Raw genomic sequence first — 288,358 nt, forward strand, 5'->3', positions numbered from 1 at the left:
AGTATTTGTCATGAAAAACGTAATTTCTGCATGTTTTTTTTCTCATTTCAATAAACTGGTCACAGAGGCAAATTTTAAATTTCTCATCAAAAAATACCAAAATACATTTTCTTGTAGTTGAATGATTTTTTACATGCAGTCAAGCTGTTACTTGATTTTCACAGTTATTTAAACCATTAATGTTGATGTCCAATACAATTTTGTTGCATAATTTTATTTAAAACCAAGATCATAACAATTTTTAATAAATTTAAATTTTCCCGGGAATTCCCGGGATTTCCCGGGAAATTGGCTGAAAATTTCCCGTTTCCCGGGAAATTTGTAACCCCGGGAAATTGGACGCTCTATAGAAAACCTTTGAACAAGTAGTTCACATGATTGATACTTTCTTCTTCTTCTCAAAACAATTCCGAAATGACCAAGTTCGTAAATTAAGTTAAACCGATCGTAACAAACCTCAAAATAAACATAATTCGACACACACCACATGATATTAAGCCATAACAACTAAATTGACAAACATTTCCTAATCAAGATTCAGATCCATTTAATTACTCCTTCCACTTTAAGGGGTGCCCCCAAAAATCCATCCCTGCCGAGGCCAAATCTCTCCCCTTCTCTTCTTGGAAAAGCCCACTGGCAGTAAAAGTGTTGCAAAGCATAAAATTTCCCCCCACACACACTCACAGCTGAACCAAACCGGATTTAATTGATATTTATTTACCAAAAAGCTCCCCAAAATCCTTCCCTCCCTAACTGAAGTCACCCTAGCTGGAGCATTCCCCGCAGATGGATGTGTGTCTGTCTGGCAGTCTGTTTGTCTGTGTTTTTGTTAGACGTGGTGTGGAAAACAAACGGTGATGTCACTTTTGCTTTAAACATTTAAGGGGTTACGACGTTTGTCTTGTGTGGCTTCCTTCTTTAGATTCGAATGCCTCGTCTTCTACTCTAAATAATCTTTCTGTCTCATCTGTTTCTCTTTTCCAAGTGTCTTTCTGTCTAATTTATCTCATATCTCTACCTGTCTCACCTATCTTGCTGTCTCATACATCTTGCTGTCTTATCTTATATTCTGTCTCATCTGTTTACCTTTTGCATCCCTCTGTCTCATCTGTCTTTCTGTCTCATCTATTTTGCATTCTCATCTGTTTATCAGTCTCATCTATTTTTCTGTCAGATGGTCTTTCTGTCTCATCTATCTTTCTGTTTCATATTTCCTATTGTCTCATCTATCTTTCAGTCTCATCTGTCTTTCTGTCTTATCTGACTTTGTGGCTCATCTGTCTTTCTGTCTCATCTGTCTTCCTGTTTCATCTATCTTTTAGTCTCAACTGTTTTACAGTCTCATCTATTTATCAGTCTCATCGATTTTTCTGTCCCATCTGTCTTTCTGTCTCATCTGTCTTTCTGTCTCATATTTCCTTCTGTCTCATCTATCTTTCAGTCTCATCTGTCTGTCTGTCTCATCTTTCTTTCTGTTTCATATTTCCTTCTGTCTCATCTATCTTTCATTCTCATCTCTCTTTTTGTCTCATCTGTTTTTCAGACTTATCTGTTTTTCTGTCTAAACTACCTCATCTTTCTTTCTGTCTCATCTGTATTTTTGTATCATCTTTCTTTCTGCCCCATTTTTCTTTCTGTCTTATCTATCTTATAGTCTTATCGGTTTTCTGTCTGTCTCATCTGTTTTTCTGTTTCATCTATCCTTCTGTCTCATCTTTCTTTCTGTGGCATCTTTTAATCTGTCTCATATTTTCTTATGTCTCATCTTTCTTTCTATCTTATATTTCCTTTTGTCTCATTAACTTTTGCCTTATCTGTCTATCTGTTTCATCTTTCTTTCTGTCTCTCATATCTTCGAGTCTCATCTATCTTTCTGTCTCATATTTCCTTCTGTCTAATCTCATCTCATCTTTCTTTTTGTCTCATCTGTTTTTCTGTCTTTGCTGTATTTCTGTCTCATCTTTCCTTCTGTCTCATCTTTTCTTCTGTATCATATATTCTTTTGTCTCATTTGTTTTGCCATATCTGATTTGCTGTCTAATCTGTTTTTCTGTCTCAGTTGTCTTAAGGGGCCATCCATAAACCACGTGGTCACCATAGGAGGAGGGTGGAGGGTTGACGATTGTCCACGCTCCATACAAACAAGATTTATTTTTGTATGGACAATTGTCCACAAATGGAGGGGGGGTTGAGATTTCCATAAAAGTGTCCACGGGGTTTATAGATGGTCCCTAATGTCTCATCTTTCGTTCTATCTCATCTTTCTTGCTGTCTCATTTATTTTGCCTCATCTGAGCAATTTAATGCGAAATCGGGCGATTTCGACCATTTTTATTTTTTGTATTTTTTTAAACTTTGTGGGAGCCTTACCAATCACCAAAGAAGCCATTTTGTGTCATTGGTTCATCCATACAAATCTACATACAATTTTAGCAGCCATTCATACAAAAATGGTACGTAAATATTAAAAAATCTGTAACCTTTCAAGGATTTTTTTATTGATTTGGTGTCTCTGGCAAAGTTGTAGGTATTGATGAGGACTATTCAGAAAAATAAATTATACGATTTTTTTTGTAAAAACTAATATGCAATCGAAAAGTAATTTACAATTTTTTTGATTAAGTGCACCGTTTTCAAAAAAAAATCATCGAAAGTTAAATCTGCCCGAAAAATTCCGATTTTAAGATTTTTTTTAAAAAAAAGTGTTGTCCATTAGGGTGGTCCAAATCCGGGCTTTTTTGGGGCTACCCCCTAAAATCAAAGATTGACCCATCACAAATTTCTCATTCTGACCACGGGAACCCCTCCCTCATTCGCTTAAAATTTGTATGGGAAAAATCATCAAAATGTATGGAGAAAAACAACTGTTTTACTTTTTTGCCTGTGAAAGGCGCCATAATTACCCGATTCTTACCATTTCTCAAATGTAGAACCTTCATGAAATCAAGAACAACTTTCCCGAAGACACCATATTTTTAGGATTTTTTCGCGCGAAGTTATTAGCGCCCAAAACTGACCATTTTTGCGCGGCCAGCTGTAAGGGGCTACCTAACAACGATGTTTATTTCCAATTCGTACACGCACGTGCTCTCTCTCACGTTCAAACTCTCTCACGAGCTTGCACGCCTGGCTGCCTGCCTGTTTACCTACAAGCGCGCGCGCTGTTGCTATGCTTGGATTTTTGTCGTCGTCGTCGTCGTTTTCGTTTGCTCTCCGCTGCGCTGCGTTCCGGCATGTTTATTATAATTTTGAACTAAAATATCAGGTTTGATTTGAGAAATATTTAGCATATAAATTCTTATATTTTGTCAAAATGAAAACAAAAGCACTGAAAAACAAATTTAAAGAAAAGACAGCTTAGGCTCATTAAAAAATTACGGCAAATGTCAGGTGAACAGGGTTTGTTAGTTTTTCCAAGCATTACAAGCAGTTGTTCGTATATGCTAAATAAACATGATAATAATTCAATTATTTAAAAAAAATCTTCAGGTAATACAAATTTTGTTACTTTAGGTAGTTTGCTTTAACAAAAATATTCTTTATTACAAATCAAGGCAATTTTACAATTATTGCTGCAAATTTTCGTTCATACTTATAAAATTATTATTTTTTGTGCTGTCTGGAAATTTCTTTCTGTGTTGCTCGACCAAATATTGCATCTTTTCTTAATTTTTTGTCAGCTTACCTGTATTTTTTTTAAATACAATTACAATATCCCTATTCAAAAATGTACTCAATAATAACAGATGACGATTCATGGATGAACTAATTCATCTAAATTTTTATTCACACGCTCTGATAATATTATATCTATTGTTAATCACATATTACATTTAATTTTATACCTCAAATCAAAGCCGCAGCGGATAGCAAACGAAAACGACGACGACGACAAAAGTCCAAGCATCGAGAAATTAAAAAGAGGGATGTGAGCCGGTAACATGGAGTTAAACTTTCGCAACTGTCATGGTAAACTTCACAGAAGCTTGACAGAAAGTTTAACTCCATGTTGCACTTTTAATTTCTCGATAAAAACAGCGCGCGCGCTTGTAGGTAAACAGGCAGGCAGGCAGGCAGGCGAGCAAGCTCGTGAGAGAGTTTGAACGTGAGAGAGAGCACGTGCGTGTACGAATTGGAAATAAACATCGTTGTTAGGTAGCCCCTTACAGCTGGCCGCGCAAAAATGGTCAGTTTTGGGCGCTAATATCCTCGCTAAAAAAAACCTAAAAATATGGTGCCTTCAGGAAAGTTGTTCTAAATTTAATGAAGGTTCTACATTTGAGAAATGGTAAGAATCGGATAACTATGGCGCCTTTCACAGGTGAAAAAGTAAAACAGTTGTGTTGCGACGGAGAGCGTCCGAAGCAGTCCCTTGTTCTGTGTCAGTGTTTGTGTATTGTTTGACTGGTGCCCGTGCTGTCGCTTGGAATTGAATAAAGAAATCAAAACAATCTGAGCAAGCGGGAGCACGGGCGCAGCTGGACAGGTCAGCTGCGTAAAAACACCAAATCTGTGAGTAAATGTAATATTGTGAACTGTTGAATGTTATTAATTAGGAAATAAACATTTTCAGTTTTGTAGCATGTGGAAAATAAAAGAGTTTTATTTGCCCTGCTTACGAAAACGGTGCCCGGAGGAGCATCTTCCCGCCTGTCTCAACACTACAAAAAGATTTGACACGGCGTGTCGAAGTCCGGGGACCTGTGACCACGGCCGGCAGCTGAAAAAGGCGCGGTGAGCAGGCCTGCAAAATGTTTCCAACCCAGCGTACACATGAAGCAAACCAAAATGTCAGTTCACTGCTAGCATCTGACTGTAAGCCTACTGTGTCCGTTCAACCACTGCCGCCTGACTCGACCCGGTCGGCTGCTGGAGAATGAGAGACGTGAAAAAATGAGCTACACTCACTCAATTCGTGTCGTATGACTGACTCGTAAAATCCTCTCTAAACACTTTTTTGACTATTTTTAAACAATTGAATGGTTTTAGACTGTGCAAAACACTTAAAACAACCATAATTTATATTCAAAATTACATTTCCACGCATAAATACCAACTTTTTGTGTAAAAACTTGTTTCTTTATGTGTGTGCGTGCAACGTCGAATGAGCGTTGGTCGACTACTGCCTCGCATTGCAGCTGCTCAGTAAGCTAGGGCACTCACGACTGAGTCGGGTTTGTTTATGTCACGGTTTTGCGGTTCAGTGAATGGATCTCAAAAAATCGTGTATGCGTCGCCGATTTTCGCGTCAGGACCCCTGACATTTTCAGCTCTGGCGGTGAGAGTGGCATAAGGGCGTTCATTTAGCCGGAGCGTTAGCCGGAGAACTGAAGCGCAGAGTCGGGGGCAATGGCGGTGAGAAGGTGCAACAAAATGGAGTCGGTGAGGAAGTGACTTGCCAAGGAGGTTGCGCTCGCGACAAAGTGATCACCCGTGGCCCATAAATCGAGCCAAAAGTGGTCGGGCACGGGTGTGAGACGGAGGTCAACAGGCAACCTCGCAACAAAGAATTCTCATCGACTCCAAGTAGCAGTCGTCGTCAGCAGCACCAAGAGTCAGCGAAGAATCTTCGGGACGCACCGCGATCAAGAAAACGTAAAACTCCGGATTCGACAATGCAGCAGTTTTACGGGGGGGAGTGTTGCGACGGAGAGCGTCCGAAGCAGTCCCTTGTTCTGTGTCAGTGTCAGTGTTTGTGTATTGTTTGACTGGTGCCCGTGCTGTCGCTTGGAATTGAATAAAGAAATCAAAACAATCTGAGCAAGCGGGAGCACGGGCGCAGCTGGACAGGTCAGCTGCGTAAAAACACCAAATCTGTGAGTAAATGTAATATTGTGAACTGTTGAATGTTATTAATTAGGAAATAAACATTTTCAGTTTTGTAGCATGTGGAAAAAAAAAGAGTTTTATTTGCCCTGCTTACGAAAACGATGCCCGGAGGAGCATCTTCCCGCCTGTCTCAACAAGTTGCTTTTCTCCATACATTTTGACGATTTTTCCCATATAAACTTTAAGCGATTGGAGGGAGGGGTTCCCGTGGTCAGAATGAGCTCAAATTTGGAATTTAGCCTAGTGATGGGTCTATCTTTGATTTCAGGGGGTAGCCCCAAAAAAGCCCGGATTTGGACCACCCTATTGTCCATTCATGAAATTATTTTTTTAAAGTTCATTAGCTATAAAATTTTCTAAGAGATATTGAAGATTGGACCTCTGGTTGCTGAGATACAGCGGCTCAAAGAAAAAAAAGGAAATTGAAGTTTTTTAAGCCTCATCGAAACAACCCTCCAATTTCTAAAGTCGATATCTCAGCAACTAAGCGTCCGATTTTCAATGTTAAAAATCGAATATTCGTGAAATTTTCCGATCTTTTCGAAAACAACATTTTCATTTTTTTTTTAAATCAAGAATAGCATTTAAAAAGGCCCACACATTTAAAATTATGCCCTTTTGAAATGTAAGACTTGATATTAAAAATTCAAAATATTTTCCGGAATGATAATCATGGACACTATTTTAGTCAAAAAACGGAATTTATCGGACAAAATTTAACCCTAAATCAAAAAAATTGCAAAGTACTCTTCGATTGCAAATTCGATTTTCATTTAAAAAATGAGGTCAAAAAATTTTAAGCACAAGACATTTAGATTTGCAATAATCACTATTTCAAACAAATAGGATATAATATAAGATATAATAAGGAAAAATAACAAAAATATTAAAAAGACAAAAAAAAAACAGAACAACGAATTTATTGTTGTTGTGTCTCTTTTTTGTCTTTTTAATCTTTTTGTTATTTTTCCTCCATCATTTTCATGTTTAGCTTGCTTCAAATATTTAATTAATTTATATTACAATAACTAACTGTTCCTCTCCCCTCAACAATTCCACATCTAAACATAGCCATCGCATGACAAAAGTGACTCCTGTCCTGTATCTCTCTCCCGTACCATACCATGCGGTTGTCTCTGTTTAATTTGGGGCCTGTTAAACTTTCCAACTTGTCTAATCTCCCTAGTGTCTGTGTGTGCTCGTGGGAGAACCAACCGCAGTTAGTGTTTCGCTTTAGCACCACCCCAAATAGTTGGAGCCCGGAAATTCCGCAAACCCTTTTAGTAGGAGCAGCAGTCACACATGGCTCCTTGGCCACAACAGTATTTATCATGTTAATCCGTTCTCCGTTTTGGGGGGGGTTAGGTTTGCATTCTGGGCAATGGTTCGATAAACTTTTGCCAGCCGCAATCGCAAAGGTAATTTTAAACTTTTTTTGGGCGGGGTGATGAAATGTTGGGGATTTAGTGAGGACACGAACCAATCATTAATTTACCGATGGATGGCACCTTTAAGATCCTTTTGTAAATCCCCCTTTTCTCGATTTTTAAATTTCCACAAAAATTGCATCACGTTGGCGAACGGGTAGTAATTACACTGGTAAGCTTGCGATTCCACAGAAATTTGTATTCAACAATGGTCCGCCCGAATTCGTGTGTACACTCTGGTTTTATTTACGGTGTGGACCTGGGCCAACACAATGCCTCGGCCCGGCGTGCTTTTTGTTATTTCGGTGCGGGCTAATTAAAAAGTTTCCCATGGTGGCCAGGACCCACTTCCCAACGGCCACCGGAAGTTATTGCTTTTTGATGACTCCAGGGTGGTGGAGTGCGGAGAGATGCGCCCGCGGAACGTGGTGGTGGGACAACCACAGAGCACATTACATAGCAATTTATGCCATTTCCAATTCATTTGTAAGCAATTAACGAGGTAATAAAAGTGGAATTTATTGAAACAGGGACTTTCGGGACGAGGGCGTCAGGGGAGCAAGGTGCGGGGATTGTTAGAACAAGCTATAATTACGCCGGCCAGGTGGGCCGCCACGACCTTTTGTCCCAAGCGGACCCGGTGTTGTGCGCCAAAAACACGCTGTACACGTGCGAAATTATTCGCGGAATCGAAATGTAATTGAGAGAAAGCAGGACCACCCAGTGGGAATAAATTAGGAATGAAGGTGAAACAATGAAGTCTCCTGGTTTCAATGTCGTCGGTTGGGTCCGGGGGATTGTGGCTATTGTGAGCCCGGGTTGCACACGTGGACAGGTCGTGGTCGTAATAATAGAAATTTCACCGATTTTGGCACGGGTCCAGAGCACCTTTTTGATGCGGGAACAAAGCTGGACCTGGGTTCGATGGCAAATATTTAGCTTGCGTAATTGACGGGTTTAAAGCTGCGTTGAATTTATTGAAATTATAGCTTCTATAGAAGCTCATTGAACGGATTTTTCAAGATATTGAGGCTTTGTAAAGCGACGCTCAGCGGCACTAAACACGTATCAAGTGCGCAAAATGCGATACACACCTCCGGCTCCAGCCCAAACTACCTTTTCACCCAACCTGATACAACTCTGTTTTTAGCGTTAGGTTCAGACTTACAAATTTTGAATAAAATGATAGAGGAAAAATATGTTGACGCATTTGAAAATACTTTTTTATGTCTGATAATATTTGTAATTAAATTACAATTATTGTCCCTCAGCTCTGATAAGGGTCGAGGGCGTTGTCCCGCCAAATACAAAAATAGGCCTTATTTTTGACATATTCAAAGCAAAGGCAAAAAATACTTGAAATCCTGAAGACACGGATAAAGTTTTGTGTATGTTAAAGGTAAACAAAATACCTGCAAGTTCATGAAAATATGGTTTTGTTAGGTTTTTGTCTTTGTGCAATCAGTTTTTTTTTTTTTTTGTAAAAACGTTTATTTAGATCATATTGTTTAATTGTACATGTTTTTGTAGTTTATAAAGAATTCTTTAACAAACTAAACTAACTGCGAAATCTAGTGATGCTAGAGTAAAAGAACAATATGGATCTAATACAAAATTTAAACAGAAAATAAAAAGCTTTAGCGCCCTGCTTTTACTGTTAGCCTAAATATTGTTGAGCTCTGGTATCAAAAACAAATTGAAGTTTTGTACAAATCAAAAGTCAATTATTTTAGATATTGAACTGATTCTGAATATATTGGTCCAGGGCCTCGCCTCGAAACGTCATACAGGAACAAAAGTGGCGAACCGAAGAATCGCGTGGCGTTTTGGAATTTTGACAGTCTGGAACACATGAATTACCCCATTATCGGTTTCCCGCACGGGTGAAATGGAAATTGATGCAAATGGGGAAATTGGAAATTTTGCAAATTATCTTAATTTATGCTAAATTTCATAATTTAAACAACAATCTAAAGCAAACTGTCTTAAAAACTAAAGATAAACTAAAGGCACGATGATTTCTTACGTAATCTTGCTTGGATTTGCGATGAAAGCGGTTTATAAATTGAAAAAAAAATAATATATTTTTTCTGTTCTAGAATTTAACGTCATTTTGTTTATTATGTATGACTTTAAAATTAGTACACAACGGTTATAGAAAATTTTACAAAAAATGATTTTTTTGGTTCGTCCACAAACAATCTCATGTTGGTAAACAAACGACGCCATTGTCAATGTTGTTCGGAAGCTTACAGTATGTAAAAAAAGTATTTACACCCCTTGGGCACTATGCACATTTTGTGATGAAACATGTAAACAATTTAATGTTGACATAAACCTAGTACTACGTTTTGTTCAGAAACTTATGCCGAACATTTTGCTACAAAAAGCTCATGAAAAGATGTTTTCTATAAAAAGTTATATAACAAATACTATTACAAAAATCAAAAAAGGTGCAAAAAAAGTTTGTACACCTTTCGAAAAATTAACATAAATAAAGTTATTTGTTGACAAATCACCATAAATCCAGTCTCCCAACCCCAAATAGGCATCCTTAACAGATTAAAAAAATAATTTGGATTGAATATAAAGTTTACTAATTACTTAATATCAAAGTTTATATAACTCTGGAAATTCTATATAAAACTTATCTAAACTTAATTTTGCAAACTTTCAATTTAACTAAATGTCAATACATTACCATAACATTGCAAAATAAACATTCTGGAGTGGTTATATTACCGTTTTGGGGGTCTTTGTATCGCTAGAATAGATTTTTCGTTGGAATTTCGTACCAACCCGGAATTACGTCGTCGGAAAATCCGCCGGCATCCGAACCGGTCCACAATTCACAAGTTAACCTATGTGGCATCGGAACGGGCATAAAATGCCCGATCTTTTGATACCCATACATCTAGGTTTTCTATAAAACCCACGTTTTTAAATACTTGGGCAAAAAGTAAGTTTGACCCACGAGAGCAAAAATAACGAAAGTCCATACATTTTTGCCAGATTGCTCAAACGAAACCATAACAACGTTTTTGCCGAGGTATTTAAAAACGTGGGTTTTATAGAAAACCTAGATGTATGGGTATCAAAAGATCGGGCGTTTTATGCCCGTTCCGATGCCACATAGGTTAACTTGTGAATTGTGGACCGGTTCGGATGCCGGCGGATTAAAAAAAAAAACTTAAAACTTTAAAATTTATGTTCAATCCAAATTATTTTTTTATTCAGTCAAGGATGCCTATTTGGAGTTGGGAGACTGGATTTATGGTGATTTGTTAACGAATAACTTTATTTATGTAAATTTTTCGAAAGGTGTACAAACTTTTTTTGCACCTTTTTTGATTTTTGTAATAGTATTTGTTATATAACTTTTTATAGAAAACATCTTTTCATGAGCTTTTTGTAGCAAAATGTTCGGCATGAGTTTCTGAACAAAACGTAGTACTAGGTTTTTGTCAAACTTTAAATTGTTACATGTTTCATCACAAAATGTGCATAGTGCCCAAGGGGTGTAAATACTTTTTTTACATACTGTATATCAGGCCATCGCCGGGGCCCTGTATTGGTCTCATTCAGTCCATCTTGGGGACCCATAAGACCTGTATATCGACGCTGTCGTGCTAACTTGTCGCACGCCTTTTTTGACGTTCCGAAAAAAACGCGTTTTTTTGTTTGACCTTGAATAAACAAAAACAAGAACACGCATTGTAAACAATAACAAACACGTTTTGTTTGGTTGACCATTCTGAGCATTGTCCTGAAGTTTGGTTGAATTTGGATGCTGGAGTCCCGAGTTATAACTGAAAATGTTTACGATAGTCGACCTCTTCCCTTGACCTATTGTCGCACTTACATCAATTTTCAGGCTGTGTCATGATAGCACGACAAGATTGAAACTTCTTTCATATGAAAAGTGACAAAAATGCACGGAGTTTTTTCGGTTTTTATTTAATATCTCAGGATTAGTGCGTCCATCTCGGGACAAAATTCCCGGGATTTTTCCAAAACAAGGAATTCCCAAATCCCGGGATTTTTTATAATTTGTCCCGGGATTTCCCGAAATTGAAAAAAATACATAAATGAACAGTTGAATACTTAGTAATCGATAAGAATGTTAAAAAATTAAAATTTGTATTTGGCATATTTCAATATTAATTTGGCTTAAATCAGGGAAAATTGTTAAAACTTTAGTTTACAGATCCGCAATCCGCTTTAATTTTTCTATATAATTTTATTCATTTAAAAAAAATACTTTGTATTATATTTACGTTGTTGTTGTTGTAAATTCATTTGTTTCTGGCAGCTTTAGGCTTCTTGGTCATTAGCTGCCCTATATTTAAGTATAATTATGAATTTAATCTTTAAAAAAATATCTTTTTTTTGTAAAACAACGGCATCTGGAGTAAATTAGGGCAAAAGTAATGAATTAAGACAGCTATTTAAGTCAATTATTTTGCTTGATTTTGATTTTTTGATTGATTTTGGATAAAACGGGAACCGTTCAAAACAATTAGTCCACCGATTTTCAAATGTATTACTCTATAATCTCCTGTACCAATTCAGATTTTCCCCAGCTCATCTCATGAATAAAAAATAATTTATTAAAAAAAATTAATTTTAATCACATTCGAATAAAAATTGTGGTTTATTTAAAATCCAAAGCAAAACAACGAACAACATTTTTTTCATGTATTTTAAGCTATTTAAAAAACCTTGTCCTTGTTTAGATTTAAGTGTAAATTATCATCAATTAACAGTATTGAGCGAATTCTATAATTTAAAGCTTGAAAACAAAACAAATATAATGAAAACATAGATTTTATGAATGTTTCAAAAATTTCCCGGGATCCCGGGAATTCCTGGGATTAAAAAAAAATACCGTTTCCCGGGAATTTCTAAGCCCGGGAAAATTGGACGCCCTGCTCAGGATTGAAATCGAATTTTGGGGTTCTGTGAAGGTCAAAAGGTGAGGCATTGTGGGCTGCACAAATGGCGTTCTTAACTCAATTTGGCCCAAAATCGACAAACGTCAAGTTAGCACGACAGCGACGGCATGTGGACAATTTTCTCAAAAACTCTACAAAAAATGATTTTGAAATTAAAATTTTATTTGCATGCGAATTTGCATGCGAGCAAATATTTTTCAAAGCATTTTTCAGGGAGCTTCAAAATTTTTATGAAATTTGAAGTTCAATCAGCTGAAACAAACAAAAATGCATGCCCTTGCGTTTATATTCACTTTTAACATGTCTGAGCTGATTTAAAAATATGTTGACTTTTAGTGAATTTTCGATGCACAGTACAGTAAAAAGTTTTTTTTTTCGCAAAATAAAATAAACCTAAAACCTAGTGATTGCAAACCGACTGTAACACTGTATTATGCATTTTTTCCTTGAAATGTACAAATTCTGGCTTGTTATTTCAATTTGTATAGATTTTCTAATGGATTTTTTTTTGTATGGAAAACATCAAAAAATGAAAAATAATTTTTCATTTAGTGAAAATAAATATAGAAAATTTTATATTTCAAGAAGTGTTACTATTGTTCCACCAAAACTTAAACTTTATTTTACAAAAAAAAACAATTTTCCAAAATTCATGTTTTTTTTTAATTTTGTTGATATGCTTTAGAAGACAAAACACCGCTGCTTTTGAGCCATAGAGAAGCAAGGACAAAATTTTTGCCGCCGAGTCATGATTTTTTTGTAAAAATTGATTTTGATGTAAATTTCTTTTACTTCAGTTTTTAATTTCAAATCAAATTTGCAATCGAAAAGTATTGTAAACATTTTTCGATAAAGTGCACCGTTTTTAAGTTCGATTTTAAATGAAAAAATCCCGATATTCGATTTTTGAAAAAGATAAATAGATGAATGATTGCCCATCCCCGAAAAAAAAATTAGAAAAGTTAAGAAATTGCCAATAAAATTGCCTGAAACATTGAAGATTGGACCTCTGGTTGCTGGTACTTTAGCATACACAGCAAAAGATCCGATGGTAAAATCGCATGCAAAAGCTTGCACATCACCTTCGTCAAAAAAGACACTTAATATTACACGTTGCATGTACAATTTTTGTAAACACAAAAAAAAAGTTGCAACCGACGGGATTCAAACCCAGCACCAACAGTAAGGACTGGCGCTCTAAATTTAAAAAAACATAGTAGATCGGCCTATTTAGGGGAGCATTACTCAAATGGCTATTTAAAATAATTTGGTACAAAAAATATAAAAAAAAAAATTCAAATGTCAATACATTTGGAAAAGCGCTTTAAAAAGATTAAATAAAAATTTAAACAATTTTACAATATTAGGTTTTTGTGATCGATAATATGCTCTGAATTCTATTGTAGGGCAAAAAGGTATCGATAAATTAAAAGTGCAACATGGAGTTAAACTTTTTGTCAAGTTGCCACATCTCTATTTTTAATTTCTCGATAGCACCTCTGAGGACTTAACTACCCTACTAACACTGTTTTCTCGAGTTTAATAATAATAAGCTCTCGATTGCTAATTTAATTTTGAATCTAATTTTATTAATCAATTAATACACTAGCAATTTACCCTTTCAACACTGTAGTTTTATTTTTTCAAAAACACCAATATCACAAATTACATTTTAAACTTACCATTCTCAAGAAATATTGAGTGAAAATATGGCTCGAGACAGCAACCAGACTACATTGAAAGTAATAATGTGAAAACGAGCCTCCTGCTCCGACATAACCTCGTCATTATGCATACTTTTTTCACAATAATAAAAATGCATATCAATATCCTCACCGCCATAAATAATTACGCGACAGCCATCTTTTTTAACAACTCATTGTCCAACCGGGGTCACAATTTACAAGAATCATCATTCGAAAACAGCAAGAGGAGGGAACCGAGCTGCGGTGTCACTTTCATGAGTTTTTGTTTGTGTGTATTTTTCTGCGAATTTTTGTAATCAGATTTCGATAAGTAAATCATACTTTTATTGCATTACATAAAGTTACCATAATTTTCCTAAATTCTTTCATATCTTGAGTTTTTTTTGATAAGGTCCTATAAACAAATGTAAACATTGAGTGTATCCCGCTTACTCCGATGGACTTTGACATAAGGTGTGAAAGGGATACACTCAATGTTTACATTTGTTTATAGGACCTTATCAAAAAAAGTCAAGATATGTTTTTGCAAATCTGAGTAATTTCCACCAAGCGTGCACAGAAATGTCACTTTGACAGCCACCACATTTTCTACAAGATGGCAACCCTACCCGCAAATGACAGAATCGCTCACCACACAGTGCCTGTTTGTGCGTGTGGCTGTGTTTGTGTTCTCGACGTCGTCCGTGTCGTAACAATTTGCATGTGGCGACGTGCGAGTTTCGCGGCTTCTGTTTTTGTCACATGATTGAGTGGTAATGCAATTATTGGTTACACTCACCCCCCGCTTCTCCTCTTGTCCCAAACAAACGTGCCATAATGGCGGCGGACGGCGGGGTGTTGAAAATCTGTTTCGTGTCACGCTATAAATTTCATGTGAGCGAGGGTGCAAATTCGAATTCAATAAAAGCATTGAATAATTTAATGAACACGAGTGGACACTCGTGCGAAAACTGGCGGGTTTTTTGGGCGGATATTTATTTGTTTTTTTGCGATGACACATCGTCGCGTGTTTCGTCCGTGACAGTGACAGTTACACGCGCGGACACCTCCCGTTGTTGCTGGGACAACGCAACGACGACGCGTGAAACTGGCACCACTGACTGTTTATGGCGAAAGTGCAGCTGCCCCTGTTGTGTGATTAAAAAGAGAAATCATAATACATTTCATGGTGAAATTGAGAAATGTCGTCAAGCAAATTAACTGTACCATTGAAGTGGAATTTGTGAGGATTCTTTTATTTTATTTAAGGGGAAATTGCATTCAAGTGAGTAATGCAGCCCTGCGTTTGACAGCTGCAAGCCCACCTCACCTTTACGTTAGTTCGCCTTGATGCGAATTAAGAAAGGCAAACAATTGGGTACTAAAGCCCTATGTCAATTTTTATGTGCAATGGTAAAAAACACGATTAAAAACCATTTCTGATCACTTTATTTTCATTTTAATGCAAAAAATGTTTTTTGACAAGACAACATTTTTTCGATCGATCAACTATGGTCCCCTTGGAACGAGTTGTCAAGTAGGAGCTTTTCTGTCAAGAAGGACTGCGAGGTTAATTTTTCAAAATTGATTTAAAAATCCACTTTGACCTCTTTGTGGTCGTACAAAGGGTCATTGTACTCAGAAAAATAAGCTTTATCGCTGTAAACAATAATATCAGCAATCTAAGCTTCATTTTAGGACCCAATTTGGAAGGTGAGAATATGTCAAAAGCAGGGTTGGACTCAAATTTTGGCCGTTCTGGTTGGTTCCAATTTTCAAGAGATCGCTTAACTTCCTCGTAGTCAGCATTATTGCCCAACTGTACAAAAACCTTGCAAAGATTAACGTCTTTTGCACCTCTGCGCAGCGGCTGAGATATCAAAACGACCGGAAAAAGTTTCCTTTACGATCTTCATAATTTCCCCCAGGAACTGCTACTGCCGTTGGATAAACTTTCCAGCTTTCAGCCGGTATGTCTCTCGGTCTAGCACATGAATCCTACATTACCGCGCCCTCTATCTCCCTTTCTAGAAAGGTAGAATTGAATTATGCTTCCATTTCATTAAACTTTCGCTCTAAACTTTACCGTCATTCGTTTTATCGTGTCGCATCAGGATTATTATTTTTTGTCTGGGTTTACCTTTAAAGTTTAAGGTGAAAGTTATCTCCGATTAAACACCGTGACAAAGTTGACACAGTGGCGATTGCGATTTTATAGCAAGCACGCCATTATGGCAGCGCTGTCAATTTGACAGCTTGACAAATGTCATTTTGCCATGATGGCGTTCCTCAATCAACGGCTTCAGGAATGTCTTGGCTTTTAGCTTAAAACCAAGACTTGTTGTTGGTTAAATTCCACCAAAAGATGCGGGTTTGGACTAAGAACCACTTGAGCAATCTTTCCTTGTCAGCTTATTCCGGTCATCTCTCCCGCTCCTGTTGGTTATGCATGACTTCAGAAGGTTTCTGTTGTTCTTTTCCTTCCCATTGCCCTCTCTCTCTCTATTGCTCTGCCTTTTTTCTAAGTCACCGACAAAACTGTTTCAAAAGGGCGTAACTTCCAATGTAAACAAATTCCTTGAACCTTGAAGTTTCACCCTTTTGAAAACAATACCACTCGTTTGACTTGCTCTTGCATACCAGCGGAGGACCTGTCGTCGCGGAAACTTTCCAGGTCCTTAAGACGCCGGCAAAGGTGCCATAAACTTGCACTTGGAGATAACTTTTTACTGCTATAGAGCAGTTTATGCTTCGTGGTGTCAATGGAGGTGGTTTCTCTAGCGCGGTTTTGCGGTCGGGTGCGCTATATTTTTGAACGAGGCTTCTCGGCAAAATTCTTTATTGCAGATTTCTGTTTTGTTTTATGTTTGTTCAAAGGGGCCGGACTTAAACTTTTGACGCTTTGCGGTGGCGCATTTGTTTTGCAAAAGTGAAAAGATAGACAAGATTTCGATGGACACGAAGGATTAATGGAGAAATGTCACTGAAATCAAGATTGTATAAAAAAAAATGGCAGAATACATAAACACAAAAATTCCAAAATTCCTAAATTCAAACATTCAAAAATTCAAAAACTCAAAAATTCAAAAAATCAAAATTCAAAAATTCAAGAATTTCAAAATTTCAAAATTCAAAAATTCAACATACTAAAATACTAAAATACTAAAATACTAAAATACTAAAATACTAAAATACTAAAATACTAAAATACTAAAATACTAAAATAATAAAATAATAAAATAATAAAATAATAAAATACTAAAATACTAAAATACTAAAATACTAAAATACTAAAATACTAAAATACTAAAATACTAAAATACTAAAATACTAAAATACTAAAATACTAAAATACTAAAATACTGAAATACTAAAATACTAAAATACTAAAATACTAAAATACTAAAATACTAAAATACTAAAATACTAAAATACTAAAATACTAAAATACTAAAATACTAAAATACTAAAATACTAAAATACTAAAATACTAAAATACTAAAATACTAAAATACTAAAATACTAAAATACTAAAATGCTAAAATACTAAAATACTAAAATACTAAAATACTAAAATACTAAAATACTAAAATACTAAAATACTAAAATACTAAAATACTAAAAAACTAAAATACTAAAATACTAAAATACTGAAATACTAAAATACTAAAATACTAAAATACTAAAATACTAAAATACTAAAATACAAAAATACAAAAATACTAAAATACTACAATACTAAAATACTAAAATACTAAAATACTAAAATACTAAAATACTAAAATACTAAAATACTAAAATACTAAAATACTAAAATACTAAAATACTAAAATACTAAAATACTAAAATACTAAAATACTAAAATACTAAAATACTAAAATACTAAAATACTAAAATACTAAAATACTAAAATACTAAAATACTAAAATACTGAAATACTAAAATACTAAAATACTAAAATACTAAAATACTAAAATACTAAAATACTAAAATACTAAAATACTAAAATACTAAAATACTAAAATACTAAAATACTAAAATACTAAAATACTAAAATACTAAAATACTAAAATACTAAAATACTAAAATACTAAAATACTAAAATACTAAAATACTAAAATACTAAAATACTAAAATACTAAAATACTAAAATACTAAAATACTAAAATACTAAAATACTAAAATACTAAAATACTAAAATACTAAAATACTAAAATACTAAAATACTAAAATACTAAAATACTAAAATACTAAAATACTAAAATACTAAAATACTAAAATACTAAAATACTAAAATACTAAAATACTGAAATACTAAAATACTAGAATACTAGAATACTAAAATACTAAAATATTGAAATACTAAAATACTAAAATTCTGAAACTCTAAAATACTAAAATACCAAAATACTAAGATACAAAAAATCATTTGGTTTAAATTAATCAAATTTGTAGAATGAAACTTCACAGACCATTTTAAAATGAGACGAGATCTCTTTAACTAAAATGCTTCAATAAACCACGTGGTCTCCTCATTCTCTCTCCTGGGAAATGACAATCCATCCAGAGATCTGTTTAACGGAGGACGGGGTCTTCCCTCCCGAGGCCGGTTGGCATGCAAAACCGGAAATAATTGGATGATGAGGAAACGCGAGCCATAATAAATTCAATTGATTTCTTATGCATGCAATAACGACGACGACGACGACGACTAAGAAAATGTTAAGGAAAACGTTGGGAAAATGGATGGCTTAAGAGCAGGTGATGGTGGAACGGAACCAGGTTTTCCCCGGATGTTATTGTGTTGTATTGTATTGTGTAGGATGATGGGTCACCGGGGAAATATCAGATTTGTTTTCAATTAGGCAAATAGAAAGCAGCCTTTGAAGAAGTTGAGAGCAACAAGAACGCTCAGCTCGCTCACTCGAGTGGATTTGCATTTTCTTTATGGAAATATCGAGCAGGGACGGGAAGCATCGGGAAATTCCGGGAAATAAAGAGAAAATAAAAAAGTAGCACTCGGGTTGAATAGAGGGATTGATTGCGCTGGAATTGGTTGGTGGCGCTGCTTAAATCGGAAGTGCTTAATTGTATTTGATTAGAATACTAAATTGGGACTTTGCAGTGAAAGTTCAGTACCGTAATCTGGGACGGATCGTGTTTTGCACAATATTTTTAATAGGGACCTATACTGCCGTTCTACGCATAATTGTCCCGTGGGTTCCTATTCGCCCTATGTGTCCCTAATCGCCCCAGTTAGCAGTTTATCACCCTTATTTGTGATCCTCTTGCTATACAACAGGTAAACAAGACATAATGCTTAGTAAAACTAATGATGCCATGTAAGAAAATACTTGGTGGGACAATTATGCGTAGAAGTTTAACGATGGGACAAACAGACTTGGTGTTGTTTTTAATGAGTTTCCGAACAAAGTACCAGATTTTATGTGTTGTTCTTAAAGTACACATCAGACTAAACTTTAAAATGTCATAAAGTCAAAATCGTCCAAAACTGACATGGGACAATTATGCGTAGAACGGCAGTATATATATATAAGTTATGGAAATTGCTTTCCGCATAATTGGGTACTAAAGCCCTATGTCAATTTTTATGTACAACCAGAGCCGTACCTTGAGTCCACGGCGCCCTTGGCGAAGCATCAATTTGGCGCCCCACCCAAATTTACAAGCATTTAGATAAATTGATGTTATTTTTCAATTATTGCTTCAATGAATTTTGATTGTATGATTTCAATAGGGCCCTAAAGCCCTATGTAAAACTGTGAAAAACACGACTAAAAACAATTTTTGATCACTTTTTTTTCATTTTAATGCAGCATTTTACGATGGATCAACTATGATCCCCTTGGAAAATTTTGTCAAGGTCCAATTCTGTAAAGAAGGACCGCGAAGTTAATTTTTAGAAATTGAATTAAAAATCCATTGTAAATCCTTTGCGGTCGTACAAAGGTTCATTGTGCTCAGGAAACTAAGCTTTATCGTTGTGAACAATAATATCCCAAATTTAGGCTTAATTTTAGGACCCAATTGGAGACCTACATGTGGTTTAATGATTAAAATTAGAAACACAGTTTTGTATGATTTATTTTTCAAATTAATATGAGATAAGTTGAATTGAAAATTTATTGTAAGAATTAAGTTGGCTGAATATTTTCTCAGATTTCATAAAATCGATAATGATACACGGAGAAAAAAGAGTTCCCAAAATCGTGAACAAACGTTCATGAAAATGGGAACCTCGAACAAAGTGTTCAAATCCCATGGTACGATTTTGAAAAACGTAGCAGGATTTTGTTTGCTTTTAATTTATTTTCCAGATAAATGCACACAATTGAATACTCAATCCTGATGAGTTTTGCTAAAATTTGTTTGCTAGTTTGATATATTCAAAGCCTGCATAATTTGATCTTATCTAGTATTGACCTGATTGTATAAGCAAAGAGCTTTCCCGGATTCGTACAATGTAAAGCTGGTTTTGCATTGGATTACATTTCGGTGTAAATAGTTATATGAAAAAGCTCCTTCTTCAAAATTAAAAAAATATATAACAATATTGAGTTTGATTTTTCAACATGCAGCGGAAGAACCAAATTTCGTCAAAATGAATTAAAAATCATTCAAAATCCATCGCAATTCACGATGAAACTAATTTTAATGGTAATAATCATAGCATTATATTTGGTAAAAATACGAAGATAAGAAATATTTATTCATTTTTATTGATTCGCCCATACGATACACGGAAATATTTTTTATGATTTATTCTTTTAGATTATGTTTTGCATTTATTTTTTTTAAATGGTATTTTTTGAATTATTTTTAATTCATAAAATAAATTCCATGTTCTAGAAAATTATTAATTTTTTGAATATTTTTTAAATCTTGATAAAATATTATTTGTTTGTTTTTAACTGAAAATTATTTTCCAGAAAATAAAAGTTTGAATAGTTTCTAATTATCAATGCTTTTTAGACAATTTAAAAAGTAAATGTGTAAAAATGTGTAAAAAAAAAACACTTGAACAGCCTAAAATATCTCGCAAAAAATTCTGAGTGTGTACACACAAAGAAAAAATACTCTGAATTTAAAAAGATCGTTCGTTGGATTAAAAGTTCGCGTTGGTGAATATTCGTAGAAAGTTCAAACTTTTCAATTTAAAAGTTGGAAAGTTTTTGATACTACCATGCATTTATGGAACAAAATCGTTGTATCGGTAAAAGTGTTTTACTTTTAATTGGTAAAGAAACCTTTCATAGCAAGAATAAACAACATTTAATACTACAGTGTTAATTTCAGAAAAATGTGCTTGATTCTAGGCTTAACGGTGCACATCAACCAGAGCTTTTGCACCCAGATTTTTGTAACAGACATTTTAGTATCTTCAAAACTACGGGTACTATCGAAATATTTTTTTATTCATCCCCTAAAGCACGGTCCACAAAGTAATTTACAACAAAGTTTGATTAATTTTACATTCCCAATATTGCAGGATTGGGTCCGTAAGTTTGACTATTTTGGTATAAGAAGACAACAACTTCCTTCGTTGCTGTGCACCCTTAATTTTATATTTATTTTTAAAAGTTTTAAACAGTATGATAAATAAGACATTTTGTTATTGTATTTAACGCTTCTGGCCAAAATCCGAGTCCAAGCTGTACCGATTCTTAGGGTACGCCACCGGTCACTTCCGAAGACACCAAGCTGGACGGTTCCAGATGGACGTTTCGACGCGCGACAGCAAAGTAGAGAACAGGATTGTCACGTTGCCGGCCTTCATCAGGACAGGTTTGGAGAAGTTGGCTGTAGATTCGGCAAGGGTGATCGACGTTTCCTGGCTGGAAAGTGAAGTGCCTGAACGGTTAGTTCCCGATTCTGGAAGCGCATCCGGAAGATTGGGTTGATGAGGCCCTCGGAATGGAATTCGATTTCGAGCACTTCATCCTCCTTCGAGAATGACACAGATTTTTTCGGCACGCTGTCCAGGGTTCGGAAGAAGATAAACCGGATGTTTATCTTCTTCAACGCAATCTCGTTGTTCACGCAACTCTTCGGCAGCGCCATCTCCTCGATGATTTCGTTACAGTCCTCGCAGGAATTGACCTTGAATCACCAATCCCGGGCCACCACCACCGAATACAACCGATGCGAATCCACATTCCTACCTCCCATCCTAAAACAAAACAAACAAAATCAATCACAAACCCCACAAAACACCCAAGCTTTCTTCTTACCCATTCCGGTCGTGGAACAGCTGCAGTTCCTGCAGGAAGCTCGCCTTGTCCTTTTTGAGCACTTCACCTCGTCCCGCACCCGCACCACCCTCCTTCGAAGGCGTTCCACTGCTGCTGTTTGACTCACGAAGGTTTCCGCGTCCGATTCCTGGCTGCTGCCACCGTCGGCTTTGCTTTGCGTCCTAGAATCACCAGCACCACCGGACCCACCAAAGTGTTTGTTTACATTTGGAACTTAGTCGTACACGGTTACACGAGAACGTCAAAATGAAAGAAACTCTACAGTCGTATTAAAAGTTAAGACTTTTAAATCAGTTGGTAAGGAGATTTTCAAAAACTTTACCAGTAAAAGTTTTCATGTTTTAAACAAGAAAAAAACTTTCCCTCAAGCAAATTTTAGCAACTTTTCAAATCAAAAATAAATTACTTTTGTCATTACGGTATTATTTTTTTGTGTGTAGCAACGTTTCATAACCGGTTAAGCTAAAATTAAAAAAGTGATGTTCAGAGCAGCTTGTGTGCTCTGAATTTTTTTCATGAAAAAATAATGTTGGTTTTATTGGTGAAAATTTACAGCAGTTTTTCTATTTCAAAAATCTAGTATTTCAAAAAAGGCTACGAAAATTTCACTGCATGAATATGCTTATAAAAGGGAAATGGTGCTGAAAATACTTCAAAGCCCATTTTTTCTAATCTCGAGAATGTCAAAATTTCAAAAGAAAAGTATATGTTTTATTATTGAAATAACTCCTATTACAAAGAAGCTTCAAATATGACCATATTTTTTCAGAATTTTACGGATTTTGATTCACAGCCAAATTAACGTGAAAATAACATATAGTTGGACATTTTTTAGTCTGGAAGGTATGGCTTAAACTTCATTGTATAACGGTCCAAACTTTAATGCTGTATTTATTTTGAAAAGCTCTTCTAGAACTCCTTGAACTTTCTGCAACTTGTGCGGGGCGCTTGTTTACAAAATAAATTTAGCATTGGATATAAATTTTCAAGAACACTTCGGTAGAAATATTCATACAATAGATTTTGCCGCCTCTAAATTATTATTTTTTAATGTTAAACCAAATTATCTAGTTATTTGTAGTTAAACTTTATATTTTGGCGCCCTTTCAGTTTTAAATACCTATTGAGGATGCTATGACTGACATTAAAAAATAGTACAATCACCGATTTCGGCGCCCCCCAAGGGCTGACGCCCTTGGCGGTCGCCAACTGCGCCAACCCCTAGGTACGGCGCTGTGTACAACGGTAAAAAACGCGATTAAAAACCATTTCTGGTCACTTTTTTTCATTTTAATGCAAATTTTTTTTGTCAAGACAACATTTTTTCGTTGGATCAACTATGGTCCCCTTGGAACGAGCTGTCAAGTAGGATCTTTTCTGTCAAGAAGGACCGCGAGGTTAATTTTTCAAAATTGATTTAAAAATCCATTTTAAACTCTTTGTGGTCGTACAAAGGGTCATTGTACTCAGAAAAATAAGCTTTATCGCTGTAAACAATAATATCAGCAATCTAAGCTTCATTTTAGGACCCAATTGATCGACGCCACCAACATCGTCAGCACAGCCGACAACAGAAACCCAAACTGCGAACAAAGCAAAACTTCGTTTACCTCGCCGCGATTAAAGCAAGTAGCTCGATTAATGCTCAGTAAGCAACCTCAGTACCTCGTGTGTGAGGCTCTGGGGGACTTTTCGATCACAATAAAATCAGAACGTTTTGGACCGTCAAACTCAACACTTTGGAGTAATTAATTAAAAGAAACCACCCTTTCATTATGGACGTTTTATAACTTATATATATATATATAGGCCTATAGGCTCTCTAATTTTTAACAGCCTGGAAAAAAACATAAGGGAGCGTTATTTTATTACGTAGCGCAGTTGGGGGGAAGGGGGGGGGGGGGGTCAAAGGCCGTGTTACAATTTTTATTTAAATTTTTATGAAAATTTTGTTACGAGGGAGAGAGAGGGGGTCCAAAAATCAAATTTTTCGCGTTACGTAATAAAAGAACGCTCCCAAAGTGCTCAGTTCGGGCCAGGGGGATGCTAACGGCAGCCATCTTGGGTGACTGAGATTGATAACGCGCGCAAACTGCGCACAGGGAAAACAAAAATATTTCTTTTTTTATAATTTAATTTTTGTTATAAGAATTACTGTAGTAAAAGTCAAATTACACAGTAGTTAAGTTAAATGTTTCATGTGATAAAAGTACAACTTTAAATGAGGTCATCGGCCCGATGTGTGCTTAATAATCCCAACTTAAGTAGTTTATTTTGCAAATAAATTGATAAAAATCACCTCACAAACATTCACTAACTTTTAAACGTACATTGCGGTAAAATTTTACATAAAAACAATAATTACTTTATTTCCATTTTATGCTTGCAGTTTTTGTACTTTTTTTTACAGTGCGCAGTTGCTTTGTTTTGGTTCCGTAACGAACAGCTGTTCTTTTGTGCTGGAGCCGAAGTTGACATTTCCCTTTTGTTCTGGTGCCGAAGTTGACAGCTTGTGTTGGCTACGGGCGAGCTGCCTTTAGTGAGATATAGATGTCGCCCCCCTGGTTCGGGCTCAAATGTTTTTTGGGGGTTCCCTGGCCAAAATAATGAGACGCGCATTTTTTTTGTTTGCTCATTAGGGTGACCTACGCCGAGTTAGGGGGTCCAAAAAATTGCCATTTTCGTCGATTTTCGCAAAAACCACTTTGCTCAAAAAAATCCAAACCCCGCGTCAATTCAACCGATTTTAGTTGGCTCGGACGCAAATAAAATGTGATTAGTTGGCCTTTTGAGGAAAAATAGTTTGAAACCCGAAAATTCTGCTTAACATTTGTGTAGCAGGCCTTGACCTGCACAGCTGATGCAAGTCAGTTCAATCCCGACTAGCAAACCAGTCGGAGGCAAATAAACAGTTTTTCCGCTACAACCAAAACTGTATTTTCTGTTGCATAGCAACGTATTTAACAATTGGCGACGAGGAGAAAAAATTTTCTCGAAAAAGTTCTCGAAGCTACCAACCCTCAAGAAGTCATCAAGATGACCGATCCGGACTTGAAGAACGCGATTTTGCGGCTGACGGACATATTGGCCAAGCAGCAGGAGACCCTCGAACGGTTGCAGAACCCGGGTCATCCGGCTGGCGGCGCAGAACGGATCGTCGAGTCGCTGGCAAGCGGAATTCAAGAGTTCCAGTACGATCCGGATGCCGGAGTCTTCTTCGATGGCTGGTACGGGAGGTACGAGGACGTTTTCACCAAGGACGGCAAGGACCTCGACGACCCCGCTCGAGTGAGGTTGCTTCTACGGAAGCTCAGCACGCCCGTCCACGAAAAGTACACCAACACGGTTCTTCCCAACCATCCCCGGGATTTCACGCTGGCGCAGACCGTCGCGAAGCTCAAGAAGCTCTTCGGCCGGCAGAAATCCGTTTTCCACGCCCGTTACCAGTGCTTGCAGTACGCCAAGAACGACGCGGATGACTTCACGACCTATGCTGCCACGGTGAACAAACACTGTGAAGCGTTCCAGCTCTCCAAGCTTTCCTCCGACCAGTTCAAAGCGCTCCGGTTCGTCTGTGGACTCCAATCGCCACGGGACGCGGACATACGAGCCCGACTGATCTCCAAGCTTGAAGCCGACGAAACCGCAGCTGTCGAAGCAGCCGCAGCAGGCGCTGCCGCCGGCGACGCTGGCGCAGCAGGCGTTGCTGCCCGAAGCAGGGTGACCCTGGAGAACCTCGTGGAAGAGTGCCACCGTGTGGCCAACCTGAAGCAGGACACGCTGATGGTGGAGAACAAGGATGCACGCAACGTCAACATTGTGTCTCGCAACCAGAAGAAGCCTGCCTCGCAGGGGAAACCAAAAACCCCGAAAACGCCCTGTTGGAAGTGCGGGGACAACCACTACGTTCGAGAGTGTCCGTTCGCTTCGCACACCTGTTCCAGATGCAAGCAACAAGGACACAAAGAGGGCTATTGCTCCAGCAACAAGCCCACCACCTCGAAGCAGACGAAGCCCAAGGAGAACGTGAGGTCGAAAGGTATCTTCACGGTCTGCAACATCGGAAGCAAGCGGAAGTTCGTTCCGGTCGAGCTCAACGGCACAGCAGTCAAGCTCCAGCACGACTCGGCGTCCGACATTACCATCATTTCGCAAGAAACATGGACCAGCATCGGACAGCCAGCCGCTCGACCCACCGACGAATCTGCTGTCACGGCTTCCGGAAGCAGCCTCAACCTTCTCGCCGAGTTCCTGACCGAGATCACCATCGGAGGCGTCACCAAGCGTGGACGCATCTTCATCTCGGACAGCGCCGAACTCAACGTCCTTGGCATCGAGACGATGGATCTTTTCGATCTGTGGTCTATTCCGATCAACAACTTGGTCAACGCCGTGCACCAACGCCCCGACCAAGTCATCGAGCAACTCAAGCAGCAGTTTCCGGAGGTGTTCCGAAGCACGCTGGGTAGATGCACCAAAGCGCAGGTGAAGCTGTACCTCAAGCCCGACGCACGTCCAACCTACTGCCCGAAGCGACCAGTGGCGTACGCCGCTCTTCCGAAGGTGGACGCAGAACTGCAGCGGCTCCAGGACAACGGTATCATCTCGCCAGTTCAATTCTCGGACTGGGCAGCTCCGATAGTCGTCGTGCGCAAGGCGGACAACGTCTCCGTCAGGATTTGCGGTGACTATTCGACGGGGCTGAACAACGCGCTGGAATCTGACCGTCACCCGCTGCCTCACCCCGACGACCTCTTCGCGGAACTGGCTGGCGCACACTTCTTCACACATCTCGATTTGTCTGACGCCTACCTGCAGGTCGAGGTCGAAGAGGAATCGCGAAAGCTGCTCACCGTGAACACACATCGTGGCCTCTTCCAGTACAACCGACTGCCGCCTGGAGTCAAGCCGGCGCCTGGAGCCTTCCAGCGCATCACCAACAGCATGGTTGCCGGCATTCCTGGAGTCAAGACGTACCTGGACGACATCCTCATCGCTGGCCGCACCAGAGAGGATCACGATCGCAGTCTTCGCGCTGTTCTCGAGCGCGTGCGTGAGTATGGCTTTCACTTACGCATCGAAAAGTGCCGTTTCGCCCTGCCACAGATCAAGTTCCTCGGACACATCGTGGACAAAGATGGCATTCGGCCCGATCCATCCAAGACGGAGGCCATCGCCCAGATGCAGCCGCCGAAGGATGTCCAGCAGCTGAGGTCCTACCTCGGCGCAATCAACTACTACGGACGGTTCGTGAAGCAGATGAAGCAGCTCCGGGCTCCCCTGGACAACCTGCTCAAGAAGGACGCACCCTGGCGCTGGTCCGCAGAATGCCAGAAATCGTTTGAGCAGTTCAAGGCCATCCTGCTTTCCGATCTGCTGCTCACCCACTATGACCCGTCCAAGGAGATCGTTGTCGCAGCAGATGCATCGAAGTACGGCCTCGGCGCCGTCATCATGCACCGATTCCCGTCCGGTGAGGTGAAGGCCATCGCGCACGCCTCTCGCTCACTGACGCCGGCGGAGATGAACTACGGACAAGTGGAGAAGGAAGCCCTGGCCCTGGTTTTCGCTGTCACGCGATTCCACAAGATGCTGTACGGACGCCACTTCCTCCTGCAAACCGATCATCAACCGCTGCTCAAGGTATTCGGCTCGAAGAAAGGCATTCCTGTCTACACGGCGAATCGTCTTCAACGCTGGGCCTTGACGTTCCTGCTGTACGACTTCGACATCCAGCACGTTTCGACGACGGCTTTCGGCTACGCTGATTTTCTCTCCCGGCTGATGTCATCCCAAAGCCGGCCAGATGAGGATTACGTGATTGCCGCCGTCTACGTCGAATCCGAAGCCAGAGCCATCCTCGACGACTCAATCAGCAACCTTCCAGTCACTCACAAGATGATCGTGGCTGAGACGCGAAAGGATCCAGTTCTCCAGCAAGTGGTGAGTTTCCTCAACGAAGGTTGGCCAGCGAGCGCCAAGCTGATTGCTGACCCTGACGTCAGAAAGTTCTTCGCTCGGCGCGATGGACTCCAAGTCGTCGACGACTGTGTGATGTTCGGCGATCGGATCGTCGTGCCCCTCAAGTTCCGCAAACGGATCATTCGCCAACTGCATCGCGGACACCCAGGGATGGACCGCATGAAGTCTCTGGCCCGCAGCTACGTTTACTGGCCGAACGTAGACGACGATGTGGTGCAGTTTGTTCGCCAGTGCAAACCGTGCGCTGCTGCAGCGAAATCCCCGACGAAGGCGACCCTCGAGTCGTGGCCTCTCCCGGACAGGCCGTGGCAACGTGTCCACATCGACTACGCTGGACCAGTCGATGGTTACTACTACTTCGTCATCGTGGATGCCTACTCCAAGTGGCCCGAGATCTTCCGCACTCGTGCCATAACCGCAACTGCAACCCTGGACATGCTTCGTGAGACCTGTTCCCGTTACGGCAACCCGGACGTCCTGGTCTCAGACAACGGAACGCAGTTCACCAGCGGGCAGTTCGAGGAGTTTTGCCGTGCAAATGGTGTCACCCACCTCCGCACTGCGCCCTACCACCCGCAGTCAAACGGCCAAGCGGAGCGATTCGTTGACTCACTCAAACGTGGCCTCAAGAAGTTGAGTGAGGGGGAAGGCTCGCCCACACTGGAGCACTTGCAAACGTTCTTGTCGGTGTACCGTTCCACGCCCAACCGGAACACACCGAACATGACGTCTCCAGCTGAAGCATTCCTTGGACGACCCGTGCGCACCACACTGGACCTGCTGAAGAAGCCTGTTCCTGCCACGCCGGTCACCGTCAACCACAAGCAGAACGAGCAGTTCAACCGTCGGCATGGAGCCGTCAAGCGCGAGTTCAAGGACGATGACCTGGTCTACGCCGAGTACCACCAGCGCAACACCAAGTCCTGGATTCCTGGCCGTGTCGTCGAACGGAAAGGATCCGTCAACTACATCGTGCAGCTGGACCTGGAAGGAAGACAGAGGATCGTGAGTTCGCACGTCAACCAGTTACGCCCTCGCTACGATGCTGAAGTTCCTGACCAAGTCCAACAACGTCTACCGTGGGAGATCCTGATCGAAGAAGCTCGACCGATGCTGCTAGCCGACCAGGAAGAACCTGAAGCTCCCATCGAGATTGACATTCCTGTTCCGGACAGTCCCGCACCACCGGCCCTGCCTGGAACCGAAGATCCACTGGAAGGTGGATCTGGCACAAACGACTTTGTGCTGCCTGAAGAAGATGCCGTACCCGCCGACAAGCCCATAACGCCGCCGAAGCCGCCGACACCGATACTTCCTGTTGGTCCACGACGTCCCATTCGACCATCCAGAATTCCACGGTGGCTGAATTTGTACGACATCTCTTAAGGGGGAGATGTAGCAGGCCTTGACCTGCACAGCTGATGCAAGTCAGTTCAATCCCGACTAGCAAACCAGTCGGAGGCAAATAAACAGTTTTTCCGCTACAACTAAACTGTCTTTTAGTAGCCTAGCAACGTATTTAACAATTTGAAAAGGTCGTATGAAACTTTAAAATGCCGTTTTAACGGTGTCTGGACCAAAGAACTTTTGTCTGGAAATATTTTTATCGGATTCCTCTTACAATTTTAGGTAATATACTCAAAAATAAGAGGAGCTCATCAACAGGATTCCGAGGTATGATTTTTTAGAAATAAAAGTGGGATTTTCGGCGCGCAGAAGCGGGAAAACTTGAAAATGGCAAAAAGCGTTGAAAATTCGACTTTTTTCACTAAAAATGCAATAACTTCAAAATATCAGCGATGACCTATGGGTCACTCCAGGTCAGCTGGGTACAATTTTGGACTCGACCTTCACCGATTTGGAGCAAACTTGGAGGGAACGTTCATCTATTAATAGAGCAATTCTCTCAGATTTCAGTCATTCGATTTTTTTGTATTTTTTAATCCGACTGAAATTTTTGTGGTGCCTTCGGTATGCCCAAAGAAGCCATTTTGCATCATTAGTTTGTCCATATCAGAGTCTCGGCCCGAAACTTCAAACACGAACAAAAGCAGCTAACCGAAGATTGGCAATGACGTTTTGGAATTTTGACAGTTTAGAACGCATGAATTACCCCATTATCGGTTTCCCGCATGGGCAAGGTTGAAAGAAAATCACTTCTAGCGAATACGATTGCCTGAAGAAAGGCCCTCTGAGTTTTCTTTGATCTCATTTTTCCTGACTGCCACTTGATCGCTGGGTGTGGCAGAGACGATTAAAAATTTTAATGATTGGGTTAAGTCGCCAACTTGCTGCGATCAAAATGCAATCTTCCCCCTTTACCACCAGCAGTCATGGGTTGTTACAATCAGTGATTGTACACTTGACGAATGACATCTAGTCGTGGCAATTTGAGAATCAAGACTATTCTCAGCAGTCTTATTCGTTAGGTGTTAAAGACAGCGATTAATCGCTAATTTGATCATTGTCGTCGGATTTTCAACACTGCGCATGGGTGATGTGGAAATCGTTGCATATGGCTGAAGTTGGGAATTTTGCAATTTATTTTAATTTATGCTAAATTTCAAAATTTAAACACGAATCTACAGCGAATCGATGTGAAAACTAAAGATACACTAATGGCACGATGATTTGATGTGCAATCTTGATCAGAATCGCGATAAAAGAGGTTTAAATTGAAAAATAATAAAAAAACAAATTCTGGTCTAGAATTTAACGAAATTTTGTCTGTTTTGTAAGACTTAATAATATTGCACAATGGTTACATTTTTTTTTACAAAAAGGTAAATTGTTCGGTTCATCCACAAACAATCTCATGTTTGTAAACAAACGACGCCATATTGCCAATGTTGTTCGGTAGCTCATATCAGGCCATCGCCGGGGCCCTGGTCCATATAGTTTTCCATACAAATTTGGCAGCTGTCCATACAAAAATGATATGTGAAAATTCAAAAATCTGTATCTTTTGAAGGAATTCTTTGATCGATTTTGTGTCTTCGGCAAAGTTGTAGGTATGGATGACAGCTAACGCTAGACAGTAATAAGTGTACTTACCCTAGTTACCTTACGCACCTATAAAACACACACAAATTACATGCAAACACACAACATACCTACCAACTTGTGAACCCAACACCAAACATGTAAATACCTACACACAAAACAACACAAATTGTACAGACATACACCAACCCCAAGATCTGTCATCTCGGCGCAGCATAACAGAAGTAAACACAAAGCATATTTAATAATTATGAATAAAACTTAAGTCTAATACGAACCATCGCGGAGTTCAGTTCGCGTCACAGTAAAAGCGGCAATTTTACTTAAACCAAGTCCGAAATACTAAGTCGCGGGTGTGATTAGTGGGAGAGAACAGGGGAGTTAGTGTGAAGGAAGGAGGCATGCAAGGAGCGGAATAAAGGAAAAGGAGTAAGGAAGTTCATGCAAGAAGAAGGTTCTGGGAAGTGAAGTTTGGGGACACAGGCCGTCGGTGATCCGGGACGGCCGAAACATGTGCCCAGTGCGTGGACAGAAACATTTGTGAAATTTTCCGATCTTTTCAACAAAAAAATTAAACCTTGACTAACACTTTAAAAGGGCGTAATATTGAATGTTAGTCTTGATTTAAAATTTTTGAAAATATTTTTTTAAAAGATCGCAAAATTTCACAAATGTTTCATATTTTAACATTGAAAATCGGACCATTAGTTGCCGGGATATCGACATTAGAAAATGGTGGTTGGTGGGTGAGGACTATTTAGAAAAATAGGTAGGGGACATATACCCATTTTAATCAGTCTAAGCCGCTCGACCAATTCTTGTCACTTTTGCTGATTTCTGCTATTAAATCAATATTTTTAGATACATCAACAATGGAGAGTTGCTTGCTCACTTTTATTTGAGCTATTTGTTACTTTGGAACTGCCAAAAACACTTTATGAAAGCTGTAATTCATGATCAAAGTGCTGATAGGCCGATAATAGAAGTAGGCTGAGAAATGGTATATTTCCCCTACATACACGTAAAAAACAATTTTTAATCAACTTTTTTTTTCACAAAAATTAAATTTTCAAAATTCGAATTTTTCTATTTTTGATTTTTTTTATATGTTTTAGGGGACAAAACCCCGCATCTTTTAAGCCATTCAGAAGTATTATGATTTAAAAAAAAGTGATTTTCGTAAAAAATAAACCTTGTACATACTAAAAAAAAATTGACCACATTTTTTAAGTAAAATGTAAATTTGCAATCGAAAAGTATTTTAGAATTGTATTGATTAATTGCACTGTTTTCAAAATAAAGCATTTCAAAGTTTAATTTTGTCCGATAAATTCCGGCTTTTTGACCTTTTAAAAGTGTCCATGATTGTCCATTCCTGAAAATATTTTTTTCAAAAGGTTCATAAAATCAACTACAATTTCGTCTAAGAAACATTGAAGATTGGACCTCTTCATTTAGTTGAGTCAAGACTAACATTTCAAAAGGGCCAATCATCCAATATTTCGCCCTTTTGAAATATTAGTCTTGATTTTTTATAATTTTGTTTTCAAAAAGACCGGAAATTTCACGAATGTTTTATTTTTAACATTGAAAATCGGACCATTAGTTGCTGAGATATCGACATTAGAAAATGGAGGGTTGTTTGGGTAAGACTTAGAAAACTTAAAATTTCCAGTTTCTTTTTCTTTAAGCCGCTTTATCCCAGCAACCAGAGGTCCAATCATCAATGTTTATAAGCAAATTTAATAATTTTATAGCAAATTCTCTGAACTTTTCGAAAAAAAAAATATTTTCAGGAATGGACAATCATGGACATAGACGATCATGAACTTAAAAAAAATTATAAAAAACCGGAATTTTTCGGAAAAAAAATAACTTTGAATGGCTATATTTTGAAATTGGTGCACTTAATCAAAAATTGTGTAAAATACTTTTGGATTGCAAATTCGATTTTACATTTAAAAAAAGACTTGTATGGGTGAACCAATGACACAAAATAGCTTCCTTGGTGATAGGGAAGGCCCGCTCAAAGTTTGAGCCAAATCAAAAAATACAAAAAATAAAAATGGCCGACTTCGTAGAGAATTGCTCATGTTTATAAGGTGCCGATCAATTGTTAGGCAGGATACCTTTTAACTACCTTCTTCTAGAACGCATCGAATATTTTTGCACGATTTAAAAAAAATTATCGGTTGCTGTTAGAAAAGACATTGCAAAGTCAGTAAATATTCAGACTGTAGGCCCAGTTCATCCAACTAAAAGGCAAATGCCAATAAATATCTTAAACACCAACAATTTACCAAACGCCCTCAAATGTTCATCCTAGCTCGATCCTACACGCCATCCGAACGAACGGTAAACATGTTGTTCGATCCGTACACACTACACCGCGTATTCCCACGTGCAGACGTTCGAAGAAAATCCACCCGCACGAGATTCGCGCTTCAAAACGACGACGCCCTCACCTGGTTCAATATATGCAAATTGTAAACATCTTCCCAACGCCACCGCAGCATCGGTTTGCAAAACCCACAACAACGACAACGACGCTGTGACGAAGACGCGATGGGAAATCCTTTCGAATGCACTTTAGCGCATCACAAGTGTGGGGGTTGTTGTGTCGTCGTTGTTGACGTCAAAGACGCTTCTCAGCAAGGCTTCAACCAGATATCAGTCATCATCGATTTTACGCAACCAACGGCAGCAGCAAAAGGGATTACTTCTTCAACGGGTTCAACAACGATTACATTTGTTTGTGTGTGTGTTTTGGTTGTATTTATTTAGAGTTAATATTTTCCAGCAAAATTTTCAACTATTTTTGAATGAATGATCTGCCGCTCTTTTTTTGCTCTGCTCGTCGTTTTTGTTTCGTTCTGCTTCTCACGCTGCTTTTTCCTATTTTACGATTTTTTTTCTCTCTTCCAAAGAAGGCAGAAATTTACACTCGGACCCAGTACATCGAGCTGCGGATGCGCATGTAGTCGGGCAGGTTCTCAATGGGGCCGACGGCGGCGATGGCCGGGCAGCGGTCGAAGATGTACTTCATCGCGACGTCGCGCACGTTCTGGGCGTTGACGTTCTGTAGAAAGAGAAAAAAAGAAGGTTAAAGAGAGAAAATGCAATTTAAATTGCAGTATACAAAAGGTAAACAAGACATAAATTTTGAAAATATCGTTTTCGAAAAGAACGGACCCTATTCTGATATCCGCTCAGTGTTCTACGTGTACCTACTAAAATATTTAAAATGCTTTCAACCATGATAAAGCAGGCCTTGGGAAAGAACTGTCAAAAAAGTGCTAAATTTGCTTCGGACCAGCGTGCGATTGTTTCCTTCTCTCACACTGTATTAGTATTCTAACGTGGTTTTGTGCAACGAAATCTAAAATGTCTCCAAAAAAGTCTCCACAGATAAAACTAGTTCTTCGGTCAATTTCGTTTATAGGCTGACATTAGTTTTATTTCTAGCTAAGGGAGAGCCGCTTGTACACAAGGCTCGTTATGTTGCTAAGTAGCTCAACGGTATGATTTGATAAATTCGTGGAGAACATAACCTCACCTATACATTTTTACAGGTCAGCGAGGCATTGGCTGCCGATGCCGCGTCGTCCCTTGGAAGGCCACCCGGAGTCCAATTGACCAGGACGAGTGGAATAGGTCTTTTACGCTTTCTCCTGAAGCAGAGCTCGTCGTTATGAGCTTAGATTGAGCTCGGTCTCGGAGAAAGACCTGCCTACCACCGGACGGATAACTCGGATGCGGATGATATCAAACAGCGAAAGTTTGAGACAGCCCCCAAGCACAACGGCGCTCCCAGCAAAGTGGTTCATGGTGGTGGTAAATATCGCAAGCACGCCCAAAGCACTAATGAGAAACATGCCCGCAAGCGGACTGACCGGAGATCAACAAAAGGGACACGAAGCGAGTTTTGCACAGCGTGACTAAACTTAATGCTCCAAACCCTAAGAGCAGTGACCAGAGCGGACCAGTGATTCAAGCAGAGCACATCCGCAAGCGGACTGATCAAGAGGCGTCCAAAAAGGTAAACCAGGACTATGAAGGCATCGAGCATGTCGCCTACCCGATCCAGCATGGGCAATCACGCAAGCGTAGTAACAGCGCATCAGGTAGGACCAATCATGCTGAGCACACCAACGTGCGGACAACAAAGGCTATCCAGATCGCAAGTTGATTGATCAAAGCGCATCCGGCCAGGCCGAGAAAAGTGTTCAAGACCCCAAGCCGACTTCCACACTGCTGAACAGGACCCCAAGCGTAGTGACCTGTAGTAACCATGAAACTCTCAGCCAGGCCTTGATGTCCATGCCCATGTCTTATAGCTTTGCTGCAAATCCTCTATTGGCTTGTCCGTTTTGGCGTCATTTGATCCGTCTTGGGGTCCCATAAGTCGCGATTCAAACTTATGCAGTTTAGTTAAGTACTTCAAAAGTTATGCTAAAAAAACGATTTTAACAAAAGTCCGGAAGATTGTAAAAAGGGTGGTTTTTGTAAGAAAACCCGGCATGTTATACATTTTTAGAAAGGTATTTAAAAGACCTTTCCATTGCGTCCAAGACATTGAAGATCTGACAACCCTATCAAAAGTCATAAGCACCTAAGTGTTATTTATGCACTTTTTCGAAGCCGGATCTTAGAAATGTTGATGAAAACGTTGTCCAGATCTATCATGCGACCTTTGGATAGGTAATGGATAGGAATTGGAGATTTGACTACTCTATCATAAGTTGTAAGCACATAAGTGCCCTGAAATATGAAGATCTGACTACCCAGTCTGAATGAATGAATGAATTATGAGTCAAATTCATAGAAATTTTAAAGGTCCGCCCTATTTTGGATTATTACCTTTTAAATGTGAGGAGGGCACCAACCACCTAAGGGTGGATTAAGTAACGTTTTTGATTATTTTTTTGCCCTTTGGGAGGGGGAATGTAAACCTTGGATGTAAACAAGCAGCTTATCTCACTCTTACTTAACGTGAACTGACACTAGCAAGTGGGATAGACTGTTGGTTTACATCCAAGGTTTCACCAATTTGAAAGTTAGCTCCTGAAGATTTACGAATTTATTGAGTCTCGTTAAACGCAAAAAAATAAGTTCTAAATTAATATTTGGAAAAAAAAAACCAAGTTATTAAATTGAATCAACATTAAAAACTTTTGTTGAATTTATTTTAAATGAAATTTTAATCAAACCCAACATAAAATTTCCTCATTTTTTCTAACTTTTCCAGGTCAAATAAAATCTTAAGTGCTTTGAAAGCCTTCTCGTCACCACCGTGCACATCGAAGCTGTCACCAATCACCTACCAATTTCGTCCGATCAATGGTTTCGAAGGCCCGGCTTCAGTTCCACAAAAACTGCGAGAACTCTTCTTCCTTCGTCAATACAATGCTTCCACTTCAACAGCAGTAGATTCTCCCGAAAACATCAATGATCAAAGATTACTGTGAATAGGAGAACTTTGCTCCGCTTCTTTAAGGGTAGTTGTTGGTTTTGAAAAAATCATGATGTTATCTATCTATATATATAAAAAATTTCGACGGTTTTGTTCGAACGCGAATCAGTTCAATACGGAGCGTCGGATCGAGGTGCTTTTTGTTGCGTTGGGTTCGTAGAAGCCCAAGGAAGGTTCTTAAGCTAACTAATTGACACTTTGGCCACTCTGGAACCGATTCCGGAGCATCGGCAAATTGTATGGAGAAAGTTACGTAAAATCATATTTTGATCACAGGAGGCTGAATAGGCAAAAAATCAAAAAAACGTCAACAAACGAAAAAAGGCAGAACGAAGTTTGTCGGGTAAGGCTTGTTTGATTTATAAAACACATAAAAATGTATGTAACAACTTACGAACCCAACTAAAGAATAAGTCCATTTGGTCAATATAAAATTCAACCTAACAAGCAACAAGAGCTGGTAAACCTGCTTACATTAAAATTTTAGAGTACGAAATGGATGGGCAGTGTAGAAAGAAGAAGTGCAGCGCGTTGATCAGGAACCTGAGAACGCAGCGAAGTGAGGGGTGGACGATAAAGACGCTGAATCAAGTCTATAATTGTGAAGAGTAATTTGCCATGTGTCGCATGATTCATTGAAAAGAAACGTCTCAAACTGTAAATAGTTCTTCATAGAAATTTTACAAAACAAACCCATAAGCTCAGACGAATTTTATGATCGAGCCGTGGTTGAGAGCGCATCAATAGTGAACAGTACCACATTGGGGTTTTGTAGGAGCGGGTTCAGTGAATTGAATGGATGACTGCTATACCGTACATTGCAAAACGGAATCTGCGGCAGACGATCTATAGCAACATCCAGTTACTCCTTGGATTCTAGTTTCAGCCGAGCTCCAAATTCGGTATTGGTCGGCTATCACGGAATTAACTCTATCCCAAATCGAACATTTCTGTCCTAAAAGCACAATCGTCAATACAATGATTTCGTTACCAGAAAAACTAATTTAGTCCGAAAGACTGGTGTGAAAAATAGAGTTGATCATAATACCGCTGACGTTCCAAGTACTTGAAATCTACGTCGGTTTTTGAGAAGGGCACTTTTAGCTAAAGTCTAAGCATTCTGAGCGTAGGAACGTAGGAATATCTCGGGGTTTGACACTTACGTCGATGCGCTTCTCCAGCTCGTGCAGCGGAATCCGACGGTTGTAGCACAGCATCTGGCGACCGATGTCCTCGCAGATCGGCGTCGTGCCGTCCAGCTGCAGCAGCATGTTCGTCTTCAGCAGGTTCTTGGCGCGGTCGACCTCGCTGTCGGTGACCATCGTGCACAGGCGCATCCACTCGTTCTGCAGGTTGAACACCATGTCCTCGCACTTGAGCGGATCGCACACGAAGTAGATGCCCCACAGGCCGGTATCCTTGTAGCACGTGTTGAACGACTGGAAGCTGTGGCACAGGTTGTCCTCGGCGGCGGCCGCGGCCAGCTTGGACGCATTGTTGGCGCCACCACCCTGCGAGCGATCCCACGCGCCGATCAGCGTGTTGGCCACCATCAGCGGAACGTTGTCCTGGTCGGTCCAGCCGCAACCCTCGACGGCAATGGCGACGTGCGCCAACGGGAGCGAATCATCGCGGACGCGCACTTCCGAACCGGTGAATCGGCACGGCGTCAGGGCGGGGGCCTTTCCGTCGAAGGTGCTGCCAACCTTTCCGAGGCTGGACTCGGCCAGCTTGACCAGATCTCCGTGCTTGACGCCACCGGCCGCGGCCAGGACGATGCGCGGTGCCTTGTAGTGCGAATCGATGTAGGCCTGCAGGTCGGCCTTGCCAATCGACTGGATGTTCTTGGTCGGCCCAAGGATGGTGTTTCCGAGGGGAGTTCCCTGGTAGGCGGTCGCGTGCAGATGGTCAAAGACCACTTCCTGCAGGTTGCTCTCGACCTCCTGCATCTCGCGCAGAATCACACCCCGCTCGCGCTCGATTTCCGCCTCACCCAGCTTCGAGTTCTGGATGATGTCGGACAGAACCTCCACCGCCTTCGGGACGTCCTTGGACAGACACTTGGCGTAGAAGACGGTCTGCTCGCGAGACGTGTACGCGTTCAGGTGCGCGCCCATATTCTCCACCTCTAGCTCCAGGTCGGTCTGGGAACGCTTGGCCGTACCCTTGAAGGCCATGTGCTCCAGGAAGTGCGCGACGCCGTTATTACGGGCATCCTCGTACCGCGATCCGGCATCGATCCACAGCCCAACGGTCGCCGTCTGCGAGCCGGAATCCTCACTGGCCACACGCAGTCCACTGTCCAGCTGGGTCACCTCCGTCGGCGGAACATTGACCAGCGCAGCCCGGAAGTCAGCCGCATTCGACGACTTGAGACGCTGCAAAAAAAAAAAGCAAAAAACGGTTCCCCGATTAAAACTCTAACCTCAAACCAACAACAAACAACATAAATCCGGATTTAAACCGTATTTCCCACAAATCAACCTTCAACCCACAAAAACCAAACTTCCAAACGACAACCAATCACCAAATCCGTCCGGAAATCCGAATCCTTCCAACAAATCGAAACATTACGTAATTTACAAAATTTTCTCCTGCCTTACGCAAAATGTCGGAACAGTTTGAACTCACCTGGAACAGCTGCTGGGAGCCGCGGCCGTACACCCGCAGGCTGCCGGACAGTTTTAGCAACGAGGCCATTTCCGGTGGTTAAAACAAGGTCCTGGAAGAAGGGGGAGTTTTTGGTTCGTTTTAGCAGGCAGAAAATTTTGAAGGAGGCTCACTTTTCTCGCGATCGTCGTCTCGCGCGGACTGCGATTTTTGCTGGGAGTGACAGATGATGAAAGAGGAGTTTGCTGATGTCTCGGGTTTTGACGGAAAGCAAAGGTTTGACGTTTGAGTCGATGAACAAAAATCATCATCATCATCGGGGGGTGATGCAGGGAAATCAGAGACAATGATAAAAGACATGCTAGAGATTTCTGATACTTTTATTTTTTAGGCTGAGTACGGAGATCGGTGGAAACGCGGTCAAGAAATGATGAGAATTCTTCCCAGTCACGAAATTTTCTAGCAGAGCTGGTTCTGCCAGAAAAATTTTAGAATTTTTAAATTTTAAAATTCTGAAATTCTCAAATTTTCAAATTCTTAAATTCTTAAATTCTCAAATTCTTAAATTCTTAAATTCTTAAATTCTTAAATTCTTAAATTCTTAAATTCTTAAATTCTTAAATTCTTAAATTCTTAAAACCTTAAATTCTTAAATTCTTAAATTCTTAAATTCTTAAATTCTTAAATTCTTAAATTCTTAAATTCTTAAATTCTTAAATTCTTAAATTCTTAAATTCTTAAATTCTTAAATTCTTAAATTCTTAAATTCTTAAATTCTTAAATTCTTAAATTCGTAAATTCTTAAATTCTTAAATTCTTAAATTCTAAAATTCTTAAATTCTTAAAATCTTAAATTCTTAAATTCTTAAATTCTTAAATTCTTAAATTCTTAAATTCTTAAATTCTTAAATTCTAAAATTCTTAAATTCTTAAATTCTTAAATTCTTAAATTCTTAAATTCTTAAATTCTTAAATTCTTAAATTCTTAAATTCTTAAATTCTTAAATTCTTAAATTCTTAAGGGTGCACAGCAACGAAGGAAGTTGTTGTCTTCTTATACCAAAATTGTCAAACTTACGAACCCAATCCTGCAACTACGGGATTGTAAAATTAATGAAACTTTGCTGTAAATTACTTGGTGGACAGTACTTTAGGGGATGAATAAAAAAATATTTCGATAGTACCCGAAGTTTTTAAGATACTAAAATGTCTGTAACAAAAATCTGGGTGCAAAAGCTCTGGTTGATGTGCACCGTTAAATTCTTAAATTCTTAAATTCTTAAATTCTTAAATTCTTAAATTCTTAAATTCTTAAATTCTTAAATTCTTAAATTCTTAAATTTTTAAATTCTTAAATTCTTAAATTCTTAAATTCTTAAATTCTTAAATTCTTAAATTCTTAAATTCTTAAATTCTTAAATTCTTAAATTCTTAAATTCTTAAATTCTTAAATTCTTAAATTCTTCAATTGGGTCCTAAAATGAAGCTTAGATTGCTGATATTATTGTTTACAGCGATAAAGCTTATTTTTCTGAGTACAATAACCCTTTGTACGACCACAAAGAGTTTAAAATGGATTTTTAAATCAATTTTGAAAAATTTACCTCGCGGTTCTTCTTGACAGAAAAGCTCCTACTTGACAGCTCGTTCCAAGGGGACCATAGTTGATCCATCGAAAAAATGTTGTCGTGTCAAAAAAAATGTTTGCATTAAAATGAAAAAAAGTGATTAGAAATGGTTTTTAATCGTGTTTTTTAACGTTGTACATAAAAATTTACTTGGGGCTTTAGTACCCAATTCTTAAATTCTAAAATTCTTAAATTCCTAAATTCTTAAATTCTTAAATTCTTAAATTCTTAAATTCTTAAATTCATAAATTCTTAAATTCTTAAATTCTTAAATTCTTAAATTCTTAAATTCTTAAATTCTTAAATTCTTAAATTCTTAAATTCTTAAATTCTTAAATTCTTAAATTCTTAAATTCCTAAATTTTTCAATTCTTAGATTCTTAAATTCTTAAATTCTTAAATTCTTAAATTCTTAAATTCTTAAATTCTTAAATTCTTAAATTCTTAAATTCTTAAATTCTTAAATTCTTAAATTCTTAAATTCTTAAATTCTTAAATTCTTAAATTCTTAAATTCTTAAATTCTTAAATTCTTAAATTCTCAAATTCTTAAATTCTTAAATTCTTAAATTCTTAAATTCTTAAATTCTTAAATTCTTAAATTCTTAAATTCTTAAATTCTTAAATTCTGAAATTCTGAAATTCTTAAATTCTTAAATTCTTAAATTCTTAAATTCTTAAATTCTTAAATTCTTAAATTCTTAAATTCTTAAATTCTTAAATTCTTAAATTCTTAAATTCTTAAATTCTTAAATTCTTAAATTCTTAAATTCTTAAATTCTTAAATTCTTAAATTCTTAAATTCTTAAATTCTTAAATTCTTAAATTCTTAAATTCTTAAATTCTTAAATTCTTAAATTCTTAAATTCTTAAATTCTTAAATTCTTAAATTCTTAAATTCTTAAATGAGCAACTCTCTACGAAATCGGCCGATTTCGACCATTTTTATTTTTTGTATTTTTTTATTTGACTCAAACTTTGTGGGGGCCTTCCCTATGACCAAATAAGCTATTTTGTGTCATTGGTTCACCCATACAAGTCTCCATACAATTTTGGCTGCTGTCCATACAAAAATGGTAGGTAAATATTCAAACAGCTGTAACTTTTGAGTGAATTTTCTGATCAATTTGGTGTCTTCGGCAAAGTTGTAGGTATTGTTGAGGACAATTGAGAAAAAAATAGGTACACGGAAAAAAAATTGCAGATTTTTTTATCAACTTTTTTTTCACTAAAGCTCAATTTCCCAAAATACGTATTTTTTGATTTTCGAGATTTTTTGATATGTTTTAGGGGAATAAAATCCGCAACTTTTGAGCTATAGAGAAACATGGTCAAAAAATCTGCCGCCAAGTTATGATTTTTTGAAAAAATAGTGATTTTTGGAAAAAAATCCAAATTTCATGCAAAAACAAATTTGAAATCAATTTTTAATGCAAAATTGAATTTGCAATCGAAAACTACTTTAAAATTTTTTTGATAAAGGGCTTCGTTTTCAAGATATAGGCACCGAAAGTTTGATTTAAGCAAAATATTGGCAGTTTTTCGATTTTTAAAAATAGTGACCATGAGCGACCAATTCTAAACATATTTTTTTTGAAAAGTTCAGAAAATTTGCTATAAAATTGTCTAAGAGACATTGAAGATTGGACCTCCGGTTGCTGAGATACAGCCGCTTTAAGAAAAAGAAACACGAAAATTGAAGTTTTCTAAGTCTCACCAAAACAACCCACCATTTTCTAATGTCGATATCTCAGCAACTAATGGTCCGATTTTCAATGTTAATACATGAAAAATTCGTGAAATTTTCCGATCTTTTCGATAAAAATATTTTGAAAAAAATTAAATCAAGACTAACATTTTAAATGGGCGTAATATTCAATGTTTGGCCCTTTTAAAATGTTAGTCTTGATTTAATTTTTTTCAAAATATTTTTATCGAAAAGTTCGGAAAATTTCACGAATTTTTCATGTATTAACATTGAAAATCGGACCATTAGTTGCTGAGATATCGACATTAGAAAATGGTGGGTTGTTTTGGTGAGACTTAGAAAACTTCAATTTTCGTGTTTCTTTTTCTTAAAGCGGCTGTATCTCAGCAACCCGAGGTCCAATCTTCAATGTCTCTTAGACAATTTTATAGCAAATTTTCTGAACTTTAAAAAAAAAATATTTTTAGAAATGGTCGCTCATGGTCACTATTTTTAAAAATCGAAAAACTGCCAATATTTTGCTAAAATCAAACTTTCGGTGCCTATATCTTGAAAACGAAGCCCTTTATCAAAAAAATTTTAAAGTAGTTTTCGATTGCAAATTCAATTTTGCATTAAAAATTGATTTCAAATTTGTTTTTGCATGAAATTTGGATTTTTTCCAAAAATCACTATTTTTTCAAAAATTCATAACTTGGCGGCAGATTTTTTGACCATGTTTCTCTATAGCTCAAAAGTTGCGGATTTTAGTCCCCTAAAACATATCAAAAAATCTCGAAAATCAAAAAATACGTATTTTGGGAAATTGAGTTTTAGTGAAAAAAAAGTTGATAAAAAAATCTGCAAATTTTTTTTTCCGTGTACATATTTTTTTCTCAATTGTCCTCAACAATACCTACAACTTTGCCGAAGACACCAAATTGATCAGAAAATTCACTCAAAAGTTACAGCTGTTTGAATATTTACATACCATTTTTGTATGGACAGCAGCCAAAATTGTATGGAGACTTGTATGGGTGAACCAATGACACAAAATAGCTTATTTCGACGCCAACATTTCAAAAAGCATCATGTACAAACCATGCGTTTTGAGAAAAACGCATTTGAATGTTGAGCATCCATTTTCAATTCCCATTTTAATATAAAAGCAAAATAAGATGTTCTAATAATAACAAACGATAAAAACGTTGCTTTCATTGATACTTGATCATCAAAATTCAATAAAACATTATTTCCGTCGTTTTATTTAAGAAAAACAAACATAACTCCTTTTGAAATCACCAACGTCTATATCACCCTGCTGGCATTGGAGGGAGCGCTTTGTTATGATTCGTTTTTCTTCGCCGAATGCACATGGCGCTTTGTTCATGATGCTTTTTTTCCGTCACGAGGTTTATGTAGTCTTTTGTTTGACAGGTTGACAGGGCTATATAAACAGGGACTGCTGATGGCAGAGATTTTGTTTATGTTACTTTATTTAAAATCATGATTAAACAGCCTTTACTGAAGTAACTTTTGCTCATTTTTGGTGGAGAGGTAGCTTATTAGGAGTACTTTTAGAATATGCATTAACCCAGAAAGTGTCAAAATGTACATGATGCCTTTTGAAATGTTACCGTCGATTTGGTCACAGGAAAGGCCCCCACAAAGTTTGAGCCAAATCAAAAAATACAAATAAAATCCATTTCCGGTTTTGGTAGAGAATTGCTCAAATTCTTAAATTCTTAAATTCTTAAATTCTTAAATTCTTAAATTCTTAGATTCTTAAATTCTGAAATTCTTAAATTCTTAAATTCTTAAATTCTTAGATTCTTAAATTCTTAAATTCTTAAATTCTTAAATTCTTAAATTCTTAAATTCTTAAATTCTTAAATTCTTAAATTCTTAAATTCTTAAATTCTTAAATTCTTAAATTCTTAAATTCTTAAATTCTTAAATTCTTAAATTCTTAAATTCTTAAATTCTTAAATTCTTAAATTCTTAAATTCTTAAATTCTTAAATTCTTAAATTCTTAAATTCTTAAATTCTTAAATTCTTAAATTCTTAAATTCTTAAATTCTTAAATTCTTAAATTCTTAAATTCTTAAATTCTTAAATTCTTAAATTCTTAAATTCTTAAATTCTTAAATTCTTAAATTCTTAAATTCTTAAATTCTTAAATTCTTAAATTCTTAAATTCTTAAGTTCTTAAATTCTTAAATTCTTAAGTTCTTAAATTCTTAAATTCTTAAATTCTTAAATTCTTAAATTCTTAAATTCTTAAATTCTTAAATTCTTAAATTCTTAAATTCTTAAATTCTTAAATTCTTAAATTCTTAAATTCTTAAATTCTTAAATTCTTAAATTCTTAAATTCTTAAATTCTTAAATTCTTAAATTCTTAAATGTCGCCAGAAAATCAGACATATTTGGAGTCATATTTTAGGTTGGAAAAAAAATCCTTGACTTCAGAATTTTTAATTGTTGTTTATTTTTTATTTATTGATTTTTCTTGGATTTTCTTTTTTTTAATAAGAATTTCTTAGAATTTTTCAATTGGGTTCTCAAATTAAGCTTAAATTTGTGATATTATTAAAATTAATTTTTAAATCAATTTTAAAAAATTTACCTTAGGGCCCTTCTTGACAGAAAATGTCCTACTTATGTCAATTGACAGCTCGTTCCCCAATTGAAGCCCCCCCCCCCCCCCGAAATTTTTGGAAGACATATGGGAGAGTGGGAAGAAGAATAAAAGAAGAAAATTTCTTCTTACAGCCCCCCCGAACCAAAATTCTGCACTCCTGTTCCAAGGGTAGGTACCATAGTTAATCACAATGTTGATCCATCGAAAAAGACAACATTTCTCATTATTTTTGCATTAAAATGAAAAAAAAAATGATCAGAAGTTCTTTTTAATCATGTTTTTACCGTTCTACATAAACAATTACATAGGGATTTAGGGCTATATTGAAGCATTATTGAACATTTAAATTTTGGATGTTCTAAAGTTTCCAAAATTTCAATATTCATTTTTTTCAATTGCTGAAATGGCTGAATTTTGGATTATTTAAATTTTTAAATGTTTTAAATATGTATTGAATTATCAAACTTTAGATTTTTTTTTTATTTTTTTATATATTTTTTTTGCTATCCATGGGTTTTTAACTTTGTAATTTTGTTTTTTTTTTCCTTTTTGTAGGTATATTTGTATTTTTTATTTTAAAATTTCTAATTTTATTTTTTTAAGCTTCTAAATTTTTACTAAATATCTGAATATCATTTAATATTAAGATTCTGCTTTTTTAAAAGGCAATTCAGTATTTTCAAAATTATTGATAAGTTCGACGGTAACATTTCAAAAAGCATCATGTACATTTTGACACTTTCTGGGTTATTGCATATTCTGAAAGTACTCCTAATAAACTACCTCTCCACCAAAAATGAGCAAAAGTTACTTCAGTAAAGTCTGTTTAATCATGATTTTAAATAAAGTAACATAAACAAAATCTCTGCCATCAGCAGTCCCTGTTTATATAGCCCTGTCAACCTGTCAAACAAAAGACTACATGAACCTCGTGACGGAAAAAAAGCTACATGAACAAAGCGCCATGTACATTCGGCGAAGAAAAACGAATCATAACAAAGCGCCCCCCTCAATGACAGCAGGGTGATATCGACGTTGGTGATTTCAAAAGGAGTTATGTTTGTTTTACTCAAATAAAATTACGGAAATGATGTTTTATTGAATTTGGATGATCAAGTATCAATAAAAGCAACGTTTTTCATCGTTTGTTATTATTAGAACATCTTATTTTGCTTTTATATTAAAATGGGAATTGAAAATGGATGCTCAACATTCAAATGCGTTTTTCTCAAAACGCATGGTGTGTACATGATGCTTTTTGAAATGTTGGCGTCGAGTTATTTGACTTTTTCATCAAAAAATATATATTGCAAACATGCACGACACTTTTCGTTTCGGTAGCTGCGTATAATACCGCTTAGGAAAAATCGTGAAAAATTCGTGACCCTTTCCTCGACCGTTTCTTGACCTTCGTATCTGCTTTAATGCAAAATCTAGACGCTCCCTCTCTTTTGTTCTTCCGTTCGTAAAGCTGTTTCTTGACCCCTTTCTCTTTGGAGGTGCGTACTGTGCCTAAAAAGTGAATTACAAAAATCGGGAAATAATTCTGCAATTCGTTAAATTGAATTTAATACAGAGAACTGTTTCAAATTTCTTAATGAAGTTTTTTTCAACTTCAAGCAAAGAGAAACAACTATATTTTATTGTTTTTTTTTTATTTGGCTCTGAGGGTTTTTTTGTTCATTCGAAAAGGCAATGAAAATATTTAAAATCTCGATTGTCTGATCGATTTGATGTCTTCGGTAACGTTGTAGATATTGCTGTGTTTTTTTTTTAATTTGTGTGGAACTAAATGTTAACTTCCTGAACAAGAAAAAAATTTAAAAGATTAAGTCGTCTTCTCAGAGAATAAATGGAGTTTCTCAACTTCTAACAGAATAAAATATTTTTTTCCAACATCGTTAAATTGTTATTCAAAACCTCAAACCCCGTCACGTACTCACCCCTCCTTCGGATCATTCTCATACCGAATCGGCACCCCACTGCGACCCTCCTCAATCCGCGCCGGCTCGTCCCGTCCCAGATTCTGCTCCAACCCTTGCCATTCCCTGCCCTGAAAAACGTCCCCAGAACTAATCTGCGCCACCTCGTTCCTTCCACGTAGCTGCACATCCGTACACGATTCTCCATTGCCCACCTGGTCCTGGGTCGCCGCGTTCCGGATTTTTCCCGTTACCAAACTTACGTCCGCGGGGGCATTTTTTGCCGCTTCTTCGTCAAACGTTCGATGGAGGCGCCCCTCCGGCAGAATGTCCGCAAAGTCGGTGCTGTACCCGTCGGGGAATTGACCGGTCCAGGCCGGATTGAAGGCCAGTTCGCACTCAAACACGGACACGAGCGGCTTGAAAAAGTCCCGCGAGGTGAAGAGATCGTTTTCCGGACAACCGACGAGGACGAAGCAGTCGATTTCGGCGAAATTTGCCAACTTGGCCGGATTGATCTTGCCGACGGAGATGATGTAGCTGCGGATGCCGCGGGCCTTGGCCAGCCGTTGGATCCGGTTGACCACGTCCAGATAGCCGGAGGCCGTGAGGGTGGCCACGACGATGCCGAGCGAGGTCGCGTCCTTGCACTTTTCGATGTAGTAAAAGCGACGGCGCATCCAGCGCGAATCGAGCGGGTTGGCCTGCTGGAGCAGGCTCGTGGTCGGATCGAACCGGAACCATTGTTCCGCCCGGATTCCGTTGGCGGTGTTGAAGAAGCTCTGATTGTCGTGACCGATGAAGAGACAGACGGCGTCATCGAAGGACGCACCCCCCGGTAGCTTCCAACACAGCAGATCCGGTTGCTCCCCGGTCTTGGCCAACTGCCCCACGGTAACGTTCCGACCAGCTTCCTTCAATCGTTCCGCCACCTCCCCAACGCAATAATCGTAAGCAACGTCGTAAAACAGTCCCAGCCTGCTCCCCTCAAGCTCCCCCAGAACCTCCTTCACACCCTGGACCACGCTCCCAACATCCAGCGGACCGCGCAGGAACACGTACCGCGTCGGAAGCCGAACCGACCGGCTGAAGCAGGCGTGGCCAAAGTGAATCACGGCGTCGGCACCGACATGCGACGCGGCAACCTCGTCCACGCAGCAAGACCCGTACGAAGTGTCCCCCAGGATGAAGATTCCGGCGGTGGATGCGGATTGAAGCTCGTTGGCCACGATGGCGCTGAAGGGCAGGAGCACGTCCGGGAATTGCAGGGCGACCTAAAAAGATTTAAACCTCATCATAATGTTATCTTAAAATTAAACCACCCGGATACAAACCTACTTTTGTAAAGTTATTAGTACGAATCCATTGCACCAGGTGGTCCCGTTCGTCGGAATTCCAAAACGATTCCAAACCAATTTCCTCCGACGCAAACTGGTCCACCTGGCGCTCGATGGCGGCCGCATCACTCGAGCTAAACGCGGAGGTCATGATGAAGGTTCAATCACTGCACTAAATTCACATAAATTAAACCCAAAAAAAACTCAACAACTCAATCAAGTAAATCCAACGCAATAAAATTTGGGAGAAAACTTTGTGATGAAATTCGAGCGAGCTCGCACCAGTCGCATGTTTTTTGTTTACATCATCGGCGCGGGTTCGGTTTGATGATTGAATTTTTTGACAGCTCTGTCGACGAAGAGAGCGAACCGGTTCGATGGTGCGCAGGGCTGTGCCCGCTGAGTAGTGCAGGAGAATCATGTGAAAAGGGCGATTTTTGAACTTTCCCTGTTAGACTGAAGTCCGGCGGTCGGGCGATTCAAAGCGTTATCTCTCGACGTCGATTATGTCCTGCCATTTTCGAGCGTTTGTCGTGCGTTTTTCAGCGTTTGCAAAAAACTAGGCAGGCGGTGATGAAATTTGTGACAGATCAATTTTGACTTCGGTTTTCATTCCGATAAGTTTTTTTTTCCTTCAACTAAATTCTAAGATTAAAGTGCAACCGAGCAATTCCCCCCGCACGGGAACCGGACGCGGCCAATTGCGCTGAAGGAGACTATCGTCGCCGAAGATCTTTCCGGAGAAACCGCGACGAAGGGTGTGGATTCGCATCTCTGACCAAGAAGAGAACAGGCTGTGCCGACGAGGCGGTGGAGGAAGTGGTAAATAAATTCAGATTATATTTGTTCGTTATAATATTGTACTGAAACTTCTTTTCTTTTAGACGGAAACAAACTGTACCTGCTAGTCTGTGCCAATATTGGCAAGCAGAAGTAAGCCGAAGACGACAACAAAAACTGTAAAGATCAGTATTTATACAGAAAAAAATAAAAATGGGCTTGTTTGCAAATAAAATCTCTTGTATTTACACTTAATTAACACAAAAATCCGAAACGTGAGCACCCGACAATGGCAGGACAACCTAAATAACAAAGTCGCCCGAAAACGGCCCGACAACGGCCCGTCAACGTCGATTTTCTCAAACGTCGATTTCGACGATCGTCGGACAAAGTGTTGCATATACGCACGAAAAGGGCCCGAATTCCGTCGGACAAACCGACGGAATTCGGGCCGTTTTGTCGAGCCGTCCGGCGGTTTTCGGGCCGTTGTCGGCCCGGTCCGTCTGTCAGGGTTGCTACGGCAAATTCTGAAATGCCGCGCGGTGTGTACTTTTGGGAGGAACGGACCTCGGAACGGACAGTATTTTAGTGGATTTTAAAGGCTGATACAGAGCTCGGAAGGAACGCAAAACTTCACATTACAAAACGCCCAAGAAAAAGTCAAGAAAAGGGTCACGAACATGCTCACGAATAAACATTTCTTGTGCGGTACACCGCTGAAAAGGAACAGAAACTAAAAAAGGCGTTTGACGTTTCTACGCGCGGTGCTTGTTTGCTAAATGTTTCTATGAAAAACTAAAATATTTTGGATTTGCTTGCTTACATGAGATTGAAAATTTGATACGGGTGAATAATGTTGTATTCGATATAATAATATTAAAAATGCCTAATTGCCTTATAATGCCGAATCTCAAATCGCAGAATTTTGAAATAATAAGGACTGATCTAGGACGGATTTTTTTTTTGCTCCAGAAATGAAGTAAACTAAAGGAAAAATCCAAACAACTACCTATCAATCAATATTCTTGCAGAAAAAAAGTGATTTATTGCGCAATTCCCACTTACTTGGAATTCGCACTAATTTGATGCTATCGATCGCACTACTGCGACTAGTAAAAATTGTTCTCGCTAGTTTTTTAGCTGTCAATCGCAGTTTTAAAAGTGCGAATGTCCAGTTTGGTGTAAAATGCGACTGGAAATCTAAACAAACAACCACCCAGTCAAATCAATCCGAATTCTGAAACGGAATCTAATTAGAATCGTACACAAATTCCGTTTCAAACGCAACAACCGGTTCGAACACGGAACCGGTTGTTGCGTTTGAAACGGAATTTGTATACGATTCTAATTAGATTTCGTTTCAGAATTCGGATTGAGTTAACTGGGCAATGGTTGCCTAGTTTTTCAAATTCAAGTTGTCAAAAGTGCGAAAGAAAAGTTCGGGAGAAATCCAAATTAAAGTGCAAAAATCAAACTCAAAAATTTGTAAACACAGAAATTGAGAATTACAGAAATGAAATAATAAATTCAAAAACACGCATTTAAAAAAATAATTAAGGAATATAAAAAAATAAATGAGTCATGCTAGATCCGAACTATATTATTATCAAGATATCTGTGAAAATGTGTTCAAATCACGAGGTGGTCACTCCAAATATATTGCATTTATTTCATAAGTTGATCCGTATGTGCATCCATATTCACGTGTATACACGACTCCTCTATGAATTTTATTTCAGTGTTTTTACAGCTGTCATCGCAAAGGCGCGCACTGCTGATTGTTTACAAATAAAAAAAATCCCTTCAATTTTGCTGTTCTCCGGCCACATTGTTTGGATTGCAAGGCACGCTATGTTGAATTCCGAGGAGTAATCGGGACGGGATACCAAGTTCAGTAGGAACCGATCGAGCTGCTGGACGTGAACCCGCAGGAGACGAAAGACGGCCGTGCGGTGGTGGTATTGGACTACCAGCGGAAGGGCAAGCGCCCCGTCATCAAGACGACACGGCAGACGTACTTTTTGCTCGTGATTGGCCTGGTTGTTTCGGAGAAGCTCAAGCTGGGCGATGAGAGTGAACAAGGACTTGTACGTCGTACCTCATCCTGGAGACACTTCCGGCCGAGTATGACGCGCGCGTCAAGGCGATGGAGGTGGACGAACGGCCCACCAAGCAATACTCGGACATTGGCGGGTTGGACAAGCAAATCCAGGAACTAATTGAGGCCGTTGTGCTGCCGATGACGCACAAGCACATGTTCAAGAACCTGGAAATTCATCCGCCGAAGGGAGTGCTGCACGCTTTCGGCTGGTACCTGTGTGAAGCAAATAAAGTCGACCTTCCTGAAGCTGGCCGGAGACAGTGCCAAGCTCGTCCGGGACGCGTTTGAACTAGCCAAGGAAAAGTCGCCAGCGATTACGCTGCAGACGCATCTAACTGTTTCATATGCATGTTTTAAATTTATTTTACCTAATTTGGTCACCTGGAGTTCAATGAGAGACGAACATTGAAGTTACTTGGATTTTCTTTTTATTTGTGGTTTCAGCTGTATTTTTTTGTATTTATTGTTAAATATGATGAAAAAAAAAACAATAATCATAGGGTACGGTTTTTATTTGCCGAATTTGTCATTTGTCTGACCATGTGCAGAAGCACCTTAAAGATGCGCGTGGGACCCTTCTGCTGGAGGATTTTGTAAATCCACATTATTGGCCTTCACCTTCGCTTGAACTCCATCATCCGCTTCATTCAAATATTTAGACTTTTAATCTTCGTAACCTCGTGGTCACTTCCAATCCACGGCAGCGACCGTGCCGTGACCTTCCGCTTTTCCTCACGCTTCTCCCCGTTATCCGCCGTCGAACTGTCCGACTCAAAACCCTCACCCCCTTCCCCATTCTCACTGCCAATGCTGTACGAATCCGACGAATCCGTCACGTCCACGGCTGTTGACGAAAATTCCGCCCGAAATTCAGCCAACTCTTCAACACCGCCCACACAATCTCCGCAAATCTTCGTCAACTTATCCCAGCTGTTGATCTCAACCCCTAAACAATCCCGCACCGTTTGCACCTCATCCGCCACGCTCCCGCCGCCGCCCGGAAACAACTCGACCAACGCCACCCCGCCATCCGCCTTCAAGCAGAACCGGCACACGTCCTCGTCTTCCTTGTCCTCCAGCCCGTTCTCGACGTAACTGTTGTAGTGCAGGTATCGCGTCCGGAAGGCGTGCTGTGCGTTGACGCGTTCGGCACAGCCGGCGCAAATCCGCACCGTCGGATCGACCTCCGGTGAAATCTGCGAAGGCAGAACGATTAGAAATGAAGCAAAAGATCGGAGGATTACTCACCCCAAGTCCGAGGCAGTCGGTGGTCTTGTCGGCAATTTCTGGGTCGGAGCGCAGATCCGCACTGGGCTTCTTGCACAGATTGCTGGTGGATTGCGGGGAAGGTTGTTGCGAGGATCGGTTCCGCAAGTGAAAAAAACCTCAAGCTCGAAAAATATTAGAGCGGTGACAGTTTGTAAACGAAGGAAACAAACAAGTGACAGTTCTTAACTGTCATTATCCACACTGAACAAAATGTTGTGCCGAATATCGTGCAGGTGAATAATATTTACCTATATTTACGATATTTACGGAATATTTACGGAAGTAAATCCAATGCACTACGGATCAACCTTGTGCCCAACCCCGTGGTTCAAATAACTTGGAAAATAACACTTAAGTGCATATAAATTTCGATAGGGTTATCAGATCTTCAATATTTAGGGCTCATTGAAAAGGTCTTTTGATTACCCATACAACGTTGGGTCGCATGACAGATACACACAAAAAAATATTACGATAATGACAAAAGTAACTTACTTTTGAATTAAAAAGTTGTTAAAATTTGCTACATTAAAAGTTTTTTTCTTGTTTTGAAAATGAAAACTTTTACTGCTACAGTTTTTGAAAATCTCATTGCTCACTGATTTAAAAGTTTTTACTTTTAATTCGACTGTAAAATTTCTTTCATTTTGACGTTCTCGTGTAACCGTGTACGCCTAAGTCGCAAATGTAAACAAACACTTTGGTGGGTCCGGTGGTGCTGGTGAGTCTAGGACGCAAAGCAAAGCCGACCGCGGCAGCAGCCAGGACTCGGACGCAGAAACCTTCGTGAGCCAAACAGCAGCAGCGGAACGCCTTCGAAGGAGGGTGGTGCAGGAGCGGGACGAGGTCGTGTGCTCGAAAAAGAACAAGGCCAGCTTCCTGCAGGAACTGCAGCTGTTCCACGGCCGGAATGCGTAAGAAGGAAGCTTGGGTGTTTTGTGGGGTTTGTGATTGATTTTGTTTGTTTTTGTAGGATGAGAGGTAGGAATGTGGATTCGCACCGGTTGTATTGGGTGGTGGTGGCCCGGGATTGGTGGTTGAAGGTCAATTCGCGTGAGGACTGGGGCGAGATCATCGAGGAGATGGCGCTGCCGAAGCGTTGCGTGAACAACGAGATTGCGTTGAAGAAGATTAACTTCCGGTTTTTGGACATGTACGCGAATGTTTATTTTCACGATGGGCCTCCGACGAAGAGGAGGACGACGAAAAGCTACATAATCGGAGGTGGTCAGCGCAGATGTTGCACTCGGTGCCGGCGGTTTACAGCACCGGTGAGTATTGAGAATGTGTGCAGTGGCTAGCCAACTTCACTTACTTTCCATCTCTTTTAGCAACTTCCCGCCCACAAACACTCACGTCGCGACGGCGCAGCTTCAGCCGAATGAATCTGGACAGTGAGCCAAAAAAAAAAATGTGTCATTCTCGTAGTAGGATTACGTGCTCAAAATCGAACTCCGTACCGAGGGCCTCATCAACTCCATGTTCCGGATGCGCTTCCAGGATCGGGAACTCCCCGTTCAGGCACTTTACTTTCCAGCCGGGAAACGTCGACCACCTTCCCGAATCAATGGCCAACTCCTCCAAGACTGTCCTGATTGAGGCTGGAAACGTGACCATCGTGTTACACTGCTGTCGCGCGTCGAAGCCTCCATCCGGAACCGTCCAGCCTGGGGTATTCGGAAGTGATCGGTGGCGTATCGTATGAAGCAGAAGCTAGTGGAGAAGCGTTAAATACAAAAAAAAAGTGTTTTCCTAACATATACTGTTTAAATTTTTTTCAATAAATGTAAAAAACCAAGCACATTTTTCTGAAATTATCCCTGTAGTGCTAAATGTTGTGTATTCTTGCCATAAAAGGTTTCTTTTCCAATTAAAAGTTAAAATACTTTTAACAATACAACGATTTTGATCCATAAATGCATGGTAGTATCAAAAACTTTCCAACTTTTAAATTGAAAAGTTTGAACTTTCTACGAATATTCACCAACGCGAACTTTTAATCCAACGAACGATCTTTTTAAATTTAGAGTAATTTTTCTTTGTGTGTACGAACAACGATCCAGCCTCCAAAACGTGTATAAATTACACTTAAGTGCTTAAAACTTTTGATAGGGATTTTTTTGGACTTGTAAATACTTTTCTAAAAATGTATAACATTATGGTTTTTTTTCAAAAGCCACCTTTTTTTACAATCTTCCGGACTTAAGTGAAAATGGTTTTTAATTACTTTACTAGACTAAATGAGACCAAAACAGTCGAAATCGGCCAGTGTCGAGAAATCTAGTGACATTAACAAAATGTATAACATTATGGTTTTTTTTTTCAAAAGCCGCCTTTTTTACAATCTTCCGGACTTAAGTGAAAATGGTTTTTATAGGAATACCTTTTTAATTACTTTACTAGACTAAATGAGACCAAAACGGTCGAAATCGCCAGTGTCGAGAAAGTCGAGTGACATTATTTCGGTGCACACATCTGTGTGGGCCCGAATAGCCCCCTCGATCTGGTTGCGTACCAGACGCAGCCTTCGAGTGACAGCGCATGGACGCAGCCTAATGGATCTGACAGCTCGCGGGTCAGAGCCAGCCGTCGTCCTCTTTCATCAAGCAACCGTCGAGTAAGTTGGTCGGCACGCTGCGGGCATTCCTCAAGGAAACTAACTTCTCCACAATGGCGATCCTGCCAGGAGAGCGATTATTTTGTTTGTTCACTGAATAGGCCTGGCGAAGAGGAGGCTTGTGAATATCCACTGAATAGGCCTGGCGGAGAGATGGCTTGTGGATGTTCACTGAATAGGCCTGACGAAGAAGAGGCTTGTGAATATCCACTGAATAGGCCTGGTGGAGAGATGGCTTGTGGATGTTCACTGAATAGGCCTGGCGGAGAGATGGCTTGTGGATGTTCACTGAATAGGCCTGACGAAGAAGAGGCTTGTGAATATCCACTGAATAGGCCTGGTGGAGAGATGGCTTGTGGATGTTCACTGAATAGGCCTGGCGGAGAGATGGCTTGTGGATGTTCACTGAATAGGCCTGGCGAAGAGGAGGCTTGTGGATATCCACTGAATAGGCCTGGCGAAGAGGAGGCTTGTGAATATCCACTGAATAGGCCTGGTGGAGAGATGGCTTGTGGATGTTCACTGAATAGGCCTGGCGAAGAGGAGGCTTGTGGATGTTCACTGAATAGACCTGGCGAAGAAGAGGCTTGTGGATATCCACTGAATAGGCCTGGTGAAGAGGAGGCTTGTGGATGTTCACTGAATAGGCCTGGCGGAGAGGAGGCTTGTGAATGTCCACTGAATAGGCCTGGCAGAGAGACGGCTTGTGAATATCCACTGAAAAGGCCTGGCGAAGAAGAGGTTTGTGGATGTTGCCTGAATATGCCTGGCATGAAATCGCACAAAGAAAGGATAAAGAAAACGTTTTCAAAATATGAAAGTATGCATTGCTTATTGCGAGATAAAATCACGATTCTCCTTCGCATCCACTGCCAGGAGGTTAAAGCCGCCGAACTACCGCGGTGTAAAAATCAGCAAATTGAACTGAAATTCCGCGTTGATTTGGCTGTTAACTTGGTTGTTTTCAATATTTTCCAAAAAGTCAGCTGAAAACTCAAGGCAACCTTTGACAACAGCCGAAAATTTGTTCAGCGGCTGTCATGCGGCCATTTTCTGCGGTCATATCAGCGCGCGTGAACTCTAATTATTGACGCCCGCGATAATACCAAAAAAGAGAAAAATGCACAGCTTGAGACAATGAGGTGAAGAATAAGGGAAAGGGAATGAGAGGTAGACCAAAGACCCAAGAAAATATCAAATGGTTGTTGGCATCATGGAGAACACATCGAAATAAGTTAAGAATATAAATTTGTAATACTTTTTATTATGCAAATGTTGAAGATTTTTGGGATTATAGGCAAAAAAGTGTTTGCATGTCTGTTGAGGCAGATAGAAAAAAATGTTATTGGATTGTTAGTGGTTTCCGGTTCCGGGAACGGAAATCAACCTGCACTGAAATAAATATCATGATAGATGCTATAAGTTATGCATATAGATTTTTGCAGAATGCCTCTGCATTTGACCGGTATATGCGTTGCACATAAACTGTGTGAGCACTGCATATAAATGGATAAGAAATTGAAATATGCTAACACATATACCATGCATTTTCACATCACATGAACGGTATATGCAATGCTTAGGGGTTTAATGATTTGCCAACATATAACATGCATGTGTAGCATTCATAATTTTTAATGAATTTTCAGTTCATTTTTATTAGTTATGCTTTTTTATTATTATGCACTACGTCTAATGTTAAATTACTGTTTAAATTTTCTTTTCTGATAATAAAAAAAAGTTTTTGATAAATTTGATTCAAACATTAGTTTATTTTATGAGTTAGAGCGTAGCAGTCAGTGGTGTGGTGTGTAGGTGTGACTTTATTACGATTAGAGCGGTCAGGCGCATGTAAAAGGCTACGATGAGAAGGCAGGACAGCGCTAACGGCGGTCGGAAGCATCAAAGTTGACCAGCAGCGGCGGATACACCGGAAGTTGTTTTTGTCCAGCTTCGGATCGACGCTTTCACGATCTGTGAAAGAAAAAATAAACGTTGAGCGATGTTTTCACTACACCACACACATCTCAACTACAAACCTGGTTCGGAACTATTCCGACGAAGCGGTTCACCCAAAGGTGTTCACCTCCTTCGGCCTATCGATGATGTGCAGACCCGGAACCAGCGTCCCGTTAGCGACCACCTCCATTTCTTGCTCGAAATCCCCGAGATGTTTGGCCACGGCCACGCAAGTGCCCTTGACTTAGCAAACCCGGTGCACCTCCGGACAGGACACGGCTCTGATCGTTGGGTACAGCCGGATCTCGTCATTTGGACCACCTTCGTGCCGGAACCGGCTGCCATCTCGAGCGCGGAATGGAATGTGGAGCCCACAGTTTGAGCACAGCTGGCGAAATCCTGCAATATTTCAGCACCATTAACCACAATTTTCACAAATAAACAATGAAATTAACTAAAATTTTATCAAATCGATTTTTTCAACCACATTCACTTACTTTAAATCACAAAAACTTGTTCTCACTTGCTCGCACAACGAAAATGAAAAACTTTCTAAATGGCTGCTGCAGCATGCTGCTAAGGCTATTGCTGCTGCTGGCTCACACACCGACACACACGCGAACAAATATGCACACATTCGAGCACACATTCATAAATGGTGTGAACCTTGCATATAAATTTCATGTAAAAAAGCACTCTGCAAAAATCTATAGTATCTCACATATATAATCTATATGTGGAGCTCACAAAAAGTATATGCGAGAACAATATTGTTTATCAAGCAGAACTCAAGCTCGGTTATATGCTATACGCATATAAAATCTATGAATAATGTTGATGGAGTTTAATAAGAGACGTAATAGTTTTTAATAGGCTAGTTTAAGGTTCGATTATATGCAGTTGGCATATATAACTAATCATGACTTTAGTTTCAGTGTGTAGCAGGATCGGCAAGAGTTGGTGCTTGTCAAAATACATGTTTGTTTATGAGCTTCAACATTATTCGTAGTCATAACTTATTGAGGCGCTGATTATTTTAGAGAAGGGGGAAGATGTGTGGGCCCGAATAGCCCCCTCGATCTGGTTGCGTACCAGACGCAGCCTTCGAGTGACAGCGCATGGACGCAGCCTAATGGATCTGACAGCTCGCGGGTCAGAGCCAGCCGTCGTCCTCTTTCATCAAGCAACCGTCGAGTAAGTTGGTGTGCACGCTGCGGGCATTCCTCAAGGAAACTAACTTCTCCACAACATCCATATCCAAACACATTTGCTGCTTGTCATTTGCTCAGAATTTGAGTCGATAAGTATGCATGAAGGTGTACGAGGTCGAATTAAGACGTTCAATTTTCGAGTGATTTTACAGCCTTTCCCGATGCCTTTCCTCAGTAATATGATATAGAGGAGCAAGTAGAGGAGAAATGTTAACAATTAACACTTTAAGTTTGTTATGCAGATCGGAAGGAAAGGGGTCAAGAAACAGCTTTACGAACAGCAGAACAAAGGAGAGGGAATGATTTCTTGTGGCTTTTCTTCACCCTCTCTGGCTTGCTTTCGCTGCCGCTGCTGCCCATTTGAATTTTTTCTTGACCTGTTCCTTCTGAAGTGCGTACACCGCTTTAGAACATTATTATGTAATAATATTATTTCTGGAGAATGGGTCATTTTGGGGAATGGGTTTCTGGGAAATGGCACATTTTGGGAAATTAAATTCTTGGGAACGGGGTGGAACCATTTTTACCACAAAAGATAATATGCTTATTGCGAGATAAAATAACTCCTTCGCTTTTAATGACTGACTGACAGTAGCCGACGAACTACTGTGTTAAAAACAGCAAGTTGAACTGAAATTCAGCGTTGATTTGGCTGTCAAGTTGTTTTAAATATTTTCGTTGAGTCAGCCGAAAACTCAACGCAACACAACAGCCACAAATTTGTTCTGGGGCTGCCATGCGAACATTCTCCTGCGGTCATATCAACTACAGATTGTCAAGGAATCTGATTGGTCGGTGTTTGAACGATTCACAAAAACCGCCCTTTACGCTCAGCAAAACTGGCAGTTTACTTTTTTGGCGAATGATAGTAAAATCTAAAAAAAAAATCACAATATCGAGAAATTAAAAGTGAGAGTGTGTGCAACATGGAGTTAAACTTTCTGTGCAGTTGCTGTGAAGGTTTCCATGGGACTTCGAAAAGTTTAACTCCATGTTGCACGCACACACTCTCACTTTTAATTTCTCGATTGTGCAATTTTCGCTCCATTACCCCATCATTAACCGCTTCGCACCGGCACAGCCCTACACGCCGAACCGGTTCTTCCATTTTGACAGCTGCCGTCCCACCCGCCCCACAAACAGAAGAAAGATTTTCTCCCTCTCTCGCGGAAAAACTCGCGACTCGGCGGCCGCGATCTCGTCGTCGTGTCATTCGTGTCGTTATGTTTGTGGTGATCGGACGTACCGCAGTGTTTCGCGACGAATAAGTGAAGAAGAAAAAATAACAGCAAAAAAACGGGCGAATCAACGACGGGACGGTTAATTTGGAAATTTTTGGGTTTATTTTTTTCGTTGCTTTGATTAAAAGTTATCGGCTTTGTTAGTGTGCTTGTGCGTGCGTGTGTGTGCTATCTCTTTCGCGAACTCCCGCGCTGAAGACGGTAGAGTGAAGGGTGCGGCACAATATTTAAGAAAAAAAAAGTGAAGTGAAAATAATTAGGGTGGAGGAATCGTGAAAAAAAACAAGCAGGCGTAGAGTTTTCCGGAAAAAAGTGAGTGCCAAAATGTCCAACCTGAAGCGTTTTGACAGATGATGGTGGAATGTTTTCGATGTGGTCGAGGAAGGCGTTGCTTTTTCCTCCCTATTCGGGAGGAGTTCTGGCTGCTGCTGCTGCTGTTTAGCATTTTGATTACGTTGTTCCAAGTTGATGGATCAAGGGGCAGGAGGAGGAAGATCAGTCTGGAATTCTCGGAATGGCCGCGCAGAGAGTGTGGAGCGATTTTGGATCGATTATGTAAAAGGGTCGGACAAGACCTTGGGTCGTCATGGAATTTACCGGAGTTGCTCCGTCTCGAAAACTCTGAAAACGGGCGAAAGTTCCAGCTCTTGAATGAGACAGCGTTGCCAAAAAGATTCAAACACAAAAACAAGATACTCGCAATGATTGGCGACTGTTTATTCACAAAGGAAGCGCGTTTTGAACCAACTAGAAATAGCACCCAGAAGTTGGCAGAAAGTCATGAGACTGTTTGCTGTTGAAAGAAGTCCGAACCTTGTCAGAAGACAACGAATTGAATAGCGCAATCGAAGACCGTTGTAAACCAGAACCTGAGGAATGTCGCTGCGATTGCAGTTCTGGGGGGATGTTTTCTCTAACAAGGATGTCGTTCTGTGCTGAAACAATGCGTTTAGCATTTTTAGATCAGACATGAAAACCCAGACAATTTCAAAAGCGGAACGGAGCTAAGATCAAGGTCATCAAGAACCAGAAATTTAAAAGGAAAAAAAAAACAAGGGATCCTGTGTAAAGTCAACCAAAAGGAGTTGGAGCCTTCAAAACAATCATGCCTTCCAAAAAGTTCAAAATTTCACAAATTATGTAATAATGCAATTTTTCCAAATGAATGCTGGCAAAAAGGGAACGCGGAGTTCACGGAAATTGTAAAAACGGGATTAAATGCAAGAGTTCTCTGCGCAATAAAACTTACATACAGTTCAACGTTCCACAACTGTGGGTTTCCTGAAACCAGGCCAATGAAACCGTACATTTTGATATTACTTGATGCTGCAAACACTTGTCTTAAAGGAGATGAATGTACCAGAAACCGAAAGGAAGAATATCAGACGGCTTCGGTAGCGCCTTATAGTCTTCCATGGAAGATGCCCTCTAAGCTAAGAGGCCTTCTAAGCCCCCAAATCCGTAGTGGAGCAACTAGCTACTCGATTCTTACGTCCGTAATTGGAAATCACCATTTTTGTTGGGTGGATTTTATTAAAAAAGCACCTGATCATTTCAACGAAAGTGTTCCTAACTTTCTTTTGAGCACATCCCCAAAAATTAATAAAATGCCACCTTCCCAACTCTTATGTAACGCGCGACAAAACTGGCCACACTGCGTTTATTTTTTCTATGCTTTATGACACTGTCCGGTCATCATTGCGTCGTTGGACCTGATCTCTCAACGATGCTGTCGGATGCTGCGTTTTGTTTTGCTCAATTCATTGAATCAGCCCGGCTTGGATGCAGTGCAGTTTCGCTCTTTCTCTCTCTGGGTTTAGCTCTCTTTTTGGTTGTAGACTTTCGGACAGTCCAATGTTGAATCGTTTCTGGGTGTGTTAAGCCTCGTCAAAAGTTTGGAAAAGTTTCACAACTGTTTGAAACACTCGCCAACGTTACTAACTTCCCAATTTCTGTCTCCCTTTCAGGAAGAATCGACCAACTCTGACCAACGAAGCCCCACCCCTCGAAACCGGCCCCATCCGAAAAACTCGCCGGCCTGGGTCGTGTTTTTTTTCGAGAAGAGGATGAGTGTCTAAAATAAAACTCATCCCGGTGAGGAATTTTGCGCAGTTTTGCAAGCAAGTGCGTGTGTGTTTCTCGAGTGTAAGAATGAAAGTGAAGATTTTCTTTCGCAACGACCACCAAGTGTGAGTGAGTGAAGCAAATTGAGCTGAAATTCCGACTTTGCGGTCAACTTCCTGATTTTTGTGGTGCTCGAGAGGGGGGCGTCCAAACCCCAAACCCCTGTTGACGCAGTGTTTCAGCGAATCAAGGACAACGCGGGGAATATTCTGTGCAAGTGTGTTGGTGAGCAGTTTCTGCTGGTGCTTTTGTGTGCAAGTGTGTTGGTGGCGTCCGGGAACAGCTGATAAGTGAGCAGCGTTCTGTTTGACGGGAGGTGGGGAGGGTGTTCTATCTTGCTCTCTCTTTGGGATTAAGAGAGAGACTTGGATGTGGAGTGTGAAGAGATAGGAAGATTTGAAGGAATTGCCTCGAAGCTGTTTGGCGGGTGCTGTCTACAGTAATCAATCAGGTAGGAAGCGGGTATTGTTGTTAGTTTTGGATGAATGCATGAGTGATTGCTACTGTACTATCAGAGATCAGGAAAGATGAAGGGGTTATCAGCAGCCGGATCATCGTCCAGATCGCTGGAGCTTGTGTGGAGCTGGCACGATGACTTGCTCAGAGTTTTTCCATTGTTCTAAATTTAGGTTCAAAACATTAATATCGAACTCGTTAATCTGTCGGTTGCCAAAAATAGATTCATGTCTATTCTTGAAACCACTTCAAACCAACCGCTCGTAATCCGATCGTCGCCATGTGCGAGCCGAGTCGGTCGCGCCGACGATGAACTTTTTAACCCATAACCGCATTTTTGCGTGAAAGCTGGTGACAGGGATGCAAATATTGCTTTTTTGAGATAGCCAAGTGACAGTGACAGTGTTGCAGTGTAAATTGTCAATCACTAAAATGATGCCAAATAATCTAAACCTCATCTCCACCTGCCCATCTCGTCATCTTTCGGTTCAAAAGCCTCTCTTCCAGTCCCAATTAGCGCCACCTTATTATGGTCAAGTCTCGCAACTTTCACGCCCTCGAGCGGGGAGGTCCAGCTGGCGACGACGACTAGAAATTGGCACCACCCTGTTGTGTTGTGTTTCGAGGGTTTTATGCACACCAGTGCGATGTTGATTGCACTAATTGGCCGGCCGATCATCGCGCAGATTCGAGCAAAGATTTCCTCCTCAACCGAAGCCAAATCCAGTTTATATTGGTATCTGCGAAACTGTGCGAGCTCCATAAAATCAAACTTACAGGTTTACTTCTTTTCGTGCAAAGTTTGGCTTACACTCAGTTGCGCTTAAAAAACTGATCTCGAGCGTTTGGTATGTCCACGCATCCTCCCTCCACTCTAGATTCTGTGAAACGTGATCCGTTCACAGAATTCTCTCTGCGGTTAACGCAACGCGGTAGGCCTGGCCACTCTTTTCATACAACCGAGTGTACTTCTTTTCCTTTTTTTTGCATAACAAGACGTGGCGAATTTCCGATGAGGAACCACAACCGATTTCCGAAACATGCCGTAACACGCTAGATTTTAGCGAGATTTCGCCCAAAAACAAACCCAATTAAGGCGCTCGGGTATGTTACGCCGTACACACGTCGTACACGGACATTTCCTTTAATGAAGGCTTTCTCTTACTACACACTCCGGTGCAGGGTGGTGATTCCGAAAACGGGTTGCGGCTTTGAAAAGCGAAAAAAAACTAACAATAACAGAAAAAAGGCCCCAACGAGAGGAAAATTGTCTCAGGTCCAAAACTGTTCGCAGTGGCAGCAGGCCGCGAAGAGAGCTTCGAACCCATTAGCCGTCATTATCGATTTCAAAATAGAAACCGTAAATAAATCGAAAACATTGTGCCATGCCAGAGCGGAGAGGTCGAAAATAAAAGCCTACTTTGGACGACACACACACACACACAGTGGTAACGCGCGCAGAGAAGGGGGGAAAAGTCAGTGTGTTCTCGTTTCTTGGCTTTTGAAGAAAATCGAACGAAATCGAACGTGAATCGCTGGCCATGCGAACAGAAATCGATTGATTGTTGGCTGAGAATCGGTGTTAGTAGTGGCTGCGAAGCAAAAGAGAACTCGATGAGTTAAAAATAAAATTGAAGCAAATAAACCTGCTGACTGTGGGAAATTGCTGCTTTTGGGGGAAACTTAAGATAGATTTTTTAAGACGTAGGTATATGAAAAAAAGAAATACAAAATACTTTTTATTGTTTATGTGAATTACCAGTTTTTTTTAAACGAAAATTTGACTATTTTATACTATTTTTAAATTTCTCGATTTTTTCAAAAACAAGTTGCAAAAAAAAAGGATGTTATCACCTAGTCGGGAATCCCAAGCAATTCACTAAATAATTGGAATTATTCCTTTTCAGTAACTTACTTAAAATATTAGGTTCCTTTCTCTATTTCAATCTTTTTGAAATGAACTTGAGACATTAAAAATACTGATAAATATTGGGTGCATTTGACACAGATTTTCATAATATTTTATATGTTTCAACAACAAAAAAGTAAAAAAAAAAACTAATATAAAAACAGAGCATAATTAAAACAATTATGGCCAGCGTAAAGTTTTGATTTTTTCTACTTTGTCACATTGATTGAATAATAAGAAAAAGATTCTAATTTGAATTTGGCAATATTATTTTTTGCGGCTAACATTTTTATTTGTTTAACTACATTTAGGCCGTTGCGTTGAAAAAATACACTGAAAAAAAATGCACGCCAATTCTATGAGATTTTACAATTTTTAAGTTTAAAAGTTAAATTTGAGAGTGATTTCACGATTATTTTTCGTTCAAAATTTTTGTGAAAATAGCCTAAAATGTGACAAAAAGACTCACGAAAATGCAAGATGGTATGTCTTTCCTAAAAAAAATACAAAAATCATTTACTAAAACTGTTTTTTTAAAGTGATCTAAACGTCAAAATTTTAGAAAAAAAACGATAGTGGGAATCGATTCCCCAGACAATTTTACATAAAAGTCTCCAAATTGACCATTGTCCTATGTCCAATCCTTGTAAAGATACAGCGGTTTTAAAAATAAAAATGTTGAAAAAATAGGGTTTTTAGTAGTTTTTGGCAATTTCTATATGACAGACTTGATTTTTCAGTCTCGTAAATATTTTTAACGGAAAGCTCGTCCAATTTCCCATAAGTTTGTCTTGAACAGCATTTCCTTAAAATTTAACTTTTAAACTAAAAAATTTAAAAATCTCATAGAATTGGCGAGCATTTTTATTTCATTGTATTTTTTTCAAAAAGCTCGTCTTTGACCACTTTTTGATACGATGCAACGGCTCCAAGATACAGCAATATTTAAATTACAAAATACAAAAAATATTGAAAACTTTAACGCCCTTCTCAAATCGTGCTTGCCGTTTCATTATGGCACATAACTTTTTTAACCAAGAGTGTGTCCTTTTCACACCTTATGTTAACTGTCATTTGAGTGAAAGGAATACACTATTGTTTACAAAAGTGTTGTGCCCTTTTGAAATGGTAGGCTCCAAATGTCATTATCGTGTGCAACTGGCTCCATATACACAAAAATGGCACGCAAAATGCCTCCCTCCCTTCAAATTAAGTATAGTTAATTAAAAAAATCCAGCATTATTTATCAAATATTCTCAAATATTCAATTTTATTAAAAAAAAAAAATGATGATAAATCACAAAATTTGAAGGCGGTTGCAATTATTTATTGAAGTTTTTGTCTCCCCCTCCTTCAATATCGGTTCGAAAAATACTTGAAGTATTCAATTTCAACAAAATTTGAAGTGCAATTAGCTGGGCACAAGTTTAAATGCATTTCCCTGCGTTTATAAATAGTTTTAACATGTTTAAGCTCGTTTCAAAATATTTTCAGATTTAGTGGAAGTTTGTACGGAAATATATACTCAAAAACACTGAAATTTTTAAAATCCATTTACAACTTCACTAAGTTTGACACCCAAATATAAACTTTGATTGTAATGAGGCAAAATGTTTACCAGTGAGCAGTTCTCTACGAAATCGGTCTTTTTTCTTAAATTTTAATTTTTGTATTTTTTAATCCGACTGAAACTTTTTTGGTGCCTTCGGTATGCCCAAAGAAGCCATTTTGCATCATTATTTTGTCCATATAATTTTCCATACAAATTTGGCAGCTGGCCATACAAAACTGATGTATGAAAATTCAAAAATCTGTATCTTTTGAAGGAATTTTTTGATCGATTTGGTGTCTTCGGCAAAGTTGTAGGTATGGATATGGACTACACTGAAAAAAAATGATACGTGGTAAAAAAAATTGGTGATTTTTTATTTAACTTGTTGTCACTGAAACTAGATTAGCAAAAAATCCTATTTTTATTTTCTTTATATGTTTTAGAGGACATTAAATGCCAACTTTTCAGAAATTTCCAGGTTGTGCAAAAAATCGAAAAATTGGTCGCAAAAAATTTTCAACTTCATTTTTCGATGTAAAATTAAATTTGCAATCTATAGGTACTTTAGTGAAATTTTGATAAAGTGTACCGTTTCAAGTTAAATCCATTTTTTGGTGACTTTTTGAAAAAAAACCGCAGTTTTTATTTTTTTTAAATGAGTGCACATGTTTGCCCACCTTTGAAAAAATATTTTTAAAAAGCTGAGAAAATTTTCTATATTTTGCATTTTTAAACTTTGTTGATACGACCCTTCGTTGCTGAGATATTTTCATGCACCAGGGTGGCCACTCAAGTCGGGAAATCGGGAAAGTCGGGAATTCGCCAAAATCCGCAAAAATCGGGAAAAAGTCGGGAATTTGTGATTTTTTGTCAAAAAGTCGGGAATTCTGAGCATACTTGTTTGAAAATTATTTTTTAACTTTTGAACAATTTTCAAATTGAAGTCACTCATTTCTGCTTTAGTAACTTTCTTTAAATTTAAGGTTCTTTTGACTATTTCAATATATTTGAGTATGGAAAAGCTGTTTAAGACATTCAAAATCTTAATGAATATTTGGGTCTTTGACACAGATTTTCATAATATTTTTCTATGAACCAAATGATTGCTATTATTTTTTGTTCATTAAACAGGAGGTAGAGTCAATGAAAAACTTATATAAAAATAAAGCCTAATAGATTCTATTTAATTTTGTCACATAAATTGAATATTTGAAAACAGATTCCAAATTGAATGTGGCAATGGGTTTTTTTGTAAATATTATTTGTTTAACTAAATTCATTAGGTAATTTAAAATATGTTTTTTTTCCAAATGTAGCCCTTGAACTTTTTTTTGTGAGTATGGGTAAATTACCTACCATAGATAAAGCTTGATTTTCAGTTTTCGGAAAACTTAATTATCGCATAAAATCCAAAATAAAAAAAATACGTTTTTAAAACATAAAGAAAATTTTGAAATTGCAAAAAAAATCAAGAAATTTTTTGTTATTACAAAATTTTTTTATAAAAAATAGTCTCATCAAACATTTTGCTGAAAAAGTGGGAAAATATACAATCATATCAAACTGAATTTTCATTGAAAAACCATACAGTTAAATACTGACCACTAGATAAATTAGCATTGATTAGAAAATTCAATATCAAAAATTACAAATTAAAAAGAGAACTTGGCAAAAACATTTTTTTATGAATTCCTTGACATTTTTCTAAATCCTTTGAATGAATAATAACAGCAATTATGTTTGAATCATTCTTTGATTTAAAATGATGATGAAGAAAAAAAATAGGATCGAGATTTTAAGTTCAGTTATCATAACTTTTTGTCATTTCCAGTTGAAACGAAGTATAAAAAACTATACGTTTGCCAATTTAAAAAATAACATGGAAGTTTTAAGTATTGTTGAACTTTTGATTATTTTTTCAAAGACTAATTGTTTGTGTTTCTACTCTGAATCATAATAATGAAATTAAATTTTTGAAGTTTTTTTATTTGTTGTTTAATTTCTATATATTTTTTTTCGGTGGTTCATATTGACTTTTTATAGAAAGTTTTTTGTTTGAAATCATTCTTTAGATAACAAATGCCTATTATTTGAGCATTCTGTAAAATTCTGGAAAAAAATCGGGAAAAAGTCGGGAATTTGAAAATGGAATTTGAGTGGTCACCCTGTGCAAAGGTTAAAAAACAGGAAAATTGATGTTTTCTAAGTCCCACCCAAACAACACACCATTTTCTAATGTCGATATCTCAGCAACTAATGGTCCGATTTTCAATGTTAAACTATGAAACATTCGTGAAATTTTCCGATCTTTTCGAAAAAAAATATTTTCAAAATTTTTAAACCAAGACTAACATTTTAAAAGGGCGTAATATTGAATGTTTGGCTCTTTTGAAATGTTAGTCTTGGTTTTAAAAAAATTGAAAATATTTTTTTTGAAAAGACCGGAAAATTTCACGAATGTTTCATATTTTAACATCCTCTAAAACATATCAAAAAATAAAAAAAAAATTAAAATACGGTTTTTTTTGCAAATAAAGTTTTAGTGACAAAAAGTTAAATAAAAAATAACCAAATTTTTTTTTACCTTGTATCATTTTTTTCCAGTGTAGTCCATATCCATACCTACAACTTTGCCCAAGACACCAAATCGATCAAAAAATTCCTTCAAAAGATACAGATTTTTGAATTTTCATACATCAGTTTTGTATGGCCAGCTGGACAAACTAATGATGCAAAATGGCTTCTTTGGACATACCGAAGGCAAGTTTCAGTCGGATTAAAAAATACAAAAAAATCGAATGACCGAAATCTGAGAAAACTGCTCCAATTCGATGTAAAATTAAATATATAAAGAGAGTTCATCAAGTTTAAAAAAAACCTATTTTATATTCAAGTTTTTGGCAACACTTGTTTTTCCGTTTCCAAATTTGGCATCATCCAAAAAAATATTTTTATTAATAATTTACACTATTGAGCAATTCTCTTAGGACAACGATAATTTTTTTTTGTATCTTTTAAAAAGGTCCAATAAACAGCAATTTGTTTTTTTTTTTTTGCTTTTTGGGTGTTTTTTTATTCCTATCTCAAGGCAACAAAAAAATGGCTCTGTTTGCCACCGCTGAAAAAATAACCCGCTTCAATCTCAAATATACCAGCCAGTTAACCCACAAACATTCACTACTTCCCTAGTCCGAAGTGCAAACACCGACCTCCGATATTCCCTCTTGATTCCCACTCCCAACTGAGTGCCATGGTCCCATCTCATCCCAGCAGTATGTCAGTGACGCCAAGTGAGTCATCTTCGCTGCGCTGCTGCTGGGTTGACCTTTTGCTTGTTTTCGTCGTCGTCGTCAGTCTGACGGATGGAGGTTGCGTGACGTGCCGCGCGGGCTTCCTCCGTTCTGGCTGGTCTTAGGGTGGGGGAGATATTTCTGGCGATGACAGCGATTAGTGCAGGATTCTTAGTTGGGAGTGCGGATAGCAATGGTAATAGTTGGGTGGAGATAGTTGAAGAGATGGTTAGATAAATTTCTCATGTTTTGAAGGTTTTTTACCTTCAAATTAGTGATTTTGTTTGATTGTTCAAAGAGTTTGGATATTTTAACATTTATCGAATAAGTCATTTGATGACCTATAATGCATAAATTATTTTTGATTGAGGACAAAATGGAAAAAAATGATAAAATAATGTTCTGGAACTACAACTTCTTCAACCAATCTTTGGAAAGTTACATAACCTTTCCGATTGAAAACCCTACACAAAGGTAGACTAACTATGTTCAACAACAATGCGATGTTCATCATCTCCATCAACCAACAACATTGAGTGAGGTGGGCCAACATTGGGGCCACCATCAACACACCGAGTATCTCGTTACACATCGCCCTACTCGCCAACATGAGAAGATCTCATCAGCATCACCTTGCTGCAGCTCAGTGGAAGAAAAACATGGCCTGCTGCTTGCAGAGGCCACTCGGTGTCATCGCGGCGCGGTCTTCAGGTCTTCGGCGGGCACCCAAAAGCCGGTGTCGTCGCGCCCAAGTGCGATGTGTGTGTTATGTTTTGGTTAAAAATAAGTTTTGAACATCGGGAACGGGCTTGAATGCTGTGGGGTTGTGGTGACACGGAGTAAGGCTGATTAAAGTATGATTTTGATGAGGTAAAAATTTGATTGAAACTTGAATGTTTTCTGGAAGACAGAAAGACTCTACCTTACTACGATTTTTGAGGTCCTTTTCATGAAGTTTGATATGTGGGATGATTCCAAAGTGAACGGGATGAGTCGGCAAACATCTGCATGACCATTAGAGTGTAACAAAAATGACTTTTTGGCGGGCATTCAGGGGTTTGTTCCGGTGGACATACTGAGCCTAAATCCCAAATATGAGCTTGATTGGACGTAACAGGAGCTGGCGCTCCGCCCTTCAATTTTAAATGGGATTTAACCCGTAAAAAAAGATTTTTTTCAAAAATGTCACTTTATGAGGCATTTTGACCACCAATGGCCCCGGCAAAAAAGATATGCGTCGCACCTCGCGACGCCCGAGACGCCATTTGATTTTGCTGGGACCGATTTTTCGAAAATATGCCAAACTTTGAAGGTGGGTTGCGTGGTTCGGTCGTCTCTTTCGATACGCGATTTTAGAATCCGTTTTTTTCCTGTGTGAAAAGACAAATTAATTCGAGAAAAGTGGTTAAAATGATTCGCGCGACCAACAAGATTGTGTAAATGATGAAGTTTTTTAAAAATCTGAAACGAATTCTTGTGTTTTTAAATTAAGACAAACATCATTTTTCGCCGCGACAAGATGGCGGCTTAACGATGAAGTCGGGCTTTGCCTTTCGCCGGGTATTTGTGCTGTGGTAGTGTGATAGTATTGGTGTGCAGTGTGGGGAAGGAAAATGTCTAGTGTGTCGGAAAACAAATTACGAGACTGAAGAGGAAAAAGAGAGATGATCCGCCAAAATGGCGGTGATTATTGTAGTGATGCAGTGATGTTGTTATCTTGTGAAAATCATCGAAACTGCAAATAAATTTTCGGCTCTGGTATCGAGTGAGACTCTTCGGAAGGTCGAAGGGCTAGATTCATTTTCCTGCTTGTTGGCCGTTGCCGTTGCCACCATCTCACCTGAAGCAACCGAAGCTGAATTTGGTGAGTTCGTTTCATGTTGTTTACTTAGCGAGTGTGTGACTGTGTGAGTGAGATTGGGATGAACGGAAGAAGTTGCGGCAGTGTTTGACATTTGTGGATCATGTGGATCGTAAACGTTCCACAGAAGTGTTGCCATATGGCGCAAATGTAACCCTGCTGCAGACTTTTTAGAATTAAAATGAAATGTGTGTTTTGAAGAATGCTTAAGGTTGTAGTAGTTTACATTTAATCGCGCGCGCTTTTCTGTACGGTGTTAAATAACTTTCCTTTAAGCTTCGAACTTCTAAGCAGTAATTTCAATTTGTTTCGGGTTTTTGTTTTTTTTTTTGCGATCGATAATTTTAATTAAGTTTAATTGCAGATTATGAGTCTCGAATTTCATTTTCCGAAAACAAACATATATATAAAAAATGTGCAAAAACGGAAAAACAATCTTTCCGCAGCCGGCTGCCTAAGATTAGCTATTTCAAATCATTTAAAACTTGAAAAATAAAAAACGAAACGGTCTTACCATCAGCATGTACATGAAATTTCCGTGAAATCTACGTCGGTCTTTTGTTCGATATAATATGATTCTCGCTTAAAACATATCAAAACAATAATTATTTCCTCTGTTTTTCAAAAATAAATTTAAAGACATTAAACATAAAATAAAAACCCTATAATAGTTCATAAACAAGCCCAACCGAAATGTAGCAAACATCAGTAATCTCCTAGGTATAAAAATGTTTTCTACGAATGTAATAAAATTTTATAAAAATTACACAATAAATAGTCATTTTCACTCTACAGCCGGCTGTTAGAGTTTAATTTTCAAATGGTAATGCAGGTACTGCTCAATACACAATCAGTTAAAAACTTATGACACACCCGCAATACCTGTCAAGGTATATCCTAGGGTCTTACCTTTCTACTAACATTGAGTCCAAAACCTCCCTACAAACATCTATACCACTAAGGTGACGCAGGGATCCTTGCGCATTTTAGATAGTTGTTTACTAACATTCCTTCCGTTCCCCAAAGGATAGCTTGGACCCGGCGAGGACCCCCTTATGCCCTGGGCTGTATTACACACTCATCAAAAGATGAAGACATGGTATCTCCCGTGTTGGATTATTGTTCCGGATGAGGGTCTAACACAACCACACCAAACAGTGGGATAAGCGTTGTGGAGCCATCCGTGGATAGGGCGTCCTAAAATGCTAATGCTAATGCTAATGCTAATATGCCAAACTTTGAAGGTCTGTACCGAGCTCCAGGATGCTCCAAACTTCAATGTTATATATACCAATAGATGCGCAAGGATCTGGCCTACACGCCAGTGATGTTTTTGGTAAACGCATTGGTGGCCAAAATGCCTCAAAAAGTGACATTTTTGAAAAAATCTTTTTTTACGGGTTAAATCCCATTTAAAATTGAAGGGCGGAGCGCCAGCTCCTGTTACGTCCAATCAAGCTCATATTTGGGATTTAGGCTCAGTATGTCCACCGGAACAAACCCCTGAATGCCCGCCAAAAAGTCATTTTTGTTACATCCTAATGACCATAGATTGTTTTGTCTTTCAATTTCATGAAGTTTGACCCAAGTGGCCACCGGAAACCGATTCCGAGGTGGTGAGAATGAGTCAGAGAGTAACGGCATGACCGTAGCTTGTCATATCTTTCAATTCCATGAAGTTTGATATGTCGGATTATATGGTTTCTTTCACATTCCGGAAGTGTCCCCGAGCGGCCACCGGTAACCGGTTACGAACTGGCCGTGATGAGTCAAAGGACAACGGCATGACCGTAGATTGCCATATCTTTCAATTTCATGAAGTTTGATATGTCGGATGATATAGTTTCTTCCATATTCCGGAAGTGTCCCCAAGTGGCCATCGGTAACTTGTTCCGAAGTGGCCAGAATGAGTCAGAGAACAACGATATGAACGTGGATTGTCATATTTGTCGATTTCATTAAACTTGATTAGCAATATGAAAGGATTTCATAGAAAAAAACTGGAAACCGGAAGGCTTCTAGTTAACACTGGTGCAAGGGCGAAAAATATGGTCCAGAATTACCGGAGATATTCCGGATTGCGCTGGGGTAGGTTTTTTCTGAGATTTGTTTTTTTTTGGCAAAAAAAAAACTATTTTTTTACATAAAACATAATCATTTACTTATAAAACATGCCTCATAACATGGTTCAGTGCAATTACTTTATATGGCCAAGGCCTCTGGGGAAACTGGGACCGGTTTCAAGTGGCCAGCTGATGACCCAATGTTGCCTAGGATTTTTCCCAAATGTTCAAATATGTCAAACGGGATGTCAAAACACTTGTAAATGATTTTATAAATTCAATGAAAATGTCAGAAACTCAGTAGCTGGTCATTTGGCCACTTTGGCCAGTTCCGGTGAATCCGGAATATCGGTCCTTGCTCAGGATTTTTCCCAAATGTACAAATATGTCAAGCGGCATGTCAAAACACTTGTAAGTGGTCTTATAAATTCAATGAAAATGTCAGAAACTCAGTAGCTGGTCATTTGGCCACTTTAGTCGGTCATTAGGGTAAATAAACCATGAGTTCGAGCATTAAGGAAAGGTGTTTTACTTTTAGAACATAAGAATTGTACATCCTGATGTAGAACACCGACTTGAGAGCTATTTCCTCTCTGTTGAAAACTGCGCTTCTTTGAGTCCACCTTTCAATACCTCAACATGTGCCACAAAATATAAACATTTTCACAGCTCAGTTGCGACTGCTTCACAGCATGCAGCTAATCGATATGCGATGCGACAGCAAGTGATTAATATTAATATAATCAACTAATGCTGCGCCACAACACCAAAGTTAGAGGGTGTGTTCGGAGGACATGTCAAAGAGAGTCGACGGGCGGAAAATGAGCTTGTTATGGTTGTCGCCAACTCCAGGAAGGGACATTAAATAGTCAAAAGGTTAGAGGAAATTATGAATAGATAGAAAAGGTCAAAGTACAGTGACTGGACTCTTGACTTCAAAGAATTACAGTAATCCACGGAAGTCACCACCCACTTAAAATTGGCGCTACTTTGTACAAACCCTCAGTACCGCTGACATCAAACTCAGGTTAACAAGCCGATAAACAAAAGAGCTACAAACTACTCCACGTCGTAATCGTCGCCTTCGTCGCAGAAATCGCCTTGGTCGCGTCCAAACGCGTAAATATCTTGTCGTGCTGATAACGGAGCATACCGGTACACCTCGTTCGATGTCGTAGATCTGCTTGTCCTACAAACACTTGATTGATTGCGACTTGGACTTTTTTTTGTAGTTCGATGGTTGGTATTTAATTTCAATTACGTTGACCAACTCCGCGTCTCAGGCTGGATAATGCACTTCAGTCGCTTCGCGGTCATCCAAGCGTAAAAGTACCGCGAAGCAAATTGGTACTTGGGGAACAAAACGACCCGCTGAAGAAATGACGCCCGTTTCAACGCACTGATAAACACGGGACACTTTTTTCCCGGTTCTCTCTAAAATTGCCAGGGGGGAAATTGGATTGCCTGTCGCTTTCTACGCGCGGCTAGTCTCGACCCAACCCCCCCAGGAAAAGTGGTCGTCTCGTTCTGTTAAACTCGCATTTCGCTTTCGATTGTGGTTCAAGCTAATCCGCGAAATTGTGACAAATCAGAGGCCGATAGTTTTGGAGCGCACTCGCGAGAGTTAGCTGCGCGGTTAACCTCGCAGTAAGCGCACTTTACGCGCGAACTTTGCTGTTCAAATTGTAAACACGAACTTCATCGGTACTCCGTCACCACTCCTGTGGCGTCACACTGCGGTGTGGGTTCTATTTTTGGCACCACTGACTGGATGATCCGCGCGCAGACCTGTCCACCGCGGTTGGCTACTACAGTGATGGTAGATTTTTGCAACAAAAATACTTTAAAAAAATGACGGCGTTTCAGCGAAGATGAGCTCATAAATCAAAGCTTGGAGCGTGTCAGTGCAGACAGAAGCAGTCAATCTTTGCTGATATCCGTGACGATGGCAGTTGTCGCCAGATCGTTTGCCACGTCACTGCGAGAATCGATCAAGATTTATGAGACAGAGGTAAAAGATATTCTGTTTTGACTTTTTTCACCATATGATCAATTTCATTGCGTGGGTCATTTCGTCGAATTGGTCATTTCGTCGAATTAGCCATTTCCGCAAATGGGTAATTTCATCCAATTGAGTTAGTCCTTCTGCCACTAATTTTTGTCTACTAATTTAGTCCTACTGTAATTTTTCACCAAATCAGCCCTTTCCTCGAATAAGTCTTTTCATCGAATTTGACTACTGATTTAAATCTACTGGCTTTTTTACCGAATGGTCATTTCCTTACATTAGTCATTTCCCCAAATGGGTCATTTCATCGAATTTGTCTACTTTTTTAATCCTACTGGCATTTTTCACCAAATAGACAATTTCATTGTGCGGGTCATTTCCTCGAATTAGTCATTTCATCGAATTCGTAATTTAATCGAATTTGACTACTGATTTAAATCTACTGGCTTTTTCACAAAACGGCAAATTTTATTGCGTGGGTCATTTTTCAAATTGGCCATTTCCACGAATCAGTAATTTTTCACCAAATGATTAATTTATTGCGTGGGTCATTTCCTCAAATTGGCCATTCCCTCTAATCAATAATTTTCCACCAAATGGTCAATTCATTGCGCGGGTCATTTCCTCAAATTGGTCATTTCCTCGAATTAGTCATTTCATGGAATTGTCATTTCGAATTTGACTACTGATTTAAATCTACTGGCTTTTATCACCAAACGGTCAATTTCATTGCGTGAGTCATTTCCTCAAATTGGTCATTTCCTCGAATTAGTCATTTCACCGAATTTGACTACTGATTTAAATCTACTGTTTTTTTCACCGAATGGTCAAGTTAATTGCGTTGATCATTTCCTCAAATTGGTCAATTCCTCGAATCAGTCATTTCCTCAAATGGGTCATTTCATCGAATTTGTCTACTTATTTAATCCTATTGACATTTTTCAACAAATAGGCATTTTCATTGCGCGGGTCATTTCCTCAAATTGGTCATTTCCTTAAATTAGACATTTCCTCGAATAAGTCATTTCACCGAATTTAACTACTGATTTATATCTACTGGCTTTTTTATCGAATGGTCATTTCCTTAAATTAGTCATTTTCCCAAATGGGTCATTTCACCGAATTTGTTTACTTATTTAATCCTACTGGCATTGTTCACCAAATAGGCAAATTCATTGCGCGGGTCATTTCCTCAAATTGGTCATTTCCTCGAATTAGTCAATTCATCGAATTGGTTATTTAATCGAATTTGACTACTGATTTAAATCTACTGGCTGTTTTCACCAAACGGTCAATTTCATTACGTGGGTCATTTTCTCAAATTGGCCTTTTCCACGAATCAGCAATTTTTCACCAAATGATTAATTTATTGCGTGGGTCATTTCCTCAAATTGGCCACTCCCTCTAATCAATAATTTGTTACCAAATGGTCAATTCATTGCGCGGGTCATTTCCTTAAATTGGTCATTTCCTCGAATTAGTCATTTCATGGAATTGTCATTTCGAATTTGACTACTGATTTAAATCTACTGGCTTTTTTCACCAAACGCTCAATTTCATTGCGTGGATCATTTCCTCAAATTGGTCATTTCCTCGAATCAGTCATTTCACCGAATTATACTACTGATTTAAATCTACTTGTTTTTTCACCGAATGGTCAAGTTAATTGTGTTGGTCATTTCCTCAAATTGGTCAATTCCTCGAATCAGTCATTTCCTCAAATGGGTAAATTCATCGAATTTATCTACTTATTTAATCCTACTGGCATTTTTCAACAAATATGCAATTTCATTGCGCGGGTCATTTCCTCAAATTGGTCATTTCCTCGAATAAGTCATTTCATGGACATTTAATCGAATTTGACTATTGATTTGAATCTACTGGATTTTTCATCAAATGGGCCATTTCTTTGCGTTAGTCATTTCCTCAAATTGGTCATTTAATCGAATTTCGTCGAATTTAACTACTGAATTTAGTCTACTGGCTTTTTTACCTAATGGTCAATTCATTGCGTGGATCATTGCTGGGGTCATTTCCTCCTTTTCTTGACCTAAATCTGATGGTTTATTTTGGGGTTTAATTCACCAAATGTCTATTTCATTGCATGGGTCATTTCCCCGAATAAGGCAATTCATCGAAATTCATCAGATCTGCTGGTGTTTTTCGCCTTGTTGGCGAATTCAATCTTTAAATTGATGGGTAATTAATTTGGGTGAGTCGATTTGTCGAATGAGTCATTTTCTCGAATTGGCCATTTCACCGAAATTTAGATTCCTACGAATTTCGTCAATAATTCAATAATGAATATTTAAATAAATTATTTTTCGGTGAAAATTCGACGAAGCGACCAAAATTGAGCATTTCACACCGCTGACACTTGGTCATTCCGAGAATCACCGCCAACTGCGACTGCAGAGTGCACTCATAGCACTTCCTCCGAACTGGCTGCGAACTCGTTTTCCCGCCGCATCGTAATCGTCGCCGGCGAGTTCGGGAGTAGGTCGTGGGATATTTTTAAAAACTGAAAACTGCCGCCGAAAAAAAAACAACACCGCCCAAAACTAGTGCAAGAAATCTCAGCTATGTGACATGGTTTCGCAGAGTGGCTTCCCCTCTTGCAGAATGTAAACTGTTGAAAAGTGTTTGAAATTTTAATTGAAATTTAGATTATTTTTTCAAGAAATTTTTGCTTGAGAAAATCTCATTTTTTTAAATAGACATTTGCAAATTCTTGGAACATTTTTTTCATTATTTTTTTCATGGTTTGAATTTTGAGAGCGATGACCAACTCAACATGCTCCAACACAAGTCTGACACATCGCGACTTGGCAAGGTTCAATTTGTCATACGGTCGCGACCACTCTAATGGACGTACCGTGGTGTTCAAATCGGGGTAATTTGAGCATTGTTGTCAAAAAATCAATTGACTTGTTTTTTTAGATTTAATTTTCGATGGTCAGACTCGCGAAAATGAGCTGCGTCGTTACCATTACAATTTGCACACTTTACATGGTTCAAGCGTTTTCTTCGAAACGTTAGATAAATTCCTCTGCAAAGCTGACATAACTTGGAGGCCGCACTCTCCCTCGAACCATCATCAATCACCGTGAAATTCGCACAAATCTTTAACGCGCACCGTAAAGCCCAGTTCCAGCGCAGCCCAACTCGAACAGCAACAACCGGTGTTTGAACACCAACCAACCAACAGCTGCCGAAGAATGCGAACGTCTGAGATAACACACTTCTTCGAGGAAGTCATCGAGAGCGGCAAGCGCAAAGAAATGTGTGTATCGATATTCAAATATGTGCAACTTTCTTGACATAACCGTGGCCAAGCCCGGCAAAAGATCGCCCAAAGGTGTGGGCTATTTCACCGAATGGGTCGTTTCATCAAACGTTGAGTAGACATTTTGAAGATTTTTTTTTGTTTGTTTTTAACTTATGGGACGTTAACATCTATGTTTACAGTTTTGTCGGTGAAATGGCTGTCAAGCGAAATGACCTATTCGGTGAAAAGGCTTTTCGATGAAATGGCATTACCAACATATGCGAGTCTAACATATCCACTTAAGACGCTTTAGAAGAAAGTAAGCCAGTTCACCGAAACGAATGTTTTGTCAGCACGCTCATTTTACGAATTGATCATTTCACCGAATTTGTTGTTTTTGCAATTTCACCGAATATAGGTTTTTTTTTTCTATGAAAACTTCGAATAAACAATTGTTTTAAAGGTGATCATGCCACTGATGTCGGGCGGTCGTTTCACCGAAAGGGACATTTCACCGAAAAGGCCGTTTCACTGATTCCAAGACTGAGCAGCAATCGGCGAAGCAATCATTCGGTGAAACGACCCACCCCTCCCGGGCAATTGACGAGCTGAACTGATTTAAATAGCCTCGCTGGAATGATGCAACAGATACTGTGTGGGCTTTTTTTTCCAGAGCTCGCCATCACGAGTCGTGGGTGAACGTCTTCTCCGGTGAAGCGCTGAACTTGAGGAATTTAAAAACAATAAATCTCCGACTCGACTCGTAACTTCCAACATGTTGTGCTGAGCTGATTAGTTGGCCTCTCTCTATCGTATCGCTTGCTACGGAATCGATGGTCATGTAATGAAGTCATAATCCGAACGAGGGAGGGGTCAAAGTCTGTGGCACATGTGTTGCGTGCATTGCTAGAGAGAGGAAGGACTCGTCGAGGAATCCGAGTGACAGCAGGTTAAGTCAGAGTGGAGTCGAAAGTGAAAGTGTGTTTTTTCTGCTTGCTTTATAGTTTGAGGAGATGAGTGACAGGTTGGTTTTGAGACTGTACACATGTTGGGTGTGTCAATCATGTTTCGTGGAAGAGGTGTAGCGATTTTGGTGCAGATCTAACGCGATGGTGCAGATGGAACTAGTTCCGAAAAGTGACGGGTTTTGGTTTGAGCGAAACGGTAGATAAATTTTTCAAATCGAGTTGAGTAAAATGTTAAGGTGTGGAAATAGTAGTTTAAGTTGCCACAAGAAGATTTTTTTTAGCTCGAGTCGTACATTTATCCAACGAGGTTTGCCGAGGTTTTTTGCAATTCCGATATTTTTTTTTTTAATGAAATTTTATGTCAAATATCCACGTGTTAAGTAAATTCACCGTCCAAAACAAAAAATATTGAAAAATGTTGCTTTTCGAAACAAGTACAGAAAAGTTCAACTTTTCAGCATTGGTATTGAAAATTGTTAATTTTCCATTCTGTCATTTTTGGTAGATAAAAGATGGCCGTTTCGGCGCTCTAAAATGACAGGAAAACTAAATAGTTTCACGCCGGGATTGCAAAAAGATATATTTGATACATCAATATTACTTCATATAAAAAATTACTTACGAAAATTCTGTTTTCGTTTTCACAACTTTTTAACCCTTTACAACCTAACGTAAAGCCATTAGACGGGCTTCGATTTAAAAAATCGCCAAAAATCCATTTTCAACAAATTTTTGTTCTTTAAAAAGTGTTGGAGAGTCAGGTTGACTTCCACTGGACCAAACTCAAACGATCATCAATGACCGGGGGTCATTTGTTGAGAGTTTAGGTAGACTGAGCGGAGAGATGTTTCTCCCAGAACTTTCTCTCTAGCCGAAGATAAAAACATCGCACTAGGTTCAGCGATCGCACAAAGTAGAAATCAACTCAAGTTGGAAAAGGTCCCCAAAGGGGAAAGGTCACGGGGTGACCGTCGCGCCCGCGGCGCGGCGCTTGTAAATTATTGTATAGTCCTAGAAATAAACGTTCTTGTTACAATTCGTGTAGTTTACGATAATTCGCGTGTTTTATTTAATGCGGTGACCACGAAACCGTCACCCGGAAGCCCGGGGAGTCGTTCCCGCGGACTAATTGGACCTCCTCAACCAGTGTGTGTGTGCGCAGATGGATCTGCGCCCAATCTACCATCGGTCTATGTTGGGACCTACCAACGGAACCACGGACCACTTATCGAAGGCAACCAGGTCCCCAACAAAAAGCATTGGAAAAAAGAACTCTTAAAATTTCAGAAAATTAATGGGTTGGAAGTTTTACTTGTTTAATGTTACTTTGAAAATGTTTAAAAAAAGTATTTTTTTAGGGATCAACTTTGGCTGTGTTTTGTATTAACATCCTATATTTTAAGTAAAAAGTATGCAGTAATTTTTTTATTGTCCCAGACTATGCCTCTACGCATTTTTTTCCAATTTAAATGATAATGGTGTCACTTTACAGCAGAAAATGTTAAAAACAAGCAAAACTGACTGTAAAAACATGAAAAAATAGATAGGCAAAATGTAATGAAAGGATGTGGTTATAATAGGGCAAATTTTACCCAAAACAAAGATAAACTAAAAAAGATAAATGCATATTAAAATACTAAAAATGCAACAAGAAAAACATAGAACAAACGAAGTAAAGTTTTTCGTAGAACAAAAGTTGCTCAAAATGACCTCCTGAACACGGGAAATATAATAAAGGCCGAAAAAAATTTGGGCAGTAGTTTGTTAAGTTAACATTATTTACTTAAGTGTTTACAGTGATTTTTTTAATTTGAAAAAAATATAGTTGCTTCAACCCTTTGAGACCCAATCTTCAAATTCAATGTTTGAACCAATTATGAATCTGCAAAACGTATTGGAAAGGACTTTTCTGAAATTTTCAGAAATTTTTTAGTTTAATGATTTTAATTGTGGTTGTGACATTGCTTATGCCATGTAAATAAAATGTGACATATATTTTTTTGTTTTATTTAGAAAAAATAAGCCTTACATTTTTTATTATTAACTTTTTGCAACTAAAAGTGCATTTTCCAAGAAATATTTTTTTTTAAATATTCAGGTGGACTAAAACTGGCAATTTTTGACTATTTTTTAGAAATGTGTATGACTTAATATCATTCAAATTTTTTTTTGTTCAATGGATTATTTTATATATGTTTAGGGAGAATCTATGACATTTTCCCGAAACCCACATTCCCGAAGAGACATTTCCCCGAATGCCACATCTCCGAAAAGACACTTTCCCGAAATGTCATTTACCCGAAAATCATTTCCCCGAACAATCCACTTCCTCGAACGGCCACATCCCCTAAAAACCAATTTTCCCGGATGGCCACTTCCCCTAATTTTCCACATCCCTGAAAATCATTTTCCCGAATGCCCATATCCCCGAACGGCCATTTCCCCGAACGCCACTTCCCCGAACCCGGTCAGGCGCGTATGGCCGTTGCCCAGAACCGCGCGATCAATAAAGTATCATGTGCACGTTTGAACGTTCAAAAATTCCGAGCTTCACTTGAATTTTGAATATTCAAATTGATGTAAGTGCGACAACTGGCCAAAGGGATTTCAGGTCAGAACGTGTTTGACACACGTTCAGGCCCGACTACCGCAAAAATTTGTAATTATTACTCGGGACCTTGGCAACCAAAATCAACCAAACTTCCGGACAATGCACAGAATGGTCAACCAAACAAAACGTGTTAGGCTCTATTTTTCGTTTATTCTAGGCCAGACATTTAAACGCGTTTTTTCGGAATGTCAAAAAGCGACAAACGACAAGATTACACAACAACGTCAATTTGATACATTGATCATATCGCAAAAATTGCATTTAGTTTAAAATCAAATTACAGTCCAGACTCGATTATCCGAAGGCCTTGTCAAAAGTTCACTTCGGATAATTGAATAATAAACATTTTTTTAGTCGTCTTTTTTGTTTTGCTGTAAAGCTTAAGTATAGCCCCTAAACTACTTTAAATTGATTTAGTTATTTTAAATCTAACATGGCGGTGATGAAATATTAAAAAAAATGCATTGCAATACAATAATCAATTATTTAGATTTGATTTAAAAGGGTTGGTTGTAGATCTTGAATTGGACGTAATAAAAATTAAAAAAAAAAGTTCAAAGCCTTCATCCAGCCAAAATTGATAAAGACAAAATCAGTTAAACAAAATCTAGAATAAACTGAATCCTGCGCATCGAGTCGTCGCATAAAGCTATCGTTGCTGTTCAATCCTTACCACGTAGATACCGTTTTGGAAAATTGTCCTTTGCTGAAAATTGCCGCTACAAAAAATAAACTTTTTTTTTATGGAACGTGGATAATCTCAATACCCCGCACTCTTGAAGTGTCCGCGTGGTTTATGAATGGCCTTCTACGGTTTTTAGTTTTTTTTAAACCTTAATATTTAATATTAAGGTCATACTTTTATTAAAAAAAATAATCCCTAAATAACAATTTAGTTTATATCTAGGTTATCATTCAGGAATATTGATTTTTCGGAGAAGTAAACATTCGGGTTTATGTAAATTATGGAAAACGACAGTTCGGTAAAATGGCCATTCAGGTAAATGACATTCGGGGATATGGAGTTTTCGGGAAAATGATTTTCGGGGATGTGGAATTTTCGGGGAAGTGGCACTTTCGTGGAAATGATTTTCGGGGATGTGGAATTTTCGGGGATATGGGATTCGGGAAAGTGGGATTCGGGAATAAGGGATAAAACCGTTTAGGGATTTTTCACGCTCAAAAATAGAGAATTTCGCGGGGACAATTAGTTCTAGAACTAGAGATGGGCTTATTTGAGCGAACCGTTCTTATGAACCGGCTCAAGCTAAAGAACGAATGAGCGACCGCTCAGAAAAAATGAGCGGCGGTTCATTTTGTGAACCGGTTCTTTTCAAAGAACCGTCAAATCAAAGAGCGAGTCGAAGAACGAACCGAACGAGAGCGAATGAACGGAAAGAAAAAAAAAGGAGCGCTTGATTAGCGTCGCTCGCGCCGTCGTCGACGTCGTCGAACAGCGTCGTTTTCGCTCACTCTTTCGTTATTTCGCTCTCGCTCATTCGCTCTCGTTCGGTTCGTTCTTCCACGCGCTGGTGGTGACGGTGCTGTTGGGAAAAGAGGAGAAACTAGGTTCTCACCGGTAAGAATTGTTCTAACATTATGGCGCACTTTATGCTTGTCGCTAGCCTGTGTCGGGGCGCCTGTGATTTTGAATCAGCTGACTGTCGCCAGATGTTGCATGATCTCATTTTTTTTAATATCGATAGATTTCTCAATTGTTATACATGTACAGTTGTTACACGCATTCGAACATAGCTCGTATGCTAATTTGCGGTTTTAATCCATGTATTGGACCGTTTGTGATTTAAATGTAATTTACCACAGCACATCACACAAACTTGGTACTTTTTTGTGGTAATTGTTAAACAGTTTTCTTAAGGCATTTGTTCAGATCTTCTTTTTTGACGCTTGTTTTGATCATTTATTTGCTGTCATGCATAAAAGTTGTTCTTATTAACAAAAACTGCATTACAAGACTATTTTATCAAGTGCAGCAAAACGCTACCTCAAATATGCCTGTTGCTGAACACCAAATAAAATCTATTGTATCACAAAATAATGGGAAGATAATTATCAAAACGATAATTCAGCTTACTTTTCATTTCCTTTATCGATTGAAAGCAATAATTTGGTTGAAAATATTCTCTTCTGAAGAAAATTCAAGTTTGTTTTCCTCTCTATGAAAAAAGTTTTCGATATTTGTGGATTTCAGAGATCAATGTTTTCTCCTTTTTCATATAAAACGTTTATATTTGAAATGTTTTCCAAAAAAGGATAAAGCAAATCGACGATTTTCTATGTTTTATGGGCGATCTTCAATCTGTTCAGAATAAGTGCGGTGAAAACATATATTTTTGAATTATCAATCAACAAAAATCATACGAAGTGTGACACTCATGGACACTCCATTCGTCTTTTAAAAAATCTAAATATCTTGAGCAGATGCTTCAGTTCATTCCAGTCTATTTGCTGACTTTGAGCGAAATGAGCGGATGAGCCGTTCAAAAGAGCCGCTCATTTAAATGAGCGAACGAAAATGAGCGGCTCACAAAAATGAGCGGTTTTGCCCACCACTATCTAGAACATTCAATTTCACGGAACTGTGAAAATTTTAAAAATCATCAGGAAAATCTCACGTTTAAAGGCCAGAATTTACACCTGCCCAGTTTTTTTGTTTTCGGCATGATTATTTGGCAGATTTTATGGATAAATCCCCTGACATACTTAAAATTTGAAATTTAGTTTTTTTTTTTAATTTTTATAGCAGAGCTTGATGAAAACGTGTTTTAAAAATGTGAAGGACACAGAAAAAATATAAATTTCACGGGTTTTCACAGAAAGTAAACACACGGCTTGTCTAAAGGTTATTTTTATAAAACTTGAATGAACCTTGGTAATTCTTTCTGGAGCTTGTTGTGGGGACTGTCCCGAGTCAGGGAAACTGTTTATCGAAAAATTCTATCGGTAAAAATTGATTTTATCTCATTTTGAAATTTTTATACAATATATTTAGGCAAAAATCATGAAAAAGTATTAAAAAAAATAGCTGAAATTGTGATGTTTTTTGTTGTCATTTCATCAAAACATCAGTTTCGAGTTCCCTAAACATGTCTTCAATATCCTACATCATGGAAAAACGTATATCTTGGTCGTCAGTTTCGATAATAGCTGCAAAAAAGGGTTTTCCTAGTTTTTTTCTCAGATTCATCTGGAAACATCAACTTTATTCGTATTTATTAAAACTGTTTACGTCGTTTTGTAGCAAATTTTCAGTATTCTTTACCCAAAATAGTTTATACATAAATTTGTTATGTCATTAGGGTGGTTCCGGTCGCGTCAGGGTGGTTCAAAGATGTCAATTTTGAGATTGTTTTTTAATCATTATCAAACGCCGATTTAACTGAACTCATGCGTATTTTTCTTTGAAAGCCTAATTAGTCACTTTTCTTTCACAAACCGGATAACAATAATTTGATGAAACAGTGTCAAGTAATGGTTTAGAAATTTATTTTTTTCAGAATCTAAAAAATTGGCCCACCCTGACGCGGTCGGAACCACCCTAATGACCTAACAAAATAATGTTATAAACTATTTTGGGCAGAGAATCCTGAAAATTTTAAGCCGATCCGAATACTTTAGAGTTTGGCCATGCCGTTTGCGTAGGAAATTGTTGTATTAGAACACCGTAAATACAACATTTTTATTCAACAATACACTTGAGTCGCTTAGCAAAATTTTGGAAGATGTTCAAAAAAATTTCAACATGTTTTTTACAAATAAAAAAATATTAAAATCCACCTCAGGACTTTTGATTTGTCATCCTGAAATTAATTTAAATAGTAGTAGGACAAAAAGGGAATAAATATCACAGAATTTTAAAATTTGCAACATTTTCTCTACACTAAAATTGTTGTAACTTTTCAGAGATTTGATGTAGTAGCATGTTTATTCTGCAAATTTATTCTGGATGTTATTTGCTACAAATCTACGTAAACAGTTTTGACATACACGAATAAAGTTGATGTTTCCAGATGAATCTGAGAAAAAAACTAGGAAAAAAAATATTTTACAGCTGTTATCGAAACTGACGACCAAGATAAACATTTTTCCATGATGTAGGATATTGAAGACATGTTTAGGGAACTCAAAACTGATGTTTTGATGAAATGACAACAAAAAACATCAAAATTTCAGCCATTTTTTAATACTTTTTCATGATTTTTTCTTAAATATATTGTATAAAAATTTCAAAATGAGATAAAATCAATTTTTACCGATAGTATTTTTCGATAAACAGTTTCCCTGACTCGGGACAGTCCCCCCAACAAGCTCCAGAAAGAATTACCGAGGTTCATTCAAGTTTTATAAAAATAACCTTTAGACAAGCCGTGAAACACTTAATTAACACACCATACTGACAGCTAAAAAGCTGTTTTTTTATAATAAAAATACATGTACGGTATTGGATAATTTTATTTTTTGTAAAGAAAGCAAACTTAAATAAGTTTTGAGTGTAATAATTTTTCTGAAATTGTTCTTTGCTCAAGACATTAAATTGATCTGAAAAATCTTTCTCAAAATACATATTTTTGATTCTATAACAATTATTATAGATTGACGAATAAATGATGTAAAATTGCTGTTTTGGTCAAAGGGGGCCCACACGGTTCGACAAAAAAAAAAAAACATTAAAACAAAACAAAGCGCCATTCTCGGTTTTTAGAATGAATTGCTTTAAAGTATTATTTTTAATTAGCTAGAAAAATTGTTGTCTTTTTTCATATCACTCTGATATCTCTCAATTTAGGGGAGCTGGGGGTAAGATGGCCAGGCGGGGTAAGACGGCCACCCCACTGTTTTAATAAGTATACTAATTAATATTACTAAAATGTTTAGCAATACTGTTCCTCATGCTAAATAATGCATATGGAGTCACCTTTGTCAAAAATATTGTTTGAAATAGTATAAAAATAGCTCAAAATAAAGAAATAATTTTTGAACTTGAAACTGGATTAATTTTCATGGATTACAAATTAGGCATTTTTGTTAGATAACAATATGTTTTCCTGTCTTCAAATATTTTTTCATGCTAAGTTGAAGTTTTCCCTAGATTATGTCCCTTGAAAAAGTTTAAAAAATGCGATGAGCTATTTACAAAAAATGTTTAAAACAATAATTTATTTGGGGGCAAGACGGCCACCTCCTCCGGGGGTAAGACGGCCACCCGTAATTTGTGGATTTTATTTGATATAGGTTATATTTTTGACGGTTTTTGACTATTAAGACATATTTGTAGATAAAAAAAAAGCATTTTCGATAAAACTATATCCATTTTTAATCAAAATGCTGTTAACTACCGTTTCGACAACATTCTTTACTGTGATATAGCAAAACTCATTGAATAGTATGAAATCCTATCAAACTTTTCATAAAAATCGCGAATTTAATATTGTTTACATAATTTTGATTTACTTATTCTAATCGAAATACACAAACTATTTTTTTTTTGTATCAAATTGTGTTTGTTTTGTAGTAAAAATTCATAGTTTTTCATAAAATGTGGTCGCAATAATATGAAATTCACTGAGCCAAAATAATAAATTTTTTATACAGCATTTTCCTTCACATTTGAAACCTGATTTTTTCAACCAAAATGGTTATGATGTTCAGAGAAGTCTGTTCAACCAACCATGTAGGTATTTGGGTGGATTTAGCAAAGTTATTAAGTAAATTTATAGCACTGGCCGTCTTACCCCACTTGGGTGGCCGTCTTACCCCGCGTATTTCATATATACACGATTTCAATTATTTTTTTTTTAATTGCTGAAAAGTATTGAAAATTGGTTTTTAGACCAACTAATTTATGTTATTTCTATAATGGATTAGTAGTAGAACAATATGTACGTAATTTGAGATCAAAATAATCTGTTGTGTAAATTTTATTAGATTTCTCCCTTAGGGTGGCCGTCTTACCCCCATCTCCCCTACTAATAACTTTAACGAACTTGTTACTTCGGCTGCTATAGACAGTTGATTAAAATAGATCGTTGAATCCAGTCTCGAAATCCTCGAACAAATGCTACGTCATTTATTCCCCCCCCCCCCCCCCCCCATGGTGGACAATTTCCATTGACATTGAACAACTTATTTTACCATATAGTTTCTAGAAACACCAACTATAGAGGTCAAGCCTCTTCAGTCTCATCGAATGGTCATCGAAATTTGGTCAAACTTTGAAGACAAATGTGTTTTTAAACTTTTTGGCAGTTCTTTTCAAGTTTTAGTTTTGTAATTTGCAATTTATCCTGTTAATTTCTTCAACTTACTTTTCTACTTTAAACCACACTTTTCAGCACTTCCAAAGAAGTGAGAGTGATGTCGTTTGCTTTTTCCAGCAGCTGTCCGTGTCGTTTGTGGGTGCGTGTGCGCTTATTTGTTTACAATTCAACGCGTGCTTTCCGCTGCTTCTTCTGCCTTTTTCAGTTGAATTGGGTGTGATGCTCTTATGCTGCACTACATACCCATACAAAACAATACAATGCCATGTGTCCGGATGGGTTCAGTCGAGTTGAGTTGAGAGCTGATGGCGGTGTAGGGGTGAAGTGGCAAACAATAACAAATTTCTATGCTAATGGGACGCCGTGTGGTACTGTGCGTTACGCACACAAACAACTCAGAGTACCTTATATGATCGAATATTTACATCATATTGAACATTTTTTTTCTGTGCATTGAATGTGCGTGTAATTTTCCATATGTTTCGGCGGAGTTGAAAGAGATTTTTTTTTCTCTTGTGTATGCATGTGTGAGCAATCTTTTGTTTTGTTTTGTGTATGTTTTTTTGGGTCTCGTCGTGCCACTAATAAGAGCTATTCTTCTTTCTCTCTTTTGTAATTTTTTTCAGGTATGGTAATCAACATCAACATCCCGCGTGCTTGTTTGAATTGGTTGACTCTTGAATTGCGTGCGTGCACGATTGGTGAATGAAAATTAGTAGTAAGTTGTTTTCTCTACCCAATCAATGTGGTTTTTGGTATTCAAAACAAGACGGTTATGAAGGTCAAGATTACACGATTGCATTGTTGATGAAAGGTGCTCATGGTACTATGAAATAAACATAAACCATTTAAATAACATTTTTTGTAGTTCTCTCCAAAGCTCTGTGTGATCGGAAGCTACTTAGTAGCTCTTCCGTTTGATTAGCTGTAGCTACTGTTTTTCTACTACGGAAGCGCCACCAGTCTTCGTCTAGCTCAACGAACTTTCCCCCACACCTATCGGACGCAAACAAAGTCGAGAACAAATCGCTCCACAACCACCACCCCACTCGTTCCAGAACTTCAGAACACAAAAAAAACTAACAAGTCAACGAAGCAAACAGAGCCAACACAAAAGACTCGACCAAAAAGAGATTCTTCTTTCTCCCTCTCCTCTCTCTCCAACACACACAACACACGCTTGGTGGAGCAAAGTGGAGCTATTCCTTTCCGGCAGCGACGGGCCAGACGACCGCTACTGAACTTGTAGAACCGTACAAGGAGCCGTCACGACGACGACCACCACAGCAGACGAGGGTAACGTTCTAGACACAAAGAAGCAAGAAGACAACATCCGTCGAGCATCAGCAGAAGCCATTTAGGAAGCAAACGTGCAGCAGCAGCTCCACCTTCGCGCGGATGCGTGATTCCTGGAATTCCGCAAGTGCAATCCCATGGGGGAAGTGGTGGTTCGATTGAGAAGTTCGTGTGAGGGAAGTGGAATCTCTAACCCAAAAATACAGAAATACAAAAATACAAAAATACAAAAATACAAAAATACAAAAATACAAAAATACAAAAATACAAAAATACAAAAATATAAAAATACCAAAATACAAAAATACAAAAATACAAAAATACAAAAATACAAAAATACAAAAATACAAAAATACAAAAATACAAAAATACAAAAATACAAAAATACAAAAATACAAAAATACAAAAATACAAAAATACAAAAATACAAAAATACAAAAATACAAAAATACAAAAATACAAAAATACAAAAATACAAAAATACAAAAATACAAAATACAAAAATACAAAAATACAAAAATACAAAAATACAAAAATACAAAAATACAAAAATACAAAAATACAAAAATACAAAAATACAAAAATACAAAAATACAAAAATACAAAAATACAAAAATACAAAAATACAAAAATACAAACATACAAAAATACAAAAATACAAAAATACAAAAATACAAAAATACAAAAATACAAAAATACAAAAATACAAAAATACAAAAATACAAAAATACAAAAATACAAAATACAAAAATACAAAAATACAAAAATACAAAAATACAAAAATACAAAAATACAAAAATACAAAAATACAAAAATACAAAAATACAAAAATACAAAAATACAAAAATACAAAAATACAAAAATACAAAAAAAAAATACAAAAATACAAAAATACAAAATAAAACATAACTTATCGACTACTATTGATGACTTAAGCACAAAATGGCAGCCGTGGCTGACTAGTTGTTTGCATTATAAGCGAGTGGTCCTGGGTTTGATTCCCATTTTATTGTTTTTTTTTTTTCAATTCTATTAAAAAAATGTGGGGGCCTTTCCTATGACCGAAAAGCTATTTTGTGTCATTGGCTTGTCTATATAAAGCTTCATAAAATTTTGGCAGCTGTTCATAAAAAATTCCGTGGTGTAGGGGCAAGCGTGGTTGCCTCTCACCCAGTCGGCCTGGGTTCGATCCCAGAAGGTCTCGGTGGCATTTTTCGAGACGAGATTTGTCTGATCACGCCTTCCGTCGGACAGGGAAGTAAATTTTGGTCCCGGTCTAACCTAGAGGGTAGGTCGTTAGCTCAGTCCAGGTGTAGGAGTCGTCTCCCTGGGTCCTGCCTCGGTGGAGTCGCTGGTAGGCAGTTGGACTAACAATCCAAAGGTCATCAGTTCGAATCCCGAGGTGGATGGAAGCTTAGATGTAAAAAGAGGTTTGCAATTGCCTCAACAATCAAGCCTTCGAACACCTAGTTTCGAGTAGGAATCTCGCAATTGAGAACGCCAAGGCAATGCTGTAGAGCAAATAATTTGATTTTTTTTTTCATAGAAAATTATACGTAAATATTCAAAACATTTGAACTTTTGATAATATTTCAAATATTTGTAACAGCCTAAACTTTTTTTGCAAATAAAAAAAACAAATTTCTTAAATTCTTGTTTTTACATTTTTTTAAAAATAATTTTTATACGTTTTCCTTTCTACAACCCAATCTTGCTTGTAAGCGGACTTTGATCTAAAAAATTGCAAGAAATTAAATTTTCAAGACCAAATAATCTTTAAAAAATGCCCATTTTTGTCAAATTTGGCTGTGTATTTCATCAACATTTGCTTTATTTTGTTTAAAAATAAGCATGCTGTAATGTTTGTAATGGCCCAGACTACACATTTACGCATTTTTCTACAATTTAAATATACATGGTATTATGCTATAGAGCAATTCTCTACGACCATTTTGACCATTTTTTATATTTTTTTATTTGGCTCAAACTTTGTGGGACCCCTTTCCTATCACCAAAGAAGCCATTTTGTGTCATTGGTACACCCATACAAATCTCCATACAATTCTGGAAGCTGTTCATTCAAAAATGTTACGATAATATTCGAAAATCTGTATCTTTTCAAGAAATTTTTGGATTGATTTGGTGTTTTCGGTGAAGTTTAGGGTACACTAAAAAAATGGTAATTTTTTAATCAACTTTTTTTTTGCATAGAAAAAACAATTTCCCAAAAGTCGTGTTTTTTTAATTTTTGAAATTTTGGGAAATTAGGGAACAAAATCCAGCATCTTTTAAGCCATTCAGAAATATGGACCAAAATTTGGTCGACGAGTTTTGTTGTTATAAATAGTGATTTTTGTTAAAAAAAATAAATCGTACTTAAAATTTGTTGATACATTTGTTTTTATGTAAAATCGAATTTGCAATACAAAAGTACTTTACAATTTTTTTTGATTAAGTGCACCGTTTTCAAAATATAGGCATTCAAAATTAAATTTTGTCCGAAAAATCCGGTTTTATAAAAATGTGTCCATGTTTGTCTATTCCTGAAATTTTTTTTCGAAAATTTTGGAAAAATTCAGAAAATCTGCTCACTTTTTGAACACGGGGATATATCAAAATTCGAAAAAAACGAGCGTTTGAGATATATTTTTAAAGCTGTGTTTCTTGAAAAAAAAAATGAATCTTGCTCAAAATTTAGTTGGCCTTAATTTGTTTATGTAAAAACAAATTTACAATCAAAACTTAACAGATATTTAAGTTAAGTGCACCGAAAGTTTTAACCATTTGAAATTGATTTAAACTAGAAAATTTTCCGTTTTTTTCGATTTAAGAAAAAGAAATATGAACCTAAGTGTAAAATTTCAGATTTTTTTTTTAATTTGTCTACGAAACGACGAAGTTGACTTTGTAGCTGTCGGCCACCATTGCTAGTACAAACCACTACTGTCTTACTTTTAACTACAAGGACTTCGCTGCCATGGGCTCCTAAGTGTTTGAATACGGCACGGAGCGACGGCGTCCAGTGTGCGGTCCGATTGATCCACACGGACGAGAATTTGTCTAAGAACTATTCAAATTTGGTGAGTTGAAAAAAAAGAAACAAACTTTCAGATCTCCTAAAAAAAATTAAATCAAGAAAAACATTTCAAAGGAGAAAAAAATCAACATTACGCACTTTTGAAATGTTAATCTTGATTCAAAAATTTTCAAAATATTTGTCCGCAGAGTTCATAAAATTTTACAAATGTTTCTTTTGGTAACTTCAATTTTCGGTCTTTGCGATTTGGCTAGGGGTGGCGAAACTAAACTGGAGATATGGTGGAGAATTTCCCTTACCCCCTTTAAAAAGTGGAGATGGGAGTGACTTACATGTTTTTCCTGGGTGTTCCGTAACAGGAAACTTGTGGGTAGATAATGGCGAGTGCAGAAAATTATAAAATAAAATTTTAATTAACATGCAAAGACTCGTTTAGTCAGTTCTGCCTTTCCCTCATTCAAGCTCCCTAGCTTCTTCTTCGGCTCCATGCAGCTGCATCCCACGATGTCTGGATCGACTCTCTCCTCTTCTCAAACAGATTAGCCGACGAGGTCGGAAGCCCCCCTCTCCCCCATCCAGCAAATCACCACAAAGAATAGAGATGTCAATTGGGAGTCGTGATTCATGAAATTGATACCATTATTAATCGCTTAAGGCAATGGGATATACCGAACGAAGATATCCTTTAAAGGGTGCTACTGCTACTGCCACCGTGGAATCCACTGCATCTCTCCTCCAGCTCCAAAGTCGACACTAATCGGAGGTTAGGACAAGTGGCCATTAGCGTGGCGGGCCGAAAGCGAAAGCCAATTCCGCCGAATAGGTTAATTATGGTCACGAAATGGTCGTTGACGGATGAGTGTACCTGGGGGTGCTGACTGATGGGAAATGGAATCAATTGGAGGTGGAAATTGGATCTCGTTTGAAGTGAGCACGCGTGCGCTGCTGTAGATAATTGCTGGCCAAGTGAGAATTCCTGAGTGGTGATTCGGATGCAAGTCGGCGACTCGTTGTGCTTTTGTGTGGTTGGGATTGCTGACTGACAGTAGTCAGAACGGAGATCGGGAGCGGAAAGAATCATTCGCGTGATTGCCAGTCGACTTAACAGTTGCGTTGGAAGAATTCATAAGTAATGAGGATGGTGACGAAGTCAATAAGAGTTACTTAAAATGCTACAATTTACTATTTCACAACTCTGCATTTTTCAAGGCAATAAACGGTTTAGTTTCTTCAAGGTATGATAGATTTGAGCTCTAATCGACAGAATTGAATTTTAGTGACTTCCATGCCAATGGATACAATTGCCAATTCCAGGGTTGATTAATTTAATTGTAATTTTGTCTTTTTGCCATACGTGAACATCCAATTTTCAATTTGGAAAATTATTTCCAATCAAACCAATAACACTTGGTGAAATGCAACTCATTTCACAGCCGCAATCCTCTCGCCGGTCGCGCCGTGTTTCCCATTATTATGCACCAACCCAAACCCACTCGAAACTCACCCACACCCACGCACGCAACAAATCGCGTTCGCGCCGTCCAACTGGAACACGGTTCGCGTTTCCTGTTTTTCACCGCCAAACTGTAACAAACCACACCGGCGGCAGCAGCAGCTGTCAATTCATATCTCTTTCTCTCTCTGTGCAGTTAAGTGGCGCGCGGCTTCGACGGCCAATATCCAAATTTACTAACTACTTTGGCGAAGCCGCCACCAGCCATGTAATAGGAGGGAAATAACCCTTAACGATCCGGTAGAATTAAAAAAAAGCACTCAGCTTAGATGGTCATATTGTCACAGTCACTTTGTACTCAAATTTCTCGGAATCTGAACCTTAAAAAGAACTCACAAGTGGATAATCTTAAAGTTAATTTTTGAAATTCGTCGACGTGCCATCCGAGCAACGATGCTAAGAAGATCTTATTGGCACTATCACTTTTCACTCAAATCTTTTTAAATTAGAATCTTGAAAAAATACTCACAATCTGTTGATCCTCAAATTGATTTTCGAAATTCGTCGACGTGCCATCCGAGCAATGGTGCTATAGGGTGGGATTATTACTATGTAGTCGCAACAGCTCGCCCCAGCCGAGGGTTAACGTACTCGCGCACGTGCTCTACCACCTACTCGCCGCGATCTTGACGGCCGCGACCGACAGCCCGATCGACCGAGTGCCCAATTATTTCGTTGCTTCGATACACTTTTGGTTCCGACAGCCAACCAGCAACAACAATACTTCAAAACATTATTATTGATAAGCAGCGAGGTATGAAAATGATGATGATTTTCCCGGAAGTGGGAGATTTGGCATTTTTCCATAACCATTGTATCTAGAGGGGGCGGCGGGGTGGGGGCAGAATCGAGACAATAAAAATTGAACGAGCGGAACCTTGATTTCATTATAACGATTCGAAAGTTACGACACACGTCAAATGGAACATGTAATGGTCGGGGTTTTTCTTTCCCATCGCGTCGATCGCGCGGCTTTTCTTGGAGTTTTTTCAAAGTTTTATTCAATTTTTGAGCAGAAAGAGATGCAGACAAAATTACTTAATGCAAGTCCATTTTTGAGCGATTAGTTTTAATAATAGCCCACGTGCACACCAACACTCTGAAAAGGTCCACGTGTGCATCAGCCCGCTGCATATCTCGAACCTCTCCGTTTCTTGTAAGTCATGTAACTTTGGCTCGAGCCGACGAGGAACAGCTTTGAAATGCATCGACACCCAAGTTGTGCAACATCGTTTGTGCCTAATGAATTGAGAAATGCAGCATCGCTGGGCTCCCGGGTGGATGATTCGACGAATTTCCTGTGTGTGCGGCTTTAATTGGACGCGATTCAGAAGAAGAGCTAAACCTAATTTGATACCTATTATGCAGGTTCAAACTTAAGAGGTGAATTGATTTTTTTTAAAGCATCGGTTACTTTGAATACGTTTGCTGACGTCAATAATATGACACTTTAAATACGGACAACTCTGTCACGTCCGATAAATAAACAAAATCCAGTATTTTACAAAGTGATTTTTGAATGTTTCTTCAATCTAATCTAATCTAATCTAATCAAACCCTAGCGCAGCCAATCTTTCGAAGGGATCCTGGAGAGTGCCTTAGGTTAGATGACGCCTAGCACTCTTCTTGTCATTTATTAACATTTGTAGTGCGCCATTGCATCGGAATGCATTGAAACATCACAAGCGTTAAAGCGGCCAGACCTACTGCGTAAAGCCATATCGCAGAGATGACTCGTAATTGGGTTGAGTTTGAGCACTAAGTGTTCGAACAACAACACAATTCTGAGTCGACAGGGGAGGAAGAAGCGTGGGGACACACCACCATACGCTCCGAGATTTGGTTGTATTCGTTGGGAGCACCATGCTAAGAAGGTTTGGTACTCCGGGACCCTCTGGGGTGGGACATTGTATTTCCACGAATGCCCTGGACACTATTTGCCGTGGTTATAGCGCCACAACTCGCTCTCTGTAACAGTATTCCAATTTCCAGTCCAAGCTCACCAAGTCGTCATAGCCTAGTGGTTAGCAATTTTGCTTACCAATCCATAGGACGGAGGATCGAACCCCGCCTCGAGCGACTTTAATTTTTCGTTCATATTCATCATTTCAAATTTATGTGTTCTTAACTTTCTCGTTGGGAGCAGATGGGAATCGAACCCAGAACCATTCGTTTACAAAGCGAACACCGTAACCAGTCAGCCACGGCCGCTTCCTCTTAGAAAAAACACGAAATTTTAAAATGAAAAATTTTGTTCTAAATGAAAAAATTGCCATTCTGGGTCAATAAAGATTTGAAAAGTACATTAAATTTCCCATAAAATGACATGTTCCAAAAAATGTTACAGTCGAGTAACGAAAAATGGGAGAATTTTTAAAACTTTTTTAGTGTTTTTTTTTTCGATGAAAAATACGTTTTTTCGGAATTCTGAGTACGCCATCAAATCGGGCGTCTAATTTTACATAAAAGTCCCTTTGACACCAAATTTCTATCTCATCACCGTTTCAGGCTGCAAATTATTGAAAAACACCTCTTTTTTCGCATGTTCAAAAATGGAAAGGGTCGTACCGCCCCTCCGTCACGAGATATCAAAAAACGGACCTCGGATTCGTGATCAGGGACAAAAGTTACTCCTTAGGACAAAGTTTCACGCAAATCGAAGAGGGGTCGGGGCAACTGCTGTGTGAGTTGGCGGAGAATTACCCAAGTAATGTTTCCACTGCTCTGCTGCACCTTAAGCAAAAAACTCAATCAGAAATAAAAAAAAAAAAACTTTCTCAAAACCGTAAAACCGATATCGATGCTTCCGAAATGAGCGCTCCGTCAGCGAAATATGAGCGCGAGCGTGAAGCAAACGCGAGCTGAAAAAATCGGAGCAACCGTGAGCGCGGGCAAACGTGAGCTAGCTCGCGCAGCGCTCCTCCTCACGAATGAGCGAAAATGAGTGCTCAGGAGCGTGTGAGGATCGCAACACTGGCGAGATTCTAAAATTTCGAAATATCGAGCAGAAAATGTTTCTTTATATATTTCTTTCGAAAATGGGCAAATATGAGCACTATTTTTAAAAATGGCTAAACTGACATTTTTTTCCAAAAAAGTAACCTAAACTTGAAATCGGTTCATTTATCAAAATTTAACTGAAATTTTTTATTGCATATTTGATTTTATACGTTGAAAAATACCTTTTCTGGATTATGTAAATCAATTCTTTTTTAAACTATAACCTCAAAGGTCAAAGATTTTTTTATCCAGTCAGAAATTTTCTGAAAAGATGCCATTAGATGTCCCTTGAAGCAAATAATTTTTAAATTTTATGACCTGTAATGTTTTTAGATTTTTTTTTCCTAGTTGCCATTTTTTTCTACAAAAAAAAACTGTGGCGTTAACATTTTTCAAAATAGAGTGTATGTGTTAGAAAAAATTATAAAATATTAGTATTATTTTTCTCCGTGCGTCTATTTGTAGATTATTTGGACCTAAGGAATCGATAGCCAAATTTCACCCAAATCAAGACTGTTTTTTTACGAAATTCTAAAGAACTGCTTAAGAAGATTTTGCTAAATTTCCAATGATTGTCATTTAAGGTAGAATTACGCAAATTCTACCATATTTTGGGAAAATGTCCTCTATTTAAAAACATTCCTACTAAAACAAAATATTCAAGAAAGTTAGAATTGTTATTTTTATTTAAAGATTTAATGAGCTGCATCGTTTTTTGGCCATTCCTTCTATACTTTTTAGCTTGTCAAAAGTAAGGATTGATTTCAATATTGTTCATTCCCGCCTCCCTTCCAAATTGGTCCGAAAAATCGGGGGGCATAAAACTTTTTTTTTTTTCAGAAAACTTAAAAACTTTAATGGAATTAGAAGTTTAATCAACAAAAAACAATCTAACATGTATTTTTCTGCATTAATAAACAAATTTTGAATGTTTAAGCTCGTTTAAAAATATTTAGAATTTTATGACATTCCAGTGTTCAGCACCGCAAAAACTTTTTTTTTCGCAAAACTAAATTTTTCGTAAATACTAACATATTTTGAATACTTAAGATTGCAAAACAACTGGGCAGGTGTCTTTTAAACTTTTTTTTTTACCCCTTCACCTCGACTTTGGTTAGAGTCGAGGGACATAAACTTCAAAAATATTTGCAACGGCCTTATTTAACCTCAGCATTTTTACAGGTTTAATTTTTTTGTATAATGTCACATTTTCAAAATATATTGCAGTAAAATTACTTTCATAATCATTTTTTCCACTTTGAAAACTTCACTTTTACATGGATAAAACACGAGAAAAAATTATTTTGTATTTGTTAGTTGAGCTGAAATCCGTTTAACGTGAAGACTTCCATCATTGTCATGATTTTTCCTTCAAAGATATAAATATTGCGTCGCTTTCAATATTTTCACAAAATTCCTTCAACAAGTTGTTTAGAATAGTGCCCTACACATGCTGATTCCTTTTGGTAACGATTATCCCATTCCTTGTTGAGTTATGGAAATCGTCATTAATCAATGATTGCCAACTAGGACGTCAATGACTGTGCCACAAAAGTATATAAATTTTGAAGCACAATTGATTTAGATCAAAAATTCCTTCAGTGGCTTCAAGAAGGCATCAACCGGCACATGCTGATTCCTTTTGGTGCTGAAATTTGTAAAATTGAATTTAATACACAATTTTTTTTAGTGATGATTAATTTTCTTTGAAAATGATCAACGGCTTCACATTAAAACTTTTTTAAATTCTAAAAAACTTATTTTAAATCTTATGTATGCTGTATTGGCAAACCTTCGTTCCTACAGAACTGCTTTGATTAGAATGATCAATGACGAGGTTGCATTGGATAGCAAAACAGCTGTCATTCAGTGTAAGAACGTGGTTGTAGCATTTAATGACAGAGGTCTTTTATATGAATATACTCACACAATCATATGATGCAATTTCCAAATGAGGACTACCTCTTTGCGAATTTGTCACACATTTAACGTGAGTCATGTATTACAGTGATGCAATGCTACCAAATCCCAAATCAACACGAGAAATCCTCAGTTCCGAGAACTGTCCCATCGAATCAACCTAGGAGTGTCACCGCCACGTCAATGCACCAATTTCCCTGCCGTCATCGCCGCCGTCAAGGTGTGATTTTCACCGTTTTTTGTTCCGTTCCCTACAACCTATCTCTACCACTCGCCTAGCCTCACGTCGTATGCGCTATTTGCTTTGTTTATAGCACGGTTTGAAGCACTTTTTATTGTCTCCCGCTTCCCTCCCCTCCGACTCCCCCTTACTTTTTTTACTACTGCGAAGCCGTTGTTTCATCAGCTTTCGACGCCAGCAGCAGCAGGCCCCCGTAGTTCCGGAGGAGTGTCAACAGTTTCCGCGCGCGACAATAAAACAACCGTGAAAGTTGGACCCAAGTGCACTGATGCGCACCTTAAAAATCTCTCGCGCCCGAGTCAAATCAGGTGTGCGCTTAAGGTGTGGCTCTCGCGGACAATCACTTGACCAAGCGCAACTAGAGCTCGCGTTAGGCCCCAGTTCCGCTTGTCTAGTGCCAATTTCAGGCCATCATACGCGGAGGTGTTGTCGCACGACATCCAGCTGCTGCGAGGTAAAGTCCTTGGACAGGTAGCTTACGGTAGACTGGTTCATCGGATTCTTTTGAACTTGCTGAAAAACTCTGTAGAAGACTGCAAATCGATTGGACTCCATTAGAAGCCTTCGCTGGGTGACGTCGAATCACTTCGTGGTCTTCGACAAATTTAAACGACTTTTAAATCAAATTTACGCAATTTGAACCAGCCTAACAATCTCACCAACTCGACTGCCACCGTGTGCATTGTTGAGTGGGCTTCTTGAGGTTGTCCGGACGGACGTCCTCTCACGTATATGAAGTGCTGTGGCGTCGATTCAGCTGCATGAAGTCACGAAAACCAGACTGAGAGAACTGAACAAAAAACAACAACAAGTGGCAGTTTGCCGTGGCACATTCCGTTCAACCTACAGTGGTGGAGCAACAGCCAACACATTGTGGGATCTCGGCAGATCTAGTCTAATGTGCATTTCTTTGCATTCTAGGTTAGGAAGCTGGCCCCAATAATGTGGGACACGCCAAGTGTCCCGTTCGGGGGAACTCTCGATTTCAGCTGTTTTGATGCTGAAAAGTGACTGTTTCTGCGGTAGACTAGTTCAAGTATTTGATGTTGTATTCGGTACAAGACGAAGATATTCGCTGTTCTAGTAAAACAACCAACTTGAAGGTCAACTCTGTAACTTTTTCGAAGACTGCAAATCGATCCGACATATTTCGGCAGAGAGTTACGGTAGCTAATAAAATGTATGACAGTTTAAGAGTAAAAGCTTAAAATCTTAAAAAGTAACACTCTAAAAAATTTAAACTCTAGAAAATTAAAAACTCTAAAAAATTTAAAACTCTAAAAAATATAAAACTCTAAAAAAATTAAAACTCTAAAAAAATTAAAACGCTAAAAAAAACTAAAACTATAAAAAATTTGAAACTCTAAAAAAAATTCAAACTCAAAGCTTTAAAAAATTTATAACTCTAAAAAATTCAAAACTCTAAAAAATTTAAAACTCTAACAAATTTAAAACTCTAAAAAAAATTTAAACTCTACAAAATTTAAAACTCTGAAAAATTTATTACTCTTAAAAATTTACCACTCTAAAAAATTAAAACTCTAAAAAATTTAAAACTATGAAAAATTCAAAACTCTAAAAAATTTAAATCTTTAAAAAATTTAAAACTTCAAAAAAATTTAAACTTTAAAAATTTAAAACTCAAACAAAAAAAACTCTAAAAATTTAAAACTCTTAAAAATTTAAAACTCTACAAAATTTAAAACTCTACAAAATTTAAAACTCAACAAAATTTAAAACTCTAAAAAAATTAAAACTCTAAAAAATTTAAAACGCTAAAAAATTTAAAACTCTTAAAAATTTAAAACTCTAGAATAATTAAAACTCTAAAAAAAATTAAAACTCTAACAAAATTAAAACTTTATAAAAAAATTAAAACTCTAAAAAATTTAAAATTCTGAAAAATTTAAAACTATGAAGAATGTAAAATTTTAATAAATTGAAAAATAAAAAAAACAGATTCAAAAATCTAAAAATCTAAAAATCTTAAAATCTAAAAATCTAAAAATCTAAAAATCTAAAAATCTAAAAATCTAAAAATCTAAAAATCTAAAAATCTAAAAATCTAAGAATCTAAAAATCTAAAAATCTAAAAATCTAAAAATCTAAAAATCTAAAAATCTAAAAATCTAAAAATCTAAAAATCTAAAAATCTAAAAATCTAAAAATCTAAAAATCTAAAAATCTAAAAATCTAAAAATCTAAAAATCTAAAAATCTAAAAATCTAAAAATCTAAAAATCTAAAAATCTAAAAATCTAAAAATCTAAGAATCTAAAAATCTAAAAATCTAAAAATCTAAAAATCTAAAAATCTAAAAATCTAAAAATCAAAAAATCAAAAAATCTAAAAATCTAAAAATCTAAAAATCAAAAAATCTAAAAATCTAAAAATTTAAAAATCTAAAAATCTAAAAATCTAAAAATCTAAAAATCTAAAAATCTAAAAATCTAAAAATCTAAAAATCTAAAAATCTAAAAATCTAAACGTTTAAAAATCTAAAAATCTAAAAATCTAAAAATCTAAAAATCTAAAAATCTAAAAATCTGAAAATCTAAAAATCTAAAAATCTAAAAATCTAAAAATCTAAAAATCTAAAAATCTAAAAATCTAAAAATCTAAAAATCTAAAAATCCAAAAATCTAAAAACCTAAAAATCTACAGATCTAAAAATCTAAAAATTTAAAAATCTAAAAATCTAAAAATCCAAAAATCTAAAAATCTAAAAATCTAAAAAATCAAAAAATTTAAAAAATCAAAAAATCTAAAAATCTGAAAATTTAAAAATCTAAATATTTAAATATCTAAAAATCTAAAAATATAAAAATCTAAAAATCTAAAAATCTAAAAATCTGAAAATCTAAAAATCTGAAAATTTAAAAATCTAAATATTTAAATATCTAAAAATCTGAAAATCTAAAAATCTAAAAATCTAAAAATCTAAAAATCTAAAAATCTAAAAATCTAAAAATCTAAAAATCTAAAAATCTGAAAATCTAAAAATCTAAAAATCTATCATTGATTATTGGGTTGAATTAGCTTAGCTTAGCCATATCGAAAATCTTTTCGAACCCGTCTACTCTCCACATCCAACTGGAATGGCAAGAATGTTGGTATTTTCCCAGCTCCGTCAAAGACGACGCCGTTAGGACGCGTTACGCACCGTTGACCTTTCGTAGATCAGCTGGGAGCAATTTGCTTGTTTGTGGTGCCTTTCCTGGAAAGAAATCGATTCATTTGCTGCCGACCCGTTCCTGGAAGCAAGCTTTCCATGTTGAATCGATTTGCACTTTGTGAAAGGTCAATGCTTTAGAATTCCGACGCACCTCGTCCCAAAATAATCCCGACTTTATTAATAACCACAGCGGAAGTAGGTACTTAGGAAAAATCCCACAAAAAGAGACCGCCCCGTGCCAAGAAACTGTCACCCAAGGTTGGCGTCATCTTTATGACCGCCGTCGACGACGGCCATCATTAATCAATTGCGGTGGTTTATTTGTCATGCTGGCAACAACCGGCGGTTTGTGTTCTGCGACCAGAGAAAGTACCTGTTCTAACGAGGCGGCGAACTGCGGCCGAAAAGAAGGTGTGACTGTTGGCACAAGTCCTTGACAGCTCATCTTAAAAGCTTTAATTAGGAGACACGCCACGGATCAACGCGGTGGAATTATGAGGTGTTGCTAGGGATTTGCTACCGGCTTTGTACGTCGGACAGTGGTGCAAGACTAGCGTGCGAAGACTTTGAGTGAGAAATATTTATGACGAATGACGTCCCAGAAAGTAAAGTAAATAATCTTGCACCCACATGAAATCATTGTTGTAGAAATTGTCATCCTGGTCTTGCTACGTTCAGTGATAGCTTTTCTATCAAAATAAGCATGAAGATCGCTCATTTAATATGCACTACGTAAACTTGACAGCGACCTGCAGTCTTCACCAATACATCTGTAATAAATATAATTTTTGCAACTGCCCTAAATTGAACAACAATCATAACAAACCAAATTCAACAAATCGTCAGACCCTAAACGCAACTAACCACCATCAATTTGTAGTCTGCGTTTACACGACTTGTTAAAAAGTGAAGACACACTTAAAACAATAATATGGAACACGGGCCAAACTTACACGTGTTCTCCAATTAAAGCCCCAGCCCCAGCGATCTGATCCCCAAACCCTAATTCACACGCACGCCGCCGAAACGAAGAAAAACCCATGTCCAAATTAACACCTTGCACCTAAACCTAAAATGTGTGTTTGGTAACACACCACCACTTGATTCGTTAAATCGACCATTTCTTTCAATTACAAGCGTTGGGCTATTGCGTAACTCCCCACCCGTGAACGAACGCATCATCCATTCGCGTGGATTGGACCATCGATAGCCGACTTTCCACGCCTTAAATCGGTCAAAATAATGTTGGGAGCACTGGTTATGGTGGTCGCTGGTAGCAGCCGTCAATAGGTCACAATCGATAATAAGTACCCTTCAAAGAGGTTTTTTTTCAAGTTTCTTTGCACCAGCTGCTTTGCAGCGGGTGCATTCGAGGGATGACGTGGGGTTAAATGGGTTGCAGCTTAGATTTCCTCAATTTAAAAAAAATGTTGTATTTATGTAACATGCAACACACGACAATAAAAAATTACGAAAATCTCTCAAAATTATATTTAACATTGCAAACATTTAACTTACTTTTCCCTTTTTTCTTCTTCTTCTTCCAGGTATACCAGACGCAACCAATGAAATTTATGACGTTTTAAGGGTATGATTTTGCAAAAAGTTGGGAGACTTACAAAAACTGCATACACTACATCAATACTGATCCGGAGCGTTTGGTACGGTATGTCCACGCATCCTTACTTCCCTGTAGATTCTGTGAAATGTGATTCGTTCACAGAGTCCTCTCTGCCGTTAATACAACGCAGTAGGCCTGGCCGGTTTAATGAGTGTAATACAGCTCGGGGATGCTGGAATGTACTTCAAACATTAATATTAACAAAAAAGATCATGTGGCGGATCCTAACCAACTTCCAGAATGTTTCTTAGGAATGGCTGCCCTTGTGTTCGATTAGATTAGATTAGATTAGATTTCGATAAGATAAAATAAGGGTATGTTAGCCAAATAAATAAGTGTTTTATCTTCTACTGAATACAGCTTTCAGATTCATTTGTATATTGGAATAAAGTTTTTGTTTGTATGAAATAACCTTAATTTTTTAAATGATTTTTGCCTTCCTCACTGAGGAAAGGCTTTAAAATCACTCGAAAATTGAACTTTTTAAATACACCACTGTTTTACAAAAACGTACCATGGGATTTGAACACTTCGTTCTTGGTTCCCATTTTCATGAACGCTTGTTCACGATTTTTACAACCCTTTTTTCCGTGTTCACACGAAATTCTCGGCACTGGTTGAACGGAACGAGTTTGTTGCGTTAGGTCTGTTTTGGGGTCCCATAAGTCCCTTCAGAATGTTATAGTATTTCATAAAGTCCTAAAAGATTAAATTAATAAATTGCTAAAAGATTTTTTTTGTCGAAGACAGAAAAGGGTAAAAATTGCAAAAGATCCGGCAAATGACGTAGGCCGGATCTTTGACCGAAGTGAATTTTCAGATGGTTCTTCAGAATCCAGTAGGTCGCAGCACTAAGCGCGTTTATTTTATTTTTTTTTTATTTTTCTCCTTTTTTTAGTCTATGTATGTGTGTCTTTTTTATGTGTGGCATGTGACACAAAATCATTCTCCCTTCTACTTTTTGATTCTGTTTAATTTTTTTTACTTCTGTTCCTTTTTCGGTTAAAGAATCTTTATAGTATGGAGGTTCAGTTGCTTGTTTTGCTCCACTCCACAGTGGAAGTTGTTTTGCAACCATCAGTTTTCAAAATATCTAAGTATTGACAAAAAACATTCTAAAAAATACTTTTTTACTCTGCATCGGAAATCCACGAAAAATATTTTTTTTAATAAGGTTTTCAACGAAGCAAAATGCTTTTATTTGGTTTTCAGTTGATTAGACTTATATTTCCATTAAAATGTTGATGTTTTTCGAAAGGTTTTGCGACACATACTTTGAAAAATATTTGCAACGACGTAATCTGAAAATTTGAAAACCGAGGCAATTAAAAATCTAGAAATTGGAAAATTTAAAATTCTTGAAATCTGCCTGTTTCAAAATCTAACAATCTGTCAATCTGAAAAAGATTTTTCAGAAAAAAATTACTCTGCATCGGAATTTCAGAATTTTTTTTTTGCGTGATTTGAAACGGCGAAAAATGCATTTCAAATTCTTTTAAGTTGATTAGATTTATTTTTCCATTAAAATTTTGATGTTTAAAAAAAAAAAAAATTGACGTGAACTTTGACAAATGTTTGCAACGGCCTAAAATAAAAATTTAAAAACATAAAAAATAAAATAAAGAACTTAAAAAAAATTGAAAAATCTAAGAATCCAAAAAAAATATGATTTGCTAACTTAAAAATTGAACAATCTATCAATATGAAAAACTTTTTTCAGAGAAATTTTAACAGAAAGTGGATATCTATCGAAAACATTTTTTGAGATTTTTTCCCCAACGTTTTGTTTGAATTGCTCCACCTAGTTGTAGAATGTGCTGAAAAACAATAATTTTAAAATCGTTTTTATGGTACAAAACTCGATTTTTTTTAAAACGTTTTAACAAAGTCATAGTCAAGACCTGAAATGAGATGTTTATCAAAATATCCGACTGATTTTTTACTTTTTTATGGGTTTTAACGAGCATTATTTTAGCTTGTTACACTTGCCCCACTCTCCCCTATGCGTTTATCGTTTCCATTCTTCATCGATCTAATGGCCAAGCGGGCCAGGGCGCCAGTCCTTACTGTTGGTGCTGGGTTCGAACCCCTTCCATTTTTGAGTATGTTACGTAAAATTGTTCAAGGAATCTGATAAAAATATTTTCCGACATTGGCTCTTTGGTCCAGACACCGTCAAAACGGCATTTTAAAGTTTCATTCGACCGATTCAAATGCTAGGCTAGATTTTTCTTTTTCTTTGAAAGACCAGCTTATAACCTTTCATTTGCGTCCAAGACAACTAAAATCGGTTGAAATGGCTTGGAGTTTTGATTTTTTGAAAAATGTGGTTTTTGTTAAAAATTACGAAAATGGCAATTTTTCAGAACACCCTAGCACGGTGTAGGCCACCCAAAAAGCCAAACAAATAAAATACGGGTCTAATTATTTTGGCCAAGGAACCCCCAGAAAAAAAAATAATCCCGATCGGAGAACTTTTTTTTCGGTTCAGGCTCTTTTCAAATGGAATTGCTGAACATTTAAATTTAAAATATTCCAATTTAAAAATTAAAAAAATCGATGAATCGAAAAATGTTACAATCTTTTAATTTCAAAATCACACAAACTAAAACTCAAAATATAAAAACTCATGTTTTTTAACTCATTTTACTCCAAAATCCCCCACCCCAACACTTTGCTTACTTCTTTTCAGGTGCGTTTTTCTCTCTCGCAACCGCACACACGTTATTTGCGTTATTTATCATTTCGCACCTCGGCCAAAGCTTTCGTGGCCAATTGACCAACAGCCCCACACACTGTGTGCGGGGTTCATCTTTCGGCTGGGGGCCTCCAATTTTGCGAGATTGCTGCAGCGGCGGAGGTCGCCTCAAGATTTGCAATCCGTGGCGTGAAATATGGCCGCGCGATCATCATTCTCGAAACATTTGGCCGTGATGGGAAAATCAGCTGACTGAGAGGGGAGATTGAACCATATTCCACGGTCGTTACTGCGTAGATCATCGCTGCGCGATCATGCAATTTCTTTGCAGCTTCAAGATCATAAACGGCAACACCCCGGAGAGTTTAGCGATTGAATCAGCACGCGATCGTGTACAGACATCTAAAAGGCCAACCATTTTGTCATGCGAAACTAATTGGTGCTTAATGTTGAGCAGTCCGGACACTGTGGAGAGTTTGCGACGGTGCGTTGGAGATCTTCATTTCCAAACATTGTCAAGATGAGTTTTTTGATGTTGCGAAAATCTCAACTCGAAAAGTTCAGTTTGTAAGAAGTTAAGTTTTTCAATGTATTTAAGTCTTTTTTTTACTAAAATAATTTGGTTATTAATTAAACCTTTTCATTAAGAACTCTAAAAATCTCAAATCTGTTTACAAAACATCAGCATCAAATTTCGCATGTTTTACAACTGACTTGCCCCTAAGTCTGCACTGACTATCCTGCTGCAAAATCAATAACGCAAATGGCCACAATTTCACATTCCACGTGATCACGGCGGCACATTTTTTGGTCTTGTCTACACATTCATCAATCAGGGGTCATTCGTAAATAACGTGTTTTTTCATTTTAAAATAATTTAAGTATTGGAAATATCTATTTAAGATTCTCAATCATATTTTTTTTAAAACGGTAATTTCGTAATTCATGGACCGCCCCTCCATCACTACCTTCCGTTAAACATTACGGCATGTTTTGTTTTGTTTTGGTTTTTGTCGGCGGCCAACGCTGCGGGTTTATGATGATGGTGATGACGGCCAAGACTAGAAAGTTTTGCACAGTTATGATCCGCGCGAAAATGAAAGTACAAGTCGCGGTTATTGGCATGCGCGGTCGCAAGCTTTCATGATCCGCCGTGATCTCGGGCACTTCTCGGACGGGCTGTGACGCCGGAATGTTTGAGGAGATTGATTGATTTGTCAGAGGAGTGATTGCGAGAAATTTTATCAGTTTTATCAGGATTAAGATGGAGAGTTTTGTGCCTAATTCAATTCTTAAAATGTTTTTGTTTTGGAAAACATTTAGTTTTTTGTTTTGAATCAATATAATTTTCGTAATCTTGATTTTTTTAATATCGCGTGCAATTTTTGAATAAATTTGATTTAGTACACGTCATTTGCGGACATCTCTTTCTATATCTTTTCGATTTTTTGTGGTAAAACTTCAATTTAATGTCAGAACCTTGAGATTACATCGCTTTGAAGCAATCATCTTTTTTGGTGTACAAATAAGTCTAAATAGAAAGTTTTACACAGCAAAAAATCCGATTTTAAAATCGTATGCAAAAGCATGCACATCACCTTCGTCAAAAAAGAAACTAAAACTAACTCATCTACAACCCAACACCGCTTCTAGACGGACTTTGATTTAAAAATTCGCTAAAAATATTTTTTTCACCCAATTTTTGATCTTTAAAAAGCTTTAGAAAAATTAAAATTTGAGCAAATTTTAGGGTTGGATGTTTGATTTGTTTTAATGTGACTTTGCAAATGTTTTTAAAAATGTATTTTTTAGGGGTCAACTTTGGCTGTGATTTTAGTAACATTTCCTATATTTAAAGTTTAAAGAAGTTTGCAGTAATTTTTGACTTTACGCATTTTTTTTTACAATTTAAATGATAATGGTGCCATTATATAGCAGAACATGCAAAAAAAATAAAAATGAAAAAGCAGGGTGAAAACTCAAATTCCATTTAGAAATTCCAGACTTTTTCCCGACTTTTCCAGAAACTCAAATAATAGGCATTTTTTTTATCTAAAAAATGATTTCAAACAAAAAACTCTTTATAAAAATGTCAATATAAACCATCGAAAAAAATTCTAAATGAAATTAAAAAAAAAACTATTTACAATTTTTGTAAAAACAGAAACATAACAGCAAATCCCTAAAAAAAACTAACTCAAAAATGGAAGCAGTCATATATTGATTCACAGTAGAAACATAAACAATCAGTTTTTGAAAAATAACCGAAAGATTAACTATACTTATAATTTCATTGTTTATTTTTTTAATTGGAAATCGTATAGTTTTTGATACTTCGTTTCAACTGGAAATGGCTAAAAGGTAAAGAAAACTTAATTTAAAATTTTATTCTTAATTTTATTTTATTTAGCGAACGCTCAAAACATGATTACCGTAAACTGGGGTGACTTTGATAGCCCGGGGTGACTTTGATAGGTATTTCAAATGCCCGTCAAATAAATATCTCAACATTTTTGAAAATTTTGAGTATGTAAGCATTGAAGGATAACTTATTATCGAACATATATGCAAAAATGTGACTGTTCCATTCAATATATCAAAATTAGTGGCCAGATCAAATCTCTATCAATGTCACCCCGGACTATCAAAGTCACCTCAGTTTACGGTACAGTTATTATTCTTTTAAATACCGTCATCAGGCGTGACATTGGGTCACACAATTTTCAGCATTTTGGTATGACCCAATCTCACCTCTCAGACCCAATGTTACCCCTAATGACGGTTATTCAGAAAAATATCTAGAAATATGTACAAAAATGTTTTTGCCAAGTTCCCTTTAAAATTTTGTAAATTTTGATATTGATTTTTATTAATCAATGTTGATTGATCTAGTTGTCAGTATTTGACTGTTTTATTTATGTATATTTTTATCAATGAAAAATTCAGTTTGATGAAATCTTAACAAGACAAATTTTTGATTGTTAAAAAATATTAATGAATAAAACATGTTTTACCACTTTTGTTATGCAAAATGTTTTAAGAGACACATTTTTAAAACATTTTTGCAATATTTTAAATCAAAATTTATTGTTTTTTTTGTTCAATTTAAATGTTTTCTTGTTTTCAAAACGTAAAAAAGTTTTTTTTTCCATTTTTTTTACTTGGATTTAATTTGATATTTAGTTTTCCGGAAACTGAAAATCAAGGATTTATTTTTAGTAATTTACCCATACTCACGTAAAAGTTTAACGGAAACATTTCGAAAAAAAATATATGAAATGACTTGATGAATTTAGTCAAACAATTAAAAAGATTTACCACAAAAACATTGCCATACTCAAGTTGGAATCTTTTATCAAATATTGATTAAATATTAAATATTAATTATTATTAATTATATCAATGTGACAAAATGAAACAGAGTCATAACTTTACGCTGACCACAATCATTGAAATTAGGATTTATTTTTTTTTACTTTGTCATTAACTTTGTTGTAGTTTTAATTTACATGTTATCTCTTGTTTGATAAAAATCTTTTGAGTCATACAAAAATATTATGAAAATCTGAGTCATTTATTTATTAAGTTTTCTAATGTCTTTAACAGCCTTATTATTCTCAAATGGATTGAAATAGTCAAAGGAAACTTAAATTTAAAGTATGTTACTAGAAATTTATGAATTTAATTTGAAAATTGTACAAAATTATTCAAGAGTTAGAAATTAATGTTCAAACAAGTTTGCTTGGAATTTCCGACTTTTCCCGACTTTTTGACAAAAAAAAAACACAAATTCCCGGCTTTTCCCGATTTTTTAATAAATTTGGCAGAATTCTCCCGACTTTCCCGATTTTCCAACTTGAGTGGCCACCCTGCTTTTAAAAATGACCTCCTAAACACGGGAAAAATATAAATTTTCAAAAAACCAACCAACCGATGAGATTCAAGCCCAGCACCAACAGTATGGACTGGCGCCTTAGCCCGCTCGGCCATCAGACTGATATAGAATGGAATGGATAAACGCATATATGAGCTTGACATTTCGGTCAAGTAGGTTTCCCATACTGATGGGTTACATATTTCAGGGTGTAATATTACATAAAATTTCATAAAATAATACAAAATTTATTTTATACTCAGGCCTTTTACACGAAGCTTCCAAACAAAACTCTGTTTTGTTTAATTTTACTAAATTTCTTGCTGCATCCCACAACGACACACCAAAGAACTCGAAAGGCCGTTGAACGCAACAACGCGACGCGTTGTGACGTCTTGCAACGGACGACGCCTTGATGTGCAAGCAACATTTTACATTATAATAACCGCGTTTGCAATCGAAGCTTGCGCGACTCAGCGCTTCAAGCAAAACGCATAAAATCGGAACGAATAAAAATAAAGACAATACAACACCATCAACCACGACGACGAACTTCGAAATAAAACGAGGAAAAAGAAAAAAAATCAACAACAATAAAAATGACAGCTCAGTGATCTTGAAAGTGTGCGGCCGTGCGGTTTGTTGCCTTTTTCCTTCTTCTTGTTTTTCGTTTTCTTTTTTTCCTGTGGCTTTATTATTATTATTGCCGTTTTGCGATTATTTGTATTTTATAACGCGCAGCCCCTGTCGGTCAATGTCGCCGTTTTGCGAAACGTTTTCTCTTGGCAACGTGGTGGGGATTGGATGCTGCGGATTTTTGTTTTAAACGCGGAAGACGTGACGCAAGGAATTTTGAATAACTAAGGTGTGCGGTAATTTATTATCCATAATTTCATGAGATGTTTAACAATCTGCATACAACTTTTTTTGGTATTCTTTAGCTAAAATGTCCAATGCAAAACAATATTCTGTAAAATTTTAATTTTCTTCTGCAATGAAATCCGTCATACCTTGTGCTTTACTAAGAGTCAGAACGACGAGCTCGGGGAAAAAGAGAAAAATCGCCGTGGATTATCGCGCGATGATTCTTCACACGGTGACGGTGACCTGCGACGACCAACGGACGCCGCCACCAGAAGTGATTGGTAATTTCCGATCGTTTATTACTGGCGGGAAAATGGTGAGAGATGGCGGCGCGCTAAATGAGCTGTCCACGTTCTTCCGTGTTTTTTTTTTTTACTTCTGGGAATGCGTATACTTTTACGATGTTTTGAAACAAAAGTTTGCTCAACGTGCGATGAAGTCAACGGGGAAGAATTTATCCTGTTTTATTTGCGAACCAAAACTTATTTAATTTTTTATAACTCTTTAAATGTGTCCACAAATTTCTCAAAATCTGGAAAACTATTTTTTGAATGATGAATTTTGGACACACTGACAAAAAGCTCGTAATAAAATGTATTAGGTACATATCTCGACTCCAAAGATTTAAAATTCGTCAAAAATACCAGGTTCTCGTGGCGCAGGGGTAGCGGCTTCGGCTGCCGATCCCGATGATGCTATGAGACGCGGGTTCGATTCCCGCCTTATCCACTGAGCTTCTATCGGATGGTGAAGTAAAACGTCGGTCCCGGTTTCTCCTGTCTCGTCAGAGGCGCTGGAGCAGAAATCCCACGTTAGAGGAAGGCCATGCCCCGGGGGGCGTAGTGCCAATAGTTTCGTTTTTACCAGGTTCTGACCAATTTTATTGTCTTGGTCTTAAAAGAAAGCATACACAGAAAAGAAAAAACTTTACTTCTCTTGTTTTATGTTTTGCTTGTTCCATTTTTAGTTCAGTCTAGACTCGATTATCCGAAGTTTCGATTATCCGAAGTTCGATTATCCGAAGGTTTGTATGGGACTTCGGATAATCGAATCACGAACAAAATTTTTTTTCGTATATTTTCATTTTCATTTGAGTTCTACGACCCCATTTTAGTCAAATTGAAGTTGTTGATTGCCTTTAAAAAAATGAAGTGCATTTTTTTGCAATTCCGTCGTGAAACTACTTACTTTTCCTGTCATTCTTGAACGACGAAATAGCCTACTTTTCTGTACCAAAAATAACAGAATCGAAAAGAAACACTTTTCAAAATAAATGCTGAAAAGTTCTACTTTTCAGCACTGAAATGAGTGCTGAAAAGTTGAACTTTTCAGCACTTGTTTCGAAAAGTAACACTTTTCAACATTTTTTTGATTTAATCGATTTATTGACAAAATACATTATAATTCGACTTAAAATTTCACTCAATGGGTGTTTTTCGAAATTGCAAAAAATGTTGTATGGAACTCGTTGCAAAACTTGATTTTTTCAGCACTCGTCGTATTTATCCAACTCGGTGAACCTCGTTGGATAAATGTACGACTCGTGCTGAAAAAATCCTCTTTTTGCAACTTGTTGCATAAACTACTATTTCAATATTGCATCACCGCCATTTTGTCCGCCATCTTGGATTTAAAAATACTAAATAATTTTAGCGTAGTTTAGAGGTCATACCTATGCTCAACAATCAAACATTAGACAACGAATTTTTTTTGTGATTGATTATCCAAAGTTAAATTTTTCCGAGGCCTTCGGATAATCGAGTCTGGACTGTATTTTAATTTGCTTTTATCTCGTTTAGTGTATGTTAGGTTTTGGTGTTATTTGGTCTTTTCTACCACCTCCTATCGTTACATTTTGCATATCTAATTTTTTTAAGTTTATACTGTCACCTTTTCAATTTTTTGCTTGTTTTTCATATCATTTTAATTGTAAAATAATGCGTAGAGGCTTAGTCGTAATTCTTCTCTGATCCATCTTGGGCAATTCGGAGTGCATAATTGGCAAAGGGAGCGCGTGGTCGTAAAAAAATATTCGGATTGAAAAGTGATTTTTTTTTGTGTGTGCCTTTTGTTTCGCATTTTTGTCGTGAATTGTGCGCTGCGAGGAGAAGATTACCCTCTGAAAATGCAGCGTCATCAGTGCATAATTGGCAAAGGGAGCGCGTGGTCGTAAAAAATATTCGGAGTGAAAAGTGATTTTTTTTTGTGTGCCTTTTGTTTCGCATTTTTGTCGTGAATTGTGATATAGTTTTCGATAAAAAACGATCCGAATTCGTTAGGTTTATCGTGTAACAAAATTATTTTGATTCATTAAGTACGTCGTGTGGTGCGTGAGTAGAGGGTGACGATTCTCGAGATTTCCAATTTCCCGGGAATCGAGAGTTGAATTTGGCCATTTCCCGGGAATTCCCGGGACCCGGGAGTTTTTTTTTTTTTGACTATACCAATAGTGCCAAAATTTAAAATGAAAAGTATTAAATTTGTTTCTTTTTAATAAATTCAGTTACAATTAATTCATACTAAATCTATGAAACGTTTATTTAAGTAGCCTCATTATTTGGTGGGTCTCGTGGCGCAGGGGTAGCGGCTTCGGCTGCCGATCCCGAAGATGCTATGAGACGCGGGTTCGATTCCCGCCTTATCCACTGAGCTTCTATCGGATGGTGAAGTAAAACGTCGGTCCCGGTTTCTCCTGTCTCGTCAGAGGCGCTGGAGCAGAAATCCCACGTTAGAGGAAGGCCATGCCCCGGGGGGCGTAGTGCCAATAGTTTCGTTTCGTTTTTTCATTATTTGGAGGATCTATAGAAAACCTTTTGATTTTATTCTGAATTTGCAAATACGAAACCGATTCTTATTTACAAATCTTAATTCGCACTGAGTGATTTTTCAAAAGTTGCACAACTTGTTATTAGATTTTTGTAAAAAAATAATACTAATACAGCTAGGGGAACAGCATCTAATTCCAGCGTGCCTCTAATGTTGGCAGGTCAGAACTTTGACATTCAATTAAAGCTATTTAAAAGCGTTTTCAACTGAACTCGAGTGATAAATAGTTCAATAAGAAGTGAGCAAGCAAGTTTCTATCAAAAGTTTTGCACAATTAGTTGTTTAAATAGTGAAAATCAGCTAATTGGATGGAGTTAGGAGCGAGTGATTAACCTGCCAAACATACTAGAATTTCCCCTAATATATAATTTCCCAGTATCGAGAATTTTGCAATATGATATAAACAACGACTCAAAACAACAAATTAAACCCTTTTTTGTAATTTTTAAGGTCAACTGTTTTTATTCATTGAAGAAATATTTACAGTTATTAGGAAAATCCATACGTTCTTTAAAAAACACTATATTATGAGGATTGCTATGCTCAAGAGAAGACATGGGAATTGAACTTAACTTGAAAAATCTTTTCCCTCTTAGAAAAAAAAATTAGAAAAAAATATTTGAAAATAAAACATTTGGTTTCATTTCTGGGATGTAACTGCTAAATATTTTTAAGGTAAATTTTGGGGTCCAATTCAATTCGGTTTCATTCTGGATTATCCAAGTTACAATGGTATATTAGGTATATTAGGCATTTAGGTATATAACAGAGTTTTGGTGTTCCTTTCAGCTGTGTTTTATATCGTAATTCAATCGAAAAATTATTACTTATAACTATGGAATAGACAAGAGTAAGAAAAAGTTTTCAAAAAACTTACAGAAAGTGCATTTTTTGCTTCTCTAAATTATAGTTTTTGGAATTTTTGGCATGTTAAAATTTACACTTTCTGAATAATAAGATTAGAAAAGCATTGGTTTATGCAAACTTGAACATCGAACATTGAGCATTCAATGTTCAAAACAATTTTGAATTGTTCAAATGTTTTTTTTCTGTTTAGTTTATGTAATTTTGCTTCGATATTTATAAGTTAAAAATTTCCCGGGAGTCTCGACCGAATTTCCCGGGAATCGAGAGGGCCAAAAATAGTCGATTTCCCGGGAAATTTTTCCCAGGAATTCCCGCTCGTCACCCTCTATGCGTGAATCTTTTTTTGTGTTGAAAAGACCTTCCCATAGCTCCGTAGCTCGGAGGGCTCGACGTCGGTTGTTTGTGGGACACTACAAAAATTACTGCATACTTCTTTTTATTGAAAATATAGGAAATGTTAGTAAAAAACACTGCCAAAGTTGACCCCTAAAAAAATGACATTTTTAAAAACATTGACAAAGTCACATAAAACAAGTTTACTTCCAACCCTGAAATTTTCTAAAATTTGAAGAGTTCTTCTTTCCAATGCTTTTTAAAGATCAAAAATCGGTTGGAAAATTGATTTTTGGCAATTTTTTAGATCGAAGCCCGTTTAAAGGCGGGGTTAGGTTGTAGAGGGTTAAGCCCTCTCCATAGCATCGTAGCTCGAGAGGCAACCAAAATCAATACCTTATCTAGCTAACAAAAAGAAGATCGGAAGGCACTTGATGATTGAGTTCGTCGCTTATATTCCGTAACAAATTCATGAACTAAATGATTATATAATTAAAAATCAGACTACGCTATCATTGCAGCATTGCATTTAACACCTCATTTTATAAATAAATATTATTTGGTTTTATCTTTCCACAGTCGGCTGTCTAAGATTAAACCATTTCATTTAAAATTTAACAACAGTTAAACGGGAAATGTCTCATCCACAGCAACCGATTGTTTGCCTTGAGAATAAAATATAATACCTTTCAACAAACACTATGATTTTGGGTCGCATCATCATCTTCTATGATGAATCCTGACCAAACACCCTATCCTACTAACCAATTTTCAGGTTCCTGGCGCTTGTGGGGTGTAAGCACAGAGTAAATCAGCTGCCCTAGTAGCAACCTGCGCTAACTAACATTCCCGTCCCTTAAAATCGAGATCTACAAACTGACATGGCGGGCGCCGTTGGTGGCCATTGACTGTTACCTATTCGCAACTGATCTTGTTCTGGAAATCATGGTGTTTTATCTTTTCAGCGCATTCATACATGCTGTTGATAAGGGAAATACCACTTGATAGTCGAAGCCTATGATCAGTAGTGCTGAAAGGATATTACGGTTCTGTTCAGCAACGGAGAAGGACAACCATGGGTGGTCTCTCATGCTCTCATGCTCATGCTCATGCTCTGATCCATCTTGGGCAATTTGGAACCGGTTACCGTTAGGGTACCAGTACGGCTGTTAAGAAATAAGTAGGATACCCTATCCGACATATCAAACTTTATTAAATTAAAAAGATTTGAAAATCCATGGTCATTAGGGTGACAATAATACAAATCGACATCAGGGATATCCCCTTACTCGATTGCTTAGGCAAAAAGAAGCAACTGTGAACATTTTGAGTGAAATCGGTTAAGGGCTAAGGGTCACTTTTTATCGCTGAAGAAGATGGAAAAAAAATCTTTTCAATCAAAATAACAATAAAAATATGTAAAATTCTAGAGAATTGCTCAAAAGTGTCATGAGCTAGAAAATAATTTCCGATGGTTGATGTTGCGTGTTTGTTTTGTCAGTTTTGACGATTTGCAACCATTCTTAGGATTAAAAATGCGTATTTTTTTGAGATTCTGGAACTATCAGGGAAAGTCGGGAACTAGAAAATGGGATTTGATTAGCCAACCTGACCGTGCTACATAATTGTTTAAGAATGTTAAGAAGGTTTTAGACTATGATTAACAAGGCTGAGCAGACTTTTTTTGTTGTAAATCGTTTGATTACTAAACAATCAAATGATTTAATTTATTTTTTTTGCAGACAATTTAGGAAGAATTGCACTCGTCGTACCATAACTAATTCCAAACTCAATCAAGAACTCCCATCCATCCAGATCATGCCCTTCGTCATTCAAATTGTTTCCCATGTTGACCACACGCCTGTTGTCGCCCGTAACTCCCTCTCTGTGCCGCGTGCAGCATAACATGAAATTTACTGTTTTGCTGTTTCTTTAGTCGCTTGCGCATCGGAACCGTTTTTTCTTAACGGTGCCTCCCCCTCTACCAGCTCAGGTGAGAAATGGGCCCAAGAAACGGACCACTCCGCCGCCGCACATGACAACATTCACATGCCTCTCCAAGACTAGCGCCATCATGTCCATCAAGATATCGCCACTTTTATAAGAGAGCCTGGCTGCTAAACCACCAGTTGGTCTTGTGGTGGGCACGGTGGGTTCAAGTTGGAAAGAATGATTGATTTTGAATTCTGCCACCAAAACTTTTCTTCTTGTTTTGATTTTTTTTCTATTTTTTTAATTAACCCTCAAAACAAACCCACCGTGCAACGAAGTTAGTACCGAACCGGTTGCGCTACCGCGCGATGACCGGCAAGTCTAGCGCGCACAGAGTTTGCTTCCTCAAGACTTCTTCGCGACGCAAAATCTCAGAAACAAAGAACAGCTTCAGGCTTCAGTAAGGTCCGTGTTGTGACAGGACTGCGAAGAACGTCGAAAATAAAACAACGACGCCAATTTTATAAACAAAATCGAAATTGCGGTACACTTTGCGTACGATACCCAACCGAGAGCTGTTTTGCCTTTTTTGGCAAATGATTTTTTTTTTGTTTGAGTCTATTAATTTGGGGTTTGGTTGTTTTTACCATTTTCGTTTCTTTGAATTTTTATTGTAGTTCTTTTCTTCTTTGTTTTGATTTGTGATTTATGATATTTTTTCAAGATTTCTTTTTATAAATTTAAATTCCTGAAACAATTAAGTTTTCTCTCCAGGTCCACTACACTCATCTCCACCCACTCACTGAACTACTATTACAGCTCTACTGCTCTTCATGGATGGTGATTATTGAGCGTTTAGGGTTGTGGTTATTCCACTGAATCGCGTGTCATGTCAGAAATGTCCGTTTTTCGTCTTTCTTTTTTGCATTTTATAAGGTGTGGGAACTCTTCATCGCCTCCATCCAAAGAACTGCTGCAGCACCTTAAATATAAACATGAAGTCATAGTTCAGCTGACTGCCAGTCAAAATAAGTTTTTTTGCTGCTTTATTTTGGAAAATGGGACTTGTTTGAGCTGTTTTTTTTTGTCGAATCGTTGGTTTGGAATTAATCGAGAAGGTGGATTATATTTGCACGCCCGCGACGTCGATTGGAAAAAGGGAGGTTAAGTTGTTTTTAAATGGCTTGTTTTTTGTTGTTTTCTTCTATTTTTCGGTCAGGTGAGTCAACTCAATTTGTCATAGCGTTTCCTTCTTTGGTGGCGAACTGTCTCATTGTTGGGGAAATTTGTGTGGAAGGTTGCTAATTTGAAGAAATTATGGGAGAGTATAGTTTGTATCAAACTTCGCTACCTTCAAAAACCTCGAAAAACATCTACAACCCTGGCGCTACCAAGCTCTGCTTGACGGTTGTGGCACCAAATTTGCCTCTGTCAGCTCAAGTGCACGCAACGCAAACGCTCTCCGATTGCAACAAACTGCAGATTTATAGCCCAAGAACCGCCCCCTCAAGTTGCGCCGCACGCCAATTTTTGGGGGTTATTGTCATTGCGCGACAACAAGTTGACGTGGCGGCCGTTACAAATCATGCTGTCTGTCTGTCGAAATATCCTTTAAGCTCGGCGCGTTGACCTAGATCTTGAAGCGTTCTTGAGCTTGTGTTCAACGGCGTTGTCGAATTTTTTGATGATTCTGCCAACTTGGCCAAGCCATAGCTGGGTGTCGAAAGAACTTGCTCGTCAAGTTTGTTGACCGGCAAATGAAAACACGAACTGCTGCTCCTCGAAAAAAGTGCTACTCAAACTTGTTAAAAATTTAAGTTGGTACTTTGGAGTTGATTTGTTTTGATGGCCGCGCGCGTATTTCGCACGCGCGTTTCACGTCTCGTTGCGTACGCGAGCAGGTGTAAATTTTTGGTCCTAATAACTGTGAGTGTGTGTAGAATTGTAAAGTGCAGAACTTGTTTGCCGGTCCGCAGTGGCATGTTTGCAATCTGATTAGTATCAAAGCAGTAAATTGGGTGTTAGTTGTGTTAATTTTTGTGTGGTGTTTCAACGCTGATGCCAGAATAACTGTACAGTTTAGAATGTGATTCTGCAACCGTAAAAGTAAAACTAAATTGTTCTAGGAAAGTAACTATTTACAGTCCAGACTCGATAATCCGAAAGCCTTGGAAAAAAATCACTTTTGTTTTTGTTTGTTGAGCTTACATACACGGTGTATGATACACCCCTAAACTACTCTTAAGTGATTTAATTTTTTTTTAATCCAAGATGGCGGCTAAGCATTTACAGTCGACTCTCTGGCTGTCAATCTTCTTGATATCAATATTGCTCGAGCTGTCAATAAACTGTTCAGTTCCTTCAAGTAGCATGCTTTGAATTTGATACCACCCGCTCTCGACGGTCCCTTCAATATCGCAAACGAAAGAGCCCACTGTAGTTATTGTTAAGGCAATCAACCATTTAAATTTGACTAAAATAGGGTCGCAGAGTTCGAATTTGATGCTAGAAATAAAAAAATATAATTATTAGATTTTTGTTTTGATCGCGATTTGATTATCCGAAGTCCCATACAAACCCTCAGATAATCGAAACTTCGGATAATCGAAGCTGGACTGTATTTAGAACTTTACGGAATAGTTGGCCTTATGTACAGTAGGGTGGTCCAAATCCGGGCTTACTTGGGGCTACTCCCTGAAATTGACCTCTAAGGCATTACTTGTGAAAGACTCAATAACTAGGGGAACAGCATCTAACTCCATCGTGCCTCTAATAATGCCATATCAGCACTTTGACAATCAATTACAGCTCATAGAAAGTGTTTTCAACAAAAATCGTGTGATAAATAGCTATAAAGGAAGTGAGCAAGCAAGTTTCTATTAACGGTTTCACAAAATATGTTTTTTTACGTAGTGAAAATCAGAAAATAAGATCGAGTTAGAGATGAGTGCTTAGTCTGCCAAGCATACGAGAATTTACCCTATCCAAATCTTACAAATTCTCGAATGTAGAACGTTCATTAAATTTGGAAGACTTTCCCGAAAACATCATATTTTTAAAGTTTTTAATATTTTTTCTATGAGCCAGAGGTTAGCCCCGAAGAAGCCCGGATTTGGACCACCTTAATATACAGATAAAGAACCATACTAGCGAGCAAAGATTTTTTTTTTTTAAAATAAAATTTAAAAGCCTAATTAGGGAAACAGCATGTAATTCCATCGGGCGTATCGGGTGTCGAATCGGATGAAATAAAGAAAATTTTAGAATAAGAAATTTCAAAAATTGGAAAATTCAAAAACTAAAATAGTAGTTTATGCAACACGTTGCAAAAAGATGATTTTTTCAGCACGAGTCGTACATTTATCCAACGAGGTTCACCGAGTTGGATAAATACGAAGAGTGCTGAAAAAAATCAAGTTTTGCAACGAGTTCCATACAACATTTTTTGCAATTCCAAAAAACACACACTGAGTGAAATTTTATGTCGAATTTTCATGTATTTTATCAAAAATCGTTTAAATCAAAAAAATGATGAAAAGTCTTACTTTTCGAAACAAGTACTGAAAAGTTCAACTTTTCAGCACCCATTTGAGTGCTGAAAAGTAGAACTTTTCAGCATTTATTTTGAAAAGTGTTGCTATTCGATTCTGTTATTTTTGGTACAGAAAAGTAGGCTATTTCGTCGTTCAAGAATGACAGGAAAAGTAAGTAGTTTCACGACGGAATTGCAAAAAAAAATCTTAAATTTAAAAAATAATAATTCAGAAATTCTAAAACGTCAGAATTCAAGTATTCCTGAATCCAAAAATTTAAAAGATCGAGCAGTTTAATTTTTTTATAAATAAATAAATGAAAACAAAGGAATTCTATCATTGTGAAATTTTTAAATTAAAAATTATGCCGTTGCAAATATCAAAAGTGTTTTAATATGCATTTTACACCGGTCCAGTTGTTTTGCATCTTTTGTTTTTAAAATATTTCATTATAACCAAAAGCTTACAAAACATTTGTTTTACAAAAATCAAAATATTTCTTCCATTTATAACTACCAACACACTAAAATGCCATTCAAATTGTGTTCAGTTGAGTCGAGACTTCTAATTGCATCAAAATTGCAAAGTTTCTCAAAAAAAAAATGTGCCCCCTGATTTTCAACTGATTTTGAAGAAGTGTAACATATACTTTAAAAATGAAATAAATGAATTTTTATAAAGTTCAAAATTTAAATTAAGCTCAAGAACATAACAATTCTAAAATTTGGGACATTTGAAATTTAAAATCGCAAAAGTTTAAAAATATCAAAAAATCTAGGGATATGAAATTGGTCTTGTCGAAAATTCACTACGGATAATCAAAAATCAAAAAAAAAAATCGCAAAATTTGAGTCTTTAACTTGATCAATGACTTTTTAATTTGAATAACGATTTTTTTTGCTTCCATTTTTTTTTTAAATTCGGATTTTGATTTTTTTTAGTTTTTTGCGTTTTTAATAATTCAATATTTTCCTAAATAATCGCAAGCTCATACGCACAGCGAAAATTCGTTGTTTATAAGGTCAATCTGCAGATTTTTCGAAATATTGAAAAAAAAAAAACTATTGCCTCGGTAAAAACTAAAAAATGGAAATAATTTATTCATGGTAAAAAAAAAACACACACAGACATCTCTCAAGCATTTCCCTCCAAGGATTATTTTAAATTAAGGAGCGTTGAACCCCCTCCCCCTTGCCCCCCACCCCCCATCGTAACAAAATTTCCATACAAATTTAAAAAAAATGTAGCGTAACACGGCCTTCGACACCCCACTCCCCCAACTGCGTTACATAATAAAAGAACGCTTTTTTTTATAAAGAAAAAACGGAATCGATAAAATTAGGATTGTATTTCTGATCACAGCCGAAACTCAAATGATCGGATTTTTTTCATACATTTCTAATGTAATAACACAAATTCTTGAAAAAACTCAAAATGTTCTCAAAACTACGTATTTTCGAAAAAAATACTCGAAATTTCATTTTCTTCATACATTTAGAAAATAATAAAACATTTTTTTAAATACTAAAAATTTTCCCAAAACTACGTATTTTCGAAAAAATAATCCAAATTTCAGTATATGGGTATCACATGATCGAGATTTTTTTTACATATCGAAAATAATAAGAGAAATTCTTGAAAATAGTATTTTTTTTTAAATAAAACTACGTGTTTTAAAAAAAAAATGCTCATGATTTATGTTTTTACAATATGGGTATCAAATGTTCGGGATTTTTCTTACATTTCGAAAATAAAAACATAATTTTTTGAAAATACTCACAATTTATTTAATGTAAAAACCTAAAAATTTTATATTTTTTTCCAAAATATTTAGTTTTATGAACATTTTGAGTATTTTTAAAAATATGTGTTATAACATTCGTATTGTATGAAAAAATCCCGATCATCATTGGATATCAAACCCATATTGTAAAAAACTGAAATTTTATGATTTTTTTTTTCAAAAATACGTAGTTCTGAGATTTTGGGTATTTTCTAAAATTTGTGTTATTATTTTCGAAATGCATGAACAAATCCCGATCATTTCTTACCCATATTGTAAACAAAATCTTAAATTTTGAGTATTTTTCAAAAATCCGTAGATTTGTTAATGTTTTGAGTATTTCCACAAAAAAATGTTATAACTTTCGAAATGTATGAAAAAATCTCGATCATTTGATGATTTGAGCACCGGGTCCGCAACAGAACAACCCAACAGGAACGGCTATATACACATATATGTATTACTTTTTCGAAAATACGTAGCTTTGTGAAAAATTTTAGTATTTAAAAAAAATACTACTTTAGAAATGTTTGAAAAAAAAACCCGATCATTTGATACCCATATTGCAATAACATTAATTTTGAGTATATTTTCGAGAAACATAGCAATTTCAAAAATTTCAAAATACGTATTTTTTAACATCATCCCGATTCTAAAACACTGTATTTTTTTTAAGTTTGGATGATTTTTCATAGAATCATAGCCAATGTCTCCCATATAGCCAAAACCACATAAGCTCTGTGTTTCAGTTAAGAGCGAGTCCACGAACAGGGCATACCCCTTTGTATGGGACGTCGTTTGGACCTCACCAATCTGCCTGAAATTTTCAGGGGTTGTTTGTACATATAAAACTAGCATTTGGCCAAAATATGAGCACTCTAGGTCAACGGGAAGTGGGGCAAATAGGGACACAAAGTTTGAAAGTTCAAAAACGTCAAAAATCTTAAAAGGGCTATAACTTGGGCAAAATTCAATTTAATTTCAAAATTCAAAATGCATCTGAAAGGGCTTAAAAATGCAACAAAATGCAGGGTAGAGCATCCCATTTGGTTGAATCTTAAGGGAGTTATTGGCATTTTAGTGAAAAAATAGCACAATTTTCAAACTCAAATAAAAAAGTGTTCCATCCAGATATCAACTCGGTTCGACCTGCAGCTTGTAGGGGACATCTGGGACTACCATCTGAGACTTAGAACGCTTTGAGTAAGGCAGTTTAACATATTAAATAGACATTTTTACTTTTAGTGAAATTTTTGGTTGTAAATTTTTGCTCGGGGACCCCTTAGATCCCATTTTCTGATGATAATTTTATCATATTCGTGTTCCTGAGACAATTTCACAATAGAAACATGCATAAAAATTTTTATTTTCATCCATTTTAACCCTTTAAAAAATGAAAGTTAAAAAAAATGAGATGCTGCCTTTTTCTGGTGTCATCTAGTATCCTTGGAAACGAACTTGAATTTCAATAAATGTTAATCGAAGATTGTTTTTAACTTTCATTTTTTAAAGGGTTAAAATGGATGAAAATAAACATTTTCATGCATGTTTCATTTTAAATTTTGAAATTAAATTGAATTTTGCCTAAGTTATAGCCTTTTTAAGATGTTTTACGTTTTTGAACCTTCAAACTTTGTGTCCCTATTTGCCCCACTTTCCGTTGACCTAGAGTGCTCATATTTTGGCCAGATGCTAGTTTTATATGTACAAACAACCCCTGAAAATTTCAGGCAGATTGGTAAGGTCGATGCGAGATGGGTATGCTTTGCTCAGGGGGTAGCGAAGAAGCCGCCACTTTGGAAGTTCAGATAACAAACACTCAGAATCAGTATTATTCATATTACTTTGGTAACACGAAGTGTGTTATCCTGGTTGAACTCAAAAGTCCCATGCAAATGTGTAAAAGCAAACTGGAAAATGTGTAATGCTGATTCTGAGTGTACGGGCGCACTGTTTTGTCGACCAAAAGAAAAAAAAGCAAAAAAAGGTAAACAGAAAAATCACTTTTTTCGATATGAATTTTCAGCCAATATTGGGATGGAATCTACAAGAATATGATAGAATTTGCCATCAGCAACACAATTCACGTGTTTTTTTTCAGGAATTTATCGTTTAAATTGCGGAAAATTTGAAAATCAAAAACCCAAACAATGATTTGTTATGGGCTACCATTTGACAGCTAGTGCTTTTGTTGTGGGCTCTCATTTGACAACCGTGCTAATGTCGACTGTTGTCAGTTTGCTTTGGTCGGAATAGGGTTGCCATCCCCCCGGCTTTGCTCGTGGACTCGCTCTTAAGCACTGGGCCGTGCTTACCGAGGCAGTTGTACGAATCAAAACCGGGGCAGTGCAAAATCGAGGCGTGCTAAACCGGGACTTGACTGTACCAAGTGCTTTCGATTTTCAATACAAAATCTGAATATTTTTGTAAATTGAAGAATATTTTGAAAAATGAAGAAACCAATATTTTGGAAACATACTAAAATGCCATCAATGCCATTTTAGGTCTTGAATCTAAAAATTCTAATTTTTTCCGTTTCTCTTTGTTTCATCGTTCGTGTCTGCCGTGGGTGGCCTGGAACAGCCAACGACCAACAACGACCAACTTTATCAAAGCTTTTTTTCGTAGAATCGCGATAACTCGTGATAAATACAAGCAAATCCCTTATGTTAATATATCCAATTTTTTGCAGTTGTTTGCTCTAAAATGTTGTAAAACATTATTACACTCTAAAAAAACACTGCAAAGTTGCAAAAAAACACGAAATGACCTTTCTAGATTAGTACTGATTCGAAAAGTACATTAAATTTCCCTTAAAATTACATTTGCCAATATGTGATACAGTTGAGTAACGAAAAATGGCAGAATATTTGAAACTACTTTTGTATTTTTTTTTCTATGAAAATACGTTTTTTTCTGAATTTTGAGTTTCTATCAAATCGGGCGTTCAATTTTACATAAAGTCCCTTTGACACCAAATTTCAAACTGTCACCATTTCAGGCTGCAAATTATTGAAAAACAAGTTTTTTGCAATTCCGTCTTGAAACTTCCTACTTTTCCTGTCATTCTCGCGTGACGAAACAGCCTACTTTTATCTACTAAAAATAAGAGAATCGAATAGAAACACATTTCAAAACAAATGCTGTAAAGTTCTACTTTTCAGCACTGAAATGGATGCTGAAAAGTTGAACTTTTCAGGACTAGTTTTGAAAAGCAATACTTTTCAACATTTTTTTGATTTAAACGATTTTTTGACAAAATACATGAACATTCAACTTATAATTTCACTCAATGGGTGTTTTTCAGAAATGCAAAAAATGTTGTATGGAACTCGTTGCAAACCTTGATTTTTTCAGCACTTGTCGTTTTTATCCAACTCGGTGAACCTCGTTGGATAAATGTACGACACGTGCTGAAAAAATCTTCTTGTTGCAACTTGTTGCATAAACTACTATTTTCGAATGTTTAAAAATAGAAGGGGTCTACCGCCCCTCCGCCACGAGATATCGAAAAATGGAGCTCGACCAAAGTTCCGACCAATCCGAGCGATTTAAAATTTTTGGGTTCGCGTTTCAGGTCGCTCATTCAGTGTTTTTAATTTTATTACCCCTTTATCAAATCGTTACAAATCTCGGTTCCGCACCGCAAAATCGCGCGTGCGAGCGCCAGATAACGCGCGTATTTTACAATCTCCGCCCAGCTTTGGCGAACAACCTTGCATGAAAATCAAATCAAAAATCAAACAGCTCCGCGTGCAAGGTTATGTCGAAAGTCCGTTTCCCACTACCGTTCCGACATTCCACTTCAGATGCAATCCCCAAAGCCACACGACGACACGGTCAACGAAGAAGAACGGCGCGCTAGGGGGTGTCGCACTCATTTTACCAGCAGAAATCCGTAAGGCGTTGATGAACACTTGCACGGGTAGAAATTGTGTTTTCGTAAAGGGAGTTTGTGAGGTATCAATTTGAACTTGTAATATTCTACGAATTCGCCACCCAACTAGAAAATTTAGTCACTTGGGAGAATCGGGATGACCCCGGAATTCCTCAACGTCTCGTCGGACACAATGGAGTTCGTGCCTAGATTCCATCAACCGGACGGGGTTTTAGGAGACAATATTCTTTGTGCGGTTCTGGGCGCGGAAAGTCCAAGCTCTGCTCATTACTGGTTTCGCTAAATATGGTAAAAGAGAGGTTCATTGAAACTGTCTGAAGGTAGCTGGGGCGGTGGTGAAGTTCCAAAGGGGTTGGTGGAAGGAGTCTCGAGATAAGATTTGGATTTTAAACGCGATTCCACTCGAAGTCAACGCGCGGTTGTGTTCGTGTGAGCAACACGATGCGGTTGTGAGTCAGAGCAAGGGAGGGTGCCTAAAAGGAGCTTCTTGGTGTCGTTGTCGTCCAGCTATTAAAGCCGGGAGGGAAGATTTGGCGCGCGGCGGGCCTTGTTTTGACCATCTAAGGTCACAGCTGTCGAAGACCTCCTCTTTGTCGATTCCGCATTGGTGCGGACTCACAATTCCGTGTTCAACGTGGCGTGTAGCACACGACGAAGAATTTCGTTAACTTCGCCGGTCATCGGGTGCTTCTTTCTTGCAGTCGGGGCGTTCTTCGCGATATCTCAATGGAAAGTGAACGTTGATTCTCGCCGCGCGTATGGAGTGTGAGGCGCCCCAAACCGGCTGTTCAGTCGTGGCGGACGTGTCGCCGTGAGTAGGTGTAAATTGTTGACATATTAGCGGCGGCAGAACTGCGCGCTTCTTTGGAGAGACTGTGTGACGCGACTGCAACGCAACAAGGCGCGGTCGTTTGTTGTTTCATCTAATGGTGCGGGATTAGCTGTGGGGTTCGTTGGCAGCTGCAGCGGTGTATAGGAAAGTAGTGCAAAGGTGGTCATTTGTTAAATTTAGAGCGTGATTAATTGGTGGGGTTCGTGGGTTACCTTTTTTGAACTCGAACAATACCGATGAAGATAAATCCATGTGCAATTTTTAAGCGCCTAAGATCTTCAGGGCGTTCACTACTAATAGTTGAGTGTTTGAGGACATCGATTTTATTTTGAACACGATCAATACTGACTACTCGATACTAGCAACCAAGATTCTAACCTTTTTCTTCTTCTCTCCCGCCTTCCAGAAAATGAATACAGCCATCAGTGAGCACGAGGCGGCCGGGCTGGCCGCCGAAATGTTTGACCACTTTTGCGCGGCCACCACGATGCGCCAGATCCTCGGCCTGTACCGAAACATGTGTGATATTCTGCAGCTGCGGCCCGGCCCGCTGAACGAGTTCTACCCGAAGTTCAAGTCGAAAATCCGCAACTGGAAGGCGCAAGCCCTGTGGAAGAAGTTCGACGCCCGGGCGTCCCATCGCGCGTACAACAAAGGCACCGCCGCGAGCGGAACGCGCGTTCTAGTCATCGGCGCAGGCCCGTGCGGTCTGCGTACGGCAATCGAGGCCCAGCTGCTCGGTGCCAAAGTGGTAAGTACCCCATTGTAGCGCTCTGTCGATCTGTTCCTAAAACACGGAACCCTTTGCTCGCCCCCTCCCTCGACTAGGTTGTGGTAGAAAAACGTGATAGGATTTCTAGGAATAACGTACTGCACCTGTGGCCATTTCTAATCACTGATCTCAAGGCGCTCGGTGCGAAAAAGTTCTACGGTAAGTTCTGCGCCGGCTCGATCGACCACATCTCGATCCGACAGCTGCAGTGCATCCTGCTCAAGGTGGCCCTCATCCTGGGCGTTGAGGTGCACGAGGGTGTCTCGTTTACGCGCGAGCTCGAACCAAAGGACGGCTGCGGATGGCGCGCGGCCGTCTCGCCCGAAGATCACGCCGTGTCACACTACGAGTTCGATGTCCTCATCGGTGCCGATGGCAAACGCAACACGCTCGAGGGCTTCAAGCGGAAGGAGTTCCGCGGCAAGCTCGCCATCGCCATCACTGCCAACTTCATCAACAAAAAGACCGAAGCGGAAGCCAAGGTCGAAGAGATCAGCGGGGTGGCGTTCATCTTCAACCAGTCGTTCTTCAAGGAACTGTACCAAACGACCGGTATCGACCTGGAGAACATCGTCTACTACAAGGACGAAACGCACTACTTCGTCATGACCGCCAAGAAGCACAGTCTGCTGGACAAGGGCGTCATCATGCAGGATTACGCCGATCCCGCCGAACTGCTCTCTTCCGCGAACGTAGACACCACCAAACTCCTAGACTACGCAAAAGAAGCCGCCAACTTCTCCACCAAATACCAAATGCCCAACTTGGAGTTCGCCGTGAACCACTACGGCAAGCCCGACGTCGCCATGTTCGATTTCACCTCGATGTTCGCCGCCGACAACTCGTGCAAAATCACCGTCCGCAAGAACTACCGACTGCTGTCCTGCCTCGTCGGTGACAGCCTACTCGAGCCCTTCTGGCCGACCGGATCCGGCTGCGCCAGAGGATTCCTCTCCAGCATGGACGCCGCCTACGCCATCAAACTCTTCTCCAACCCGAAGAACAGCCTCCTAGCGGTGCTAGCCACGCGAGAGTCCATCTACCGACTACTCGCCCAAACAACCCCGGAAAACCTACACCGCGACATCGGCGCCTACACGGTAGACCCGAGCACGCGCTACCCCAACCTCAACAAAGCCTCCGTCAACATGATCCAGGTCAAGCACCTGCTCGACACGGACGACCCGGCCCTCCTCGAGCAAACCTTCCTCGACTCGAACGCGCTCACCACGGGTCCCGAAGTGACCGTCACGAAGCAGCGCAAGCGACGCACCAACGACACAGTCCCGCTCGGAATCGTGCTGCTGCGGTGGGTCAAGTCCCAGCTCAAGGAGAACCAGTTTGTGCAGGAGCTGTCGGACGCGTCGCAGTGCTTCACCAACGGGCGCGTACTCTGCACGCTGATCAACCGGTACCGGCCGGATCTGGTGAACCTGGAGGAGCTGCAGGGCTGCTCGGCGGACGAGTGCAACGAGTTTGCGTTCGCGATACTGGAAGATCACTTGGGTGAGTTGAAGGAGAGGGTCAAGACTAGAAGACTTGAAGATTGACGTACAGAAACTACACTAGATTGGAACAAAAAGACAACAATATAGAAATGAAAACCAAACGTCTGCAAGACTAGCGTGGTGATTATTGCACTCGATTAACGATTTCTTGATAGTAAAATAACGATTTAACATCGACAAATTACGATGAATTTTTTTTTAAAGATTTTTTTGATATTCTTGATTAAAACAATAACACTATAAAGGTTAAGATTAAAAAAAAAGCATAAATTTCCAAAGTGCCAAGAATTTTTAAGATTCCAATATTACAAAAAATAACAATATTCATAAATTTTAAAAATTTCAAACTAAAAATATTTTAAAAAAAATTAATAATTCGAAATTTTTTGAAAATTTCAACATGTCTGTTACATTTACAGTAGATTTAAATATTTTGTAAGCCAGGAAAATTTTGAAGCGATTTTTTTTTCAATTTATGTAACGGTCTAAAGACGGCCAAATTAAAAAGAAAAACACATAAAATTTCTCAACAAATTAAAAGATGTTTTTTCCCCATTTTATTTTTTTAACATATTTTTATTCCCCAAAATTCATGTTTTTGTTTGCGTTTAATTTTTTTGAAGAAATAAGAAATTAAAAAAAAATGTCAGAATATATATTCTTTTAATTTATTTTTCTTTTTTGTAAGTTTGAGCAGTTTGAAAAAACTGAAAAAAACCCAAAAACAAAGAGAATTCTTAACATTTCAAGGTTATTCAAAATTTTAAGAAAACTTAAATACAAAATATTTTTTTAAACTAAAAACAATAAAGGCCTCTTCTAAAATGTAAAGCCGCAAAGAATTAAAAAATATTCAAATAAGAAGCTTTTTTTAAAAAAAAATCTTAAAACAAAAATAAAACATCAAAAAATTCAAAATATTTTTCTATAAATTTCAAATGTTTTATAATTTTTCTGAATTTAAAAAAAAAATTGGTAAAAAAACAAAATTTTGACGAAATTACAAATTTTTAATTTAATAAAATCTACGATTTTCAATGCAAAAAAAGAATCTTAAAAATTAAAAAAATGTAACAATTTTCAAAACTTGATTTTTTTAAATTTTTAAGATTGGTGAATATCTTAAAAATTAAAAATAAACTATTATTTTTCGGGGAAATTTTGAAATACATTCAAGTATTAATATTTAAAACGACCTAATAAACTTCCAAATTAAAAAAAATAATAAAATTTCACAAAAAATTGCTTAAATTTTTTTCAGATTTATTTTTTTTAGATTTCAAAATTAGAGAACGGTAAACAACCAAAAATTAAAAAAAAATGAGAATTAAAACAAACTAAAAAATTACACATTCCTTTAATTTTTAAAATAAATAATGTTTAGAAAAATTTCTAAATAAAAAAATTAAATAAATTAGAATAAACATTAAAAGTTTTTTTTTAAACAAAAAACACTTGAGAAATTGAAAAAAATTGACATAATTTTGAATTTTTAAATATATTTTTTTTAAACCTTAGAATTTCAATAAGGGCGTTGCAAATATTTTTCAAAGTTTACTAATCCATGAAAACTAAAAATTCAAACAATTTAACAACATTCAAACCTTAAGACTTTTTATAACTTTGGTACTTTCAAATTTTAAAATTAAAAATACAAAAAAAAACTAAATAAATTTTAAGAGTTCAAAAATAAAATCAATGTTTTTAAAAAATGACGAAGTTGTAAAATTTTAATAATTTTATGGATTGAAAAAAATCTATAAACTTATAAATTTTAATAAAATTTCGAGAAAATGTTAATTTTTAAGATTTTCAAAAATCTCAAATAATCATTTTAAACACAAGATGAAATACATTTCGGAAACCTTTTTCGTATAAATTTATAAATACAAAGAATATCAAAAATTCTGAGAATTTTAAAATATTTGTTTCAGTTGAAAATTTTATTTTTTTTAGTTTTAGGAATTTTCATGAGTTGGAATTTTAAAGATATTTATAATTTAAATGTTTTTCTAAAATTTTGAAACATAAAAATTTTCGATACTTTTCAACATTTAAATCAAAGAATTTTTGAATATTTAAATTTGATTGAGTGTAATAATCACTTTGTAGAAGAAAGAAGACTAAACCTCAGAGTAATTCAGAAGTAACACTGCCATTTTATTTTGAGATCGATTCCGCGTTACATCAAAGGTACATGACACGCATTTAAACGTAATGAAATCCAAAATGACTAAACTTACTTTTCTTTGAGGTGATCCCTCTGGATTACTCTGTGTTAAAACGCTAGATGAGTGGAAGTTAAGGAGACAAGAAGACCAAAACACTAGAAACTCTACGAGGACTAGAAGAAATTATGACTAGAACCTGAATATTAGACTGAATGAGAAAAAGATCCCAAATTTAGTAGTCTATTAGACTGAAATATCAAGCAGACTCAGGAACAAGCTTCCCATGCGCCAGTGCCAACGCACACCGCGGGTTTGGTTTTCTAGCTTCGGTACGTGCCTGAACCCATTTATGTATTGGTATCTTGGTACATCGTACCAGCGCACCACGACACTCTCGGCTCGCCCCATCGGTTTTGTGTCTGGCACTCACCCATGGCATGAACCCAGCGTGCCGTGGTACGTGTCGTGGTATTGAACCCGTTTTGTACCGCCAGCGCGTACCACGACACGTACCTCGGCTCGTAACGAGTGAAGCACCTTGGCTCATATACCGGGTTCATGCCATGGGTGAGTGCCAGACACAAAACCGACGCGGCGAACTGAGAGTGTCGTGGTGCGCTGGTACGATGAACCAAAATACCCTCGGTTCGTGTGAGTCGGGTACGGGTGTAAACCGAACAAAGCAGGCGCAAAGCAAACCCGAGGTACAAGCGAACCGTGTGTACCGCACGGTGCAGGGAAGCTTGCTCAGGAACTTGAAACCAAGAATAGTACAAACTTAGAAATCCAGAATACCCGACAAAACTGAACTCAAAAACCAGAAAAGCAGAAGCCTGGAAGTCTAAATGAGCTGAAGGGTAAAAGATTAGAAGACTAGAATACAAGACTTGACTGGACTAGACGAGAAGACCAAAGGAGAAGAAGCCTAGAAGACCAGAAGACAAGAAGTCATGAAGAACAGCAGACTAAAAAACCAGAAACCCTGAAGAGTAGAAGCTCAGAAACCCAGAATACCAGACTTGACTTGACTAGACATGACTGGAATAGAAAACCAGAAGAGCGGAAGCATCTGGAAGACCAAAAGATTAGAAGATGAGAAGAGAATAGACAAAACTAGAAGAGTATAGGCTGAGAAGACTTGACTATTCTAGAAGATCAAAACATAAGAATACTTTTATACCAGAAGAGCAGAAGCTTAGAGGACCAAAAGACTAGAAGACTTAAACAAGACCAGAAGAATAGAAGCTTTGAATACCAGAATACAAGGCTAAACTAGACTAGAATACGAGAAGACCAAAAGATTAAAAGACCTGAATACAAGAAGAGTAAAAGCATAGAAGTTCAGAAGATCAGCAAAAACAGATGACTAGAAGATCAGTAGATTAGACAACCAGAAGAACGAAGATCAGAAGAACTGCAGAACAAGGCTGCAAGATTTCCGACATCAAGTATGTAACGTGCATCCCACCCTCCTAGCAATCCCCCGCGTCATGTCCGGCCAGGACTCGCTCTCGCTGACCAGCGTCGACTCGAAGCAGTGGCTCAACTACCTGGAGCAGATCTGCGAGGTGTTCCGCGGCGAAATCCCCCACGTCAAGCACCCCAAGCTGGACTACGCCGAGTTCAAGCAGAAGCAGCAGATCGACAGCATGGAGGAGTTTGCGAAGCTGCGCCGCTTCGCCGTCAACCGGATGCAGGCGAACGCAGCTGCCGCTGGTGGTGTCAGTACGACGCCGGCGATCATGGCCGCCGCCAGTGCCACCGGCATCCGAAAGACGTCGATCTACAACGAGGAGGAGCGTGCGAAGCGCAGCCGCAAGGTGCTCGGCGCGGAATCTAGTCCAAGTAATATCCTTTGCAGCCTACTGTGCGGCCGAATCGTGTTGTTAAAACAAGTTTTCTATTCTCTCAATTGCTCTCCATCCGTCGCTCGGAACGTTCCGGTTGCTGTCGCGCCGTCGTCGTCGTCGTCCGATTGTTGAATACACCACCTCGTTGCACGAACAGTTGCTTCACCACAAACCGACACGACAAAGCGAGCGAAGAAACGTCGCAGCTATGAGAAGTTTGGCAACATTGTAAGTATCGCGAGCGTTGGCCGCTTTCTGGTCGCCGTCTGTCTCGTCCATCTCGCCTTTCAGCCACCATTCGCCTGGATGGTCGGCTACGATCGGTTCTTCCTAGCTCACCAGCAGCAACAGCTGCTGCAACGACAACATCCTCCTCCTCCTTCGGCTGCGCTCGGTCCGCTGGGACCGGTGGCGTAGTTCCTCTTCTCACAAAAAAAAAAACCCATCATCATCACGCTCTCTCACCCTTCATGAGGTGTCACTTACGTAGAATGGTGCTTCCGTAGATCCGTAGACACGTAACACCCTCCTGCTTGTTACATACCACTACCATATTGTATCCGTCAGTGCATGCCCGTAGTTCATTGGTTCCGCTTGCTACCTTACACAAAACACACACACTTCCTGGAGCAGTACACGTTCAAAGCAACCTTTGTTTCTTCAACTCAGGATGAGAATGGTAATGTCACGCTCGGAACTCGGTCCGGTTCCGAAACAGACACTTCTTCTTCCAACGATCCTCTTCCATCCTCCAACACTTCCACCATTCCTTCTTCCAATTCCACAACCACCACCACCATTCCGCTCCTTGATCCCGCAACCTCCGCTTCAGGTCCTACCTCGTCCGCTGGAGGTACGGAGCAACCTGACCTGGACGGCCACCACCCAAACCCGCAGATGATGATGATGGTCCCGACTCGTTCTTCCTTGAAACACAACAACAATGCACAACCCCCACTCAAGCACAGCTGGAAGAACGGCTACTGCTCCACCTTGTCGGTAGCCCTGCTATCGATTCCGTTCGGAGTGCTCCTCTGGTACAGCTCCGTCGGTGCATTTGAGCGGCTTGCCGATCGCTACCTGGCGGCGCTGCTGCTAGGCTTAAGTGATTAGGGACGGACGGACGGACAGATCGCATGTATTATAGAGACAGACACACCAACAAAGGACGACCGAGTGATTAGCCGCACCGCGGATTAAGGCCCGTTGTATAAATGTTGTATACTTGTAGAGGTACCCTAATTTAACCTAATCGTTCCATTAGAGCTAAGCCGAGCCGATTTGTAAATAGATAAACAAATAAAACACACACAAATACACGCAGACACTTGATGTACTAATAAAGAGCCTCGATAAGTGTGTTTATTACCGGCGTGCGTTTGTGTGAGTGTGTGAGCGAACGAACCAACCAAAAGCAGAGCGAGATAGAGCGGGAGTTTAGCGAGCCCAAGATAAGACCAACCGTCCGGACAACAAAGCGTTCGTGCGTTAGTGTGTGTGTGTACCAAGCTAATAACGATAACAATAAAACGTTCGTTGAGTGACTCTGCCTCTGATTTAATAAATCCAGCCCCAAATTAGCTCTCGTTGTAATTTATTAGACACGGACACCAGCTGGGATCCTGCACGCTCCATTCCCCACACCGTTCGCTGCTTGTGAATGAATCAATCATGTTTGATTAGGTTTTCCGCTCTACACTAACACCGGTATTGTTGGTTCCTTAAAGTTGGTCAAAATTGCAGATTTTTTTGCGAATCGACGCAATCGATTACGCTTCGTTTGCGGTCGATTTCGCTTTCGTTTGATTTTTAATGGCATCCTGTCGCGTTGTCAACGAGAGGTGAGCGTAACTCAGTTGGTAGGGGCGCGCGGGTTCAATGGCCGTAAACGGGGGGTGTTCGAATCTCGGTGGGGTCGGGTTTTATTTTGTCAACGGTATTTGGGGTGCGGGACATTTCGCCACGACTTTTATTTGTATTTTTTTTATGAAACATTTTCAACGCATGTCAAAAGAAGACATTTTGCATCATTAGTTTTTACATATAAAGAGATGCAGGCTCGCTTAAATTTCGAGTCGATAGAAATTATTTTTTCTGTGTGTCACCTAATTAACCTGTGATTTTCAACTGACGATACCTCGAAAAGTATTGGTCCGATTTTCAATGTATAAAAATGAAACTTTTGTGAAATTTTCTGATCTTTTCAATAAATATAAATTTAAAATTTAAAAAACAATCTTTGCTTCGAAAAATGTCCAGAAATAGATGATTTTACTTTTTTCATAATTAAGACCAAATTATAAACTTTTTAAAAAGATTTTCAATTTTGCAAATTTTCATTTTTCAAAATTGAAAATCGGATCAATAGTTTCCGAGATATCGTCAGTTGAATGCTAATAAGGTGACACATGAAAAAACACATTTTAATCGATTCGAAATCTTAATGAGGCTGTGTATCAGAAAATAATTGCCCGATTTTCAAAGTTCCTGACACAAAATTGTAAGAAATTTTGTCATTTAAAAAAAAAATTGGGTGCTATTCTTTCAAGAAGTATTTTTTAAATGCAATAATATGGAAAGAAACCAAAAATGTATGCCTAAAAGTAGCTACAACTTGAAAAAAGAACATTTTATAAATAAAAAAAATGAAAGATACTTTTCGATTGCAAATTCGATCTCGTTTAAAAAAAATGACTTTTAACACCTAAACTCCCAAGCTCAAGAAAAAGAGGGAATTTACATAGGTGTTTAGGTTTAGGTTTGATCAGATTTTCTATTTTTTTTTCAAAAGCATGAGTTTTTCAAAAAAATATAAAATCATAAACAAATTTTGCATCATCATGCACTATGTCTCAGAAAATGTCTATTTTAGTCCCCTGAAAAGTATCAAAAAATCTCGCAAATTAAAAAAAAACACGTGGATTTAACTTTAAGTGACAAAAAGTTAAATAATAATAAAACGAAAAATCCGTGTATCTATTTTCCGAAATGTTCTAATTATAACCTACAACTTTGCCGAAGACACCAAACCGATCAGAAAATTCCTCCTTAATATACAAATATAATTTCATACTTTTACATTCCCGTTTTATATGACCAACCCACTTGGACACTTGTATGGAAAAATAGATGATGCAAAATTGCTTCTTTTGAAACAGGGAAAGCGTTAGTTTCACCCAAATAAAAAAAAATTAATCGCAAAATTTGCAAAATCTTAGATCCATTTAAAAATTGTTTTTTTTTGCATTCATTCGAACATGGCCAATATTTTGAAAATTTGCTGGATTTAAAAAAAATCCATTGGTTTAGAAAATTCGTTATTTGAAAAATAACTTTGTTTTTTTTACATTCTAACGAACATTATCGAATTTTTTGTAAACAAATTCTATGCGTTTTTGCATTCTTTTCAATATCACCAGTTCTTTTAAAATAAGTTGGTTTAAAAAAAAGATAATTTCTATGAGTTTTTGCTTTATTTTCAACATTATCAGTTCTTGGAAAATAAATTGGTTGAAAATATCTATGAGTTTTTGCATTCTTTCAAATATGAGCAGTTCTTTGCAAACAAACTAGTTATAAAAAAATATTTTCCATGAGTTTTTGCTTTCTTCTTAACAAGTAGTTCTTTGAATTTTATAAATTGCGTTGCTATTGTGTGTTTTTATGCATTTTTTTTTGAGCTTGAACAGTTTCTTGAAAAAATGTGAAATTTTCAAGTTTTTACAGTCTTTTAAACATTTAAACAAATATTTTGCATTCTTTTGGCAATTTCTAAATTTTATAAAAAATGTGTCTGTTACATGAGCGGATCCTAGGAGTTTAAAATAACAAGTTTTCAGGAAAAAATAATTTGTGCAATTTTGCATTTTTTTTAACTGGCTGGTTCAAAAATAAGCAGTTCTTTTAAAAACAATTCAGATTTCAAAATAAATTGTTGAAATTGTATTGTGAATATTTTTTATGTGGGATTTTGCATTCTTTTAAAAAATACCATCTTAAAAAAATAATCATTTTTGCAGCAGTGTTTTGCCATTTAAAATTTAAAAAAAACAATTTTATAGTTTTTTCATTAAAAAATAAGTACAAAGCTTTTTTCATTAATTTTCATGCATTAAAAAACTATGGTGAAATGCCTAATCGGCGAAACGACTTTCTGCAAACGTGCGAGAATCGATTGTTTGTATTAGGAAAGGGTCATCTGTCACATCATGGTTGGCATTATTACAAGCTCAAACTGAGGGGTGAGCGAAGCGCATCAGACCGCACACGTTTGTAATAACTTAATTTGATTTAAACTCGTCCTGGTCGATTTAATCGGCCACAATCCGACTAAACTGCACAAAATCATGAACCGTATAGCTGGTTCCAAAAGCTGGCCACTACTGGTACCAAAAGTTACTGGAAGCTTGCACGCCGAAAACAATACCCGAGGAAAATTGAGAAGGAGAACCTATTTTCGTCCCATTGGTATCTATTTTCGACCTATCGGCTTCTATTTTCGCCCCATCAAATAACTACCATTTTAGGGCATTTCTTGTCTGCCTTCAAAATAGAACATTTTTAGGACCAAAATGTAGGTCGAAAATAGGAACACTTTCCACAATACACTATTTGGAACAGCTACACAATCAAAGGCGCGGAGCAAATTGAGAAGCTCATTAGTGTGTACGCCGCAGTACTTGCTGCCGGGTACTGAACAAGAAAATAACCATGTGATTACAGGATTAACGACACGTGCTGTGCACGGAGTTAATGGAGGTCGGAAAATGGTTCCACATGAAAGTGGCAGTGAAATGAAGAGATTTATTAGAAAAGAACACTCGTTCGGTATTGTTTACGAATCTTTTGAAAATGATATCTCGTTTGGAAAAATATCCTTCCAGAATTATATTTCTTAATTTGTTCAACCATAATTTCCTTAAAAATCTCAGTTATTAGTCTTTCTAGCTTTGCGTGATTCTGAATGAAAATCAGCTTCACTTTTGCAAGTTCCTCACAATCAACCTAGAAGCGACTAATTTATCAGCTTTATCTTGCTCAGTCGGTTAAGCCGACTTGCTATGCTGCTTAGTTATAGCACTTAATGCAAATAAAGAATGCTGCTGCTTTCAGCAATAGCGGAAGAAATCCGGTGCTCAACGGGAATTTTTCAGCGCTTCGACGCGCGCACGTTCTCACTCAACTCGACTTGAAATGTAAGTTAAGGGCGCACATCCAGGTATGGAAGCTTGTCTCGAAGGCGGGAAGAAATACTTGAAAGGGAAGCGGGGAATATGAGCTTAAAGCGTTGTTTTAATGAAGAATTTCAACAATTTTAAGAGATTCAAATCATTGGGTCGAAATATGGTCCCAAAATAGGTTCCTGAATGAATCATCTTGGTCGGCGTCGCCACCGCGGCGTCAAAGGAGGAGGCAACCCCCAACGCTGCGCTGTGTAATCATCTGTTCTATGTGCGATGTAGGCATGCAAACGCAAACACGACACGACCTGCTATATATGCATTGCATGTAGGTGAGAAACGCTTAGGGTGGTGCGATCGCATGCAATTTTTAGATTGTATGCAATTGACAATTTTTTGTAGGTCAGTGTAATCCGTGACACATTTTCAGTAATCCTGGTAATTCCATTCAAACTGGTCAGTAATCCTTGATGCTGGAATCCTCGATTTAGGATTCCCAGAACCACCCCACGCGAGATTTGCCTAGCGTGACATATGTTCCGCAATCATACGGCTGCCAATCCATCTGTGAACGCGTCATTGTTTTATCGATAAGGAACCATCCGCGAGTGGGTTTGAGGTTATTCGAAACTGTCAAGCTCGAGATACCTTGCCGTAGAATCTACCAGAGGTCCATAACCATCTCCGCATAACTCACTTTGCGTGCAATTTCCGGTGGCGACGACGGCCACTTTTTTTTATCAAAACTCGGTCTAGGCTACCAACTTCAAAACAAAAACAAACCCCGTCGTAGCTGTCAATTCTGTCGAGTTGAAGTCCGCGCGACCGGTTTCGCTGTGTGCAACCGAACCGGATGACGTAAATTATCGGTATTACCGCAGCGTAGCACATCTCTGTCGGGGTGCCCAACTCAACTGGTGCTGGTCACTTCTGCGACAGGTCGCGTCCAAGGAAGGCCCGACACTTTCTAAGCTGGTTTGTTGTTGTTGTTGTGGAACGCGTCGTCATCCTTTCACTTGTTGTTGTTAGCTAACATCGAGTTCGCGTGGAAGGTCTTGAAGACAACCTGTCGGAGGGGCTTCACTTCCTGGTGTTCTATCAATAAAACGGGTTGAGAAATGTTGAAGGTTTACAGTTTTTCGCCGTACCGCCGTAAAGTTTGAGCGCGCCAGAGTTGGAAACACAACAAGCCTTCCCACGCCGCGTACCGCGATGATGGATTTATCTTTTATTGGCAATTATAATTGCATTAGCTGAATCACGACCGAGCTTTTAGCTTGCTATTGTTGACTGCCGTTAAAACAGGCCCTTTGGCATCAAGAGTTCCGGTCAATCGATGATTTGCGGCATGATTGACCTTGGTATGGGATCGTTTTGTACCCTTCAACAATGGTTGTAGGTTCCTATCAGACTTTCACACACTTGAGCAAATTTGGACGAAACTTTCGCCACCTTCCGCAAAATCCTCATGCGATGCTAATTTTCTCGATTTTTCCATACAAACTTCAATCCAGGGGGTGTTCCTAATATCCTAATGTAATCCTCTAGAATTTTGCCTTTTTTTTCGAGATTTTATTTTTTTAACATTAAAAAAAACTTTGCTCATGTCAATTCGAAAATCTGTAACCTAAGAAGGGGATTTTCGATCGATTTGGTGTCTTCGGCAAAGTTTTAGGTTATGATAAACTGAATAAGGAAAAAATACCCGATTTTTTATTTGGCTTCATTCACTTAAAAAAATAATTGCGATAATACTTTTTTTTGTTTTTCTACTTTAAAAGATGCTTAAAAAGACATTTTCAGGGTGACCAATCAAGTCGGAAATTCGCCAAAATCCGCAAAAAATTGTTTGAAAATGATTTTCTAACTTAATTTTTTTTGCAATATTATGTAAAATTTAAAATAGAATTCATTAAATTTTTCTTTAGCACTTGAATTTAAATGTAAACTTTTTTCCATTATTTGAAAAGGAGGTTGTTTGAGAACCTAAATATTCGATGATTTGGATTACATGCATTTCACAAAGATTTTTTTTATAAATCAAATTATTTTTGACTAAGTTTATCAAATAAAAGTTAACATCTAACTTTAAACAACAACAAAAAGGGGGGTGGGAGCATTAGCTTGAAAACCCAACATGAAAACAGTACTTAATTTTAGCGTTTTTGAAAAAACTTTTTCAACATGTCTGGCAGTTTATTTTTTGGTAAATATTTTTAATGTTAAACTGAGTTTATTAAGTCATCTCAATTTTTTTTCCAAATGTTCGGTTCCTCAAAAAATATTTTGAACATTGGAAAATAACTATAGTTAAAGCTTGATTTACATTTAGCGGAAAAACTTAAATATTAAATAAAGTCCAAATGTTTTTCGTTCTGAATGCAAAATGGAAAAACTTTTTGACGTTTTGAAAATATAAAAAATATAAATTCAAATCGCAATAAAAGAATCAAGAAATTTTTGTTTACGTCATTGCATCTATGTTTAAAGAATTTGTCTCTTAACACATTTGGCATAAAATGAGTGGTAAATTTTAATATTGATAACTCAATAAATTAATTGAAAAAAAAAATTAAAAATCAGAAATTACAACAAATTTAGGGGAACTTGGTAACAACATGTTTTCAAAGGAATTTCTAGATATTTTGATTATTTTTTTTTGTAATCATTTAATCATGTTTAAAGCATTCTTTGATAAAATAAAAATTTAAATAAAAATAAAATTCAATTTTTTTTACACTTTGCTATCCTTTTTAATTTTCAGTTAGAAACGAGTTACAGAAACTTTAGGTTTGTAAAATTTTAAAATAAACATTGAAATTAAATGTTTTGTTTATTTTCTAGTTATTTGTGAAGACTGATTGTTCATGTTTTTACTCTAGATCAAAATAATAATCCTTTTTCAAAGTATTTTTTTATTTTTTGTAATGTTCAGTGTTATTTTTTACTTTGATTGTCATATTTAGATTTTGTTAAATTTATTAAAATTATTTTTTTGCATGATATTACCCTTTTTTAAAATGATTTTTAATAATTTATTACGTAAGAAATACCTGTTTTTTCTGGTTCTGGAAAAGTCGGGAATTTGAGAATGGGGTTTTAGTGGTCACCCTGTCATTTTATGGCTAGAGTTCAGGACGATACAAAATCTGGTACAGGAGATATGTTCTCTTGCAAAAATGACAAAAATGTTCGACATTACTGTCAAAGAAAAGTTTTTTTTTTATTAAATATCAAATTTTTAATTGAAAATTTCGCAACATAGTTTTGATAAAGTGCACCATTTTCATGTAATAGGCATATAATTTTTTTTCAAAAATGATGTTTAGTTTTTGCAATTGAAAAATACTTTATGCAGGCAAAACTTATTTCGAAAAACTCAGAAAATTTGTTACAATTGTTGATCGGAATGCTGGTTGCTAAGAAACCTCTTGAAGGTAAATTTATGTGAAAAAGAAGTTTTTTTGTGTGTCATCATTAGCCCCTATTTTCCAACCTCCGATATCTTGGAATCTACTCCTTCGGTTTTTAATGTTTAAAAATGAAACTATTGTGGAATTTTCTGCTCTCTTCTATTAGAATAATTTCGAATTAAAAAAAGTAACTTTTTAAAAGGGTATTGATTTTTAAACTTCATAAGTTACTTTTATTGTAAAAAAAACTAAACATTTTTTGAAAAAAAATGACCTTTAAATGCTTATAACATGAAATCAGTGCACTTCATCAAAATTTAGCGAAATTGTTTCTAAAAATGATTTTTGGAATTTTGTTTGATAATATTTAGGATTTTTTTCCAAAATTAATTTTTATTATTTGTTTTTTTTGAAAAGGTCCAATAAGCTAATTTTTTTTTTTTGCCTTTTGGGTGTTTTTGTATCCGTCTTGAGACAGGGGTATAAAAAACTCCTAAAAAGCAAAAAAAAAAAATGTTTATTGGTCTTTTTCATAAAAAAAACTCCAGAGATGCCTTTTTTGGCCATTAACGGATCATCCATAAACCACGTGGACACTTTTCCACACAAAAACATCTAAAATTTTAGTGTCAAATTAAAAAAAATCAGAAACTAATTTTTTTCTGGAGAGTCCTAATTTTTATTCATAAAAAAACAAAGAAAAGTCGCTTAGGGAAAACGTAGAGAACTACTCCGAAGCGAAGTAATCCCAACCCTTAGTAACTATTGGGATTTTTCAAGAATTACGTTGGTACAAGAACTGAAACATCAGAAGAGCTGGGCCCACTCCGTTGTCACGAGATGTCAAAAAATTTAGTTCTCAAATTTGTTACCAGGGAAATTGTTCATGAGATTCAGGAATTTCTTGGAACCAACGTTTCTACTCTTGTTGGCGCCTTCATTAAGGTCAACTTGTTGACATATTTTCGAAATCATCACAGAGTGAATATTCACATTGTCGGACCCCTCGCGTTGCTGTTCTCGTACTTGTTGTTGATGGTACTCCCTCCAGAGAGAGGAGAGAGTCAGCAAAGAGGCAATAAAAACAAAAACAGATACACTCCGTGTCGCGTTACGTCGCACGTGCACAAAAAAGTGGGTGAACGAGAAGTATACAGCGCATAAAAAAAATATGCAAAACATCTCGCTTTCACGTCACTTCCATTGTATGCTTGGGGGACGTCCATAGACTACGTGTTGACTTAACCCTTGATCGTTTTTGCTTTCTTTCCAAGCGTAATATTAGGTTAAAAAAATGTTAAAATGGTACGGAGTTCGTGGACAGCCCCACATCGGGTGGAGAATGTGTGCTATTACCGATGTTCTGACTGTTGCTGCACGAGCATCAATGGGTGATCCTCGGCCAGCATCTCTAACGCCCTAGTCGATGCGTAACGGTCGTTGACTCTTCCGCGCAAGTGTTTTCGCGCAGACTAGTACAACATCTGTTATGATATAACTTCTCTAGCGGGGTTGGCGTTTAGAGTCGGTAGTACCACCAACTAGCGTCAACCTTTTTGAGTTATTATCGCGGCGTCCGAGTCATTCACGCCCGACTGCGTACGGTTGCTTTTTAATTCAATTGGCGTCAGCTCCGCACTTGAAATCGATCGTTACAAATAAATCACAGATTTGCCAGTAAAACTGTCAGCGTTTCCGACCAGCCACTTGAAGTTGCGCCAAGGGTTGTGGAATTTGCAAGGTTTGAAACTCTGGTAGGTCACTTGCTCCTTCCAAGAAGTAAACAATCCAAATCGAAACAAATCAAAATGACTCCAACCTTTATTCACATGGTCTTGCCCCTTGATGGTGCACGATCCGAGCTATTATGGTAGCTTTTTATGAATCAATTAATCTATTGCGCAAATAACTCAGCAGAACCTAACGTGGCAGGCAGGCGATTGCCTGCCGGTAACCGGGCGAAATGGGGGTTTGCGTGAGTGTCCAACATAGATCTTGTTCCGCCTACCGTACTGCTGTTGCGGCAATGGCCACTTGAAGAAAAGGAGGTAGTCGCCGCCGACACGAAGTCGATTAGAGAGAGGTTGGCCATGACTGACTACACCGACGACGTCGAGTGACCCTTTTAAGGGGCTTCGGATGGATAGGTGACATGCCGCGGAGGTACAAGAAAGCGCCACCGGGTCAGATATCGGTTTACTGGTTGGTCAGTGAACCTGTTGAACTTGTGTGTGCAACTGGTTGGTGCCCAGACAGAAGGGTAAAGAACGGTTGGAAATCCTGTTATGAGGGTGAAGAACCATCCTTCTCCACTTTGAAGTTCTCTTTGGCGACCTTGCGTCACCTCAACATCATAAAAATAAGTCGTGATAGTGAACAAATTATTGATGAAATATCAGGACAAATTTGAGGTGGGACTCATTTGGCATTCCGCAAGAAACCCCATAGGCATAAAATCAAACTTAAATTGCATTCATTTTAATAAAGAAAAAATATTTTCATTAGGTTGACTTTGTAAACATTTACTCTGAGTTTCTTTATCCTCCGGTACTAGGTAGTGGCCGCCCAACGATAAATATTTTTTGGCTGGTTTCCCAGTGACCAATGACATTTTCCATCGTTAGTTCGTTAATACAAGTCTCCAGACAACATTTTTGGCATCTGTCTATTTGGTCAAAGATTATGTGTTAGCCCTTTTGAAATGCTAGGCTTGATTTCGAAATCTGGAAAAAATATTCGTATGATTGGATAATTTCTCGACGACTTCAATGCTATACCTCTGCAACTATTTGTCTGATTTCAATGTCCAAAAAATTAAAATGTATAGCAATTTTCAGCTTTTTGAACAAAATATTTTTTTAGAAATGGACATACATGGGATCTATACAAAAACTCAAAAATATACTATTTTAACTTAAAGTTAACCCTCATAACTAAAAAACGCTGCATTTTATTAAAAAGAAAAAAAAGGATTTCGATTTTCTTTTAAATAAGATATGTAAAACTTTAAATCAAGATTTAAAATTTTATAAGATATTTAAAACTTTAAATCAAGATTTAAAATTACCGTAAACCGGGGTGACTTTGATAGGATTTCAATTTATTTCTGGATTATTTCTCAACTGGAAAGGTTTTTCTCAAGATTATTATTTTTAAAACATGTACTGGGGTAGACCACACAAAGTCCATGCACTATTTCGGAAAAAAAGTTTTTTCAATCATGTTTAGAAAAATAGTTACGTTAAAAATTCTTAGTTTTAATTCCGGGGTGACTTTGATATTCATAGTTTTTCTTGTTAAAATCATGTTTAAGATGTTCAAACTTTATATGTCTGCTAAATGTACCATCACTGAAAAAGCTGATATAGTTTTAAGAAAAAAAATCAATGTTTATATTTATTTAACTAAGTTTATAAGCTTTTTGGCAAAATACATATAAATTTTAGGTACAATTGTTAAAAAATCGGAATTTTGCCTGAAATTTGTTAAAACTAGTTTTGTTTGTAAAATTATCGATTTATATTGCATTTTATACTGAATTCGAAGCACGAATCACAAGTTTTCACATTTTACATGAAATTTGTTCAACTGAAATTGCCTATAAATTTGGAGATTTTTTTCAATTGTGTTTCAAAAACACATATTATTTATTATTTACAAACTTATTTAACCTTCTCCTAGTGGAAAATTGTCCAAAGAATCCGAAAATGCATTCCGTTTTCCGATTAAAAATTATGTTCATTGAGAAAATCATGACACTTTGAGAAGTTTAAAATAATGACTTTCATCAACATTTTCTTAACTATAGTTAACTAACTTTTTAAACTTTTCAAAATTTTATGAAAAGTTCTTCTTGAGGTACTTTGAACACTTCTCTACCACGGTCAGTATGTTTCTAAACCATTCCTTACGTATTTTAATTGTACTCTTCATTTTGCGGAAAAATCGCAAACCTATCAAAGTCACCCCGGCTATCAAAGTCACCCCGTTTTACGGTATATGTCTAGTTCTCCAAAGATGCACCTTTTTATATTTTGTTAAAACAATATTTAAAATTATATATAATCGTTTTTTTGTTTTTTACTCTTACTATTTTTCTACTCTGAGTAATATTGAATAATTAACTTTTTGAAATGTTAGTCTTGATCCCAACATATTCAAAAGATTATTTTCGAAGAGATCACAAAATTCTCCAAATGTTTCATTTTTGAACATTTAAAACATTGGACCACTAGTTCAAAAATCTGTATCTTTTGAAGAAATTTTTTGATCGATTTGGTGTCTTCGGCAAAGCTGTAGGTATGGATAAGGACTACACAGAAAAAAAAATGATACACGGTTAATTTGTTTTAGGTGATTTTAAATTTCACTTTAGTCACTAAAACTTGATTTGCAAAAACACTATTTTTATTTTTTTCTGAAATGTTTTAGAGGAATGCATGTTTATCAGAAATTTCCAGAATAGGCAAAAACATTTTTGACCGAGTTGTGAATTTTTGAATCAATACTGATTTTTGCGACCAAAACAACGATTTTTTTAAATCAGTATTGATTCAAAAATTCATTACTCTGTCAAAGATTTTTTGCCTATTCTGGAAATTTCTGAAAAGTTGGCATTTGATGTCCCCTAAAACATGTCAGAAAATAAAAAATAAAATTTTGTTTTTTTGCAAATCAAGTTTTAGTGAGAAAAAGTAAAATTTCAAATAATCAAAAAAAATTACCCGTTTATAATTTTTTTCAGTGCAGTCCTTATCCATACTTACTACTTTGCCGAAGACACACAAAAAAAATTCCTTCAAAAGATACAGATTTTCGAATCTTCATTTATCATTTTTGTGTGGACAGCTGCCAATTTTTTATTGAAAATTTTATGGACAAACAAATGATGCAAAATGACTTCTTTGGGCATACCAAAGGTACCATAAAAGTTTCTGCCGGAATAAAAATTACAAAAAAACGAATGACCGAAATTTCAGAGAATTGCTCTTTTTCTTTTATCCGCTGTATCTCAGCTTGCAGAGGTTAAATTTTTAATATTTTTCAGACAACTAATGGACACTATTTTTTAAAATCGAAAAAATGTTTTTAAGTAAAGGTCGAACTTTAGATGGCTATATCTCGAAAAATGCGCACTTTATCATAATTTCTTTGGATTACATTCGATTGAAATTTTGATAGGACTACTTTTTTTCCCAAAAAAAAGCACACTTTAAAAAAAAACTATATTATAGTTTATAATAGTATCGTACAATTTTGCCGAAGATCGATCAGAAAATTCCTCCAAAAATACCGATTTTAGAATTTTGACGTACCTTGTATGGGCGAACCAATGAAACAAAATGGCTTTTTGATCAAAGGAAAACCCCTTTAAAGCTTTAGCTGAATTAAACAATGCAAATGAAATTCATTTCCGAAGTTCGGGGAGAACTGCTCAAAGACAGCTGCCAAAATTGGACGAACCGATCTCCACCGCACACCTGGGACAAAGAAAGAGATTGGACAGATGGGAAGAGTTGATGCTCCACTTTTTTGAGGGGACAAGGAAAATTCTCCCAAGTATGCCCAAATAAGTTTCGCTTGGAGTTAGACGGCTCTGAGAGGTAGAGGGTCATGCATCAGGATACGCTCTAAGCAAGCGTTATGACCTTTTGCATTGTGGTTAAGGTTTCCAAAAAAAAGTTCAGGTGGTTTATGTATGGTCCCTAACAGTCGATTTAAATTGTATTTTTAACCATTTTTTTTTGCTTTTTGATATTTTGGGATAAAAAATAAAGAAAAAAAAGCCAACAAAATTTAAATTTATAATCAAAATTATCGATATTGTTCAGTAAAAATGCAATTGAGTCGCCCCTCGTGCTCTTTTGCTAAGAGCTTCTTACACCCTCAATGGAACACAGCTTCAACGAGTGTATTGCACCAACAATCAATCGAGCTTTTCCGCCAACCTCCCTCCCTCTCGAAACTTGCCAGAATTGACACCCTTTCTCTCTCTCGCTTTGCTTTGTATGTAAACAACAACCATATTCCGTTGGCATTCTGTTGGTTCGTTCGCCAATGTAACTGAATATCTCTGTAAACACATGGAAGTTCACACACGCACACCTACGCACGTGCTCACGTGCAAATAATAGAGAAAAACTGAAGAAAAAATCAGGAAAAGGTGATATCAAGAGAATGTACGATACTATTATCCATTATGCTAACTAGAAGACTCCTACCCTGATTATGTATGATATAATGTTTGTTAAATAGTTTTTTATTCTTCTACCCTTATCTTATAAAATCAACTAGATTTAAGGCCGCTTCGCGATATTAGTTTGGAATGCACGCTTCCATGTTCAGCTCACTCACGAATCCCCTCCCCCTCCAAACAATTACACACTCCCTCCCCTCTATACCGATTCAAATGCTAATTACCACATTAACATACTTAACGCCAAAACTAAGAACTCTGTAGGAAGCACCAACACACCAACATTGTAAAAAAGTAAAACACACTCTCGTCGATCTCCCGGGGAGAACCCACTCTCCCTCGCCACCTTCCTTGTGTAGTTTAGTTTACTTTTGTGTTATTTTCTTTACTTTATTTTTTTTTGTTTCATTGTTTAAGTTTACCTCTTTCATTCTCTTCTTTTTTTTGCTGCGCCTCTTTCTATTTAATTTTCTTTCGTGCCCGTCTCACGCGCGCGCCTATACTCATTTTATTTGCATGTTGAATAAATTTGTACTGTTTTTTTGAAATTGCAAATCCGAGTTTGCGTTTTTTTCTTTCTTGGTCGTCGTTTTTTTTCTACCTTATTTTCTTAGTTGTTGTTTTTGTTTTTGTCGTGTCTCGTTTTGACGATGATACGGTAATTTTTATCTCATCACTCAGATTTGAGCGTGTGTATGTGAGTTAGTGTGTTTAGTTCCGATTTGCCGTTTGTTTTTGCGCTTTTTCGTTCCACTACCATCTCTCGTTCATTCATATTTTTCGCGAAAAGTTTGCAATGTGAGAAGTGAATCGATCCGATAATGCGAGCTGCACGATTGTATGGAGGACATTGGATTCGATGTCGTACAGTATATGTTTGGGGGTCGTTTTGCCGAATGTCGTTATAAGAATTGCAACAATGAAGAAATACAAATAACAAATTCAGAGCAAATCTAAAAAGGCTCAAAAATTATTAAAAAAAAATTAAGCTTAGCTTACAAAAATTATGTCAAAATATTCAAAAATCAGACTTGAAAATATATTTTATAATCTTTTGCAAACCTTTTTGTTTACTACACGGAGAAAAAAGAGTTCCCAAAATCGTGAACAAGCGAAAAATCGTACCATGAAATTTGAACACTTTGTTCGTGGTTCTCAATTTCATGAACGCTTGTTCACGATTTTGGGAACTCTTTTTTTCCGTGTAGGTTTGTTTTGGATTTTTCTATTTCTTTTTAACATTAATAAGATAAATGATGTAAAAGATTATGATTTCAAAAAAGTATACAAAAATCATATTAATTTAAAAAAAATTGTTGTTATTAAGATTATTATTATTATTGATTTGGTTTGAGTGTTAAATTTTGCAACTTTTTTTTTTAAATTTTCAATAAAAAAAATATTACAAACCCGAACCAAAAGTTTCCAAGATATCTTCAGTTGAAAAGTGAAGGCTAGTTAGGTGACACTGAAAAACTCTATTTTATTTTATACACATCGATAAGAAAATTCCTTCTAAGCGAGAATTAAAAAAAACAAGAAGTCTGAAAAATTACAGCATATATGGGAGTTGCAAAACCGAGGCTTGCATAATTGAGGCACAGAGCTTATGGGATTTTGGCTATATGGGGCTATAATCTTATGAAAAATCATCCAAACTTCAACAACTATCCATTGCAATTATTATGTTATGAAAAAATTCACTATATGCGGTTTTTTCTTGTATTTTGTAAATGCATTTCGACACACATTTTTTTAAATTCTAAAAATTTATCTCAAAAATACGTATTTTTGAAAAAATACTCCAAATTTCAGTTTCTTGCAATATGGGTATCAAGTGATAGGGATTTTCTCATACATTTTGATAGTAACAATATTTTTTTTGAGATACTCAAAATTTTCACAAAACTAAGTTTTTTTCAAGTACATAAAATTTAAGTTTTTACAATATATGTATCTAATGATCGAGATTTTTTCATACATTTCGATAGCAGTAATATTTTTTGTGAAATACTCAAAATATTCACAAAACTACGTCCTTTTGAAAAAAATAAAATAAAATATTTTTTTTTCGAAATTAGTGTAAAATGTTTGGGTATTTTTCATACATTTTGATAATCTTTTTTTAAACACTCAAATTTTTCATAAAACTACGTACTTTTGAAAAAAAATACTCAAAATTTAAGTTTTTATTATATGGGTACCATATAATCCGAATTTTGTTCGTAGAAAACTAAAACTTTCAGTATTTTTCAGAAAATACGTAGTTTTTACTTTCTCCATCTTCTTTTCTTGATCTATTTTTTTTGTAAAATAAAACTAAATTCGACACTATAATTTGAATAGGTTCTTCAAACTTAGGGAATCCCACAGCTCAAGTTCAAGAACTCAATATTGTATTGAAAGTTTTCGTCTCAATTTTCATAACATTTAATCGTATTGATTTTGTTTTAGTATACATTTCGTTTACTTTTTTCATTCAAAAGATAATTTATAGCTTAAATATGATATTACAGGGTGGCCACTCATTCTGGAAATTGTTAAGCAATTCTATGTAAAACCCGATTTTCATTCATCGGATGAACTTGTACAATAAGTAAATAATTTTGTTTAAATGTCCAATTGGGTCCAATAAAAAAATCATTTTTTATTTGCTTTTTGGGTTTTTGAATACCCCTGAATCAAGGCGGTTAAAAGGACCCACATAGCAAAAAATAAAAACTTTGTTAATTTGACCATTTAAAAAAAACTTTCGAATTAAAAAAAACCAATCATTTTTCATTCCAAACGGTGAATAATGTTAACACTTTTTAACATAAAACAATTGCAGCCAACTTTTTGTTTTATAAACTAAAAAACATGTTGGCTAATTTTTTTTAAATCAGATGTGAAAAGACAAAAATTGTGGATAAAATTATAAACTCGTTAATATATAAAACGGTTTATTTATAAAGTAAAAATATAATGCTATATTTTTACCAGAATTTCAAGATATCGTTCCTTCCATATCATTAGGGCACATAACTTTTATTAACAAGAGTGCATCCCTCTCACACCTTATATAAACTGTCACTTAAGTGAAAGGGATGCACTCTTGTTTACAAAAGTTATGTGCCCTTAGGAAAGGGCACATTTTGAAGGATAATAACTGTAAACAGTTTTTATTCTTTCATGATATTTGTCTCATGTTAATAAAATTAATCAAATAACGTTTAAGTGTCGTTTTGTAACACATCTTTCTATCCTTTCACCCAAAATTCCGAGTCGAGAGAATCGTTCCCTCAAAATTTATTGAGAGCTCAGCGCCAAAATCGAGAGAATAGTGCTACCAACGCACACCACCATAACAAATGAGTTCATTCGTTAATTGAAACAATAAATCTCCAACAAGTGCCATACATTGACATCTGACCACTACTTGTTCACCAAGCTGTGGTGGCCGAGGCAGTTAAGTCATTGAGTTAGTGTGTCAAAGGTCTCTGGTTCGATTCCCGTAGTCGACACTTTTGGTTTTTTGTTTTGACGGATGATTTTTTTTTGCAAATGAACCTCGATAGAATAATTCTCTCGCCAATCTCGAGCTGTGTTCTCTGTGTCCGTGAGTGGTACCACTATTCTCTCGACTCGAGGCCATTATTCTCTCGGACAAGCGCTGCCCAGTTTTGGGTGTTTAAATTAAAAATATTTTTTCGCCTGCATTAATTTTTAAAGAGCTGAACTATTTTGTTCAAAATTCATTTTTTTTATATTTTATTGATTTTTTTAAATTTTCAATGGATTGTGTCGTATCAGTAATAAGTCAGCAATATGAGGGACTTATTTTTATGTTTAATTTTGCAGAAAATTTGTAGATTTTTAAATTATGTATAACATTATATAATATTACAACAGGACTATTTAACTTAAAGGATATTCGGTAAAATGACCCCTTCAGTAAGAATTTGCCCTCTCCTCCCAAAATCTTTAACGGCCTTTCCGAATCCGAACTGTCTCAACCACTACTACCCCTCCTCTATACTTTATGATACTGTCCTCGCGGTTCTTGTCATCGTCGTCGTCGCCGCCGTTGATTCCCACACAAAAGGAGGAGCGCACCCGCCGTCTGCAGGAGATCGAGTCGAACCGGGCCGATCGGCAGACCAAGCGGCGCCAGGCCCGGGCCCAGCAAACGCAGAACTTCTTCACCAGCCTGCACATGCTCCAGGCGAACACGCTGCTGCGCGAAAGCGACGACAGCTCGGGCGCCTTCGAGGACTACTCGCTGTTTCTGTACCGCCAGCAGGCGCCCGTCTTCAACGACCGCGTCAAGGAGATCGAGATGAAGCTGCGGTATCCGGTGAGGCGAGAAGGAGGAGCACGCGGGGGGTCACGGTGTTCGAAGAATCGGTCTGAACTGTGTAGCCAACTGAGATGCAAAAGCTCTCTTATTCTCTCAATTCAAATCGAGAGCATTTTGCTCTCGACAGAAAAAAAGTTCAAAAAAAACGAAAGACAATTTTTATTTTAAAATTTACCCCATTCAAGAACACCGTGTCCGCCGATCTTCGCGTGATTTGATGTGCGTGCGTTCGTTACGCTAACAGCTCGCTCGTTCAACTAAGCTCAGCCTAACGTGTCCCCAAATTAACGCGTTTAATACACTGCTCCTCGCTGCGTTGGTCCCCGCTCCGTCGACCCGCTGGCAAAATCGGCGAGCAGCGAAAAATTTGCTAACATGTGTTTTCAATTTTATTACCACCGCGCTCGATTTGCCGTTCGATGTGTTTGAGTGTGAGTGCGTGTTGATTTTTTTTCGGCTTGTTTTAAACGATGATTAATTTTAGTACCGAGCGTCGCGCGAATTGTACGACAGCTCGGAAAATTAAATGACTAATTAACGATGATCCTGAACGCGGCGAATTAGAACGAAAGAACTCCTAATCCTCCCCTTCTAAAAACTTGATTTCTGCATGCTTTACCCTGTGTATAACCTCAAATTGCATCCGGGTGTCATAACTTCATAACCACTTTGTAGCGTGGGACCTGTCAACTTAACGGATTGTTTCGGTTAGCTTAAACACAATCCAGGTGTCTTGGCTAACCTCAAAGCAGCTCTGAGAGTTGCCAGGTCCTTCCTGTAGACTACCTGTAGATATATCGATCGCTTCCACTGATCCTAACCTCAAAACCTCCTAATCCGCACGATCTGCGCATGTGTTGTTGAGCTGCCCCCCTCTAACTGCCCCCCGTCTCGGCAAACCCACAACCCCCCTTCTTGACACAAAAACCCCGTCTTCTCAACCTCAGGATCGCGAGCGGGGTCTGGCCGCGGCCTACCCGCGGGGCCTCGTCGGGGCCGACGGTGAACAGTTTAGCGATCGGATCCGCTCGATGGAGCAGCGCATCGGCGGCGGTCGGCACGCCCCGGCCACCGAAAAGAAGCCGAAGGATCTGCTGCGCGCGATCGGCAAGATCGACAGCAACGATTGGAACGTGAAGGAGATCGAGAAGAAGATCGAACTGTCGAAGAAGGCGACCGACATCGGCAAGAGCCGCGAGCGCGTCCCGAAGTGGAACCGCGAGCAGTTCCTCGCCCGCCAGAACAAGCTCACCCAGCAGCCGGACGGCGAGGAAAAGTACAAGGAGTTTGACAGCTCGATAAAGGCGATCGACAAGCAGCTCAAGGAGGGACACAACCTAGATTTGGGCGAGCGCGGCAAGAACAAGGTCGCGTCCATCGCTGGACAACTGCAGAGCAGCAAGCAGCACCACCACCAACACCAACAGCAGAACCAAAAATCGGTAACCCCTTAACCCCCTTAAATTACGTAACGTAACCCTGACCCCCCGCTTCGTTCAATTTTAGACCTCGAAGGCCGCCCTGGTGCTGACCTCGTCGGGCGTGGCGGAAAAGTGCCACTTTTGCAAGCAGCGCGTCTACCTTATGGAGAAGATCTCCGCGGAGAACCTCACGCTGCACCGGTCCTGTCTCAAGTGTCACCACTGCCACACGAATCTGCGACTCGGTAAGTGGGCGCCTTGAACTAGATGTGGGGTTTTCGGCTTTGTGATTTCTGCTTTTTTAGGATCAAGGATTCAGCTAATTTATGATATTTATTAGGTCTATGGAGAAAATGTGTTTATTTTGATAAAATTGTAAATTTAAGATGGTTTCTTGACAATGTATTGATTTAATCGGGGTTTTGAAAAATTTCTCAAAATTCAGTAAATGTATACAACATTTTCAAGAAGGTGCAAATTGTTTATGCATTTGTTTATCTTTTTCTTTTCATAGTAGTCTGCTATTTTTAGTTCCTCTGGATCCTCACATTTTCACACCCCTATAGATTCAAAAAAATGTTGTACTCAATACAATTATCAAATCATCTCTGCGGTAAACTTCGCGCAGTAGGCCTGGCCGGCTTAACGTTGTTGTCTTTAAACATATAATAGAAAATAATTTAAATCGATTAATCAGTTTTATGAAATTAGAGTCATGGCGAAAACAACTCTTGAAAAATAAGATTTTTTTTAATTCACAATATTTCATTGATTAGCCCAGAAACGAAGAAGCATTTGTTAAGGGACCATTCTCAACCCATGCTGCGAGTTCTTTTTTAAGAATTCTTATCAAATTTGACTTATCATCAACCAAAATCCAATGATAACACACTTTGGAAACGTTTAAATATTTTTTTTTCATTTTGCTATGCTTTGTAAGACACTAATATCAAGAGTAGTTCTCTAGATGTTCTCATTTTCATTCGCGAGTTTTATTATTATTATTTATTTAGATAAAACTTTGTCCGTATAATCCTAATGCCACAATATTCAATTTTGCATAATTGGTTTCTCAATATGCCATTGTAGTTCAAGGACTGCGATTAGTTGTGTGGCATAAACCAAGTCTGATACAGATGATATTTTCCCATTATTTCGTAGCCGGCCTACGGATTTAGCTTTTTTTTTGCTTTCCTAACAGAGGAACCCCAACCTTTTGGCCCTTTGGGTAAGATAATCTATTTTTTTTTGTATGGACAATTGTCCAGGAAAGGGGGGGGGGGGTCCACGTGGTTTATGGATGTTCCCCATGATAAAATTTATGGAAGCGAAATTTGGATGCTAATTTTGTTTACAAAAAAAAAAAATATTTTTGGGTTTTTGTGCCCTTTTACTGAAATATTTTACAAAATATTTGAAAGTTATTTTAAAAACACAAAAAAATAATCAGTGTAGAGAAAAATATATTCAATGGTTTTCAATCCGTTATTCTTTGAATAAAATAATGAACATGATTTAATGAAAAAAAATAGTGTTGCTTCCTGATTTCTTGATTCATTTTGGGATTTTTTTAATGTTTAAAAGTTTTTGCAGCAATCATCATTTTAAGTTTGATTAATTTGCTATATCAATAAATAGCGTTTGAAAAAAGGTCAAACTTTCAAACGCTATTTATTGATTGATATGGATTGAAAACGCTTTTCAGAAGTGCCAACATTAGGGGCGCGATGGAAGTACATGTCGTTTCCCTATATATTGGCTCAGAGCAATTTTCTGAGCAAATGTCTGTAGGGATGTTGTAGACATGATTTTTGTTCACACGAATTTATCGGCCCTGGCTGAACGGATTTTGTCCGGGTTGCATTAGGTCCGGTTTGTGATCTCATAAGTCTCTTTTGAAAATTTTAAATTTTGAAACAATTTCTCACTAGTTCTGCTCAAACACAATCTTGACAGTTAAAAAAAAGGGTGAAAATGGCAAAAAGATTCGGCTGATAACGTAGGCATTAAAGATCTTTCAGTGCAACGCGTTTTGAAAAAAAAATTCCAATTGGAGATAAGATTTTAGACCCTTTTAAAATGTAAGTTCTGGCCGCTGAATTTAAAAAAAATCGAGGAGATCAGCAAATTTCACAAGTGTTTCATTTTTTATCACTGAAAATTATACCATAAGTTGCTGAGATATTGGCGTTCTAAAATGAGGTGCTGTTTGGGTGAGACTTAAGGAGGTGTTAGACTATGACAAACAAACAAACATACTCGAATTTTTTTACAGTTTGCCTGCATTTATTTGCAGAAACGTCAGCCTGCATTTGCTTTGGTTGCGAGTTTGGCAATCTGTGAAACACGAAAAAGTGCGAATTTGTTTGTTTGTAATAGTCTAATATCTCCTTCAGAAGACTTTTATTTTCCTGTTTCTTTTTTTTTCTTATCGGCTGTATCTCAGCAACCAGAATTTCAATTTTCAATGTGGAGTACTTTTCGATTGCAAAATTTTGATTTTACATGAAAAATTGAAGTCAAGAAATAATGTTAAAAGTTGAATTTGTCTTTTTTTTTTTCAAATGAAAAAAAAGTATCCATCTAAAATATCTTATGACAAACAAAAAATCGCTACTATTTTCTGTTTTTAACATTGTGGATCCGACTTGCTTTATAAAGATTGCTTTATAAAGATTAGAAACTTATGAAAATATTTTTTGCAATTCCATTTTAGAGCAATTCCAGCTTAAATCAGGAATTTTCTGGTACTTTTGTACCTGACCCTCTCCGAGTTGAATGAAACTCTGTAGACATGTTATCCTGCCAAGAAGGGTGCTGAGAGTGGAGACATTTATGAAAGGCCAATTAGCCTACAAGAATGCTACGGTTTTCCGAGGCAGCGTGCGCTTCTGGATTGGCAAAATCAATGGGACGACGACACCAAGGGACGTTGGATGTATTCCATACGACCTAAGGTGCAAAGAAAAGCCTGGTTCAAGGGAATGGACTTGACGCGTGGATTCATCAGAACGATGTCCCGCCTTATGTCGAACCATTACTCGTCCAAGGCTCATCTGTACCGTATCAACATGAGTGATACGAACCTTTGTGACTGTGGGCAGGGTTATCAGGACATCGACCATCTCGTATGGGCGTGTCCAGATCACCATGTTCACAGAATTAAGTTGAAAGATACCCTCAGGGCCCGAGGAAGACCACCAGAAATCCCGATGCGAGACGCGTTATCTCAACTAGACCTTGATGTTCTCTATCCTATCTATCAGTTCCTCTCAGATTCCAAAATATCTATTTAGTTTTCATCCAGTTAGTTTCCCTTCAGTTAGTTTTCCTCTAGTTAGTATAACTCGCCTTCACACAAAGCCGTCGTTTCTGGTTGCACCGGAAGCAAAGCAAGATCGCCCCAGCAGCTGGACACCGAGTTGCGGCTGAGGACAAAACGCAAAGGCCAGCAGAGCCAACCAAGACCCCTACACAATACCCCTTCCCTTCCCACGCCTTGTCTTTAACATCAATCCCTTCCCTACTAACCCCGAGTAGGCCGCGGGTAATCGGCTTCCCTCCCACTAACATTTACACACAAGATCCTCTGTAATTATTAAGTCAAATGTAATTACAAAAGCCGACTCGGTCCTAACCAGGTCCCAGTACCAAAAAGGACCTAATAAAAATAATTTTATGAAAAAAAAAAAAAAAAGACATGTTATCCTAGGCTTATATAATCCATTTTTGTGTATATAGTGCCAGTTGCACATGTCATTTAAGAAGGGCATATGTAATTCAAATATTTTTGAATTTCGTAATTTAAAAATTACTGTAACTCGAAGCCGTTGCATCTAGTGCGTCCATCCCGGGAATTCCCGGGACAAAAATCCCGGGATTTTTCCAAAACCGGGAATTCCCGAATCCCGGGATTTTCTATAATTTGTCCCGGGAATTCCCGAAATTGAAAAAATAATCATATTTTGGTCTGGAAATTCAGATTTGCAACAAGTAGAACACTTGAATACTAAGTAATCGATAAGAAGCATTAAAATAGATAAACAGTTGAATACTTAGTAATCGATAAAATGCATTAAAATATGTATTCGGCAAATATCAGCATTTATTTGGCTTATTTGGGAAATTTATTATAATTTTATTTAACAGGTCCGTGAAATGTCTAGCGCTTTAATTTTTTTCTTTTTTCTTTTTTTAACGACTGGATATATTTACGTATATTTACGATTTTATATTTGAAAAAAAATCTCATATTAAATTATTTTTAATCAAACACCTGCATCTGGGGCAAATAAGGACAAATGTGACAAATAAAGACAGGTATTTAAGCAGAAAAAAATGCATAATGTTTTGGATCACTTTGGTTAAAACAGGAACAGAACTAAACAATTAGTACACCGAATTCCAAATGTATTGCTCTAAATCTCCTGGACCTATTCAAATTTTAGTCCCGATTTCCCCGGTTGGCGATAGTTACTTGAAGTTAATTTATAAAATATGTTTCATATGTGAATTCAAAACTTATCTAAAATTTTACATTGACTTGTATCATTTTATTTGTTGTCGTTTTTTTTGTTTTTAAGACATATTAATGAAGTTTTTTAAGCTGTTTTACTCATGTCATATAAAAAAAATATATAAGAGAAATATTTTTATAAAGACTTATGTAATTTGAATCGCAAATAAATAATGAATCATATTGGAATTAAAAATTGTAGTTTATTTAAAATCCAAAACATCACAAAAAAATGATTTTTATCAATTAATTTTAATTTTAGGCTATTTAAAAACATTCGTCTTCGTTTAGATTGAAGTGTAGATTATCACCAATTAATATTTTAAAGCTAATTCTATGATTTTAAGCTTGAAAACATAACAAATATAATGAAAACATAGATTTAATTACTGATACAAAAATTTCCCGGGATCCCGGGAAATCCCGGGATTCCAAAAATATTTTTCCCGTTTCCCGGGAAATTCAAAACCCGGGAAAATTGGACGCCCTAGTTGCATCGTAACAAAAAGTGGTCATTGGCAAACTTGAAGGAAATTGGACGGGATTTCTGAAAAAAAATATACTGAAAGAAAAATACACGCCACTTCTATGCAATTTTTCGATTTTTAAGCTTAGAAGTTAAATTTTAAGGAAATGTAACGATCTTTCGTTCAAAATTTTCAAGGGAAATAGCTTAAGATGCTACAAAAAAACTCACGAAAATGCAGGATGGTATGTCTCTCCCAAAAAAATACAAAAATCATTTACTAAAACTGTTTTTTTTTAAGAGTGGTCTTAACGTCAACATTTTTTAAACCAATAGTGGGAATCGATTCTCCAGACAATTTCACATAAAAGTCTCAATATTGACTTTTTCGTATGTCCAATCCTTGTGAAGACACAGCGGTTTAAAAAATAAAAATGTTGAAAAAAATAGGTTTTTTCTATATGACAGAATGTAATTTTTAGTCCCGAAAATATTTTTACCGTAAAGCTCGTCCGATTTCCCATAAGTTTGCCTTTGACAGCTTTTAGAAAACTTACTTTCTGGGTTAGGAAAATCTACAACATCGACCATAAGTGAAATGTAAAGTTTGATATATTTTCTTGAGAAAATGCCTAAAAATTGCGGGAGCTACTTTAAAAAACAAGTCAAAAATAAGAACTTGAAAAAAATTACACTCTCAGATTATTGTTTAACCTTTACTCACTTTCACTCTTCCTCTTCCAGGCGGCTACGCCTTCGACCGCGACGACCCGGAGGGCAAGTTCTACTGCACCCAGCACTTCAAGCTCCCGTCCAAGACGGTCAAACCGGTGCCGAAGCGCTCGCTACCACGCACTCCCCAACAGATCGCCGCTCAATCTCCAATTGCAGCAGCTTCAGCAGCTACAGCCGCCTCGGCCCAGCAACCGTCCACGCCGGACTCGAAGAGTTCCGGCATCAACTTCGACCTGCTGGATCGGGGTGAAACGCCCGAGCGGATCGAGTTTGAGAACGCCGACGAGGCGATTTCGGACGGCGAGGCGGCGATGGAGGTGATTGACGAGAACGAGTGGACGGACCGGAACTTTGGCACCGAGTCGGACGAGTCTGACGAGGAGATGTCCAGCTCGGACGAGTCGGACTCGGACTCGGATTCGGACTACGAGGAAGCGGCCGGGTCGCCGCTGGGGGCACAAACGCTCCAGCTGGCTTCGGAGTGGATCAGCGACAAGCGGTTCTCGAACATGGTGGACAGCGATGATGACTTCTATGGGTACTCGAGTGAAGGTTTGTTAGCTTGAAGAGGGGTGTTTAAAAATAGAGTTGAGATTTCACTTTCGCTGTTTTTCAGATGACGAAGCCGACTCGCAGACCGAGGGTGAAGAACTGGCTCGAGCTCGCGAGATGCGAATGCAGGAGGTCAAGCTCATGCCCCCGCCGACCCTGCCAACCGACACCGAGACCGAGGTGAGTCGTCAATTGGCCGATGTTACCCCGTTGATACACTATTCCCACCCCACGTACATCTTCTTTTTTAATTGGTGACGGAGAATCTTTAATTTGTATCCTCTTTTTTTCTTTCTCTTATCATTTACCAAACATTCTGTCTTCACCCCAAAAACCACGCACAATTTTCAGGTTCCCCCTAAGTCGGTAGTTGAACCGCCGACTACCGCCGTTCCTCAGTCTAACCTTAACGAACCTTGCACTAGTAGTAGCACCTTTGGTAACAACCCTCCGGCACCTCCGGTAGAATCCGCCGAGGAGAAGGCCATCCGCGAGAAAATGCTCCAGAAGCTTAGCGTTCGCGAGCAGTGGTTGCACTCGTCGACCCCGTCGCCACCACCGCAGGGTCCTCCGACTTATGGAGCCGCCGGCGCCAACACCACCCCCGTTGGCACTCCTCCCCCAAGCGAACCCCCAAAACCCAAAACCTCCTTCTTCGGTGGTCTCATGAACAGTCTCAGCACACTCATCAAGTCAGACAAACAGCAATCGCCGCCGAAACCGTTGCAGTCGCCACCCAAAGATTCACCCCCCGAGGTCACTCCGGTCGTAATTCCACCCTCGCCTTCCCCATCGATTCGCCGACTTGCCCAATCGTCACCCAAACCTCCCCCGTCGCCGACTCCGTCCCTGCGCCGCCAGCACCAAAAACAACCGGAAGTTCCGGGTTCGCCAACCCCGTCGTTGAAGAAGCACCGCAAGCACAAACCCGCGACTCCCTCTCCGACACCGTCCACCGCTAGCCGCGTCTCTTCCTCCGGACATCCGGACGATATCGCGTTTGAGGAAGTGTTCAAGGAGGATCTTAAGGAATGCAACAGCAGCGGTCGAAGCACTCCGCAGAAGCAGCTGAAGCGTCGTAGTCGACCGAAGGTTCGTGAAGAGGGCGAAGACGACTTCCTGGAGAAGATAAAGCAGGATCAGGCCGCGCTGGATCGGCGCATGAAGAAGGTCGACGCGCAGAAGTTTAAGAGTAACATGCAGTCGATCAAGTCCGCCGTTGAGGGTCCTCGTATCGTGGGCGTCAAGAGTGAGAAGGACGTGTCCAAGTTCTTCACCGGGGCTAAGGTTGAGGCGAAGCCGAAGCAGCTTCCGAACAAGGACGTGTCCGCTTTGCAGGGTGTCAACCTTGCCAAGTACTTCCCTAACGCGAACCCGGCACCGACAACCAGTCCCAAAGCTAGCGCGACTCCGTCGTCCGTGTCCAGCGTTGAAGGCTCCCCCATGCTTACCCGCAAAAAGTCCAGCGAGGTCGATCTGATGAAGTACTTCGGTCCCAGCACGGCCAAGTCCTCCCCGTCAACACCGTCGTCCCTAGCATCGCCAGCAATCTCCCGCAAGAACAGCGTCGAGTCTCCAGTCACCGTGCAGAAGGCTCCCCCGAAACCCACGGTCAACCTCGCCCCCAAACCTCCAGTCGTTCCCCTTCCACCCAAGAAGAACATTCTGGCCTTCCAGCCGATCAAAAAGTCCTCCACGGAGTCCACGATCGCACCTGCGCCGCCGTCCCCAGGTCCAACTAAAAACGCTCTCGCCTTCCAACCCGTTGCCGGCGGCAAGACTCCTCCGTCCCCGAAAGCCGCACCCAAAGCAAGCAGCTCGCCTCCCAAAAAGACCCCCACAACTCGCAAATCTCCCGACGACGACAAACTCTTTGACGACCTGCTCAAAGACATCGACAAGTCTCCGCTCCCCGCCAAGAAACTAACCAAGACTTCACCCCCAACTAAAAAGAAGACTTCCGATGACCGCGTATCGCCAAAACCGGTCAAAAAGACCAAACCTCCCACCCCCAAGCGACGCTCACCCGACCTAGACGAACAGCTGTTCGAGGACCTGCTCGGCGACGTGGACGACTCCGCCGTAGAGAACTTTGAAGAAATCGTAGGTCTCCCCAAGCCAAAGCAAAGCCCAAAACCTACCAAGAAGAAGCTTTCCCCCAAGCAGTCCCCGAAGCCGGTGAAAAAGCCCACCGCTCCGGCGGTCCCCAAAATGACCGTCAAACGACCCCCCTTCAAGATCACCGTACCCGTCAAGATGCAGGAAACGCTGGAGGAGATCTACCTCGCCAGCTTGTCCAAGCTGGACACGCGGTCCGCTTCCTCCACCAGCTTGAACACGATCGACACCCCGATCAAGAGCAGCTCCGAGCAGGACCTAGGTAAGGTGGACGAAGCGTTCGAAGCGTTGCTGCAAGAACCCACCGTCACGACGGTGACGGAACCCATTACAAACCAGCCCTTTCAGGCCCCCCAGCGCAAGCGGACATCACCACCGGCTGGCGCCGAAAGCGGCGCGAAAGCTACTAACGAAACGAGGACAGCGGAGAGGACCGTGGTGCCGCAGGTGGTGCCGATAGCGCCTGCGACGCCCAAGGTCACGAAGAAGAACGTCGAAACGCCCAAACTGTCAACCCAAACTGAGTCAAAGCAAGCCGCGGAATTGCCGAAACCGGTGCAGAAGTTCCCGTTGAAGTTGAAGCAAGCTGGTAGCACAACATCGCTGGATAAGGTCGCGGCTGTTCCGAAGAAGATCGATACGGGTTCAAAACCTGCCACACCCGTAGTGGCGAGGAAGGTCAATAGCTCACCCGTTGACAAGGTTGCCAAGTCGGAAACTGCTTCTCCGATCCTAATCAGAAAGAACGTCACTTCGGAACAGCTACCAACATCGGGAACACCTGTTCTGACAAGAAAAGCTACCAACTCGAATCTTCCAACCGCGGTTACCAACGGCGAAGTTGTACCAAAGTCAGCTCCAGCAAACAAGGTAGTCAAAGAACCGGCAACACCCGTTGCAAGCAGAAAGACCGACACAGCTACCAAGCCTTCTACTCCCATTGCGGCCAAGAAGATCGTCCCGCCAGCTTCAGCGAGCGTCAGCTCGGTATCCATCGAAGCAACTCCGATCACGACAAAGACGATCGACAAGACGGAATCTGTCAAGCCCGTGTCGGCTTCGCCGACACCCGTTTTGACAAAGATCGATACAGTTAAGGAACCGCTTGAACCAGTAATCGAAGCACCCAAGTCTCCTATCGAGGAAGAGAAGCCGAAGCAGCGAAAACTATCGTCCGACGAGGTCTGCTTCGAGGAGCTGCGCAAGAAGCACGAAGCCGCTTTCCGCGGCGAGCTGGAGCAAGCTGCAGCTCCCGTACAAGACCTAGTCGACAGCAAACCCGTTGACGTTCCGCGCACCCTTTCCGAGTTCCGCAGCTCGATCATCTGCAAGCCTGCACCGGTGCGCTCCGCCCAGCAGGACGGTCCGGCTTCTCCGGTGAGCGACAAAATCAACGAACTTGTCGCGGAGATCATGCCGGGAGCGAACCTGGACGACATGATCGACGACGTGCCGGTGCCGGTCGAGCGCAAAAAGTCCTCCTTCGCGAAGATGTTCCACAAGCTGCAGCGCGCCAACACGATTGCCGCGATGGAGGCGTCCTCGCTGAAGCCACTGGCGGCGAAGCCGAACGACGCGGAGTACAAGATCGAGGTGATCCGGGAGACTCCGGCGAAGAAGGAGTCTCCGCAGCCGGATCGCATGAAGATTAACCTGGAGCGAAGCGCGCAGATTAAGGAGCAGTACGCGAAGCAGAAGGCACCGTCACCGCCGAAGGCGGCCGGGAAGGTGACTGCTCCGACGGAAGTTGGAAGGACAGGTTCGTTCAAGATTCAGTCGGCGCTGCCCAAAGTGGAACCTGTTGAGAAGCAAGAATCCGCTCCAGTGCCAGCGGAGAGAAGATCTCCGACAAAGAAGCAGCTTCCGACGACACCGAAACCTCTGGAAAGAACAGAATCGCTCAAGGTAACGGCTTCTTCAAAGCCGGCACCGGCTCCGGTACCGATGGAAAGAAAATCACCGACAAAGAAGCAGCTTCCGAAACCACTGGAACGTACAGAGCCTCTCAAGATAAACGTAGTTCCTGTTCAGAAGCCGGAATCGGCTCCGGTACCGATGGAGAGAAGATCTCCGACAAAGAAACAGCTTCCAGCAACTCCAAAACCACTGGAACGAACAACTTCCCTAAAGGTAAACGCAGAATCCGCACAGAAGCTTGAACCTGCACCGAAACCGATGGAAAGAAAATCTCCCAAGAAGCAACTCCCAACCCCGACAAAGCCCTTGGAACGCACAACATCGCTACGAGTTACCGCGGAAGCACCAAAGGTAGAACGCAAACCGTTCCAGCTGCCAACCACGCCCAACGATATCGATCATCAGCTTAGTATTCTGAGCCGCGAGCCAGGAAGCTCAGCCAACAAACCGTTCGTCGTCGACTTTGACGATCTGCTTGACAGCGTGGAAACGACGGAAGTGGTGAGCTTTGATGATCTGCTCTCATCGGATGATGAGAAGCCGATTAAGAAAATTCCGAAGAAGGTTGAGACTGTTCCAAGTGTTCCGAAAGTGGCTGAGCAGAAGAAACTTCCAGCGGAGAATACGGTGAAGATGGTTCCGACTGTTTCAAAGGTAACAGAGCAGACAAAGCCGGTACAGAAACTGGCTGTAACTCCAGTTGTTCCGAAACTTCCTGAACAAAACAAGATCGTGTCAGTGGAAAAGAGTGCAGTAGCTGCTGCGGCTCCTATCAAGGTGACGGAGAAGAAGCTGGAAGCTTCCAAGACTGAGCAGATCGCACCGAAGATTCCCCTCTCCGAGAAGGAGTTCACGCAGGCAGCTCAACAGCTGACGGACAAGTTCTTGAATGCACAACCGAAGAAGATTCCGGAAACACCAAGCGAAAAGAAGGACTTGAAGGCTGAAGCGATGATGACGGTTCTGACGGAAGCTACGGACATCTCCGTCAAGGAAACCGACTTGTTCGACTCGCTGTGCGAGACACTCAACCAGGACGGCAGCTTGATCAGCAAGTCTACGACATCGCTCAGCACGCTGCCGGACTTGGTGAGCATGACCCAGAAACCTGCGATCGAGGAATCGAAGCCACTCAAGGTGCTCGACTACACGGACAAGATCAAGCAGATCGCAAACCACGTGCCGCAGGAGATTCAAGTGTACACGCTGCACACGGAGGAGGACAAGCCGGCTCCGCAGCCTTCCACAAGTGGAGTCACGAACAACTATGCCCACATCCTGAAGGACATCACGTCCGGTATAGTTGGTTCCAATTTGGACATGTCAGTTACGTACGAGCCGCCTCCGGCAATCGACCACAAGCCCAAGTCCGACTTTACCACGTACAAGCAGATGCTGCAGGAGAAGTCGCAGGAATCGCCGGAAGCGTCGTCCCAGCAACCCCAGCGACCGCTTCGGAAGCCGAAGCAGATCGAGCGCAGCGTTTCGCCGGTCGTGGCTAGACCGTTCGACAACTCGATCTGCGTCAATCCGCGCAGGGCTCGCAAGTCTCCGAGCATTGAGAACATTGCGATAGAGCAGGTGTTTGTGAAGCAGGATGACAAGGTGATCGATACGTTCTACGTGGTGCCGGAGCAGTCAAGGCAGCTGAAGCGTCGCTCCAAGTCGTACGATCGGCTGGAGGTGCCGAGCAGCTCGAAGGCTAGTGCCAGGCAGGCGAAGCATTCGCTGGATGAGCTGCGGGATTATGGATTTGACATTGAGCCGCCGTCGACGGTGAAGCACCTGGTGAATCCGCGGTTGCGTCACTTGGACTTTGAGGGCTCGGACGAGGAGCTGTCGAGCTTCAGGGAACCGAAGCGGTTTGAACGCGTTCGGAAATGTAACTCGACGACAGATACGTCCAAGTTGGACGTGGAAGCGACAAGGGTTGACATCGATCGGGAATCGCCGATCCCGCGCAGCACGGACTTTTCCAAGTGGGAAGCGATCCTCGATCGTGGCGTTCCGTACTACAAGGAGCAGAAGCATCAGAAGAAGGAGGACGTTAAGACATTGGAGCGGAAGCTGGAAGATTTGAAGGTAGAACGGAAGCCGCGCAAGCGGTTCCCTGCCAAGACGACGATCCCGAAGGATTACGATCCGCAGGAGTACGTTCCGAGGATCAATAGGAGATTCGAGGAGCCGGATTCGGATCTACCCAAGTGGTACGATCCGGACGAGTACGTTCCGAAGGCACAACGTGGCAATCCCATGTACGAGACCGAAGTCCCGGTGTCAAGATCGCACCGTGCTTACGACATGGAAGTTCCCACTAATAGACCACAGCGAGTGTCCGCTCATGATATGGAGATGCCTGTGAGCAGACCCCAACGAACTTCCGCTCACGAGATGGAGGTTCCGATCAGTCGCGTTGGTGGCCGTTACTACCACGAGCCGATGCATCTGGAAGACTACCCGGTGTCGCACACCCTTCCGCGATCAAAGACCGCGGCTCACATCCCGTACAGTTCGGTTTCGTCTCGATCGCACGATCTACCCTCACGGGAGATCACCAAGACCCAGTACTCGCGTCGTGCCAAGGTAGACAACAGCGCGATCGTATCGCGCAGCCAACGACTTCACGAGAAAGCCAACAAGTACATCCGCTCGCAAATCTCCAAGAACGACCCGAACCCCTACATCCGTGAGCTCGCAGACACTGACGACGAGGACTTCCATCTGCCAGTTCCCTCCTCAACCGCGCACAGAACCCCGATCACGACCTCCAGCTCGTACCATCACCCCATGACGTCGTACGGTTCGTCCGGCTCGGCCGCGATGAGCCGTATCACCACGAAAGCCATCACCCAGCCGTCCCGAATGACCCATTACGCCCGAAAGGACACTCCGTCCTCTGCCGGCGCGTCCTCCTATCGCCGCGGGGGTGAATCTTCGAACCGTCGCGATAATTGCGCCATTTCTTAAAACGAGCACACTCTCAGTCATATCCCCACCACATCAACCTTTCGACGAACTCATGAACTTCAAAATTACGAACATCCCACTGAGACCCACGCAAAACTGTACATAGAAAACGTAGAACTTGTTTGCACCCACGCCCCCTTCGCACCTCTACACACCCCCTGACTCCTGGATTTTGGGTACGATTTAACGAGAAGGAACTTACAAGTCAAGATCAAGTGATCGCAAGAGAGAGGTAAAGAGATCTGCTAGCGTGTTTCGGTGTGATTTTGATGTGTTTTTTCTGCGCTACTGATAACTGATAAAACATCGCCACCGCCGTATTGATGTCGCAGATCGTCGTAGTCAGCGCATTTGGAAATGCGATTTGAACACTACAACCGCTCTGTGGCGAATTAACCCGTTAAAGGCTGTGAATCTGGCTAGCTGGACAGAAACTCTTTTAAAATTTCTTTAAACATATATTTCCAATAATTAGCAGGCCAGGCCTACTGCGTAAAGTTAACCGCAAAGATAATCGTGGTGATTATTGCACTCGATCGTAATATTTCGATCGCAATTCGACTCGCGATCGCGATTTCACGATTGTAAAATTTTGATCTACCACCGACATTTTTTTGGATCTTGACTCTTTTTAATTTTTAAAAAAATTAAAAACATAAAAAAATTCGAAAAATATTAAAAAATTTTTTTTTTTCAGAATTTCAAAATTTTAATAAATTAAAAAATATAAAAAATTTCACAATTTCTGAAAAACACAATTTCTATCATATTTTTTAAGATTTTTTTAAATTTAGATTTTCAAACGGAAAAACGAAGTTGACTTTATAGCTGTCGGCCACCATTGATAGTACCAACCACTAGTGTCTTCCTTTTTATCTACAAGGACTTCGCCGCCCTGGGCTCCTAAGTGTATGAAAGTATGGTACGGAGCGACGGCGCCGAATACCCATATTTACACAAAGAATTTTAGAGCGCCCGCCGCGGGATTCGAACCGGTGACCTCTGGATTGTGAGTCCAGTGCGCGGTCCGATTGATCCACACGGGTGGGGCATTTAACATTTTTAAACCTTCTGAAATTTTAGAAAATCTAAATGTTTAGAAATTTTGTTTTTTCTGATTTTTTAGAATAATTTTCAGTTTTTAATATTTTTAAATATTTAGATTTTTTAATTTTTTAAATTGTTTGATATTTTTATTTTTTTGTTTTTTTTTTGGAAAAAAAATAAAAATTAATTTCCAAACATTCAAAAATTGCAAACTTTCAAAAATATCAAGGAATTTTATTATTTATTTAATGAAAAATACCTATATATTTCAAATTTTTCAAAAATTAAAAAATAATTAAAAAAATTAATTGTTAACAATTTCTAGAAATTCAAAATTTCAAAAAAATAATCTAAAAGGTTAAAAGATACAAAATTTCAAAAATTAAAAAAATACTTTTAATGTAGGTATTTTTTATAAATTCATAAAAATAAAAAAATATTTCCAAACTTCCAAAATTTTTAAACTTTTAAAAATGTCAAGCAATTTAATTTTTAAAAAAAAAAAAAAAAAATCTAAAGAATTCAAAATTTGAAAAAAATAAAAAAATATCAAAACAATAATTTTTTGACAATTTCCAGAAATTTAAAACTTCAGAAAAATCCAAAAGTTTAAAAAATAAAAAAACATCATTTTTTGAATCTGTAATTTTTTTGAGAATTTTAGGAATTAATTTCAGGAATTAAATCAAAAAAGTATTAACCTCTACTTAAACGTATCTCTTTGTTTTTTTTTTATTTTATAAATTAAAATATTATTATTTTTTTTGAAATCTTTAAATTTTTAAATTCTTAGAAATTTTAGATTTTTTTAATTTTTGAAAATTTTGAAATATTTAGATTTGTTTAATTTTTGTAAAATTTAATATTGTTTGACATTTTAGTTTTTTTTTTGTATTAATTTTTATTTTTTTTTCCAAAATAAAAAAAAAACATTTTTTTTAAAATATCAAGCAATTTCAAAAAATTTAAAAATTAAAAAAATCTGAATATTTCAAAAAATTTTAATGATTTTTACATTAATATTATTTAAAATTTTGTTAATTTTTTGATCTTTAATTTTTTTATTCGATTTTGTGTTGTTTTTTTAAATATAAAACTTTTAAAATTGTTTTTTTTTTAGTTTTAAAACATGTTAAAAAAATTGGAAAACTTAAAAATATCAGAGATTAAAAAAATTTCAAAATGAAAAGAAATTTTGATTTTTTTTAATAATTTCAAAAATTTCAAAATATTATAAAAATAATACCTCAAATTTTATTTTTTGAAAATATTTGATATTTTAAATAAAGTTAGAAATTTTGAATTTTTAGACATTCACATTTTTATATTTTTTTTATTTAAATTTATCATGAGGTCATGATAAAAATTAATTAATATTTTTTTTATTGATGATTGATTTTTTAAAATATTTTTAATTTTTTTAAACATTTTGAAGTTTTTGGAATTAATGAAATTAAAAAAAAATATACAAATTAAACCTATCTATTTAATTTTATTTTTATTTTTATATATTTAAAAATAGTTGAAATTTTTGAAATATTTAGATTTTTGCGTTTTTCTTAAATTTTTTTTTATTTTTGTTTTTTATTTTTATTTTTGAAGTTTTTATCATGAGTCGAGCAATAATGATCGAATGCAATAATCACTACGGATTCGTTGAAACTGGTTAACATTCTATCTTATCGAAATCAACATGAAACTTGACAACCTGATTCACAGCCTTTTCTTGAATTCTCGTCATTAACCAGCAACAAACAGTCGAAAATCACGTTGATATTGACAGTTTTTCAAAAAGCTCATCAGGACTTTTCTTTGTATAGTTGTGAACCATTCGCTCTGCACGTCGCTGTACAAAACCACGAAATTTCATGAAAGCAACACTTTAAAAATCAATCAACTACTAAACAAACAAACAAAAAAATCAAAACTTCTTTCGATTAAATCGTACCCGAAGGCTTACTTCTCGCTGCGCACTAGTTTAACGTTGACGACGCCGTCACTAATCCCGTCCATGCTGGCTCTACCACCTAAGCGTTCTTGCTTCCTAACCTCAAACCTGCCCTTTTTTGGAAAATTTTACTCCCCTCTCAAGCAATTGTTTTGTGTTGTTGTTCTTCAGTTTGGTCTGTTTTTTTTTTTTCGTTGTTGAAACTCTCAACACTTGCCGTGAAGCAGCTTGCAGTAACGCTTCTCCGCCTATTTTTTCCAGGGCGGTTCCGACTCGGACTCCAACTCGGAGGAGGTCAACTCGGCGACGGAGATCTCGACGGACTCGGAGTTTGACCAGGAGCCGAGCCACCACCGGCTGCCGCCGCGCATCTTCATCGACGATACGCACCTGCGACGACCGGCTAAAGTACAGGTAGGTTCAAACGAATGCGCCACTCGCGCCACTGTTGCACAAACTCGCCGCACTTTTTCATGTTTGACAGTTTGTCAAACTCGCAAACTTATTTGCGGCAATCCCAAGGACGTATTAGACTACGACAAACATACTGTTTGACAGTTTGGCAGTTTGCCTGCTCTGTTTGTTTGCCTGCATTTGTTTGCAGAAAAAGCATACATTTGGCTATGTTTACGAGTTTGGCAAACTGTCAAACACAAAAAAGTGCTAGTTTGTTTGTTTGCCATAGTCTAATAGCTCCTTCACAAACAACTCAAAATGTATTCTGCAAACAAATAGTGTGAAGGAGCCATTACACTACCGCAAACAAACAAACAAACTCGCACTTTTTCGTGTTTGACAGTTTGCCAAACTCGCAAACTTGTTTGCGGCATTGCCGCGTTTGCTCACAAATGTATGCAGGACGACTTTTGTACAAACAAATCCAGACAAACTGCCAAAAAGTGCGAGTTGGGTTGTTTGTTTGCCGTAGTATAATAGCTCCTTGAGTTTGTTTGTCTGTTTGTCATAGTCTAATACCTGCTTAACCTAAAACAACCCAACAGGTTAAGCAGATGACGATCGACAATGGCGTCCGTCAGCGTCGGCAGTTCTCGGCGACGACCAACGTGCGAAATCTCGCGGACAGCAAGCAGCGATCGCCCGGTGACGACGATCCGTACTACAAGCGTGACATCCACCTGGAGTTCAAACCGCTGATCGAGGTCGATCCCACGATCAAGCTGAGCCAGAATCGTGCCCCGCTGTCGATCCCCCGACCCGGGGACTACGCGCTCAGTAAGACCGCCAGTACCGAGGGGATCGCTTCGAAGAAGAGTTTGGAGCTGAAGAAGAAGTATCTGCTGGGAGAATCTACGGCGGGAACCGGGGTGCTCAAGAGCGGTTCCGCTTCGGCGCTGGACTCCAAGTTCAAAAGCTTCCACTCGAACATTACCGAGTGCCAGAAGCTGCTCAATCCGGCGCCGGAGATCAGCCCAACGATGCAGACCTTCCTGCAGAAGACGTCGGCTCCGGCAGCGACATCGCTGCTGGCGCTGCGCAAGGAAGCCATGCTGACTGGTCGGCATGAAGAGAAGGAGAACGTGTACGACGGGAAGATCGCGCCCAAGAGGTATGCTGAAACGGTCAACGCAACGCTGGTGGAGAACAAGCTGAACGAGCTGAAGAAGGAGGAAGCGAAGGAGAAGAAGGACGATCGCCCAAACAACAACAACGAACGACTGATCGAGACGATCAGCTTGATCACGCCGGAGAAGGAGTCGAGAAGGGTGGAGGAAGAGCCAACGGAGCAGAAACCGATCGTGGAGGACGGCGATCGGATCGTGGAGATCAAGAACATCTCCAACCTGAAGCACATGTTTATCGACTTGACGTCGGACTCGCCAAACTGCGATCGATCGCTGGTGGAGACTACGCTGAACTTTAGCATGACTCCGCCGTCGGCGGCTAAAGGAACGTCCGTTCAGAGCAATGGAGAGCTGAAGAACAACATCCCGGACATTATCAGCAGCATCAAGATCGATAGCAACGAGAACAAGGTGGAGGAAGAGGAAGAGCAGGAGCGTACGCGAAGTCCAGCGCACGAGACTTCCATTCAGGTGCCGGAAGTTCCCTGGAATAAGGAACAGGAAGACGAGGAGGACATCGATTCCGACAGCATATCGGAATCGAGCTCCAGCAGTAGCAGCAGCAGTACTTCGAGCGTCGATGACATCCCGCACTTTATCCTGGACTCGACGACCAGTCCGGAGACGCAGAACGACGAGCGGTTCGTGCCGAGGGTTGAGGTGCGCGATACCGCCGGAGAGTTGATGCAGATCGACAGTCTGATGATCATCGACGGGAAGTACATCGGAGATCCGGAGGATCTCAAGCTGCTGGAGGAGCTGCCACCGGATACGAAGATCGCCGCGAAGCTTTCCCAGCAGGAGATGAATCTGGACAGTATTTGTGTGCTAGAGGAGAAGCTTCCAACTCCGACGGAGGAGCGGAAGCTTCCTCCAATCCCGCTGCCGGTTCTCGAGCTCGAACCCAAAGAGGAACCCGTCGAGCAGCCGGCTTCCAAACCTTCTAGTCCCACCCAGCCAAAGCCGGACCTCAAGTTCGACACGCGCAACGAAAACAAGCTGGACACGCTGAAGAACCTGCCGCTGGTGCTGGATCTCCAGCCGCAGAAGCCACGCAACCTAAGCTTCGCCGCGAACCGCAAGTCACCGGAAACCGACGCGGAAAAGACACCGCTTGCGCCGTCCCAGCTGCTTCCGCAGCTCGCCAAAGCGGAAGGCTCCGACTCGGAAACGGAACTTACGGCGCAGAACCTGACGGAAACCGAACTGTCCGACTGGGCGGCGGATGACGCCGTGTCGGAGAACTTTGTCGACATTGAGTTTGCGTTGAGCTCGAACAAGGGCACGATCCGGCGGAACAAGCCGAAGCATGGCCGGCTGCAGCAGAAGAAAGTGATCGCGGCGGCGCCGTTGGCGCCGGTGGAAGTTCGCCAGCAGGCTTCCGAGGATGGAATTATGAAGAACCTGGCGATCGAGGACATTGAATTTATGGACACTGGATCGGAGGAGGAGAGCTGCATCGAGAGCTACTCCGCCACGAATCGGGCGATGCTGAAGAACCGCGGTTACGTGGAGTTTGTCGATCCGAAAAGCTCCAAGCCGGCGACGTACGCGATGGGAAACAGCTACGGGCAGTTGCCGCAGTCGAGCAAGCCTAAGCTGGTGGAAGCGATCAACAAGCAGGTCGCCGGGGTGGACTACATCGAGCAGGGAGCGTACCTGCTGAACAGTGCCGTGGCGGACGATTCGAAAACGCCGATGAACGAGGAACCGCCCGCGAAGATCACGTTCAGTGCGTTGGCGGCGCAGAACAAGGCGTTGCAGCAGCAGCCGCCGCCGCAGCAGCTGGATAGCTTGAACGACATCGAGGAGGACAGCTTGTTGATCGTTACTTCGTCGCAGGGAACGGCAACGACTACGGAGGAGAGTGAAGCGCCGACGATCGTGGCTCCGGTGGAACGAACGGTGGGCAGTGGAAGCAGCGGTCGAGGAAGTGTGAGTTCGTTCAGCTCGAAGCAGTTGGAAGGGGAGAAGTCGGGAGGGAGTCCGGTTCGGAAGGTGTCAACGGAGTCGAGTTCCGGTGGAAAGCGAAGCAGTCTGGAGAGGAATATGAGGAAGGACTCGCTGAAGAACAACATCGACGACATCGGGTACGATGAGTACGTGAAGCGACTGCAGCAGAAGATCGCACTGATTAGCAGCGCTCGAGATTCGTTGGAGGTTAAGAAGAGCAAGCGAAAGTCGTCGAAGGGAGACGCCGGCCTGGATGAGGCTTCGGTAGTGGAACCAGTGAAGAAGCCTGCCGCGGCGAGCATTTACACCGAACAAAGTTCACTCGAAGTGCCAAAGAGCGTGGAGAAGAAGATCGAGGAGATCACCAAGGAGCGCGTCAAGCAGAAGGACATCATTCACGATCTAGTCATGGACAAGCTGCAAACGAAGAAGCAGCTGAACGCGGAGAAGCGCCTCAACCGGAGTCGAAACCGGAACAACGTGCTCCCGGGAGTGTCTCCGGCGACTCCGAGCCATCCTACGCCAGCACATCCACCCGAAGGATTCCCCTCCTATCAACCCGTCGCCAGCGATCGTCGTAACCGCATCCTCGACAGCAAGGAAACGACCTTCGTCCAACCAACCCCGCTTCCCATCTTCCCCAACAAGGAGAACATCGCGTCGTTCGCCACCCCAGCAAGCTACCTGCAGGCAACCCCTCGCACGAACGCCAAGAAACCCGCGGAAGAAACGCTCACCCTGACCGAGCAACTCCGCGAAGAAGCCCGCGCCCGTGCTCGTCTCAAGTCCAACCAGGACCTCGGCCTCTCCCCGGAAGATCGCGTCCAGCTGCTGCGCAAAAAGTTCCACATCAACCTGCGCGAACTCAACGACCAAGATCCGAACAAGTGCGACGACACCAAGTTCAAGGAGCGCTCGACCAAGCTGATGACCTCGAAGAGCGTCAACGACGTGTCGATCCTCAAAAACCTCAGCAACGATCCGGACTTTATCTCGCCGGCGGACGAACCCCTGATCGGGGCCAAGCTGCAGGACTACGTGTCCGACCCGAACCTGGTGCAGAGCCCAACGGTAAGCCATCGCCAAACAAACATCTCCCTGAAACTCACTTGATTTTTTTTCAGACCGGTTCCAGTGGCGGCGCCGGCGACGAGCTGCGGCTGAGGACGCGCAGCAAGTGCAAGGACCGCGAGCGCCGCAAGAGCATCATCGAGAAGGTGTCGGAGTTTTTCAACAGCAGGAAGAAGACGGAAGTGCAGACTGGTGCGTCATCCGGCAGTAAGGACTCGTCGCCGACCAAGAAGGAAGGCGGCTGCGGAAGTGGGAATGAGCTGGCGGTGCCGAACAGTGCGAGTAGTTCGACTAGTGGCGGAGGAGGATCAGGAGGAGGTGTGGGATTTTTGAGGTTCAAGATCTCGCCGAAGCTGAAGGATAAGTCCAAGGTGGGTACAGGTTGAAGTGGTGGAAAACAATTTGGTGGTGGGAGATTTTGTGATATTCAATATCTTTTTCTGTTTACCTCTTTCAGTCGTGCTTTGATGTGAGGAATATGGGTTTTGGTGTAAGGATTTTCTCTTTTTTGGTTGATTGTTGTTTTGTACCTACTTAATATTTCTTTTTTTCTAAGTTTAATTTTATGACAAGCACTGTTTTCTCTGAGCACAGTAACTAATTTATGATTTCCTTCGATTAGTTAGTCCCAAAAAACAATGTTTTTTTTTCTAAAAACTTAAAAAATTATTGGTAACCCGAGCAGACAGAAATAACTTGGGAATAACATTTTTTGATATTTGAAAGTACTAGGCCAATAACATTTTATCTTATTTATAACAAGATTTGTTATTCGTCGTTTTGAAATTTTTGTTATTGGATTGTTATTGTAATAACAGACTAATAACACTTTTACTTATCGTTCGAACAAATCTTTGTTATTATTTTTTGTTATTTTAACAACTAATCCGATTATTCCAATAACAGTTGGAGGTATTCTTCCATAACAAAAAAATGTTATTCCAAAGTTGTTTTGGCCTTCAACCTATATCAGAAAAATAACAAATTTTGTTATGATAACATAAACTGTTCTTTAACTCTTATGCAAAAATTGATTTTTCAAGAAGATTTCATAACACTTTCTGTTGTTTTAACAGAATTTGTTATTAAAATGGCATGAATTTTGTAATTACCGTCTGCTCGGGAATGGATGTTCAATTAATACAATACAATTTGAAATGCATTTTCCTGCGTTTATAATCATATTTAGCATGTTTGAGCTCGCTTGAAAATAATTTGATTTTTTTTGTGGAATTCCTAGTACAGTGAACAAATTTTGTTCGTCACTTCTTAGAAATTTTGAAACTTATTATTGCAAAACAACTGGACTGGTGTAAAATGCATTTTAAAACACTTTTTTTTTATTCAAATGTTGATAAAACTATGGCCTGTATTTTTTTTGGTCATTCGGGTGACCTACGCTGTGTTAGGGTGGTCCAAAAATTGTTATTTTCGTTGATTTTCCCAAAAACCACTTTTTTTTTTCAAAAAATCATAACTCTGCCATTTTAACCAATTTTAGCTTTCTTGGGCGCAAATGAAAGATGACAATTTTGACTTCCAAGAAAAAATAATGTGGAGTTTCAAAAATCTAGCCTAACATTTGAAAAAGTCTTATGAAAATATCAAATGCCGTTTTGACGGTGTCTGGACCAATTAGCATATATCTGAAAATATTTTTAACGGATTCCTCTGAAAATTTTACATAACATCTAAAATTGGGCGAGGTTCATTAACAGGATTCAGAGATATGATTTTTTGAAAATAAAATCCGGGTTTTCCGACGCGCCGTCTTTCTTCAATAAAACTGCGATAACACGAAAATTTCAGAGATGACCTATACATGTTAGGGTACCAAAAGTTGCGTATTTCAATTACAAAAATTGATACCCTAACATGTATATGTCATCGCTGAAATTTTCGAGTTATCGCAGTTTTAGTGAAAAAAGTTGATTTTTTGCCGATTTCCTCAATTTCCCGTTTTCGCGCGCGGCGCGTCGAAAAACCCGGATTTTATTTTCAAAAAATCATATCTTTGAATCCTGTTAATAAACCTCGCCCAATTTTGTATATGTTATGTAAAATTTTCAGAGAAATCCGATAAAAATATTTTCAGATATAGGCTCTTTGGTCCAGACGCCGTCAAAACGGCATTTGATGTTTTCATAAGACTTTTTCAAATGTTAGGCTAGATTTTTGAAACTCCAAATTATTTTTTCTTGGAAGTCAAACTTATCATCTTTCATTTGCGCCCAAGACAGCTAAAATCGGTTAAAATGGAGCAAAGTTATGATTTTTTGAAAAAAGTGGTTTTTGTAAAAATCGACGAAAATGGCAATTTTTCGGACCACCCTAACACGGCGTAGGCCACCCTAATGGCAAAACAAAAAAAAAATACGGGTCTAATTAATTTGGCTAAGGAACCCCAGAAAAATTTTGAGCCAAATCGAAGCACTTTTTTTTTTTCTTTAATTTTCATATGGAACTGCTGTATTTTTAATTTGATCACCATCGCACAGTGGGCAAAAACGGGTGAAAAAACGGATCTTTTGATGCCGTCAGTTTCTGCCTATCGAAAGTATCATTTTTAATGTAAAAAATTACGAGGAATCGATTGGTGGTACTCTCATTAGCGGCAAATGACGGGAAGTGGTCCATTTTACCCCATTTTGCCTTTTTTAGGGTGTTTTTCTCGAATATCTTCAACTGCCGTAGTTTGCCGCACTTCTAAAGTATCTTATTTTATGTAAAATATCACGAGAAATCGATTGGTGACACTCTCAATGGCGGCAAGTGACGGCAAGGGCCCATTTTGCCCCATTTACCCTTTTTGTATGTGTTTTTCTTTAATATCTTGAATTTCTGTAGTTTCCTACAGTTTTAAAGTATGTTATTTTACGTAGAAAATCGCGAGGAATCGATTTGTGACATTTTCATTGGCGGCAAATGACAGCAAGGGCCCATTTTGCCCCAGTTACCCCATTTTATGTGTTTTTTGTCAATATCTTTAATTGCCGTTGTTTTTTCACTTTGAAAGTATACTATTTTATGTACAAAATCACGAGAAATCGATTGGTGACACTCTCATTGATGGCAAATGACGGCAAGGGCCCATTTTGCCCCATTTAACCCTTATTTATGTGTTTTTCATCAATATCTTGAAATTACATTATTTCTTACAGTTTAAACATATATTATTTTATGAAGGAAATCATGAGGAAACGATTAGTGGTGTTCTCATAAACGGGAAACGATGGCAAAGGCCCGTTTTGTCCCATCTACCCCATTTTATGTGTTTTATTTAATATCTTGAATTGCCGTGGTTTCCCAAAGTTAAAAAAAAGTGGCGTTCTGATAAACGGCAAACGACGAGAAGGGCCTATTTTACCCCATTTACCCCTTATTTATGCGTTTTCTTTAGTATATTGAATTGCCGTGGTTTCCTAAACTTTAAATAAATGTTATTTGATGCAGAAAATCACGAGGAATCGATTGAGAACACTCTAATTTGCGGCAAATGGCGACAAGGTCTCATTTTGCCCTATTTATGTTTTTTCGTGAAGATGTTTTTTCGTGAATATCTTGAACGTACTGTGCATTGTACAATAACATTCTTGTAAACTTTATAGGAAAACACGTCACGTTTAATATATTGACTAAAAATACATGAAATGGGGCAAAAAAGGCCCTTGTCGCCATTTGCGTTAGTTAGTTAGAGTTGTTCCCAATTCCCAATCGATCTCACGCGATTTTTTGTATAAAATAACTTTTTTATAACTTTGGGAAACCACGGCAATTCAAGATATTAAATAAAACACATAAAATGGGGTAGATGGGACAAAACGGGCCTTTGCCATCGTTTCCCGTTTATGAGAACACCACTAATCGTTTCCTCATGATTTCCTTCATAAAATAATATATGTTTAAACTGTAAGAAATAATGTAATTTCAAGATATTGATGAAAAACACATAAATAAGGGTTAAATGGGGCAAAATGGGCCCTTGCCGTCATTTGCCATCAATGAGAGTGTCACCAATCGATTTCTCGTGATTTTTTACATAAAATAGTATACTTTCAAAGTGAAAAAACAACGGCAATTAAAGATATTGACAAAAAACACATAAAATGGGGTAACTGGGGCAAAATGGGCCCTTGCTGTCATTTGCCGCCAATGAAAATGTCACAAATCGATTCCTCGCGATTTTCTACGTAAAATAACATACTTTAAAACTGTAGGAAACTACAGAAATTCAAGATATTAAAGAAAAACACATACAAAAAGGGTAAATGGGGCAAAATGGGCCCTTGCCGTCACTTGCCGCCATTGAGAGTGTCACCAATCGATTTCTCGTGATATTTTACATAAAATAAGATACTTTAGAAGTGCGGCAAACTACGGCAGTTGAAGATATTCGAGAAAAACACCCTAAAAAAGGCAAAATGGGGTAAAATGGACCACTTCCCGTCATTTGCCGCTAATGAGAGTACCACCAATCGATTCCTCGTAATTTTTTACATTAAAAATGGTACTTTCGATAGGCAGAAACTGACGGCATCAAAAGATCCGTTTTTTCACCCGTTTTTGCCCACTGTGCATCGTGTTTCCCGGACATGTTTACATAATAATCAATGCATATCTCAAACTAAACCAAACCATTGCCGAGGAACTGAACTTCAAAACTAAAAACTTTCTTCGAAGTTTGGTCTACATCGGTGAAGGTCGAGTCCAAAAGTGTACCCAGTTGACACGGAATGACTCAGATGTGTAATGCATTTCGCAACACATTTTTCATTAAATCATTGATTCCATGAGTTGCAATTCATATTCTAACATTTAATTAACCCATATTCTGCCCATAATTGAAAATTCGGCTATTATGCCAAATCAAGTATTCCGAGAAAAAACGCGTTTTAGTGTTTGTCACAAAATCTCCGTCAAGGCCATTTCACATAAGAGTGGCATATTAGCCGTTTGGGTTTTCGCATCGGCAGCCAAATCTAAACTAAACTATTTTAGGGAAATTCAAGTTTCAGAAGATGCGTTGGAATATTCTCTACCACCTGGTGCTAAGATTTCATTTTTGCCAAAAGTGGATATAAGCTATTTTTTTTTTCAATGGTGGCAGTAATGCAAATTATGAAAATTTGAGTATTTCCAAAAAACATGGTTTTTATGAAAATTTGAGTATTTTACTAAAAAAATCCTAAAAAAGTGAAAAGGCAAAAACAAATAATATAGTATACAAATTGAAATTACGAGCCATGGTTTCAACATTTGAATGAAAAAAGTGATTTAAAATGCATTATACACCTGTCCCGTTGTTTTGCCATCATTAGTTTCCAAAATATCTAAGTATTGACGAATATTTTATTTTTTGTGAAAAATAAATTTTTTGCGGTGCTGTGTATTGAAATTTCATAAAATTTCAAAACATTTTTAAACATTTAAGGCATTTTAGGTTGTTTTCAGATGATTAGACTGATATTTTCATAGAAATTTTGAAGTTTTTTGGAAAAATATTTTTTTTTAATTTTGAAAGGGGGGGGGCGGGGGGGCGACATAAACTTTGAAAAATATTTGCAACGGCCTAATTTACAAAAACTAACTCTTACAAAATTTTGCTTCGTTTGATACCCATATTGCAAACTTTGAAAATTTGATTATTTTAAAAATATATTTTGTGATTTATTTTGAGTATTATGCTTTGAAATTTGCTACATTATCAAAAAATATATGCTTAGTGAAAGTATTGAATATTTAACATGATTTGGTTGGTCAAGTAAATTTTAGATATTTTTAAAATGAGTTATCGTTGATAAGGTTATCGCCGATAAAATTATCGAAATAACGATTGATAATCCTTATCGTCCCGACGATAAATTTATAGATTAACAACCTTGGTTTGCATTGTTCTCATATTACAAATTTGAGTCTTAAAAAATATAGTTTTTTGTAAAATTTTAAGTATTTTCAGGCAAAAATCAAATGCTGTGCAAATCTATAAAACAATATGCTTAGTATGATTATATTTTTTCTGTATTTTCAAAAAGTACGGTATTTGTGAAAATTTGAATGTTTCACAAAAATAAAACTTGAAAATTGAAATAAAAATTTGTATTTTCAACAAAAAAAGTTCCATCGAAATGTATGGAAAATTACCAATCATTGTATACAAGGGTGACAATAAAAAAACCAACAACACGGATCTTCTTGCACCCATCGACAAAGTTGTAGGGAATTGAATTTCCTACTAGAATCTCACACTTGAACAAATTTGGGCAAGACCTGCGCAACCTGTTTCCAAAATCCTGAAACGATGTTTTTCCCCATTTATTTTGCGGTTTTCCCCATATAAACTTCAACGATCAATAGCAACTCCTAAACCACAACCGATTTGGCTCAAAATTGGCACAGTTACTTGTTTTTGCCTAAAGAATCCATCTTGAGATTTTCAAAATTTTCAATTTTTCTTGTCACCCTCTTGTATACCCATATTGTAAAAAAAATATATATTTTTCATTAAAACGGAGTTTTGTGAAAATTTTTAGTATTTCACAAAAAATATTATTAGTATCGAAATGATGGAAAAATTTCCGGTCATTTGATATTAATATTGTAAAATCTGAAAATTTTGAGTATTTTTGGTGAAAGTACGGAATGTATAGAAAATCCAGCGTATTATATAGATTTTCGCATGTTGTTAGAATACTTAGAATTTCACCTGTTTTGTTAGCAAGTTAAAGATTCCACAAATCTAAATTTTCCTAAAATATAATATCTCCTTTTTTCTGTTGCAAAGCACAATGCAGTACTTGTTTGGTAACTGGGCTTTTTTAATGGGCTCTTAATATTTAACTGGGGTTTAAAGCAAACAAGTTAAAAAAAAATATGACAATTCAAAATCAAACAATTTCAATGACATTTTTTTTAAATGCTTTTAAGATATTTTATGTTACAAAATTATGATTTTTTTATGTTACTGTAATTCAATTTGTAGTAACTTTACCCAAAAGCACTAATATCTATAAGATTTATTTTTCCAATTTAACAAACCGCTCAAAATTTCTACATTCTCATAACATTTTCCCCTTTCCCATTCCGCCCAGACCAAGGAAGGTTCACCGTACGAGCGGTGCGCCTCGGAGGACTGCCTTAAAAATGCTGCCACCACAAGTTCAAACAACACGACTACAACAACGGCCGCCGGAACCACAACGACCACGTCCGGCCGGGACACCACGACAACTGGTTCCTCGCCGACAACGGGCGGCGGTTCCTCCAGCGGCAACCGCTTCACCCCGATTGGGCGTAAGGAGGCCGAGGAGCTGGAACCGCCACCGATTCCGCCACTGCCCCTCAACTACCAGCGATCGGATGGTGAGAGAGTTGTTTAAGTTTTTTTTAGGAAGAAGTTTAATTTGAATGTTTTTGTAGACGAAAGCTGCACCACCAACGAGCCAAAGAACGAACTGAAGAAGCTGCGAGCAATGTCCAAGGCATCGCGTCAAGCCGAATTGAAAAGGTACTCACAAATATTCCTCAATCAATTTCTACCACTAATCACGCCTTCAACCCCGCACAGACTGAGAATCGCGCAGGAGATTCAGCGCGAGCAGGAGGAGATCGAGGTCAAGATCAAGGACCTGGAGACGCGCGGCGTCGAGATCGAGAAGGAGCTGCGCGGCGAGAGCGAATCGCTCGAGAAGAACATCGAGAACCTGGGCGCGAACGACGAGGGCCTCGTCAAGGAGTGGCTCGAGCTGATGCGCAGCATCACGCGGCACAAGGTGCGCGACGAGGAGCTCACCATCCGGCAGCAGGAGCTGCAGCTCGAGCACCGGCACGCCCAGCTCAAGGAGGAGCTCAACATGCGGCTGTCGTGCAGCAGTGAGTGTTGAACCTCTTGAATTTTGAGTATTTTCAAAACACTGTTTCCATTTTCAGAACTCGACAAAAACTCGTCGGACGTCGCCGCCGAGGGTGCTATCCTGAACGAGATGCTGGAGATTGTGGCGAAGCGGCAAGCGCTGAGGCCCTCGCTGGACGCGGCCGCGGCCGCTGCGGCGGCCTCCGTTGGAGGGGTGGCGGCAGCAGCAGCACTTCCGCCACGGTCCAAGGACGTAAGCGATGTAAGCACTGATGAGCAAGAACTCGAAGAAGAGCTAGAAGCGCTTGAAGATGCCGGAATCGAGCGGGATTGTGTGGCCGTAGCTGGTAGAGCTAGCACTAGTAGTGGTCGTAACAGTAGCAGTAACCGTGAGCGTTGTTTGAATAACCGTAGCAATAATAGTGTTGAGAGTGGGCGCTGGCAGGGAACGGCGGCGAAAGTTGATGGAGGCCGTGGGTTCGCCGCCGTGCCCTGCTCGGTGCTGCTCGGTTTGTTGTTGTTGTTAGCTAGTTTGTACTATTATGAGTTGTTGCTGGAGTGTTTTAATTTTTATTAGTTTGTAATTTATTTGCATGCTTGTTTTTTTTTACATTGAATTTGCACACTGCATTTACTAGGGTTAAGTATAATTACACGTTTGAACTTATGTTTTATAGCAACTGCACTTTTGTAACATTTTATCATATTCATTTCACTTCATTCATTTTTCATTACTTTTTCAGCTTCGAATCCAAACGGGTTTCATTTAGAATTACGATTTCTTGGATCTGCATCATCCCAAGCAATTTCTAGTTACCAAAATTATTAACTGTTGTTTTCTCAAATCAAAATTATAATTTGCTAAATGTAGACAGCTGTCAATTAAAGCTAGTGCGTCCATCCCGGGAATTCCCGGGACAAAAATCCAGGGATTTTTCTAAAACCGGGAATTCCCGAATCCCGGGATTTTTTGTAATTTGTCCCGGGAAATCCCGAAACCCGAACAGATGGTAATAACTAAATTCATGCCATTTCAATAACAAATACTGTTAAAATAACAGAAAGTGTTATGGAGTATTCTTGCAAAATCCAATTTTGCATAAGAGTTTACTAACAGTTTATGTTATCATAACAAAATTTGTTATTGGTATGATATTGATTGCAAGCCAAAACAACTTAGGAATAACATTTTTTGCTATGGAAGAATATCTCAAACTGTTATTGGGATGTTCGGATTAGTTGTTAAAATAACAAAAAATAATAACATAAATTTGTTCGAAGAATAACTAAACATGATGTTAGTCTGTTATTACAATAACAATCCTATAACAAAAAAAAATCATAACGGCGAATAACAAAACTTGTTATAAATAACATAAAATGTTTTTGGCCAAGTATTTTCAAAAATCAAAAATTGTTATTCCCAAGTTATTTCCGTCTTCTTGGGAATTGAAAAAAAACAAATGTTGGTCTGAAAATTCAGATTTGGTTGTGAAAATAGATGAACAGTTGAATACATAGTAAGCGATACGAATTTCAAAGCATTAAAACCACAAAAAAATCTAAAAAAAGAGTATTATATTTACTTATATTCAGGATATTAAATTTAAAAAAATATCCTATTAAATTATTTTTCATCAAATACCGGCAAAATCTGGGGCAAATCAGGACAAATGTTACGAATTAAGACAGCTATTAAAGCCATTTTTTGCATAATGACTTCGGTTCAAACATGAACAGATCATTATAATTCCTAGTATTCGATTTCCAATTATATTCCTCTAAAATCTCCTGTACCTATTCAGACTGTAGTCCTGATTTTCATCAGTTGGCGGTAGTAACATAAAAATAATTTGTAAAATATGTTTAATATAAAACAAGAAATTCAAAACTTATCTAAAATTTAACATAGGCTGGAATCATTTTATTTGATGTCGCTTATTGTTTTTTCAACTTCGTTTTTTTATTGTTTTTTTAGACATTTTCAAAGAAAAATTTCGAGCTTTTGTAGTCATGTCATATAAAAAATATATAAAAGAAATATATTCATTTAAAACACTTATTTAATTTCATTTGAAGTGTAGATTGTCACTTATTAATATTGTTCTGCTTATTCTATGATTTTAAGCTTGAAAACATATCAAATATTATGAAAACATAGATTTTATGACAGCTTTAAAAATTTCCCGGAATCCCGGGAATTCCCGGGATTTCAAAAATATTTTTTCCGTTTCCCGGGAAATTCAAAACCCGGGAAAATTGGACGCCCTAATTAAAACATTTTTATACATTTACATAATCATTAAAAGCTTTCTTGTTGGTCCATTTCCCATATTTATATAGTCTTTTTATTAAAATATTACAAATCAATCATCGTTATGGCTCAACGGAATGGTCTTTCACATGCCTACCCAACGATACCCGGGCAGACGATAATAACAAAATTCATGCCATTTCAATAACAAATACTGTTAAAATAACAGAAAGTGTTATGGAATCTTCTTGAAAAATCCATTTTTGCTTAAGAGTTTAATAACAGTTTATGTTATCATAAAAAAAATGTTATTGGTCTAATATAGGTTGAAGGCCGAAACAACTTTGGAATAACATATTTTGTTATGGAAGAAAACCTCCAACTGTTATTGGGATGATCGGATTAGTTGTTTAAATTACAAAAAATAATAACAAAGATTTGTTCGAAGAATAACTAAAATTGTTATTAGTCTGTTATTACAATAAGAATCCAATAACAAAATATTCATAACGTCGAATAACAAATCTTGTTATAAATAACATAAAATGTTATTTATTGGCCTAGTATTTTTTTGTATTTATTAAGGACCTTTTAACTATGAATCTTTCGGGTCCCCTAGTATTTTTAAATATCAAAAAATGTTATTCCCAAGTTATTTCCGTCTGCTGAATGTAGTTCCGAATACAATATTCATCGTGGCCAACGACTTCCGGTTTTTTTTCAGAATATAGTCGTGATCGTGTTGTGCTATGAGGACGCAATTTTGTGCAGCTTTCAGTGCCTCACCTTTTGACCTTCAAAGGTCCCAAAAACCGTTTGGCCGAGCTACCGTGGCCGTGAGGTTACGGGTTTCGTCATGTAAGCGGAAGGTGATGGGTTCAATTCCTGTCTGGCTCGGCAAAGTCAGATCCCTTCAAAGAGTAAATCTGCTCACTGGGAATACTGACCGGTAGGGGTTTCGACTAGCGGCGTGCTGGGTTTCCAATCCAGAGGTCGTGAGTTTGATTCTCGTACCGGGATGATGAAGTTTTTTAAAAAAACGTAAACCCCTTCCCACCCAGAGCAAATTCTGTTCTATTCTGTTAAGTCACAAAAATAAAAATTTTGACATAAATTTTAAAAAATATTTGCAGCGGCCTAACTGGATCGACCAAATTGGATTAATTTTGAATGGTTATATGTTAACATTCCAAATAAACAAACGCAGGTTGAACCAGGTTAAACAAAAATGCATGGTTGCAGAGAAATGAGTTTGAATTTTTTTTTTTTTTTGAATTAAATATACTTTATTGAATCTTTCTTATAATAATTACATTTGGTTTACATAATAAGTGGTCAGCTGTGGCTCTTCAGCTTTAGTTTGCTTTTCGTGATTTAAACACTGTTCATATTCATAACTTTAAAAGTATATGATTTATCATTTTTGTAACACTAGGTACAATGAAGAAAAAAAAAATTAAGAAAACATAACCTAACCTAAAACTAACTTAATCTTACCATAAACTAAACCAATCCTTGAATCAAGGGGTATTCAGATATAGCACATTTTTCCCTGAATTTCAAACATTTTTCTTGAATCTTCTGATCCAACATTTTTACTTCTGCTAATTCATGAACCTCACTTGATCTAGTCCAGCCAGGAACATTCGAAACCATTTTGAGTACCTTGTTTTGGACACGCTGGAGCTTCAATTTATGAGTTCTAGCGCAACACTCCCAAACAGGTACTGCATACTCAATAACGGGGTAAATTATTTGTTTGTAAACTGCTAGCTTATTTTTCAAAGATAACTTTGATTTTCTGTTAATTAAAGGATACAAACACCTGATGAGAATGCTGCACTTGTTCAATATTTTATCTACATGCTGTCGAAACAATAGTTTCGAGTCAAGTATGAGACCTAAATATACAACTTCCTTTGACCAGGGTATTGAAACATCATTCATTTTAATCAAAACATCATCCTTTGGGACAAATCGGGCCGATTTGGAAAGTGGAAAAATGATGGTTTGAGTTTTGGCTGCATTTATGCGAATTTTCCAGTCGCCAAAGTATTCGGAAAGAACGTCAAGACCCTTCTGAAGACGGCCGACTAAATATCTGGTTATTTTACCCTTATAAATAACGGCAGTGTCATCAGCAAAAAGTGACAACACACCATTACCAGGAAGAGTAGGCAAATCAGATGTAAAAATATTGTACAGAAGTGGGCCAAGAATACTTCCTTGGGGAACCCCAGCATCAATGTTGAATAATCCAGAAGCAATCCCATTCAGAAAAACCCTGAACGATCTCTCCGAAAGATAGTGCTGGATAATTTTGATAAGATACATTGGAAAACCGTATAAATACAGTTTATGTATCAAACCATCATGCCAAACATTGTCAAAAGCCTTCTCAACATCCAACAAAGCCATAGCAGTTGATTTAGACTCAAGCTTGTTCTGCTTGATGATTTTAGTTACTCTCGTAAGCTGATGAGCAGTATTATGCCCCTTTCGGAAGCCAAACTGCTCATTCAAAATTATATTATTATCGTTGGTAAAATCCAAAAGCCTTGAATAGATGACCTTCTCAAAGAGTTTGGACAGACTACTCAAAAGACTAATGGGACGATAACTTGTTGGCGATGTTGGATCTTTTTGAGGCTTCAAAATTGGTATGACTTTGCCCAGCTTCCAATTGGTGGGGAAGTAAGCAAGTTGTAAACATTTATTGAAAATATTGGCTAGATGTTGAAAGAACTGATCACTCTGTTTTTTCAACACTAGATTAAAAATGTTATCAAAGCCAGGAGCTTTCATATTTTTCATTTGTTTAACTGCAACTTTGACTTCCTCACCAGAAACATGGGAATCTGCAGGAAATTCAAAGGTAGAGTCATTGATTGTTGAAATACTATTGGCAACTGATGTTTCTTTACGGCTGGTCATGGAAGCGCCAAGATTATGTGAACTAACAAAATGAAGCCCAAGTGCATTTGCCTTTTCCTCGGATGTAATCAAAGGAGAATCCTCAACAATAAGAGGAGGAATAGGCTTTGGTTTGTTTTTAAGAACTTTTGAAAGTTTCCAAAATGGTTTTGAATAATTCCCAAGCTGGCTTACATGTTTTGAAAATTCTTGATTTCTGATATTGTCAAGTCGGTCTTGTATGATTTTGTTCAAATTGTTAACTGAAATCTTTTTGTCATAGTCCCCAGTCCGTTGATATTGTCTCCTATAAACATTCCTAAGTCTAATCAAGTGTTTAGTATCTACGTCAATATCAGTTACCTTAAAATTAACCGGAACCTCCCGAACGTTGGCAGCCTCTGCTTGGTTGATAGCCTGCTGGATCACCTCCAGTGAACGATCAATATCAGCAGAAGTTTCCGGGTGTTGATCATAGTCGATGTTGCTGTCTACCACTTGCTGTAACTGCTGCCAGTCAACGTTGTGGTAATCTTTCCGGGTTGGTTGCCGCTGCGGAGTAACGGAAGCTCCAACCTCCACAACCACCGGATAGTGATCAGAACTCAACTCTTCAAACACCTCAGGATGAGCCACGTTCTCAGCCATATTGGTAATGAAGAAATCGATGATTGAGTGATTCCCAGACCGAGCCACCCTCGTTGGACGATCCGGACTCACAACGTTGTAGTATCCGTTTTGCAGATCGTTGTGCAGAATCACTCCGTTCCGATTCCTCCTGCTGTTGCCCCAAACTTCATGCTTCGCGTTGAGGTCACCAGCGATGATGTACTTTGCGCTCCGCCGTGTCAGCTTCTGGATATCGCCCTTCAGTTTTGCTGCTGAACCATCTCTGGCATTCACCTGACGTGGGCAGTATGCAGCAATGAAGAGTACTGGGCCAACCGAAGTGGGAATTTCCACTCCAACGGCCTCGATGATGTCCAGCTTAAAGTGTGGCAGCCGGCGTGGCTTGAGATCACGATGAACAGCGACAAGCACACCTCCTCCTCCAGACGTGGTCCTGTCGAGCTGCGTCGCAATCTTGTAGTTTTGCAGATAAACTTTTTCACCGGGCTTCAGATGAGTTTCCGTGATGGCAGCTACGTCGATCTCCTTCTCGCGAAGAAAATCCACCAGCTCTAAGTTCTTCCTCCTAATGGAGCAAGCGTTCCAATTCAGCAGCTTCAGGGACCTACGATCCATACTGGATGACGAACGAGGTCAGCACTTCAATCTGCTGGGTCTTGGTTTTGCATCCACGCAGTGCAGCGGACATCTGTTTGAAAATATTGAGGAGTTCGGTTGAGGTGTAAAGATCATTACCATTTTCCTCAACTGCTGGTTCTTGGGTTGGTCTTGGCTCCTGGCTGAAGCCCGGTGGTGGCGGTCTCGGCTCCTGGCTGGAACCCGGCCGTGGATGATTCATCTCAGCTCTCTTCCTGGGATCCAACGGTAACGGTGCCAAGTTCGGGACCTGGCGTCGCGGTTGAAGAGGTGGAAAATTTTGCTCCACCAGGGCTGGAGGAGTTCTACGACGCTGAGGCTGATTCTTCGTCGATGCTTGCTGCCGAATTTTCACGAACTCAGCTCTCTTGGGGCACTTTCGGTCGGTTGACGAATGCTCACCGTTGCAGTTGAGGCACTTCACCAGCGAATCTTGGATGCACTGGGACGTGATGTGCGCATCAGTACCACATTTGGCGCAACGACGCTTCAGGTGGCAGTTCTTACCTCCGTGCCCGAAACCCAGGCAGTTGAAGCATTGTGTGACGTCACGATGCATTGGTCGGTATCGCTCCCACGACACGATAATGTTGAAAACCGCTCGGATTGCCTTCAGCTCAGGAAGCGTCGTCGATCCCTTAGCCAAATGCAGCAGGTAGAGCTGGTCACGGTACTTGATGTCTTTGTTGCGTCGGCTCATTTTGTGCACGGCCAACACATCCAGTTTCAAAACTTTTAGCTCGGCAGCTAATTCCTCCACTGGCATGTCGTACAGACCTCTGACGACGATTTTGTACGGCTTATCCATGACGACATCATGGGTAAAGTACTCCGCCTCGTTTTCGGTCAAGTAATCCTTGACCAGTTGATAGTGCTGCCTGGATTGCACCAGCACCTTAAATCCGTCCTGACACAGACGAATGTTGCCTTGGACTTTCCCAGACTTGATGAGTTCAACAAGCCCCGCACGAAAGTCGATCGTTGCTGCTGATTGCCTCACATAAAAAGGAGGCAGTTTCTCCTTTCGCTGTTTCACTTCATTCTCCTTTGCTTCCGCTACCTGGTCCTCGTCAGGCAGTCCAGCGAACTTGTTGTTCTTCAAAAGCTGCTCCTCGTGCGATGAAGAGTTCTCCTCCTCCTCATCCATCGGTACAGTACCGTCGCTCTTTTTCGTCTTTTTGCTGTTCGATGTCACTTCCAAAAGCACCTTCCTTTTGGAAATTCCCGGTTTTTGGCCATCAGTTGAGGCCTCAACCTTCCTTTTGGAAATTCCCACTTTTTTGCCTGCTTGAGCCGCAGGTAGGGCAATATTGCCGGCGTTTTGCGCCGGGACGCGACGAGTCATGTTGATTCAGACAACCTTCACCAACGAATGCTCGGATAACAATGCCGAAATGAGTTTGGAGTAACGTCGGGCGTAAAAGGATAAAAAAAACGTAAAACCTCCGTGCAATGCTGTCACTCTTTATATGAAATGTAGTTCCGATCAGATCTTGCCATCTTGGACCAAACTGCAAGGGCGACAACTTCCCAAATATAATTGACATAAACATTGCAACGGCCTTAATTTGAAATTATTAATTTTTATTTCGTAAAACTGCCTTTTGAATGATTAATGATTCAACATTTTTAATTCTAATAGTTTCTATAAGAATATTTAAAAAAAATTATCATTTAATTTCTAAATTTCAAATTATAGATTTCTGAAAATCGGAATTTCCGATTATTTTAATTTCTAAATTTATGAATTCCCATATTTAAAAAAAATAAATAAATTTTGAATTTGATTTTTTAGGGTTTTGATTTTTTTTAACAGTTTGATTTCTTAAATAAGGCCGTTGCAAATATTTTTCAAAGATTATGTCGCCAACCAACCCCCCTCCCCCCCCATCAAAATCGTTTCGAAAAATCAGGGGGCAAAAAAAAATTTTTTTTTCAAAAAACTTCAAAAATATAATTGACATAAACATTGCAACGGCCTTAATTTGAAATTATTAATTTTTATTTCATAAAACTGCCCTTTTAATGATTAACGATTCAACATTTTTAATTCTAATAGTTACTATAAGAATATTTAAAAAAAATTATCATTTAATTTCTAAATTTCAAATTATAGATTTCTGAAAATCGGAATTTCTGATTATTTTAATTTCTAAATTTATGAATTCCCATATTAAAAAAAAATAAATTTTGAATTAGATTTTTTAGGGTTTTGATTTTTTTTAACAGTTTGATTTCTTAAATAAGGCCGTTGCAAATATTTTTCAAAGTTTATGTCGCCCACCACCCCCCCCCCCTCCTCCCCATCATAATCGTTTCGAAAAATCAGGGGGCAAAAAAATATTTTTTCAAAAAACTTCAAAATTTTAAAAGAAATTGAAGTCAAACCAACTGAAAACAATTTAAAATGCATTTTCCTGCGTTTAAAATCATATTTAGCATGTCTGGGATCGATCAAAAATATTTTAAAGTTTTGTAAAATTTCAATGTACAGCACCGCAAAAAGCCCATTTGGTTGAAAACTGGCTTGTGGGTAGCAGGAACAAGTTTAAATGAGCTTTCGTTTAACCCTAAAATAGTATGTTTTTTTTTTCACATATGTCAATTGTTGAGGCATATTTGTCACTAATGAGATTATAATCAACATCAGTGGCGTGTAGGCCAGATCTTTGGGCACCTTTTGGTAAATATAAAATGGTATTTTTACCTTGCAATGCCACCGACGCCATTTGAATTTTCTGGGGACGTTTTTGTAAAATTTTGAAGACTTTTATATGAAAAAATAATTTTTGAGAATAGATTTTTAAGCTTCCTGAGGCCCTGTTCAGGAAGCTCAAAAATCTATGCTCAAAAATATTTTTTCATATAAACTTTAATAAAATATTTGCATCAGCCTAACTTTTTAAAATAAAAAAGAAATAAATTTCAAAAGTTTGCAAATCATTTTAAATTTCATATCATTTCTTTAAAATCAAAAATCGAAAATTAAAAAAAAACATCTTAAGACTGCTTTTAATTTTTGCAAATTTGTTTTTGCATTTGACACACCATCACCTGGGTTCGATCCCAGAAGGTCTCGGTGGCATTTTTCGAGACGAGATTTGTGTGATGACGCCTTCCGTCGTATGGGGAAGTAAATCCAGGTGTAGGAGTCGTCTCCCTGGATCCTGTCTCGGTGGAGTCACTGGTAGGCAGTTGGACTCACAATCCAAAGGTCGTCAGTTCGAATCCCGGGGTGGATGGAAGCTAAGGTGTAAAAAAAGGTTTGCAATTGCCTCAACAATAAAGCCTTCGAACACCTAGTTTCGAGTAGGAATCTCGCAATCGAGAACGCCAAGGCAATGCTGTAGAGCGAATAATTTAGATTTTTGCCCCCTGATGTTTTGGGCCGATTTTGAGGGGGAAAGACAAAAACTTTCAAAAATATTTGCATTAGCTTAATCAAATTTTTAAATATTGAGTTTTCACAACTTTTGCAGTTATTTCGTTGACGTTTTTGTTAGTATTTGTTTTGATTTATTAATAAGAATAATTTTGAGTTTTTAAATATTCAAATTCAGTTTTTTTAATTATCTTTTTTTTTGGCTATTGAAGTTTCTATTTTTTGCTATTTTTTTTGATTTGTTGAATTTAAAATTTTTATCTTATTAAAAGTTTTTGAATTTTTACTATTTGGATTTTTTTTGTTCTAGATTTTTTAAAAAATAATTTGATTATTAAGTTTTAGAAATATATGCTTTTTCAATTTTTGATTTCTTAATTTTTGGCAATTTTTCAATTTTTGATTTGACACTTTCTTTAAGATCTTGAATTTTGATGTTTTAGATTTTTTGAATTTTTGAATCTTTGTTTTTCTGGCAAAAAATATATGATTTTTCTAATGACTGTATTATTTTTCATGCACAACTAAAAAAAAATACAAAGTGTATCAGAAAATTCTAAATACATTGTAACAGTCAATTCAAAGTTTGTAAAAAGCCTGAAAGTTTTCTATAAGCTAAAAAATACAACAATACAGCGATTCCACGTAAAACCAGCCGGATCAAAAGTTCATCAAATATTTTCAGCAGTAACCTTTTTTGGTCCCGAGACCATCAAATTAACAAACAAAATTTTCATTTGATCTGTAAGTGCATACAGCTTAGCATGCTATGCTATGCTTTTTTTATACGGAGTTTTGTGCTCCTTCTGAGCTCCGTACCAGCCTCAATCTAGGTCCGCTTAAAAAAGTACGTAAATGTCACTTAAGTGGTCATAAATTAAGGCAGGGTTGCCAAATACTCAATTTTTAAAATTTCGTTGGAAAAGTCTTTCAACAATGTATAATATGATGGTATTTGAGACAATGTGAAAACACATTTTTATGCATAACTTTTGAACTACTTATAGGCAGTTCAAAAAGTTCAATAGCGACGTATGGAACCCTAAACCGAGTCAATGCAACCCGTTTGAACAAAATTTTGTTTTAAATCTAATATCAATCCACATCAATCACATTTCGGCTTATTTAAAAAAAATCATCAAACTTTCATTGCATCATTTCATCACTTCACCATCTTTTGCATACAATTTTTGTAACTTTTTAGGAACCCCACACAACCAACCAACCTGCCACTGTTTAATACAATTTCCTCACTTGTACACTGTAATAAAAAGCATTTATTTTGTAAAACTAAAGAATCCATTTTTTGTTTTTTTTTCTCTCTTAGCCTGTGTGTGCTTGTTTTGTTTCTCTCTCTTTCTTTCAGAACGCCAAACTAAAATTTTACTCCTTTTTCACTTTTCAGATTTAAACCCAAACAATGTGATCTAGTGATAGAACGAGAAGGCGAATCCAGGCAGAAAACGTGTGGAATTGATTTAAAATTTGCTTCCCGGTGCGGGCCAAGCACTATCAAATAGTGTGAGTGTGCGTTCGCAATTCGAAACGACAAGTTCTGGAGGAGGAGAAGGAGGTAGCAGCAGCAGCAGCTTGTGTACAGTGTGCTCTTAGGCTTAGGGATGTTCAACCAAAATGTTAAGGAAGATTAAAAAGAAAAACAAAAACGCAAATCTGCCACAATATTAAGCGGAAGTGAAACGAAAAGTTAGACAATTTTTTTAGAGGTTTATATTTTTAGTTTGTGACAGACTCTTTATTAACTCTTTCTCTCTTATTTTGCGCTGCAAACCATCGTTATTTACCGTTTGTTCTTATGTTTATCGGAGAATGAAGTGTTTATCTTTATTATGTTTATATTGTTTGTTAACAAAAAAATTGCCTCAACAGGTTGCATGACAGGATTTAGTTTTTTTTGCTTACTGACCGATTCTCTTTCAACGTGTAAAGTGTTCTAGTTTTTGTTTCACTTTTGATTTATCCATAAGACTTGTGCTCCCTTTTACAGTTTCAATAGGTTTATTTATTTGCTCCCCTGCTCAGTTTTCAAACTCTCTAGTTTAATCATTAACGTTTTTCAATAAAACTGTAATTTAGTCAATTATTTTTTGCAGTGTTTCGTTTTTTCCGGTTTTTCAAAATACACACTCTTCAGTTTCAACACACACCTAAAACGACATTCGCACAGAAAATGCGCACGCACACACTGACAAACACACACACCCACACATACTCGCGACATTGGACTTTGAACAAATAAAAAAGGCCAGAATAGAGCCAGATTTTCGGCGTTTCAAAAACAAAAATTTAGATGTTAGCTTCGTTTCGGCAAAAACAAAAAAAGCAAATGCAAATTAAATACGGCTAGGCGGTAAGGGCAAGTTTCTTGTGACTTTTTGCAGTATTACGTAATATTTTTTACACATGAACAGAGTTATAAATTAAATAAAAAAAATCGCTAACCCCCCAAAAAACGAAAAAAAGCAGAATTTAACCGCGCGGCTAACAAAGTGACAAGGTCTAAAGAAAGAAAAGTGTATATTTGTAGGAATTAGGCGTCTCGAAAAAAGGGCGCGCGCAAACGAAAGGAATTTAAAGCAATCAAGTCAGGATGAAGTGAGGACGCGTGAGGAAAGTGAAAGCTACAATGTTGCAATTCATGGAAACTATGCTTAACAAACAAAAAGTTAAATTAAACGCAGACTCAACACACAAAACACGGCAAACAAGTGAAAAGAAACATTTACAATTACAAAACTAAAACCAACAAGAAGGAAACTAACCGAATAAAGAATGGCGAACAAATAAAATTGATTTGAATTTAAGGGAAGAAAAATGTAAGTCAACAAAGCTTTAAGAGATTTTGAACGAGGAATAAAACATTTAAAAAACTTATCGATGAATTGATTTGAAACCGAGCGTGTTTTGTTTTTTACTCCCCCTTGAACACTCCGAAAATGTTTCAGAAAGATTTCCCTGGCAGAGTCGTCTATTTAAAGGGGAGGATATTCGCAGTTCTGCTCGAATTGTCGATTGGGTGGTAAGTGGTTTATTTTAGTTCTAAATTTATCCTTTATTATGGCTCTTCATTTGAAAAGGCCTTTTGGCAAAACTGCGATTATGGCACAGGACAATTTTGTGCTAAATTTTGTGTGCGTCTTCTAGGACGAAACTGAAATTTATAGCATGATAATTAAACTTTTCATTGGCGTGAAAGACAACTTTCGCACAATGTTGCGTGCAAAGATAGTATGCAAAATTGCGCTCAACATTGTGTGCATTTTTTATGGGTTGCTAATTTTGGGTAGGGGTGTTCAATATTTTTTATTTCTCGAAATATTGTACGATCAGTTCCTAGCTGGACTCGGTCACTGGAAACGACCGGCGACTCAGTGACCGACGAAATAGGCGGTGGGCCAGATGCGGGCATAAAAATGTCAAAATCTCTTCCCCCCTCACTTCGTCTCACCATCCAGCTGCAGCTTTGTTGACAAACAAACGGAGCACGCGGTCGCATGATGGCGGCATCGATCCAGAATTAGGGGTGATCATGTGATTAAAAATGAAAGTTTTTTCAAGAAAAATAATATTTTTACGACCGAATAAAAAAATTGCGAGCATGTTCAAACAATTATTCCTGATGTCGGAGAAGTGATAAAAAGCAAAATTTTTATCCATAATTTTTCTATAAATTGATTTTTTTCACTCCAACTGGGAGCCTCTAGGCATAGAATAGAGATAGGTAGAATTGCCACTCATTTACCGACCGGGGGACAAAACTGTGCTGCCTAACTGATGCCAGCGGCGAAACGGGGAACTACAACACCCTGCGCATAATACTGTCAAGAATGTGGAGAACTGGTTGGCACATATATATTATTCATTAAAAATTTAAAATGATTAAAAAACATGGAAAACAAATCAAAACAATTATGAAAATTCAAGATAAATGCATCCATTAACTAGGATATTTCTTTTAAAAGAAGATTAAATTATTTGTATTTCGCATCAGCATCCTTTTTTTCAAAATTTCAAGAATATGCCAAATAAGTTGACATCCGTTTTCACTTCTCCAAAACATCTGTTTTGTCATATTGACATTTCGCTGTTGCTGTCAAACCAAGTGAAGAATCGGAGGAGGAAAAGGCTATTTTGCCGTTACGGAGGAAAAGTGATTGTGGTGTTCCAGATTCCGAGAAAGAAACCCGGCCACGCCGTGTGAGGCACAGTGCTTCCGGCGGCGCTCGTTGGATTTTGCAGTTTCGGAGTGAAGAAAAGTGGTCGTGGAGCGCTGGTGGAGGTTCTGAGGAAAAAACCACTTTGTTCAACTCACTCGCTTCTCGTCGACCAACCTGACCAGCAAGGCCACCGCACTCCAATTTTAACCGCAATTTGTGCCCAATCCTGACGTTCAACCGCCTTCACTGGTCTCGTCTTTTCATCCAGCTTCCAAGCACCATTTCACATTTTTGATCGCCAACTGAATGTCAACAAGCCTTTTTTTTCCATCTGTCACTGTCAAACAAAACGCACCCTCCAGAATGCACAGGGCAGTTCCATCAAAAAGCCCAGTGCGCATTTCGACTGAAGTTCCCCGTTTCGAGCAGTGGTGGCGCTGTCGGCAGTGTCGCTTGACGTTTACAAGGGGGAATCGGCAAGTGGCAATTCTACCTATCTCTATTCTATGCTCTAGGTCTATCCACGACCGTTTCCAATGACCGTGAGAAGATGCCAGAAAATCCAGCTACGAGCTAAATCCACAATATCTTCACACCACGCTAGATCACGCTCACTCAAACCGACGTTGAGGGCAGTTAGAAAGGGTATTGAATTCTCTCCGGAGAAGACGGAACTGGTCGTTTTTACGGGGAAGCATGAACCGCCGCAGCTCAATCTTTCTCTTTCGGGAAAGACTATCGAGCAGTCGGACCACTTCATGTACATGGGTACCATCTTTGATCAAAAGGGAACATGGGGGAAGCACATTAACTACCTGAAGCAAAAGTGCCTGCAAAGAACTAATTTTCTGCGCAGCGTCTCTGGCAACCGGTGGGGTGCTCATCCTTCTGACCTGCTTCGACTGTACAAGACAACGATACTCTCGGTGCTGGAATATGGCAATTTCTGCTTCCAAACAGCTGCGAAATCACGCTTGTTGGTTCTCCAGCGGATACAGTACCGAAGTCTTCGCATTGTCTTGGGATGCATGCACTCAACTCACAACATGACCCTCGAGGTCTTGGCGGGAGTGTTGCCTCTGCGAACTCGTTACTACGAACTGTCTTACCGGTTCCTGATCCGGTGTGATTACAGGAATAAACTGGTAATTGACAACTTTGAAACGTTGCTGAACCTTCACGTTGAGTCTCGGCGCATGCTTCTATATTATGACTTTATGTCATCGTGGGAGTGGAGCCCGAGCACAACGGTACAGCGCACGCCTCCGTTAACCAGCAGCACCCTGATTGGCTTCGACACGTCCATGAAAGCCGATACTCGCGGTATCCCAAACCATCTTCTGCGGGGGGTTGTACCGTCGATCTTCGCATCAAAGTACAACCATGTTCCTCCAAACAACAGATTCTTCACCGATGGCTCCAAGCTTGACGGCTGTACGGGCTTCGGTGTTTATCATGAATCTTATCAGCTGTTCTTTAAGCTGAAGGACCCGAGTTCGGTTTACGTCGCAGAGTTAGCCGCGGTTTACTGCGCACTGCGAATCATCGAGACCATGCCACCTGACCACTACTTCATCTTCACCGATAGCTTTAGCTCTGTTGAGGCTATCCGGTCTCTGAAGCCGACCAGGGAGTCTATTTTTTTTTTTTTTTTTTTTTTTGAATTAAATATACTTTATTGAATCTTTCTTATAATAATTACATTTGGTTTACATAATAAGTGGTCAGCTGTGGCTCTTCAGCTTTAGTTTGCTTTTCGTGATTTAAACACTGTTCATTTTCTTAACTTTAAAAGTATATGATTTATCATTTTTGTAACACTAAGTACAATGAGGAAAAAAAAATTAAGAAAACATAACCTAACCTAAAACTAACTTAATCTTACCATAAACTAAACCAATCCTTGAATCAAGGGGTATTCAGATATAGCACATTTTTCCCTGAATTTCAAACATTTTTCTTGAATCTTCTGATCCAACATTTTTACTTCTGCTAATTCATGAACCTCACTTGATCTTGTCCAGCCAGGAACATTCAAAACCATTTTGAGTACCTTGTTTTGGACACGCTGGAGCTTCAATTTATGAGTTCTAGCGCAACACTCCCAAACAGGTACTGCATACTCAATAACGGGATAAATTATTTGTTTGTAAACTGCTAGCTTATTTTTCAAAGATAGCTTTGATTTTCTGTTAATTAAAGGATACAAACACCTGATGAGAATGCTGCACTTGTTCAATATTTTATCTACATGCTGCCGAAACAATAGTTTCGAGTCAAGTATGAGACCTAAATAGACAACTTCCTTCGACCAGGGTATCGAAACATCATTCATTTTTATCAAAACATCATCCTTTGGGGCAAATCTGGCCGATTTGGAAAGTGGAAAAATGATGGTTTGAGTTTTGGCTGCATTAATGCGAATTTTCCAGTCGCCAAAGTATTCCGAAAGAACGTCAAGACCCTTCTGAAGGCGGCCAACTAAATATCTGGTTATTTTACCCTTATAAATAACGGCAGTGTCATCAGCAAAAAGTGACAACACACCATTACCAGGAAGAGTAGGCAAATCAGATGTAAAAATATTGTACAGAAGTGGGCCAAGAATACTTCCTTGGGGAACCCCAGCATCAATGTTGAATAATCCAGAAGCAATCCCATTCAGAAAAACCCTGAACGATCTCTCCGAAAGATAGTGCTGGATAATTTTGATAAGATACATTGGAAAACCGTATAAATACAGTTTATGTATCAAACCATCATGCCAAACATTGTCAAAAGCCTTCTCAACATCCAACAAAGCCATAGCAGTTGATTTAGACTCAAGCTTGTTCTGCTTGATGATTTTAGTTACTCTCGTAAGCTGATGAGCAGTATTATGTCCCTTTCGGAAGCCAAACTGCTCATTCAAAATTATATTATTATCGTTGGTAAAATCCAAAAGCCTTGAATAGATGACTTTCTCAAAGAGTTTGGACAGACTACTCAAAAGACTAATGGGACGATAACTTGTTGGCGATGTTGGATCTTTTTGAGGCTTCAAAATTGGTATGACTTTGCCCAGTTTCCAATTGGTGGGGAAGTAACCAAGTTGCAAACATTTATTGAAAATATTGGCTAGATGTTGAAAGAACTGATCACTCTGTTTTTTCAACACTAGATTAAAAATGTTATCAAAGCCTGGAGCTTTCATATTTTTCATTTGTTTAACTGCAACTTTGACTTCCTCACCAGAAACATGGGAATCTGCTGGAAATTCAAAGGTAGAGTCATTGATTGTTGAAATACTATTGGCAACTGATGTCTCTTTACGGCTGGTCATGGAAGCGCCAAGATTATGTGAACTAACAAAATGAAGCCCAAGTGCATTTGCCTTTTCCTCGGATGTAATCAAAGGAGAATCCTCAACAATAAGAGGAGGAATAGGCTTTGGTTTGTTTTTAAGAACTTTTGAAAGTTTCCAAAATGGTTTTGAATAATTCCCAAGCTGGCTTACATGTTTTGAAAATTCTTGATTTCTGATATTGTCTAGTCGGTCTTGTATGATTTTGTTCAAATTGTTCACTGAAATCTTTTTGTCATAGTCCCCAGTCCGTTGATATTGTCTCCTATAAACATTCCTAAGTCTAATCAAGTGTTTAGTATCGACGTCAATATCAGTTACCTTAAAATTAACAGGAACCTCCCGAACGTTGGCAGCCTCTGCTTGGTTGATAGCCTGCTGGATCACTTCCAGCGAACGATCAATATCAGCAGAAGTTTCCGGGTGTTGATCATAGTCGATGATGCTGTCTACCACTTGCTGAAACTGCTGCCAGTCAACGTTGTGGTAATCTTTCCGGGTTGGTTGCCGCTGTGGAGTAACGGAAGCTCCAACCTCCACAACCACCGGATAGTGATCAGAACTCAACTCTTCAAACACCTCAGGATGAGCCACGTTCTCAGCCATATTGGTAATGAAGAAGTCGATGATTGAGTGATTCCCAGACCGAGCCACCCTCGTTGGACGATCCGGACTCACAACGTTGTAGAATCCGTTTTGCAGATCGTTGTGCAGAATCACTCCGTTCCGATTCCTCCTGCTGTTGCCCCAAACTTCATGCTTCGCGTTGAGGTCACCAGCAATGATGTACTTTGCGCTCCGCCGTGTTAGCTTCTGGATATCGCCCTTCAGTTTTGCTGCTGAACCATCTCTGGAATTCACCTGACGAGGGCAGTATGCAGCAATGAAGAGTACTGGGCCAACCGAAGTGGGAATTTCCACTCCAACGGCCTCGATGATGTCCAGCTTGAAGTGTGGCAGCCGGCGTGGCTTGAGATCACGATGAACAGCGACAAGCACACCTCCTCCTCCAGAGGTGGTCCTATCGAGCTGCGTCGCGATCTTGTAGTTTTGCAGATAAACTTTTTCACCGGGCTTCAGATGAGTTTCCGTGATGGCAGCTACGTCGATCTCCTTCTCGCGAAGAAAATCCACCAGCTCTAAGTTCTTCCTCCTAATGGAGCAAGCGTTCCAATTCAGCAGCTTCAGGGACCTACGATCCATACTGGATGACGAACGAGGTCAGCACTTCAATCTGCTGGGTCTTGGTTTTGCATCCACGCAGTGCAGCGGACATCTGTTTGAAAATATTGAGGAGTTCGGTTGAGGTGTAAAGATCATTACCATTTTCCTCAACTGCTGGTTCTTGGGTTGGTCTTGGCTCCTGGCTGAAGCCCGGTGGTGGCGGTCTCGGCTCCTGGCTGGAACCCGGCCGTGGATGATTCATCTCAGCTCTCTTCCTGGGATCCAACGGCAACGGTGCCAAGTTCGGGACCTGGCGTCGCGGTTGAAGAGGTGGAAAATGTTGCTCCACCAGGGCTGGAGGAGTTCTACGACGCTGAGGCTGATTCTTCGTCGATGCTTGCTGCCGAATTTTCACGAACTCAGCTCTCTTGGGGCACTTTCGGTCGGTTGACGAATGCTCACCGTTGCAGTTGAGGCACTTCACCAGCGAATCTTGGATGCACTGGGATGTGATGTGCGCATCGGTACCACATTTGGCGCAACGACGCTTCAGGTGGCAGTTCTTACCTCCGTGCCCGAAGCCCAGGCAGTTGAAGCATTGTGTGACGTCACGATGCACTGGTCGGTATCGCTCCCACGACACGATAATGTTGAAAACCGCTCGAATCGCCTTCAGCTCAGGAAGCGTCGTCGATCCCTTAGCCAAATGCAGCAGGTAGAGCTGGTCACGGTACTTGATGTCTTTGTTGCGTCGGCTCATTTTGTGCACGGCCAACACATCCAGTTTCAAAACTTTTAGCTCGGCAGCTAATTCCTCCACTGGCATGTCGTACAGACCTCTGATGACGATTTTGAACGGCTTATCCATGACGACATCATGGGTAAAGTACTCCGCCTCGTTTTCGGTCAAGTAATCCTTGACCAGTTGATAGTGCTGCCTGGATTGCACCAGCACCTTAAATCCGTCCTGACACAGACGAATGTTGCCTTGGACTTTCCCAGACTTGATGAGTTCAACCAGCCCCGCACGAAAGTCGATCGTTGCTGCTGATTGCCTCACATAAAAAGGAGGCAGTTTCTCCTTTCGCTGTTTCACTTCATTCTCCTTTGCTTCCGCTACCTGGTCCTCGTCAGGCAGTCCAGCAAACTTGTTGTTCTTCAATAGCTGCTCCTCGTGCGACGAAGAGTTCTCCTCCTCCTCGTCCATCGGTACAGTACCGTCGATCTTTTTCGTCTTTTTGCTGTTCGATGTCACTTCCAAAAGCACCTTCCTTTTGGAAATTCCCGGTTTTTGGCCATCAGTTGAGGCCTCAACCTTCCTTTTGGAAATTCCCACTTTTTTGCCTGCTTGAGCCGCAGGTAGGGCAATATTGCCGGCGTTTTGCGCCGGGACGCGACGAGTCATGTTGATTCAGACAACCTTCACCAACGAATGCTCGGATAACAATGACCAGGGAGTCTACGTTTTTCCTTACGGAAATACGTAAGACTTTAAACAACCTGGCGGCTCAGTCCTTCAACATCACGGTGGTGTGGGTCCGCGCTCATTGCTCGATTCCGGGTAATGAAAAAGCGGACTTGCTCGCCAAGAAGGGTGCTGAAAGTGGAGACATTTTTGAAAGGCCAATTAGCCTACAAGAATGCTACGGTTTTCCGAGGCAGCGTGCGCTTCTGGATTGGCAAACACAATGGGACGGCGACACCAAGGGACGTTGGATGTATTCCATACGACCTAAGGTGCAAAGAAAAGCCTGGTTCAAGGGAATGGACTTGACGCGTGGATTCATCAGAACGATGTCCCGCCTTATGTCGAACCATTACTCGTCCAAGGCTCATCTTTACCGTATCAACATGAGTGATACGAACCTTTGCGACTGTGGGCAGGGTTATCAGGACATCGACCATCTCGTATGGGCGTGTCCAGATCACCATGTTCACAGAATTAAGCTGAAAGATACCCTCAGGGCCCGAGGAAGACCACCAGAAATCCCGATGCGAGACGCGTTATCTCAACTAGACCTTGATGTTCTCTATCCGATCTATCAGTTCCTCTTAGATTCCAATATATCTATTTAGTTTTTCTTCCAGTTAGTTTTCCTTCAGTTAGTTTTCCTTCTGTTAGTATAACTCGCCTTCGTACAAAGCCGTCGTTTCTGGTTGCACCGGAAGCAAAGCAAGAACGCCCCAGCAGCTGGACACCGAGTTGCGGCTGAGGACAAAAGCAAAGGCCAGCAGAGCCAACCAAGACCCCTACACAATCCCCCTTCCCTTCCCACGCCTTGTCTTTAACATCAATCCCTTCCCTACTAACCCCGAGTAGGCCGCGGGTAATCGGCTCCCCTCCCATTAACATTTACACACAAGATCCTCTGTAATTATTAAGTCAAATGTAATTACAAAAGCCGACTCGGTCCTAACCAGGTCCCAGTACCAAAAAGGACCTAATAAAAATAATTTTATGAAAAAAAAAAAAAAAAAAAAAAACCGACGTTGACAGTGAATGTTTATATTTGGTAGGAATTGTGCCCTTACGAGTTTTCTTTTATTATTTAACGCACTCCCCCAGCGTGTTGTATTCAGTATATTTTTTCCCTTTTTGTATAGACCAACGCGTAATTTTATAAAAAAATAATTTATATAATTTTAAATTAATTAAAATATGACCAAAAATCGATTTATTGATACTTGGCAAATGGCAAATTTACATGGAAAAACATATATTTGGACATTTTTCGAATTTCGTTAGGGTGGTCCCATATGGTTTTCCCTTGAAAATTAGTCTTTATCAAATTAAGATATCTTGATCTTGACCACCTCTGAGATTTTTTCAGCGTTTTTAGTGCTGGATCTCCTCTTTCAAATGCAACCTGGCACTTAAAATTTGGCCTGGGTTTTTTGAGATATTTGAGATTTTAATTTTAAAATTTTAATTTTAATTTGATATTTTTTTACCTTCAAATGGGTGTAACTTTTGACCCTTAAGTACAAATTGACTTGTCAAAAAATGAAAATGTTGGATTTGTAGAGCTCTAAAGGTGCCCCCAACATCACTTTTCTCTAAAACTTAGCCCAGAATTGCCACGTTCAAAAAACTGATTTTTGAAGGTTTGCTTTCTATAAATTTGGTCGTAGAAGGCGTAGATTGCTACATAAAATTTTGGTATCTTCGACAAAGTTGTTGGATCGGCAAGCCCCAAAAATATTCCTGAAAACTTAGAATTTCAAAATCACCCTAATCGTGAACCACCCCAATTTTCAACCAAACCAAAAGTTGCCTCAATAACTCTTCTGAAGACACCAATGCATCAAAACTTCACAATTTTTCGGAAAATCAATTTTCCACTTAATTTTGCGATCTGGACCACTGTGCAACGCTATTAACAGATTTTATTTTAAAATGCTAAATTTTCTCAAAATACTGTATTTTTTCAGAACACTCAATTTTTAAATAATTTGCACGGTAAGTATCAACGACGCAGAATTGTATATAGATTCTCAGTAAACCAGAGTTTTAAGTGTATAAACTACATTTTTTCAATTTTTTGCCTGTTTTTCACATTTTCTGGTATAGAATAAAACCATTAAAACCGTAAAAAAATGCGTACAGGCAGAGTCTGGGATAATAAAAAAAATCAACATAGGGGAAATATACCCATTTTAATCACACTAAGCCGTTCGACCAATTCTCATCACTTTGCCGTTTGCCGCTATTAAATCAACATTTTCAGATGTATCAACAATGAAGAGTTGCTTGCTCACTTTTATTGGAGCTATTTATTACTTAGGAACAGTCAAAAACACTTTATTTAAGCTGTAATTCATCATCAAAGTGCTGATAGGCCGATAGTAGAAATAGGCTGAGAAAGGGTATAGTTCCCCTACTTCTTTTTTACTGAAAATATAGGAAATGTTAGAGCCAAAGTTGACCCCTAAAAATGACATTTTTAAAAACATTGGCTAAGTAACATTAAACAAGTTAAACTACCTACCATACAAGATTGGTGACAATTGATTTTTTACGATTTTTTAGATCGAAGTCCGCCATAATCCTACTTGACACCCTTTTTAAAGAAGACCACAGTTGATTGTAAAATGTTGTCTTGTAAATTAATTTTTCTTGCATTAAAATAAAAAAAATGATCACAAATGCGTTTTAAGTGTGTTTTTTACCATTGCACATACAAATTAGCTTAGGGCTTTAGGACGCTATTAGAAAATGTTATGCCAAAACAATCTGGTATTGTGATAAACTATGCAAAATTTTCCAAAAGCAGACCTTAAAGCTTTCTTCTCTAAGAAAGACAAAAAACTCAAAACCGCTATGAAACACGTGATCGGCTGATGATGCCGGGGAAATAATAACCACGTCGCTTCGACACTAGTAATCGGCTTAATTAACATGTTTCTTCGTTATATTATAACTTTGACGAAAAAAACCGGCGGCGTGCCTTCCGATCAACGATGATAGCAAATGCTATCGAATAAAAAGGACGCCGAAAACTCCGTCCGACAACCACGTGGCCCCGCTGCCCGCAATCGACTCTCAATTAAAACAATCACTTACCCCATGCACGCGAACAGCGACACAATATAAATGAAAATTAACAGAAAAAAACAGGACTGCGCGTCCCCACAGGCAGCGCACTAATCAAATCTTGATTCTGAATATATCAATCAAAAAAGGGTTTACTTTGTGTTGTTTGTAAAAGCATTTTACATATCGTGATTCATTTTTCATTTCAATGTACTATTTCTGGACCCTGGATTCAGAACCTTCATTTACAGTCATTGCCCGAAGAGTGAATGACACCATCTACGACAGGGGTGCCCAACCTTTTGGCCCTGCGGGCCATGTTTGATTTACCGGAAGCGGTGGCGGGCCGGACCATTTTTTAATTATAATTTTTCGTGGCGAAAAATAAAAAAAAAACATGTAAACTGCTAAAAAGCTGAAAGAAATGTAAAGGCATCATCTGTTACATTTTTAAACTTTTTCAATTTTTATTTTCAACATAAAAAGTGGCAAAGAACACTTAAGAACGTGGATGGTCAAAATCATTTAAAAAATCTATTCTTATTTTTTTACTCGATTCATAAAATTCTGTTCAATATTTTTAAATGATAAAAAAAATTTTTGTTTTATTTTTTATTTCCATACTTTGGTCAATGACAAATTTCAGTTCTATATTACTCAAAACATTGAAATTAAAAAAATCTGATGACGCAACAAACATGTTTTAAGTACATTCAGAAGAATATTATCTTCCTGAAATATTTTTTTTAAAGATCAAAAGAAATCCAAAATCTTTAAAAATCATGTTTCAATTTAGATTATTTCATTTTATAATGTCACTTAAATGTGATTGATAATAAGAGATTTTTTGAAGTTTACGTTTACGTTACACTGAATACTAATACAATTTTTTTTTAAATTGATATTAATTTATCCAAAAATTAAGGACGAAATAGTAGGGGAGTGTGGGGTAATTTGGACACCCTAAGGAAATTGCTCTGTCACGGGCTGTATGGATATTTTAAAGGAATGTGGATGACACCAGAGGATAATAGAGACCATATTTGATGGAAAAATGTCATTCATTTCGATAAATTTTGATGAAAAACCCATTTTTATCGCAAAAATTTAAAGGTGTCCAAATTACCCCCACATTTTTGAGTGGGGGTAATATGAACACCCCTATGGGGTATTTTGGACATGCCTTGTGGGGTAATTTGGACATGCCTTGTGGGGTAATATGGACATACCTTGTGGGGTAGTATGAACACCTTTTGTGGGGTAATTTGGACACATGTTGAAGAATAAGTTTAACATTTGATTTTTTGAGCATGTTTTTTTTATCCTTCAACCTGGTTTTGTAATTGCTTTATATTTTGAAGTGTTGTTTTGCTCACAATATTTCATCAAAGGTTTGATTTTGTGATAGAACTTTAATTCAATAGGAAGATAATGAATAGTTCAGTGTAGTAGTATCATTTTTTAAATTTTACATTCTGTAACTCTTCAAATTTAAATATTATTGTAAACCAGCATAGAAATTAGAAATGTCAAAGAAATTTATTAAAAGCAATCAACATTAGAGTCTTGTTGAACGCCAAATTTACAGTAATCAGATTTTCATCAATTCTAATATTGAAATAAATTTATCTGAATTAAAAAATAGGGGTTTTGTAAAAGTTCTTATTGCTTACATTTCTTTTTGATTGTTTTGACAAAACCAAAACTACTTAACCTATTCCAACTTTTATGGTTTGTCCATACTCCTAGGCCATTACTAGTACTAGCCTTATCATTTAAATTGCCTTTTTCACTTTATATCCAAAGAAAACGTGATTTTTAAAGGGGTGTCCAAATTACCCCCACTGTCCATATTATTAAACTCCCCTACGCATTTCTTAAATATTCAATGAAAAAATCTAGGGGAGTTTGGGGTAATATGGACAGGGGGGGTAATTTGGACACTTCTTTAAAAATCACGTTTTCTTCGGATATAAAGTGAAAACGGCAATTTAAGTGATTAGGCTAGTACTAGTAATGGCCTAGGAGTATGGACAAACCAAAAAAGTTGGAATAGGTTAAGTAGTTTTGGTGTAATATGTAAAAGTTTCCAAAGGCCGGTTGGCACTGCCTTAAATTCTAATTTTTGAAGGTTAGGAAATAAGGTTTTGCAGGGGTTATATGGCAAAAAAGTGGACATTTTTTGTTTAAGGGGGTTGCTTGGACGATGCCTGAGATATGTACGTATAAAAATTGTGCATTTTATCCATTTTTATCATCAAAAATTGCAATTTATGATAGAATATGCTATGGGGGTAATTTGGACATGGCTTGTGGGGTAATTTGGACATACTTTAAAGTCTACCTGTCAGGCAACAAAAAAGTAACTTTCATGGTTGGATGAGTTTTTAAAGCGATTTAGATAAATTTAGAGTGTCAAAACAATCAAAAAGGAATGTGAGCAATGAGAACTTTCACAAAACCTCTATTTTTTTATTTAGATAAATTTATTCCAATATTCGAATTGATGAAAATCTGATTACTGTACATTTGGCGTTCAACAGGACTCTAATGTTGATGCTTTTAATTAATTTCTTTGACATTTCTAATTTCTATGCTGGTTTACAATAATATTGAAATTTGAAGGGCTACAGATTGTAAAATTTAAAAAAAATGATATTTTCAGGCTAATAAATTCTATATAAAGATTGATTTATATAAACATAAACGATACCTTAATCACTAAAAACTATACTTGTGCCTAATCCAGAATCAATGTTTAAATCATTTCAGTATTAATGATTAAATTATGTATACTACACTGAACTATTTGTTATCTTCCTATTGAATTATAGTTCTATCACAAAATCATAATTTAAACCTTTGATGATATATTGTGAGCAAAACAACACTTCAAAATATAAAGCAATTACAAAAACAGGTTGAAGGATAAAAAACATGCTCAAAAAATCAAATGTTAAACTTATTCTTCAACATGTGTCCAAATTACCCCTCAAAAGGTGTTCATATTACCCCACAAGGTATGTCCAAATTACCCCACAAGGCATGTCCAAATTACCCCATAGGGGTGTTCATATTACCCCCACACAAAAATGTTGGGGTAATTTGGACACCTTTTAATTTTTGCGAAAAAAATGGGTTTTTCATCAAAATTTATCGAAATAAATGACATTTTTCATCAAATATGGTCTCTATTATCCTCTGGTGTCATCCACATTCCTTTAAAATATCCATACAGCCCGTGACAGAGCAATTTCCTTAGGGTGTCCAAATTACCCCACACTCCCCTACTTCAATAGATAAATTATTCATAGAATGTTAGAAGCTTATTTCGACGCCAACATTTCAAAAAGCATCATGTACAAACCATGCGTTTTGAGAAAAACGCATTTGAATGTTGAGCACCCATTTTCAATTCCCATTTTAATATAAAAGCAAAATAAGATGTTCTAATAATAACAAACGATGAAAAACGTTGCTTTTATTGATACTTGATCATCCAAATTCAATAAAACATTATTTCCGTAATTTTATTTGAGAAAAACAAACATAACTTCTTTTGAAATCACCAACGTCTATATCACCCTGCTGACATTGAGGGGGACGCTTTGTTATGATTCGTTTTTCTTCACCGAATGTACATGGCGCTTTGTTCATGTTGCTTTTTTTTCGTCACGAGGTTTATGTAGTCTTTTGTTTGACAGGTTGACAGGGCTATATAAACAGGGACTGCTGATGGCAGAGATTTTGTTTATGTTACTTTATTTAAAATCATGATTAAACAGACTTTACTGAAGTAACTTTTGCTCATTTTTGGTGGAGAGGTAGCTTATTAGGAGTACTTTCAGAATATGCAATAACTCAGAAAGTGTCAAAATGTACATGATGCCTTTTGAAATGTTACCGTCGATTTTGTTCATTATGATTTAAAATGAAATTATAAATGTTTTGAAATAGTAATAAACAGACTTTAAACTTATGAGTTACAAATATACACGAATTCTTGAACATTAAATATAATAGCTTTGAATTTGCAATGTATTGATTTTTAGACAATTCTTAATAAAAATAATTGGAAAAAAATTAAGATACTTTTAAAATATTTTTGAAATCATGAAAATTTTATTCTAAGTAAAATCAACAATATTGTACCAATTTTATGCATTAAATAAAAATAATAATTTTCATCAAGGGTCTTAAGGGCCAGTTATTGAACCATTTTCAGTGTTCGTCGCGGGCCGGACAAAATGGCTTCACGGGCCGGATCCGGCCCGCGGGCCGGAGGTTGGGCACGCCTGATCTACTACCTTAAGTAAGGTCCCTACTACGCTAAAGTGATTTAGAAATGTTTAAATATATTTTAGAATTTATTAGGCAATCAACTATCCGAATTTGACTTGAATAGGGTTGCTGAAATCTTTGAATTTGATGTTAAAGTAAAAAAATCTTTGGTCATGATCTTCAGTCCATACAAACCTTCGGATAATCGAACTTCGGACAATTGGCTTCGGATAATCGAATCTGGACTGTACTACATCAATACGGATGAAATTTGGTCAGAAGTAAGTTTATATTAGAGTGTAACAAAAATGACTTTTTGGCGGGCATTTAGCGGCTGGTTCCGGTGGGCATACTGAACCCAAATCCCAAATATGAGCTTGATTGGACGTAACAGGAGCTTCAATTTTAAAATTGGATTTAACCCGTAAAAAAGATTTTTTCGAAAATGTCAATTTTTGAGGCACTTTGGACACTGAAGCGTTTATTTTCAGCATCACTGGGGTCGATTTTTCGAAAACATGCCAAACTTTGACGGTCTGTACCGAGCTTCCGGGTGCTCCAAACTTCAATGTTATATGAGCAACTCTCTAGGAAATCGGCCGATTTCGACTATTTTTATTTTTTGTAACAGTTGTCTTGGGCAAAGTTGTAGGTATTGTTGAGGACTATTGAGAAAAAAAAGGCACACGGAAAAAAAATTGCAGATTTTTTAATAAATTTTTTTTTCACAAAAACTCAATTTCCCAAAATACGTATTTTTATATTTTCGAGATTTTTTGATATGTTTTAGGGGACAAAAATCCGCAACTTTTGAGCCATAGAAAAACATGGTCAAAAAATCTGCCGCCGTTATGAATTTTTGAAAAAAATAGTGATTTTTGGAAAAAATCGAAATTTCATGCAAAAACAAATTTGAAGTTATTTTTTAATGCAAAATTGAATTTGCAATCGAAAAGTACTTTGCAGATTTTTTGATAAAGGGCTCCGTTTTCAAGATATAGCCACCGAAAGTTTGATTTTAGCGAAATAGTTGTAGTTTTTCGATTTTTAAAAATAGTGACCATGAGTGACCATTTCTAAAAAATATTTTTTTTGAAAAGTTTAAAAAATTTGCTTTAAAATTGTCTAAGAGACATTAAAGATTGGACCTCGGGTTGCTGAGATACAGCGGCTTAAAGAAAAAGAAACACGAAAATTGAAGTTTTCTAAGACTCACCAAAACAACCCACCATTTTCTAATGTCGGTATCTCAGCAACTAATGGTCCGATTTTCAATGTTAAAACATAAAACATTCGTGAAACTTTTCGATCTTTTCGAAAAAAATATTTTGAAAAAAATTAAATCAAGACTAGCATTTTAAATGGGCGTAATATTCAATGCAAATTTTTTTTCCGTGTACCTAATTTTTTGTCAATAGTCTTCAAAAATACCAACTACTTTGCCGAAGACACCAAATTGATCAGAAAATTCACTCAAAAGTTACAGCTGTTTGAATATTTACATACCATTTTTGTATGGACAGCAGCCAAAATTGTATGGAGACTTGTATGGGGAACCATGAACAAAATAGCTTCTTTGGTCATAGGGAAGGCCCCCACAAAGTTTGAGCCAAAACAAAAAAAAAATACAAATAAAATCCATTTCCGGTTTTGGTAGAGAATTGCTCATATATACCACAAAAATCCCATTTAAAATTGGAGGGCATAGCGCCAGCTCCTGTTACATCCAATCAAGCTCATATTTGGGATTTGGGCTCAGTATGCCCACTGGAACAAACCCCTGAATGCCCGCCAAAAAGTCATTTTTGTTACATCCTAGTCTACATGTACCTTAAAACGTAGGTAAGAGGGTTAAAAAAAACTATAATGTTTACCAAATCGTTAAAATAAATTTGAAAAAAAAAAACAAATGTTCATGCGATAAACTTTTATCATGTAAAAAAAATATGAAAAGTAGGTATAATTGTGTTTGTTCCTAAGTTAGTCCACATTTCAGCCCTGCAAAGTTTGGCGATAACTGAAAAACAACAAAGCTCCTTAAATTAATTCCAATCACTTTTAACTGCAAAACGGTACACGTAAATCCCTTCGAGCTGCTATAAACTACACCGCACTTTCAAATTGATTCGCTTTTCGTTCCAGCTACCAACTTCCAATCTCATCACAAAATTGATTTCGATCCCGCATCTCTAAGCGAATTTAATTACCATTATATTCCAAAAACAAGCAAACCACGCAGACATAATCAAACTGTAAAGTCCATCCTATAGTCTGACCAAAATGAGCTGCAATTCAATACACTCCAAACTGGGAGGCACTTAAACGGCCTTAAATACCCATAACTGGGCCAACTTAATGCCCCTGATACGGGGCAAAACAAGCTATTCGCAGTAGACCACCCAAGAGAAATATCGATTCGACCAAGCTGAAAATGATTTACAATCCACAAATCCCCGCTTTGTTCCACGTGTCCGACCTCCCCTCCTCCCCTCCCTTCACCACGTGGTCCGAGACGAGCAAATCACCCGCCATAAAATCAAACAGCAGAGTTATCGTTCGTTCGTTCGTTTGCGTTGATGGCTTTATGCGTTTATCACCTGGGCGATATTTATACTAATTAATGCCTGACGATGGTGGAACTATTTAGGAAGTGCCCGGCCCGGTGGTGGCGTCGTCAGCATGAATGAAATGGAGAGGGAGGGTGAGCCCCGCCGGAAGTTGGACAAAACGAGAGAGGAGAGGCAGTGGAGGAGGCCAAACCAGTGTTTTGGCTGGTTGCGGTTCTTCCGGTGTGCGGCATAACGGGGTTTTGAAATTTATGGTTTTCAATGGAGATGCAAATTGGAAATTGGTAAACTAATTTGCGTGAGGGGCTAGAATAGATTATTGAGCTGGGCTTTCTGTTGTGTTTAAGGGTGTTTGAATGGAAAATCCTGAATTTTGATTGATTTGGGTGCCAATAGAATTTGCTAAATTATATCGGTTTGCGTGACAACGTCATAATTTACACAACTCGACATTATTGAAGGTGATGTCAGTAAACGCTTAAGTTTTTTCAAGGCATGATAGATTTGGGATCCCTTAACACGCCCTAATCGACAGAATTGAATTTAGGTGAGTTTCCTTCCTATAAATAAAATTGCAATTTTATGATACAAATTTAATGGAATTATTTTAAGAAACCATGCGCAGCCCCTTATTTTTGAAACCACCACAGGTAAACGTGGGTGCGCTTGGTTGCTTAAGATAATTCCACAGCATTTATACAGTCCAGACTCGATTATCCGAAGTTCGATTATTCGAAGGTATAGTTGATTGCCTATTAAGGCCGTTTTTCTCAAAAAACTTTAAAATTTTTATGAAAATGGAAGTTTAATCAACTGAAAACAATCTTAAATGCAATTATTTACATTGATATATAGCATGTTTGGACTCGTTTCAAAATATTTTCCAATGAGTCGCAAATACTTTTTATTCCCGCAATTTTTTTTTCTCAATTCGTAGATATTTTAGAAAGTTGTGATTTTCAAAACAACTGGACAGGTGTATAATGCATTTTAAAACACTTTTTTTCATTTAAGAGCGAGTCCACGAGCAAAGCATACCCAATGGGTATTACCCATCTGGCATCGACCTCAGCAATCTGCCTGAAATTTTCAGGGGTTGATTGTACTTATAAAACTAGCATCTGGCCAAAATATGAGCACTCTAGGTCAACGGAAAGTGGGGCAAATCGGGACACTAATTTTGAAGGTTCAAAAACGTCAAAAATCTTAAAAAGGCTATAACTTAGGCAAAATTCAATTTAATTTCTTATCAAATGCAACAAACAGCAGGGAGAAGCATCCTTATTGGTTAAATCTAAAAAAAAATATTGGCATTTTAGTGAAAAAATAGCATAATTTTCAAACTCAAATAAAAAAGTGTTCCATACAGATATAAACTCGGTTCGGCCTGCAGCTTGTAGGGGACATCTGGGACTACCATCTGAGACTGAGAACGCTTTGGGTAAGGCAGTTTAACATATTAAATAGACACTTTTACTTGTAGTGAATTTATTGGTTGTAAATTTTTGCTCGAGGAACCCCTTAGATCAAATTATTCGGTGATAATTTTATCATATTCGTGTTCCTGAGACAATTTCACAATAGAAACATGCATTTTTATTTTCAACTATTTTAACCCTTTAAAAAATGAAAGTTAAAAAAATCTTCGATTCACATTTATTGAAAATTGAGTTCGTTTCCAAGGATACTAGATGACACCAAAAAAAAAAACAGCTTCTTAATTTTTTTTAACTTTCATTTTTTATGGATGCACTTTGAATTTTGAAATTAAATTGAATTTTGCCTTAGTTACAGCATTTTTAAGATTTTTGACGTTTTTGAACCTTCAAAATTGGTGTCCCGATTTGCCCCACTTTCCGTTGACCTAGAGTGCTTATATTTTGGCAAGATGCTAGTTTTATATGTACAAACAACCCCTCAAAATTTCAGGCAGATTGCTCAGGTCGATGCGAGATGGGTATGCTTTGCTCGTAAACTCACTCTTAAATGTTAAAACCGTGGCTTGTTATTTAATTTTTTTTAACTATTTTACTGTTTGGAATGGCTTCTATTTGGAATTGGCTGATAAACTTTGAAAAATGTTAGCACTGCCCTTACCAAATTTTTATAACATAATGGGTCATTTCGCGCCAACTGGCACATCAATCAATATTGACTTGAAGCTCAAATTTGGTGGAGCTATTGATACTATCAAAACATGTAAGAATCCCGATTTTGAACCAAATTAGACCACCCTTTCTATTTTGGCACCGCCCCAAAGTTTTGCGATTTTATATTTTTTTTCTTCAGAAAAAACCTCTTTTCTCAAATGGCCATATCTTTGAAACCAAAAATGTCAAAGCAAATCTCGACAGCTAACTTTGATGCATTTTGCGCAATTGAAACTTTACATGCAATTTTTAGAATTAAACTTCAACATCATGTTCCCCAGACGATTTTACATAAGAATCAATTTTTCTTATGTTGGGCGATTCGTCTCCCTAGTATAAGTAGGGGGAGATGGGGTTATATGCACCCTAGGGGCAAAATGCATCCCATGCTTTTCTCGTTATTAGCTTTAGTTATTTGCAAAACATAAAAAAATTGTGTGTTTTCATCTTATTTTAATTGAACATTAAATGTGATTTTTGACAAAGCAATAAGCATTTATTGATAATGTAAGTATTGTTTTACAGAGGTTTTTGTCATAATCATCACTATTCTATAAATAGGTGAGTCCAAAAATTAGAGGTGGGCAAAACCGCTCTTTTAAAGGAGCCGCTCACAGAGCCGTACCTTGGGTCTACGGCGCCCTTGGCGAAGCATCAATTTGGCGCCCCTCCCAAATTAACAAGCATTTTGATAAATTGATATTGATTTTTAATTATTGCTTCAATATGAGTTTTGATTTTATAATTGCAATTGGAGACCTAAATATGATAAAATTCAGAAACACTGTTATTGTATGTTTTATTGTTCATATAATATGAGATAGGTTGAATTGAAAATTTATTACAGGAGTTAATTTGGCTGAATATTTTCTCAAATTTCATAAAATCGATAATGACAGCAGTTTTTTTTTTTTAAATTTATTTCTCAGATAAATGCACGGAATTAAATGCTCAATCATAATAAATTTTGCTATAACTTGTTAGCAAATTTTATATTTTTAAGCCTGCATAATTTGATCTGATCTAGTCTTAATTTGATTGTAAAAGCAAAGAACTTTCCAGGATTCGAAAAATAATTAGCTGACTTGGCTTTGGATTTCATTTCGATAATTACAACGAAAAAAATTAAAAAAAATATAATTCGATGACCGTGTGCTATCTTGTTCTATCTAGATGGGAATCCCAGCAAGCTTAGCTCAAAAGAGCACACCGGCATCGAAGTATAATTTTTCAACATGCAGCGGCAAAACAAAATTTCGTCAAAAACAGTTTAAAAATTTAAATTACCGGCCACGGTTTCAACATTCAATGAAAAAAGTGTTTTTAAATGCATTAGTAGCACATTTGTTCGCCAAGAGATTTCCGAACTGGTTGTTGAACTCATTTACTATGTTTTCCGAACGTCCCCGAGAACTCTTGAACGCTGGAAAAAGCGCACGTTTTTCTTTTGTTGAACATCTCTTCATCCGTTAGAAAAGTCCGTGTTTCGAGCTAGTTTTGCAGGTGCAAGTCATACACTAAATCCCCTAAATACGCTCCCCCCGATTGCGCCTCCCCCGTTTTGCGCCCCCCGAATTGCGCTCAAACCCCGAAATAACGCTCCCCCCAAATAACGCTCTAATTGGCGCAAATCGGGGGAGCGTTATTGCGGGGTTTTGGCGTAAAATGGGGTTTTCTTTTTTAATGTACTTTATTTACATATAAATGAAATATTTATATAAGGGGTCATCCACAAAACACGGGTAAGGGACCATCCACAAATCTGGGTATCCAAGAACTCCCGGAAGTCATGCCCTAGATATCTACTTGATCAACGGGGGTCTATAAGGGTGAACTAACCATCGGTATAGCTTCAGGTAACTTCAGTGAACCACGATGGATATTCTGGGGTACGTTGGATTGTTATGGGTCCTCCAGGAACTCCCGGGAGTTATGACCTGATTATCAACCTGATCAACGGGGGTCCATATGGGTGAACTAACCATCGGTATAGCTTCAGGTAGCTTCAGTGAACCACCATGGATATTCTGGGGGTACGTTGGATTGTTATGGGTCCTCCAGGAACTCCCGGGAGTTATGACCTGATGATCTACCTGATCAACGGGGGTTTATACGGGTGTATTAACCATCGGTATAGCTTCAGGTAGCTTCAGTGAACCATGATGGATATTCTGGGGTACGTTGGATTGTTATGGGTCCTCCAGGAACTCCCGGGAGTGATGACCTGATGATCAACCTGATCAACGGGGGTCCATATGGGTGAACTAACCATCGGTATAGCTTCAGGTAGCTTCAGTGAACCACGATGGATATTCTGGGGGTACGTTGGATTGTTATGGGTCCTCCAGGAACTCCCGGGAGTTATGACCTGATGATCTACCTGATCAACGGGGGTTTATACGGGTGTATTAACCATCGGTATAGCTTCAGGTAGCTTCAGTGAACCATGATGGATATTCTGGGGTACGTTGGATTGTTATGGGTCCTCCAGGAACTCCCGGGAGTTATGACCTGATGATCAACCTGATCAACGGGGGTCCATATGGGTGAACTAACCATCGGTATAGCTTCAGGTAGCTTCAGTGAACCACCATGGATATTCTGGGGGTACGTTGGATTGTTATGGATCCTCCAGGAACTCCCGGGAGTTATGACCTGATGATCTACCTGATCAACAGGGGTCTATATGGGTGTATTAATCATCGGTATAGCTTCAGGTAGCTTCAGTGAAGCACGATAAACACCCTTCACCATGTTGGATTGTTATGGGTCCTCCAGGAACTCCCGGGAGTTATGACCTGATGATCTACCTGATCAACGGGGGTTTATATGGGTGTACTAACCATCGGCATAGCTTCAGGTAGCTAAACTGAACCATGATGGATGCTCTAGAGTTCGTTGAATTGTTATAAGTCATCCAGGAATTCCTGGAAGTGGTGACCAGATGATCTACCTGTTCGACGGGGGTCTACATGGGTGTATTACCATCGGTATAGCTTAAGGTTACTTTAGTGGACAACGATGTATACTCTGCAGCTTTTTGGAATGTTTAGGGTTTTCCAGAAATTCAGGAAGTCATGGCCTGGGTGTCTACTTAAACCAGGCCATGACTTAAGGGAGTTCAGGATGACCTAGAACAATTCAACATGGCGCAGGGTATCCATCGTGGTTCACTGAAGCTACCTGAAGCTATACCGATGGTTAATATATCCATATAGACCTGCGTTGATCAGGTAGATCATCAGGTCATAACTCCCGGGAGTTCCTAGAGGACCCGTAACAATCCAACGTAACCCAGAATATTCATCGTGGTTTACTGAAGCTACCGGAAGCTATACCGATGGTTAATATAACCATATAGACCCGCGTTGATCAGGTAGATCATCAGGTCATAACTTCCGGGAGTTCCTGGAGGACCCAAAACAATCCAATATGGCGAAGAGTATCCATCGTGGTTCACTGAAGCTACCTGAAGCTATACCGATGGTTAGTTCACCCATATAGACCCCCGTTGATCAAGTAGATCATCAGGTCATAACTTCCGGGAGTTCCTGGAGGACCCATAACAATCCAACATGGCGCAGGGTATCCATCGTGGTTCACTGAAGCTACCTGAAGCTATACCGATGGTTAATATATCCATATAGACCTGCGTTGATTAGGTAGATCATCAGGTCATAACTCCCGGGAGTTCCTAGAGGACCCGTAACAATCCAACGTAACCCAGAATATTCATCGTGGTTCACTGAAGCTACCGGAAGCTATACCGATGGTTAATATAACCATATAGACCCGCGTTGATCAGGTAGATCATCAGGTCATAACTTCCGGGAGTTCCTGGAGGACCCATAACAATCCAACATGGCGAAGGGTGTCCATCGCGGTTCACTGAAGCTACCTGTAGCTATACCGATGGTTAATACACCCGTATAAACCCCCGTTGATCAGGTAGATCATCAGGTCATAACTTCCGGGAGTTCCTGGAGGACCCATAACAATCCAACATGGCGAAGGGTGTCCATCGTGGTTCACTGAAGCTACCTGAAGCTATACCGATGGTTAATACACCCGTATAAACCCCCATTGATCAGGTAGATCATCAGGTCATAACTTCCGGAAGTTCCTGGAGGACCCATAACAATCCAACATGGCGAAGGGTGTCCATCGTGGTTCACTGAAGCTACCTGAAGCTATACCGATGGTTAGTTCACCCTTATAGACCCCCGTTGATCAAGTAGATATCTAGGGCATGACTTCCGGGAGTTCTTGGATACCCAGATTTGTGGATGGTCCCTTACCCGTGTTTTGTGGATGACCCCTTATATAAATATTTCATTTATATGTAAATAAAGTACATTAAAAAAGAAAACCCCATTTTACGCCAAAACCCCGCAATAACGCTCCCCCGATTTGCGCTCAAACCCCGAAATAACGCTCCCCCCGTTTGCGCTCAAACCCCGAAATAACGCTCCCCCGAATTGCGCTCTCCCCCGGTGTGCGCCCCCCCAAAAAGAGCGCATATGGGGGATTTAGTGTACTTGCATAGAGAACGTTTTTTGAACATGTCATAAGAACTCATGACCATAAGATACTGAACCGGGTAAGGTAAACGTCGTTAGAACCGTTATATAGGGCAGTTTGCTAAACATATGATAACATATATGAAATGAATCATCATGTCTGCAAATGTCATTTTGCTTTTCGAGTTCTACAAGCATGTTTTATTTAAGTCAGAATAAATTGCTAGATTTGGCATTTGTGTTACACAACCATGTTGAATAATGGTTTTTTGATCAAAATGTGAACAATTGACCAAATTTTCTGACACTTGTTCAATAATTAACGTATAAAAACGCTAGTGAAGCAATTGATCAACAAAAACAATAAAAAGCGATGTTTTACTTGCTACTTGGGCCGTTCAGTTGTTTTGCAATCATAAGTTTCCAAAATTTCTAAGTATCGACGAATTTTATGTTTTGTTAGAAAAAAAAAGTAAAAAAAATATAAAGATGAGAAATTTTTATTAATTTTGAGTGATTTGCCCACACGATTTTTGAGAATATATTTCATCATTTATTTTTTTTTAATTATGTTTCGCATTGATATTTATTTTCATATGTATTTATTTGTTTATTTTTAATTCGTAAAATTAAATTTTATATTCTAGAAAAATATTTTTGTGCGCAAAACTATACAAATAATTTCAAACCTTAATTAAATATTATTTTTTGGTTTTAACTTAAAAAAATAGATTGTTTTTCATTATCAAAGCTTTTTAGACGATTTAAAATGTAAACAACACTAGTTAAGCTAAAACATAAAAAGTGATGTGCTCTGAAAAACACTTTTTTCTTGACCAAATAATGTTGGTCTTATTGGTGAAAATTTACAACAGTTTTCCAATTTCAAAAACCCTTGTATTTTGAAAAAGAGTATGCAAATTTCAATGCACGAAGTTGATTATAAAAGGGGAAATCGTGCTGAAATTATTACAAAGGCCATTTGTTTTAACTCGAGAATGTAAAAATTTCAAAAGAAAGGTATATGTTTTAATGTTAAAATAATTCCCATTTCATAGAATATTGTGATTCACAGCCAAATTAACGTGATAATAACGAATAGCGGGACATTTTTATAGTCTGGAAGGTATGACTTAAACTTCATTATACAACGCGTTGCAACGGTCCAAACTTAAACGTGTTTTTATTTTGAGAATTTCTTTTAAAACTCCTTTAACTTTCTGTCGCTTGAGCGCCCCTTCTTCGATGAAAAAAATAATTTAGCATTAAGTATGAATTTTCAAAAAACACTTCAGTAGAAATATTCATAAAATTGACTTTGGCGCCCCTAAATATTGTTTTTATATTTTAAACCAAATAAGTTAATTGTAATTCTATTTTATAATTCGGCGCCCTTTCTGTTTCAAATATCTAATGAAGATGTTATAGCTGACATGAAAATTATGTACAATCATCGATTTTGGCGCCCCCCAAGGGCTGGCGCCCTTGGCGGTCGCCAACTGCGCCAACCCCTAGGTACGGCGCTGGCCGCTCATTTTTGAATGGCTCTTTCGCTCTTTTTCAAAATGTTGTAGAAAATGATATTTATAGAATAGTGTGATTTTTTATATTTGTTTTTACACTTTTATGCATTATTTAAAAAAAAAACTAAAATCACCAATCTGCCTGAAATTTTCAGGGATTGTTGGTACATATAAAACTATCATCTGGCCAAAATATGAGCACTCTAGGTCAACGGGAAGTGGGGCCAATCGGGACACAAAGTTTTATAGTTCAAAAGCGTAAAATAATTTAAAAAGGCTGTAACTTGGACAAATTAAATTTCAAAATGCATCTGAAAGGGCTTAAAAATGTAACAAAATGCGGGTTGAAGCATCCCAATTGGTCAAATCTATAGCAAGTTATTGGCATTTTAGTGAAAAAATAGTACAATTTTCCAACTCATTTAAAAAAGTGTTCCATCCAGATATCAACTCGATTCGACCTGGAGTTTGTAGGGGACATCTGGAACTTCCATCTGAGACTGATAACGCATTTGCCCCACTTCCCGTTGACCTAGAGTACTCATATTTTGGCCATATGCTAGTTTTATATGTACCAACAATCCCTGAAAATTTCAGGCAGATTGGTGAGGTCCAAACGACGTCCCATACAATGGGGTATGCCCTGTTCGTTGACTCGCTCTTAAATCTAGGATTTTGGAGAAAATTGCTATAAATTTTATGAAATTTCGTTACTGAGCAGTTCTCTACGGAATCGGTCCTTTTTCTTTAATTTTAATTTTTGTATTTTTTAATCCGACTGAAACTTTTTTGGTGTCTTCGGTATGCCCAAAGAAGCCATTGTGCATCATTAGTTTGTCCATATAATTTCCCATACAAATTTGGCAGCTGATGCATGAAAATTCAAAAATCTATACCTTTTGAAGAAATTTGTTGGTCGATTTGGTGTCTTCGGCAAAGTTGTAGGTATGGATAAGGACTACACTGAAAAAAAATGATACACGGTAAAAAAAATGGGTGATGATTTGGAAATAGTCGCAGTTTATCATTTTTTTTAATTAGTGCCCATGTATGCCCACCTTTGAAAAAAACATTTTTGAAAAGCTGAGTAAATTCTCTATATTTTGCTTTCTTGAACTTTGTTGATACGACCCTTAGTTGCTGAGATATTGCCATGCAAAGGTTAAAAAAACAGGAACATTGATGTTTTCTAAGTCTCACCTTCTAATGTCTAATCTCAGCAACTAATGGTCCGATTTACACTGTTAATACATGAAACACTCGTGAAATTTTCCGATCTTTTCGAAACCACGCGGTCGCTTCTTACAAATTGAGTTGTTTCCATGTATTTTAGATTTTGTATTCTATACATGCAAATAACTCGCATAGGCATTTGGACGGTGTTAGCTCTACAGGGCTTCGGTGACCAATTTCTACGCAGGCTAGCCATGCGCGATTGTACGATCAGTTCCTAGCTGGACTCGGTCGTTGGAAACGACCGTCGGCACAACGACCGACGAAATAGGCGGCGGGCCTGAAAATGTCAAAACCTCTCCCCCCTCACTTCGTCTCACCATCCAGCTGCAGCTTTGTTGACAAACAAACGGAGTACGCGGTCGCATGATGGTGGCATTGAGCCAGAATTAGGGGTGATCATGTGATTAAAAATGAAACTTTTTTCAAAAAAAATTAATATTTTTCCGACTGAATAAAAAATTTGCGAGCATTTATTAAAAAATTTTCCTGATTTCGGAGAAGTGATTTAAAATCAAAGTTTTAATCCATATTTTTTCTATAAATTGAACTTTTTCACTCCAATTGGGAACCCCTAGGTCTATCCACGACCGTTTCCAATGACCGTGAGAAGATGCCAGAAAATCCAGCTACCAGCTAAATCCACAATGCTTCCACTTTTAAAAAAAGTGGGAAAAAATACGTGACGGATCAAAAAATAAACGCGCCCGCACACCACGACTACTACGATCACACCCAATTTTACGAAATATATGCTAAAATTGAACAAATTCTGTTTTTTAAGACTTTTTTTCACATGTATGACATAGTATAATAGTTGTTTTAGATCATCTAACAAAATTCTTCTACAGAAATACTGTTAAGGTTGAGTAATCACAGTTTTCCCTTAGGGGGTGCATATTACCCCCTCTCCCGCTACAAACAACACACCAAACCAAACCTGCTCCGGTGGAGTCGCTAATCCGGAGGTTGGACTCGCAATCCAAAGGTCGTCAAATCCTGGGATTAAAAATTGCTTGAAGTAAAAAGAGATTTGGGTGCTTTCCCCATTTAAGCCTTCGAACTCCTAAGTTCGAGCAGAAATTTTGCAATAGAAACCAAAAAAGACCTGTGGGTCGATAAAGTGGATGATTTGTTGTTTTCGTATGCGGCCTCATTTTTTTCCTGGAGTTGCTGCCGAAGAGTCAACCGTTGGAATGCAGGACCTTTTGCTCGCCTACTTATTTGCCACGCTCTCTCGAACTATTTAAAATTAAATTGCTTTCGAGTTGCACTCTTTCATGAGAACATCTTCTCTCCTTCATAGAACGCTTCAAAGCACCTTTTTACCCGTTTCCCCGGAAGCAATCAGAGCAATACACTTCACAAGAAAAACCACGTGTTGCTCTCGGCCTTTTATCACCTTGCCACGTGCTCCTCGGCAGTGAATTCACAACTTCCTACCGGCATCCAAAAATCGCTCGATTTTCCCACATTTCCATCTCCCTCTCGCTAGAACAGTGCAACTACAGGTTCCGAACCGCCATCCCACAGGGCGCATGCGCTGGCCCTCCAACTGACAGCATTCTGGCCAACGGAAAACCGTTACGACCGGAGTCCCTGCTGGCGGGATCGCTTCTGTTTTGGCGCGCGATTTTCCCAAACTCAGTTATCGGTTGGCCTTTGACCAGGTATAGCGTTGTGGAGGTCGTCGTCGCCGCGGTTTCGTCCGGTTCCGGAGTGTGCCAGTTTGACCATCGGAATAGGGGTTTTTGGAGTTTCTTTTGGTGTTCCGCGCGGGGGTCGTCGCGTGACAAGTGGCTTTCGATGTAAATCAACGATTCCGGCAGCTGTCGCATTGTAATGCAAATCAAGTTGGGCCTCTCATATCCGACATCACCGTGGGAGCAGCAGGTTCTGGGAGGGCTTTTTCCGGAATGTAAATTCTTATCAGCGAAATCGGATTCATCTGCTCTGGGCTCAAAAGGGGTCGCGGTCCAACCTGTGTGATTGAGTGTAGGACTGGCCGTGACAGTGACCAGATATTGACCGCCTCCTCCTCTAGCCCCTGACAGAGATCCTGCGGGGGTCACTAAAGTGAACAGTGCGTGTCTGTGTGATTTAGTGTTCAAAACAACAGAATCGAGTTGAGAATAAACAAACAGTGCAAAAAAAAGCATCGTGGAAAATAGAACCTGACTCACGCTTTCAACAACGGTTCCGAGGATTTTTAAATCAGAAGGTTCGCATCATTTTGTTGATATAAAACTGTGGATTAGAAAAGTAATGAAAAAAGCTAGATTAAACCGCCCCAGTTACAATAGGATCACAAATCATCGGATTTGAAAAAGAATAAAACAGTGGATTCCTGCTACAGTTCGATAAGTTCCAGGTAGAATCTGTAGAGTCCTCGACGTACCGGACGCAGCAGGGTTGCTGCGATAGCCATCCTCCCGACCGCCCGCTGACCTCCATTCCGGTAACGCCGATTCCTGGTCCCTTCGGATCTTGTCCAGCGTCCTCGTTTCGTCCGCGTTCTCGAACCACGTTCGCCTCCTGTCAATATCTGTCCTTCTCTCCCTCTCCTCGCCAAGGCACATCAACAAGATAAGGTCACATATTTTGCCCAGCAAATAGAGATGCTAACCGACATCTCTACATCCCCCCCAAAGTTTCACAGACCTGTGAATTAGCTTGAGAAAATTTATGAATTTTTATTTATCTATCATGATCAACCAAGAACATAACCCACAGGTTTTCTGGTGCAAGACCTTGTAGTGACCGGATCGTATGAGGAGAACTTTCCATAATCCTCCTTTGCAGCTATTCCTATACTTCACTTCATTTTATCCCTCTAGTAGTATATATTTTTAAAGCAATTTATGAAACAACCGCCAATCCTGAATCTTCCCCCTTAATTTTTTTTGCTGTTTTTTTTAACCAAAATCTACTATTGAATACTTCAACATTATTACATCTTTAGAATGTACAAATAGATAAATACCGTCTAAATGTAACGATGATTAATCTATTGAAATTGAATCATTTGACTGCTGCAGATAATAAATTCTTACTACTCTTTACTCTTCAATTAATCGTCAAACCAACTCCTCAGTGTTCAGCCAATTACAACCTTCTGAGTTTCATTCACTTAAACTCGTTAAAGCTTTCCTTTTTTTTTTTTTTTTTACTCCTCAGAGCATGCACTCAATCAACTCCTCAGAGTTTCATCTTTATTTACTCCCCAGAGTTTGTATGAAATCAATTTCCCAGAAACACGTGTACTTTATCAACTCCTCAGAGTTTGTTTGAAATTGATTCCTCAGAATTATTTGTACTGAATCAACTCCTCAGAGTTCATCTCAATTTACTCCTCCTTTATAGTAATTTTACTTAATCTCACAATAGAGAATACCAAAACCATGCTGTAGAACGGAAAAATTATGTATTACGTATTCTCGAATCTCGTTCCTTCGGCCCATGCTTAGTAACCGTTGAAAATTATTAATTTAACGGTACACATCAACCACAGCATTTGCACCAAGATTTTTTTTTTATCTGTTAAACACATTTTAGTATCTTCAAATTCTACGGGATCTATTCATCCCCGTCTACACTGTCTACAAAATAATTTACAACAAAGTTAACTATTTTAACAATCGGATTTTTTTTTTTAACTGCGAATAAATGAATGATCACACTTCTGTTTACACGGAGGAAGCGAATTACTCTTGGATTTAAAACTGCTTGCTTAAGCAAACCAACAAAACTATTTTTTTTTTGAAAACTAACTTCTCATCAGAGCACCTTACTAGGTTTACATACCTGTAGGTTCACGTAATGTAACAATTAAGCAACTTCTCGAAAATATGTTGTAATAAGATCCTCTACTCATCTGAGCAGCTTTCCGAAATCTCCTATTTTGAACTTTTTTTTTCTGTTGAATTCATTTTGACTTTACCGCAAAACTCCTCAAAGTTCCATTATCAGCACAACTCCTCAGAATTCCTTAGTACAACTCCTTAGAAATTGTCAGTACAACTCCTCAGAACTTTTCAATCCAACTCCTCAGAGTTTTTCGGCAAATATCCTCAGGGTCTCTCAGTACAACTCCTCAGGGTTCATCAGTACAAATAATCAGAAGATGCATCAACTCCTCAGAGTCTTGAACTTGAAAATTACTCAGAAAATTAATTAACTCCTCAGAGACTTCAACTTGGAAATAACTCAGACAATACATCAACTCCTCAGAGTGTTGTACTAGCCAAATTCCTCAGAAAATGCATTTACTCCTCAGAGCCTTGAACTTGGAAAATTCCTCAGAAAATTCATCAACTCCTCAGAGTCATGTACTTGCCAAATTCCTCAGAAAATGCATTAACTCCTCAGAGTCTTGTACTTGGAGAATTACTCAGAAAATCCATCAACTCCTCAGAATTTTGAATTTGGCAAATTCCTCAGAAGATGCATCCACTCCTTAGAGTCTTGTACTTGGAGAATTACTCAGAAAAATCCATCAACTCCTCAGAATTTTGAATTTGGCAAATTCCTCAGAAAATGCATCAACTCCGCTAAGTCTCGAACAAACGAAATTCCTCAGAAAAAGAATCAACTCCTCGAAGTTGCTTTATTGTCCACTGGGGGAACAGTATAAACTTCCATCATGCACCTAATGTTGGAAAACCCTTAAATTTCTGCGTCTGTAAATCTGAAATCAAGTAATAAACAATGGGAAGTGAACAAGCAAGTTTATCTCAAAATGTTGTTTAAATAGTCGCAATAAGTGAATTGAATGTAATTAGAACCGCAGAACCTGCCAAATATATGAAAATTTCCTCAATTGGAAATTATTGTGAAACATGAAGTCACAAACACATCTCAAACAACGCTTTACCCAAAATTGAGTAATTTCGGCAGAAGTCTGTAACCATCCTGTACAGACAAATATGTGAGGTTAAGCAAACATGAGCAACATTCTATAGAACCTCTAAACATTCCGTCAATTCCTCCAAATGAGCTCTCACTCACTCCACGAAATCAAAAACAAACCAATCCAATATAAAACTTAAGTAGGCCTGAAAAATCCTGAAATAGGCGGGAATCTCCACACTCCAGCAGCAAAACCGAAAATCCCCCCAACCCGCCGAACAACGTTCCTCCGCCAAAGCTCAGTGTGGCTACACCGCAGCAGAAAAAGAAAAACAAACTTCCACTTTTCACTCTGCTTACCACTTACTCCTCGTCGCCAGATGTAGAGTCCTCGACGTACCGGACGCAGCAGGGTTGCTGCGATAGCCATCCTCCCGACCGCCCGCTGACCTCCATTCCGGTAACGCCGATTCCTGGTCCCTTCGGATCTTGTCCAGCGTCCTCGTTTCGTCCGCGTTCTCGAACCACGTTCGCCTCCTGTCAATATCTGTCCTTCTCTCCCTCTCCTCGCCAAGGCACATCAACAAGATAAGGTCACATATTTTGCCCAGCAAATAGAGATGCTAACCGACATCTCTACAGAATCCATATCTGGCACAGTTGGGTTCCCACTGAATCACGATTGCCACTTTCCTATCAAAACCGGGTGTAAACAGGTAAGCTGGTGTCAGGAGTCAAATGATCAACAGTGATTGTTGTGTATTTATTTGAAATTATTTGAGAACTTTGTTCAGTTTGAAGTGTGAGACTAAATTTCCAATTATTAAAAACAAATAATAAAAATGAATTTGACTGCATAGAATGTCGAAAATAACCAATAATTTGAACATTGACTGGAAAAAGAAAAAAAAACTATAAAAAAACAAAATGATTGATTGAAAAGTTTGCTGGCTATGTCAGTCAGAGAATGTAAACATAACTAAAAATAAATTTAAAAAATAACAAATAATTCAAATCAAGATATTAGCCAAACTAAAGTTTCTCAAAATAACTTTGTGGGGGGGTGGCAAACATTCAATATTACGCCCTTTTGAAATGTTAGTCTTGGTTTGAAAATTTTTAAAATATTTTTTTCGAAAAGATCGAAAAATTTCACGAAGGTTTCATACTTTAACATTGTAAATCGGACCATTAGTTGCTGAGATATCGACATTAGAAAATGGTGGGTTGTTTGGGTGAGACCTGGGTGATGAATAGAGAGAATGCGTGACGTGATTTTCGAATGATCCCACTTTGTTTACATCTACAAATAGGAGGCTGTTCAAGCACAAGCGTGACTTTTTTCTTACTGGTAAATGAGCTGTTTTAAAATCAGTTGTATATGTTTTATATATATACAATTTTGTATATATATATAAATTATAGTTTTTGACTTTTTTTGCTGTAAAATTGTGTGTGTTTTCAAGTTTCGATTGGTTAGAACATGTTTTTATTTTTTACGGGTGACGACGAACTGCGGCGAGAATGTCAATCTGCGTTGTCGCAGATAAATTTCCTGGCTGATTTTGGCATCCTGCAGGTCTTCCTGGTCCAGCGAAAAAACATCGCTAATTCTAGCGAAGCTGATCCAAAAAAAAAACAGAAAAGATTTTCACTAAACCAGTAGGTTTTCAAACGGAATCAAACAATTAAGACAGCTTCTGGGTAGATACAACCGCATCGACTCCATAAACAACTTCCATTTATAATTAAAAAAAATGACAATCTCGCCTTCAACTTTCTTAAGATTTCTTGACTTCAACTCCAGGTTCCCAATAATCACAATTTGTCACTGTCGCAAAAAAAAAAAATTATGATCGATAACAATACTCTCTTCTTTTGGGGAACAGTAAATTGGTTCCACTTTGACAGTTCAAAATTGAGGCCGTTTTGCGAACCACTATTCAGCACCCAGGGTGAGACTTAGAAAACATCAATTTTCTTGTTTTTAAACCTTTGCATGGCAATATCTCAGCAACTAAGGGTCGTATCAACAAAGTTCAAAAAAGCAAAATATAGAGAATATTCTCAGCTTTTTAAAAATATTTTTTTAAAAACTGGGCAAACATGCGCACGAATTAAAAAAAAAATGAAAAATTGCTACCATTTTCAAAAAAGTTACCAAAAAATGGATTTAACTTGAAAACGGTGCACTTTATCAAAATTTCACTAAAGTACTTTTTGATTGCAAATTCGATTTTACATCGAAAAATGAAGTTGAAAAATTTTTGCGACCAATATTTCTATTTTAAAAAAAAATCTTTATTGATTCAATAAATCATAACTTGGTCAAAGATTTTTTGCCCATTCTGGAAATTTCTGAAAAGTTGGCATTTGATGTCCTCTAAAACATATCAAAAAATAAAAAATATCAAAATAGTGTTTTTTTGCAAATCAAGTTTTAGTGACAAAAAGTGAAATTAAAAATCACCGATTTTGTTTTACCGTGTATCATTTTTTTTCAGTGTAGTCCATACCCATACCTACAACTTTGCCGAAGACACCAAATCGATTAAAAAAAATCCTTCAAAAGATACAGATTTTTGAATTTTCACATATCATTTTTGTATGGACAGCTGCCAAATTTGTATGGAAAATTATATGAACGAACTAATGATGCAAAATGGCTTCTTTGGGCATACCGAAGGCACCAAAAAAGTTTCAGCTGGATTAAAAAATACAAAAATTAAAATTAAAGAAAAAAGACCGATTCCGTAGAGTACTGCTCCAATGAAATGTAAAAACTGTGGCTTATTATTTACATTTTTATATTTTATTTTGCAAAATGCAAAGGGCTTATAAAAAACAGCAAACATGCATAAGAGCACAAAAATACAATCCATGGATTTCACATCTGATTGAAAAAAAAAATGGATTAAAAAAAATAATACACAATAGTTCAGTTGTTTGCAATAATTTTCATAATATCTAAGTAGTTTTTTCGCAAAAATAATCTTTTTTCGGTACAAAAACAAACAATATACCAGCAAACCCAAACACGTAAATGTGATTCTCAATGCTGAAAATGCATTTCAAACTGAATTCATTAAAATTTTGAAGCTTTCAGAAAATAAAATCCTCATATATTTCGGGTCGATTACACAGCAAAAAAAAAGTTGAATTTTGGAATGTTGAAAATTTGGTAGGTTGAATATTACTTCTTTTTTTGTGTAATATTACTTAAAAAATGTGTAAAAATGTGAACCTGAATGAATATTCATCAAAAACTGATGAATATTCATCATTTTCAGAGGTAAAATTAATCATTTATTTTGCCACAAAATCTGGCACCATTTCCTGATGAATATTACCATCATTTTTTTTTCTGTGTATGAAAAGGGCGACATAAACTTTGAAGTTTTTTACACGGCGCTCACGCACATTATCAAAACAAACGTTTGGTAGTAAGTGTGAACTCCGTGTAAAAGGGGTGTCAAACTAAAAAGTGATCCCGTTCGTTTGACAACAGTTGGTGTCAAACCAACGGGGTCGAATGAAACGTTAAAATGAGCTCTACGAAATCGGCCGATTTCGACCATTTTTATTTTTGCCTTTTTTTGATTTGGCTCAAACTTTGTGAGGGCCTTCCCTATGACCAAAGAAACTATTTTGTGACATTGGTTCTCCCATACAAGTCTCCATACAATTTTGGCAGCTGTCCATACAAAAATGGTACCTAAATATTCAAACAGCTGTAACTTTTGAGTGAATTTTCTGATCAATTTGGTGTCTTCCCCAAAGTCTATTGAGAAAAAAATAGGTAAACGACAAACAAATTTGACGGCTTTTTAATTAACTTTTTTTCACAAAAACTAAATTTCCCAAAATAAGTATTTTGTGATTTTCGTGATTTTTTATATGTTTTAGGGGATAAAAACCCGCAACTTTTGAGCCGTAGAGAAGCATGGTGAAAAAATCTGCCGCCTAGCTATAAATTTTTGAAAAAATATAGATTTTTGAAAAAAATCTAAATTTTACACAAAAATAATTTTGACCTAATTTTTTTATGTAAAATCAAATTTGCAACCGAAAAGTACTGAACAGATTTTTTGATAAAGGGCTCTGTTTTCAAGATATAGCCACGAAAGTTTGATTTTAGCAAAATATTTGCAGTTTTTTTATTTTTTAAAATAGTGATAAGTGATCATTTCCTAAAAATTTTTTTTTGAAAAGTTCAAAAAATTTGCTATGAAATTGTCAAAGAGACATTGAAGATTGAACCTCTGGTTGCTGAAATATAGATGCTTAAAGAAAAAAAACAGAAAAAATGAAGTTTTCTCAGTCCCACCCAAACAACCCAGCATTTTCTAATGTCGATATCTAAGCAACTAATGGTCCGATTTCAATTTTAAAACTCAAAACATTCGTGAAATTTTCCAATCATTTCTAAATTTTTTAATTCAAGGCTAACATTTTAAATGGGCCAAACATTCAATTTTACGCCTTTTTGAATTGTTATGATTATTAGCTATTTCGAAGGTTATTTTTGCAATTTTTTTGCTTCTCTGTCCAATTCGTTCTCCTTCGTAAGAGTAAACTCTCTCCCCATTAAGAACAAATCCAGAGTTTTTTTTGAAAAGGACCTATAAGCTATTGTCTTTCATATGTTTATAGGACCTAATCAAAAAAAACTCTAGAAATCAGCTGTTGAAAGGTAGTCCATATCTCAGCTCAGGATAACAACTGCACCAATGTATTTGTTAAAGCAACCAAATAAATGAAATGAAATGAAATGAATTGTTATGATTTTTTGAAAAATGTGGTTTTTGCGAATATCAACAAAAATTATAATTTTTGGACCACCCAAACACGACGTAGGTCACCCTTATGGCCAAATGGAATTGCTGTATTTTTACTTTTCGGTGTTGTTGAAAATGGTGATAAATTTTCAACCCTATTTTTTTAAAAGGTGAAATTTTTTCCCCTCTAAAAAAACCGTCTAAAACTATGAACTTAAAAAATCTGATTGAAACTATATCGACGCTATCATACTATCGTGTCGCACGTTGCTTTTTGACGTTCACAATAACGACAATTCACAATGTAAGCAATAACAGACACGTTTTGTTTGGTTGACCATTCTGTGTATTCTCCCGAAGTTTGGATGAATATGGTTGCCGAGTCCCAGAGTTTTAATTACAATTGTTTACGGTAGGTTCCTGTGTCAAACGCGTTCTGACCTGAAATTCCTTTGGCCAGTTGTCGCACTTACAGCAATTTTCAGGGTTTGTCAAGATAGCACGACAAGATTGAAACTTCTTGCATATGAAAAGTGACAACAATTTGGCTACATGGAAAAGACGGGAGGGTTCTGAAAATACAAGCAATGTTACGTAATACGTAATAATGATCCCTAAATTATATAGTAATTTGACCTCCTCAAAGCCAAAAGATATAAATGGGTCATACCATCGAAATTCGACAGTGATTTATTTTCTTCTAACCTTATTAATTTCACCACTCCTTGACACGGTCCCAGCTGGGCCATGGGCCAATAAATATAGGTCCATATGCTACCAACGCTCGTTCGTATAGGTCAACCTAGGACAGATTAAACCGGCCAAATGGAAGTGGAATAGTTTCTTTTTTTTGCATTCACGCATAGGGTAAATCCACTTACTTCTGTGGATTTTTAACGAAGAATGTTTTAGAACGATTCTGCGAGTTTTAGAGCTTTTGAAATGCTTAATGAAATAGTTTTTCATCGTCCATACTTCTATTCATTTTTTTTACAATTTAAAAAAAAACAAAAAGGAGTCCACATGGTTTGTGTTTAGCCCCTAATGTAATAGACAGCAAGTGTGTTCCTTCAGAAGCTGTTATAAGTATTCAACAAATAAAACAATTATAAGAGTTGGGAAGAACTTCAAGTGCACAATGTGTACTATTTTTTACCATGAAAAACTATCAAAAAAGAAACACTACTTAAAATGAGTGCTTTTCCCCTTGAATCAAGTTGCATCCCACTGAGTGTCACACGCTGTGTGCATTCCGGAAGTGACACCTTTTTGTGTGTGTTGTGTATGTGTGTGATCTGGTGACACTTGGGACAAGTGTGTGACACGGTCTCTCCAAACGAAAATGGAAGCAACAAAAAAGAAAAAAAAAAGACAAAGAGGAAATTGGATACACTGTTGCAGAGTTGGTAAAATGGAACTCATAACTCCTGGACAGAAGTTAATTGACTGCTGGCAGGACAGATGTGGACGTTTTTTTTTGAATTGTTGGGTAAGCTAGACAACTGCACACAACAACTGTTGGGTGCAGTTCCCGGTGAGGTGTATTACGTGACTTTTTAATCATCCTTTATTGTATGATTTTAGACTGAAAATTATTTTAAACCAGAACCAATCACTCGACAGCCCACATTCAAAAGCATTTGTTTCGTGATAAAAAAATAAAAAATAGCAAACGACATAAATTGCCTAATTAAAAAACATTTTTTGATAATTTCAAAAGAGCAACGAGATAACACGATAAATAAACGAATATCTGGCTCTCGCAAACTAGTTGCATGATGTACCGAGATACAAAACCGACAGCATGTATCACATTTCACTCCCAAGCAGTTTGGTGTGATTGACATTTTGAGTAATAGTGATAATTAGTTTTTCGCTGGAAACCAATTATAACTTGATGTGCTTGGTTTTCCACAATTTTTATTTAGTCAGCAGTTTACCCTTGTCAAGCAAAAATAACAATACTGAAGGTACATGACAGGGGCAAGGGGCAATCTTTTGTCACAAAATTGAACTAGAATTTAGCTAAGGATCACTCATCAATTACAACTATGATTTCTCTATAAGTGATGGCAAATCTTTGGTTTTTACTATGTATGGGTATGACCTAATATCATGTAATTCTTATTCCATTTTAAACCATTCACCATCACGTGAATAAAACATCAAAGCCATTTTCATTTTGACCATGGAAGAGCTAAAAGGGTTTATCAAACCCCTTTTTTGCAATGATGTAATCAGTTTGCCTGCCAAATTCAATGGCCCTTTTAATGGATGGTTTGCTTATTGACTTTCTAATCCCAAAACCCGACTTTCCTTGGAAAACTTTCCCAGAAGAAAAAAAAAATCCTTCCTCATTCTATACAACCGAGACGTCACAGTTTTTCTTCAAACTCCCGGTGATGACCGTCCAAAAATAGACCCTCTCCAAGTGATAAATCTGCCCTCCAAAATGCGCTGATTCGATTTCCTGTCCGTGCTTTGATGTGGCTCCCCCCGCTAAAGAAATAACGGACTGTGTGTTATGGCAAATCGATCCCTGCTCGATTAAGACCCTTTTTCCCGGTGGGCGGCGGCCCCTTTGGCAAAATAATTGACCTTTTGTACCACGAGGACATTAAGTGGCCCATCGAGTACGGGCGAGCCCATTTGCGACAGGGCTGGCGGGGGGACACAGTTTTTTCATCTTTTCCTTCGATTAAATCTCGTGCACAATTCTTTGAGCGCCACGTGGGACTCCGTTTGATTTGGGTGTACTAAATTGAATTGGGGTCTGTCATGCAGTGGTTGTGAAAAAGTAGTTCAAGGGTGGTGGTTTGCGCGTTGGTAGCCTTGAACTTGAAAAAGTATGGTGGCAAATCTGAATGCCTCACACGACTTTCCAGTTGTTTTGCAATCAAGTTTTTCCTAAATATCTAAGAATTAACGAAACAAAAAAAATTTTTTTTTGAAAAAGTTTTTGCGATTTTCATACAAATTCAAAATATATTTAAACGAACCCAAACGTCTGTTATCATCAATTCCGAAAAAAATGTTTTTAGTTCTCGTAATTTCTTAATAACAAAAACAATTTAAATAACATCGAAAATCTTTCAACGTAGATTTGTTCTTAGATAGTTTACTAACATTGTCCCAAAATATGGTGGATTTTGATAAACACTACCTTAAATGCCAATAATTTGAAAATTGACCCAATCTCACCCCTTAGAGGGGTTGACATTGGGACAAATGAAACTAAAATGATGCTCAAATACAACGATATGGTAAAAACAAGTCATCCAACAGTGTTTCTTGTTCGAGGGAATAACATTGACACGCTACAATGTTTGAAGTGGAGATTTTCACACATTTGGGTAGTTTTCGAGCAATTCCAACAAAAATATTAGAAAAAATATTTTTCAAGAGGTCATTTTTGGCCAAAAACGTGCCTCAACTTTACTGCCGCTCTAATCGAGTCCGTCCCATATGTTAGAATTTCACGAAAAAGTGGATTTTCTCCGGTTTTCTAGAACAAAGTACTCAATTTTATTGGTTTTTCTGATAGTTTACATGATTTCGAACCAAACTGCATCATTACCTCAAAATTGACGAAATTACATATGGGACGGACTAGCTTTGAGCGGCAGTTTAGACAGCTGCCAAAATAACAGGATTTGTTCAAGGAACGAGATTTTTTCAGCGAAGTCATCTTAAGATGTCCCCTACACAACCCTTTTAACAGAATTTAGTTTCATTGAAAAGAACCTGAAAAATGGTAAAATCCGTAAAAAATTACTTTGACCCAATCTCACCCCCAGATCCAATGTCACCCCCACTGACGTTACAGAAAATTGCAAACCATTAATAAATCCCAAGGTTTATAATTGCAGATTTAATGAAATGATTTAAGAGAGAAAATCAGTTAATTATTTAATATCAAATTTTTTTTTTCAAAAAAATTGCCTTCTTTTACTCAGCTTAAAAGTTCGTTTTATTTGTCAGCTTAAAACATATAGAAACAAAAATCAAACGATTTTTGAATGTTTTACTGGAATGTTAAAAAATATGTTTTTTTTAAAAGGAGAAAGCTCTCTGGGTTTTATATTTTTTGATTCTTTGAGCTAGTTTTAAAACTACATTAGAACATTTAAATTGACTTTTGAATTTGATAGAACCAAATATTTTTCAAAGTTGGTCCGAAAAAACAGGGGCCATTATTTTTTAGAAAACTTAAAAATTTTATAGTCTTGTTAACTAAAAACCATTTTAAATGTTTATTTCTGCATTGCTACAAAATCATACATGTATGTTTGGGTCTTTAGAATTTTTGATAATTTTAATGTTTAGTTTTTTTTTCGTTAAAATGATTAAAATTTATATTATATTCAAGAGTAACATTTGAAAACGTCTTAAATTTTGATATTTGAAAGTTGATTACAGTTTGGGTGGTTATCAAAAAACCTTGAAAGTTGAATACAGTTTGGGTGGTTATCGAAAAACCTTGAAGAAACCACATGATTCCCATTTCTTTTTCTCTTTGTAAGCCATCAGAGACAATGTTTTCAAGCTTGAACAAGTAGCATTGCAAAAAATGAAAACAAAGGGTTCCTAAATTTCACACAAAATCAACCTTTAGGTTGATTTAACTCGAACACAGTGCACATTATCAAAATTACTGTAAAGTACTTTTTGATTTATAATCCGATTTTGCATTTTAAAACGAAGTGATTTTTCAAAATTTCAATTGAAAGGATTTTTTGAAAATATTGAAAATAGTGTCAATTTGCTCGAAATTTGTATTTTTTGGTACCAAAAATTTCAATTTCCAAAAATTTAGTTTTTTATGTTAAAAAGTGAAATAAAAAAATGTCTTTCTTTTTAAGTGTGCCTATTTTTATCCGAATAGGGTCCTAAAGCCCTATGCAAATTTTTATGTACAACGGTTAAAAACATGACTAAAAACCATTTCTCGTTTTTTTTCATCTTAACGCAAAACATAAAAAATAAAAAATTACAAGCCAACATTTTTTCGATGAATTAACTATGGTCCCCTTGGAACGAGCTGTAAAGTAGGACCTTTTCTGTCAAGAAGGGCTACGAAGTTAATTTTTCAAAATTGATTTAAAAATTCATTTAAACCCCGTTTTGGGTCGTACAAAGGGTCATTGAACTCAGAAACATAAGCTTTATCGTTGTGGGCAATAATATCAAAAATTTAAGTTTAATTTTATTACCCAATTGTCCTCACCTAGAACATTGCTGAAGATAATTTTTTTTTGAAAATCCGCAAGATACTTATTCTAGAATTTTGAGTTGCCATTTTTGTATGGACAGCTACCAAATTTGTATGGAAAGTTGTATGCACGAACCACCTACGAAAAATTGATTTTTTGGTCATGCACAGTAAATTTTTTTGCTGTAAATTTGAAAGGTGTTATTTTGAGTAGTTTGAATATTACCTTTTTTATGGTGCTATTTTACCTCAATTTAAATTGGAAAAGTGACATTACACCAAAGTGGTAAAATTATTCATTTTCAGAGGTAAAATTACACATTTTTCTGACATAAAAGATGTACTCTTTCCCAGATGTAATATAACCATGATTTTTTTTACTGTGTGGTGAAGGCCTTTACATAGTCTAAGAAAAATTGAAAAATTCAAAATGAAGAATGTAGTCCTGAAATAACGCTTAAATGTCTTATATTATTGTTCAAAATGATAAAGCATATTTCTATCAGTACAATGTAACGGTGTACGATCATAAGGGGTTCATTATGATTTTTTAATCTTTTTTGAGAAAGCTCGTTCCAAGGAGACCATAGTTGATTTATGGTTTAATGTTGTCTTGTCAATTTATTTTTTATTGCATTGAGATATAAAAAACGCTTGACAGGTTTGTCCTACACATAAGGCCATGTGTGAGGTTTTTGCGAAAAAACTGGATTTACTCCAGATTTCTAAAACACGAAAAACGAAGTTGACTTTATAGCTGTCGGCCACCATTGCTAGTACCAACCACTAGTGTCTTCCTTTTTATCTACATGGACTTCGCCGCCCTGGGCTCCTAAGTGTATGAGAGTATGGCACGGAGCGACGGCGCCGAATACCCATATTTACACAAAGAATTTTAGAGCGCCCGCCGCGGGATTCGAACCGGCGACCTCTGTGAGTCCAGTGCGCGGTCCAATTGATCCACACGGGCGGGACAATTTCCAGAACACAGTACTGGATATTTTTGATTTTTCTGAGAGAACAAACAATTTTGAACCAAATTACATCAATAACTCAAAATAAATGAACTCAGCCAAGAGTTTTAAAAACTACTAAATATGAATTAAAGATTATTTTCTATTTGTAGCAAACCGCTTATACCTAACTCAAATCTCTTTAAACTTATTATTTCCTTTTGAGGATTACTGGCTGGGCAGAAGTAAACATCGACGAGAACGACCCTGCTTGGAATTATAGAACTTTAGTGGAACGAGCTTGCCTCGAATTGTTGATTATCCCACTCCGGAACGAGATGCTTGTCCCTCCTCCAAGGACACTTTACGGTTATGATGACTGGTGATTGGAATCAATAAAGATGCCGTTATCGGGCCGACCCCCAGACGATGAACAACAGCTCTGTGCAAAGTCTGCATAATTTCTGCTCAAACTCAGAAGTCGTAAGATTTTATTGTAACCGTTAAGTCCCAGGATTATGACTAAAGGAGGAGAATTTTCGTTCTTTATTTTCTCTTCAGAACGAGAAGGAATCCCGTCAAAGCTGGAAACAAAACACAAACAGCCCAACTTTGACTTGAGGAAAATTTAAAACAGCTTGAAAAAGTTTTCAGCGGATCAGTAAAAGAAGAAGAAAAATTTTCTAACAAAACATTAAAGTTGTAAAATCTCTGCTGTTTACAAAGGACACGATACTTGGGCTCAATTCACTCACCAAAGGGTACACATTCAAGCACGTAATTATGCGAGATAATCATTAAATTGTTCACGGCACGGTGCACAAAATCAACACGATTCTGAACCTGTGTAACTTTTGCTACACTTGCAAGTACTGCAATGTACAATGCTCAAAACAATCAACGGGCTATCGTTGATGGCATCGACAATGATACTTAGCGCGCGCGATACAAGTGGATTGCCTACCCCTATAGAATGAAAAACATGCAGTTCATGACCGAATCAAGCTTGTTTTAGGTTTTTTTTTCACTTTAATTAAGGACTTGTTGAAATGGTATAAAATAAAACATTGTTTTTTAAAGCGCTAAGGTTGACTCATTATGTTTCCTATGATCCTGGGATAATTTAAATTTCAAACGTACTTCGACTGTTCTCGTAATAAGCGAAAAAGTGTGGGTTTCTACCGGGCATCTAATGTTGACTAAGCAGTAATTTGAGGCACGATTACAGCTGTGCACAGCAGAGATAAAGTAATAAAAAGCCCAATAGGAAAAAAAAAGAGCAAGCCAGTATTTGAAAAATCATGGAAAGTGTCATTTTTTGACATCAAATCTGATGAAATTTCTCGATGAAATATTTGGATTACGAAGAGAGATCCCGAGCAGACGGAAATAACTTGGGAAGGTCAGTTTTTGATATTGTGAGAAGATCGAAATATGTTATTGAGATGATCGGATTAGTTGTTAAAATAACAAAAATCAATAACAAAGATTTGTTCGAAGAATAACTTAAACTGTTATTATGTTGTTATTGCAATAACAAACCAATAACACAGAAGGAATCATGAAGGAATAACAAGATTTGTTATTTTGTGCGGAGAGGTGGAGCAGCATAATAACAAAAAATGTTATTGAACTGGTATGTCTCCATAACAAAAAAAGTTATTGTTTTGGTTTACTTGTAATTTGCAAATAAACCTGCAGTTGGCATAACTCCTCTGTACTAGTCAGGGCTGCAGAGTTGGGTACCTCCAAGCGACTTTGAATCCATACTTGAAGACAACTCCGACTCTGGATGCAGGATATGACGTCAACGACGACTTCAGCTCTCCAAAAATACCCGACTTCAGAGACTCCGACTCCAAGTAAAAGTTGCTGAAAATTTGCAGCTCGAACTACAACGTCAGCTCCGACTTCCTGGCTCTGTGAAAATAATAACAGTTTTTGTTATTCACACTTCAAAAATTCTCAATAAATAAATCAATTCCGTTAGGGAATATAACAAAATTTAAAAAAAATAACTCTCAAAAGTTAATTTTATCGGATTAATTTTAGCTTGAAACCCCATTTCATGGTGAAATAAATGACCCCGATGAAATTGGTCAAAATTATTTCATAGTTCTAGCCAATTTTAGTAAAATCCCTTAGGGGGTATATCAAATAATTAAAAAAATCAACTTTCAAAATTACAACTTTTCAGAATAATTTTAGCTTAAGGGCACCATTTCATGGCCAAAATAATGACCCCGACGAAATTGGTCAAAATTATCCCATAGTTCTAGCCAATTTTAGCAAAGTCCCTTAGGGGGTATATCAAATAATTAAAAAAATCAACTTTCAAAATTTCAACTTTTCAGAATAATTTTAGCTTAAGGGATCCATTTCATGGCCAAAATAATGACCCCGACGAAATTAGTCAAAATTATCCCATAGTTCTAACCATTTTAAACAAAGTCCTTTAGGGGGTATATCAAATAATTAGAAAAATCAACTTTTAAAATTTCAACTTTTTAGAATAATTTTAACTTAAGGGCACCATTTCATGGTCAAAATAATGACCCAGACGAAATTGGTCAAAATTATCCCAAAGTTCTAACCATTTTAAACAAAGTCCTTTAGGGGGTATATCAAATAATTAAAAATTTCAACTTTCAAAATTTCAACTTTTTAGAATAATTTTAGCTTAAGGGCACCATTTCATGGTCAAAATAATGACCCAGACGAAATTGGTCAAAATTATCCCAAAGTTCTAACCATTTTAAACAAAGTCCTTTAGGGGGTATATCAAATAATTAAAAAAATCAACTTTCAAAATTTCAACTTTTTAGAATAATTTTAGCTTAAGGACCCCATTTCATAGCCAAAATAATGACCCTGACGAAATTGGTCAAAATTATCCCATAGTTCTAACCATTTTAAACAAAGTCCTTTAGGGGGTATATCAAATAATTAAAAAAATCAACTTTCAAAATTTCAACTTTTCAGAATAATTTTAGCTTAAGGACCCCATTTCATGGCCAAAATAATGACCCCGACGAAATTGGTCATAATTATCCCATAGTTCTAGCCAATTTTAGCAAAGTCCCTTAGGGAGTATATCAAATAATTAAAAAAAATCAGCTTTCAAAATTTCAACTTTATAAAATAATTTTAGCTTAAGGACCCCATTTCATGGCCAAGATAATGACCCCGACGAAATTAGACAAAATTATCCCAAAGATCTAAACATATTTAACAAAAGAAAAAATAATAACAGATTGTGTTATGGACACTTAGAAACTTTTCCATTTGTGCGATTTATGGTAATTTTATTCCTAAGTCAGTATACCGAACGAATAACAAATTTTGTTATTAGGAGATTTTTTGAAATTTATAACATTTCCTCTTATTAGCGTGTTATTAAACATTTTCAATATAATATCACTTCAATACCAAATTTTGTTATTTTATCAGAAACTGTTATTATTTGTTCTTCTTGAAGTTGAACTTCAGGATAAAATAATAACACTTTTTGTTATTTTAACAGGATTTGTTATTGAAATATTATTGATTTTGTTATTACCGTCTGCCCGGGATGTGTTTGTCCAATCCAAATGCAAATCATATTTCTTTCTTTAGTATGAACTGTTGAAATCTTAATAATCAATTGCTGTTTTTTTTAAAGAAACCCAATGGGATGCTTTTTTAGTTTTTTTTAATGAAATTATATTTAAAAAAATTGACATCCGTCATACATACAGCACCCACTTAACGAGTCTTCACCTTAAATATGAGTCGATTTGGGCATTTTTATAAACAAATCTGCCAAATTATAAAGTTGTGCATTTATATTAGGTATTTCGAAATTCAAATGATTTTGCCCTCCCCATTCTTTAAAACATTAGGGGGCAAGAATAATTACTGAATTTAACTGAATTTTCATTTTAAAAAAAAGTGTAATTGATCGTAAAATCGACTGTAAACTATTCTGAATACATTGTGTTACGTTTATTTATACACTCTTAATGAAATCAATATTTTTAAGCTTTTTATATATATTTTTTGTTTTTCGATCGCAGATCGGCTATGGACGTAAATACCCAGCATTTTTATACTTTGCAATTATATTTATATTATTATTATAGTAGCACAACAAATTTTGTAATACATTTTGGTTTCCAAATTAAGTACCGTAAAACGGGGTGACTTTGATAGCCGGGGTGACTTTGATAGGTTTGCGATTTTTCAGCAAAATGAAGAGTACTATTAAAAAACGTACGGAATGGTTTAGAATCATACAGACCGTGGTAGAGAAGCGTTCAAAGTACCTCAAAAAGAAATTTTCATAAAATTTCGAAAAGTTTAAAAAGTTAGTTATTTATAGTTAAGAAAATGTTGATGAAAGTCATTATTTAAAACTTCTCAAAGTGTCATGATTTTTTCAATGATCATGATTTTGAATCGGAAAACGGAATGCATTTTCGGATTCTTTGGACAATTTTTCACTAGGAGAAGGTTAAATAAGTTTGTAAATAATAAATAATATGTGTTTTTGAAACACAATTAAAAAAAATCTCCAAATTTACAGGCAATTTCAGTTAAATAAAATTCATGTAATTGTGAAAACTTGTGATTCGTGCTTCGAATTCAGTATAAATCGATATAAATATAAATTGATAATTTTATAAACAAAACTAGTTTTAACAAATCTTAGATAAAATTCCGACTTTTTAAACAATTTTACCTAAAGTTTATTTTTAATTTGTTAAAAAGCTTATAAACTTCGTTAACTAAACATAAACATTGATTTTTGTTCTTAAAAACTATATCAGCTACTTTAGTGATGGTACATTTAGCGTACAAATAAAGTTTGAACATCTTAAATATGATTTTAACAAGAAAAACTATGACTATCAAAGTCACCCCGGAATTAAAACTAAGAATTTTTAACGTAACTATTTTCCTAACCATTATTGAAAAAACTTTTTTTCCGAAATAGTGCATGGACTTTGTGTGGTTTACCCCAGTACATGTTTTAAAAATAATAATCTTGAGAAAAACCTTACCTGTTGGAAAATATTCTAAAAACAAATTGAAATCCTATCAAAGTCACCCCGGTTTACGGTGCCTCAAAATCCAGCAATCCGATCAACAAAGTGAAAAAATAGAAAATTTAAACTTTTTACTTTAGAATCATTTTAAAATTGCAATAAACAAGGGTAATTTGGATTTGGGGGTTGTCCATAGTAAAGTGCTGTGCAAATATTTGAAAATCTACATCTAGAAAAGGAATTTTCTGATCGGTTTGGTGTTTTCGGCTAAGTTGTAGGTTATGATTAGGACCATTTAAAAAAAATAAGGACAAAAAAATGTTTTATTAACATTTTATCAGAAAAACTTAGTTTAAACAGAATTTTTAAATCGCAACATACATTTTAAAAGGGTTAAAAACTCGATTGAACCCTTTTTTCAAAGGTCGTACTCTTTAAATCTTAAAATATGTTTTTCTACAGTTTTTAGATATTTTCCAACATAAATACAAAATTTTTTTTGTTTCCTGAGCCGTTGCAAATATTTTTCAAAGTTAATTTCGCCCCCCCCTCCTTCCAAAATCTGCCTGGAAAAACTAGAGAGCAATTCTCTGCTAAAACAGGAAATGGATTTTATTTGTAATGTTTAATTTGGCTCAAACTTTGTGGGGGCCTTCCCTATGACCAAAGAAGCTATTTTGTGTCATTGGTTCACTCCATACAATTTTGGCAGATGTCCATACAAAAATAGTATTCAAACAGCTGTATTTTTTGAGTGAATTTTCTGATCAATTTGGTGTCTTCGGCAAAATTGTAGATATTGTTAAGGACTATAAAGAAAAAAATAGGTACACGGAAAAAAAAGTTTGCCGATTTTTTATTAACTTTTTTTCACAAAAACTCAATTTCCCAAAATACGTATCTTTTGATTTTCGAGTTATTATGATATGTTTTAGGGGACAAAATCCGCAACTTTTGAGCTATAGAGAAGTATGGTCAAAAAATCTGCCGCCATGTTATGATTTTTTATTTTTTTTGAAAATAGTCGAAATTTCATACAAACTAACTAAGACTAAGACTAACATTTGAAAAGGGCGTATTTTTGAATGTTTGGCCCTTTTGAAATGTTTGTCTTGATTCAAACATTTTGAAAATATTTTTTTAGAAAAGATCGAAAAATTTTACGAATGTTTTATGTTTTAACATTGAAAATCGGACCATGAGTTGCTGAGATATCGACATTAGAAAATAGTGGGTTTTTTGGGTAAGACTTAGAAAACTTCATTTTCCTGTTTCTTTTTGTTTGAGCCGCTGTATCTCAGTAACCAGAGGTCCAATCTTCAATGTTTCTTGGACAATTTTATAGCAAATTTTCTGAACATTTAAAAAAAATATTATCAGAAATGGTCACTATTTTGAAAAATCAAAAAACTGTAAATATTTCGCTAAAATCAAACTTTCGATTGCTATATCTTGAAAACGGAGCCCTTTATCAAAAAATCTGGAATCGATTGCAAATTCAATTTTACACAAAAAAAGTTAGATCACATTTTGTTTTGTATGAAATTTCGATTTTTTTCGAAGCCCACCTCCCTGGCTACGGGCCTGGCTCCCACAAAGTTTGAACAAAATAAAATAATACAAAAATTTAAGGGGGTTGAAATCGGCAAATTTCATGGAGAATTGCTCAGATGGATCTTTGTGATCCCTTCGACAAAGTTGTAGGGAATTGAATTTCCTACAAGAGACAACGGTACCTGCTGCCAACATCATACAGACTTCAACGATCTATCCGATCCCTTGACATGAACCTTAACAAATTTGGCTCAAAATGGCACAGTTACTTATTTTTGCCTTAAAAAAATCGAACCAGGGAATATCTATTCAGATATTTTCAAACTATCAATTTTAGATTTGCGAAAACGTAGAGAATTGTTCAGTATAGATAACGCCCACTAACCAGGTTCTCTGCTATTCTTAAAAAGGTCATACGAAACAGGGCGAAGAATAACACTACATAACCCGTTACTGATATATGCTGTATTACTGTAACCCAGGTCTGATAAAAACTATACTTTCTCATAATTTCGCTGCCAGTATGCAGCGTCTTTTGTTTGTAATTAACGATTGTGAAAAATAATCATGGATTTATTATCATTCCTGTATCAAGCTCTTTTTGAACTGAAATACTTTGCTTCAATTTCTTTTTCAATCCCAGAACATTCCGATGATATATGAACTATCCAATTTTGCGCCGCAGCATGTAGAAAAAAAACAACATTGCCACCAAATAACCCGGGTCATCAATTTTGATCTGCTAACAATAGCCCTCTTCCGAATAATGGTCACTGGGACCCAGGAAAACCCCCGGAACTTTTTCCTTCTACATTTCCTCACTTATGATAAAAAAAAGAACTGGTACTCTCCATTGCCCTGATTAAACGATACAACATGGCATCGGAACGCGGCGCAGGGGCAATACCTCTTATATTTCATCTGAGTTATGGCTCTGACTGGTGGTGGAAAAATTCCAACTCCAACCTCAACGCGATGTACGACGACACCACCAAAAACGGATGCGATATCAGAAAAGTTTTCCCCACAGCTCGTTCGTTCGTTCGTTCGTCCTGGGGAAAATTTATTAGCATTATTTTCTGAAACTCTGAAACTATGTGTGTGTGTGTTTTCGTGTAATGGGAGAAAAGCACTTTGATAATGTTTATTTCCTCCTCTTTTTTTTGCAGAGCTGCTACTGCGAACTCGCTGGCTGGTGTGTGGTGTCCCGCAAGGAAGAATTTGTTCAACGATCAACTAACGGAAACTCGCACACACCAGCACACACACGTGACGTTAAATGGGTTAAAGTCAACCACCATTGTGTGCAACAAACTGTGGCAAGTTTAATTGTGTGGGGAGATTTTCCCGGAACGGGAAAGTTAGTTTGTTGGAAGTGGAAAACACAAAAACGCAATTTTTGATTGTGCAAAATTTATCAAATTAAACGGGTGAATCAGTAAATAATGAAATAATTAAAGTTTGAAAAGAATATCTTAAAACACAGCGCACGAAGAGCTCATTTTCAGTAAATAAGAACAGTGTGTAAAGTGCAAATAAAGTTAAAAACTAACGAAGATTAATGGGTGGACTTGCCTTGCTACCAGCTCCGCGTAACAAAGTGAAGAAGTGAACAAGTGAACATTGCTGCGTTTGTAATAGGAAGAGTGAGGAAACGTGGCACCGACGTGTTAATTGTTGGAACGGTTACCATTAAGCGCAAAGAGTGACTTTAACTTGCGGCGATTTGCAGCGTTTGCTAGGAGAAAAGGTAAACACCGGATACGGATTAGTGGGGACATGGTCTAGTTGTTTTGTTTGACTTTTCGTTTTGGGATCTGTTAAAGTTTCTTAAGTTTGAAAAATGAATTTATGTACCGTAAGTTGTCCTGTACCCTCTTCTAGTTTCAAGAAATATTGTTTTTGGACCTTATCCATATTCAGGATCCAATTTTAAATCTTAAAATGAGTAAATTAGAAATTTTCTCCATGCATTCCCTATGACAAAAGAAGTCATTTTGCATCATTAGTTTTCCATAAAAGGCTCTATACAATTTTGAGGGCTGTTCATAAAAAAAAATAAAAATTAAAATCGTCAGTTTGTGATTTTTGCATTCTTTTTTTAAACAAAATTTCAAAATCAGGCTGCGTCATGTCTTGAGAGATTTCTCCAAAAAAAAAACCCAGCAAATTTGGTCCATCCCATCTAGAGATATTAGATATTTTAGGAGTGATTGAAAATCATCGTTTCAGCGGGTTCATAAATTTTCTGTTATTTTGTATTTTGTGATTTTTTACATGTGTGTAACTCCTTAATAGCATTTATGCCAATATTTGCAAACCATTTAAAAGTTTTTAAACCCATATTTTCAGTTTACTATAGTTTTCTTTGAAATAACTACAAAAAGGATGATTTTCTTAACAAAATAAAAAACAATTTCATTACACGACTGATCATAAAGCATTTATATAATTCGAGCAGATATGAACGCAGTTCTTTAAAATGTATAGCAATTTTCTTCAAATTCATAGATTTAAGTTATTCGAACGTTTAGACCAGAAATCTTGACATAGAGACCGCCAAGACTATGGTTTTCAAACGAATCTTCGCGTTTTAAGTTTTATTTTTCAAATGATTTATAAAAATCCAATAAAAAAGTTCTTACAGTCACACCATTCTTTAAAAATAGCCTTTTCATCAAATTTTCGAAAAAGAGCGAAGGACCGTTCAATTTTTATGAGCGAGCGAAAATGAGTGGCTCCTTAAATAGAGCGGATTTGCCTACCTCTATAAAAAATTCTATCGAAGGAATAAATTCTGATCGATTTGGTGTCTTGGACAAAATTATAGGTTATGACTAGGACTTTTCAGAAAAAAATAGGCATATGGAAAAAAAGTTTTCCGGGAAAAAGTTGAATTGCCATAACAACATTTTTTATTTACGTGATTTTTTTGTAATGTTTTTGGAGACTGAAAAGGCTACAGTTAACGTGCAAAATCTGGTACCAGAGATATATTTTTTGAAAAGATGTGATTTTGGAAAAAAAAACTTAAATATTGTTTTATTCAGTTTATAGGCATTTTAAGGTGCAATCTCATATATAAAAATTGTTTCTTGGAATTCAAAAATACTTTTGTGAAATTTTCTACTATTTTTGATTTTTTTAGCTAAATAAGTAACCTCTTTTAAGGACCAAAAAAAACCTATTTTTGACATTTATTGTTGATGATCTCGTTTTAAGTTTTTCGAAATAATTTCTATTTCACAAGAGTTTCATTTATACATTGCAAATCAATGCAATAGTTTTCGAGATATCGCTAGTTGAAAAATAAGGACTGATTAGATAAAACTGAGAAAAAAACATTTTTACAGAAATTTAAACTTCAAGAGGCTGTATCTCTGCAGTCAGCAGCCTGAATAAATGAGTTAAACAAAGAATAATTAAAGTGAATTTTGACAGCTTCTCGAACATATTTTTTTTTTTGGCAAAGGTACTACTCTTTCATTTTTTTTTCAAGGGATGTAATTTTATTCCGAAAGCAAATTTGAATTGTTTAATTTTTTGACAATTTTTAAGATTTTTTTTGCAAATATTTTTTTTTCTAAAATGTTTATCTCCGGTTCCAGATTTTGCACTGCGCCAAACTCTATCGCAATAGATTTATAAGCATTTTTAACCCCTTAAAATAAAATATAAATCAAGAAAATTTAAATACCGACATCTGAGGCGAATCGGGACTACAGTCTGCATAGGGACAGCAGTGATTAGAGCATTTAATGGTTTAAAATTTTGAAATGGATGTACACATTTTGTTGGTCTTAGTCTGTTCTAACCGAAACCAACCAGCAAAATCAAAATATTGTGCTCCTATATGGTTAAAACTGCTGTCCCAATTCACCCCATGTGTCTCGACTCACCCCAGTTGACGGTAGCATTTTTTAGCAATTCTCCCAGGAATGATTTTTTTAAATTATTTTTTTTTCAATTTCAATTCGGTTTTATTGGTGAATAATCAAGATACAATGAGTTATTTTGAAGTGCATAACAGAGTTTTGGAGTTCCTTTCAGCTGAGTGTTGCATCATAATCCATTTTGGAACAATTATTTCTTTAACTAAGGCTAAGACTAAGGCACTAGCAAGAGCAAGAAAAAATTAAAAAAAAACTTACAGAAAAAAAATAAATTTTAATATTATTGATTGATTATTGAACCAGTTCTCTGACCGAAGTAGACATTTTTCATCATTAGTTCGTCCATACAAGTCTCCACACAATTTTGGCAGTTGCCCATTAAATTTAAAATAAGCAAAAATCTTGAGATGGGACTTTCTGTTTTATTTTGTGTCACGTTTTTAACAAGAAATGAATTCAAGTGGCTTTAAAGAATGTGCACGATATTTCGATTGCAAATTTATTTTCCATCGAAAAATAAAATCATATCCAAAAATAAGATTTTACAAAAATAATTATTTTGAGCAGTTTTTTTTTGTTGAAAAGTCGAATAATAAAAGGGTATTTCATGAAGTGTCACTATTTTTGTTTCTAAGAGGCCCAAAGCATATTTACAACTTTGCCAAACACACCAAATTGAGCAGAAAATCCGTTCTTAAGATACTGATTTCTGAATATTTTAATATCCTTTTTGTATGCAAAAAATTGTATGGGGTATGGGGTATGGAAAAACTAATGAAGCATTAATATTTACGCAAAAATGCAAAGACCTTTTGATCAATTTTCAGCTCGAAACAGTGACAAAATACAAATTTGTTTCCTAGGCGTCTTGTCGCTCCAATTTGAACACGAACTTATTTTTTCAAAAAGCACTAAAAATGTAAAAACAAATCAGGAATTCATTTCTTTTTTTGATTTTATTTGGACACCATTGAAATTTTATTTTTATTTTTTTTATTTGAAATTTTGCGCTACGTGTTCATTAAATCTCTTAATTGATATAAGCGCCTTGTTTTTGGGTACCGTAAACTGGGGTCAATCGGGACACATGGGGTGAATTGGGACAGCAGTTTTAACCATGTTGGAGCACAATATTTTGATTTTTCTTGTTGGTTTCGGTTAGAACAGACTCAGGCCAACCAAATGTGTACATCCATTTCCAAATTTAAAAGCTTTAAGTTGTCTAAAAACTGCTGTCCCTATTCAGACTGTAGTCCCGATTCACCCCAGATTACGGTATTCATAACATCGTTGGTAAAACATACTTTAATCCCCCATACATGAATGCTATTCGTTACAGCTTGAGCCTTTGACGATCCGAAGTCCTTTGAATAATCCTCTTCGTTCCATCAAAAGGTGCATAATTCTGGGGGATCATGATTAAGCCACCGTAATTTGTTAGTCAAATTATCTCCACCGTAATGACACCATATTTAATCAGGAACACCATCCGGTAACCTTTTTTTGTTGTTGTTGCTCCCTCTGATGTCTGAATAATCTGTGACATAATTTGGGGAACCCCTTAATTTATTTGGTTCAATTTGGAGGTGATTTTGAGAAGGGCTTTACATTTATCCTCCAGCAAAACCAATGGCAGAGATACCGTAAGCGCTTTTCAAAAGTGCGGCCACGCCTCCTCACCACAGTGATTACCGCAGCCCAGAGTGTTGACTCTATTTAGCGCCACAATGCGAAAGGAAAAGGCAAACACACTTTCACACGAGTACGGGCAAAAGCGCGGCACACAATTTTGTTATTAACTCATTTGCACCGAAATTATGTCACACACTTGACGGAACAGCTCGAGTGTGCGGCTGCACCAGTAGAAGTGAGTTAAAGTGTCACTAAATAACAGCATCACGATAGTGACGCGCTAGAAAACGTTGAGCGGTGATTATGGGATGTAACGAAATTGTTAGCGTCATACAGTTAACCTTCTACTGTCCAAATTTTTTTTTTCGAATTTTTTTATTTTTCCCGTGTTTAGGAGGTCCTTTTGAGCAACTTTTGTTCTACGAAAAACTGTATTTCTATTGTTTTATGTTTTTCTTGTTTCAGTTTTAGTATTTCAATTTACATTTATCTTGTTTAGTTTATGATTGTTTTTGGTAGTGTTTGGCATATTCTACCACCTCCTATCATTACATTTTGCCTTTCTAATTTTTTAATGTTTTTACAGTCACTTTTTTCAATTTTTTGCTTGTTTCTCACATTTTCTGCTAAAGAATGACCCATTATCATTAAAAAAAAAAACAGTAGAAGCATACTCTGGAACACTACAAAACATAAAAAAATACATTTTTTAAAACATTGGCAAAGTCACATTAAACAAATCAAACCTCCGATCCTAAAATTTCCAAAAAAATAAGAGATTTTTTTCAATTTTTGATTTTTATATTTGTTGTTGGGAACAAAAATCCGCAACTTTGAGCCATAGAGGCCAAACATTTTGCCACTAAGTCATATTTTTTTAATGTTTTGTTTTAGAAAAAAATATGTTCCATTCATTTATTTGGCCATTTTTAAATGTAATTTCTAATTCCAAAATTTTCAAAATGTTTAGAAAAAAATATTCTTAGAAATGGTAACTCTGTTAAAATAATCAAATAAGTGCAATTTTATGTTAAAATCAAACCTATTTCCAAAATGGTGCACTTAACAAAAAAAATTAGAGTACTTTTTGATAGCAAATTCGATTTTGCATTAAAAACTGCAGCCAAACTCATGTTTTTTTCAAACAAAAGACCGTTGCAAATATTTTTAAATGTTCATGTCGACCTGTTTCCATATCAGAAGGGCAAAAGTAAAATTTGAAAAATATAATGTTTTATGGAAACACAGTTTGATCAACTGAAAACAGTAAGAAATGCAGTTTCCTGCGTTTATAACCATAATTAGCATGGTTGGACTCGTTTTGAAGTACGTTGATTTTTTTTTGTGAATTATTCTTAAATACTTTTTTTTCTTTGAAATACTAGTATAATGCATTGTAATTCCAATTGTTACAATTGGAATGTCTCCTGCCCCTCGACTTTAGGCAGAGTCAAAAACTTTTAATAATATTTGCAACGGCCTAACTTGGCGGCAAAATTGTTAGCCTTACTTCTGTATATCTCAAAAGCTGCTGTGTTGTTAAAAATAATTTGGATATCGGAAAATTGATTTGTTTGAGAAAACCTTGCTTTATCCTCACATCAATATACTCTTGATAGGGTTGTCAGATTTTCATCCTATTGCACTCATTGATTACACATACAACGATGGATCGCATGATTGATACGGACAACGCTTTCATCAAAAAATTTGAGATCCGGCCTCAAAAAAGTGTATAAATAACACTCAAGTACTCATAACTTTTGATGGGGTTGTCCAAATCTGTGTGGCGTGATACACCCTGTTGCGGTGAATGCGAACGGACTCCATTGGATGTAGTCGAATAAGCCCCTCGTACGCTGGGCTCGATGCAGCCAAGCGCTGACAGCGCATGGACGCAGCCACGCGAACGGTTCGGTGACAGCTGGCAAAGCAGGTCCAGCTCTCGGCCTCTCTCCTCGACTGACGCTCGGCCAGATCGGATGTCAGTCCGCACTGGTCATCTTCGGCAGACGATTTCCCGGATGGAATCTGGTCTCACACATTGGCGACCGTGACGGAGTTGCATTTTTATTTGCAATTTAAAAGAATCTGCGGGAAATCGTCTGCCAAGGAAAGTGGAAAAGTAGGGAAGTGTGTGAGGAAAGTCGTCGGAAGAAGGTTTTGGCAAGTTTGTTTTCATCGTAAGTAGAGTGTGGCAAGTGGATAAGAATCGGTTGTGGTTGTGTGCGGAAGTTTGCTCAATGGTTAGAGCAAGTTTTTGGTGGAATTGAATCTGACAGAAAGTCAAATCATTTTCGAAAATCGCGTTGGGCACGGTGGGCCGATGGGCCTGCCGTGGTAAATAGCCTGGAAGGCCGCGATTGGAGGAACATCTTGTCGCGTTGGGCACGGTGGGTCTGATTGACCCGCCGTGGTAAATAGCCTGGAAGGCCGCGATTGTTCCAAGAAAAAAAGAATCGCGTTGGGCACGGAGGTCAGATGGGCCTGCCGTGGTAAGTAGCCTGGAAGGCCGCGATCAGTGGAACAGGTTATCGCGTTGGGCACGGTGGGTCTGATTGACCCGCCGTGGTAAATAGCCTGGAAGGCCGCGATTGTTCCAAGAAAAAAGAATCGCGTTGGGCACGGAGGTCAGATGGGCCTGCCGTGGTAAGTAGCCTGGAAGGCCGCGATCAGTGGAACAGGTTATCGCGTTGGGCACGGTGGGTCTGATTGACCCGCCGTGGTAAATAGCCTGGAAGGCCGCGATTGTTCCAAGAAAAAAAGAATCGCGTTGGGCACGGAGGTCAGATGGGCCTGCCGTGGTAAGTAGCCTGGAAGGCCGCGATCAGTGGAACACGTTATCGCGTTGGGCACGGTGGGTCTGATTGACCCGCCGTGGTAAATAGCCTGGAAGGCCGCGATTGTTCCAAGAAAAAAGAATCGCGTTGGGCACGGAGGTCAGATGGGCCTGCCGTGGTAAGTAGCCTGGAAGGCCGCGATCAGTGGAACAGGTTATCGCGTTGGGCACGGTGGGTCTGATTGACCCGCCGTGGTAAATAGCCTGGAAGGCCGCGATTGTGCCAAGAAAAAAGAATCGCGTTGGGCACGGAGGTCAGATGGGCCTGCCGTGGTAAGTAGCCTGGAAGGCCGCGATCAGTGGAACAGGTTATCGCGTTGGGCACGGTAGGTCTGATTGACCCGCCGTGGTAAATAGCCTGGAAGGCCGCGATTGTTCCAAGAAAAAAAGAATCGCGTTGGGCACGGAGGTCAGATGGGCCTGCCGTGGTAAGTAGCCTGGAAGGCCGCGATCAGTGGAACAGGTTATCGCGTTGGGCACGGTAGGTCTGATTGACCCGCCGTGGTAAATAGCCTGGAAGGCCGCGATTGTTCCAAGAAAAAATAATCGCGTTGGGCACGGAGGTCAGATGGGCCTGCCGTGGTAAGTAGCCTGGAAGGCCGCGATCAGTGGAACACGTTATCGCGTTGGGCACGGTGGGTCTGATTGACCCGCCGTGGTAAATAGCCTGGAAGGCCGCGATTGCTCCAAGAAAAAAAGAATCGCGTTGGGCACGGGGGTCAGATGGGCCTGCCGTGGTAAGTAGCCTGGAAGGCCGCGATTGGTGGAACACGTTATCGCGTTGGGCACGGTGGGTCTGATTGACCCGCCGTGGTAAATAGCCTGGAAGGCCGCGATTGTTCCAAGAAAAAAAGAATCGCGTTGGGCACGGAGGTCAGATGGGCCTGCCGTGGTAAGTAGCCTGGAAGGCCGCGATTAGTGGAATATTTTATCGCGTTGGGCACGGTGGGTCAGATGAGCCCACCGTGGTAAATAGTCTGAAAGGCCGCGATTGTTCTAAGATAAGATTGAGTTGCGTGGGCACGGTAGGCCGGTTTGACGTGGTAATCTGAAACACCGCTATTGTTGTTACTATATTAGCTATAAACTATAAAGCTGTGATAGGTTGTTATTGATACGCTAAGCAGTGAACTTTAAAGCGTAAACTTGGGCTAGAAGGTAGCGAAGAATTGCGTTTCGAGGAAATGTGTTAGAATTATGAGAACAAGCCTAGTTGTATAAAGAAGGAACCAAAAACAGCGAGAGGGAAATAGAGAGGAAGATAGAGAGAAATGTAGAAATAGAGATAGACAAAGGTAGAGAGAGAGAGATAGACAAAGGTAGAGAGAGAGAGATAGACAAAGAGAGAGAGAGAGAGAGAAGTAGATAGAGGTAGATAGATAGAGAGAGAGAGAGAGAGAGAGAGAGAGAAAGTAGATAGAGAGAGAGAAAGGTAGATAGAGAGAGAGAAAAGCTAGATAGAGAAATGTAGATAGAGAGAGAGCGAGAGAGAGAGAGAGAAAGGTAGATTGGCAGCAGTATTTGGGTGTCTGATTATGTATGTTTACATTTCCGTAGCAGCAATTTTTTTTTTGATCTTTTCAGAGATTGCTAATTTAATCTTGTATAACTGAGAGTTTGAGAGAAATATTGGATAGGTTTGAATATCGCGACATATTTCATGAACTACCACTACATTATTGGGCTTGCTCTAAAATTGGCCGAAAAGCTTTAATGCCGAGATGGGAAAGCAGTTGACCGAGTCATGGACTAGTAGCTAAAGAGCGAGCCGATTGTGGACCAAAAGAAGAATGTGGCTTAACACATGTAAGATTTTGTTTTTTTTTTTATGGAGAAGAGGAGAGATGTGTGGCGTGATACACCCTGTTGCGGTGAATGCGAACGGACTCCATTGGATGTAGTCGAATAAGCCCCTCGTACGCTGGGCTCGATGCAGCCAAGCGCTGACAGCGCATGGACGCAGCCACGCGAACGGTTCGGTGACAGCTGGCAAAGCAGGTCCAGCTCTCGGCCTCTCTCCTCGACTGACGCTCGGCCAGATCGGATGTCAGTCCGCACTGGTCATCTTCGGCAGACGATTTCCCGGATGGAATCTGGTCTCACAATCTTTTGAACGCATTGGAAAGGTCTTTTAAATACCTTTCTAAAAATGTATAGCATGGCGGGTTTTCTTACAAAAACCACCCTTTTACAATCTTCCGAAGTTTAGCTAAAATCGTTTTTTTAGCATAACTTTTGAAGTACTTTTCTAAACTTCATAATATTAACTAGGGTCTTGTGGGACCCCAAGTCGGATCAAATGAGACCAAAACGGTCCAAATCGGTTCATTAAGTCCGGAGATAATCGTGTGCATATTTTTCGGTGCACGGACTTACTGGCATACACACGCACAGACATTTGTTCAGAATTTGATTCTGAGTCGATAGGTATACGTGAAGGTGGGTCTAGATGGTCAAATTAAGAAATTCATTTTTCGAGTGATTTTATAGCCTTTCCTCATTGAGGTGAGGAAGGCAAAAATTAATCTAAATACAAGCTATTTAGTTAAGGGCATTTGAGCGAGTTGTGGCGCTATAACCACGGCAAATAGAGTCCAGGGCATTCGTGGAAATACAATGTCCCATCCCAGAGGGTCCCGGAGTACCAAACCTTCTTAGCATGGTGCTCCCAACGAATACAACCAAAATCTCGGAGCGTATGGTGGTGTGTCCCCACGCTTCTTCCTCCCCTGTCGATTCAGAATTGTGTTGTTGTTCGAACACTCAGTGCTCAAACTCAACCCAATTACGAGTCATCTCTGCGATACGGCTTTACGCAGTAGGCCTGGCCGGTTTAACGCTTGTGATGTTTCAATGCATTCTGATGCAATGGCGCACTGCAAATGTCAATAAATGACAAGAAGAGTGCTAGGCGTCATCTAACCTAAGGCACTCTCCAGGATCCTTTCGAAAGATTGGCTGCGCTAGGGTCTGATTAGATTAGATACAAGCTATTTAGTTAAGGGCATTCACAAAATCGGCCGATTTCGTAGAAAACTCCTCATAGTTCCTTTCGCCTTTTCTATTTGCACCAGTATTCACTGAAAAACTTCTGAACTTTTCAAAAACTTGAGAAACCATGGGCCCCCTACTCAAAAAAACACGCAAAATCTCAAAATTTTGCAAAAATTAACTCAAAAAAGGTGTACTTCATCATAATTTCAGTAATGTACTTTTCGATTTCAAATCCGATTATGTATAAAAAAATTGAAATAAACTTTTGCTCGACCATTATTTCAAAAAAAATATTTTTTTGATAAAATGGCAACACTGCTAAAATTGGTTTGGCCTTGTTGGATCGTAGGCCAAAAGTGGCATTTTTTAATTCTCTTACACATATCAATAACTAAAAATTTCAGATTTATGTTTTTGCGAAAATCGTTTTTTAGCATAGCATAGCATAGCATTACGGGTCTGCACCACGCTGTAGGGGGTGCCACAATGGTCAATTCAATATTCTTAGACAATTTGATTGCTGCCTGGTACATCCAAAAATATCTAAGAACGTAAATTTCCACACTGTGCTCCAAGGCTACGCCCATACAGTCCCGTGGGGATTTGGGAGGGGATGTTTTTGTTGTTCACTAGTGGCAAAAGTGCAGGGAACCCATGCGACTTTTAAAAGTGAACGGAATATTTTTGGGAGGTTCGGAATGGAGGTTAGAGGAATTTCATCGGGCCGATGAAAATGGTTGAATGCGTATTGTATTAAATGATTTGAATGTTTGTAAGTGTAAATGTGAGTCTGTAGTGTATTATCTAATAAGCATAAAGTTTTGTTATAATCTATATATATAAAAAATTTCGACGGTTTTGTTCGAACGCGAATCAGTTCAATACGGAGTGTCGGATCGAGGTGCTCTTTGTTGCGTTGGGTTCGTATAAGCCCAAGGAAGGTTCTTACGCTAAATAATTGACACTTTGGCCACTCTGGAACCGATTCCGGAACATCGGCAAATGGTATGGAGAAAGTTACGTAAAATCAAATTTTGATCACAGGAGGCTGAATAAGCAAGAAATCAAAAAAACGTCAACAAAAAAAAAAAGGCAGAACGAAGTTTGTCGGGTAAGGCTTGTAATAAATAATAAATATAATAAATATAGTAAATAGAATAAATATAATAAATATGATAAATATAATAAATATAGTAAATAGAATAAATATGATAAATATAATAAATATAATCAAAATAATTCCAGGAAGCTGTAAAAAAAAGCAGTAATTTAAAATATAAATGCTCAGGATGGTTCCCACACAGAAAAAAAAATCATGGTAATATTACATCTGGGAAGGGGTACATTTTTTATGTCAGAAAAAATGTGTAATTTTACCTCTGAAAATGTGTAATTTTACCACTTTTCTGGTGTAATGTCACATTTTCAGTCTAAATTGAGGTAAAATTACATCATAAAAGAGGTAATATTCAACCATCAAAAATTACAGCTTCCAAATTTATATTATTTTTTTCTGTGCACGCTGTTTTATAATGTTTCGTTAATTTAGGCAATTTAAACATATATGGTATGAGGAGATGGTATGTTACAGGAGAGGAATAGGACAAGGAATAATATGAACATTTAAATAAATCATATAGTGAGTAGATAAATTTACACGTAGACATTTAATTTAAAATAATTCCAGGAAGCTGTAAAAATAACAATAATTTAAAAACTAATACTCCAGATGGAACCACAAATAAAACAACAGAGACACAAGAATCCAAATACGCGGCTTCGCACCTTCCACAGAATTCGACATAAACACGACCACGAATACAGCACAAAAAGAACACCACAAAAATCCAACTTCCCGGCACTGCTGCTCACACGATACTGACGCGCAATAATATTCATTAGCACAATGACCCCCTCTCACCCCATGCATGACATGAACACGATCACGAATACAGCACAAAAAGAACACCACAAAAATCCATCTTCAAGGCACTGCTGCTCACACGATACTGACGCGCAATCGTTTTTGCGAAAATCGTTTTTTTGTGTTAAAATGAGAAATAAAATACATGAAAATTTGCTTTAGATTAGATTGTTAATAACCCCTAAAAATCCCGATGCATCAAGGGTTAATCCGTCGTGTTTTTTCTTTTCCGAAGGGATTATTACTGAAAACGAGGTACGTAGAGATACATGAAAAGCAATAAAAGAAAACGTGAGCAAAGAAGGCGAACAAGAGGGCACTAATTTGGGGTATCAATTAGAGATGACTCTGGTGCTGTTGATGAGGCTGCTTTAAGTGTGTGTAAGAGGGTGGCGGTGGGTGGTTCATCTTTTGTGGGCTGGTTTATTGAAAATGTTGTGTACCGTAAGTTAAATGTGAGTTCGAAAGAAGCCTCAACTTTACTTTCCTTTTAGAATGTGGGCAAAATATTGTACCTTCCAACATAAATTTAAAAGATTTTATATTTTTCTTATTGCAGTGCTTGTTTGTAGCTGTTATATTTCTTCTTTCTTAAGGGTGCACAGCAACGAAGGAAGTTGTTGTCTTCTTATTCCAAAATTGTCTAACTTACGAACCCAATCCTGCAACAACGGGATTGTAAAATTTGTCAAACTTTGTTGTAAATCACTTTGTGGACAGTGCTTTAGGGGATGAATAAAAAAATATTTCAATAGTACCCGTAATTTTGAAGATACTAAAATGTCTGTAACAAAAATCTGGGTGCAAAAGCTCTGGTTGATGTGCACCGTTAAGATAATTATGTTGCAATTTTTCAAGCTTTCATGGTGACGACTGCACAAAAGTTAATGTGTGGCGGTTCAACTTATGTTTTAAAGCTCGCCGTCATCCTCCGCTTCGACTTGAGCAGAGTCGCGTTTCTCGTGAGATGAGCATCGTCGTACCATTAATTAGAGTAATTATGATGGTGGCCACTTCTCGCGTTGCTGGAAATTGCTCAAAAAGAGGAGACCCTCGCTAAGGGATTGCCCCTCACCCCTTTCCTACTCCTCAACCGTTCGTTACACCGAGCTTGTTTTGCTAAATTGGATTGTAAAGTATTACGCCGTTGGGTGAGGATTGCATTAAATGTGGCACTTTACTTCTCTCTTGGCAACACTTTATGGGCTCGGTGTCTAAACTTTATGTGTGGAAACCACCACGTTTTGGGGGACCACGAAATCATGTGGACCAATTCAATTAGAAGAACGTGAGTTTGATTGGTGGTTGTTAACTAAGTGGAGTACTTCAATTTCAATTACCTTTGATTTCGATTGAGCGCGAGAGAAAAATACCTTAGACGAGCTAACTAAAAAAAAATGCTGAAAGGAGGAGTAAATCTAAACGTCAGTTATCATCATCTTCAATTTAATAAATCAATTAACTTACCTGACTATAAAACACCAGAATCCACTTCCACTACATAAATCGCGCTACAATTTCCTTCTAAAGTTCAACCGATTCCAACCTAAGCTTTATCACAGACGAGATAAAACAAGTACCTTCCACCCTCTCGATCCCACGGCCATATTTCACACGGATCGGCAGACAAATTTTTAATCTCGGGCGCCCTCCAGGACCATGAAATTGCTGCTGGCATTTCGCGTGCATAAATTATGACCTACGGCTTCCCCTAATCTCCTGCTTGAAGCATGAAAAAGATGGGAAATGTTGGGGCATCGATTAGAATGGACGGAAATTTTGCAGGGTGGTCCCATGGGTTTGTTTTGAGAAGGTACATTCAACTGGTAGCTAGAGTCTGCGGTATGAAGGCATTGATTTAAGAAAAAAAATGTTTTGCCTTCGCCACCGAGGTAAGGCTATAATCCTGCTCTAAAAATGAACTTTTCACAGAAAGCTCGTAGACCCACCTTCATGTATACCTATCGACTCAGAATCGAAAACTAAACAAATGTCTTTGTGTGTATGTGTGTGTGTGTATGTGACCAAAATTCTCACTGAGTTTTCTCAGAACTGGCTGAACCGATTTTGGTCAAACCAGTTGCATTCGATTTGGTTTAAGGTCCCATACGTAACTATTGATTTTTTATAAAGTTTCGATATGTAGTTAAAAAGTTATGTATAACTTGTAATCGCAAGACCTTTCCAACGAGTCCAAAACATCGAAGATCTGGCAACCCTGTCTCTAGTTATGACCACTTAAGTGATATTTATGTACTTTTTTGAAGCCGGATCTCACTTAAATGTATTAAAACTATGTCCGGATCTATCATCCAACCAACCGTTGGTTAAGTAATCGAAAGAACTTCCCAACGAGTCCAAAACATTGAAGATCTGGCAACCCTGTCTCGAGTTATGACCACTTAAGTGATATTTGTGTACTTTTTTTTGGCGGATTTTAAGAAAAACTAGATGAAATTTGTGTCCAAACTCATCGAATTACCAATAGTTGGTAAAGAAAGAGGAAGGCACCAACCACTTAGGTGGTCAAAAATGACTTTTTTAAATCGCTAATTACTTTTCAGGATCAAATTTTACAGCTTTGGTATGTTATACAATGTTGTAGAGCATAAAATTTTCAATTAGAATCTCACTTTTGGGAATATTTGGATGGAAGTAGCGCACCGTGCAGACCAAACAATCGATTTTACTATGACTAAATCCGCTATGAAAAAAACAGTTTTATAGCCAAAGAAGATAGTTTATAACTTAAATAAGGTTCACCTGTAATTAGTAATTAAGCAACGATCAATGTAGTCTACGTTTGTTTGACAAATAAAATAAACTAAACTAAACTTAAACCGTAAGAAAATGGGATTTTCCATATTTTTTTTTCGATTTTTCCCATACATAGCTGTTGACGAATTTGGCTCATATTTGGCCCAGAGTCCTAAAATAACTCAAGGAACAATATTCAGCTTGTAGAGCAAGGTTTTGAGAAAAAGTCCTATATTCTGAGCATCCTAGTGTGCACAGAATTTTCATAAAAAGTAAAATTGGCCTAAACCGGCTTAATAAGTATATTTTTAAAGATGTAATTGCTTTTAAAAAAGAGTATCAACATGAATTTTTGAAAAACAAATATTTTTCCGCATTTTTCAACAATTGGTATACCGTAAACTGGGGTCAATCGGGACACATGGGGCGAATTGGGACAGCATTTTTAACCATGTTGGAGCACAATATTTTGATTTTTCTTGTTGGTTTCGGTTAGAACAGACTCAGGCCAACAAAATGTGTACATCCATTTCCAAATTTAAAAGCTTTAAGTGCTCTAAAAACTGCTGTCCCTATTCAGACTGTAGTCCCGATTCACCCCAGATTACGGTAACGTGATAACATGATAGCACGATCATTTTGATGAGTACAGTAATCTGGGGTGAATCGGGACTACAGTCTGAATAGGGACAGCAGTTTTTAGAGCACTTAAAGCTTTTAAATTTGGAAATGGATGTACACATTTTGTTGGCCTGAGTCTGTTCTAACCGAAACCAACCAGAAAAATCAAAATATTGTGCTCCAACATGGTTAAAACTGCTGTCCTAATTCGCCCCATGTGTCCCGATTGACCCCAGTTTACGGTAATTGGTTTCTGACACAAGTGTGTATTATCCGGGGTCCGGGAAACGTTAAATACGAATTCCCAAAATCGGGTTTAAGTATCTTGTAGGATTTGTTAAGGCTCTGAAAGGCATCATTTCCGATCGGCCATTTGGCGGCCATGTTTGTTTTAGAAAAAACCTTCAAATCTTGATTCAGAATGTATCAATCAAAAAATGGTTTTCTTTGTGTTGTTTGTAGAATAGGGTGCCCAGAAAAAATGACCCCCAGCTCCACAAGCGGAAAACGGTTTTTTGGGTTATTTTAAGCATCTGTGTAAATTTTGAGCAAAATTGGTTGAGATTAACCCATTGATACCCAAGCCTAAACTGCCCATGATCGCATAAATGTCCCATATGCAAAAACAGCAAGCTGAGAAAAACGCAAGGCAAGTTTGTCCCACACATAAGGCTACGTGTTAAGTTTTGACAAAAAACTGGATTTCCTCCCGATTTCTAGAACAAAGTACTGGATGTTATAGGCTCTTTAGAAAGAGCACACGATTTTGATCCAAACTGCATCAATAACTCAAAAGTGATGAAAATGCATATGGGACATTTATGCGATCATGGGCAGTAAAGCTAATTAAAAAAATGTTTTTCATACAAAAATGACTTTTTCAATCGCTAATAACTTTTCAGGGTCGAGTTTCACAGCTTTGGTATGTTCTACAAAGTTGTAGAGCATAAAATTTTCAATAAGAATCTCACTTTTGAGAATATTTGGATTGAAGTAGCGCACCGTGCAGACCAAACCGTAAGAAAGTTGCGTTTTCCATACATTTTTTTCGATTTTTCCCATACAAACTTCACCTCCGCGTATCAATGGGTAAATGATGAACTATTTTGCTCATATTTGGCCCAGAGTCCTAAAATAGGTCAAGGAACAATAGGAACAAACTTGTGTAAAAAGTTGAAAATTTGAAAGTTGATTTTTTTTATTATAAAAGAAAATGTAATATTTTTTTATATTGCTAGAACTTTGGGAAACAAAAATAAAATCAAGTCAACTAAATAATAAAATAATATAATATTATCATTATTTGTTCGCTTACAGTTAATCAGTTTCTGTAGATTTGAATTTTTTTTCAAATTGTTGACCAAGGTTTGTAAATCAATTGCCGATGTTTACTGATTTCACACAGCAATCAAAAATATGTAATTTTGATTTGAACTGGGTTTGATTTTAATTTTATGTTAAGCTAATTATTACAAAACTTTGTCAAAATCAGATATTTACCGTTGCAAAAAAACATATCTCATTAAATTGAATTAGAACATTTTCTATTTTCTATTGGATTTTCCTGTAAATTTTTTTGAAAAAAAACTGAGTAAGGCCGTTGCAAATATTTTGCAAAGTTTACTTCACCCCCCCCCCCCCCCTTCAAAATTGGTTCGAAAAATCAGTGGGCAAAAAATTTTGTTTTCAAAAAACTTTAAAATTTTAATGAAATTAGAAGTCATGTCAACTTGAAACAATATAATACGCATTTTTCTGCATTGATAAGGCCGTTGCAAATATTTTTCAAAGTTTATGTCGCCCCCCCCTTCAAAATTGGTCTGAAAAATCAGGGGGCAAAAAAAATATTTTTCCAAAAAACTTCAAAATTTCCATGAAAATAGAAGTCTAATCAACTGAAAACAATCTAAAATGCATTTTTCTGCATTGATAATCATATTTAGCATGTTTGGGCTTGATTAAAAATGTTTTGAATTTTAATGAAATTCCAATGTACAGCACCGCAAAATTTTTATTTTTCGCAAAAAATAAAATTTTCGTCAATATTTAGATATTTTGGAAACTAATGATGGCAAAACAACTGGACAGGTGTATAATGCATTTTAAAACACTTTTTTTTATTAAAATGTTGAAACCATGGCTTGTAATTTAAATTTTTATCCCCCACCCCTTCGACTTTGGTCTGAGTCGAGGGACATAAACATCAAAAAATATTTGCAACGGCCTAATCTTATTAAAATATTTTGAATCTTTATGAAATTCCAATGTACAGCACAGCAAAAAAAAATTTTCGTCAATACTTGGGTATTTTGGAAACTACTGATTGCAAAACAACTGAACAGGTGTATAATGTATTTTTAAACACTTTTTTCATTCAAATGTTGAAATCATGGCTCGTAAATTCAATTTTTAAACTATTTTATCCCCCCCCCCTCCACGGCTTTGGTCAGAGTCAAGGGACATAAACTTCAACAAATATTTGCAACGGCCTAAATTCGAAAAAAAAATTATCATGGTGAAACAAAAAATAATTTTTTTTTGCATTGGCCTAGGGCCTAAGGGGGGGGGGGGAGACGGAAACTTTAAATAAAATTTGTACCGGCCATATAAGAAAATAAAGATTCTGTCTTAAACAAATATTTACAAGTTTGACATTCTAGAAAATAAATCAAAAAATTTAAGAATGATGTGTCACCCTAAAAGATCCCACCACCTGGTCCCTCACGAACCGACAAACATCCATGTCTTATCGCAATTATCGCGCATCTCACTCCGGGGAAAAAATAGGGTTCGACTGGTACTAAATATTTAAGCACAATTTATTCAGTCCGCGGGGCATCTTCAGATTCGATCTCCCGGGCCCGAAGGTGGGTGCCCTGCCGGCCGCCAGGAGCGTTTGTTTTCGTTATCAAATCTTGAAGGTTAAATTGCGAGCAGCTTTTCTGCCGACAAATCTGCCCCCCCCCCCCCGGCTTTGTTTGTGTATTTGTTTTACGCATTTTCAGTTTTATTCTTGCTTGCTTTCGGAAAGAGAGTACGTTTTTTTATGCGTTTGCTGTTTGTTTGGGCAATAAACACGTGATTTTGGTATTTTTCTACTTTTATAAACTGTTTCTGCCGATTGTTGAGGGGAAAAGGACATTTGTCGCACTTTTTTTACTATCGGTTTTACATGAAGATACATGTTTATTATTTTATTAGATTGAAAAAGAAAAACGAAAAAAGATTTGAAAGAAAATTGGAAAAAAGTCAGAACTTGCCAAACCCCCCCAAACAAATCAGGTGTTTGTTCTAGCTTTCCAAAACCAGACTCCCCCGTTGGACTCCCTGGGGAGGTGGGATGAAGATATTTTCATTCTGTCTCTCTCTCTACGGCTATGATAACATTCGGATTACGGAAAAAAATAACTCCGTCCCGGTGGAGTGGGGGAAAAACAAATCGCCGCTTGGTTTGGCTTTCACCCGGGGAAAAAAGGGGCATGTTAAGTCGCAATAGCTTTAGATGCCATCTTATGGGAAGGTGTCACCGCGGAGGTTGTAGATTTTAATGGAAAAACTTCGACAGCTTCCGCTAAGCCGATTACAAGTTTATAGTGACTTTTTTTTTAGTGTGAAATGAAGTTGACAGTTGCTTAGAAGGTTTGGCTGTGGTTGGACATGGTTTGCATGATAGTACTGCAAAAATTTATAATATTTCGTGCCGTCAACTGGGGTGAATCAGGACTACAGTCTGACTAACGACAGTAGTTTTTAGAGCACTTAAAAGCTTGACATTTTGAAAACGATGACTGTTTGCATTGTTATGTGTCTGTTCTAGCCAAAACCTATCCGAAATATCCAAATATTGCTCAGAAATAAGGCTAAAATAGGTGTCCAAACCAATTCTTGCTATCCGGCAGAGAAATTATAGGAAAGCATCATTTGGGCTGGGTTTTAACCGTAAACTCACACAGAAGTTGCTCCGACTGCTCTTCGATTTGAGCGAAACTTAGCCCAAAGAGGTAGTTTTGGTATCTGAACACGCATCCGAGGTCGCTACGACCCTTTCCATTTTGCTAGATTTTTACGAAGACACTTTTTGCGCCTTAACTTTGAAAAATATTTTCAACTAACCCAACAATAATTAAACGTTAATTAATTGGATTATTTTGATATTCTCTTAGTGTCATGATTAAGTTTGATAAAAAATAAGTTCGAATCAGGAAACGGAATGCATTTTCGGATTCTTTGGACAATTTTCCTCTGAAAGAAAATAAGATTGATTCGTAAATAATCAAATTTGTGTATTTTTGAAACAAATTTGAAACATAAATTGATATTATTATAAACAAGACAAGTTTGAAAGTATTTAGGTAACAAGCTTGGAAACTAAACTAACTAACTAAAAACGTTGATTTTTTTTGCCTGAAAATTGTAGTAGCAACCTTAGTATGGTACATGTGACGTAAAGCATACAATTTTCACACTTTAAGAGCGAGTCCACGAACAGGGCATACCCCTTTGTATGGGACGTCGTTTGGAAAAAACCCTGAAATTTTCAGGGACTGTTTGTACATATAATTGTCCCGCCCGTGTGGATCAATCGGACCGCGCACTGGACTCACAATCCAGAGGCCGCCGGTTCAAATCCCGCGGCGGGCGCTCTAAAATTCTTTGTGTCAATATGGGTATCCGTGCCATACTTTCATACACTTACACGGAGAAAAAAGAGTTCCCAAAATCGTGAACAAGCGTTCATGAAAATGGGAACCATGAACAAAGTGTTCAAATTTCATGGTACGTTTTTCAAAATCGTACCATGGAATTTGAACATTTTGTTCGTGGTTCCCATTTTCATGAACGCTTGTTCACGATTTTGGGAACTCTTTTTTCTCCGTGTAGGAGCCCAGGGCGGCGAAGTCCTTGTAGATAAAAAAAGGAAGACACTAGTGGTTGGTACTAGCAATGGTGGCCGACAGCTATAAAGTCAACTTTGTTTTTTGTACATATAAAACTAGCATCTGGCCAAAATATGAGCACTCTAGGTCAACGGGAAGTGGGGCAAATCGGGACACAAAGTTGTATGGTTCAAAAACGTCAAAAGTCTTAAAAAGGCTGTAACTAGGGCAAACCTCAATTAAATTTCAAAATTCAAAATGCATCTGAAAGGGCTTAAAAATCCAACAAAAAGTGGGGTGAAGCATCCCAAGTGGTTAAATTTAAAGCGAGTTATTGGCATTTTAGTGAAAAAGGGGGGTTATTTTTTAAGAAGAAAAAAAAAAACATTTTATAATTTCATGTTTTTGTGTAACATTGCAGAGTTTATGTCAATGTTCAAGTTGTAGATCAGACAATTCGAAAAAATAATGTATCAAGTATGGGGTTTGCTCGTTACTTTCACAAGTTATAGCGATTTACATAAGTACTAGGATGTAACAAAATTGACTTTTTGGCGGGCATTCAGGGGTTTTGTTTCGGTTGGCATACTAAGCCCAAATCCCAAATATGAGCTTGATTGGACGTAACAGGAGCTGCCGCTTTGCATTTGAATTTTAAAAGGGATTTAACCCGTTAAAAGAGATTTTTTCAAAAATGTCAATTTTTAGGCACTATGGCCAATGAAGCGTTTATTTTCGACGTCACTGGCGTGTAGGCTAGATCTTTGCGCATCTTTTGCTATACATTACATTAAAGTTTAGAGCTTCCTGGAGCTCGGCACAGACCTTCAAAGTTTGGCATTTTTTTTCGAAAAATGTTCTCGGTAAATTCAAATGTCTCGGGTGTCGCGAGGTTCGACGCATATTTTTTTTGCAGGGGCCGATTTTTCGAAAAAATGACAAACTTTGAAGGTCTGTACCGAGCTCTACACAGAAAAAAAAATTATGGTAATATTCATCAGGAAATGGTGACAGATTTGGTGGCAAAAAAATGATTAATTTTACCCCAGAAAATGATGAATTTTCATCAGTTTTTGATGAATATTCATCAGATTCACATTTTTACACATTTTTTATGTAATATTACTCAAAAAAAGAGGTAATATTCAACCTACCAAATTTTCAACATTCCAAAATTCAATTTTTTTTTTCTGTGTAGAAAGCTTCAAACTTTAATGTTAGGGGAGAGTGGGGAGACTTGATCCCCGGGGACACTTGATCCCAAGCCTGTATCTCGTCAGCATGTGGGTAAAACAATTAGCTTTGTTCAAGAAAGTTGTGCGAAATTGACTAAAACTCATTGTAGAAAACAAAGAAAAAAATTAAAAAATGTTTAGATTGAGTTACACACATTTTTCAAACAAGTGCTACAAAAAACTTCCAAGAGATCTTTTTTGTTTGTTTTGATAAGTATAGAAAACACTCAAAAATTATTCAAAAAAATATTTTTTATACATGAATTGTTTGATAAACATATCAACTCCAAAACCCTTACGCAATTGACGTTAAATTTATCGTCATACTATTTTTACAATCAATTGTTTAAAAAAGTGCGTTTAGGGAGACTTGATCCCTGCATTTTTACAGTCACTGGAATCAACCTCAAGATTAAATAATTGGGCTGGGTTTTCGTACATAGTTTCTTTAGTATAGTTGTACATAACTTTCTGCAGTTTGAACCATTTTTCTAAAGTTTTGTAAACAAAAATTACCAGCTTTAGTAAATATGCTCAATTTTGGTCTAAAAAAGAAAATTGTAAGTTTTTAAATATTTTGCATGCTAAACTTGTTATATTTTGAACACAAACGTACAGGTTTAATGTGAAATTGCTATAACTTATAGAAAATTAAAAGTTTGGATGAATAAGAAACATTTTGCTTAAGATTTCTTCAAAATGTTAAAAGGGGGATCAAATTACCCCCAACATTTTGAAAATGCCGGTTTAAAATATTTTTTTAAAACGCTTGGCATGATTCGAAGAGTTTATCTGAAGAAATACCCTTATCAGCCAAACATAGTTGAATGTTTAAGCTTTCAATTCATGCAAAAAGTTCATAGTTTTGTGAGAAATTGACAGAGTTATGTGCGATACAAAAAAAGGGGATCAAGTCTCCCCACTCTCCCCTATACATACCAAAAGATGCGCCAATGATGTTGAAAATAATCGCTTCAGTGGCTTCTAAATTTACATTTTTGAAAAAAATATTTTTTAAGGGTTTAATCCCATTTAAAATTCAAATGCAAAACGCCATCTCCTGTTACGTCCAATCAAGCTTATATTTGGGATTTATGCTCAGTATGCCCACCGGAACAAACCCCTGAATGCCCACCAAAAAGTCATTTTTGTTACACTCTAATAAGTGACCACCTTCATAAAAACCGTTCAACACACAATCAAAAACTGAACAAATGGGGTCTTTTGTGATTTGGCTGCAAATTCGATAAATCGATAAATTTTACTTCTTTAAGATTATTTTGATTTTTTTCGAGTGTGTTTTTTACAAATTTTAAGGATCGAATTTCATCAGATCATAAACTTGTCATTTTTTACCACTAAAATATATAATAACAGAAAGAAGTTGTAGAGGGCAGATTGTGTTCATAGATTTCTGTAAGAAAAACGTGAATTAAAAATGAAAAGTTATGGGTGTTACAAATGGTTGAGTTGACCCTAAATCTAAATTGAAATCAAATCCTTTCTCAAAATACAGATATTTCAAAATTTTGATTGCAATTTTCAAACAAAACAAAAAAAGGTGCGATACAATCATACACAAAAAATTTAAATCAGATCTTTTGCATAAATGTAGAGTTCATGTATTGATTTCCGTCGTTATTCTAGTTAATCATGATTATCTTACCTCATTTAAAAAATAATAATTTAACAAAGGTGCAAAACGAAAGCAAGCTGCTAAAAATAAAAAAAAAACTTTATAACAACACAAACTCTGCATTCGATTTCCAAAATCAACCAAACAATCACGCAAGAATCGATAAGCCAAATAAACAAAAGAGAGAGAGTTCATCACATAATTCACACTGGCAGCAGCAGCAGCAGCAGTGAGTGTCTTCCCCGGAGAATGTTTATCGAAGCGGGGTCGAATAATAACCGTAAAAGTGTGTATCATAAATGTTTACGTCGTAAAAATTCCCCAATCCATTCGAGCTCCACAAAAACATCTGATGGACCACTCCTTCCTTCCCCCTCAATGAAGGCCAAGCGAGATGCTGCCTCCAGCTCAACTAGAGCAAGTTTTCCGCAGATATTGTGTATTGTACGCAAATGTGGCAATAGTGATCTCTGCGAGGCGGAAATTGTTGGCCGAACTATGTTTTTCAGCAATTGAGCAAATTACTTGGGAAATTGCTCAAGCAAAAACGCATACGAAATAACTCATACAAAATTACTTGGGAAAAACCACCCAAGCTTGAATTTTCAACATTTTGCCGCAAAATTCTGGAAACATTGTCCGACTAAACATTCCAGTGTCAGTGTGCCCAGTGCAGTCCAGAGTTGCCAGGGCATTGTTTCGAAATTTCCTCAAAGAGTTATTGGCCACTTGGCTTTTTATTGGCTTGGAATGGAAAGTTTTACGGTGCATTCGTAAGTGGGGCAGCAACACTGCTTCTTTGAGGGATTTTACGAATTGCAGCCCAAGCCAGACCGAACTTTGTGGAAAGCAGCTGAAGTGTTCTTGCGAGAGCTTTAAATCGGATCCGGAAGGATATAATTGAATGGGATCCGACTAAGCTGACGTTGAGGGCGGTTTTGCTGCTCGGAATAATCAATGGGTCTAGGGTGTTTGGGTTTGAGCATTGGGGTTTGGAGTGAGGTTTAGATTTATGACTGACATTCTATTTGGGACGAAGTTTATTTATTTGCATATAAATGGTGTAAAATTTGTGAATGTGCAGAGATTTTGGGAACGGAAGGTTTTTTTATGGAAAAGTTTGTGGCTTGTCATCTTTTTCCAAGATATCTGTAACTGTAAAAATAAAGCAAAAATTGACGATTTGTTAGTTGTCAAACGAAAAGTATTCGATTAGTTTTACAAATCCCTAACGTTACATATTTATCGACCAAACCCTAATAATTTTCAAATTAAAATCGATTGTTGTCAAACTGACAGAATCTGACGTATGTTAGACACATCATCGTGTTCAGGGTTAACCTTAAAAACTGTTACATTTTGGTATAATTTTAAATAAAGAAAATATCAATCCATCAGGGGTTAACTGTGCCAAACAAACTCGAATTCGAATCTATTATGCCCGGTGGCGGTCCTGGTCGGAGAGTTGACATATCAATCGGTCCCCTTTTCATGGTGTGGTCTGTCAAATGATGAAAATTGCGTGCGACAGGACCACATTGTTTGAGTTGAGTCACGGTGCGCTCGAGGGCGTCCGACCTCACTCGATGGTCAGATGGTTGAGTTTTCTCATTATTGCTCTTTAAAGTTTTTCTTTTCCCTGCCGAAAGCGTCAAGGGAAATGGTTTTCGTTTTATGAATGGGTCACCTAATAGAAAGTGGGTAACCACTACACAGTAAAAAAATCATGGTAAAATTTCATCTGAAAAGGAGTACATCTTTTATGTCAGAAAAAAGCTTTAATTTTACCTCTAATAATGTGTAAATTTACATCTGGCAGACGCTAAGAAAAAATATCTGTAATCCCAAAAAAATATCAAACCGGCGATAGTTTTATCTAGCTTACTAAGTCCGCGCCCCAACCCGCACGGCCATCTTGCCGCTGTGAAAACTGGACGATCAAAGCCAATGTATCTCTATGTGTTCCGTACATTGTATTCTGTATTTACTGCATATAGCGTACATATACGATATACGAGATACGTAGAGCTACACAGAAAAAAAATCATGGTAATATTACATCTGGGAAGGAGTACATCTTTTATGTCAGAAAAAAGGTGTAATTTTACCACTGGAAATGTGTAATTTTACCACTTTTCTGGTGTAATTTCACTTTTTCAGTCTAAATTGAGGTAAAATTACATCATAAAAGAGGTAATATTCAACCTTCCAAAATTACAGCTTCCAAATTTACATTATTTTTAACTGTGTACATTGGCTTTGATAGTCCAGTTTTCACAGCGGCGAGATGGTCATGCGGGATGGGGCGCGGACTTAGTAAGCTAGATATAACTATCGCCGGTTTGATATTTTTTTGGGATTACATATATTTTTTCCTAGCGTCTGCCAGATGTAAATTTACACATTATCAGAGGTAAAATTAAAGCTTTTTTCTGACATAAAAGATGTTCTCCTTTTTAGATGAAATTTTACCATGATTTTTTTACTGTGTAGGGTGACATTATTATTTAGTAATTAACAAGAAAATCGTGACGTCAGAGATTAACTAAAACTTATTTTTTTTTGTGGTAGAGAAAATGAGGCGAAAATCAAAAGAACATCATACCTGTCAAAATTTCTAGCCTCACAATATCCGCTCAAGAAACATACAACATAAAACATAAAACATAAAACATAAAACATAAAACATAAAACATAAAACATAAAACATAAAACATAAAACATAAAACATAAAACATAAAACATAAAACATAAAACATAAAACATAAAACATAAAACATAAAACATAAAACATAAAACATAAAACATAAAACATAAAACATAAAACATAAAACATAAAACATAAAACATAAAACATAAAACATAAAACATAAAACATAAACCATAAAACATAAAACATAAAACATAAAACATAAAACATAAAACATAAAACATAAAACATAAAACATAAAACATAAAACATAAAACATAAAACATAAAACATAAAACATAAAACATAAAACATAAAACATAAAACATAAACATAAAACATAAAACATAAAACATAAAACATAAAACATAAAACATAAAACATAAAACATAAAACATAAAACATAAAACATAAAACATAAAACATAAAACATAAAACATAAAACATAAAACATAAAACATAAAACATAAAACATAAAACATAAAACATAAAACATAAAAAATAAAACATAAAACATAAAACATAAAACATAAAACATAAAACATTAAACATAAAACATAAAACATAAAACATAAAACATAAAACATAAAACATAAAACATAAAACATAAAACATAAAACATAAAACATAAAACATAAAACATAAAACATAAAACATAAAACATAAAACATAAAACATAAAACATAAAACATAAAACATAAAACATAAAACATAAAACATAAAACATAAAACATAAAACATAAAACATAAAACATAAAACATAAAACATAAAACATAAAACATAAAACATAAAACATAAAACATAAAACATAAAACATAAAACATAAAACATAAAACATAAAACATAAAACATAAAACATAAAACATAAAACATAAAACATAAAACATAAAACATAAAACATAAAACATAAAACATAAAACATAAAACATAAAACATAAAACATAAAACATAAAACATAAAACACAAAACCAACAATTAAGTGGAAATTGAACTGTCTGAAAAATGTTGTGTTTTCGGAAGAGTTGTTGCAAATTTCACAGTAACATTTCAATTGGGCGTTACCTTGCCTGTTTTTGCTTGGTTACGCTCAATTCAAAAAAAAATTAACGGAATTATAAGGAGCAAATTTTGAATAGTTGAAAATCAGGGTGGATAACAATTAGAGTGTTTCCAAAAATCAAACTTTTCAGAAATATTTTTGGGACCTTTTTTCTCTTTAAAAAAGTTGCTGGTCATGCCAATCCAAGCAAATTTGGCGAAGACACCAAGTTTACTTTATAGTAAATTTTTATAAGAGAATTTTTATTTTTTTAAGGAATTTTGTTATTACTCCTTGCAAATTGAGTTTGAGTAAATTCTTTTATACAGAATGACTTTTACTTCTCTCCTTCTTTTTGATTGCGATTTTTCAAATTACGCCTCGGTCACACATAATGCTCCCATTCTTCTCGATTCAAAGGATCTCCGGCCACCCTCAATCCCAGAACAGAACAATCCCCAGAAGGAACAAGGACACCCTGCCGTCTAGATTGGATCTTTTGGTCGGAGTTTTTTTTTCTCTTTCTTCTCCTGCTACATTCTTCATTACCCGGCGGACAACAACGGAACGGTTTCTGCCCCGCGGGTCTCCCGGGTTCTTTTGGTTGATTCTTTTGCTTGGTTCTTTCAAGGATAAAATTGAAATTGTGCCACCACAATCCTTTCGTACGGGACGACGTCCATCAGATGGCGCAAGGGGCGTCGTTCGCCTGCTTGTTTGGCTAAGCTGGACCTTTGTCACGTTCGGCTGACCGGGCGCGGTCGGAAGTTTATGAGCATCGCAGGCGGAACAACCTTACCGTTAGAAAACCCCGGGACTGCTGGACGAGTGCAAACACATCAGCGCGTCAAGTTATGAGGGAATTGATGGGAGGCCGGGAGGACAGGGATGCTAGCGGCGAAATATATAGGATAACAATTGGAGAAAGGAAAACTGGAAAAGGAGTTGGACGGTGATAAGACCAGTGGCGGTCAAAAAAGAGGCTAGAGTAATTTCAATCGTTTTGTTATTTTTACAGACGAAAGCCGAAAATTTCTTACAAGTTCCATAAGTCAGAAATTTACCGGCTGATTTAAATGTAAATGTAGTTTTTGGATCAACCACAAGGAATGGGATGGCACTACAGTCAGACTCGGGTAGCGGTAGCCCGACTGTACTACTATTTCTTTTTGATTGTTCGATTTTTGAAAAAAAAGTTAAATGATTTAGTTGTCTGTGGTATTGTATTGGTATAAGACTTCAAAACAAAACTTCAGTCAGTGAACTTTGAAAGACTTTAGGGAGCAGTCTTTTGTTTCGTTATGCAAATTTTAGGCTAAATTTCAAATTTAACAGCTGATTTTCATGTTTTTTAAACAAAAATGGTGCATTCATCAACATTTAATTTCATGTAATTACATAGCTTTGGGATCAGGTAATGTCAGCTGTCCATTGCAATCAAGATGGCATAAAATTTTCAGAAAATACGTATTTTTTTACAGAACTACGAATTTTTGAAAAAAAAAATGCTCAAATTTCAGTTTTTTTTTTAAATCGGTATCAAATGGTCAGAAGATATCGATAGTAACAGTTTTTTTTCAAATGCCCCAAACTTTAATAAAACTACTCATTTTGCAAAAAACTTTAATTTCATGTGAATATAAAACAGGCGAGCTGTTTTTTATTTACAGTTATGCACGACAAACCAAATCACAATAACATTTCATGTTTTTTTTTGCAAATACGCAAAATTATCACAAAAACGGGCATTTTCAAAAACTATACTATACTCATAAGTTTTGACAGTCACAGCATTTTTTCGATTGAAAATAATTAAAATTTCCCCAAAACTATGTTTTTTTTTGAAAAAATATCATAATTTTATGATTTTGTAGTGCAATCGAAAAATACGTAGTGAAAACATTTTTTTAAATACTCAATATTCAAACATAACAACGTGTTTTAAGAAAAAAATTAATAGCTTTCAACATGGGCTTGAATGATCAGAAATTTCCCGAGCATTTGATTCTGATGTCATAGAGACTTGAAATATGAGTAATCTTTTAAAACACGTACTTTTGTGATATTACTATCAAAATTTACGTGTGATTGCAATTCATTTGATACGCATATTACAAAAACATATTTTTTATTCAAAAATAAAAAAAATGATAATTTCTAATATTTGAAAAAAAGTTTTTGGTATTTATATTTTTCAGAAAGCCCCGACTATTATTTGACACCCGGATAATGTGGGCCAGATTGCAAAAAAATAGGGCGTCCAATTTTCACGGGTTTTGAATTTCCCGGGAAACATGAAAATATTTTTAAAATACCGGGAATTCCCGGGATCCCGGGAAATTTTTGAAATAGTCATAAAATTTATGTTTTCATTATATTTGTTATTTTTCAAGCTTAAAATCATAGAATTAGCTCAATAATATTAATTGGTGATAATCTACACTTCAATCTAAACAAGGACGATAGTTTTTTAATGGCTTTAAACTGCCCCTGATCGCATAAATGTCCCATATGCATTTTCATCGTTTTTGAGTTATTGATGCAGTTTGGTTCAAAATCGTGTACTCTTTCAAAAGAGCATATAACATCCAGTACTTTGTTCTAGAAATCATGAGAAAATCCAGTTTTTTCACGAAAACTTAACACGTAGCCTTATGTATGGGACAAACTTCAAATGCGTTTTTCTCAGCTTGCTGTTTTTGCATATGGGACATTTATGCGAACATGGGCAGTAAAGTTATTTAAAATTGATTTATTTTGTTCTTTAATATGCTTTGGATTTTAAATGAACTAAAATTTGTAATTCCAAAGTGATTCAAATTTAATAAGTTTTTTATGTATATATATTTCTTTTATTTATTTTTTTTTATTTGACATGACCAGAAAAACTTGAAAAATTCTTAAAAATGTCTAAAAAACAAGAAGTGACAGCAACTATAATGATACCAGTCAGTGATTTTTTCTTAGATAAGGTTTGAATTTCTTGTTTTATATAAAACATATTTTGCAAAATGAGTTTGATGAAAAATAATTTAATATGATTTTTTTTATTTAAATGCATAAGTATACGTTAATATAATACCCAGTCTTTTAAAAATATTTTAAATTAAATAGAAAATATTTAAAGCCCTAGGCTTGCCCTAGGCATTTTGCGGATCTGTAAATTAAAATTTTAACATTTTTTCCTAATAAGCGAAATTAATGCTGATATATGCCGAATGCAAATTTTATTTTTTTAATTTCGGTTTCTATGTACCTTATCAACTGTTCATTTATTTCTACAACCAAATCTGAATTTTCAGACCAATGTTTGATTTTTTTTTTAATTTCGGGAATTCCCGGGACAAATTATCAAAATTCACGGGATTCAGGAATTCATGGTTTTTGAAAAATCCCGGGAATTTTGTCCCGGGAATTCCCGGATGAACGCACTTAAAAAATTGTATTTTTCAAAATTACAAAGTTTTTTGTTTACTTTTCAGTATTCTATGAAAAATTTCTAATTATTTGACAACCATATTACAAAACATCAAAGTTCTTTTTTTTTTTTAAAAAAAACGTCGTTTTGTTAAACATTTTATTTAGTAAAACTCACAAAGTAGGGGAAATTCTCGTATGTTTGGCAGGTTAAGCACTCACTCCTAATTGCATCCAATTTTCTGATTTGCACTATTTAAATTACTAATTTTGCAAAACTTTTGATAGAAACTTGCTTGCTAACTTCTTATTGAGCTATTTATCACTCGATTTCAGTTGAAAACGCTTTTAATTAGCTTTAATTGAATATCAAAGTTCTGACCTGCCAACATTAGAGGCACGCCGAAATTAGATGCTGTTCCCCTAGTTGCGCCGACTCTTCTCCGATTTTCGTGGTCTATGGTCATGAATCCGAGCTCCATTTTGCAATGTTTCGTTATAGAAATAATAGATATTTAGTATCAAAAGGGCTATTTTGCAAAATTGGATACCCGCATTTGATAGCGTACTCAGAATTCAGATGAAACCTATTTTATATCAAAAAAGTACAAAAATATTTTGTTAAAACTGTAAAAAAAATCGTTCGACTTGTCATTCTACGGGAATTCCATGTTTTTTTTTCGAATCTGCAATATCGTAAAGGGGGGGGGGGGGGGGGGAATTGAAAAAAATACCCTTAGGAATTTTGTGTAGGACAAAAGTACGCTCTTGTTGTATTCAAACGCCCATGATCTCCATTCGCCCACCGTCAACCATTCACGGATCGACAAACAACAAGGTCAAGAATTTCCCCCGCGGCCGTCCCAAAACGAAACGAAACGGTTGGTCAACCTTTTCTCGGTTCGGTAATTTATATATTCTCCCTGCTCGAACGCGTAGGAAAAACAGAGCGTTGGAAGTGATGTTAGCAAGAAATTGAGACGACCTTCGTCGTTTGTCGTTGTCTCAACAGAATGAGCCAAGTGGAGACGCATGGTTGCCAGCGAAACTTTCAGATGAAATTTGTGGTCTTTTTTTCGCCTTCTGGTGAAGGCTATCGCGATGAGCTTGGATCCCTTCCTGTCGTTGATTTCGTTAGAAAATATGGTGAAGGTTGATTCAGGCAACGCATCGGCCGACAATGTGGACAGAACAAACGGAATTGTTTGACCGGAAGAAGCGGAAAAGTTATCGCGGAAAATCGGATTTATTTTGGCAGCTGGTGAAAGTATCGGAGAAACGTTTTTTTTTGTGGAAGGCTCAAAAGGCATTTCCGTTTAAGGATAAAATTGCGCAGCGGATCGTCAATATTCAATTTGAAATTGATTCTGGGAACCGGGATTTGAATTGTTTTCAGCAAGAATATAAAAAACCGATCAAATTCAAACAGCTCAGTTCAAAATTTACAGATTAGTTTATACAATGTATTTGGTTTTGCGTTTTTTTATCTGTATTTTGAAAATGACATTTTTGTTTGAACTCTTGTCCCAGGCAAAGTAATTAGATATGATTGAAAGAATTCAGAAATCGACAAGATCGACATTTCGTAAATAACCATGTGAGCATACTAAACTTGGAAGAGAAGTGTAAAGCAACTCAAGAACTTCAGTTCAAAAGTAGCTCAAAATTGTGAGCAATTGGAACAAATCTGGACGTAGGTTCGAACGTAACGTGAAAAATCACATGGGGCGAATTGGGACAGCAGTTTTAACCATGTAGGAGCACAATATTTGGATTTTTCTGGTTGGTTTCAGTTAGAACAGACTCAGGCCAACAAAATGTGTACATCCATTTCCAAATTTAAAACCATTAAAAGCTCAAAACATTGCTGTCCCTATTCAGACTGTAGTTCCGATTCGCTTCAGATGACGGTAGTGTGATTTCTGAGACACGCCAAATATGTATTTCTTGCTAGCAACAACTTTACCTTGAAGCTCTACTAATTGTTTGCTAAAAGCTTCGTTTCACTTCAAAGGCCAATTTTTCACGGAGTCGTTTCACTTGCTCGGCGCTAGTCTGGCACATTATTGAATTTTCCAACCCGTTTGGCTCCCCATTACCGTGGCAAAATCCCTCGAAAAATGACAATAACCAAGCGCGTGCCGAGGATCAAGACAATACCAACACCGCCCACGCACTTTACAAAATTGCTGATTTCGTCGTGATTTTCCAGGCTAAAAATAATTGAAAATAAGCGGGGGGAGGGGTAGAATGCTTGAAAACTCACATCATCACCCAATTTCCTTTAGTTTAAGTTGGCTGGGAGGGAAAAGCGTTTATCCCACGTGATGCCGAGCATTCGCTACGTGTTTAGTATGCCGTATGAAGCAGTACACTCTAAATGGGCTTTCGGGAAATGAGCTTTGCAAACTATATATGCGCGGGCTGAGCTAGAAACTGAAAAGCCACGTGACTTTGCCTTGTCACTGTGAAGAGCACACCCCCCCCCCCCCCTTTAGAGATGACACATCAAGAGAGGACAAGTATACGTAGAGTTTCAGAGTGAAAGTTGCCAGCAACAAGCAGCAATGTTCTGAAACTACCCCTTAGAGAAGAGAAGAGTCGGTTTAGCCAGGGATTTAATTAAATATCAAATGAGACATTGTGTAAACTGATGGCTTTGGAATTGCTTTTGTGTTTACCTTTACCATGGGATGCAGAAGAGAATCTCTGCATTCGAACTGTACTCAAAGCTTGGGATGAAGCTCAGCTTGATGTTGAAAATAACACTTTTGTCTTTTATGCCTGGAAGGGATTTGATAATTTGCACAATACTCCACAAGGCATTGTTTTTAAATGTTTTGATTTTTGTTACATGTTTTTGTTTATCAAAATTGCCACGAAATCAAAATGAAACGAGAATCGAAGCTAAAGAAATTCCAGCAGTTCTCTACGAAATCGATCTTTTTTTTTATTTTATTTTTTTTGGTGCCTTCGGTATGCCCAATGAAGTCATTTTGCATCATTAGTTTGTCCTTATGGTTGCCCATACAAATTTGGCAATTGTCCATACAAAAATGATATACGAAAATTCAAAAATCTGTATCTTTTTGAAGGAATTTTTTGATCGATTTGGTGTCTTCGGCAAAGTTGTAGGGAAAAAAAATGATACGCGGTAAATTTTTTTTTTGGTTTTAATTTCACTTTTTTCACTAAAACTTGATGCGCAAAAAACGGAAAAAATTTGATATGTTATGTTTTAGTAGACATCAAATACCAACTCTTCAGAAATTTCCAGAATGTGCATAAAATCTTTGACCGAGTTATAAATTTTTGAATCAATACTGATTTGTTGTAACCATTTTGGGTAACTTTTTTGAAAATAGTCGCAGTTATTAATTCTTTTAAATTAGTGCCCATGTTTGCCCACTCTTGAAAAAAATATCTTTGAAATGCTGAGAAAATTCTCTATATTTTGCTTTTTTGAACTTTGTTGATACGACCCTTAGTTGCTGAGAATTGCCATGCACAAATTTAAAAACAGGAAAATTGATGTTTTCTAAGTCTCACCCAAACAACCCACGATTTTCTAATGTCGATATCTCAGCAACTAATGGTCCGATTTTCAATTTTAAAATATGAAACATTATTGAAATTTTCCGATTTTTTCGAAAACAATATTTTGCCCTTTTTTAAATCAAGGCCGATCAAATAATTCCTTCAAAAGATGCAGATTTTTGAACTTTCATATATCATTTTTGTATGGACAGCTGCCAAATTTGTATGGAAAACTATATGGACAAACTAATGATGCAAAATGGCTTCTTTGGGCATACCGAAGGCACCAAAGAAGTTCGAAAAGACCGAAATCTCAGAAAAAATTGTATTTAAATATTCAAAAAGCTGTATATTTTGAAGGAATTTTCTAATGAACACAATTTATTAAAAAATTGGCATTTTTTTCCCATGTAATCGCACAAAATCGCAACTTTCGAGCCATACAAATGTGTAGACAACAAGAATGCTGCCGAAGTTTAGGCCGGTACAAATTTTATCAAAAGTTTTTGTCGCTTGGCTCTGGCAATGAATTCATAAAAAAAATATTTTCCAATACTTCTATGTCTTCTACAGATCGGTGGTCCCAAAATTTCAAATTAGTTTTAGGCCGTTTTTTTTTTTTTCAAGGTAAGTGTTTTACAATCGATTTTGCATTTTTTTCAATAATATTTTAAATTTTATTGTGCTTTGGTTGAATTTTAGGTAAGGGGGTCAAATGTTCAATATTCACCCTTTTGAAATGATAGAGTTGATTTCAAAATTGTAATTAACTTTAAGTGGCTATATATCTTGAAAACAGGGTTCTTCATTAAAAACCCTGTAAAGTACTTTTCGATTACAAATTTGATTTTACATCAAAAACCAAAGTCAACAAAATTTTGCAATTAAAGTTTCTCTGTTTGGCATCTTTGGTTATTTGGAAAGCGCCCATAAAGTTTGAGCAAATAAAAAAAAATCCATTTCCGGTTTTGGTGGAGAATTACTTATATGTAAACAATAAAAACACTGATTTTAAGAAGAGGTAGACGATTCTCGAGATTTTCATTTTCCCGGGAATCGAAAATTGAATTTTGCTTATTTCCGGAAATTCCCAGAACCAAAGAAAAAAATATTGATATCTAATCACGCCTTCATTATTAAGTGACAGAAAATTAACAATTACAAGGAAAACTGAATTGGATATTGGGAACTGGCAAACTTAATCTACATAAGATGCCCGAGATACAATGAAATATTTGTTTAAATATGGATGCCGATGAGAAACACTAAATGACGTATAACTTTTAATATTTAAAATTACTTTGAAAAGAAGAATACTTACACGAAGAAAAAAGAGTTCCCAAATTCGTGAACAAGCGTTCATGAAATTCGGAACCACCGGAAAGTGTTCAAATTGCATGGTACATTTTTCATAAACGTACCATGGAAATTGAACACTTTGTTCTTAGTTCGAAATTTTATGAACGCTTGTTCACGATTTTGGAAACTCTTTTTTCTCCGTGTACTTTATTTCCATTTCTGGGCTGTAAAAGCTTTTTTTATGTAAACTTTGTGCTCTCCAATTTTACGTTGTGTCAATGCCAATGTATTTTTAACAAATTTAATTTAACGTTTAATCTTCACTCAAAAAATGAGTTCGCGTAAACGTGAACAGAGTTCATGCCAACGGGAACCAGGAAGAAAACTGTTCACTTTCATTATGCAATGCACTATAAACTCTGTTCACGATTACGCGAACTCATGTAGGGGTAAGCGTGGTTGCCTCTCACCCAGTCAGCCTGGGTTCGATCCCAAAAGGTCCCGGTGGCATTTTTTGAGACGAGATTTGTCTGATCACGCCTTCAGTCGAACGGGGAAGTAAATGTTGGCCCCGGGCTAACCTAGAGAGTTAGGTCGTTAGCTCAGTCCAGGTGTAGGAGTCGTCTCCCTGGGTCCTGTCTCGGTGGAGTCGCTGGTAAACAGTTGGACTCACAATCCAAAGGTCGTCAGCTCGAATCCCGAGGTGGATGGAAGCTAAGGTGTAAAAAGAGGTTTGCAATTGCCTCAACAATCAAGCCTTCGGACACCTGGTTTCACGTAGGAATCTCGTCATCGAGATCGCCAAGGCAGCGCTGTAGAGCGAATAGTTTAGATTTTGAAACCTGGAATAAGACAGAATTTGTTTTAATTATGCAAAGCCAGTAACGTAATCAAGTTATTTAAATAATCAGAACGACATTTCCAAAGCTTTTAAAAATATTAAAAATAATTTCTATCAAATTTTCAAATCACATACACTTCGCATCACGAACACGATTAATCCTTTAAACCGACTATTTGTTTTGATTGTTTCGATACCCAAAATCCGCTTAGAATTATCATGTTGTTGCACCGCTAATCCCACAGTATGTTTAATTTGCGCAGCAAAACCAGAACATTCCAGATCGATATCCATCCTCGGGCTTCGCCGTGCACGTGTCACGATATTGATACGCATTATGTCACCAGAAAATCCGCTCGTAAATACATAATCAATTCATCTCGTCGATAGCAGGTGGTGGAGAAAACACGCCGCAGAGTCACGATTGTTCCAAGAAAATAACGCTGGCGCCGTTGATGGATGCTATTTTGATGATGAGGAGCAGGAGCAGAGCGTTTTTGACAACCGAGAGGTGACACGTGTGCGGCTCACCACCTGGGAGTGTGGTGGCGGGAGTTGATTTACCACGTGGAATGGAATTCCCGCACCTGTACATGATTTTAATGAAATGAGGTGATTTTTTTCTTCGGAGATTGGTTCTGGGAATCAATGATTAAGAAATTACGAAATACTTGGAAACTTTAACTTGAAGAAATTGTTAAAACTGCATTGTTTTAAAGTTTAAGGATTACATTGCTTTTGAGTGATCCTAGCGTCGACACTGTCAAAACTATATAGCAAGGATAATGTTACGTTGAAGGATGTGTTCTTTCCACTTCATGCCTAGAGGAAAATTACAAGCAAATTCCTAGTTCGCATCATTGTTACAGAAAATGTTCATCATCCTGGCCCCTTGAGGGGAGATACCAAACAGCAACTTCAACGTGTAGTGCGAACGAGCCCAACCCCCAAAATAGCATTAAATTCTATCCTCCAGGCCCGAGGCATTCGAGGTTTATCTTCCGGTACTTCCTACCACCCTTAAAATTACAACAGAGTCTGACATGAAAGCTAAAGCCCTAAACCCAGTGAGCTGTGAAACCATGATCGCGTAAACAAGCTTTTGCAGAGTGGTGGTGGTTTGAATTTTCCTGGCTTAACTTTTGAAGGCTTTCGGGGTGGAGATGGAACCGGAGGAAAGTATAATATGAAACACTGTTTACGTTTTGAGGAGATTTTCACACTTTGAGATGATTTTGAATAAGAGACTGTTGATGTTTTTTGTTGGAATTTTATTCCTGTTAATAGAAAACAAATAAATAAATCAACAAGCTTTACACAATATTCGATAGTATATCGCAATTTCACGGAAGTGTACCCAGAACTACATAGAGTCTTTTAACTATCCAAAGAAACCACGTTTACTTTGAGTGGCAAACATTAGCAAACATAGATCAGAATCATTGAGGTAGAACTTACTTCGAGTTCAAATTTGAACAGCTTTGGTCAACAGGCACTCGACCAGCGGTCCATAGGATAACTCTACCTAAGTGAAATAATAATAGTGTTCGTTCATTCATTGAAACGGGTGCGGGAAATTTCGATGTTTCGCCGAATGGAAAAAAAAATCGTCAAAAAACGAATAGTGATAAATAAATATGTAGTTTATTTAATGTTAAATATTTTTTTAAAATTTTTGTTCTTCCTTTTAGAATTAGGGACCATCCATAAACCACGTGGACACTTTTTTTGGGAATCTGTCACCCCCCCCCCCTCGTGGACAATTGTCCATACAAAAAAAAAACTTTTTTGTATGGATCGTGGACAATCGCCATACCCCCCCCCCCCCCCTAAAGTGTCCACATGGTTTATGGATGGTCCCTTATTTAAAAGATCATTTTAATTAATTTTTGTAATATTTTATTTAACCTTTTCATGCCTGATTATATATTATAAATATTTGTTTAGGTATTTGTGGGAAAATGATTCTTATGACCTTACGAAAATTATAGGCTACTTTTAGATATTTTTATTTGCGGGTTAGATAAAACTCATCAAGCCTGAAGGGTTAAAATTAAATGGTTTTTCAAAAATAACTAGTTTTTGCATTTTATGGTCCATAAACAGTTCTTTGCAAACAAATTGGGTTCAAAAAATCTTTTGTTTTTAAAAATAAACTGCTTTTAAAATAATGAATGGTATATTCTATCTTTCAAAGATGATTATTTCTCTGAATTATTTAAAGATGATGTTCGGGACCCGTGGTGTAGGGGTAAGCATGGTTGTTTCTCATCCAGTCGATCCCAGAAGATCCCGGTGGCATTTTTCGAGACGAGATTTGTCTGATCACGCCTTCCGTCGGACGGGGAAGTAAATGTTGGCCCCGGTGTAACCTTAAAGTTAGGTCGTTCGCTCAGTCCAGGTGTAGGAGTCGTCTCCCTGGATCCTGTCTCGGTGGAGTCGCTGGTAGGCAGTTGGACTCACAATCCAAAGGTCGTCAGTTTGAATCCCGGGGTGGATGGAAACTAAGGTGTATAAAGAGGTTTGCAATTGCCTCAACAATCATGCTTTCAAACACCTAGTTTCGAGAAGGAATCTCGCAATCGAGAACACAATGCTGTAGAGCGAATAATTTGATTTGATTTGATGTTTATTTATTTGCAAAAAAAAACTCTTTTAAACATGAGAAACCATTTGTAAATAAAAAGAGAAGATAATGACAGATTTTGCAATCTTTTCAACATTACCAGTCCAGTGAAAAAAAAAATGGGTTTTCACATCATTACATTGAAAACAAATTGGTTTTAAACATAATTTATTTTGAGTATAACTCTGTAAAACATAAGCAGATTTTCAAAAATTGAATATGATGTTCATATATTTCTGTGAGTATTTTACATTCTTTTGAACATAAGCAGTAGCCTGTCCCATTTTGAGGTCATGTCGAGGAATTTCAGGTGCTCATTTTTTCAATGATTGATTATGATGTTACTTTCAATTTTTTCAATTTCAATTCGGTTTTATTGGTGAATTATCAAATTACAATTTGTTCTTTTTATGTACCGTAAACTGGGGTGACTTTGATAGGTTTTCCAAATGCCCGTCAAATTAATATCTTAACATTTTTGAGAATTTTGAGTATGTAAGCATTAAGTGATGACTTATTATCGAACATATATGCAAAAATGTGACTGTTACATTGGATGTATCAAAATTAGTAGACAAATCAAATTTCTATCAATGTCACCCCGGGCTATCAAATTCACCCCAGTTTACGGTACCTAACAGAGTTTTTGTGTTCATTTCAGCTGTGTGTTGCGTCATTATTCGTTTTAGAGCATTTGTTACTATTAAATAATGCATAAACAAGAGTAAGAAAAAGTTTTCAAAAAACTTACACAATTGCAAATGATAGGGGATAGAAATAGGGAAAGTTACGGCAGCTCCAAAACCGCGTCATCATCTCCCCCGCGAGAGCAAAGAACTCCGGCAGGGTAAAGAGATCTTCTCCGGTGACTTCTTGCTGGGCCGTATTGCCGCTACCGGCAGCGACCACGCTGGCGAACGATCGACCCCATCCGGGAGGGAACGCTGAGTTGTTTGCTGGAACCGTACGCTGTCCAGCTGCAGGAACGGCTACGTTCGTACTTCGCTGAGGAGAGTGGGACGCTGCTGTTTTCTTCTTCCTCTTTTCCTGCTCCTCGATGTAGGCCTTGCGCGCGACGCATCCGCGGTAATTGCCGGTATGGTTGCCGTCACAGTTCGCGCACTTTACGCGCGGCTTGGTTTGTTCTGCCTTGTCCCCCAAGTCCGCCTTTCGTGGCAGTGCGCATGCCTCCGAGAGGTGTGAATCACCGCACTTCACGCAGCGGGGCCGGAGGTTACAGTTCCGCGAGCCGTGGCCGAATTTCTGGCAACGGTGGCATTGCGCTACGTCCGTCGGGTTCTTGGAGTAAAACCGCCAGTTTACCCAAAAACCGTCCAACGTCTTAGTCTGCTGCAGGACTTGGATCTTGACGGTGCCGCGGTCGAAGTACAACAGGTACAGGGTATGCACACCCGTGACCGTTGTCTTGCGCGAGAGCACTTTTATCTCCCGTGGCTTTATTCCGGCGTCCAAAAGGTATTTCTTCAGGTCGGTGACCGGACGGTCTTGATAACCCTGCAAGACGACCTTAACAGGGAGCTCTAGGGGTTGAATGTGTAGAAGTTGAAGTTGCTACGCTTCAATTCTTCAGACACCAAGTCGAAATCCTTTTTGCTCAGTGTAATCACTTGCACCGACGACTTACCGATTTTCAGACAATATCCGAGTCCTTTCAGCAACTCGTCAACATCGTCCGCCAACGTGTCCAAAACAAAAATTGGAGGTGGTCTTCGTTCCGTTGGAGAATTGTTCTTTTTTGACGTCAGCACTTTTTTCCGTGCACGACCATCGTAGTCGTCGTCGTCGTCGGTAGTGCTGCTACCGTCGGTGTTGTTTTCTTCGTCGTCGCTCAGCATCTGGAACTTGTTCCAAATGGAAATGTTGGCGGATGTTGATGTGCCACTGGTCGTGGCACCGGAGTTACCCGAACTGGTGATCATGGAACACATCCGGGATGTAGTAACTTTTTGTCGATTCCTTCTGCGCTCACGCTCCCCAGCGCGATGGCGGTCGACACAGCGTTGGTTTGTTTACCTTTTGGACACGGCCGGTAGACGAACTTCGCGGGTTTTTCGAGGCCGCACTCGAACTGCCACGGCCTCGGCTGGCCCTTGGCATGCTGCAGGAGAAAACTCGCGGCAAATCAAGGCCAATTACGTCGAAAAAAAAACGAAAAACTGTTTGAGTACTGAGCACTGTACTGCTGCTTACTCTAGTGCGTACACGATAAAATACTTTTTTGCAATTCCGTCGTGAAACTACTTACTTTTCCTGTCATTCTTGAACGACGAAATAGCCTACTTTTCTGTACCAAAAATAATAGAATCGAATAGCAACACTTTTCAAAATAAATGCTGAAAAGTTCTACTTTTCAGCACTGAAATGGGTGCTGAAAAGTTGAACTTTTCAGCACTTGTTTCGAAAAGTAACACTTTTCAACATTTTTTTATTTAAACTATTTATTGACAAAATACATGAAAATTCGACATAAAATTTCACTCAATGGGTGTTTTTCGAAATTGCAAAAAATGTTGTATGGAACTCGTTGCAAAACTTGATTTTTTCAGCACTCGTCGTATTTATCCAACTCGGTGAACCTCGTTGGATAAATGTACGACTCGTGCTGAAAAAATCCTCTTTTTGCAACTTGTTGCATAAACTACTATTTCGCACCCCCTATTCGATTTACTGAAAAAAATCACTCTTTTAAACAAATTTTCTAAAATCGCTTGGAATCAAAACAAAAACTGTTTCAATCTGGTGTGTATTTTACAAAAATGATAGTTTTTTGTCCATAGATTAAGATTCACTATCAATATTAAACCAAAATTAAAGTTTTTGACGTTCTCCCAGGCTGATTTATGTCGAAAAAATCGCATTTTTTCGAAACTTTTTTCAGAAATGCTCATTTAATTTAGGGTAGCCCATTTTTCCCATCAAAACCGGTGCGTGCAGCCTGTAGGAAATTTTACGGCGAACATTTTTCCCTCTGAGAAAATTTAATTTCGACACTCCAGTGCCTATCTCGAGTTGAGTTGAGTTTTATTTTATTTTTTCGTCGTGATTGTGAAACAACTATACTGATGTATAATGAAATTATAAACACTTTTTTTTTATTGAAATGTTGAAATAATGGCAAGAAATTTTATTTTTTCATTTTTCCCCTTCTCGACTTTGGCACATGGCAAGGGACATAAACTTTGAAAAATATTTCCAACGGCCTTACTTGAAATTTCTATAATTTTTTGCATTTTTTCAAATATCAGCAATAAATTATAAAATTATTCAACCAGATGGCTTTCGCATTTCTCGATCCTTAGAAGTTCCTTGTAAAAATTCGGAGATCAAAACAATCGGAAATATCTTTTTAGAGTTCTTGAAATCCTTAAACAAAAAAAAATTCTTATTTATTAATAAACGCTTGTTTTTTTTTGCATGACAATTTCCTAATTTTTGTGATTGTTTTGTGAGTAGTTTCTCGAAATAAAAGTTTAAAAAGTTTTCAGAAAAATAATTCTGTGATTTTTTTTGCGTTTTTTTATATAAGTGGCCATCCGTAAGCCACGTGGACACTTTGCAAAGGGGGGAGGGGGGTGGGAGTTTTACATAATTGATCAGCAGTTCATCGCAAAATAATTCGGGCTTCATCATAAAACTGCTGAATTTTTGCAATCTACCGAGAGACAATTTCTTTGAATATGTTTCATTTAAAAATGTTATTCCTTGAATATATATTTTTCTGTGGGTTTTTTTTATTCTATTTACGTGAACAGTATTGAGAAAAAATAGATGAAATATTTTTAAGAAGAAAATAATTAAACCGATTTTTTATTTAAGAAAAAATCTACTGACGAAATGTCTACTCGGCAAAACGTCCTTCGGCGAAATTTTCATTAGGAGAAACGAATTTCAGCGAAATGTACCAGATTCCATTGAACCAGTACATCCCATTGAGTGGCTTATTTTGACAAAAGACACAGATTCGAT

At 37.7% G+C, this 288,358-nt stretch overlaps 7 protein-coding genes, 1 long non-coding RNA gene and 2 pseudogenes across 12 annotated transcripts in view; 5 read left to right on the forward strand and 5 right to left on the reverse strand.

Moving 5' to 3' along the window:
- Positions 1-21,569: 21,569 nt before the first annotated feature.
- LOC120426058 (uncharacterized) lies at positions 21,570-22,048 on the reverse strand (annotated as a pseudogene).
- A 3,083-nt stretch (positions 22,049-25,131) lies between these two features.
- LOC120426060 (uncharacterized protein K02A2.6-like) lies at positions 25,132-29,624 on the forward strand. Its single transcript, XM_052706170.1, has one exon. The coding sequence runs from the start codon at positions 25,209-25,211 to the stop codon at positions 29,538-29,540; it is 4,332 nt and encodes a 1,443-aa protein (XP_052562130.1). The 5' UTR covers positions 25,132-25,208; the 3' UTR covers positions 29,541-29,624.
- Positions 29,625-33,905: 4,281 nt separating this feature from the next.
- Positions 33,906-39,474, reverse strand: LOC120426063 (mitochondrial-processing peptidase subunit beta). The gene is made up of 4 exons (XM_039590749.2): positions 39,414-39,474; positions 39,262-39,352; positions 37,794-39,008; positions 33,906-34,236 (listed from the first exon to the last, which is right to left on the reverse strand). Exons 2-4 carry the CDS (start codon positions 39,328-39,330, stop codon positions 34,096-34,098), a joined length of 1,425 nt encoding a protein of 474 aa, XP_039446683.1. The 5' UTR covers positions 39,331-39,352; positions 39,414-39,474; the 3' UTR covers positions 33,906-34,095.
- Positions 39,475-47,073: 7,599 nt separating this feature from the next.
- On the reverse strand, positions 47,074-48,767 carry LOC120426069 (2-(3-amino-3-carboxypropyl)histidine synthase subunit 2-like). The gene is made up of 2 exons (XM_039590752.2): positions 48,459-48,767; positions 47,074-48,394 (listed from the first exon to the last, which is right to left on the reverse strand). Exons 1-2 carry the CDS (start codon positions 48,606-48,608, stop codon positions 47,138-47,140), a joined length of 1,407 nt encoding a protein of 468 aa, XP_039446686.1. The 5' UTR covers positions 48,609-48,767; the 3' UTR covers positions 47,074-47,137.
- Positions 48,768-49,769: 1,002 nt separating this feature from the next.
- Positions 49,770-51,837, forward strand: LOC128093840 (26S proteasome regulatory subunit 6A-B-like; annotated as a pseudogene).
- On the reverse strand, positions 51,833-52,800 carry LOC120426061 (uncharacterized). The gene is made up of 3 exons (XM_039590747.1): positions 52,785-52,800; positions 52,587-52,723; positions 51,833-52,534 (listed from the first exon to the last, which is right to left on the reverse strand). Exons 1-3 carry the CDS (start codon positions 52,798-52,800, stop codon positions 51,986-51,988), a joined length of 702 nt encoding a protein of 233 aa, XP_039446681.1. The 3' UTR covers positions 51,833-51,985.
- Positions 52,801-53,081: 281 nt separating this feature from the next.
- On the forward strand, positions 53,082-54,102 carry LOC120426064 (AT-rich interactive domain-containing protein 2-like). The gene is made up of 3 exons (XM_039590750.2): positions 53,082-53,521; positions 53,581-53,878; positions 53,939-54,102. Exons 2-3 carry the CDS (start codon positions 53,582-53,584, stop codon positions 53,990-53,992), a joined length of 351 nt encoding a protein of 116 aa, XP_039446684.1. The 5' UTR covers positions 53,082-53,521; position 53,581; the 3' UTR covers positions 53,993-54,102.
- A 2,515-nt stretch (positions 54,103-56,617) lies between these two features.
- LOC120426068 (uncharacterized) lies at positions 56,618-58,115 on the reverse strand. The gene is made up of 3 exons (XR_005606640.2): positions 57,681-58,115; positions 57,264-57,582; positions 56,618-57,198 (listed from the first exon to the last, which is right to left on the reverse strand). It is a non-coding gene; the product is annotated as an uncharacterized LOC120426068 (long non-coding RNA).
- A 1,463-nt stretch (positions 58,116-59,578) lies between these two features.
- LOC120426071 (F-actin-monooxygenase Mical) lies at positions 59,579-187,159 on the forward strand. 4 transcript variants are annotated; one of them, XM_039590757.2, is made up of 21 exons: positions 59,601-59,947; positions 61,603-62,210; positions 88,650-88,741; positions 103,752-103,792; positions 127,672-128,016; positions 128,094-129,543; positions 133,193-133,561; positions 133,724-133,794; positions 152,440-152,691; positions 153,642-154,136; positions 154,201-154,360; positions 159,842-160,384; positions 160,449-160,564; positions 170,643-170,795; positions 171,383-174,988; positions 175,042-175,359; positions 175,446-175,478; positions 182,077-182,347; positions 182,405-182,492; positions 182,553-182,857; positions 182,915-187,159. In XM_039590757.2, exons 3-21 carry the CDS (start codon positions 88,729-88,731, stop codon positions 183,412-183,414), a joined length of 9,129 nt encoding a protein of 3,042 aa, XP_039446691.1. In that variant the 5' UTR covers positions 59,601-59,947; positions 61,603-62,210; positions 88,650-88,728; the 3' UTR covers positions 183,415-187,159. The 4 variants fall into 4 exon arrangements, 2 of the variants coding, with proteins under 2 accessions (XP_039446692.1, XP_039446691.1); XR_008211723.1 differs by lacking the exons at positions 171,383-174,988; positions 175,042-175,359; positions 175,446-175,478; ... (2 more) ...; positions 182,553-182,857; positions 182,915-187,159 and adding an exon at positions 160,736-167,618 and having other exon boundaries at positions 59,579-59,947; positions 170,643-170,781; XR_008211724.1 differs by lacking the exons at positions 152,440-152,691; positions 171,383-174,988; positions 175,042-175,359; ... (3 more) ...; positions 182,553-182,857; positions 182,915-187,159 and adding an exon at positions 160,736-167,618 and having other exon boundaries at positions 59,581-59,947; positions 170,643-170,781.
- Positions 187,160-227,637: 40,478 nt separating this feature from the next.
- The window catches only part of LOC120426070 (RYamide receptor-like), a 347,566-nt gene continuing 286,845 nt past the window's right edge, over positions 227,638-288,358 (forward strand). For both annotated transcript variants that reach the window (XM_052706153.1, XM_052706152.1), the window contains exons 1-2: positions 227,638-227,706; positions 245,684-246,264. The gene's annotated coding sequence lies outside the window, so the exon portion shown is untranslated. The remainder of the gene's footprint in view (positions 227,707-245,683; positions 246,265-288,358) is intronic.

The sequence above is a fragment of the Culex pipiens genome, chromosome 1 (assembly GCF_016801865.2).
Source record: "Culex pipiens pallens isolate TS chromosome 1, TS_CPP_V2, whole genome shotgun sequence".
In the NCBI taxonomy this organism is placed as follows: domain Eukaryota; kingdom Metazoa; phylum Arthropoda; class Insecta; order Diptera; family Culicidae; genus Culex; species Culex pipiens.

Excerpts from the sequence above, each read along its gene's own strand:
- LOC120426060 (XM_052706170.1), top strand. The coding sequence starts at position 25,209 with ATGACCGATCCGGACTTGAAGAACGCGATTTTGCGGCTGACGGACATA.
- LOC120426063 (XM_039590749.2), bottom strand. The coding sequence starts at position 39,330 with ATGGCCTCGTTGCTAAAACTGTCCGGCAGCCTGCGGGTGTACGGCCGC. Across the intron at positions 39,009-39,261 it reads GCTCCCAGCAGCTGTTCCAG|CGTCTCAAGTCGTCGAATGC; the intron begins GTGAGTTCAAAC and ends TTTTTTTTGCAG. Across the intron at positions 34,237-37,793 it reads AGCTGGAGAAGCGCATCGAC|AACGTCAACGCCCAGAACGT; the intron begins GTAAGTGTCAAA and ends CTCTTTCTACAG.
- LOC120426069 (XM_039590752.2), bottom strand. The coding sequence starts at position 48,608 with ATGACCTCCGCGTTTAGCTCGAGTGATGCGGCCGCCATCGAGCGCCAG. Across the intron at positions 48,395-48,458 it reads GTACTAATAACTTTACAAAA|GTCGCCCTGCAATTCCCGGA; the intron begins GTAGGTTTGTAT and ends AAATCTTTTTAG.
- LOC120426061 (XM_039590747.1), bottom strand. Across the intron at positions 52,535-52,586 it reads CCGACTGCCTCGGACTTGGG|ATTTCACCGGAGGTCGATCC; the intron begins GTGAGTAATCCT and ends CTGCCTTCGCAG.
- LOC120426064 (XM_039590750.2), top strand. The coding sequence starts at position 53,582 with ATGAGAGGTAGGAATGTGGATTCGCACCGGTTGTATTGGGTGGTGGTG. Across the intron at positions 53,879-53,938 it reads GCCGGCGGTTTACAGCACCG|CAACTTCCCGCCCACAAACA; the intron begins GTGAGTATTGAG and ends CATCTCTTTTAG.
- LOC120426071 (XM_039590757.2), top strand. Across the intron at positions 160,385-160,448 it reads CTATGGGTACTCGAGTGAAG|ATGACGAAGCCGACTCGCAG; the intron begins GTTTGTTAGCTT and ends GCTGTTTTTCAG. Across the intron at positions 174,989-175,041 it reads ACCTGGTGCAGAGCCCAACG|ACCGGTTCCAGTGGCGGCGC; the intron begins GTAAGCCATCGC and ends ATTTTTTTTCAG.